The sequence below is a fragment of the Saimiri boliviensis genome, chromosome 5 (assembly GCF_048565385.1).
Source record: "Saimiri boliviensis isolate mSaiBol1 chromosome 5, mSaiBol1.pri, whole genome shotgun sequence".
Lineage (NCBI taxonomy): Eukaryota > Metazoa > Chordata > Mammalia > Primates > Cebidae > Saimiri > Saimiri boliviensis.
The window spans coordinates 135,346,195-135,634,552 of NC_133453.1; the positions used below are offsets into that span (position 1 = coordinate 135,346,195).

Genomic DNA, 288,358 nt, shown 5'->3' on the forward strand with positions numbered 1-288,358 from the left:
AGTTTGAGACCACCCTGGGCAACGTAGTGGGACCCTGTGTCTACCAAAAACAAAACAAAACAAAAATAACTAGCTGGGCATGGTAGTGTATGCCTGTAATCTCAGCTACTCAGGAGGCTGAGGCAGGAGGGTTACTTTAAGACTGGGATGTCAAAGCATCAGTGAGCTGAGATTGTGCCACTACACTCCAGCCCAAGTGACAGAGCAAGACCCTGTCTCAAAACAAAACAAAACAAAAAAACACCAGTATCAAGGTCTAACGGTAACTATACACTACACTAAGGACAACAGGCAAGAGCAGATGGTGTTTCAGTCTACTTGTGGCCAAGAAAGATTTCTGTTCCTTCCTTTCACATAGGCTTCCTTTTTCTGTTTCTACTTTTGATCAAGTGGTTTATATTTGATTATGCCTCCCCAATGTAGAGTGTCTGAGCAACATTGGTTTATTCAGTTGGACCATGAGGGAAATTGACATTTAGTGAATCCCAATTGGTACTGAACACTGGGTCAGTGACTTTTCTGCCTTCATGGCTCAGAAGCCTATGTCCAAGAGGGGTTAAGGAGAAATTCAAAGCTGCTGGCTTTTAGCAACAGAAATATGTCACAGACATTATGAGCTGAAACTCATGAGGGTTGCTGTGAGATTTCCTCACAATATCACGAGAAGCTTATATTTAGTTTATTCTGTTTCTGTCTGATAAGCTAGACAGAAACAGACAGCTGTTTCTGTTTTGTTGGCTGTTTTCGTTCTTTGAGCAGCACTTTAAGACGTTAGCATATTAGAAATGTGTGTGTGTATATTTGTGTGGGTGTGTAATCACCTAGAACAGTGGTTCTTCAATGGGGGTGATTTTGTCTCTCCCCAGTAGTGGGGGACATTTGACAGTATCCAGAGACATCTTTGACAGGCATGCCTGGGGAGGAAGGGAAAGTTACAACTCGCATCTAGAAGGTGGAGGCTAGGGCTGCTGATAAATATTCTATAATGCACGGGATGCCCCCGCCCCAGTGAAGAATTATCCAGCCTGAAGGTCAACAGTGCCACCCTAGAAGCAGGCACAAGGACGTCAGTGAAACATTTGTGGTAGCTTACAACCTAACAGTGAGGTAGGAGGCAGAAAAATTATAACAACAAACGTGAATTTAAAAAATTAAATTGAAAAAAGGATGTCAGCGTGGCACCATTTGGCATGGAGGGAAAGAAGTCCATGCATGTCAATAACCCCTGAGGCTATTGCTGTAGCAGGGCACTGAGTACTCATGGCTGTCCAAATAATGTTAATATATTCAGATTCATAAAATAGATGGGAGATTTTCATTACCTCCAGCTCTATAGCGCTGAGTCTGGCAGACGCTGACATCCGTGATAACAGATGCCTCTGACTTCTGCCTGGAGCTAAGGGATGGCTGTCCAGTGCATTAGAGGCAGAACTGATGTGGGAAAGTACATGCATTTTGGAGTCCCAGACACCTGGGTCCAGTCCCACCTCTGCCACTGTGTGACTTTTGGGCAAGTTTGAAACCTTTTGACTCTCTATAGGGGATTATATTATCTGCCATGCTGAGTGCTATGAAGACTAAATAAAAATATTTGTTAAATGTCTGATGCATATAAGACACTTAATAAACTGGCTCATTACTATAGTAAGTGATTAATAAATAATTATAAAAATAAAAACTATATATAAAACTATAAACAACTTTAATAAAAATTTAAACAACTATAACAAAAATGTAAACTTTATGATAAAAACAATTTTATATTCATAAAGATATGAACTATGTTATATATGTAATAACTAGCAAATGATTAATAAATAATAGTTGTGATTGATAATCTGGCATCCTGAGGTCTAGCCATTCTGATACCTTGCCATTTGGCAGATAAAAGGCAATTGGCACAATCCCAGTGGCCTGACTGGGGTGGCAAGTTTCCCACCCATTCACAGATAGCTACAGTGAGTTTCTGGCCCAGAATAGAGGAGGGAGCATGCCTTTCATCAGGATAGCCTCAGTGATTGAAAGGGGAGAAAGAAGAAAAGCCTGAGAGTAAATGAATCTGAAGCTGAACAACAGACTACCTGACTCCATTGTTGAACTTTCACCCAGTGGCCGCTTCAGTGCTGCGGAAAGACTGTCTTGCTGCTTCTCACTCCTGCTGGCTGGGAAAGCACGGGAGCCCCACAGGACCTGCACACTGAACTAAACTACTTTCAGCAGAAAAATCTTCATCAGTGAAGCACTCATGCATCCCAGACATATATTAAGGGCACCGGGGACGATCTCTCCTTTAACTCCTGGGCCTCTTACTGCTTCAGCTGCAGACAGACCGGGGTTGTGGCTTTGTTGTTTCCTCACTGGGTGGCCCTGTGATCTGGATTAAATGACTTGTGGCTTGTTGAGAAGCAAGTTACTTCATCTCTGCAAGCCTCAGTTTTCTCAGCTGTACATTAGGGATAGAATATTTTTCAGGGTTATTGCTCTATACATGTCATTAAATAAAAACATATTAAATAAAAAATGCATCTGTTCAATTAAATATATTACTGGATAGCAGTAATGTCTCTGAGGCACTTAGCTGAGGGCTCGCATATAGTAAGAGCTCTGTGAATGTTGAATGGTCTTTTTATTATTAAATATTTTTGTTACCCTTGGCATGGCTGTAGATGAAGATATTGTTGAATATCTCCCTAATAATGTTGGTCTGAAGTGGCAGTGCTCTTAAGGATTGTTCCTGTATTGAACTTACAGTGTTTTACATTAACTCTTAGAAGCTAAACAAGTAGGCTGGACATGGTGGCTCATACCTGTAATCCCAGCAGTTTGGGAGGCTGAGGTATGTGGGTCACTTGAGGTCAAAGTTTGAGATCAGCCTGGCCAACCTGGTAAAACCTCGTCTCTACTAAAAATACAAAAATTAGCCAGGCATGGTGGTACATTCCTGTCATACCAGCTACTCAGGAGGCTGAGGCAGGAGAATCACTTGAACCCCAGAGGTGGAGGTTGCAGTGAGCCAATATGGTGCCACTGCACTCCAGCCTGGGTGACAGAGCAACACTTCATCTCAAAAAAAAAAAAAAAAAAAGAAAATAAGTGAAATTTGTTTTCAATAAGGAATGAAGAAGTTCTTTGTTGTTTTTAGAGACAAGGTCTCCCTTTGTTGCCCAGGCTGGACTTGAACTCCTGGCCTCAAGTAATCTTCCCATCTCAGTCCCCTGTGTAGCTGGGGCTACCATGGCTCAAGTTTTTTTTTTTTTTTTTTTTTCAAACAGTATCATTTGTGTTACAGTTACTGTAGGGAAAGTGAACATTATAAATTAGGGGAAACTGCTTGTGAAATGAAAAATACATCATTTTTATCCTTTTATAGTCTTACATTGGTGAAAAGAATATGTCTTTGTATAACCCAGTGTTATTTCAAATGTTCTGGCTTCCTGCCTTTTTCTTCTTCTATATTACTGTCTGTGTTAGAAGATAATAAACAGTATGTGTCCTCCCCAGCTTGAATCTGGTATCCACTGTGGGAAGCTCCTGGCTTTGCTTCATGTTCAAAAACATGATTTTTGAGGAGGTTTATGCATATTAAAAGATGGGACTTACCTCAACTGGAACAACTTTTCATTTTTTGCTGCCTGAGCAGATAAAGATGAAAGAGCAGGAAAATCAGAGTTGTAGGTCATAATAATTGCAAATGATGGTTTGCTTTGGGGCTTAGGCCTGGGTCATTTATTTTGTTTTTCTGTCAGCTTGCTAAGGGATCTCATCCTGTCTGCTGATTTTGAATGCCATTAACTTGCTGATGGTTCTCACATTTGTATCAGCAGCCCAGACCTCCCCCGAGAGGTCAGTCTTGTTCACTCAACTGTCTACTTGACATCTCCACTTGGCTGTCTCAGAGGTGATCCAAATGTCATACATCAAAACCACACTCCTGATTATAGCCCCAACCTTCATCAAGCCTGCTCTTTTCCAGCTCAGTAACTAGTTTTGAAGAATTGCCTTCGTCTCCAGTTCTTGGGAGGCAATCACTGAATCGTTGGGATTTTCCAAGTGATAGGAGTGTTTTTGTCGTTTATGGTGGGCCCCTCAGATCACCTCTGAGTTTCTGCTAATGAGATGACTCAGGACGGAGGCCTACCATGACATAACGACCAACTGTGTGATTACAGGATTGGGGCTTTGAGCTGGGTGATATCAACCTGAACTATGGAGAAGGGAAGGGGACTGGAAGTTGAGTTCAATTTTCTGGGCCATGATTCAGTCACTCATGCCTACACAATGAAACTCCAGTAAAAACTCTCTAGTGAGCTTCCCTGATTAGTGATACACATTGATGTGCCAGGAGGGTGGTAGGTTAATCTACTGGACAGCCCAGGTTGAGAACCAGGCCAGACATAACCAGCTCTTACTGCCTCTAGGTCGTTGTCTTTCCTGCCTGCTCACTTGGAATGCTATTCCCAGCTCCTGAGATTTCCAGGCCTCAGCTCAGGTATCCTTTCCTCAGAGTAGTCAGCTCTGATGCTCCTATCTAAAGTGATCCCTCCTGTCTCCCTCTTTCTCATTACTGTACTCACTTTGTAAGACTTATTTCGGTGTGCAAGTATCTTGTTTATTTAGGTTTACTTGTATCTGCTTCCCCAAGTAGAATGTGAGTGCCGTGAGGGTAGGGGCCCTTTGTCAGTGCCTAACCCTATGTGAGGCATATCTAGACCCAGTAAGTACTTCTAAAGTGTGTTTGTTTTTTTTTTGAGATGGGGTCTTGCTCTGTTGCAGGCTGGAGTGCAGTGGTGTGATCTCGGCTCACTGCAACCTCTGCCTCCAAAGTTCAAACAGTTCTCCTGCCTCAGCCTCCCAAATAGCTGGGACTACAGGTGTGCAAGATAGGGTTTCACCATGTTGGCCAGGATGGTCTTGATCTCTTGACCTCGTGATCCACCCACCTTGGCTTCCCAAAGTGCTGGGATTACGGGCATGAGCCACCACGCCTGGCTCTTAAAGTTTCTCTTAAACAAATGATTGAATAAGTGAATAACTGAAAATACTGGCTGATAGGTGACATTATACATGGAAAAATGATACTCAATGAATTTAATGAATTTTTGTATGTAATTATCTAAATCTCTCTCTCGTTCTCTCTGTGTGTATGTTTGTGTGTGTGTATAATATACCTACTAGATTGATGCAAAAGTAATTTCGTTTTTTGCCATTACTTTTAATGGCAAGAACTGCAATTACTTGTGTGCCAGTGTATGCATACAAGCATACATGAATACATAAATACATATACAAAATATGTGTGTATTATATATCCATTTTTTTCTAGAGTGGACAGTACTTTCAAAAATACTTGCCTGATGGTATAAAAATGTGAAGTACATGAACTCCTGTGGTTTTGGCCGACAAATTGGAGATTGCTCAAGGTAGGTCCCGGGAGCAAAGACTTCATGGAACATTCTCCTTTGACCGATTCCTGGTTGTCTCTCAGGCCCCATGGTGGAGGTCACTCTCCTCTGTGCCGTGATGTGGCAGCCACTGCTCAGGACTTGATGTGCTTGTTGATTTGCCAGTCTCTTTCAGAGGACTGTGCTCTCCGGGACTCTTTCACGTCTCTACTTTCTCCTGGCACCTAGTACAATGCCTGGCAGGTAGCTGGAGCTCACTCTGTGTACAGAATGCCCTGGAGCACAGGGCAGTAACGGGAGGTTTCAGAGACATTCAGTCTGGCTCAGACCCCAGCTGCCACAGTAACTGTCCTGTCACCCTGGACAGAGCTTCGGTGACCTCTTTAGTAAAAGAGGAGAAATAGTATCTGCTTCCAAGAGTCCTGGTGAAGGACAAATAAAGACTGTACTGGGAAATGCTTTTTTATTTTTTATTTTTATTTTTGAGACAGTCTCGCACTGTTGCCCAGGCTGGAATGCAATGTCATGATCTTGGCTCACAGCAACCTCCGCCTCCTGGGTTCACATGATTCTTCTACCTCAGCGTCCTGAGAAGTTGGGATTACAGGCATGCACCACCACACCTGGTGATTTTTTGTTTGTTTGTATTTTTAATAGAGACGAGGTTTCACTATGTTGGCCAGACTGATCTCGAACTCATGACCTTGTGATCCACCTGCCTCAGCCTCCCAAAGTGCTCGGATTATAGGCACAAGCCACCATGCCTGGCCAGAAATACTTTTAAAGGCTATGTTAATTAAATTTTATTTTAATTTTATTGGCTTCCCTAATATTTCTTCAAAGCAGGGACTAGGCCTTCCAATTTAGCCCATGAGGACTCATCAGGGGACACTGCAGAGCCTATTCTCTGCTCGCCCCTCTGTGGCTCTTTTACTCAGTAGCATTTTCCCCGGTGTCTTGATCTGTAAATAGGGCTCTGAGCTGCTGCAGATTTTGTGAGTCAATCTCTCCTGTGGGTCGGTAACTCTGGAAATCTAGAGAACAGGTCAGCATCTATGACAAGTAAACAGAAAACACATGAAGGAGACTTTATGTGACTTTTCTTCCCTGATCATTTTGAGTCAGAGTCTTGCTCTGTCGCCCAGGCTGGAGTGTTGTGGCATAATATTGGCCCACTGCAATCTCCGCCTCCCAGGTTCAAGCAATTCTGCCTCAGCCTCCTGAGTTGCTGGAACTACAGGCGTGCACTGCCATGCCCTAATTTTTGTATTTTTTAAAGTAGAGACGGGATTTCACCATATTGGACACCGGCCTGGAACTCCTGACCTTGTGATCCTCCCACATTGGCCTCCCAGAATGCTGGGATTATAGGTGTGAGCCACTGTACCTGGTCCCCTGATCATTTAACTGCAATGTGTAGAGGGAAGTTGTGAGTCTGGATCTTAAGTCTGGGGAGCTGACAAGGGCTTCTTCAAATGGAAAAGTTTCAATCTGATTCTCAGTGTTATGACACTTGCCAGAGAGGTTTCATTGCTTGTTTGATGAGGGTTTTGCCAAGGATTTCTTTTTTTAATCTTCAAAATTGTTAGCTTGCTTATGATCTCGGGGCTCCAAGCACAGGTTTCACTCTCTTCTAGGAAAATGGACCTTTTTCAAGGAAATTAATTTGCTTCTGAAAGCTTATTTGGATGCACATAGTCTCTTTTACTTGTTTTCTTCTCTGTTCCCTAAGCGGCTGCAAGGGGGCTTGCCCTAAGGTACCCTCCCAACCTATAAATTAGGAAATGAGGTGAATGAGGTTGTCAGAAAATTGAATAGGAAAGTCCAGGCTAGGTGGGATTAGCTATCTGTGGAATAAATCACAAGATTATCTGTGTGTAAATATTTGAGCAAAGAGAAGACACCCCAAACTCCATTCAAATGGACAGTAAAGAATTGATCGAAACAAGTAAATGAAGCATTATATCCAAAGCATCTCGAACATTGCTGGTGCATCAGGGATATTGAGTAAGAGTTTGTTACCAATAACACCATTTTCATTACTAAGGTTATTAGGGTACAGTTTTAAGGACATGGGACCACTAGATGTGACTGCACTTTTGAAAAAGAACCGTCAACGTTTGTGGGAGCACTTACCATACAGTAGGCACTGGAGTAAATGCTGGTGTATATGTATTAACTCAATGACCCTGTGAGGTACTATTCTTTTTTTTTTTTTGAGACGGAGTTTCGCTCTTGTTACCCAGGCTGGAGTGCAATGGCCCGATCTCAGCTCACCGCAACCTCCGCCTCCTGGGTTCAGGCAATTCTCCTGCCTCAGTCTCCTGAGTAGCTGGGATTACAGGCACGTGCCACCATGTCCAGCTAATTTTTTTGTATTTTTAGTAGAGACGGGGTTTCACCATGTTGACCAGGATGGTCTCGATCTCTTGACCTCGTGATCCACCCGCCTCGGCCTCCCAAAGTGCTGGGATTACAAGCTTGAGCCACCGCGCCCGGCCTAGAGGTACTATTCTTATGGTTATTTTCGAGAATAGGAAAGTCAGGCACAGAAACGAAGTCACAGAGCGAACAGTGGGGAGATGTGAACACACCAGATCTCTCCCTTGAACTTGTGGCCTGACTCACTGATTACGTCAGCCTCCTACTGAGGCATAAATCCAGTCAACTCTGGTTCATTGTATTAAGAAAGATTATGAAGACAAGAGAAATGATGAATTTAGAGAGGAGGGCAGAGGAAAGAGATTCAGACTGCCGAAAGTGTGGAGGCACTGCTAGAAGCTGCTTTCTGCAATCAAAGGACTGTGTTGGTTAATGTAGTCTCAGCTAACATTCAGTTATAACTTTAATTAATTAATTAATTAATTATGGAGTCTGGATCTGTCGCCCAGACTGGAATGCAGTGGTTCAGTCTTGGCTTACTGTACCCTCTATCTCCCAGGTTCAAGTAATTCCCCTGCCTCAGCCTCACGAGAAGGTGGGACTATAGGCACATGCCGCCACACCTGGCTAATTTTTTGTATTTTAGTAGAGATGGGGTTTCCTCGTGTTGCCCAGGCTGGTTGGGAGCTCTTGAGCTCAGGTAATCCGCCCACCTTGGCCTCCCAAAGTACTGGGATTACAAGCGTGAGCCACCGGTCTATTTTATTTTATTTTATTGAGACAGGGTCTTAACTCTGTTGCCCAGGTTGGGGTGCAGTGGCACGATCTTGGCTCACTGCAATCTCCATCTCCTGGATTCAATTCTCATGCCTCAGCCTCCTGAGTAGCTGGGGCTACAGGCACCTGATACCATGCCTGGCTAATTTTTGTATTTTGTAAGAGATGAGGTTTCACCATGTTGACCAGGCTAGTCTCAAACTTCTGGCCTCAAGTGATCTGCTGGCCTTGGCCTCCCAAAGTGCTGGGTGGGATTACAGGCGTAAGCCACTGGGCCCGGCCGAGTTGTAACTAATACTGTTTTAATGAATATTTCTACGTCATTTGCATATGCTTTTTGTTATTCTTTTTTTTTTTTTTTTATTGCATTTTAGGTTTTGGGGTACATGTGATGAACATGTAAGATTGTTGCATAGGTACACACTTGGCAGTGTGGTTTGCTGCCTTCCGTCCCCTCACCTGTATCTGTCATTTCTTCCCATGCTATCTCTTCCCCCTTCCCCACCCCCCCACCCCTCCCCTATTTCCCCCCAACGGACCCCAGTGTGTAGTGCTCCCCTCCCTGTGTCCATGTGTTCTCATTGTTCAACACCCACCTATGAGTGAGAATATACGGTCTTTGATTTTCTGCTCTTGTGTCAGTTTGCTGAGAATGATGGTTTCCAGGTTCATCCATGTGCCTACAAAGGACGTGAACTCATCGTTTTTGATGGCTGCGTAATATTCCATGGTGTATATGTACCACATTTTCCCTATCCAGTCTATCATCGTTGGGCATTTGGGTTGGTTCCAGGTCTTTGCTATTGTAAACAGTGCTGCAATGAACATTCGTGTGCACGTGTCCTTGTAGTAGAATGATTTATAATCCTTTGGATATATACCCAGTAATGGGATTGCTGGGTCAAATGGGACTTCTATTTTTAGGTCCTTGAGGAATCGCCACACTGTCTTCCACAATGGTTGAATTAATTTACATTCCCACCAACAGTGTAAAAGTGTTCCTATTTCTCCACATCCTCTCCAGCATCTGTTGTTTCCCGATTTTTTAATGATCGCCATTCTAATTGGTGTGAGATGGTATCTCAATGTGGTTTTGATTTGCATTTCTCTGATGACCAGTGATGATGAGCATTTTTTCATGTTTGTTGGCCTCCTGTATGTCTTCTTTTGTAAAGTATCTGTTCATATCCTTCGCCCATTTTTGAATAGGCTTGTTTGTTTTTTTCTTGTAGATCTGCTTTAGTTCTTTGTAAATTCTGGATATCAGCCCCTTGTCAGATGGGTAGGCTGCAAAAATTTTTTCCCATTCTGTTGGTTGCCAATTCACTCTACTGACTGTTTCTTTTGCCGTGCAGAAGCTGTGGAGTTTGATTAGGTCCCATTTGTCTATATTGGCTTTTGTTGCCATTGCTTTTGGCATTTTGGTCATGAAGTCCTTGCCTACACCTATGTCCTGAATGGTTTTGCCTAGATTTTCTTCTAAGGTTTTTATGGTATTAGGTCTGATGTTTAAGTCTTTAATCCATCTGGAGTTAATTTTGGTGTAAGGTGTCAGGAAGGGGTCCTGTTTCTGCTTTCTGCACATGGCTAGCCAGTTTTCCCAACACCATTTATTAAACAGGGAATCCTTTCCCCATTGCTTGTTTTTGTCAGGTTTGTCGAAGATCAGATGGTTGTGGGTATGTTGTATTTCCTCTGAGGCCTCTGTTCTGTTCCATTGGTCTATATCTCTGTTTTGGTACCAGTACCATGCTGTTTTGATTACTGTAGCCTTGTAGTATAGTTTGAAGTCCGGTAGTGTGATGCCTCCTGCTTTGTTCTTTTTGCTTAGAATTGACTTGACTATGCGGGCTCTCTTTTGGTTCCATATGAAGTTTAAGGTGTTTTTTTCCAGTTCTGTGAAGAAGGTCATTGGTAGCTCGATGGGAATAGCGTTGAATCTGTAAATTACTTTGGGCAGTATGGCCATTTTCACGATGTTGATTCTTCCTAACCATGAACACGGAATGTTTCTCCATCTGTTTGTATCCTCTCTTATTTCGTTGAGCAATGGCTTGTAGTTCTCCTTGAAGAGGTCCTTTACGTTCCTTGTTAGTTGTATTCCTAGGTACTTTATTCTCTTTGTAGCAATTGTGAATGGCAGTTCGTTCTTGATTTGGCTCTCTTGAAGTCTATTACTGGTGTATAGGAATGCTTGTGATTTTTGCACGTTGATTTTGTATCCTGAGACTTTGCTGAAGTTGTTTATCAGTTTCAGGAGATTTTGGGCTGAGATGATGGGGTCTTCCAGATATACAATCATGTCTTCTGCAAATAGAGACAATTTGATTTCCTCCTTTCCAATTTGGATACCCTTTATTTCTTTTTCTTGCCTGATTGCTCTGGCTAGAACTTCCAGTACTATATTGAATAGGAGTGGTGAGAGAGGGCACCCTTGTCTAGTGCCAGATTTCAAAGGGAATGCTTCCAGTTTTTGCCCATTCAGTATGATATTGGCTGTTGGTTTGTCGTAGATAGCTTTTATTGTTTTGAGATATGTTCCGTCAATACCTAGTTTATTGAGGGTTTTTAGCATAAAAGGTTGTTGAATTTTGTCAAAAGCCTTCTCTGCATCAATTGAGATAATCATGTGGTTTTTGTCTTTGGTTCTGTTTATGTGGTGAATTACGTTTATGGACTTGCGTATGTTGAACCAGCCTTGCATCCCCGGGATGAATCCTACTTGATCATGGTGGATGAGCTTTTTGATATGCTGTTGCAATCGGTTTGCCAGTATTTTATTGAAGATTTTTGCATCTATGTTCATCATGGATATTGGCCTGAAATTTTCTTTTCTTGTTGAGTCTCTGCCGGGTTTTGGTGTCAGGATGATGTTTGTCTCGTAAAATGATTTGGGAAGAATTCCCTCTTTTTGGATTGTCTGGAATAGTTTCAGAAGGAATGGTATCAGCTCCTCTTTGTATGTCTGGTAGAATTCAGCTGTGAACCCATCTGGACCTGGGCTTTTTTTGGGTGGTAGGCTCTTTATTGCTGCCTCGACTTCAGACCATGTTATTGGTCTATTCAGGGTTTCGGCTTCTTCCAGGTTTAGGCTTGGGAGGATGCAGGTGTCCAGGAATTTATCCATTTCTTCCAGGTTTACTAGTTTATGTGCATAGAGTTGTTTGTAATAATCTCTGATGATGGTTTGGATTTCTGTGGAATCTGTGGTGATATCCCCTTTATCGTTTTTTATTGCATCAATTTGGTTATTCTCTCTTTTCTTTTTTATTAATCTGGCTAGTGGTCTGTCTATTTTGTTGATCTTTTCAAAGAACCAGCTCCTGGATTTATTGATTTTTTTGAAGAGTTTTTTGTGTCTCTATTTCCTTCAGTTCTGCTCTGATCTTAGTTATTTCCTGTCTTCTGCTAGGTTTTGAGTTTTTTTGATCTTGCTCCTCTAGCTCTTTCAATTTTGATGATAGGGTGTCAATTTTAGATCTCTCCTTTCTTCTCATGTGGGCACTCATTGCTATACATTTTCCTCTAGAGACTGCTTTAAATGTGTCCCAGAGATTCTGGTATGTTGTGTCTTTGTTCTCATTGGTTTCGAAGAACATCTTTATTTCTGCCTTCATTTCATTGTTTATCCAGTCAACATTCAAGAGCAAGTTGTTCAGTTTCCATGAAGCTGTGCGGTTCTGAGTTAGTTTCTGCATTCTGAGTTCTAACTCGATTGCACTGTGGTCTGAGAGACTGTTTGTTATGATTTCTGTTCTTTTGCATTTGCTGAGGAGTGATTTATTGCCAATTATGTGGTCAATTTTAGAGTAGGTGTGATGTGGTGCTGAGAAGAATGTATATTCTGTGGATTTGGGGTGGAGAGTTCTGTAAATGTCTATTAGGTTTGCTTGGTCCAGGTCTGTATTCAGGTCCTGGATATCCTTGTTGATTTTCTGTCTGGATGATCTGTCTAATATTGACAATGGGGTGTTAAAGTCTCCCACTATTATTGTGTGGGAGTCTAAGTCTCTTTGTAAGCCATTAAGAACTTGCCTTATGTATCTGGGTGCTCCTCTATTGGGTGCGTATATATTTAGGATCGTTAGCTCTTCTTGTTGCAGTGATCCTTTTACCATTATGTAATGTCCTTCTTTGTCTCTTTTGATCTTTGTTGCTTTAAAGTCTATTTTATCAGAGATGAGAATTGCAACTCCTGCCTTTTTTTGCTCTCCATTTGCTTGGTAGATCTTCCTCCATCCCTTTATTTTGAGCCTTTGTGTATCCTTGCATGTAAGATGGGTTTCCTGGATACAGCACACTGATGGGTTTTGGCTGTTTATCCAATTTGCCAGTCTGTGTCTTTTGATTGGGGCATTTAGTCCATTGACATTTAGGGATAGTATTGTTATGTGTGAATTTGATGCTGTCATTTTGATGCTACCTGGCTGTTTTGTTGGTTAGTTGATGCAGATTCTTGATTGTGTTGATGCTCTTTTACCATTTGGTGTGTTTTTGGAGTGGCTGGTACTGGTTGTTCCTTTATATGTGTAGAGCCTCTTTCAGGAGTTCTTGTAGAGCAGGTTTGGTGGTGATGAAATCTCTGAGTGCTTGCTTGTTCACAAAGGATTTTATTTTTCCTTCACTTATGAAGCTTAGTTTAGCTGGATAGGAGATTCTGGGTTGAAAGTTCTTTTCTTTAAGGATGTTGAATATTGGCCCCCAATCTCTTCTGGCTTGTAGGGTTTCTGCTGAGAGATCTGCTGTGAGTCTAATGGGCTTCCCTTTGTGGGTAACCCGACCTTTCTCTCTGGCTGCCCTTAGCATTTTCTCTTTCATTTCAACCCTGGTGAATCTGACGATTATGTGCCTTGGGGTTGCTCTTCTTGAGGAATATCTTTGTGGTGTTCTCTGTATTTCCTGGATTTGAATATTGGTCTGCCTTGCTAGGTTGGGGAAGTTTTCCTGGATAATATCCTGAAGAGTATTTTCCAGCTTGGATTCATTCTCTTCATCACATTCAGGTACACCTATCAGACGTAGATTAGGTCTTTTCACATAGTCCCACATTTCTTGAAGATTTTGTTCATTCCTTTTTGTGCTTTTTTCTCTGTTCTTGCCTTCTCTTTTTATTTCATTTAGTTGATCTTCGACCTCTGATATCCTTTCTTCTGCTTGGTCAATTCAGCTGTTGAAGCTTGTGCATGCTTCACGAAGTTCTCGTGTTGTGTTTTTCAGCTCCATCAATTCACTTATACTCCTCTCTATGCTGTCCATTCTCGTCAGCAGTTCGTCCAATCTTTTTTCAAGGTTCCTATTTTCTTTGCGTTGGGTTAGAACATGTTCTTTTAGCTCATTGTAGTTTCTTACTACCCACCTTCTGAAGTCTGATTCTGTCATTTCATCACCCTCCTTCTCCATCCGGTCTGGTTCCCTTGCTGGTGAGGAGTTGTGATCCCTTTTAGGAGGAGAGGTGTTCTGGTTTCGGGAGTTTTCATCCTTTTTGCGCTGGTTTCTTCCCATTTTTGTGGGTTTATCCACCTGTTGTCTGTCTCTGTCCCAGGGAGTTGGAGCTTTATGAGTTTCCGTTGCACTGCTGCCTTTTTTTGATTTTTCTTTCAGGTCTGACCCGCCCAGCTAGCAGCACGCCTAGCCACTGCCTGCCCGCAGGGGCTTTGCTGAGCTGCTGTGGGCTCCGCCCAGCTGCCCTGAGCTCTTCCCTGTAGTCCTTTTTATATGGGCGTAGTTAGAACTGTCTCGGCAATGGTGGCCCCGCCTCTGTTATGGCGGATTCTCTCTGTTGTGGCAGGTTGCCTCGGCAACGGCGGGTTGCCTCGGCAACGGCAGCCTGCCTCCATAGTGGTGGAGAGTCTCAGTAATGGCGGAAGCCCCTCCCCCACGGAGCCGGACCATCCGGGTTCAGCTGTGCTTGGTTTGGAGGGCTCAACCCAGAGGGTTTGGCCCCCCACGGGGGCCAGAACAGCCGCACCGGCCGGGACTGCGATGCTGGCGACCCCTCTGCCTGGGTATCTCCTGGTCTGTGGGCAATAAGAGTTCGTCTGGAAATGCGGCGTCCACTCACCCTCTGCACTTTCACTGGGAGCTGAAGTCCTGAGCTGTTCTTAGGCGGCCATCTTCCCAGCATTCTCCTGCTTTTTGTTATTCTATAGTTACTGTATTATTTTGTTAATATAAGTCACATGAATCCATCAATGGCTCAGAGAGTTTTGTGTGTGGCTGTGTGATATAATACATTCAGAGAGGTGGTATTATAACTTAAATATAAGGTATAAACTTATATTTACACATTTAAGAAAAACAGTAAAATGGCCAGGCACTGTGGCTCACGCCTGTAATCCCAGCACTTTGGGAGGCCGAGGTGCATAGATTACTTGAGCCAGGAGTTTGAGACCAGCCTGGCCAGCATGGCAAAATACCGTCTCCATGGAAAATACAAAAATTAGCCGGCATGGTGGTACGTTCCTGTAATCCCATCTACTTGGGAGGCTGAGACATGAGAATTACTTGAACCTGGAGGTGGAGGTTGCCCTGAGCTGAGAGCATGCCACTGCACTCCAGCCTAGGCAACAGAGCGAAACTCTGTCCCCCCAAACCCCCAAAGAACAAAACAGAAACAAAAATCAGTAAAATGAGTAGTTGATAACGAAGACCTGGGAGAACTAGAACATTACCAGTATTTTACAGGTGCTCACACCCACCTTCCCCGGTGCTGCCCCTCTCTCTTCCTTACCTCCTTCCCTCATCAAGTTCCTAACTTTTCTATCTTTAATTCCCTTTCCATTCATTCTAGGTTTACCACCTGCATAGGAATCACTAAATGATTTATTGTTTACTTTTACCTATTTTTTTTTTTACTTTCCATAAATGAAATCACAAATAATTTTCCTGTGACTTACTGCTTTTGTTCAATATGTTTTTGAGATTTCATCCATGTTGCTGTACTTAGCTCTGATTTATTTATTTTCACTGCTGAACATGTTCATACAATATAATGAACTTATGACTAGACTACCATAAATTAATGTGTTCTATTGACAGTGGCCATTCTTATTGGCTTGTTTCCAGTTGGTTTACTTTTACAGATCATGCTGCTTGAACATTGTTGTTCATATTTGATCGTGCATGCATACATGAAAAAGTTTGTCTTCTTTTTTTCCGAGACGGGCTTGCTCTATCACCCCGGCTGGCGTGCAGTGGTGTGATCACAGCTCACTGCAGCCTTGACCTCTTGGACTCAAATGAGCCTCTTGCCTCGGCCTCCCTAGTAGCTGGGACTACGGAAGTGTGACACCACACCTGGCTATTTTTTTTTTTTTTTTTGCTTCTAAAAATGGATTTAATATGGCCAGATTAGTTGGCCTTGGCCCTGTCTGCGAAGGCCATCTTGAGTCATTCCCCAGTAGTCACAGAGTTCCTCCTAATCCCTTAAATGTCCCCTAAGTATTGAGGCTCATCCAGAGCTGCACGTGTGCTTCATTAGGATTATAGCAGCAACAATTCCTGCTATTCGTACGATGCTTAGTATTTTTCAAAGCACTGTTGATAAATGTCATCCCCTCCCAAACTGGGTTCGGTGATAGGAAACTGAGAAGAATCTCATTTTCCTCATTAAAACAAAGTAAAAAAATGTTAATATCAGAGGAAATGGAGCAGCCAGTCCCTCAGTTCCACATTCATTAGTAGAAGCCTGCTAAAAGTTGCTGATCTTCCACTTGTGCCGAGCGGTCATGGATGGTCCCATCAGTCTTCTGGCCTCTCGGTGGCTCCAGAGAGTCCCACCGCTCTTCTCTTTAGCTCTCCGTCACTGATGCAGGGGTCCTCTGTCTGGGGCAGGTGATGAGAAGCATCATGCTGGCTGCCTGTCCTCAAGCAGCCCCTGCCACATCTGGCTAATTTTAAAGACTTTTTTTTTTTTTTGTAGAGATAGGGGTCTCCCTATGTGGCCCAGGCTGCTCTCAAACGCCTGGGCTCTTGAGTGTCAAATCACAAAATGCTTGCTCACAAAGAATAATTGGTGCTTAACTATACACCTCCTCATCTTGATTTGGCATTGAAAGAAATACTGCGAATTGTGACTAAGAACGAAGTGCGGCTTCTCTGTGCACATGTTTTCAGCATACCAACTGGAGGAACAGGCAGGCAGGGAAACACTCTGCTCTGCCCAGTAGGAGGCACTGTTTTGGGTGGGAATGGTCCACTCTTGTCTTTAAATAAGGAATGAAATTAAAATAAGTGTTTTGCATAATGCTGCTTTTAACCTTAATTCATAAGTCTTAGTGTCTTGAATGGTGTAATTTAGGGGTCTAAGCTCTCACGTCAGGGACAAAATCCTAAATGCTCAACACTCAGGATTTCTTAAGTATGCAAAATGATGGTGCAAAGAGTTTGATTTCTGGGAATTTGATAGATTACCAATAACTTTTTTTTTTTTCACTTGCTACAGAAGGAAATTAAGAAAACCAAGATGTAGTACTGTCAGCTGTGGTGAATCCATTCGGGTTTGCAGCAACTTCAATTCTTGCCCCTCAGGAGAAAGCATTTGACTGAAGGCAGAAGGGGAGACTGAGGCAAGTTTTAGAGGAAGAGTGAAAGTTTATTAAAAACCTTTAGCACAGGAGCAGAAGGAAGTAAAGGACACTTGGAAGAGGGCCAAGCAGGTGCCTTGAGAGATAAGTGTGCTGTGTGACTTTTGACTTGGGGTCTTACACACCGGGAAGCTTCCAGGGTGCTGCTTCCCTTCCCGCGCCCCCATTCTTCCCTTGGGGTGGGCTGTCCGCATGCACCCTCTGTTTCTGGAGTTGAACACATGCTCATTTGAGGCATTCTTCTCTTACCAGTAGAACCTTCCCAGAAGGTCATATACCAGTGAAACGTGGCTGTTTTGCCTCTTAGTGCGCGTGTGTGAGCCCACTTCCCCAGCTCCTGAGATCTTAGACTACTGCTCACCAATTTCAGGTGTTTCTACCTATTGGGAGACTACATTTCCCTGATTCCTGCTGCAGCTGATTATTGTTTTGGAGAGACAGCTTAACTGCCAGACTCTCACGTGGCATTGATCAGGCAAGAGAATGAAGCAGAGAGGGTAAGAAAACCTATAGATTTAAAAGACACGTAAGAGAGACATCAGTCAAATTCAGTGTAATCAAATTCAGCCTGGCATTTGTGGTGCAGGGAGGTTGGGGGCTCTCCTACCCTGCTTATGTCTGGTTTGCTACCCTCTGTAACAGTGCTGCATATTTAAATATCCACATCTGCATGCAAGTACTGCAACATAACATGAAACAATACTTTCTAGAGCACAGTCAATGCAAGAGTGAAAAAGTGTATTCAAAACCATCCTGCAACAGAAACATTTGCCCCTTCTCTTTCAGATACAATTTCTGCCAATGTAGTGTCCGACAGAGTGGAGAAAGTTGTATTCAGTAAGAAACCACTTTATTTTCCATTTGATTTCCCAGATTTGTGTAAAAGAGACACCAGACATTCACTACCATTCCCAATGACCTGATCTCTGAGATGAAATTTTCTAATTTAGTAAAAACATAGAGGAGGAAAATAAACTTTAACAGGAGGAAGGGTAGAGAGCCTAACCTATAGCTCAAGCTATAAAACGCTAAGCCAGATACAATGACATTGGCAAAAGATTACAAAGGATATTTCTATGCCGGATAAAATGTCTGTTAATATTAAATATTTTTTATAATTTAAAAATATAATTTTAAATGTTTTATCACTTATTTTTATCTACCAATTCTATTTTTAAAATTTTATTTTTATTATTGAATTTTATACACTTAAGGACTACAACATGATATTTCGATATACTCAGTGAAATGATTTCTACAGGTAAGCACTTAAGATATCCATTATTTCACGTCTCACAGTTATCTTTTTGTGTGTGTGTGTGTGTGGTAAGAGCACTCAAACTCTACTCTTTTAGCAAATTTCCAGTATACAATACAATATTATTAACTATAGTCTTCAGCTGGGCATGGTGTCTCATGCCTGTAATCCCAGCACTTTGGGAAGTTAAGTTCAAGAGTTCAAGGCCAGCCTGGGTAACATGGCAAAACCTTGTCTTTACAAAAAAATGCAAAAATTAGCTAGGCGTGGTGGTGCATGCCTGTAGTCAGAGCTGCTCGGGTGGCTGAGGTGGGAGGATGGCTTGAGCCAGGGAGACAGAGTTTGCAGTGAGCCGAGATTGTGCCACTGCACTCCAGCCTGGGGGACAGAGTGAGACCCTGTCTTCAAAAATCAAAACAAAACTATAATCCTCATGCTGTACTTTAGATATACAGATTTAATTCACCCTACCTAACGGCAACCTTGTACGCTTTGACCTATGTCTTCCACACCCCCCACTGCCTCCCACTTCCGAGAACCTCTTATTCTCTATCAAGTTTTACTCCCATTGATAAAATGTGATTACTCTTAAGTTGATGATACTTTTAATCAACATACCTAAAAATTAATACTACTTTTGTCTAGTTTATCTAAAGCCACCAGACCACATTTGTGCTGAGCAAGTACTTAGCTCTCCACACCTGGAAAAATTTGAGAAACGTTTCCCCATCTAATCCTACACCAAGATAGGCACTGGGGAAAACAAGATGAATGAAACATGTTATTCCTGATAGTCAGGGTTTGGAGTTTAACTGGGAGATGAACATATGCATAGATTACCAGAATAATAAAGCAGCATAGAAATTGTAATTATACAAAGAAATTTGTATTTGCCTATGATATCAACAAATTAAGTGGCAGAACTAGTCAGGACAAGTTTTCTTGACTGCAGCACTCTATCAGTGAAATTTTACAGTTTTAGTGTTTAACATAAAGCATTTTTAGCATATTCAAAAAAGAGAATAGTATGATGAGCTACCATTTACTTTTACACAGCATCATCAATTATTAAATCTGTGGTCATTCTTATTTCATCTGTGTGCCAGCTACTTCCTGCCCCACTCCCTGGATTATCTTAAAGCAAATCCAAAACTTAATATTCCATCCATAAATAATATCAGTGTGCGTTGGGAGGAGGTCTTGATGTGTGTCTGATGAAGTGTATGTTGTTTGCTGAGAGGTGATGGCAAGGAACACAGAGCCATCCCCAGGCAGGAAACCGCTAGAATAAGCAAGCAGTATGAGTTGGCCATGCACGAGTTAAACCAGCTCCCAAAACACAGGATATTTGACCTTGTCCCCATTGATGACTTGCATAGAGTGTTTTTTAGCTTATTTCTGTTTTAGTAGTGAACAGGCACTATCTCCTGTGTAGTCTATCTTTATTCCGTGAAGAAACACTGAGCACCTGCTTATTAAAAACAGTCACTTGTTCACAGAGAATAAATACGTGGATTGGAGTCTGCTCTGGGCTGTCAGCTCCCTGACGTTCCACTCTGATCCCACTTTTGCACTCTATCTTTGTTTCTGTTTCTTAATTCCTTCAGTGCTGCCTGGGTGGGGGTCTCTATGACTGAGCTGGTCTTGGCAAATATGGATCTCTAAAAGATTTGTGCTCTTTAAAAAAATACAACCTACAATATCATGAAATTATGTAAGAATTTACTACTTTCTAATCTCAAATATTTGGTCAGTGTTCAAATGTCCCCAATTGTCTTATAATACGTGTGTGTGTGTGTGTGTGTGTGTGTGTGTGTGCTTAGCTCCTTGAAGTAAGGATGCAAACAAGATTCACACACTGAATTTGATTGATCTGTCTCTCAAGTGTCTTTTAAATCTGTAGGTTTTCTTACCCTCTCTTCTTTCTCTTGCCTGATCAATGGGAAAAACATTTATATAGTCAAGTTTATGCATTTTTGCCTTACTGCTTCTGGATTTGGTGTCATGGTTAGAGGGATGAGTTCCCCATTCCTAAGTTACATAATTTCACTCATATTTTCTTCTGTATGATTTCGTATTTACATTTGGAGTTTATTCTAGGGTATGGCATGAAGAATAGATCAATTTTGCATTTTCCCAGATGACTATCACCCAGATGACTATCACCCAGATGACTATCCAGATTCCCAACACCATTTGTAAAATGTCTACTTTTGTCCTACAGTGCTTTAAAACTTTTACTCACTCTGTTCTTCAAGGGAGACATTATTATGAGAGTATTGGATGAATAATATTCAGATGTTATAACACATATAACGCAATCCATATGTAGTGACATAGAAAAATGTCTCTCAAATGAAGAAAAAGAAAATGCAGAATAGTATGTTTATGAATCTATTTTTGTATAGTAATTATTTATATCTGTACAGAAAAATACCTGGAAAGTAATTCTTCAAGTTGTCAGTGGTTAAGGGTGGTTACCTTGAATGGGGGGAAATAAGGGTGTAGAATTTTAACTTTTTTCTTTGTAAAATTTAATATTTTTTATTTATATTATGTGCAAGTATTATATCTCATTTAAAAATTCAAATTTGAAAAAAAGGATTGCATGATCCTGAAGGTTATTCAATCAATGCTTGGTGAGTTCCCCTGTATACCAGTTTGCTTTTCTGCTGTGTGTCTAAGGATGGTTCCCCATCACATATTTTCAAATCACCCACTTTCTCTGTTTCTGTTTTCTCCTTTCTGAAAAAAGGGAGCTTCAGGATGCACTCAGGAAGGACACTCAGCAGAATTCCGGTTTCCACTTTCCTAGGCAGCTCCGTGAACTTGTTAGCCCGAGTGCATTGCTTCTCAAACCCTCTGAGTCTGCATCTATTAAACAAGGGCTTGGCTTAGATTCTCTCTGTCTTGTCTTGTCCATCTCTGAAATTCTGTGATCTGATCATATTTACATATGCTCTGCATGGTTATCTGACCAGTTCCATTCTAGCCAAGCTAATTGGCTAATTCCATTAAGTCCCTGTATATCCAGACTAAGTATGAGTAGTATTCATTGAGCATTTACTCTGTCCAGTTATGCCCTGCAGATCAGGAGAATAATATTATTTAATAATATTATTTAATTTATGTTTAATAAATGTTTATGTTTTATAAGTGTCATAGTTGGCAAATAGCAGGGCATTATTTTTTGAGAATTAGAAAGGATTACATAACTTCTTAAGTAATTAGGGTTTTTGTTGTTGTGTGTTTTGTTTGTTTGTTTTGTTTGAGACAGGTCTTGCTCTGTCATCCAAGCTGGAGTGTAGTGTCATGATCATGATCATGGCTCACTGCAGGCTTGAACTCCATGATTCAAGTGATCCTCCTGCCTTGGCCTCCCATAGTGCAGGATTATAGGCATGAGCCACTGTAAAAGACTGAGGGCCTTTTTGTAGTTGGATGTTTTTTAAAATCTTTGTCATATAAATAATTTATACAGATATTTAAAAAATACCCTAAGATATTCATTGATAAATAAGCCAAAGATACTAGAAGGCAGTTCACATACAAAGAACAGTAAAGATTATTTAAAATGTTCACTCTAATAGGAATTACAGAAATGGAAAAGGAAATAATAAGGTGCTATTTGATACCTAACTGATGTTGCAACTTATTTTTTTATGGCCAAATGATTTTTAATAAGTTACAAAGGCAATTCAATGGAAAAAAGATGGTATTTTCATTAAATTGAACATCCATATGCTAAAAAGAATCCAACTCAATCTAAACCTCATGCCTTATATAAAAGTTACCTCAAAATGACTCATAGTTATAAACATAAGGCTATAAATATTTTATTTATTTTTCTGAGATGGAGTCTCACTCTGTGACCCAGGCTAGAGTACAGTGGCATGATCCTGGCTCATTGCAACCTTAACCTCCCAGGTTCCAGTGATTCTCCTGCTTTAGCCTCCTGAGTGGCACCGGCCACCATGCCCGGCTAATTTTTGTATTTTTAGCAGAGACAGTTTCACCATGTTGGCCAGGTTGGTCTTGAACACCTGACCTTAAGTGATCCGCCCACCTCGGCATCCCAAAGTGCTGGGATTATAGGCATGAGCCACTATGCTCAGTCAGGCTGTAATTTTTTTTTTTTTTATTATCCCTCCACAACCTCCCCACCTCCCACTGTCCCTCTCCTAGTCCCTGACTCCCCATCAGACCCCAGTGTGTGATATTCCCCTCCCTGTGCCCATGTTCTCATTGTTCAACACCTGCCTACGAGTGAGAACATGCGGTGTTTGATTTTCTGTTCTTGTGTCAGTTTGCCGAGAATAATGGTTTCCAGCTTCATCCATGTCCCTACAAAGGACATGAATTCATCCTTTTTTATGGCTGCATAGTATTCCATGGTGTATATGTGCCACAGTTTCTTTGTCCAGTCTATCATTGACGGGCACTTGGGTTGGTTCCAGGTCTTTGCTATTGTACACAGTGCCGCAGTGAACATATGTGTGCATGTGTCTTTATAATAGAACAATTTATAATCCTTTGGGTGTATACCCAGTAATGGGATTGCTGGGCCAAATGGAATTTCTGTTTCTAGATTCTTGAGGAATGTCTTCCACAATGGTTGAACTAATTTACAGTCCAACCAGCAGTGTAAAAGTGTTCCTATTTCTCCACATCCTCTCCAGCATCTCTTGTCTCCAGATTTTTTAATGATCACCATTCTAACTGGCATGAGATGGTATCTCAATGTGGTTTTGATTTGCATTTCTTGAATCCAGTTTTAGAGTAAGTGTGATGTGGTCTGAGAAGAATGTATATTCTGTGGATTTGGGGTGGAGAGTTCTGTAGATGTCTATTAGGTCTGCTTGGTCCAGATCTGAGTTCAAGTCCTGGATATCCTTGTTGATCTTCCCGGTTGGAGCTCAAACTGATGTGCTGGCTGCGGAACTCTGAAGTGAGAGGGTTTCAGTTTGCTGGTCTTTTTGGGGGCGGGTCCCACCCAGCCATATCACCTGTCTCCCTGCCTTCAGCTCCCCCTCTTTCTGGGGAGCCAGTAGCTCCATCCTGCAGGTGCTCTTGGTGCTAGTCAAAACATTTGCCCAGATCTGTGCTGACAACCTGCGGCATCTGCCAGAGCTGCCGCTCGGATCCGTGCTTGTAATTCATGGTGCTTTTCAGCCTGGCAGGGTTCTCCTGGTCTGCGGGTTGCAGAGGGCATGGGAGAAGTGCAGTATCTGAACCAGAGTGCCAGAGGTTGGGGGAAGTCCCCGATCTTCCCGTCGTTTGCACTTCCTGGGTGAGGCAGTGCCCTGCCCTGCCGCGGTTTGCCCTCCTTGGTCTACACTCACTGTCCAACCAGTCCCATTGGAATGAACCTGGTACCTCAGTTGGAGATGCAGAGATCACTCGCTTTCTATGTCTCTCTCACTGGGAGCTGTGCTCTGGAGCTGTTCCTCTTTGGCCATCTTGGCGGAATCCCCTGTTGTTGGATATTGAAGTTATTTCCTTCAACAGTTTTTTTTTGAGTAATATATTTTTAATATAGCTTTTTTTCTGATTTTATGGGCACAGTGCAATTGCATTATAAATGTATTCAACGTAAGCAAATTCAGGTAAATGTATGTCATTCTAGTGTTTAAAGATGCTTATTTTTGGCTGGGCACAGTGGCTCACGCCTGTAATCCCAGCATTTTGGGAGGCTGAGGCAGACGGATCATGAGGTCAGGAGTTTGAGACTGGCCTGACCAACATGGTGAAACCCCATCTCTACTAAAAATACAAACTTTAGCTTGATGTGGTGGCACATGCCTGTAATCCCAGCTACTCAGGAGGCTGAGGCAGGAGAATTGCTTGAATCTGAGAGGCAGAGGTTGCAGTGACCCAATATCACACCACTGTGCTCCAGCCTGAGTGACAGAGTGAGACACCATCTTAAAAAAAAAAAAAAAAAAAAGGGATGCTTATTTTTCAGGCAGCGTGAACTTTAAATGCAAGCTGACTACCTTAACTAGAGGTTAGCTACAGGAACAGCTATCTGTTCCAGTGCCACAGGAATTGCTGGTTGCATTGATTAGATATGTGTCTGAGTACTGTATCTGGTAGACAATTAAATGAATTCAACACTGATTATACATAATTTTTCACATTACAAACTGCTATTGGAAATGAATCCTGGCATAAAATGTATTTCTATTGTAATATATGTTCATTGCAGAAAATTTGAAAATATATAGCAGAAGATAAAAGTCATCCCTAATCCCTCTATCTGGAGAAAATTGTAATGATTATTAAGGGTGTATGTCTCTTCAAAACTTATTCTATACAAACATTTATGTGGTAGGATCCAACTTTAGATCCCATCCTGGGTCCTCTTCCCACCTCATTCCCTTGTGCTCTATCCTGTGGCATTTCTGACCGTCCTACCCATACACCCAATCCATCACTTCTTAAAGAGTCAACATTGCCTTTTGATGCTTATATCAGAATTAAAAGCATTGAAAGTCAAGCTCTGGGATGTGAATATTCTGAAAGTCCATGCCTCAAAGAATTCAGTGCATAAAACTGAATGAGATAAACAAGAATGGAAGGCCAGGCATGGTGACTCATGCCTATAATCCCAGCACTTTGGGAGGCCGAGGTTGGTGGATCACTTGAAGTCAGGAGTTTGAGACCAACCAGCCTGGCCAGCGTGGTGAAACACTATCTCTATTAAAAATTCAAAAAAACTTAGCTGAGCATGGTGTCATGCACGTGTAGTCCCAGCTACTCGGGAAGCTGAGGTGGGAGAATCGCTTGAACCTTGGAGGTAGAGGTTGCAGTGAGCTGAGATTACACCACTGCACTCTAGCCTTGGCAACAGAGCAAGACTCTATCTCAAAACAAACAAACAAAAACAAAAACAAAAAACCAAACCTAACCAAACCAAACAAGAAGGAAGGAGCCAGGCTCCCCTCTCCTAGGGGAGATGAGGAATCTCCTTATGGGGAAAGACATACAGGGGGTGGAAGGTACAGAGAACGCTTGCCTGGAGAGAGAAATTGGGGGTTCTGAGAGGAACTATGTAGACCCACCTGAGGGGACCAGTGCTGCTTCTGCCTTCGTGAGCACCATCTGTTGCTGGCAATGAGAGCCCCCAGGGAGCTACCACTGGCCCCGTTGCCTGCTTGCCCAGTGTGGGTAAGCATCTTTATTACTAGTGCTGGGGAACTAAGCCTGCAGTTTTCTCCCTGCCACTGTGCTAGGAGTGCCCATGGAGACCAGCCAGTGGGTCTCTGGCACATGGACCAGTGAACACAAGTGTTGGCCATCTGTTCCCTGAGATGCTGCTGCAAATTGCTGTGTGTGGCCAGCACCTCTCTTGAAAGGTCAAGTATGCTTGGGAGCCCGTATGCTACGTGGGTCGGCAGTGGTGAGGTCACAGGGAAAGAGCCAGCTTTGGTAGTTTGGTGGAACTGTGTGAAATCAGCTGTCTGGAGCACACATCTCACCTTTTAGACATCCCAAATCAGGGTCGTACTGTATGGCCTATTTGGAGACCCTGTTTCTCTACTTTATAATCTATCATGTACTTTTACCTTCATGATGAAGTAGTCTCCCAGAGTGATTTCCCATTCTATGAAAGGTACCATGATTTACTTTAAAAATCCACCCTTGTTGAACATGAAAATGATTTCCATTGTTTTACTGCATCTAATAATGCAACAATTACCTTCATTGTTCTAAGTCTTTGTGAATGTCTTTGAATTTAATATGGCAGGTGATCACAAGATAACTACTGTGAACATGATTATCTGGGTTTCGGCTTAATTTTTTAGTATTATTGGCAGCTGTTGAAGCAGCTGAGGCCCCACCTGCTTTGCATATGGGCAAGGCCTGCAGAGACTGTGGCGACTTAACACACTGGTTGGAGGAAGACAGGCAAACAGGAATACAAAATTGCCATGGAAACATGCTTCCTGCTAAATACACATCTTGGTATCTAACCCATGTTTCAGAGTCTACAAGGACTTGTGTGTATGAAATAAGGTCCTGCTTGGAGCTCAGCATTTCAGAGGAGACTCTGCAGTTTCTGGGAGCCTTTGTCCTCTCTCTTCTCCCTCAGACAGGAAGTCCAGTCTGAGTCGTCCTCACACATGAGCAGAAAAACCATGAAATATTCATGCCTTGTTAGTGACTCTGCTGCAAACATTTAGAAAGCATCAGTCCCTTCCTAATCAATACGCTGTAAATTATGTATAGCAGTGCCACAAAGTCACGCTTACTTTCCTTTGGGTTACAGTGGTGGGAGGACTAGAAGCAGATATCTGAGGAAGATGTTGATCAAACAGGGTCACAATCCCTTCTGTGTATATTTACTGTGGAGCAAATCCAATCGGTTCCAGAGAAAGAGAGTGTCTTAGTCGTCTAACAGCTCAACACTTGGAAGTCTAATGCTTGAAGTAGCCCAATAGATCACTTTGATTCATCTCCCTCTTTGGTGGTAGGGAGAGGGAAATGATAGAATTTTAATGTATTTTGTCTCTGCTTACTTAGAAGGAGTACATATTCATTCTAAAAAATTTGAAGAGTATAGAAAGATTAAAATTTTCCTGTTTAAATAGACATTCTTATTTTTGTTTTATTTGTGTTTTTATATTTATTTTTTGAGACAGGGTCTTGCTCTGTTACCCACAATTTTGGCTCACTGCAGCCTTGAACTCCTGGACTCATCTGATCCACCTGCCTCAGCCTCTTGAGTAGCTGGGACTTCAGTTGTGTGTCATCATGACCAGTTAATTTTTATTTATTTTTTGCAGAGATGAGGTCTTGCTCTGCTGCCCAGGATGGTCTTGAACTATTGGCAATCTTCCCACCTCAGCCTTCCAAAACACTGAGGATACAGTTGTAAGCCATGGTGCCTGGCCTAAATAGACATTATTTTAAAGAATAGTTTTAGGTTCACAGAAAAAATGAGTGAAAAGTTTCCTACATGTCCCCTCCCACTACCCATGCACAGCCTCCTCCACTATCAATATTCCATACCCGCGTGGTACATTTGTTACAGTCAGTGAAGTTACTGTTAAAACACAAAATTCAACAAATTGAATTAATGATTGAATTAACTTTTATTTGTGATTCATGAATTGGGCAGCATCTCATTTATGAAACAGAAAGGCACTAGGCTGGACATCCATGGTTTTTGTAAGGTAGCTTGAGCAGGAACAAGAAAATAGCACAGTGCAAAAAGCAGGTTGGTGAACATCAAGGTTACTTCAGGCTACTTTCCTTGTATGAGTTAAAGCTGAGGAAGCTCACTTATCATGCTGGCTCAAACTTGCCTGTTGGGGAATTTGGCTATCAGCTCTCTCTTGATTTCTCAGAAGGTCAGACCTTACAGGTAAACAGCTTATGTTTTAGTTTGGTAATATGGAAACTTAGCATGCATGACTCCCTTTGTAGTTGTTCTGCTTGGGCCTGTGCAGGATCGCCATCAGTGACTTCACAGAAATTTATTTGACACGGAAGTAGAGGAGTTGCAGTGAGCCAAGATCATACCATTGCACTCTAGCCTGGGTGACAGAGCAAGACTCCCATCTCAAAAAAAAAAAAAACAAAAAAACAAAAAAAAAAAACCCCAAAAACCAAAAAACGAAATTTTATTTAACACTAGCTTGATACATCATTATCCACCAACTCCATGGTTTACATTAGTGTTCACTTTTGCTGTTGTTCTTTCTAAGGATTTTGAAAATGTATAATGACATGTCTACCACTATAATATCATACAGAATAGTTTTGTTACCCTAAGAACTCTGTGTTTTGCCTATTTATCCATTTACTTTTTTTTTTTTTGAGACAGAATCTCACTCTTGTCATCCAGCCTGGAGTGCGATGGCACAATTTTGGCTCACTGCAACCTCTGCCTCCTGGGTTCCGGTGATGCTCCTGCCTCAGCCTCTCAAATAGCTGGGATTACAGGCAGGTACCGCCGTGCCCAGCTAATTTTTGTATCTTTAGGAGAGATGGGGTTTCACCATGTTGGCCAGGCTGGTTTTGAATTCCTTACCTCAGGTGATCCGCCCACTGTGGCCTCCCAAACTGCTGGGATTACAGGCATTAGCCACCATGCCTGGCCTCATCCCTTTACTTTTAATATATATGTTTATGTTTAAAGTGAGTTTCTTGTGGGCAATATATAGTTGGGTCTTGTTTTTTGGTCCACTCTGACAATTTGTCTTCTGAGTTGTGTGTTTAGGCCATTAAGGTCTCAAGTGATTCTCTAATAGAGTTGTGTTGATACCTGTCATACTTGTTACTGTTTTCTATTGTTGTCTTTTTCTTTACTTCATTTTTGCCTTCCGCTCTTTCTATGCCATTTGTGGTTTTAATTGACCATTATATAAATCTTCTCAATTTTGTCTTCCTTTTTTAGCATATCAGTTATAATTTAAAAACTTTTTTAGTGGTTGTCCTAGATAGAATTTGCAATATACATTTACAACTAATTCAATCCCCCTTCAAATAATAGCATACTACTCACAAGTAGTACAAGTACCCTATAATAACAAAATCAGCCTAATTCCTCCGTCTCATCCCTTGTATCATTGCTGTTATTCATTTCACATATATATAAGCACACGTAAGTGCGTACGGATGCTCCTCAACTTACACTGGGGTTACAGCGTAATAAATTGAAAGTATCACAAGTCAAACATGCATTTAATACACCTAGCCTACCAAACATCATAGCTTAGCCTAGCCTGTGTGCTCAGAACACTTACATTAGCCTACATATAGGCAAAATCATCTAACAGAAAGTCTATTTTATAATAAAGTGTTGAATATCTTGTATAATTTGTTAAAAACTACTGAAAGTGAAAAACAATGATTGCATGGGTACTAAGGTACAGTTTCTACTGAATGTGCATTGCTTTAATACCATTGTAAAATCAAAAAGTCCTAAGTTGAACTATCAGAAGAAGTGAGACTATCTATATATATTTACACACACATGAATATACATAATCAAATATATATTGCCATTGTTACTTTGAACAAACCATTCTCTGTTATACCAGTCAGGAAAAGGAAACATAAAAAATTTTTATTTACTTTCACTTACTCCTTTTCAAATGTTCTTCCTTTCTTTATGTGGATTTGAGTTTCTGGTCGTTAACGATTTTCTTCTCTCTGAAGAAGATTTTTTAAACATTTCTTGAAAGAAAGGTCTACTAGCAATAAATTCCCTCAGCGTTAATAAATTTGTCTGAGAAATTATTTCTTCACTCTTGAAGTATACTTTCACAGGATAAAGAATTCTAGTTGGGGTGTTTTATTCTCTAAACACTCTAAATATTTTGCTCCATTCTCCTCTTGCTTACATTGTTTCTGAGAAGTCAGATGTAATTCTTATCTTTGCTCCTCTACAGGTTAGGTATTTTTGTCCTCTATTTTTTTTTCCAGAATTTTTTCTTTATTTTTGATTTTCTGTAGTTTGAAAGTAATATGCTTCAGTGTAATTTTTGTTTGTGTTTATTCTGCCTGGGGTTCTCTAAGCCTTGTGGATCTGTGATTTGGTGTCTGACATTTATTTTTAGGGAAATTTTGTTATTATTGCTTTAAATATTTCTTCTGTTTCTTTGTTCCCTCTCTTTCTTCTCTTCCTGATATTCACAATATTTATGTTACCCCTTGTATCTGTCCCACATTTCTTGGATATTCTATTCTATTTTCCAGTATTTTTTCTCTTGCTTTTTAGTTTTTAGTTTTGGATGTTTCTATTGACATATCCTCAAGCTTGGAGATAATTTCCCCAGCCATGTCTAATTTACTAATAAGCCCATCCAAAGGCATTCTTTATTTCTCTACACTGTTTTTTTTTTAATATATATATTGCATTTGTTTTTGACCTTAGAATTTTTATCTCTGTACTTACTTGCCCATCTGTTCTTGCATGTTTACTTTTTTGCATTAGAACCCTTATCATATTAATTATAGTTGTTTTAAATTCATAAACTGATAATTCCAGTCCCCTCCAGCCATCCTGTTCTACCTAAAGTTTGGTGGGGTGGGAGGACTGAAAGGCACCTGTGAAGTGCATCGTTAAGGGACACAGGCTCACTAAAAGCCCTAATCATTGGACTGTAGAATGTTTCCCCTCTCCCACACCTTCCCACCACATCACTGAAGGTCTATTTACCGAGTTCCTTTCTACCAGTGCATAATGTCCAGCTTTCAACAAAAAGTACAGGCATACCGAAAAAAAAAAAAATAACAGTTTGAAGAAACAGACTCAGAGCTGAGATGCATTTTCTATTCATTATATTAAAAAATTTTAATTATAAACTACATATGACATAAAATTTACTAATTATTCCCAAGTCCACAGTTCAGTGGCGCACACACATTGTTGTGCGACCACCACCATCTATTTCCAGAGTTCTTTTGATCTTGCAAAACTGAAACTCTGTACTCATTAAACAATAACCTCTTTCCTCCCTCCCACTAGCCCCTAGCTACCCCCATTCTCCTTCCTGTCTCTGTGAATTCAACTACACTAGGTACCCTGTATTGGTGGAATCATAGAGCATTTGCCCTTTTGTGACTGACATTTCACTTTGCTTAGTATCTTCAGTCTTCTTCCATGTTGTAGCCTGTGAGGGAATTTTCTTTCTTTCTAAAGTTGAGTAATATTCCACCGTATGTATATACAACATTTTGTTTATCCGTTTATCTGTTGATGAACACTTGGAAACTTCTACCTGTGTTTCTTATAGATAATGGAACATATGATAATTCTAATTGTAATTTTTTGAGGATCCACCACACCATTTTCCGCAGTGGCTGCACCATTTTACCAAACAACAGTGTACAAAGTTTCTTACCAGCTGTTCATAAAAGCTCCAATTTCTCCAAATCCTTGCCAGCACTTGTTTTTTTTTAGTGCTTATTTGTGCTTTTTATTTTTTAAAATAAACAGCTATCCTAATGGATGTGAGGTGCTATCTTATTGTGGTTTTGATTTTCATTTCTCTAATCATTAGCGGTTTTGAGCATCTTTTCATGTGCTTATTGCATGTGTATATCTTCTTTGGAAAAACATCTATTTAAATCCTTTGCCCGTTTGTTTGTTTGTTTGTTTGTTTTGTTATAGGTGTTCTTTATATAGTTCTTATATTAACCCTTCCTGAAATTAGTTTGAAAATATTTTCTTCTGTTTAGTGAGATGCCTTTTCACTCTGTTGATTGTATGCTTTGAGTCACAGAAGCTTTTAATTTTGACGTAGAGCAGTTTGTCTTTATTTTCTTTTGTTGCCTGTCCTTTTGGTGTTATATACAGGGAATTATTGTGAAATTTAATATCATGAAGGTTTTTCCATGTTTTCCTTCAAGAGCTTAGAGTGATCAAGTGATTTTTAAGACCAGACAACCAATAAGTGATGCCTGTAGTCCCAGCTACTTGGGAGGCTGAGATGGGAAAATCACTTGAGTCCAGGTTGAGGCTGCAGTGAGCTGAGATCGTGCCACTGCACTCCAGCCTGGGTGACAGGGTGAGACCCTGCCTCAAAAAATATTTGCATAATTTGTAATTATTTTTGTGAAGATCAGCAAAAATCCACATAGTATGCCTTTCGAATGGTAAGCACGTGATAAAGGCATTTGTTAAGTTGATTGTTATACTGGCAGGTAGTGTTAAAGCCTTTGTTTTATACAACAGAGTGGCATTTTAACATCATTTGATGGTAGTATAATTGAACCATCAAAATTTATAGAGTGATAAAATCCAGGAACGGAACGAGCAAGTCTGCCAGACGTTGCCAATGCGTGGAAATCACTGCCTTCTTCACTACATGGGAGGCAGCAGGAGGTACTGGAAATATTTCAAGTGATGAGACTTTGCAGATTCCTTTTTTCCTCTTTCAGACTTAGTTTCCTAATTCTGCTTTCAGGGAGACCACCACTTTCTTTATAGGATTGTTTGGCTGATTTGCACTATTGAATGACTCTTTACTTCTAGAAACCAACCAGAAGTCTTTCTTAGTAAGTTCATAAATTGGATCTTGCCATGGTCAAATCGGAGATTCCTCTCTGTTGGTACAGGGAGTGGAAGGGATGCTGATTCTTTACATATTAACTTTTTCTTCTGGTAAAACTGCAGGAGAGACTTTGTCATTATTACATTATCACATCATTATTAGCCAAAGGCCCACAAAGAGTGAACACCAGAGATTTTTCAGGTTTATATATCAGCTTCAGATGTGACTTAATCTTGGCAGTAGCAAACCAACAGCTGCCTGAAGGTCTGTAGGGTCTCACCAGATATTCTCTGGTCCTTGTGAAAACACAAATTGATTGTAGATTTTCCCATTTCTGCTCTAATTGTCTTAAATTTTGCTGCTGTAAGTAAGTAGTGTAGAAGGTTACTGCACTTATGTTCCAAGAATGAAAACATAAAATGAGGGTGTTTTCCTAGATTCGTCACATTGTTTTAATAAACAGTAATGTTCTAACGGAAAAGACACAGAAAATTTGACAGTTGTCCCTCATGTTTATTGAAGAAAATCAGAACAAAAATGTCTTTTGAGTAAGTCAGGTTTGTCCTTTGATTCTTGAGGAGTAGGAGAAGGTAATTTAATTTCTATAGAATAATTTTGGTGAGAAATTTGCCTTGAACAATTTATTTACATATCTGACTAAAGCAAATCTCAAAAGAATGTTTTAGAAATGATCTTCCCACCAGATTTTCAACTAGAAATTAGAATCAGCATTTCTTTATCTATTGTATATAGGATACTTTCATCCATTGGAGGTAATATATCAGAGTGGTCATTACCACACCAGGTTGTAGAATGAGATAGCTTAGGTTGATCTCCTGGCTTCATTACTTACTACTATGTGATCTTTGGCAAGTAACATAATTTGTCTGAAAATGATACCTACCTCATAAAAATGTGAGGATTAAAAGAGTCAACAAGTTGATTTCTGATTTCCAGTAAGATTTAACAGGTCATGGCAAGCCATTAATCTTATGTAGCAACTAGAAAAAAAAATGGGTAAATTACATAAATCATATTTTAAAAGATGTTAGAAGAGAGTGGAAACAAAAAGGACGAGATAAACTACGCTCCAAAGAGGGAAGAGCCTTTTTTAGGTGGGCTAAGATGATTCTCTTCTTTCTTATGAAGACAGGCTGAGTGTGACTATGTGTTGATCAGAACTATTATAGACAGTAATTCTGTACTAGGGGAAGAGGAACCAGTAGAGCTTTAGAATAACATACAGCTTGATATACTGGTTTAAAGTCTAGAGAAGCTGGGCGCGGTGGCTCACACCTGTAATCCCAGCACTTTGGGAGGCCGAGGCGGGTGGATCACGAGGTCAAGAGATCAAGACCATCCTGGTCAACATGGTGAAACCCCGTCTCTACTAAAAATACAAAAAATTAGCTGGGCATGGTGGCACGTGCCTGTAATCCCAGCTACTCAGGAGGCCGAGGCAGGAGAATTGCCTGAACCCAGGAGGCGGAGGTTGCGGTGAGCCGAGATCGCGCCATTGCACTCCAGCCTGGGCAACAAGAGCGAAACTCCGTCTCAAAAAAAAAAAAAAAAAAAAAAAAGTCTGGAGAAGGCCCAAATATACAGATAGTTTGCCTGATAGAATATTTGTTGAAGCTGAGTTGAGGGGTACGAAAAGCTGGTATTAGGCTGAAAAGGCAGAATAAAATGTTATGTAATTTCACAGTGTTTAGAGAAAAATCCTTCCTGGAGAGACATCCCATAATAAACACAAGACAGATTTCATTCTCAAGACATATGAAAAGCAGAGGTGAAACAATCTATGTAAAGTAATTATGAAGCTTCTTGGAAGCTTATTTCTTGAATGGATTGAGGTGATCCACCCTTCATCTTATCTGCCAAACAGAGGACAAGGTGAACCATCTTTGAAGGAAAATCGTATCAACTTCAATTTTCTATGGTTCCTTTGCACACAATGTCTGGCATACAATACCAAAATCAAGACACATTTGAAGAGACAGAAAAAATTTTTTCTTTACGAGTAATGAGGAGAAAAGAAAAGATGATAAAACAGATAAAATTTCCACATTAAAGTTAGTAGGTGTTATTATAAATATGTTACAGAAGATAGAGGAAAGAATGAACAGATGAATAAAAATATAAATCAAATAGAAAATATCTGAACAAAGCCCATGTAAATTAAGTGGACAATGTGATATCTAGGCTTAAACACACATTGGATAGGTTTAACAGAAAACTGGTCATAGCAGAAAACAAATTTAGTAACTTCAGAGAAAGTTCAATAGAAAATATTCAAGCTAAAGCACAAAGAGGGTAAAACAAGAATAGAAGGAAGACAATATGAGAGAAATGTGGGACAATATCAAAGGATTTAATTATGCATAATATATGTGCTCTTTCAATATAAAAGCAAAGGAGAAAAAATAGGGCACAAACGACCTCTGAAAACATAAAGATTGAGAATTTTCTAAAACTCATGTAAAAGATATCAGCCCGCAAATTCTACATGATCAAAGAACCACAAGCAGGATAAATACAAAAAGAAAACTGTACATAAGCTTATAGGAAATAAAAAAAATGCTTTCTTCTGTCCTTCTAGGTTCTTTGGCCAGTCTTTACGTTGAATTAACATGAGCTAGATTAAGAGGAGAAAAATAACTTTAATTATGTATGCACAGGAGACCCAGAAAAATATGAGACTAAGGAAGGTAGTTGGATGACTGAGACTTACCTATCATTCTGAGCTAGATAAAGAAATAGAGGATTAAAGTTTCTGGAGAGTGGTGGAGACAAATTACGGGAAAGTGAAGGAAGGAAATACGTGGTAAATAAAAATTATCTTGTTATGCAGATAAACATCTCTTAGGTGGTAAAAGTTGTCTCAGAGTAACTCTTTTCCTAGTATAGATAATCTTTGCCAATAAAAATTACCTTTATAAATCAAATTTTTCTTACAAAAGGGTAAATTTATACTTTGTCTTAAGCAGCTGAGAGGGAGGTAAAGAGCTTTTCCTGCATTGGCTGTTTGTCAGTTTCTTTTAGCTGAAATAATCAATATGACCAAATAGCATATTTTATAGTTTCATTTTCTAAACTCCTTTGGGAACATTATAATTACACTTCTGATTGAAAAGGTAAAGAGAAAAATACTAAAAGCAGCAAAAGAAAAAAATACTATTTTCAAAGAATTGATAACAAATTGCAGATTTTTCAACTGAAACTGGACACAAGAAGACAATGAATGACATCTTCAGAATGATGAAAAAAAGAGACTTCTATCTATGAATTCATACACAGTGAAAAATATCCTTTAAAAATAATGGAAAATAAAGACGTTTTAAGTCAAACAAAAGCTGAGAATGTTAGTCCCTAGTAGACCTGCACTACAAGAAGATAGTAAAAGGAGTTGTACTAGCTGAAGGAAAAGGATCTCAGAAGCACAGAACTTCAGGAAGGAATGAAGACCACCAGAAATGGAAATATGCAATTCGATATAGAAGGAGATGGACTTTTAAGAGGTTTATAATATACCTAAGTAAAATATATGAAAACAGTAGCACAGAAGTCAGGAAGAGTTAAATGTAGTTAAATTTTTGCAAGGTTTTTGCATTGTTTGGTAAGTAATGAGTATATAAGGTTTATTTAAAGTTGTTAAGAGTTGCAGTGTAAAATCTTTAGAGTATCCAAATATTATCAAAAGATAAAAAGGGAAAGATAAAAAGCAAATAGAGAAGATATTCTGATTTAACTTTTAAATCTTTTTTTTTTTTTTTTTGAGACGGAGTTTTGCTCTTGTTACCCAGACTGGAGTGCAATGGCGCGATCTCGGCTCACCGCAACCTCCACCTCCTGAGTTCAGGCAATTCTCCTGCCTCAGCCTCCTGAGTAGCTGGGATTACAGGCACGCACCACCATGCCCAGCTAATTTTTTGTATTTTTAGTAGAGACGGGGTTTCACCATGTTGACCAGGATGGTCTCGATCTCTCGACCTCGTGATCCACCCGCCTCGGCCTCCCAAAGTGCTGGGATTACAAGCTTGAGCCACCGCGCCCGGCCTAACTTTTAAATCTTTAAGAAAGAAAGAAGGAAAGAAAGAATACTAGTCTACACAAACTATTCCAGAAGAGATAAGTGAGAAAATATTTCTCAGACTGTTTTATGAGGTCAGTAGACCCTGATACAAAAACTGGACAGAGACACTATAAGAAAGAAATATTACAAACTAATTTCTCTCATGAATACAGACACAAAAATATTAAACAAAACATTATTAAGTCAAATGCAATGATAATAAAAATATTATATCATGACCAAATGGGGTTTATTTGAGAAATGTCAGGTTGGTTTAACATTCAAAAGGCAATCAAGGTAACTCCCTATATTAATCAAGTGAAAGATAAAAAAGAAATATGGTCATCTCAGTAGATGCAAAAAGATGACAAAATTTAACACACATTTATTGTATATATTTTTAGCAAACTGATAGAAGAGGGGAGCTCTTAAATACAAAGATTGGAACTATCTCTCCAAAAGATGCCACTTTGGCATAAGGCTTATTTTGAGCTAAAGATAAGTGGGGAAAAGCAGATACAAGAAAAAATTTCTGTCTTTTCCCTATTTTCCTAGAAGTAGGGCATAAATATTCATGAAAATCTCCCCTCCCTTCTCTCCTAAGAACACCAAAAGTAAATCACACAGAAATGACTTTAGACCCTTATCAGCCTGGAGACAGCAACAGAGGAATCTACATAACACAATTAATTAGCATTTATCTACTATTAGTTTCCTATATATGTGCTTTTCTACAATTTTCCACCACAAGTCCTTTTCCTTTGTCTTCTCCTTCTCTAAAAATATATTATTCTTTGTTGAAAATGCTGTAGAAGTTGGAGTTTGAAGCTATCTCTGTGAGAATTACTTATTTTCTGGGTATCCTCCAGGCATATATAAGAAATGCATGTTAATAAATTTGTGTGTCTTTCTCTCGTTAATCTGTATTTTGTTCCAGAAGCCCCAGCTAAACATTTTAGAAGGGCAGAAGGGAACTTATTTTTCTTCCATTATACACCCATGGCTAGCATCACAGCTACTAGTGCTTTCCCTATGAAGTTATGACTAAGACTTGCTGTTCATTATTACCACATTTACAATTAACATCATACATAACAGTATGACACCCCATCCCCCAAATTTGAGAGTAAGACAATGATGTCCATTGTTATCACTTTTATTCAATATTGTTATAAAAGGTCCCAGCTAGAGCAATAAGTCATAAAAAAGTTTATATAGAAGATGTAAACATTGGGCCGGGCGCGGTGGCTCAAGCCTGTAATCCCAGCACTTTGGGAGGCCGAGGCGGGTGGATCACAAGGTCGAGAGTTCGAGACCATCCTGGTCAATGTAGTGAAAACCCGTCTCTACTAAAAATACAAAAAAAAAATTAGCTGGGCATGGTGGTGCGTGCCTGTAGTCCCAGCTACTCAGGAGGCTGAGGCAGGAGAATTGCTTGAACCCAGGAGGCGGAGGTTGCGGTGAGCCGAGATTGCGCCATTGCACTCCAGCCTGGGTAACAAGAGCAACATTCTGTCAAAAAAAAAAAAAAAAAAAAAAGATGTAAACATTGGAAAAGAAAAAGTAAAATTGTCTTTCATCATATATATTCTGTACTTTAAACATATCAAAGAATATACAAGCTAATAAAATAAGTGTATTTAGCAATGAAAAGGATATGGAATATAAGGATAATATATTGAAATAAGTTTTATTTTGATACTGGTATAAGGTCAATTTAAAATTTTATTTTTATATACTAGCAACAGATGATTAAAAATGAAGTTAAAGTACTATTTACAATAGAATAAAAACATCAAATATTTAAGCGTAATACAACAAAACATAAGAGATCTGTTCACTGAAGTCTATAAGTATTACTGAGTGATATTAAAGAAGACCAAAATAAATAGAGAGATATACAGTGTGAAATTATTGGAGGACAATATTGTTAAGGTGTTGATTCTCACTAAATTGATCTATAGATAAAAGGCAAATCACATCAGGGATTGTGTGTGTAATTTGACAAGTTGATTCTAAAATTAATGTGGAAGAGTTGAGGACCTAAAAGACCCAAGACAATTTGGAAGAAGAAAAAAGGTGGGCACACAAGATCAGGTTTCTAGACTTATACTAAAGGTAACTAATTAAGGCAGTGTAGTGTTGGTGTAAGGACAGGCATACAGATCAGTGACACAGAATGAGGAGTCTAGAAATAGATGGACATATAGATGGTCACTTGACTTATTACAAAGATGCTATTGCAAGCTAATTCATAAATAATGGTCTTCTCCACAATGGTTTTGGAGCAAATGCTGTCTGCCTCCCAGGTTCAATCCAGTCTCCTTCCTCAGCCTCCTGAGTAGCTGAGACTACAGCCATGTGCCACCATGCCCAGCTACTTTTTGTATTTTTAGTGGAGATGGGGTTGCACCATATTAGCCAGGATGGTCTTGATCTCATGATCTCATGATCCTCCTGCCTCGGCCTCCCAAAGTGCTGGGATTACAGGTGTGAGCCACCACACCCAGCCGAGGGAAGACTTCTTTGAGGAAGAGATGGCTCAGCTGAGAATGATAAGGCTTTAGGCAGAGGTAAGAGGAATAAGAGGAAGAGAATATTCCAAGCAGAGGGAACAGTATGTGCAAAGACCTAGAGGTGAGAGAGTGAGGCACGTTCAAGGAATTAAAAGTTCCCTATGGCTGGAGTACCTGGGAAAAGATGAGGGTGGACGGGTTACGCTGTGGGGGTCAGCAAGGGTCTGCCTTCTACCACTAAATGTGATGTGTTAGGCTGGTACTCTAGCATGTGCCTGCATCCTAGCTTGGGAGGCTGAGGCAGGCGGATCACTTGAGCCCAGGAGTTCGATACCAGCCTGGGTCACACAGTGAGACCTCTGCTCTACAAAAAGTTTAACAATTGGCCTGGCGTGGTGGCGCATGCCTGCAGTCCTGGCTTTTCCGGAGAGGCAGGAGGATTGCTTGAGCTGGGAAGTTTGAGGTTGTGATCGCCCCGTTGTACTGCAGCCTGGATGACAGAGCCAGACTCCATCTCAAAAAAAAAAAAAAAAAAAAAAAAAAGTTTGGGCTTTTTCAAGGACACAGGAAAGGCCATCCCATGGTTTTCAGTAGGAAAGAGTCAAGATCAGATTTACATGTTGAGAAATGACTCCAGGAGCCTGAGAAGTTGAAGCCGTTTCGGGTGGTTGAGGTGCCAAGTTGGCGGAGGCCTGAGCCGGGAAGAGGCAAGAGAGCTGGAGCTCAGGGCACTGAAGGCGGCGGGAGTCAGGAGCCGTTCCTGATGGAGAAGAGGGAAGGCTCGTCCAAACTCGCCTTCATTCCAGCCGTGTTAAGAAAGGAACGTAGCTTCGGATCCTAGGGGGGGGCCAGGCACCTGCGGAGTTCTGCTGTTTGATTCCGCGTCCGAATTTCCAGTGTCCTTTCTTTGCTCCTGGAAGGAGCCCTAGGCTCCTAAAGAGCCTTTCAGTGCTGGCCAGGCGCGGTGGCTCACGCCTGTCATCTCAGCACTTTGAAAGCCCGGGGTGGGTGGATCACGAGGTTAAGAGATCGAGGCCATCCTGACCAAACTCGTGAAACCCCATATCTACTAAAATACTAAAAATTAGCCGGGCGTGATGGTGCACACCTGTAATTCCAACTACTTAGGAGGCTGAGGCAGGAGAATTGCTTGAACCCGGGAGGCGGAGGCTGCAGTGAGCCGAGATTGTTGTCACTGCACTCCAGCCTAGGTAACAGAGCAAGTGTCTGTCAAACAAACTAACCAACCCCCAAAAAACAAAACAAACAAACAAAAAGTGTTTCGGTGCTGAGCCCGGCAGTTTAGTTTGCTGAACTCTCGCAGTGGAGCGCGTGGGTGCCGGTTTGGAAGGAGAGGGACAGAGGTGGAGGCTTAGTAGGATGCATCAACCCTTTCAGGCTCTCTTCTCCGCGCTGGCCAGGTAGGCTCTTTCCAGTTTCCGATGTGGCAAAGAGAACAAAGCGATTGGACGGCATGGGTGATGGAAGATGCTTTGGGGGCGGCGTGATCAGAGGATTCCCCTTCCCGGGAACCTGCGCCTTGTCCTCTGACGCATCTCCCAGCGCGAAGTGGGTGGACTGGCGTGTGGAGTGCGCAGCGCCCCCTCGCCCTAGGCGGAGTGTAGAGAGCGAGACGACGCCCTTGGTCAGCCGGTCATAAAACTCTAGGAAGAAGTTGTTTCACATAGACGGTTCTGGACCTCCGGATCCCCTGCGGCCTCGCTGGTTCTCCCACCCTCTGAGCTCTCTCCACACCTAGTTTCGATCAGAAGGGGATTTGGAAGCAGAGCTGGCCGCAGCGAATACTTTTAATGCCCAGGCTCGGGAGAAAGCGGGTTAGGATCTGATCCCGCGGAACTGAGGGCCAGTAGCCTCCCTCCTGCCCGGTGCTGGGTGGTGCGGGGGCGCGCTGTGCGCTGTGCGCTGCGCCGGGGCGGGTGGCGGCGGCTGCTGCGGCGGCGGCGGCGTGGGCGCGGTGATGCAGGTGTGACTCCCGCCGGCGCCTCCTCCACCCGGATCGCCTGGCGCCGCGTTAGCCGGAGCTGCCCGCGGAGCTGCTCTGCCTGCACCCGGAGGCGGCCTCCAGCGGATTTCCCACCCAGGTAGGGTACGGCGTGGCTCGCGGCGGTGCCACCCACCCAGCCGGTCGCGGACCCCGGGTGCGCGGGGGCTGAAACGCACACACTGCTGGCACTGCGGAGGGCTGTTCGGAGTAAACCGCACAAAAGACCGGAGAGTCTGGGAAAGCCGGCACAGCAAAGCAAGGACTCGCCGGCTGCCCCGAGCTGTGCAGCTGTGCGCTTCTTGGAAGGCGGCTTCCCCAAAGGCTGTTCTCAAACCCTGTTTGAACTATTAGCGCCGTAAGTAGTTTTGCAACTTATAATGTCAGGCTGCTGGGGTTTCTGGCTCCGTTTCCATACGCGTCCTCGCGGCGTTTAGTTTCAGTTGTATTCTAGTAGATGGATTTTGTGATTGCAAACGTGCTTATTCCTGGTGGCTCTTGGGGTTTGCAAGTGTGTGTTTCTGAATGTGCTGAGCGCCCTCCGTGGGCGCGGGGGCCGTTTCTTAGGGACACAGAGAGGATTTGTTTATGAACGGGCTTTAGCGCAAGGGAAAGAACATGACTTGTTTTGCAGGGATGGGCTAGCAAATGCATTTAGCGGTGGGGGTGGGGGCTGGGGGGCGGGGGAAGGGAGCAAGGCATTGCCGTATCTTCGGCAGAGTGGGAGAAATCTCTGCTGTCCAAGGTTCAGCAGGGCTGATGAAATATGATCCTTCATCCGGAAATTACAGATGCAAATTACTTCGTTTTAAGGGTAACTTGTCGTTGGTGTCTTGGGTTCTGATAAAAGCAGCCCATTGGGGTGGGGTGGAAGGCTGGGGGATGATTGCTGGCTTTCCATTCCTTGGGGGAGGTGAATGTGGGTGGCTTTGGGGCTCAGCGGGTGCACAGGGGGAGAAGTGGGCACTGTAGTCAGCTCAGTGGTCATTCTGGTCTATGTTGGTCTCCTCTGTGTTTCTGCTTTCTGCCCTTTCCAGAAGAGGTGACTTGTTCTGCTTGCTCCAGTCGATCCAGTAGGTACAGGCTCATTCTGCATCTTTCTTGAGTCAGCAAATACTTACTGAGCACTTAGTGTTTGTCAGAGATGGGATTAGTAGTTGGGGATGCAGAGATGATGATAACAAAGTCCTGGATCCCTGAAGCTCGCACCTGGTAGAGGGAGAAGGACTTGTAATCAGGAGATGTGATAAGTTCATGATAGTGCTGGAAAAGAGCAGTGGGAGCGGAGAGGAGGAGGAAACTGATAGTGGCAGTGACTGGTATAAAAACGAAGCCCTCATGGACACGGCAGGACATGGATTTCAGCAGGGCCTGGATCACTCTTTTGGTCCCTCGGTCTAGGAGTGACCCACAGGACTCTCCCACACCACTGACATCACTACCCCTGGGTGGGCAGAGCTTTACAAATCTCAGCTGGGCTGGTATTTGCAGCACTTGACTAGACCCCAGTAGATACAGGCTGACCCCCAGAGAGGGCACACTCAGTGCAAGTCAGACTTTTAATTTTTTCCTTTTTTAATGAATGGTTTTCCTGAATTCCAGGACTATGAAGGTTTTGAAATAGCACATCACAAAGACAGGGACTCTGGAAAATTCTGAGGGAGTTTCAGAGCGGATGAACTTCTGCCTTCTTCTCCCTGGTTCCCGATCTGTCTGTTCTTGTCCCAGCCCAGTTCAAAAGAAAAACTCTACCTTAATTATCCCTAAATGGGTGGCATAAAGAAAAGCTAAAGCTATTACTAACAGTCTTCTCTGGGAGATGAAAATCCAATCTCAAGGATGCTTCTTCCTGGACCAAAGCTGTGGTGGGTGAAGAAAAATGATAGAATGAAAAGCTCTTGTGTTATGTATTTGCCAGATGTGTGTTACACACTTTGATGTGTGTTACATGCACCTACCTCATCGTTAAGATATTGGAAAAGCAGCCTTCTCTGCAAGAAGCATGAGCTTTGCTGCTCAAACAGACCAAGGTGAGTGTCTTCGGCAAGTTACTTCGCTCCTCTTTGAGCGCTGGTTTCCTGGTCTGTAAAACGGAGACAACCACAGGATTGTTATAATAATTACAGAAAAGATACTTTAAAATATTTACTCATTGCTACCCGATCATCATATATAACTTGCCTGGCACAGGGTAGGTGCTCAAGAAATGGCAGTTCATTCATTAAGTTCCTACTATGTATCAGGCACTGCCTTATGTGTGGACAATACAGAATTAAAAAACCAATAAAGCCCTCTCTCTGAAGGAGCTTAAATTAATATGTGTGTGTGTGTGTGTGTGTGTGTGTGTAAGATAGTAGACAAATAAGTATAGAGTGTATCAGCTGACGAGACATTTTAATGGAGAAAAATAAAACTGGTTAAGAGGATTGGAGAGTGCTGCCAGAGGGCAGGGTGGGGCTTGTTATTTATTTTTTTGCAGCTTGGCCAGGGAAGGCTTTTTGGTAAATGACATTTGACCAGACATCTGGGGAAGAGAGGGAGGAAGCCAGGGATTGCAGGCAGCACTTGCAAAACCCTGAGACAGGAGAGAGGTATGTTCGCAAGAGACCCAGGAAGAAGGCCACATAAGCTGCGGTTGAGTCAGACACCAGGACAGCCAGCAGGAATTGAGGTCACAGGGGCAACACGGCAACTCTTTGAGATATTGCCTCTTCAGATTCCTATTTGTCACTATGATGTATGTGCTGAGTTACTGTTTAAGGAATTGGCTGAAATCCTAAACTCTGTGTTTAGAAGAAGGTTAGTGGGTAGACATAAGTACCTGTGGTCAAAGCATACACAAATGGAGCCGGCAGAAAGCATAAGTCTTTGCAAGGCAGCAGGAAGCACAGGAATTAGGGAGACTGTGCAACACAACATTCAGGTTTCTCCCATCCGGATGGAGGACTGGTTTTGTGCTTCTTTTGAATCTTAGTATTAGGATTTTTTTTGTTTCCTTTCCCCCACACTAAAAGAAAGGGCCATCTTTAGCAAACAGGCCAGCAGTCCTTGCTAGCTATTCTTTTTTCTTTGATAATGAGAAGAGTTTCTATGATCAAGGAAAAGTGTTGGGATCATCTGGATGTATAGTGACCTTCAGTGTACCGTGGAATGCATTTACATAATATCATATGGCAGACTTATTTAAAGCCTCCGTCTTACAGGCTTAACACAAAGATCAGTTTCCTTCTCTGCCCTTTTGAAACTTTATTCCTCTAGAGAAAACATGGTTTTGGGATTTGAGAGCCTCATCACCCAGCCATCCTTGGTGCAGAAAGGCTACTGCAGTGTGTTCCATGTGCAGAAATGGGGCCGGATGCCTGAGAACTGAGTCAACGTTTCTGTGAAATAGAATGTGGTGAGGCTGGGTCAAGGTCAGGGAGTCTGGCTGAGTGTCCCCCAAGTCTACCTCAGAAGGCAACATTTACTTCTGTGAATTTCCCCCATTCAAGGTCTGGTGTTTAGTATTGCTGCCTCTGAAACCTGATCTGCCTTTCCGGACCACGCCACAGTGACCTTGTTCACCTGCATGCCAGTTTATTGATTTGCAATGGTCAAGATGCTGTGTGGCTTGGCTAGCGGGTCTTCTTCCTGCAGACCCCTGTCACAATAGCCAAAACACAAGGAGATTTCCTGAAGCACATTATTCACAGCAAAGCAGCTTAGATGCCTATCCTAGGGACTGATTACATGCTTTAGGGCCAATCTTGCCAATGGGACTACAGACTAAACCACCCACAACCTTAGTGGCTTTAAACAACAGTCGTTTGTTACTTTCTCACGTCTCTTGGTTGGCTGGGTAGTTCTGCAGATCTGAGTTGTGCTTGCTTGATTTCAGCTGTGCTTGCTCATGTGATTTTGGTTGGCGGATGGAGTGTCTGAGAGCTGGCTACTTTGGGACGGCCTCAGCTGGATGACCTGGCTCTGCTCCATGTGGTCACTCATCCTCTCGGCATGTTCACACGGTAATTGCAGGTGCCCAGGAGAAAGTGGAAGCTCGTATGGCCTCTTGAGGCCTAAGCTTATAACTGGCACTTCGTCACTTTATCCTTGTCTAATGACAAAATTAAGACACAAGATAGCCCAGAGTGAAGAGTTAGGAAAAGTGACTCCACTTCTTGATAGGAAGAGCTACATAGTCACATTGCGAAAAGCATAGATATGGGGAGGGGAAGAATTGGGATATTTTTACAATCAATCAATCAATCAATCAATCTACCATAGGTACCTGAACTGAACATTTCAGGTGCTCTTGGCTAGGTTTCCTTTGCTTCTGGACTCTGCTTGAATGGGCAGTGCCTGTACTTGCCCTGTGACTGTCTTTTCTATGTGTTTCTGTGGTTGACCATCTACAGATGTATGTATCTTTAGATGATTATTCATTCACTAAATCAATATTTATTGAGTGGGCTCTAGGAGCCAGGCATGGCACAGGTAGCAGACCCATCTCATGAAGTATTCATTCTAGTTGAGGGAAACAAATACTATGTAAGTAAATAAATATATGTTTTATATCAGGTGATGAAGGAATGTTCAACAGGGAAAGGAAGATGGGGGTTGCCTGGTTGTGTTGGAGTGGGAAGATAGGGTGAAGCGAGGCATAGGTATTTTATATAAGGTGGTCAGGGTGATATGGAGGAGGTGAAGGAGTGAGCCAGACAGTTATCTGGGGAAAGACTTTTCCAGGTAGGGAGAACAAGCGCAAAGGCCCAGAGGCAACAGATAACTGGCACGCTCCAGGAACAGCAAGACGACTCATGGAGAAGGAACTGAATGAGACAGGGTGAGCATGGGAGAAGAGAAGATCAGAGAAGTAGCAGGGACCAGATGATACGAGGTGCTATAGGGCCTTGTGGGGACTTTGGCCTTTACTTTGAGAAAGATGGGACACCACTGGAGAATTTTGAGCACAGGGTATTATTAGCTTACTTATGTTTTCCAGTGATCCCTTGAGCTTTAGAGCTTACGGTAGACTCTCAGAGGACCAGGGTAGAAACAGAGAGAGTAGTCAGGATGGTACTGCCATGACCCGGGTGAGAGGCGGTGGTGATTTGGACCAGGCTGGATAATAGTTGTAATCCCAGCGCTTCGGGAAGCCAAGGTGGGTGGATCATTTGAGCTCAGGTGTTTGAGACCGGCCTGGGCAACATGGCAAAACATCAACTCTACAAAAAATACAAAAATTAGCCAGGTATGGTGGCATATACCTGTAGTCCCAGCTACTTGGGAGTCTGAGGTGGGAGAATCACCTGAGCATGGGAAGGTCGAGGCTGCAGTGAGTCATGATAATGCCACTGTATTCCGGCCTGGACGATGGATTGAGACCCTGTCTAAAAAAACATGGTGAGAAGTGGTTCAATTCATGGGGTAGGCAGGATGTGTGGATGAGTTAGATACTTAGGGCATGAGAAAAAGATGACTTAATGAATTGTGACCTAAGCAGCTGGATGGAGTAGCACTTTAGTGAGACGGAGAGGAAACGGTGATGAGGTTTAATTGGATATCCAATTGGAGATGTTAAGTAATTTGTTGCATATGAGAGTCTAGAGTTCAGGGAAGAGGTTCAGGAAGGAGACGTAGGTTTGAGTGTCATTACCATGTTATTTATTTGTCCTTTCCATGTGCCAAGTCACTGTTGTATCGCTAGTGCCCAGAATTTTGTCTGGCACATAATATATGCTCAGTGAATATGTACTGAGTGAGTGAATGGAACCACTTAATTACTAGAGTTCACTGCAAATTTTTGCTTTGGGGGATCTTGAAGTGTAACACCTTGAAGTTATTTCCCTTCTTTACAAGGTCTCATGGGAGACTTATTGTGAATCTCATGGACTAAAAAGAGACTTTAAATGTGAAGGCTCCAGTTGCTTATATCATACAGAAAGCAATGTGTGGAGACAAGTAAGAGGAACAAGTGGAAACCAAAAAATAGCTCATATTTTCAAAAAATGAGAAAAGATCCTTTAGAGGGAGGTGGCTGAAATTCAGGGGTGTGATGTTCTTGGGTTATTATTGTACTACTCTTAATTTAAGATGAGGCAGAAGCAAAGAAGAATCTTGAAAGGGGAGAAATTTATTTAAATCAATTTATGCCAAGCGTCACCAGCTTGCTTGAGAAACCCCACATCTACAGTAGCTTGCACAATGTGTTCCTGTTTATAAAAGGCAGAAGGCAACGTTTACTTTATAGCCTTAATAGCCTTTATAGGAAGTGGGGAGGGCTGGAATGACTTCAGCCTCAGGCTGTGGGTGCTGTCCGTTTTCTCCCAGTGGTGTGGCTGATGCTACATATATATATATATATTTTTCGCAATTATGTTGGTGAAGGGATTGAAACAAGAAAAAGCAAATACTGCCATTGAAAGTGGTTGTGAGCCGGGCGCGGTGGCTCAAGCCTGTAATCCCAGCACTTTGGGAGGCTGAGGCGGGTGGATCACGAGGTCAAGAGATCGAGACCATCCTGGTCTACATGGTGAAACCCCGTCTCTACTAACAATACAAAAAATTAGCTGGGCGTGGTGGCACGTGCCTGTAATCCCAGCTACTCAGGAGGCTGAGGCAGGAGAATTGCCTGAACCCAGGAGGCGGAGTTTGCGGTGAGCCGAGATCGCGCCATTGCACTCCAGCCTGGGTAACAAGAGTGAAACTCCGTCTCAAAAAAAAAAAAAAAAAAAGAAAGTGGTTGTGTGTATGTGTGTGTGTGTGTGTGTGAGAGAGAGAGAGAGAGAGAGAGAGAGAGAGAAAAACATGTGCCAGTGGTGGAGAAAAAGAACCAAATCCCAGAGGGAAGTGTGCGGATGAGACACAAACTGCCCTTCATTTTCACCTGTGGGTGCCAGGCTTGACTGTATGGGGCATAGGATGGAGCAGTGGGTTTTAGCATCAGACAGAATTGGTTTTCACTCAAGCTTCATTACTTTTTTTTTTTGAGACAGGGTCTCACTGTCAGCCAGGCTGGAGTGCAGTGGCATGAACATAGCTCACTGCGGACTTGACTTCCTGGGCTCAAGAGATCCTTGCATCTCAGCCTCCAAAGTAGCTGGGACTACAGGCATGCACCACTATGCCTTGCTACTTTTTAATTTTTTTTATTTTTTTGAGACGGGATCTTACTATGCTGCCCAAGCTGGTCTTGAACTCCCGAGCTCAAGTGATTCTTCCGCCTTGGCCGCCCAAAGTGCTGGGACTACAGGCATGAGCCACCATGCCCGCCAAAGCTTCCTTACTTTCTAGCCATGTAAACTTGAGCATAGTATTTAATTTCCCCGAGCCTTGGTTTCCTCTCAGCTGTAAGGTCGTGATGATGATGTGGTGATGGTGATGATGATGGTAATGATACCCAAGGGCTCTGCATCCCCTTCATTAAAGGATTTCATCTTTGATTAAAGGATTACCAGATCAGCTGAGGGACTTGAAGGTTTTCTGTGAAGGAAGGATTGAGAACCTGTCATGTGACTTTCACAGTGCCATTTAGAAGATTATTTGCATGGGGCTCACAGTGTTCAAAATTAGACAAAGGGACAATCATAAACCTTGTAGGCTAGACATTTCAAGTGCCTCAAAGGAAAACTAACCTTCCTTTCTCTGCAATAAGCCAGTCCCCTTCGTTCAGTTCTGCAATGTCGCATAGTTTGTTGAAATTCCATGATGAACATTGTGGAGTCATGTGTAGTATATAAATACTGTTTCCTTTGTGATGTCTTTGTGGCTCCCACAAAATTCACTGCATGGTCTTCTTCTGGGAAAGTCTGCTGTTCTTCCTGTTCCAGGCACATAGTAGGCATGCAATACGTATTCATTAGATGCTTGGTGAGTAAATGCCGCTGTGGTTTCTCTGTTGGTTGTGGCTCTCCTTGTTGCTCATCCCGGCCTGAGCAGGAGATCAGCGTGTAAGTGACAGTGATGAGTTGAGTCTTTGGTAGGTATTCAGCAGCTAATGTTACCCTCTCTCCACCACCCTCATGCCTTGCCTGCCGTTCTGACACCCTGTAGATCAAGAGCCATATACTCAGCTTTCTCTCCAAGCCCCAAGTTAGATAATCAGCAAAGCCAAACTCCCTTGCTGTCCTGATCTTTGATTACAGGTAATGCAACAGTGTGTCCTGACTTAGCAGCAAAGACCCACACAGAAGCCTGTGTTCCTATCAAGTCTTCCTGTTTTCTACACACACTTCTGCTCCACCCACCTCCTGTTCCCTTCAGTTGTTCGAGCTTGATTCTGTATCGGTTGGCAGGGGGAGAGAATAGCATTAATTTTCTTTCCACAAAAGGCAATTGAAAATTCTCTCCTAATGGATGACTGTCTAGCCCCTCAGAACTGAACTTCTTCAGGAGGCAGATAGGACACATCCTTCCTTCTGTACCCATTGTACAGGTGAGAAATCTGAGGCTCAGAGAGAAGAAATTACAGACAAAAATAGCCTTGGAAAAATGGATGCACAATTTCATTTTTGTCTTGCCAACTCTGCCTAGATGTGAGATAAGGTAACTTTGCCAGACCTCTGGGACCTTCTTGAATCACAGATAGCTGCCTCCAAAAGTTGATTGTTGAATCATGGATGTCTGTATTTGGAAGTTGACCATTCAAATTGGGAGCTTGGTGCCATTAAGTACATCTTATGTCAACCCCAGATATTATGTGTGTGAGCGGGAGCTCTAGGTTCCCCAGACTCACCTAGGTGTGATAGATGTGATTTACAATTCTGATTTCATGGTCATTTCATGAGAGAAACCTGCAAATGAACAATGCTAAGGAGAAGGAACAGAACACGTTAATGGATAAATGAGCTGTCCATCATCACTCCTGAGTGAGCATGATTTATTTTAATGAATATTTCACGGGCAGGTTCCTTTTCAGGTCCAGAATATGCTCAAGGCAATGCAGGCCTTAATTGAACTGTAGGATCTTACAGTTTCAGAGCTTGAAGGGACCTTAGAAAGCAGGGAATCCAAACTCATTATTCAAAGAAGGAAATAATTTAAAAAATTTTATTGATACATGTTCTTGCTCTGTCGCACAGTCTGAGCGTAGTGGCACAATCCTGTCTCTGCCTCCTGGGGTCAAGCAATCCTCTCACCTCAGCTTCCTTAGTAGCTGGGACTGTAGGCATGTACCAGCATGCCTGGCTAATTTTAAAAATTTTTTGTAGAGACAAGGTCTCACTATATTGCTCAGACTGGATTGCCCAAGCAATCCTCCAGCCTTGGCCTCCCGAAGTGCTGGGATCACAAGCATAAACCACTGCATCCACTTCGGAAATAACTTATTTAAGGTCTTATGGTAAGTTAATGATGGAGAGAAGATAAAAACTCAGGTCGGGGTTGTAGCAATGTTACATTCATATGAGAGGCCAAGAGAGAACAGGAAAACAGGGCGTGGATCCCCTACATTGTTATGCTTAGAAACCCTCTGATATGGCACAGCTGTCCTCCCAAGCAGGTGAGAGCCTGGTTAGGCCCCTCAGCAGCCTCCTCTGAATGCTAAGTCCTCTGGGATTTTCCCTGTCCGGCTCCCGGGACCCAGGCCCAATGAGGGTGGCTTCTGTGTTGCCTGACGTCCCTGTTTTGTCATGCACAGAATCTGACTGTGGCCTCTCGCCTGCTCTGGGGTGTGGCAGATGGCACTGAGGAATGGAGCCCAGCTGGCACGTGGGAGTCTCTGCTGGAGAGGAAGAGGCCCTGTGGGGTGGCCTGCTCCAGGCAGAGTGCTGGGCCTGGGAGATGCGGCTAGAGAGGTCATGGCAATGTCGGGGAGCCTCTGCCGTTGACCCTGGAAGACTCAAGGAATTCAGTTCCACCCCTGGCACTATGTCAAGTGATGAACACATCACACACATGCTGGCTTAACTGCCTGTGAATGAAATGCAGCTACTTTGATTTTTGTTTCTTAAAGCAAAGCGTAAATATGAAGCTTTAAGGAAAGGAAAGTATAGAGTAGCAACGTAAGGGCAGTAGCTTGGAACTTAAAGAAGAGAAACTCAAGTAGGACGATGAAGAGGTCAATGAGAAAGGGTGTATGAAAACAGGGTGGGGAGCTGAGCCAACTCCTACTTCCCATGATGGATACTTGTTTGTTTGTTTATTTATTTATTTATTTATTTATGGTGGTGCTGGCTGCGTCTGTGGCAGAAAAGCTGTGCTGGGCTCCCAGCCTCATATCACAGGAGCAGTGGCCGCCTACTTCCTCAGCGGCCCAGCCTGCAGCATCTTGGGACACCGCAGAGGGCTGCTGGAGTCCAGGCTAGTCCTGTCAGCTTTCTCAGCTTCATCTGCGTCACTCCCAGGCTGATGTCTTGTTACTTTCGGCCCATTTCCTTTAGACAAGCAAGGCTGCTACTGGCTGGCCTGGCCTCCCATTCGGTCCTCGGATTCTTGAGCAAACTCTCACCTTCTTGTGGTTCTTTGAGATGGTGCAGGACAAAGAATGCCAGAGCCCATCTGCTTAGGGCTCTGCTCTAGGGGAGCTCGTTAATGAACAATGAGAATACAAGATGGGGAGGTACACACTGAGAGAATGCGGGGGCATGAGGCTGGAAGCAGTGGCTATTGCTGTAGGAGAAGAGAAGACAGAGGGCCAGGCAAAGCCATCGGACAGGGTGGGGATATTGGCTGATGAGACTTGAAGGATGGGCTGTTGTGGGGAGGATAGGGAATGGTTTCAGGAGAAGCATATACTCCTGAAAATGCGTGGTTGATTTTGGGACAACAGGGTATTTGGTGTATTGGTTCGTTGTTCCTTTATTGCTCTAAAGAAATACCCGAGATTGGGTAGTTTATAAGAAAAGAGGTTTAAAAAAAAAAAGAAAAAAGAAAAGAGGTTTAACTGGCTCATAGTTCTGCAGGCTGTATAGGAAGCATGGTGGTATCTGGAGAGGCCTCAGGAAGCTTCCAATCATGGCAGAAGGCAAAGAGAGAGCAGGCATATCGCATGGCAGAAGCAGGAGCAAAAGAGAGAGGGGGAGGTGCCACAAACTTTTAAGTGATTAGATCTCATGAAAACTCACTCACTATTGCGAGGACAGCACCAAGGGGATGGTGCCAATCCATCCCCATGATCCTGCCACCTTCCACCAGGTCTCACCTCCAACACTGCGGATTACTTTCAACATGAGATTTGGGTGGGGACACACATCCAAACTATATCATTTGGCTGTGGCCAAAACACAGGGTCTAGGGTGGGTGTTGGCTGGAGGTGGGGAGAGGGTTGGATGGGGTGAAAGTTGGGTCGGGTGGGGATAGGGAGAAGGGGAATGGGAAGAAGTTTGTGAGAAGTAGCATGATGCCCAGTAGAATCTCTTGTGGGTTTAAATGTTGTCAGATGTGCCAAGGAGGAAGAAGCTGGAGAGCCGAGGTGATACAGAGGAGCTGGTTGTCTTGGCTCCCGAAATGCTCCTGCGGGTGGTGAGATCGCTGCCATCTTGTGCTTCAGCCACGATGTATGGCCGGATGTGAATTAAGTGGATCACAAGTTTGAGTTGGTCTTGGTCACAGATATCCATCCAAATAGAGAAGTGGTCTTGGAAACTGTGATTGATGTCTTGGAGATGCTCCGAGGCACAGAAAGATCCCAGAGAGCATGGAAAGCATTTAAGAGATAAAAAGCTTTTAGGTCATCGTTACTCAAAACAAATGGAGTGGAAAGTTCTGTTTGAAAAAGACAAGAGAAAAACAAGGATATCAGGGAAGCAGGATTTGCCTGTATTTCTTGGGTAGTTACCTGAATTACATGGTTCTACCCACAACTCCTCAAAGACTCAGTAATTAGGGGATTTTTCCCCTTTCTGTTTTTCCTCATCATTTTGGATGCATTAAAGGCATGCATCCAAAATACAGACCATCTAGAAAATAGGGCAAAGAAAAGAAAAACCTACTTATAATCCCCGCCATGTATGTGGCATTTTGAATTCTGTTTTTTTTTTTTCTTTTAGAGACAGGGTCTTTCTCTGCCACCTGGGGTGGATTGCAGTGGTGCCATCATGGTTCACTGCAGCCTCGAACTCCTGGGCTCAAGAGATTTTTCCACCCCAGTCTCCTGAGTAGCTGGGATGAAAAGGCAAACACCACCATGCCTGTGCTAATTTTTATTAAATTAAAAATTTTTTTTTTTTTGAGACAGAGTCTTACTCCATCACCAGGTGTCAGACTGGAGTGCAGTGGCACCACCTTGGCTCACTACAACCTCCGCCTCCCGGGTTCAAGCAATTCTCCTGCCTCCACCTCCCAAGTAGCTGGGACTACAGGCACGTGCCACCATGCCCAGCTAATTTTTTTGTATTTTTATTAGAGACGGGGTTTCACCATGTTGGCCAGGATGGTCTCGATCTCTTGACCTCGTGATCTGCCTGCCTCAGCCTCCCAAAGTGCTGGGATTGCAGGTGTGAGCCACTGTGCCCGGCCAAAAAAATTTTTTTTGGAGAGATGGGGTCTCACTATTTTGCCCAGACTAGCCCTGAATTCCTGGCCTGATGTGGTCCTCTCACCTTGGCCTCCCAAAGCATGAGATTACAGTGTGAACCACTATGCTCAGCCCAGACATAATCATATTAAGTATGCAGTTTGGGAGACTTTGGCAAAGACCAGCTGGCTCCATTTCCTCCTCCTCCTGGGCACATAGATGACATCTCCAGGTTTCCCTTGCAAGTGGGTGTGGCCACGTGGCAGTGTCGTGGATGCAGTGAGAAAGGTGTGCTCTTCCAGGCTCCTTTTCATCTATTGGCTGCCCCTGTGTGAGGTTATCTCAAGTGTGAGAAATAAACTCTGCCAATGAGTTTATTTAAGCTACTGACACCATGGAGTTTCTTTGTTGCAGTAGTTTAGCTGACTTTCACCCACACAGAAACTGAACTTTCAATGAGCAATTTCTCATAAGCTTAGGGGAAAGCATTGCAGAGGATCCAGAGGCATGTGTCTTGATAACACAAAGATTAAAAAGTTATGGCTGGGGTCTTGGGTTGCCAGTAGCCTGGGTGCTCTTTAATATACAAAACTACTGGGGTAAGCATCCAGTTTTTTCCTGTGATGACTATTTCGGGAGCATATACATCTGAAAAGGCCGATGTGTATTGCCTTTTCTTCTCCCATTATTTCTGACTCCTACAAAATACTGGGAATATCTTGTAGAATCCCATATCATTTCTAAACCAAGAGTCCGTTTCTGATACAGGTTACATAGCCTCAGGCAAGTGTAACTTCACAGAGCCTCAATCTCCTGATCTTGAAAATAGTGGCAGTAAGGTCTGTTTCCTGGGGTTGTTGAGGCACTGAAGATCACGTTTTTCAGTGCTTGCATGCCATAGGTGCCTTTGCACTGGACTGCAGACTCCATGGGAGCACACAGTAGGTGCTCAATGATTAGTTATTTCCCAAACTTAGAGTGCCTTAAAGAAACCTGTGTATTAAAAAGGAGAAGCAAGGTATTCTGGATTGGAGAACTGAGAAAGGTATTAGAGGAACATGGAGAGGGTCTGAACACCTTAACCTTGAGGTGCTGGGAGGGTTAATCTCTGAGTTCACCAGAAGGGTGAGAGAACAAGAATTTACATGAGAAGATGAGGAAACATCCTGTCTCTAACATGTGTGCTTGGGATCGCTCTATATTTGGATGATAACTCTTCTCATCTGAGGTTAATCCTCTTTGTCTGAGTCATCCAGCCAAGGGATTAACTGCTTTAAACTCCAGGCTTCGCTGGCCCTGACAATGTGAGCTTTGTGTTGCTGGGGCCTGGGGACGCAAGGGGTTGGTTTTTATTGACTCAACACACAAGGTTCCTCTGTGGTTATTTCATCCCAGCCCCTTAATCCTATGGAGGAAGAGACTGAGGCTTAAGAGGGGAGGTAACTGATTTCTTGCAGCAGCTTTACAATGAGAACCTCTCTTTCCAGCTTGGAGTTCTCTTCTGTGCTCTGGCCTAGGCTCCAGGGAAGGCGTCAGGAAAAGGGCCCTAGTTGAAGGGGCCAGAGAACTGGTCTCTGGGAGTGCTCATGTATTGATAAAAATTCCATACTGTGTTCTGGGGAAGTTCCCACTCTATCAAAAGCCAAGCCCAGCTGGGGTGACCTGCCCATTCCTGAGGGCAGCAGAACTGACTCCAAGAGGGCGTGTAGTGAGGAAAGGGGAGTTCCTTAAGGGAAAGTTGGAGAGTGTTTCCTGAAAGAAGGGTACGTGGGTGCTGAGCAGGCAAAACCCACAGACGTCCACCACACACACTGAGCTGGCTTCTCTGGCTGAAACAAAGATCGCAAAGTGTTACCTTTGCTGGTGAGTGTTGACAACTTTGAAAGTGGGCTATTTCTCCATCTCCCCTTTCTTTTCTTTTCTTTTTGAAACAGAATCTTGCTCTGTCACTCAGGTTGGAGTGCAGCAGTGTGATCTTGGCTCTCAGGCTCAGACAATCCTCCCATCTCAGACTTCTGAGTAGCTGGGACCACAGGGGCCCACAACCATGCCTGGCTATTTTTTTGTATTTTTAGTAGAGACAGGGTCTTGCCATGTTGCCCAGTCTGGTCTCGAACTCCTGAACCCAGGTGATCCACCTATCAAAGTGCTTGGCCTATCAAAGTGCTGGGGTTACAGGTGTGAGCCACTGCCCCTGGCCTTCCTTATCTTTTTCTAAGGGGTTCAGATTTTTATAACCATCCCCTTGCTTGCCCTAGTCTTGTGTTTTAAGAATTAAACTGCAAAATTCAAAGATATCATTCTCCCTTAAATCTCTTTTACATTTATTTATTTATTCAGCAAATGTTTATTCACTTCTCATTGTGCTAGGGATTAGAGTTACTTATAGGTAAGGAAGATGTGATCTCTGCCCTCAGGTCATGTAGTGTAGACATTTGTAAAGAAGCTTTGTTTCACATATATCTTAATAGAGTACATGTGCACACATATACACACATAAATATACATATATAATATTTTATTATATACTTCAGAATTGCTAGCTTGCTTATAACTTGAAGACCTTTAAGCCCAACTGCTGCTCATCAGAAGTCCTAACTTGGATTAAAGAAAGGGGTGCATTGTGGAATCACATTGATGAAGAACATTTTGCTAAAGAACACGACTTTGCATTTTCCCTGTGCATAGAACATCTTGGAAGTTGAAGAGTGAAAAATTCATCTTGGGATCAAACTGCCTGCTACTCTGTTCTCCTACAACCAGGAGGGAGTGGGTGGCCTTCATTTGTGCTGCTTGTTTGCAGACTGTGAATGAGGGCTGGCACCCCTGGCGGCTTTGTTGTTTTGTGGTGGTGTTTGAACACCGGTCAGCATATTGCTTTGCTATTATCAAGTTATTTGTATAATCCCAGCAGCTGGCAATTGTGTAATAAGTTTCAGGAGCCCCAGATATTTGCTTGGAGAGAATAAAAACAGGCAGAGAGTGAGATGTGCTCTGCACCCCGTGCAGAACGTTGTGGGACTGCACTTCACAATGACAAGATTGTTCCTGGTTAGAATTCCCTGTGGGACTTTCCCTCCTCAAAGTTCAGAGAAGGGTCATGCATTCTGGAAGGGAAGCCTGTCTTATCCTCTTTGCACACACTGACAGAGCTAGAAAAATTGCCTCAGCCCTTGGCATCTGGTCAGGCTTGTACTGATAGGGAACTCATAAATGGCTGTATTAGTCTGTTCTGATACTGCTATGAAGAAATACCTGAGACTGGGTAATTTATAAAGCAAAATATGTTTAATGGATTCACAGTTCCACATGGCTGAGGAGGCCTCAGGATCATGGCGGAAGGCAAAGGAAGAGCAAAGGCATGTTGTACATGGCAGCAGGCAAGAAAGCATGTGCAGGAGAACTGTCCTTTATAAAATCTTCAGACTCCATGAGACTTATTCACTGTCATGAGAACAGCACGGGAAAACCTGGCCCCATGATTCAGTTGCCTCCCACCAGGTCCCTCGGATAACATGTGGGGATTATAGGAGCTACAGTTCAAGATGAGATTTGGGTGGGGACACAGTCAAACAATATCAGTGGCCACCATGGCTTCGAGCCTGAGGTTTGTGCCAAAATATAGATTTAGAAGAGGACAGAGCCACATGTTTGTCTCCTGCTTTTTGTTCCACAGTGGCAAGAGTATGGGTCTGGAATTAGATTGCTGGGATTGAAGCTCATCTCTTTCACTTACTAATTGTGTGGAAATGTTCTGTGCCTCAGTTTCCTAACCTGCAAAACAAGGATAATATTAACTGGTGTTCTATCTCAAACACTTGTTAAGAAGAATGAATTAAAGGAGATAATACAGTGCTCAGCATGATTTTGGACATATCGTGAGGTTATTAATTAGCTGCTACTATATAGTAATAATGCTGCTAACAAAGAACCCTAATTATTGCAATGGGTCATGCAACAAACTTTATTTATCTTACTTAGGAGAGGGCTAGTCAACTGGGATTGGCTCTCCTTCCTGCTGTAGGTCAAGTTCAGGTCTGCTTCATGTGTCTCTCATCTCGCCATCAGATGCTACCAGCAGCCAAAACAGACATACTCTTCTCATGCCAAATGGCAGGAGAACATGAGGAAAGCTAAGCTGTCAGCACTCATCATGTTTGCTAACATTTCATTGGCTAAGGCAAATGACATGGCCAAACTCAAACCCACATCAGTGAAGTGAAAAAGTATACTTCTTCTCACAGTAGAAGACATGGCAAGAATGTGGATTATGATCATATTACCTGGGGGAAAAGAATTGGGAGTAATAATTTGATCTACCAAAGCAGGCTCCCCATGTAACAAGATGTTGAGTGGGACTTTTTTATTGCCCCAGAATGGTCATTCAGATTGCAAATCTGAAAATAAAAAGTCTTAGACACTCTGTATTTTAAATAACTGGAATTGATTTTGACTTTCAGGAGGTATCAAAACTGGCTTTGGGGCCTATAACTCTAAGCCCTTGGGTCTATATAAGTAGAGGGGTAAAATTGGGTAGAATCTTTGAAATCTTGGCCTATAACGAATACTAGCTTGAGGTGAAATACTTTTTGCTTCCCATGAAACCAAGAAGAGGGCCTCCAAGAGACTCCCTTATAGGGATTGTAGATGCTTGCAAAAAGGGAGACAGGGCATCTTGCACCCCTAGCTGCATGTTTGCTGATCCATGGTACTGGTGGAATGGAGTCTGCTATGCAAGAGAGTGATTTAGAGGGTTTGATGTGTGTCCTGGAGTTTGGGACATAGAAGACATACAACCTGGTGCCAATTCTAGCCTGGAAATTTTGGCAGGCAGGTGATTTAATGGAGTAGCCCATACCAGCAAGAAAGACGGGCGGTAGTACAGTGCTAAGGGAAGAAAAGAACATGTTTTTCTTTTCATTCACTGAGGGCTTGGGAAGGAGCAGAAAGTGCCACAGGAAGAAGCCTGATGTTGAGGGGAGGAGCAGGAGCTCCAGCGCTGTCCAAGCTGAATCACAAAAGGGGGAAGTCTGCCTGAAGAAGAGGCCGGGTGCATGGACAGCTGGAGAGTCTAAAGTGGGACCCAGCTGCGCCTTTCTGAGAGGCTTCTTAGTGCCCAAGAGGGCCAAGGTGAGGCTGAATGCTGTCTCCAGAAAATGGTATAAACGGAAGCCACCGCATCAGAGAGCCCAGTTCAAACCAGAGCCATGCCAGGGAGGGATAGCTCTCTCTCATCATCATCATCATCATAGCTCTTGCTGTGATTATGCTTCACTCATTCCTGTTTGAATGAACAAAATTAATCTGCCCCCTTCCTCCATTTCTGGTTCCTCTTCATAGCTTCTTCCCTCCTCTCCTTGGCTCTGTGTGGAGACTTGAAATACTTTATATACCAGCTAATGAGCTGTCTCTACTTGGAGTCAGGGCCTGCGGGGTGTGGGCATGCTTGCTGATCCGCTTGGGGCTTCCAGCTTTTACTCCTAATCCTCAGCTTCTGCCTGGCCTGCAGCAGATGGAATCCTCTGCAGGATGCTCGGCCAGTTGCTCCACTTTTTAAAACAAGGCTGGGTCTAAAATATGTAAATAAAATGCTAGCAGGGAGCATATCTTTGCAAGGAGCAGAGGGCTGGCATTTCTAAGAGAATAAGCTTTCCCCAATGGTAAGGGCTATCTTTTTAAGGATAAATCCTTTTCTAATTTGCAATCTTTTAGCTCTCAGGGAGATATTAAGTGGCTCAAGTTAATAAAGAGGTTAAGATTTCCTAAGGTACTTCCTCATTTGAGATGCAAGCAGAGAGCTATGGCAAGCAATTCATTTGTTCTCATGCTTAGATCTGGGCCATTTGGTGACCTGCCTGAATTTAGCAAGTGACAAACCCCACTCCTGGCTCTGATTGTTGCAAACTGATACAATACCCAAAGTGCGACTGTCTCAAGCTTTCTGTTTGACAGGGATTTGGAAATTACCCAAATCTATTGCCGTTGGTGAATATTTAAGTTTCCATCCAGGTAGTAGGTTTCCTTATGCCTATTAACTTTTTCTTTCTGATTAGAAAAGTGGTATTTGCTATTGAATACAGTTCGGAAAATAGAAAAACTTATAAATGGTAAAACTCTTCATTCGTCTGCCAAGTTGCTTTCTAGAAAACTTGTTCTAGTTAATCTGACAGCTAGCACTATGCACGTCCCCCTCAATGCATCTTTGTTTGCAATTAGTATTATCCTTAAAAGGAAAATCAAACATTGTCAATTTGTTAGGTGAGAAAATATTTTACTTTTCATTTATTTGATTCATTATGAGATTGAGCACTTTGCTTATTGACTGTGTGTCCCCTTCTAAATGTTGTTTTTCCATGCTGTATGCCCATTTTAAATTGAGCATTAGTGTTTTCCATATTTGTAAGAGCTCTGCGTATATTGAAGATATTACTCTCTTTGATACTCTCATAAGAAATACTTAGAAGAAATATTCTCATAAGTGTTGCCAGCATTTTCCAAATCTATTTGCCTTTAATTTTATACTTCTATGGACTTTTTATCATGTAGGCATCTAGTTTGTAAAATATTCACTTTACCAGCATCTAGTTTGTAAAATACTCACTTTACCAGTGTTTTCTGTTAAAAAGCTCTTCCTTTTCATGCCGGTGAAGTCCTTTCTTATCCTAAAATCAGGAAAGTATTTACTAGTAAGTTTTGATTGTTTTTATTATTATTTTAATTTTGTATGTGATCCCTTCAGCTATTTGGACTTTGTTATGACATGGTGTGAGGTAGAGATCTATCTTTATTTTAGTCAATTTTAGCTATTATTAATCAGTTCCTTCAGTACCACTTAATGAATAGTCCTTCTTTTCCTAGTGTGTTGAAAAGCCATCTGTACAACTTTGTTTCATTTGCTTTCTCTCTCTTGTGTCAAAACTAATGTAACGATTTAAACTTTATGTTACATTGTAATATCTAGCATTACAAGTCTGTCTTCTTACTTTTTTTTTTTTTTTTTTTTTTTTTTGAGACAGAGTTTCGCTCTTGTTACCCAGGCTGGAGTGCAACGGTGCGATCTCGGTTCACCACAACCTCCGCCTTCTGGGTTCAAGCAATTCTCCTTCCTCAGCCTCCCGACTACCTGGGACTACAGGCGCCTGCCACCATGCCAAGCTAATTTTTGTACTTTTTAGTAGAGACAGGATTTCACCATGTTGAACAGGATGGTCTCCATCACTTTACCTCGTGATCCACCCTCCTTGGCCTTCCAAAGTGCTGGGATTATAGGTGTGAGCCACCGTGCCCAGTCGCTTCTTACTTTTAAAATGTTACTGCACTATTTTCACTCATTTATTCTTTCAAATGAATTGTTGAATCATATTGACAAGTTAAAAAAAATCTTGTTGGAATTTAGATAGAAGTTACCTTATAGTTTCATTGTATAGCAAATTAATTTGGCAAGAACTAGCATTACACAACATGGTATATTTATTTGTTCAATGTTTATTTGATCTTATTGATCTCTCTATAAGGGTTTGTATTTTAGGTTGGGCGCAGTGGCTCATGCCTGTAATGCCAACACTTTGGGAGGCCAAGGTGGGAGGATTGCTTGAGGCCAGGAGTTTGAGACCAGCCTGAGCAACATAGTGAAATTAGCTGGGTGTGGCGGCATGCACCTGTATTCCCAGGTACTCAAGAGGTTGAGGCGCAAAGAGCCCTGGAGTTCAAGGCTGCAGTGCTATGATCATGACACTCACTCCAGCCTGACTGTGTGTCCCCTTCTAAACACTGTTTTTCCATGCTGTATGTCCATTTTTAATTGAGCATTAGTGTCGTCCATATTTGTAAGAGCTCTGTGTATATTGAAGACATACTTTCCTTGATACTCTCATAAGAAATACTTAGAAGAAACATTCTCATAAGCTTGCTAACATTTTTGAAATCTATTTATCTTTAATTTTGGACTTCTATGATCTCCAGCCTGGACAGCAGAGCAATACTGTTTTCACACTGCTATACAGAAGTACCTGAGGCTGGGACGTTTATGAAGAAAAGAGGTTTAATTGACTCAGTGCCACAGGCTTAACAGGAAGCATGACCGGAAGGCCTCAGGAAACTTACCATCATGGCAGAAGGTGAAGGAAGCAAGCACCTTCTTCCTGTGGTGGCAGGATTGAGAGAGAGAGAGTGAGGGGGGAAGTGCCACATGCTTTTAAACCATCAGATCTTGTGAGAACTCACTCACTATCATAAAAACATCATGGGGAAATCTGCCCCCATAGTCCAATTACCTTCCACCAGGTCTCTCCCCCAACACTGGGATTTATAATTCAACATGAGATTTGGGTGGGGACATGGAGCCAAACCATATCACTTTGTCTCTTTAAAAAGCTTTGTATTCTAACATAATAATAGAGGCCAGGCACGGTAGCTCACAGGCGTGTAATCTCAGCACTTTGGGAGGCTGAGGCAGGCAGATTGCTTGAGTCCAAAAGTTGGAGACCAGCCTTGGCAACAAGGTGAAACTCCATCTCTACAAAAAATACAAAAATTAGCCAGGTGTGGTGGCATGCACCTGTAGTCCCAGCTACATGGGAGGCTGAGGTGGGAGGATTGCTTGAGCCTGGGAGGCTGAGATTCCAGTGAGATATGATTGTGACACTGCATGCTAGTCTGTGTGACAGAGACTGTCTCAAAAAAAAAAAAAAAAAAAAAAAAAAAACTTATAGAGAACTTAATGCAATCTAGGCTTTGAGTTCTTTGAATTCAGTATCTCATTTAATCCTTTCAGTTTTCTCAACATAATTCAGATCATAAGTGGCAGAGCTGCTGCACCTGCTCCAGGGTCTCTGATTCTGAAGCCTGAACTGTTAACCTCTACAGTGTCTGCAGTCTATCCCCTTGCTTAAGATTTCTGCAGATTGTTTCCCATGGTTTAGGGTGGCAGAGAACTCGTTTTTTTATCAAAGTAATTTTTGTTCTTATGTTAGTAACTTGTTTTTTTTTTTTTTTTTTTTTCTTCACAATAAAAAAGCATTAAGGTAAGGCTAACTTGGCTTGAAATTTAGTGAGCACTACTGATTTTGAGTTAAAGTTTTCTTCACGTCAGGCGAGTTTTTATATAGTGCTGTGATTTTCAATCCTGGCTGTACTTTAGAATCTGGGGAGAAATTTATTAAACTTTTCCCCCAACCCCCTGAGAATACTTAAGCCATGGGGAGTATAAATTGAATTTTTAAAAAATAAGATGCCCAATGATCCTAACGTGTAGCCAAGACCCAGTGCCAGAGTAAACCAATTATTATTATTACTGTTTCTATTGTTTTATTTTTCCGTAGTTCTTGGGTAGAGTCTTGCTTCTTTTGTTTTCATGTCTATTATGTCATTATTTTTTACCTTTGCATATTTTTTTCTTTTCCTTCTGAAGGGAAACTTGACAGTTGGGCAAATTGGGCAGGGCACCTGTTAGATGGAAGGGAAGAAAGCAGAGTTGGCTCAGAGATGAAAGCAAGTAAGGTCTGAACACCAGCTCTCTTGAACCACATGGGTGTTTATCTCGCCCAGGGAATTAATTCCTTTACACCACTCCTTTCCCCTTTGCACTCACCTCAAGAAAGCACCTATTTATATATTAATAGTGTTTTAAAAGTAATGCTTGCCTGTTGATTCCAGGAGTCTGACCCCAAATACTGAACTCCCAGTAGGTACTAAATCACGTCTTTAGACTCTCGCTATATCAGCTGCTATAAGTGTATGATCTCATTGTTAAATGTTGTTTCATTAAAGCCAGCAGTGTTGTGGATACAGAGTCAGATTCAGAGGAGTTGATCAACGATGGCTTCTCCCTTCTCCATCAAGAATTAAGTCATGCTGTATCCAAATGGAGTCTCCAGACATCCTCCCTGGGGACACCAATCTAGAAAGCAGGAGTGGCTGGGGTCGATTTCCCTGTCTGAATATTTTAAATGGCTCAGTTTCCTTCTGCTAGGTTGACTCTCTGATCCCTGTGCCTCGTAAGCCATTTGGACACCACACCCAGCTTCTCTTTCTCTGCCAGCACGCATGCTGCCGAGCAGGCTCCCGGTCCTTGTTCCCTCTCCATCCTTTCTGCTGCTTCTAGTGCTTGCTTTGTCTGAGCGATTTAACAAAACTGGACATTCTGTTAAGGTACTTTGGACCTGGGGCTCACCTTCTCCAAATATTTGTCTGTTCTTAGCCCTGTACTTTCTTGACATCTATTGAAATAAGAGCTTGAGCCTGGAGTACATTACATTAAATGAAATATTTAGGGCACAGAGAGACAAACACCTCCTGATCTCACTGATATATGGAATCTAAAAAAGTGGAGCTCATCAAAGTAGAGAGTAGAATGGTGGTTACCAGGGGCTGGAGTGAGTGTGTTGGGGAGATATTTGTTGGTCAAAGGATACAACATTTCCATTAGACGGGATCAATAAATTCAAGAGTTAATTCAAGAATTCAAGAATAAATTCAAGAATTAATAAATTCCACAACTTGGTAGCTATAGTTAATAACAATGTGTTATATACTTAAAAATTGCTGGTCAGGTGTGGTGGCTCATGTCTATAATCCCAACATTTTTGGAGGCTGAGGCGGGAGGATTGCTTGAGCTCAGGAGTTTGAGACCAGCCTGGGCAACATGGCAAAACCCCGTCTCTGCAAAAAAAAGTACAAAAATTAGCTAGGCATGGTGGTGTGAACCTGTAGTCTTAGCCACTTGGGAGGATCACTTGATCACTTGGGACTTCATTGAAGCTGCAGTGAGCCGTGTTCATACCACTGCGCTCTAGCGTGGGCAACAGAGCAATACTTTGTCTCAAAAAAGAAAAAAATTGCGAAGGGAGTAGATTTTGTGTTCTTGTCACCCACATACACACACCAAAAAGATAAGTCTGTGAGGTTTAGCTTGGTTTAGCCATTCCACGATGTATTCATATTTGAAAACAACATTTTATACATAACAAATATACATAATTTTAATTTGTCAATTAAAAAAATAAATAACAGCTTGAGGACGATACAGTGTAGGTGGGCCATAGAACCACAGAGCCTGCCCTTGTGTACCAGGGAGACCCTAGGGAGACGAGCAGTGGTTCCTTCCATGCAGTAAAAACTCCAAAAGTGGCCCTGTGCACACTGTGCCACTTGTGACCCACAAATGGGGAGGTGTGTATGAGGATTTGCATTTGCAGAAGGTCAGTCATTTGTGTAGCACTTCCTGAAGAGCAGAGTCGGTGAGTGGTAGAGTTGTGATCCAGGTCTTCGGGCTCCTCCTGCCGTGCTTCTTTCTTTATTCTTCATATGTCTTCACTGAAGGTCTCCAGAGAGGAGCAAGGAGAGACTAATTGGGAACAGGCAGGATTTGATAGTTTGGAAAAACCAGGCAAGTGAACTCCAGGGTAGATGACCCTGAGCTCCGAGCATACTTGGTCTGTGTCCCAGACATATCTATAAATTACTCCCCTACTTAGAAATCACCTGGGACCGTTGCCCAGAGAGGTGCCTTGAAGAGGTACCTGGAGAAAATATTCAGCTTGTAAGGTGCTAGTTCAGAGACAGGCTTGAAATCCCTCAGGAAATACTTTGTCCAAGTCACCTTGTTGTACTCCGCGTTACGGGAAAACCATCCTGGGTAAACACTAAGGTGGGCAAACTGTGTTTTGGCTTGCTGGGACTGCTTTGCCATTCTTTTCTCACCACATTCATTAAATTATCAAAATTCTATGAGGATTTAAATGAAATGTTCCAGCCTCAGGGCCCATCTGTTCACGCTATTTATTCCCTTGGGGAAGTCACGAATCTGTCATTTGTGATTTTAGTTTTGTGTCTATGTTGCCAGTGGTGTTTCCTTCTGCGAGGCACGACTCCCCAGGCAGGACTCTTGAGGGGATTGTGAAGCTAATGGCACCTCCTTCCTCAGGAAGTGAGACACCTGCAGCCAAGTGCAAGGTGCAGCAGCCAAGAGCCAGCGAGGAAGGCAGCCTGTTGGGGAAGTGTACATTCCTTACTTCCCAAGACAGAATTTCAGGCCTTCAGTGGGATCACGGACTTCCTTTAAGTCATCCTAAAACTTTCCACCATCTCCAAATGCCAAAAATACTTCTTCTCAAAAGAAGATGATTCATTTGCTGGGGCCGCCAACACAAAACACCATGGAGTAGGTGATCCAAACAACAGAAATTTCTTTCCTTCAAAGAATTTTTTTTTTTTTTTTTTTTTGAGATGGAGTCTCACTCTGTCACCCAGGTTGGAGTGCAGTGGCAGGATCTTGGCTCACTGCAACCTTCGCCTCCCAGATTCAAGTGATTCTCCTAACTCAGCCTCCTGAGTAGCTGGGATTACAGGTGTGGGCTACCACTCACAGCGAATTTTTACATTTTTAGTAGAGACACGGTTTCACCACATTGGTCAGGCTGGTCTCGAACTCCTGACCTCAGGTGATCCACCCTCCTTAGCCTCCCAAAATGCTGGAATTACAGGCATGAGCCACTGCATTTGGCCCAGAAATTTATGTCTGACAGTGTTGAAGGCTGGAAGTTCAAGGCCAAGGTGTAGTCAGGGCTGGTTTCCACTGTGCCCCCCTTCCTTGGCTTTCAGACAGCTGCCTTCTTGCTGCCTGTTCACACAGCCTTCCCTTGGTGCAAGCACCCTGGGTTCTCCATGGGTGTTCAAATTTCCTCTTCTTATAAGGACACCAGTCAGATTGGATTAGGACCTACCCTAAAGGTCTCATTTTAACGTAATTAACTCTTTTGAAAGGCTTTATTCAAATACAGTCACTTCACTCTGAAGTTCTGAGGGTTGGCCTTCACCACATGAATTTTGAGGGAACATAATCCAGTGCCTAGGAAGCAGTGTGTGAGGATATAAACACTTGTGGAGTTTCTATTCTGTGCCGGGTACTGCACTCACGACTCCACATGTGTTCTCATTTACTGAAAAGACTTTGTAAGTCATCCAATGGTGATCCCAGCTGGCCTCTGTATAATCACACTGTGCAGTCAGTGCAAAGAGTGAGGCTTCCCTTAAGAACTTAGACGTTTGGCGAGGTGCGATGGTTCATGCCTGTAATCCCAGCACTTTGGGAGGCTGAGGCAGGAGGACCCCTTGAGCCTGGGAGTTTGAGACAAGCTTGGGCAACATGGCAAAACCCAGTCACTACACAAATATAAAAAAAAATTAGCCAGGCCTGGTGGCATGTGCCTGTAGTCCCAGCTACACGGGAAGTTTGAGGCTGCAGTGAACTGTGTTTGTGCCACTGCCCTCTAGCCTGGGTGACAAAGTGAGACCATCTCAAGGGGGAAAAGAAAGGACTCAGACATTTAAAATTAGGGCATAAAGAGCAGAGTGAGAAAATCAAGTCACTTTAAAGAGAGAAAAGGGTCCCTAACCCTACTGTACTTGAACCTAACTGAAGTGAATGTATTGACAACAGTAATGGTGATGATGATAGTAGCTGATGTTTGTTGAGTGCCTACTTGTGGCTGGGGGTGTGTTCTAAGTGCTTTAAATGGATTACTTAATAGTCAAAACTCTAAAGAAAGAATACATCTAGCACTCTTAAGAGGGATTGATCAGCTAAGTATGCATAGAAAAAGGAGCCTTCTCAGAAGGTGATGATGGCAGTGAGTTTCCACCCTCTGGGAACAAATTCCATCACAATTCTGCTCTGTGTCTAACAAATTCAGTTATGAGGGTTCCCTTGGCAAGGCTGTGCCTACTGTGGTACTGAGGGCAGCAGGCTCTAAGCTGGAGACCCAGAGCAGTGACTCATCTGCTTCTACCTCTTACAATTCTGTGCTCCTGAGCCTCTGTCCCAATAGGGTTTGACTTCCTATGTTGATCTGATAGGAGGTGCTGATCATGCCAAGATGAGGATTCTATCTTCCACGTCAATCTCTTCTTGCAAATAAGTAAAGTGACATTCTGGATCATATCACCATCTGGAGTGCTTTGGTAATAGAGGGAGAGAGACTTATGGTTGTAGGGCTGAAGAGCCAAGTCTTTGGTTTGATTTAGGGTAACAGTCAGACCCTGGACTGGGATATTGTTTTTGTTTCCTGTTGCTGCTGTACCAAAAGAAAACTAGACCAACACCTCTTCCACTGATATGTAGACACAAAAATCCTCAAGAAAAATAGTAGCAAACAAAATCTAGCAACATAAGAAAATAATTATATGCCATGACCATATGGCATTTATCCCAAGAATGCAAGGTTGGTTTAATGTTAAAAAGTCAATCAATGTAATATGCCACGTTAATGGAATAAAAGAAAAAATTCACACAGTCATTTTAACAGACAGAAAAAACATTTGACAAAACCCAACACCTTTTCATAATAAAAATACTTAAACTAGAAATGGAAGAGAACTTTCTCAACCTGATAAAGGACATTTATAAAAACCCCACAGTGAAAAACATCATAGTTAATGACGAAAGACTGAATGCTTTTCCTTTAAGATTAGGAAGAAGACAAGGGTGTTCACTCTCACCACTTCTATGCAACATTATAGGACACATGGCATGGACTTTGGAATGAAAGGACTTAGACTCAAATGATCGCGCCATCAGTCACTAGCTGTGTGGTTTTGGGCAAATTGCTTAACCTCTCTGAGCTTGCCTTAGTTTCTTCCTGTATACAATGGGGTGATAATCATACCTATATTGCAGCCTTTCTTTTGAGGACTGAATGAATGTCAAGCTTCCAGCTCTGAGCTGGGCACGGAGGAGTTATTCACAAAATATGCTTTTTGCTTTTTTCCCCCTGGGATGCTTAGCTTCATCTTTGAGAAAAGGGAAGGGTGTGGACAGGACAAGGTAGGAAAAGTGGAAGGCAAATTTAAGCATTTCTGAGATAGCCTAATTAATGGGCAGAGGCCAGGCTGGAGACAGATCAACTGTGCCCTTTGTGTGGCTGTTCCAGAACAAGCTCGTCATGTCGTGCCCTCTGCTTGGGACTGCCGGGCAGGAATCCTGTTCTCTAAGCCCCCGCACTGACAGCACTGTCCAGCTGCCCTTCTGTCCCTCGGCAGGAAGGCTCAGTAGGGGTTTAGAAAGTGGATTGTATACACTGTCCTGAATTCGGGAAAGAAAAGCTCTTTCTATAGAACAAACAACCTTTTGGATGAGAAAGAAAAGAAATACTCCAGAGGCATGACCGTCACAGAATGGGCCGAGGGACAGCCCAGAAGTTGTTTGTGTGTGCAGGGAGCTGAGATGCAGGGGGAAGTGTGGTCGGTGGAGGGAAGGAGGATTGAGACCTTTGGTCTCAGTGTTCTGCTGGGCTTTAGCAGGCTACCTTGATAGTGGAGTTGAGGTTTTAACCTGTGCATATTGGGGCACAGACATAGTCCCAGGGGTTCACCAGAATTTCTATGCTAACTTTGAAAAACTATGCAGATTCAGGAGTAGTTCTTTGAGCTTTTCTTTTCTTTTTCTCATCATAAGCATTAAAGTGACATGCATTTTATGAACTGTGAGGCAACCTGGGATAAGGTAGTGAAGAATGGCTTTGGTGCTCTTCAGAGAAAAACATCCCTCAGGTATTCGAACCTATGGCACTGGAGAAGAAGAGGAAAATATACCTGTGAAGGCTTTTATCATTGCCAGGTTCATCCCAAGGGCTCAAATTAAATCTGGGATTGTGCAGAAACTGTGTTTTCACCCTCTGGGGACAAATCCCATCACCAACTGCACTCTGTGTCTAGCAGACATTTGCAGCCCCTCCTGGGAGCTGTTTTCACCCTCCCCCACCAGTGAGTCATCTTCAGAGGCCGTTCTCCAAGAGGTGGGAGGGGAGAGCAGGAGGAGGTGTTAGAATGTAAAAGCTGTTCTGTTCTTTCCTCGACAATTATCTTTGCAGCTTGTTAGTAAGATTTTTCTGCAGAATCAGAACAAATGAATGGACCAGGTAATCACCCAGGGTCTGATTCCACTCTGCAAACTCCCACCTGGTTGAGTATGAGATCCCTACATTGCTGTTGGTGCCCAGAAAACAATCTCCAAAAATGAAGGCCTCAGAAGCAAAAGTATTTTTCTCCTGCCCTTCTGTCTGTCAGTCCCATTCTCTCTCAAGGCTAGCCATAGAAACTAGAATCCTGGCCAGGCGCAGTGGATTCATACCTGTAATCCCAGCACTTTGGGAGGCTGAGGTGGGGGAATCATGAGGTCAGGAGTTTGAGACCAGTCTGGCCAACAAGGTGAAACCCCGTCTCTACTAAAAATACAAAAATTAGCCAGGTATGGTGGCAGGTGCCTGTAATCCCAGCCACTCTGGAGGCTGAGGTAGGAGAATCGCTTGAAACTGGAAGGTGGAGGTTGCAGTGAGTTGAGATCGCGTCATTGCACTCCAGCACGGGAAACAAAAAAAAAAAAAAAAAAAAAAAAAAGGAAAGAAACTAGAATTCTTCTTTCCCAGGGTAGATCATAGAAACTAAATGTTTTTTTCCCCAAAGCCGACCATAAAACCTGAATATACGACTCTCACTTCCCTCTGGCTTTCTGTGTAAAACCTGGCCACAAAGAAATTCTCTGACCTACCTCCTTTGACTGTAGGTCATAAGACTCTCCATCCACAGAGGGCCCTGCCTCACCAGAAGGAAGGAATGCTTCCCAGAGTTGACAAAGATGCCCAGAGGAATCTAGACAGGGAGGGCTTCCTGGGCTTCCTCACTCAGTCTGTGAGCACTAGAGCCTATCTGCTTGTCCAGTAATATTTCTCCATAGCTGTCTATACTTTGTTAGCCCACACATAACAATAGATAATTTCCCTTGTGCCTTTGGGTCTTCATTCTGAAGGCTCCCATGGATACACATCAAATAAAGTCGTATGCCTGCTTTCCAGTTAATCTGCTTTTGTGAGTTGACTTTCTGGTGACACTTTACAGGGCCAGGGAGCCCTTGGCCCCTGCGTGGCCATGTGTAAGTCTTATGTCCTGCTACCTTTCAAACAGGAGTGAAATAATCCCAGTGACAGCATACATGTGAGATCCTTGCGGTCAAGTCACTTAAACAAATATTTAACATGCCCTGGGGTAGATACGTGACACATTCCAGAAATGAGTAGGTCAAAGACATCTGACCTTAAGAAATTTAGAGTCAAGTGAGTGGAATACATGTACAAATGACCATTTCATAAGGTAAAGTGAAACGAAGCCTGTGGCAAAGGAATACGTAGTGCTGGGTTGTGATGAAGAGGGAGAAATCAATTGTCCAGAAATGGAACTGGGGAGGAAGGAGCATTGAAGCTGAGCCAAGTGCGATGGTGGGGACCAGCAAAGGTGCCGTATGTCTTGGAAAAGCCCAGAACCCAGAGCATGGCCTGAGTGCCTGGATGAGGCTGCAGGGGTGGACAGAACCAAAACGAACGGTCACATGTGCCCAGCACAGCACATGGGCACAGCCTAGGACTGCATCTGGCTGCCTCCAGGTGGCTTTAGGGGCCGTGCAGAGGACATTGGTCGGCATGAGGGAGCCAGTGTAGGCTTCTTTGGAGGCGATCTGTTTGATGTGAGGCGGTTTGTGGGTGGGGGCAGTGTGATTTCATGGCTTCTGGCCTGTGCCCTGTGCTCTCCAGTTGGAGAGCCTGGATTAGAATCCCAGCCCTGCTCCTTACTAATGGTGTAACCATGAGTATGGCTTTTCTTAGCCTCTGTTTTTTCATTTGTAAAACAGAGACAAGAAGAGTACTCATGCAGGGATTTCCTTTCCTGCTCAGATGTTTCTGGTCTCTGTAGAACAGTGTTTCTCACTCCTTTTTTTTTTTTATTTTTTATTTTTTAACCAGGGTCTCACTCTGTTACCCAGACTGGAGCGCAGTGGTGTGATCAGTGCTCACTGCAGCCCAGACCACCCCAGCTCCAGTGATTCTCCCACCTCAGCCTCCCAGGTATCTGGGAGCCTCTCTTGCATCATGAAATTCTAATCCTGCAGATACACTGTATATCTTTTTATGTACTGTCACCCTCCAGAGGCCACAAACCATTGTGATATCAAAGATTGTTTTCCTCCTTCCCCCTCAAAGAGTAGATTATCGCCCCTTTCAAAAACCAATTTTCGTCCCTTTGGAGGCAATATAAACCCCTTTGAGAATGCATGGTATTTAGCATGAATCTTTCACTCTTCCCACTTCATCTCAGATTTTCCCGTGTTGGGGGTGTCATATGTCTCAGTTGGAACCTACCTATATGGTGAGGAGGGGAAAAACCATGAAAAATTGTAAGAAATACTTTTTGCTGAGCAAATGCTTCCTGGTACATAATCTCTGATCATCACAGCAATCCTGCAAGAACATTTTCTTTCAGGGGAAAACTCAGGCTTGGAGAGGTAAGTAACCCACAACTTTGGAGTTGAATGTAAAACAGCATCCGTCTGTCTGATATGAAAATGGAAACCCTGAGGCCATACTGCCTGCTCATTCATAAAGGCCAGGGAAAGGGAATAGTAAAAGGGATCAGCATTTACTGAGCCATTGCTGTTTGTCTGAAACTCTGTTTGGTGTTTTACCTACTTATTTAATTCGCATCCCTGCTCTGTGAAGTTGGGAGTATGTGCCTCATTTTAGAGACAAAAGATGGGTTTGCAGTGATTATTTTTTCAAATTTCACATGGCCAGCAGTTCATGAAGGCTGAATTCTGACCCAGATGTGCCTCTCTGAAAACTCCTCTCTGTTCATTACAAAACAGCTCCTAGGAGGAGGGTGTTCTTAGACTCCACCTTGCAGGAGGGTAAGAGAACCACACAAGTGTAGCTTTCTCCTACTGCCTTTTCCCCAACACACACATTTGAATGTTTTTTTTTTTGCATACGTAGATATGAAAATAATATAAAGTTAGATATGAAGATAATATAAACCATAACATTAGAAAACTTTGTGCATTTTACCACTTTCACAAAGTACTGCCTTCAGAAACTCCTAGGGATATGGGAATTGCAGATTAAATGCCGCTGGTCTCTGATTTGCCTAAGAGGGACCTGCTAGAGAGAATTTAGCAGGATGCCATTCAGGTGGGCATACCCAGATGCCGTGTAGCATAGGTATAACCCTCAGACCAGTCGGGAGAGAGCGGCTGACATCACCAGCTTGCTGCACCTGACAGCCAGAACGTAAGGGGTCAGTTTGGGACTGACTTACTCTCCAGGGGCCTTAGGTATATTCTTGGAGAGAGAACCTTTATTTACATATGCCGATCCAGCTAGTGGTGAACCTGGGGGGAGGCCCATCCGCCTTGGGTGCTTTGTCCAGGGAGAGAACTATGCAGTGGAATCAGCGCTCTTGGCTCAGCTGTCTGCAAGCCCTTTACATCTTCATTTCATCACGGGCCCAATTTGCTGAGCCCTGACCTGACAGCCAGGTGGGGCCAACCATTCTGTCCACGCCTGGAGCAAGGAAGCTCTAGGTTCCTGGAAGGCTAAGTGCTGTTTTAGTTGTCAGTAGAGCTGTGTTTCGGGAGCAGGAATGGCGGCTTCCTTCCCTCAGGGAGGAGGGGGTGGTGACAGCCGGGGTTGACCAGCTCTCCTGCTGTGACAGAGGCATCTGTAGGCTGGCACCTGTGGTCCAGAGGTAGGTGACAGTAATGAAACAGCAGCAGCTTTGGCCAGAGAAGCATGAGTGCTGGGTAGCCTGCTTATTTCTGCTCTCCGGGTCACAGGCAACTTACCTTGACCAGGATCTTGGCGGATGAAGGAAAAATGATCTGCTCCTAAATGAAAACTTGATCCATGCAGAAGACGACCTGCAGGCAAAGCAAGAGCACTGGTATGTGATTTCTAGGGAAGAGTGTGAGTAATGCAGCTTGTCAACAGTTGTTGGGGTAACTTGGAAAAAAGGCAGTCACTGAACCTCAGTTTCCTCAGCTGTGGGGTGAGAGGCTCAGGTCACATACCCTTCAAGTCCCATGTATTTTTTTCATGGTTGTGTCAATTGTTAAATGGTTTTATTAAAAACTACAATCTGTCAGTGGGACACTTCCAACCTACAACTACGAATCACCCCAGTTAATGAGCTGTTTCAGCCACCCTCAAATTAGAGTCTAGCCACCTCCATTGTTTTAAAAATTGTGTGATTCTAAATGTGAGATGGAAGATGAGGGTGGCATTAAAGCATTTACCACAAAGCTATTATTTATTTTTAACTTATAATTAGATTTACAATGGACGAAGCAGTTAGCAAATCACTAGTGAGTAGCTGTGTGTCAGGCATGAGATGGAACACAAATGGTGTGCACATTTACTTTCAGACTCAGAAGTCTCATACGATTTTATTCCAAAACTGCAGAACAAAAATATGAAAATGTGAAATATATTTCATACACACACACACACACACACACAGACACACACACATTTGCACAGGTTATTAATTGTAGCCAAAAGCATTAATTCATTAAAACACATCAAATATGTTTAAACCCACAGGTTGATAATTGTGCTCAGAATAAAACACCTCAGTGGTTGCTTTTGGAAGATGCTAGAAAGCCAATGTATTATTTTGAAAAATGCTATATAAGAAAAGAGAATCAGGTGTTTATTTTGCCTTTCCAATACAAACTATGTCTCAGGACAACCAAGTGATAGACAAGGGAAGTTGCTCTTTATGGAAGTATTCCAGCTGACAAATGAAGAAAGAGTGACAGAATTGGAATTCTGTCATCTGAATTATAGGGTCTAGGCAATAATCACCAATGACTGTGAACATCAGGTGAAGAAAGACCAGATTTGATGTGTACCTTGATAGAAGTGTCACAACGCTACCTATGAATTGGGCTTGACCCACAAAACAAAGCAAAAACAAAACCCAACGAGAAGCAGAAAATCAACCCCCAAAAAAAAAAAAAAAAAAAAACAACCCCTAACCTGAACCGGCATGGAGGGCATGGAGCGTGTCCAGTGGAGCTTTCTGCTGTGATGGAATGTTCTGTACCTGCACAGTCCAGCCTAGTAGCCACTAGCCACATGCCTGTGTTGAGCACTTGAAATAAGACTAGTGTGACTGAGGAACTAAGTTTTAAATTTTGTTGAATTATGACTAATTTAAATTTAAAGAGCCACATATGGTTATGGGTTACTGTATTGGACAGCACAGTTCTAAATCAACCTATCAATTTATGGGACACACAGGGGACAGAAAAACATGTTGAATGACACCACATGAATGCAAACAGCAAAACAATTCTATTGGAACTGTAGCTGGCACTCTGCGTTCATGGATTCAACCAATTACAGATTGAAAATATTTGAAAAACAATGAATGGTTGCATCTGTACTAAATGGGTACAGACTTTTTTTTTCTTGTGATTCCCAAAACAATATAGTATAGCAAATACTTAGATAGCATTTATATTATATTGGGTATTATAAGTAATCTAAAGATGATTTAAAGTATACAGGAAGATGTGCATAGGTGATATGCAGATACTGTGTCGTTTTCTATAAGGGACTTGAGCTTCATGGGTTTTGGTATCTGCAGGGGGTCCTTGAGCCAATCCTTCATGGTTACTGAGAGATGACTGCAGAGGACAAACTATCTGGTTTTATCAATAAATGAAGCACAATGAATAAAAAAGAGATAGCCTGGGAAACATGAATTATTAAAGATGAGTGATATCAACCAGTTATTAATACAAGATATAGAATGTCTATGGAGCCTGTTTTGAACAGTTAAACTAGTGAAATTATGAGATTAGGGAAATACAAACCCTGATTGTATATTTAATGATGTTATAAAATTATCAGTGTTGAGGTGTGGTAATGGCTTACTGATTATTTAAAAATAGAGTTCTATTCTTTAAAAATTATTGCTGATGTGTGTATGGCTAAAATCATATGATACTGTAATTCCAGCACTTTGGGAGGCCGAGGCAGGTGGATCACCCAAGGTGAGGAGTTCAAGGCCACTCTGACCAACGTGATGAAGCCTTGTCTGTACTAAAAGTACAAAAAATTAGCCAGGCTTGGTGGCAGTTGCCTGTAATCTCAGCTACTCGGAAGGCTAAGGCAGGAGAATCACTTGAACCTGGGAGGCAGAGGTTGTAGTGAGCTGAGATCGCGCCATTGCACTCCAGCCTGGGTGACAAGAGTGAGACTCCAACTCAAAAAAAAAAAAAAGCGTATGATGTTGGGATGTGCTTCAAAATCATCCAATGGTTGTATGAACGGGAAGGAGGTTGGAGAACTGGGTTTGGTATAGATGATACGAGACTGGAATGAGTTGATAATTGTTCAGGCTGGCTGGTGGGGACATGGTAGTTCATTAAATTGTTCTACTTTTGAATGTGCTTGAAAATTCTCACAATACAATGTTAAAAAAAAAAGAAGTAAGGGAAACGTCCAGAGAACCTCTCTTTAACCCCAAATAACAGCAGCCATAATAGCAACAGGAGCAAAAATGCCACCCTTGAGCTAAAACCAGAGCTGAGAAGTGGAGGCAGGGAAAGGTGTACAAATGGTGCCCACAAAGCGAGGGCGAGGGCAAACACCGCTATCAGTGCTGTAGTAAGGAGAGTAAGCCTTGGGCCAAGGGCACGTTAAGCTGCAACCCCAGCTAAGGTGATTCCAGGTCCGCAGTGTCCCTGGGTCTCAGAGAAGGCAAAAGCTAATTCTGTCTGAAAGAGAGCACCCTCCATTTATGTATGAGGGATTCCTATGGACCAGGGTTAAACAAATCGGAGCAAACATTAGGGAGACTGTAAGAATTATTATCTAAACTGAGACACTTTTGAGGATGCAAGGAGGTACTGAGATAATGAACAGGCGTCAACTGGTTGTAAAGGACATAAATTAAGATTTTCCTGGAGAAACCAAGCCACATGGCCCCTCTGGTAGCCAAGGAAGGAAGGAAGATCCAGCCACTCTGCTCCTGGAGTTCGGTGAGAGTGAGAACCTGCGTCTCAGCCCAGATCACTTGGAAGTTCAACTCATGCTTTGGGTCAGTGATTCTCAAAGTGTGGTCCTTGGACCAGTAGCATGAGCATCACCTGGGAGCTTGCTAGAAATACAGGCTCTTGGGTCCTTCCCCAGACCTAATAAATCAGAAACTCGGGGCATGGGCCTAGTAGGTGATTCTGATACACCAAGTTTGAGAACTACTGGTGTAGGCGAACGTTCATGAGCTGGTGTCCGTCCAACTATTAATAAACATTCCACGAGTATGACAATGCTCACGAAATTTTCTTCAAGGTAATGGCAGCTAGGACCAAAGTTACATTTTCTCAATCCTTAACATTTTGATGGTACCAGGTAATTCTATAAATAAAGTCTAGTGAAAGTCATTCATCAATTATCCATTAAGAAGGATTTTAAAATAATAAAAATGCCTTTTAGCATTTTCTGTCTCAAAAGTCTAGTGGTTCTCCCAGAGGAGGAGAATAAAAATATCACCTTCTCAAAGGAAGTTTTAATTACGTATATATCTCTCCTGCGTGCCAGTTCGTGGCGTTCCTCCAAATTAAGTTCCCGTACCCTTCTGGCTGACACTCGTGCCCGGCTAGCACTAGCTCATTCATTAGATCTGCTTCCATTTAACCTGGGGCCTGAGGAGTAGCCCACGCTGTTCTCTGATCTCCTCCAACAGAGTGGAGAGCATGACTGATGGATCAGTTTTCCTTTCCACACTAGGCTTTCTGGACTAACCAGGACTGGGTGTGGGTGGGGCATATACTAGATATTTTTGTGGCTTAAAAAACCACCTTCTGTTAAAGGCATGCTTCTGTGTGTCTCAAAGTTTCTGGCATGGCTTAGTGGCTATTTATCACCTCTGTATTCAGCATAATAGAATGAGCTCTTGTTGATTAGGCCTTGCTGGCGGTTGATACACACACACACACACACACACACACACACACGCAGAGAGAGAGAGAAGACTCTCTGCTTTTTTATGGCCACAGGCACAAAACAGAAATCACATAGCCTCAGATGAACATATGTTAACACTAAGATTCTCCACACTTCTTCCAACTTCTCTTAAAATAGAACTATTATCATAATGGAAGCCAGAAGTGCTACCAGCACTCAGGTGGTAGGGCTGATTGCTAAGAGCCGCACAGCATCGCACTGTTTCTGAAACCCCACTTCTGGGTCTGGCTACATTCTTTGGAGACCATTTTTTAAAAACAGCCCTTTCTTCCACCCGGTTCCCACTAGGATTTTCTTCAGTAGGTCTGCACTGAGGCCTGAGAAACTCCAGTTTTGGAAGGGTGCTTAGGGGATTTCTGATGTACAGCTCAAGTTGGGAACTGCCGGTGCTGAGTTAGAGCTGTTCTAGTGAGGGCTCGGAGTGTTTCCAGATTTTTGTTGGCATCGTCTACGGTGCCTTGCAGAGCAGGGCCTTGCTCTTGAAGACTTCTGATTTTCGGGAGCATCTTTGTAGTTTAGCGTTCTAACTTATTCCTGATCCAGCTGATAAGTGAGTTCATTGACGTGTGCCTGTCAAGGGTGCAGAGAGGTTCCCCTTTGAGGGCCAGCACTGTACTTAACACCTGTGAGACTTTGAGCAAATTACGGAACTCCTGCAAGCCTCCCTTTGATGACCTAAAGAGTGGTAAGGGTAATACCTACTTGACAGGGCTCTTGTGAAGATTAAATGAGAGAATATTAGTAAAGTGCTTAGTCCATTGCCTGGCAAACAGCAAGTGCTTAATAAATCATTTGTATTATTATTTTTTCTTAAGGGTTCAAGCCAATAGAGTTGATAAATAGTTTTTTTTTTTTTTTGGACACAGGTCACACTTTGGCAACATTTTTTTCTGCTAATGGATATTAAAGAAAGTTACATTCAGAGAGATAGATGCTATATCTGAAAGCATATATGTTTCCTGTCATATACGGAAATCCCATTATATACAGTGTTTCCAGGCATGGTCTGATGGGAAATGGCAGTAAAGAACACAGGGTTCCACAGGAGACCCTCAGAGCTCCTAAGCAGAGAAATGGCACAAAGAGAGCAGGGAGGCAGAGAGGTAAGATACACGGCTTTGCAGGACCTCAGTTCAGCCTAGATATTAGCTGGAGGCCCTGAATCTTAAGAGCTGGATATGATGGGATCACACTCTACACTCTGGAAAGGTCCAAGATTTCTTGCATTTCACAGGCGTCTTCAAAAGTCCCCCTTGATTCTGACTTCTGCTTACTCTCAACTGCTCCCATCCTGTCTCTAAGACCCCCGTTGATGTCGCTGGCCTCCTGGCCTTGCTGCTCTCTTCCCTTCCCTGTCTCATTTCCATGCTTAGTCTGTCCAGTTCATTTCAAATGAAGAACAATTTAATTACCTCTTTTGCTACCTTTTCTCCTGCCAGCTCGTGCTCTCTGGGTGTCTGCTGCCCCAAGTGACATTCCAAGATATCTTCTTGAACCAAGAGAACAACTTCCTGAAAAAAATAATGATGCTTGCTCTTAAGTAATAATTCCTATCTCCCTCCAAACCTGACTATTTAAGTAATGAGATGCTGAGCAAATATAGGAATGATTATGTAGGTGGTGGTGTTAGTGATGGAGAGAAAGACTGATCAGGGGATATTTAAGAGACGATAAGATCCTGTGACAAATCATAGAAGAAAAACAGAAGGGGAAGGAAGGGAACCGTTTACTGAATGCATGTATCTTAACAACAACCCTATTCTATTAGTTTTGTCCCAACTTTCCAGGCAATGGAAATCAGAGGGGTCAAATAATATGCCCCAGGCCACTCAGACAGTAAACGGAAGATCCAGGATCCAAGCAAGATGTGATTTAAAACCCTGTATTCTTTGCATTGTATTCTTAATCACTTATACTTCTACCATAGAGGACAGTAGGGTCCATTCTAAACTCCGTTTAGTTTAACACTGATTTGAACTCGATTCAACAAGAAAATCATTTTCATATAAAAATAAAGTTTAGCATATACTCTTATTTTTTATAGCTTGCAATTTGCATCATTGCATGCGTCTTTCTTTCAGTGTTTCTCAGGCGCGTGGAGCAGAATCTGCTGCTGCTTCAGTGTAAAGGCGGCTCCTCTTACTCATTTGGAAAAGTGCAGCCAGTGGCTGGGATTTCCAGAGAGTCTGTTTCCCAACTGTGAGTGCTGTCCAGGGGTAGATCGGGTGGGCCCACTCTCATGGGAGGTGTGAATATTTAAGCGAAGACTGGAGGACTGCTTGGATGGGGTGTTGCTGTTGGAATTTGAATTTGGATGGCAGGGTCCCACATAGGGCTGCCCATAAGAACCTCTTGAGGAAGGCATGCTCAAAATACAGATGCCTGGGTTCTATCAGAGACGATCCGGCATGTGTAGAGTGGCTCAGAGGCCTTTCAGATATGTTCCCCAGTTGATTATCATGCACACCTGGGACCACCGAAACAGGCTGCCATTCACTCTTTTCCCATTTGCTCTGAGAATACTTGCTGGTGGCGCTTGGAGCTGCAACGTGTACCCTGAGACAACTTTGCTACAAAATATCTCGCTTCTATTATTATTTTTGCATCGCTCTAGTGTCTCAAATGACATCATTCTATTAATAGCATTCTGTCTTTAGTAGTGGTATTTCCATTTATAAAATATAGTAATTCTCGATCGCTCGAAGTGGCAAATCCAGAAAATGCAGCATTCCTATGTGTAATATTAATATCATTCTTGAACAATTGCTGGGCTGAAGATTCATTTGATAAATCTGATTTTTCTGAAATAGATGATTCTGATGATTCAGACGATTCAAACGATTCTGATGTTTGTTCTTTTTAGAAATAATTCCAGGAACAGTTTTTATATTTTATTTTCATATTGAAAATTGGTCAGATTTGCTTCAGCCTCAAAGAGCATGTTTATGCAAAATTAATTGAGCACTGGCAGTATTTTTTCCTAAATGGGTAAAGTTCCCTTCATCACTGGGTTCTTTACAGTCTGTCTTCTAGTATGGGAGGGAGAGTCTTAAAGCCTTTAAGACATAATGCTCTGTCCATGTAGGCAGTAATAACTGGTCAAACATGATTTCTATTTCATTCTTGGAGAAGGTAGAATACCAAGCTGCCTTTAAAATATCTGGGTTATATATTCTCTTTGTAATGGAAAGTGTTATTTACCTTGGTAGTATTTGTTGGTGATGCCAGCAGACCACACGTATTTTACCTTGAAGAGGCCAGATAATGTTTATATACCTGCAGGAACTAGGAAGAGGAATCAAGATGGGATTCCTAGCTGATATATGTACTTACAAAAAACGGAAGGGTAAGCAGGACTGGAATGGTTTGAGGAATGTAGCACGCTCTAATATACTTCTCCTTGGTGTGCTTGAAGCAGAAAAAGAAAACTCAAGGGATTCAGTGACAAATGTATATTTTCTGGGTCTTAAGTAACATGCTGGCCAATATCCCTCCAGCTCTTGAGTTGAAACATTCATAATTTTTTAAGAAAAAGCATTTGCTTATACTTCCCCAAATAGATGGATACTGGTAATAAATAATGAAAAAATACTGAATGCCAGGAAAAGGACATGCGATTTTTCCATCCCTCTGCTATAATGCTTTCTTAATTGATGTGTGCATCTTTTCTGCTGGTGAAAGACCTTTACTTAAAGAGAGAGAGCAGATGGACAAAGCTGAGAGACATGCTGAGTTTGTGGCCAGCCCAGAGGCATTGACCACCAAACCATTTGCTTTTCTTTTTTTTTCTCTTTTTTTTTTTATTGCATTTTAGGTTTTGGGGTACATGTGAAGAACATGCAAGATTGTTGCATAGGTACACACATGGCAGTGTGGTTTGCTGTCTTCCGTCCCCTCACCTGTATCTGTCATTTCTCCCCATGCTATCTCTTCCCCCCTCCCCACCCCCCCGTCCCTCCCCCACCATTTGCTTTTCAACAGCAGGACAGCTCTCAGAAGAGGACACAGGATAGGGCTGCCATGCTTCTCCACTTCTCTTACTTTATTCTGTGCCACTCAGCCTTCTTTGGCAGCCAGCCTATTTCTCATTTTTAAGTAGGAGGGTTCTGTAACTAACTTCAACCTATTTCTACTGTGTTAATTAATGTGTGCATACAGAAGGTTGCTGTTTTCCCTTAAGGTGTGATGAATAGGACTGGTATTTTTATGTAAGTCACTTAGAGCTTTAACAGATGTAGCAGTTCACTTTGGGAAACATTAACATTGAATAGCAAGACATAATACATTCCTTATTTATTTATTTATTTATTTTTTGAAATGGAGTTTCACTCTTGTTACCCAGGCCGGAGTGCAATGGCGTGATCTCGGCTCACCGCAACGTCCGCTTCCTGGGTTCAGGCAATTCTCCTGCCTCAGCCTCCTGAGTAGCTGGAATTACAGGCATGCACCATCATGCCTGACTAATTTTTTGTATTTTTAGTAGAGGTGGGGTTTCACCATGCTGGCCGGGCTGATCTTTAATTCCTGATCTTGTGATCCACCCGCCTTGGCCTCCCAAAGTGTTGGAATTACAGGTGTGAGCCACTGCACTTGGCCAATAAATTCTTTTTCCCTTTAAATTTAATTTTTATTCTAAGTTCAGAGGTACATGTGCAGGTTTGTTATATAGGTAAACTCGTATCATGGGGTTTGTTGTACAGATTATTTCATCACCCAGGTTATTGAGCCTAGTACCCATTAATTATTGTTTCTGATCCTCTTCCTCCTCCCACCCTCCACCCTCCACCCTCCACTCTCCAATAGGCTTCAATGTGTGCTGTTCCCCACTATGTGTCCCAGTTTTCTCATCAGTTAGCTCTCACTTGTAAGTGAGAGCATGCAATATTTGGTTTTCTATTCCTGCATTAGTTTGCTAAGGATAATGGCTTCCAGCTCTATCCATGTTCCTGAAAAGGATATGATCTCATTCTGTTTTCATGGCTGCATAGTATTCCATGGTATATATGTACCATGTTTTCTTTATTCAGTCTACCATTGATGGGCATTTAGGTTGATTCCATGTCTGTGCTACTGTGAATAATGCTGCAATGAACATACATATGCGTACATTTTTATAATAGAATGATTTATATTTCTTTGGGTGCATACCCAGTAATGAGATTGCTGGGTTGAACGGTATTTCTGTTTTCAGGTCTTTGAGGAATTGTCACACTGTCTTTCATGATGGCATAACTAAGTTACATTTCCACCAACAATGTATGAGCATTTGTTATTTTTTGACTTTTTAGTAATAGCCTTTCTGACTGGAGTGAGATGATATCTCATTGTGGTTTTGATTTGCATTTTTCTAAGCTTTTCTTCATGTGATTATTGGCTGCGTTTATTTCTTCTTTTGAAAAGGATCTGTTCATGTCCTTTGTCCATTTTTTAATGAGGTTTTTTTTCTTCTAAATTTGTTTAAGTTCCTTAGAAATGCTGAATATTAGACCTTAGTCAGATGCATAGTTTGTGAAAATATTCCCCCATTCTGTAAGTTGTCTGTTCACTCTGTTGATAGTTTTCTTTGCTGTGCAGAAGCCCTTTAGTTTAATAGATCCCATTTGTCAACTTTTGCTTTGGTTGCCATTGCTTTTGGTGTCTTCATCATAGAATCTTAGCCCATTCTTTTGTCCAGAATGGTATTGCCTTGGTTGTCTTCCAGGGTTTTTATAATTTTGGGGTTTATGTTTACATCTTTAATATACCTCGAGTTAATTTTTGTGTATGGTGTAAGGAAGGGATCCAGTTTAAATCTTCTGCATATGGCTAGCCAGTTATACCAGCACATTTATTGAATCCATTCCCCATTGCTTGTTTTTTGTCAGGTTTGTCGAAGATCAGATAGTTGTAGTGTGTGGTCTTATTTCTGGGCTCTGTTCTGTTACTTTGGTCAATGTGTCTGTTTTTGAACCAGTACCATGCTGTTTTGGTTACTGTAGCCCTGTAGTATAGTTTGAAGTCAGGTAGCATGATGCCTCTGGCTTTATTCTTTTTGCTTAGGATTGACTTGTCTATGTGGGCTCTTTTTTGATTTTATATAAATTAAATTGTTTTCTTGTTTTGTGAAGAATGTCAATAGTTTAATAACAATAGCATTGACAAAGCTGAGAGGACTTGCTGAGTTTGTGGCCATTATAGAATTGAATCTATAAATTGCTTTGAGCAGTATGGCCATTTTAATGATATTGCTGAGTTTGTGGCCATTATAGAATTGAATGCTGAGTTCGTGAGTCATTCTAGAATTGAATCTAAAAATTACTTTGGGCAGTATGGCCATTTTAATGATATTGATTCTTCCTATCCAGGAGGATGAAATGTTTTTTCATTTAGGTTTGCCTCATCTCTGATTTCTTTGAGCAGTGTTAGTAGTTTTCCTTGTAGAGATCTTTTACCTCTCTAGTTAGCTGTATTCCTATGTATTTTATTTTATTTTTTTGACACAGCTAATTCTGCTGGGCAAACTCTACCAGCGACTACAGTATAAAAAGCCATCCACAGACTCCCTCTGGGCTCTCTATGGGCACTAGAAAACAGTGAATACAGTTGAAGGGACCTGTCCAACAACAGTCAGACCACGGTCTGAATCTGAACACCACACTGTAGTGACTATGATTTTTGGTAAGTCACTTAACCTCTCAGAGTCTTGTTTACTCATTCATAATTGGTGCACGGAATGCCTCCTTTGATCAAGAGTGACTCATGCAATGTTTGCAAAGCTTCTGAGCCATAGAACTCAATTCACGAGCCTACACGTTGGCTGTAAGCATTCATCCCATTAGACAAGATCCTTGAGAGTAGAGATGATGTCTTGTTTATTTATGTCTCCAGTGCCTAGTAACAATAGGAACTCATATTTATTGAAAGAACAAAAAAATGAATTTGTCTTATTTGATTAGTAATCTTTATAACTGTGCAGTGACTCTTGCTGGGGTGTAGACAACTCTTTAGCCCTAAACTCTTCACCTGTCTCTGTCCCTAAAGGAATTCAGACCTATCACCCAGACTTTCTCAACCCCCTTGGCAGAGTGTTGGCTTGCCAGTCCACAGAACCTACCACGTAGAATTACACTATCCCTTCTTGCAAGGGAGTCCTCTGAGTTGTGGGGTGGATGCAAATCTTTGCAGAGATGCTGGTGGTCCAGCTTGCCCAGATGTGCCATGCAGCCACTCCCATCTTGGGTCATGTCATGTCAGTGCCAGTGCTACAGACAAGTAAGGCATGAGGGGCAGCAGGTTTTTTTCCTGCTTTCGGAGACCTCTATCCATCCTCTGCTTCTGTGCTCCTTTCCCAGCCCAGGGGAATCTCTTTTTAGTCTGAGTGAGATCAGTTTCCCTTTCTGCTCTTTAAGACACTCAGTACATCCCTAGAATCCCTCTTTCCCTAAGGCTGTAGGCTTTTGGAATATACAAGCCAGAAACAGTTTCAGGTTTATTTTTTGATTTATTTTCTGCTCTGCCTAAACCTCTCCTGGATATCAAACATGTAAGCCTCATTACTTGCCTGAATCTGGGAAGGGAGAGTTAATATCTTAAAATGTTATAGGTCTAGTGCCTAGGAGGAAACAATTAGATATTGGTATTGGGGATAGTCTTACCAGATATATTGGTATAGTCTTACCAGGGATGGCAAATGTTATAGGACTTTAGGGGATATTAATTCCTTATGATTGTGAGATGGTGAAACTCCAGGTATCATTGCAGCATTTAAGACAGGAAAAAGGATGGGGAAAACAACAGTTTTCTTTTTCTTTCTTTCTTTCTTTCTTTCTTTCTTTCTTTCTTTCTTTCTTTCTTTCTTTCTTTCTTTCTTTCTTTTTTGAGATGGAGTCTCACTCTGTCACTCAGGCTGGAGTGCAGTGGCGTGATCTCAGCTCATTGCAACCTCTGCCTCCTGGGTTCAAGCAATTCTCCTGCCTCAGACTCCCGAGTAGCTAGGATTACAAGTGTGTACCACCATACCCAGTTAATTTTTGTATTTTTAGTAGAGACAGGGTTTCACCATGTTGGCCAGGCTGGTCTCGAACTCCTGACCTTGTGATCTGTCTGCCTTGGCATCCCAAAGTGCTGGATTACAGACATGAGACACCGTGTCTGGCCTGTTCCCTTATAATAAGAAGAAATGAAATTTCATTTTAGAGCCCCTCTGCCTCTCTGAGACTTTTTGTAATGTATCATTGACCAAGATTGGGTCACATAGCACAGGAAGCAGGAAAAGCAAACACTCGGTTTCCAGCCTCAATGTGGGGAGACAGCAAGTGAGAAGAGGTGAGGCATGCTGTTGGGTTAGCCCATGTCAGTCTGGGCCCCTCCAGAAGCAGATCCTGAAACAGGGCTTCAAAAGCAATTGGTGTGTTTGAGTGTGAAGTAAAGCCTGCTAAAGTGGTGAGAAAGTGAGATGAAAAGGGGAAGCCACATATATTAGCCTGGGTTCCCTGAAGAAACACAGTCGATAGGGAATGTTTCTATGAAATATACACATATATGATATATATTGTACATATGCATACATCTGACACACACACACACACACACACACACACACACACACACATACAAACACGTATAAAGGGATTGACTATAACGAATTGACTCACATGATTTGGAGGCAGAGAAATGCAAGCTCAGTATTTGGCAAGCTGGAAACCCAGGAGGGCTGATGGTATAAGTTCCAGTCCGAATCCACATCTGAAGGCAGGAGAAGACTGATATCCCAGCTCAAAGGCAGTTGGGCTGAGAGAGGGAATTCTTTCTTTCTTTCTTTCTTTCTTTCTCTTTCTTTCTTTCTTTCTTTCTTTCTTCCTTCCTTCCTTCCTTCCTTCCTTCCTTCCTTCTTTCTTTTCTTTCCTTTCCTTTCCTTTCCTTTCCTTTCCTTTCTTTTCTTTTCTTTTCTCTTTTCTTTCTTTTCTTTTCTTTTCTTTTCTCTTTCTTTTCTCTTTCTTTTCTCTTTCTTTTCTCTTTCTTTCCAGAGTCTTGCTCTGTCGCCAGGCGCCAGACTGGAGTGCAGCAGCGTGTGATCTCGGCTCACTGCAACCTCCACCTCCTGGGTTCAAGCGATTCTCCTGCCTCAGCCTCCTGAGTAGCTGGGACAACAGATGCCTGCCACCATGCCCAGCTAATCTTGTATTTTAGTACAGATAGGGTTTCACCATGTTGGCCAGGATGGTCTTGATCTCTTGACCTCGTGATCTGCCCGCCTTGGCCTCCCAAAGTGCTGGGATTACAGGCGTAGCCACCGTGCCAGCAGGAATTCTTTCTTACCTAGCCTTTGTTGTATTAAGGCCTTCAATGAACTGGATAAATCCCACCCACATTGAGAGGGAGCCTTCTGTTTTACTCAGTTGGCTAATTCAAATGCTAATCTCACCCAGAAACATCATCACAGACACATCCAAAATAATATTTAACCAGTGTCTGGGCACCCTATGGCCCAATCACATTGACCAGGACAGAGGGCATTTGTCAGTTTGTCTACCACCATGGGCAGCCAGCTCGTAATCCTGTTGGAGTGACTTTAAGATCTAGTGTAAAATATAAAGACTGGTGCTGTCTCACTTTTACCAATCATTGGTTGAGGGCTGCTGGGGATTGAAATCCCTGATACTCTGTCCTGCTCATGAACTGGCACGTGGGCTTTGGCCTGAGGATGCCTTAGGCCAGGCGTCCCCAAACTACGGCCCGCGGGCCACATGCGGCCCCCTGAGGCCATTTATCCGGCCCCCCGCCGCACTTCAGGAAGGGGCACCTCTTTCATTGGTGGTCAGTGAGAGGAGCATAGTATGTGGTGGCCCTCCAACGGTCTGAGGGACAGTGAACTGGCCCCCTGCGTAAAAGGTTTGGGGACACCTGCCTTAGGCAAAGCAGTGCAGGTTCTGGCCGTCGGAAGTCCAGAGGCGGTTCTTTAGTAGTCAGATGAGGGAATATGAGTGGGCACTGATGGTATCGGTTGCCCCAGCTGACACAGTCCACCACAGGGTGTAGTGAAGCACTTGGATGTTCAGTAAATGCTTTTTGATTTTTTTAAAATGTAAAGCTGGTGATTGATTCTAAGTCTCAGATGTTTTGACCTGTAGGACTTTATCTCAGAAGAGAAACTGTGCTCCTAGGACATTTTCTCTGGGGACAACCCTGAAAGACTGAGGATCTTGCAGGGAGAATCTTAAGTGATTGAACTGTTGACCTGACAGCCTGAACCGCCGGGAGCCACACTTTTAGTCTCTCCATCTTGGACGTGGTTTGGCCCTTGAAGAGAGGGCAGATCCCATTGTCTTATGTAGCTTTCAAATTCATTCCTGGCCAGAGCGGTGCTATCTGGTGTTCTCATGTGAAAAAACAGGCTCAGGGAAGGATTTGCCCAGGTCACCCAGCTGCAAACGTCAGCATAAAACACAGGGAAGCCTGATGGTAAAACTGGTACCTGTTCCATGATACTTGGTGGTTCCCTCCCAGGAAGATGACTTTTCAAATGTGCCACAGAAATTAATAATGTTATAATTACATGCCACTTCTTGTGCTGACTCACTTCCAGGGCTGTGGCAGAAAGTTCTTCCGATGGGAGTACGTAGCACTGACCCTCTGACATCCTCTCTCTCTGTCTCTGTCTTTCTGTCTCTCTCTCTGTTGCTCTTTGGTCCGGTGTATACAGCTGCTGGTAGGATTCGGTGTCACGTTCTTGAGCTGATCAAGTCAGCTCACGCTGGGCTGAGCCATACTCTTGAGGTATTGATACTTCCTCCTGAATTATTAACTTTCAGATAGCTGCTAATATATGTGTTGGAAAAACATAAGTTGCAAATAAAACTTGGCTCTCTTTTGTCCTTCTGTTATTGAAATTAATACACACATGGAGTTGTTTGTGAATGCCCCTCTTCTTCTTTGGACTTGTTCCTGATCCCTAGCTCCTGCTGGAGGGAGGACCAGCTGTCCATGTTTCTGCCTCAGTGTGGGCTTCCATAAGCAGTGGCTGGGAGGGGCACAAATTGTGAGGACACCAATCCTATCCAATATTTTCTGTCCTAGGAATTTAGTTATGAGGCTCTGAGAGATTGAAATAGTCATACTGTGGCAAATCATGCCACCAAATCACGTCTGAGCTTTAGCTATGTGGGCAGAGGAGCTTGTAGTGAGCAGAGAGCAGGCAGATGCTTGTTGGGAAGCAGAGACAAGAGAACAGATGGCTCTGTGGGGAAGGAGTTTTGAATTCTGCACCCCCACCCCTCTGCTCCAGGGCTAGACTTTTCTCCCCTTGCCTAAGAGACTCCCATGATTATGATGAAAGAAACCCCCCTTACACATGGAACCTGGGAGAGGGCATGGGTTCCTTTCCATCCAGATGATCTCCAGTCAAGACGATTTAGGTGGGAGCCTGTGGGCTTCCGCAATGGAGCTTCCTCACCGTCAAGGTGGAGCTCTGCCCGGTGCTGAGATGGAAAACTAACAGTTAAGCACACGTGTGCACATTCCAGCCTGTGCGTTTATCCACAAAAGGGATCAGGGCCAAAACTCCTAATTGAAACAAAACAAAAGCACAACCATCTAAAGAGAGAAACCATGTCATTAATGGTTACACAGAAAAGGTAAGTCAAATTACCAGGTGCTTTCCATAGAAAAGGTAAACTGCACCTTGATGATTTGGCTGTAATACCCTTAGGGAGCAAGTTGTGATTTGTTAGTTTATTTTAAAAGATAAACAGTACCTCTAAAAGCCTGAATAACAAAAGTTAAATATAAACCACTGTAGCCTAAGGAGCCTAAGGTCACTAAGGACAAATCTATAGCCCAAGAAACTCCGATTTATTGATCCGTTTTCGTGATGGAGGCTGCATGCCAAAGAGCTTTGGGCATCTCACCAAACACAGGGAAAGATATAATTATTCAACAGTTTTCAAGAAGGCTAAAATTTAGGAAAAATGAAAATAAAGCTTAAAAGCAAAGCAGTGCTCAGTGTAGAGGGGTCTGGACTGTAAATTGAACCCAGGCTCCCATTTCCTTGGAAATGACAAAGTTAAGATAAATGTGAGTATTTTCATCAGGAACCCCTTATCTGAAGCTCTGTATCTGGGCTGAAAATCAAGGATGCTTCTCTGTCAAAATGACTTAGATCTTCCAGGCAAGCGTGAGATGGTTCATTCTTACTCATACAGTTTCCAACAGTGAAGTTTCTGATAGTCCCTGATTTTAGAGATCAAGCCTTTCCAGGATGCAAGAGAGCAGCAGTTACTCAAAGAAGGTTATTATGTGCAGCGTGTCCTCGGCAGAAATATCATTTCCTGGTATATTTTGGAACTAGCTTTATCTATGTCTGTTATCCTAGCCTGATGAATGTCAGGACAAATTTTTATTTTGTCAATCTGAGTTAATTTTTACTTTTTAAAAAACTTCGAGGCTTTTTGTGGGAGAATGAGTCAGTGCTCTTTGTTCTTCCCAGAACTTGTGACTAGATTTTTCTAAAACTTGTGAGCACTCGCAGCTATTCTCTATGAACACACATGGTTAGTGGTGTTTGGGGGAGCCAGGTGGGAGCTACCAGCTTTGCTGATACCGCAGCTGGGATTTCCCAGCTTGAGAGGTGGCATAACTCAGGGCACCGTTCCCACCTTTGAGTCTCTTGGGCTTCACTTTCCTGATCTTTCTCCATGTGAGAAAACAGGTACTATTATTTACTTTTTTTTTTTGGATGTTCAATCAAAGAAATGTGTAAGTATTTGATGCTGATACAGTATTTTTTAATTTAAAATGAGACAAATCCTTTTGTGCCTTTTGAGTTTTCCTTTCAAGGCACATGCCTCTGTTATCTATTTAAATAGTAACTTTGTAAAAATAAAAAGAATAATTTAAGAACTGTACACGTAGGGACCAGACATAAGCTGCACCAGCGGGATCCTAGATCCTCTTTCCCCAAGGGCAGCCCATTCTTGATTCTTTATTCTTAATTTTTAAGAAGTGGATTTATATCTTGTGCTTAAATAGATGCATTACAAAGTAAAGCCTTTAATCACTACCATAACAGGAAAAACAGTATTGCTTGCATATATTCAAAGTAACCATAGAAAAGAAGTCAAATGATGACTGGTATCACTTCTTTTTATTATCTATTGCTTGTCAAATTGTGTAAGATTGAGGCTTGTCTTGCCTTTAAAAATGGGGATGTGGGGTGAGGAAGATATTAGCAAAGGTTGGAAAGAAAATACCTTTCTGATCTTCCTTTCATCCCACAGCACCAACCAAGACTTGCTCCACGATAGAATTAGAAAGATAAAGGAGTTAGAAGATGTATACCAGGTATCTTACTCCATTTCGTGCTTTCATAACAAAATACCTGTGACTGGGTAATTTACGAACAATAGAAATCTGTTTCTCACAGTTCCAGAGGCTGAGAACTCCATGATTACGGTACCAGTAGATTCGTGTCTGGAGAGGGAATCTCTGCTTCCAAGCTGGTGCCTTCCAAGATGATGCTGGCTTCTCATGTGATGGAAACGGTGAACTCTGCCCTCACATGCAGAAGGGCTAAAGGGATGAATGCTGTGTCCTCATGTGGCAGAAGAGATGGAGGGGTCAGGCAGCTGTCTGAAGCCTCTTTTAAAAGGACATTAATCCCATTCTCAAGGGTGGAACCCTCATGACTTAATGGCTTCATCTCCACCTCTTCATACTATCACCTTAGGGGTTAAGTTCCACCATTGACTTTTGGGGGGATATGTACATTTGAACCACAGCACCAGGATTCACTATTGGACCACCCCACACCATCTCTGGTGCCAACAAGACTGTGCATCCCACTCTTGGGAAATGAGCGTTGCATTTTGGGAGCTCAGGCTGCACAGTCACAGGCTCAGGATGCAATCAGGTGCCACAACGGTTTGGATGTGTGTCATTGGGCCAGGCATTTAGCTCCCCTAAGGCTCAGTTCCCCTATCCTTCATGGGGATAGTCATTGTTATTAATTCTTATGATTGTTTTGAGGATTTAATGATCTGATTCATGGAAACCTGTTAGCACCGTGTCTGTCATACAGTTTTCCACAGCTCTGAGCTAGGATGCTGAGATAAGCTTGTGTCATGCACCTGCCAAGGGCCCGTGCCTGGGTGGGTTTTAGAGGTCACATCTGGGTCACGAAGGCTCCAAATTGACCAGGAGGAGGAAGTCAAGTTGACTGCTGAGGGTCAGTTCCTATTGTGGCAAGTGGTAAGAGTCAGGCCGGAGACAAGGGTCAAACAGCTGTGTCAGGGCAGGGGCAGGGGCAATAACAGAACATCTGCCAAGAGTCGAGACACAGCCTCTCTGCAAATGTAGGCAAGGCTATGCTGAGGTGTGTCTGAGGTTTCCCTTAGTCTCCTGTGCATGGGGGACATCCTGATTAAGGGAGACACAGCTTCTCTAATCCTCAGCTCCCAAAAGACAGTTATGTTTAGGGCCACTGGTCTCATCTCTGGCAAGAGACTCTTTGGGTGTCATGCATTCATCTTTTTGTAAGGCCTTCAACATGCTGGATTCAGTGCCAGGCACTAGACATGGTAGCACAGAAACATGGTTGGCCAGGAAGGCTTAGGGTCAGGGGTCCAGGAGATACTAAGATTAAGTAAGAGAAATTGAGTATTGGATAGGCAGAGTGTGTAAGGAGAAGGGAGGGATGGAGGACGGGCAGAAGCCCAGACCTCACTTGGCTGTGTAGTGTCAGGAATTGGTCTCAGCATCTGTCCGTATCCTCCTGCTTTGGGATGAATGTGACCTTATTTAGATATGGGGTTTTTGCAGATGTAATCAAGTTAATTTGAGTTCATGGTGGATTAGAGTGGGCCTGATTCCAGTGACTGGTGTTCTTATAAGAAAAGGAAAACTGGAATACAGAGACACACACAGAGGGAAGATGGTCTTGTGATGACAGAAGTAGAGATTGGAGAAATGAAGCTGTAAGGTATGGGCTGTCTGCAGCCAGCAGAAGCTAGGAAGAGGCAAGGCAATATAGTTCATTTGGAGGGAGGTGGCCCTGCTGACAGCTTGATTTTGGCTTCTGGGCTCCAGAAATGTGGGAGAATGTATTTCTGTTGTTTTCAGCCACCCAGATTCGCCATACCCAAGAGTGTGGGTCCTTGAGGAAGTGCCAGTGAGCAGGATGAGGGTAAACAAGTGGAGTGAGGTCTCTGCCTTTCTGTACGTAGTGCTGAGCTTTTGTTATGGATGAGTTCCTTTCCTCAAATGCCTGAATATCCCAAAGCACTGCTTCTGGCCCCGTCTCTGGGACTCTGATTCTTCCCACTCATGGACCACTCTCCCTCCAGCTCTATCTTTCACTATTCCAGAGAAGCCATAGAAAGGAGTAGGCAGGAGCCCAGGAGCAAACTGGGGAAAGGGAAGGGAGGGGTAACCTGCAGGGGAGGAAGAAGGTGTAAAGAATGTAATCCTTTTTTTGCAGAGTCAAGAGCAGACCACTTGTGTCTCCGGATCCTATGCCAGGGAGTCCTGACTGCAGAGGGACATGGTACAGCCACACCAGTTCTTTCCCAGCTCAGCCATTTTCTCTGCCTGGTCACCAGCTTGTGGTTTTAGAAACATTTCTTGCTTAAAGGGAAGATTAAGTTATTCAATGTTTATCTAGATCCTAGGGAAGGAACCAGCATTCCTTGTATAGATTTTGCTCCCTGGCCTGCTCTGGACCCCAGGATGCAGGAAATGACTTTCTGCCCTAGTCCATGTTTCAGGGCATGTGGCCACAGGTCTCATGTCTCATGACTGAGTGTTTTACCAGAGACCCGAGGGTCAGGGCTGGGGACTGATCTCTCCCTCTGCTGCTTGTGGCAGGAGAATGCTGTACTCCCTCACAATAGCCTTTATGAAAAGAAAGAAAGAAAAAAAAAACCTGGTCAGTCAAATTGCATTTTATCTAAAGAGGGAGCTTAAAATAATCTGGGCCATTTGACAAAACTGGAAGGATCAGGTCTCAGGTTTTTGGTCTTTGTGGGTGGGCATTGTTCTTGACCATTAAGTCCATCTGGACTCATTGGAACGTCATGTGTTGTAAGACCCCCTGAAACCCATGTGGCCTCTCTGTAGATTCACATTCACTGTAACTCTCCATACCATATTTTCCCTTTCCAAGAAATCATGGGCCCAGATACTGATATTCTGGTGAGCTGGTATCGAAATAAATTTCAGGCAGAGGGGTTTGGTTGGAGAGAAGCAAGAAGATCAAGCCGAAAACAAGGAAGGGAAAAGTGTTTCATGTTCATGTCAGAGGGGCTTCCAGGTCACTGCAGGATGAGGCTTGGGGAGAAATGTCTCAGAGGGACTTGACTTCAAGGCCCAAGGACTTGAGAGTAGACAGACGCTTAGGAAAAGAAATGCCTCAGTCAGCTTGCATTCTCTCTGCCAAATTGTAAAAAAAAAAAAAAAAAAAAAAAAAAAAAGGATATAGATAGCCTTCTTTCCCTCCTTCTCTAGAGTGGGACAAGAGGCCCAGGGTGACTCTATGGACTTCTTAGAGGTGGGCTATCTTGTTGGGCCACGTGCTGAACATATGCACCTAGAAAGGCTAGTAAGAGATCTGGTGAATTCCAGTGTCAGAGGGCTGTGACTCAACTCACTGAAAACATTTTAAGCATCAGACGAGTGAAAGCTCAGAAAAATCAGGCTCTAGCCTTAAGCAAAATGGCAGGTGGGAGTTGGAACTTGAAGCCAAGGGTGCGGTAATGGGAGAAAGTCCAGCCGCCTAGGAGCAGGTTAGTGATGGGAAGCTGTGCAGGAGAGACGCTGCTCATAGCTCTAGGCTGTCAGCCTTAATGGCCATTGGCCTGGCTTAAACATACAGGGTCAAGCATTCATCCCTTTCTGGAAATCTGGAGTCGAAAACAAAGTCAGGCAAATGATTTTCTATCAATTCAGAGTGAAAACCAAAATCCCCAGAGGAACTCCACATCACCTGCCTAAAGCACTTTCTGGAAAAGTTCCAGGGCGCAATATCTTTGCAACCCATTGTTCTCAGGCATAAACTTCTCTGGCTTATGAACCACATGGAAAACAACCTACCTCCTTTATGTGGGCTGCTAATTGCAATCTTTGTTTTTACATGAAGCATTGGGACAGATGCTAGATTCAGAAAGTAAAGCCTCAGATAAACAGGTGTGTAGGCACAAGCTCATCGCTTGCTGCCCCAGGCTCTCTATGGCTGCATCTGACTCCCAGCTGTAGGCTAAGTCAGTCAGAGAATGGTTAAGGCGCTGTGCATATCAAACCCTGAAACCATGGGAGCAGATTAAAGAGGGGGAAGCTGAGCTAGGAAATGCAGAGTAGGATTTGGGAAGGATTTGTACCTTTTCCCATTTCTACCCCTGTCAAAGTGTGCAGACTCTTCTGGGAAGCATGTCATGGAGTGATTGGGAGTCAAGTCACTTGAGGTGCACAGAGAAGGAATGGTTTCTGTCTTAGATAATCTCTGCGATGCCCCAAGAAAAAGGCATGAAATCCAATGAGGTGTCCTAGATCACAGAAGGATGGATTCACAACCCCATGGGAGACACAGCTGCTTTGTTCTTTTTCCTTCTCTTCTCTACCTGCCCAGCCCCCACAAGAGGAAATGTTAACATTTTTCTCATGTTTTCCTGGCTGTAGGGTAATTTTGGCCAGAGTAACAGTCTTAAAGCATAGCCTTCTTTGTGATTCTCTCTCAATAAAAAATAATAAATGCTTTTGCTGCTTACAATATGTTAGGCACTGTTCTAAGCTCTTTGCACATTCTAAGTCATTTATTTCTCAAAACAACACTGTGATGCAGATGCAGGGGAGAACTGAGGCATAGGGAGGTTAACTAACTTGTACCAGGTCATAGAGCTAAGCGGCAGAGCCGGGATTTGAACCTAGAATCTAGATCAAGATCCACGCTCTTTTCTCCACTCTGCCTATAGAACAAAGAACAAGTGTGTTAGTCTGGCATTCAGTGTCATCCACCACCTGGGCCCTGTCTACTTTGTCCCCTGCGTAGACTTCAAAGTACTTTGTGTGCCTCCCACAAAAGTATGTGCATGATTTATAAAAGACAAAGAGTGAATCTTTCTATGACGCAAAACCTCAGAAAAATTACAGGAGGCAAACAATCTAATCTCAAATTAGCCAAGTTATCCACAGATGACAACACAAATGAACAGTAGGATGCAAACATTTTCTTAGGCAGCCACAGAAATGAAAACTTAAACAATGAATTACCTTTTTTGGGCACAATTTCTAACATTTGGTAATACATGCTGTGAAGACATGAGGAAATGAGCAGTCTGTTTAGGGGAGTATAAATCAATTCAGCCTTTTTGGAGATTGACTGGGTAATAGTAGCCATTAGAAAGAAAAAATGTGTATGCCCTTAGTAAAATAATCACTCTTCTAGCAGTCTTTCTTCCAGAAAATAGTAACACAGATACAGTAAGACAAATGCATAAGGATGCTTATTGATGGGTTGACAATAACAAGAAATAGGAGCCAGGTGAATTTCTATAAAGAAAAAATATGTTTGAATATATTTTGCTACATTAAAATAATATAATATTATGCAAAAGAAGTAGGAACACTTGTTTTCGTTGGCTTGGAAAGCTGTATATTATAGTATTAGCTTTTTATTCTTAAGTAACATATTACCACAAATTTAGAGACTTAAAATAACACCTAATCATTAGCCTATGTCTTTGTAGCTCAGACGTCTGGCATGGCGTGGACTGGGTTCTCTGCTCAGGGCATCACCACGCTAAAAGCAAAGTATCAGTAGGACTGAGTTCTTATCCGGAAGCTCTGAGAGAAAAATCAGCTTCCAATCTCATTTTCTTGTTGGCAGAATTGAGTTCCTTGTGGTTGGAAGATGAAGTTCCTGTTTCCTTGCGGGTTGTCAGCTAGGGACTGCTTTCAGCTCCTGGAGGCCACCTGTATTCCTCGTCACCTATCTACCTTTCTCTTCACGCCAGAATAGTGTGTCATATCCTTCTCAGGGTGTGAATCTGTGACTTCCACTGTCTTTGATCTCTAGGCCCAAATTTAAAGAGTTTGTGTGATTGTCTCCCTATTTTTAGTGGAACTTATTTGGGACCTTAACCAAATCTGCAGAATTTCTTTCCATTAACATCTAGATTCATGTTTGACTGAATAAGTGGGAGGAAGAATATGTACACTAGGGTCTAGGACAGGCGTCCCCAAACTACGGCCCGTGGGCTGCATGTGGCCCCCTGAGGCCATTTATCCGGCCCCCGCCGCACTTCAGGAAGGGGCACCTCTTTCATTAGTGGTCAGTGAGAGGAGCACAGTGTGTGGCGGCCCTCCAACGGTCTGAGGGACAGTGAACTGGCCCCCTGTGTAAAAAGTTTGGGGACGTCTGGTCTAGGAATACAGAAGGCCATCTTAGAATTCTGCCTGTCATAATGATATACCACAAATGAAAAAGCTATTTGTAGATCAAAAGACTGAGCATGACTCCATTAAAATATTTTATACTTATATAGGGGTAGCAATATAGATGAGTATGTTTACACACACATAGATATATTGATACTAATATGGATGAGGCTGGCTAGTGAAGAGCCATGCAAGACCATTTGAGGGCATGCTGTTAAAAGTGGCTATTTCTGCGATTGGGATTGGACGGGACAGAGGGGACTCACACTTTTACTTTACGTTTTTACTTTTTAAAAAGTTACAAAATTATGGGTGTTTATGTGTTTGTGTTTTTTAGTACAGTCAGCCCCTCATGTCTTTGGCTTCTGCATCTGTGGATTCTAGCAACCATGGATCAAAAATATTATTTTAGGCCAGATGCAGTGGCTCACACCTGTAATCCTAGCACTTTGGGAAGGAGATGTGGGTGGATTACCTGAGGTCAGGAGTTTGAGACCAGCCTGGCCAACATGGTAAAACCCCGTCTCTAATGATCAGACATGGTAGCATGCACCTGTAATCCCAGCTACTTGGGAGGCTGAGGCTGGAGAATCACTGAACCCAAGAGATGGAGGTTGCAGTGAGCTGAGATCGCATCATTGCACTCCAGCCTGGGTGTACAGGCTTTTTTCTTGTCATTACTCCCTAAACAATACAGTATAACAATGATTTACATAGCATTTACATTGTATTAGGTATTATAAATAATGCAGATGATTTAAAGTATATGGCAGGCTGTGCATATGTTATATACAAATATTACACCATTTAATGTAAGACACTTGAGCATCTGTGGATTTTGGTATCCACGGAGGGGATCCTAGAACCAGCCTTCTGTGGCTTCTGAGGAATGACTATATTTGAGCCCTTAAGGTCTCCGCCATCACTGTAGGAGACAGACCTGAGGGAGGAAGTGATCCGGCTTTATAGATCTACGTTGGCTCTCATTTTCTTCTGCTTATAGCCCAAGTCAAGACACTAGTTCTTCCAAAAGTAAAGTCAAACAAATTTAGGAAAAAAGACTGACAAATTACCTCAAACTCTTGGTTTAAAAGAAACTTATTCTTATAGTTTTGGTGATCAGAAATCTAAAATTAAGATGTTGGCAGAGCTGCATTTCTTCTGGAGGCTTTAAGGGAGAATACATTTCTTGTCTTTTCCATCTTTAGAGGTACCTGCATTTCTGTTCTTGTGGCTCCTTTCTCCATCTGCAAAACCCATCACTTCACCCTCTGGTATTGTCCTCACGTTTCCCTTTTGTCTGATTCTGATCCTCCTGCTGCTCTTATAGAAGCGCCCTGTGATTACTTTGAGCCCACTTAGGCAATCCAGGAAATCTCCCCATCTCAAGAGCCTTAACTTCATCACATTTGCAAAGTCTCTTTTACCATGCAGGGTAACACATTCATGGGTTCTGGGGATTAAGAAATAGACATATTTGCAGGGGTTATTATTGATCTTACCACAAATTGCATTCTGTAGATTTTAAATATTATGTTACAAGAATCTAGTTCTGTTAAAATCCTATGAAGAATGTTGATTTATTATTATTATTATTATTATTATTATTATTATTTGGCAAGTGGGTAATCGACTCAGTAAGTAAGGTTCAGGTGACAAGGGCTGACCTACCTCCTGTAGGCTCTGGATCCGATGTCAATTTAGTTTTCCCTGCCTTTGTGGTACTATTTGGTTTCATCTCCAGATGTGCCACTTGGGGTCTGTAGAATCTGGGGGACGGTCTCTACTATAGCTCAGTTCTCAGAGGTTTTGCTGTACTGCTTTGAATTGATTCTGTATATGCACAGCTTGGGCATGAACTAGGATTTCGTACTTAGATTTAGAAGATAGTTTTTGCCATCCCTTTCAATTTGTGATTGCCTTCATAGTCTCTGGCTCCCAGAGTCCCTTTTTCTTGGTTTTCTGGTAGAAATCTGAAGTTTAGCTTCCCTGCACAATTCCATACTTTTTGTGACTGGGTCTACCTGGGGGAAAAATGGTAAGACACGAGTGGAGGTTGGGGGTGGGGAAGAGAAAGAAAGAAATTTTTCTCCCACACTCTTCAGACCGAAGAGACCAATTTTTCTGGTCAGCGAGTGGGATTTTCTCAGAGTTGTGGGTGCCTTTATGGCCAGTATTCCTGAAGCTGCTGTGGGAGTGCTGGTTCTTGCCTGGGACTTGCCTTGAGACAGGGCCAGCAGAGGGAAAGGTGGGAAAAAGGGGATACCTCCCATATTCTGTGTTCTACGGGGGTCCCCCTTCCCAGTCTTCTGGCTAGAAAAAGGAAGTTTCTCTTGGGGATTTTTCCATTTGTGCTTGCTGTGCAGTTCTGGGATTTGAGCCACCCTAGAGTCTAAGCTGGGAGATTTGAAAAAAAAAATTACACTAGGAAACTCACTGCCGTATTGGTGGTTCTTTGAGTTTTAATTTTCTGCTCCAGCATACCTGCTGTTGTTTACTTTTTAGAATCCTCTCACATGGTTGCTTTATCTAAGTTGTCCAGAGATTTTAGTTATAATCAGTGGGGGAGAAAGAATAGAGTGTAATCATTCTGTCTCTTTCAGAACCTGAAGCCCCAGGTACCTTAATAATAATGTAAATGATGGCAAGGATGCAGTTTTTGGTGAAACACATCTTCAGTCTTGCCCATGGTGATTCTTCTTATCTGCAGAGAGAACCTATAGTGATTCCCCTAGTTAGTCCGGGGGCAGATGATTTATATATTTTTAATGACCCTTGTAGATATTTATTACTCATGTGGTGTCTGAGGTTACACTTGATGATGAAGAAGTTACTTTATTTTTCTGCATATGGAGTAATAGTAATCACCGTCATCTCATTGTATTCCTCCTCCTCCTCCTCCTCCTCATCATCATCATCTTCATCATCGTCATCAGTTACTGGGTGCTTACTGTGCTCCAGGGGCCATGCTAAGAGTTTTAGATACATTACGTATCTCTGAAGTAGCCTCATCAGTGTATGCTTTACAGAACTTCTGGTCCTGGGCTTATGCAATAATGTCTTCTTTAAGAACCCGCTAGGTCTATTTCACTCTCTTGTATGTAGCCAGCACCGGATCCAGTACTTGGTCTGCAGTACATGCTCAATAAACATCTGTCCAGTGAATGAATGAATACAATACGGCCCCCACCGCCTACCGTGTTTTATAGGCTACTTAAGGAGAACTTGATAATATGTACCTGCTTCTTCCTAACTGCAGCTGAGCTAGGAGGCCCTTTCACAGGAATACACCATTTTTGCTATTCATGTACTCCCTCAACAAGTATGTGCACCAGGCAGCATTGTGGCTGCTAGGGATACTGTGGGAAAAAGCAGACGAGACCTTAGCCCATGGAGCGTACATTCTAATGTGTGAGTCAGACAAAAAACAAGTAACTGATCAATGAATGAAATGATTTCAGGTGATGATAAGTGACAGAGAGAAATGAAATAGGGTGATGGGTAGAGGCAGAAGGGTATGGGGCTGCTTTAGCTAGGATGGTTACAGGGGATTCTTGAAATCTCAGTCGAGCTGAGATATGAGAAAGAACCAGTCAGACATTCATTTACCAGCCTGGAATTTTTTTCTTGCTTCATGTGCCTGTTGTTTTCTTTGGGAAAATCGGTAGAGCAAATAAGACTGTTTAAAATGTTTAAAATTGACCAAAGAGAATCAATTACTTTCTGATTGTTGAAGGGGCCTCAGACATCATCCAATGATTTATTTTAGCCCAGGGTTTTTATTTTTTTGCTTGTTTTTAATCATCAAAGTTTAAAACAATTTTTAAAATTACTGTTATTTAGTTTGTGTTTGTAGGTCTGTATTTTCAAAGACTTTGACCACCAAAATTTTTTAATTAAGTAGATTTCTTATGAGACTGCAGTGTTGGTCCATGGGGTTGGCATAATTCCAGTCAAAAGACAAAGACATATTAAATTTTTTAGATGACCTCCGCAGCCTTATTAGAGAGATGGAGCTGATTTGTTGGATTTCTTTCTTTCTTTTTTTTTTTGGAGATGGAGTACAGTGGCGTGATCTTGGCTCACTGCAACCTTCGCCTCCCAAGTTCAAGCAATTCCCCTGCCTCAGCCTCTCGAATAGCTGCGACTATAGGCCTGTGCCACCACACCTATATAATTTTTGTATTTTTAGGAGAGATGGGGTTTCACTGTGTTGGTCAGGCAGGTCTTGAACTCCTAACCTCAGGTGATCTGCCCACCTCAGCCTCCCAAAATGCTGGGATTACAGGCATGAGCCACCGTGCCCAGCCTGATTTGTTAGATGTTTAAAATTAAAAAGAACGCTACACACACTTGGTTTAAAAATACCTTAAAAATATCTGACTATCCCCGCCCTGAGGTCAGTGATTTTCCTCTTAGGTTCACCATTGTAACTTCAGAAACCAGAACAGTGCTTGGCATCAGGCAAGTACTTAATATTTTTCAAATGGACAAATGCTTCTAGGGAAATTTTTCCTGATCTAATGGAATAATAAGCTTTGAATTAAACCAACAAAAGTCAATTTGTGTTTAGGTTTTTCTTTTAGGTGGCTGACTGTGAGGTTTAAATATCTTGGAACAAACAGGGTTTGTGAGCTCCCAAATAAATATTGTTACATCCTGTCTTCAGTGTGGACCCACTCTGCGCCAGATGCCTTTACACACTTTAAGTCTTCACAGCAGCTCTGTCCATTCTGCAAATGAGGAAACTATGGCTCAGAGAGACGAAGTCTGACGTCTCACAGCTGGTTAGTGGCAGAACCAGAATGTGGATCTCAATCAGTGTGGCTCTGAAACCTGTGCTCTGAACTATTGTGCTGTGGAAAAGGCAGGGAAGCACGGGGCCATGCTGTCAGGGTTTCTCAAACTGGGCTCTGAAACATGCTCTGCTGTGTGATCTTAGGCAAGTGGCTAGCCGTCTCTGCACCTCTGCTTCCTCATCTCTAAAATGGAGCTATGAATACTGCTTACCTAATAGGTTTGTTAAGATTGTTAAATCAGTTGATTCACGTAAAACATACAGTAAGTACTTCCCAAGACTGATGAACTATTTCTGAGCACAGAGAGTTTGGGTATTTGGTATTGTGAGTTGGTGGCACATGTGACTTGACTGGTTGGGCCAGGCTGCCTCTCTGCTGCTGCAGTGGCTCTGGTGACAGCCGCACTCAGTGCAATAGACTGCAGTGGATGGCAGACACTTTATGCTCTCCTGGTCTGTTGGTCTGGGTCGTGTGTCATGTTGGCAGGTAATTTTCTCAGAGAGGTTGGTTGGAATGGATCTCAGAGACCGTGCCTAGAGTCATAAAACACACAGATCCAGCGAAAATGGCCATCATCGCTCTTCATGATTAGTATGGATTGCTGTGGTTTTATTGATCGGCAGCAATCTCTTGCTCCCACAAAATCCCCAATGCCTAGCCCACGCAGACCAGTTTTGCTGTTTTGTGCTGTTTTCCTTTTGGCATTTTGACAAAGTCTGCGAATTAACAATGTTCCATGGAGTGTTTTAAAGTGGGTGGCTGCTGGTGGATCGATCTTGCTCCATGACTGAAGACATCACCTCCCATCCCTCCTTTACCCAGCCCCTCTTCACACCATCTGCAGAATCATCCTTCTGAAACACCAATCCATATCACTCTGTTGATAAAACCTTTAGTAATAAGCAGACGTTTTGGGGTGATAGAAATGTTGATTATCATAATTGTGGTGTGGGTTAAGTGAATGTGTACATTTTATCAAAAGACATCAACTGTATACTTGATTGTTTTCGTTTTATTGAGGTGTAACTTACAATTGGTATATGTAAGTTACACCTCAGTAAAATGAAAACAATCAGTAGTGGGGAAGAGCCTGAACTCCTCGCTGGGCATTCAAGCTCTTGTTTCCCTACAGCCTCTCTCTCCAGCCTCTTCTCCTCCCACTCTGCAGTCCCCTGATCTGTAGCCCACAGCTTTCCCTGCCTGCACCATCCCTGCTCATAAGCTCAAACACTTGCCTGTGCTTTTCTCTCTGCCAAGAAAGCCCTCTTCACCCTTCCCAGTGTGGAAACTTTCCTCTCTCTTCCTTTCAAAGTCTCTTATATGTCAGGCATCCCACAAAGATGTGGAAGACACAGCTCAGCCTCTGAGGATGACACTGAGCAAACCCATTCCCTCCCCTGACGCGGAAGTTTGGTCCCACCATGTCGTCGTCTTCTTCTGGCATGTGGGATCCTCAGAACAGAGGGCACAGAGGGAAGCACAGATGAGGAGAACTGGGCACAGGCTGGCTGATATGAGACCCCTCATAGCCTTTGTGTCTCCTTCCAGGAAATCTCCCGTCCTCCCTAAAACACATAGAAGCAGGAGAGCCGAGCAGTTAGAGTTTCTACTGGGGAGTCAGCTTCTTTAGGTTCCAAGCTCTTATCCTCCTAGCTGTGTGACTTTGGGAAAGTTACTGAACCTCTCTGCACTGTGGCTTCATATCTGGAAGATGGTGAGAGCAATAATTCCTCCCCAAAGGATTCAGTGAATTAATATACGTAAAGTACTAAAAACAGTATCTGGCTCATAATGAAGGTTATGTAAGTATTGCTATGATTGTTCTTGCCTGCCAAGTACACTAGGATGAGTAAGAGCCTGGCTTTCAGGGGAATTTTTTTTTTTATGGTGGAAAAGTCCAGACAATACACGGGTGAATAAATCAATATCAAGAGGATACCACACTGTGATAACTGTTTTGAAAGCTGCAAAGAGGAGACTGCTATGGGTAAATTATTTTGGCGGTGAGGAGGCACTTTTTGGTTGGTGTGATGAGGAGTGGGCCTCTGTGAGGAGGAGACATTTACACAAAAATCCAAGGGCTGAGAAGGAGCCGGGCATGTAGAGGCCATTGGAAGAGGAATCCAGGGAGAGAGAATATGGTGAAATGCCCAAAGGATGCATGAGTGCCTTTTGTTTGAGCACCAAGAAGCCGATAAAGCTGGAGCAGAGGAAGGCGAGGAGAGTGCAGGAGAAGGGGTTGTGGGATTTCAGAGGTTTGGCAATCAGTGCACAGTGCAAGCTGTGTCAAGGAGCTGGCATTTGATTCTCACCATATTGGAAGCTCTTGGAGAGCCTTAGGCACAGTCTGATCCTACCCGGACTTTTAATCCTCTCAGGTTCTAGTTAAAGCCGAACCAGAAGCACTGTCTTCTTGGTTGTTCTCTGCAAAGGCTCTCCCATAGATTGTATCATGATACTACTTCCCCCAGTAGACTGGCCCCCTGCCCCAGGGCCACTGGCCCGCCGTGTCCTCAGTCCCCCCAGCCCGCCTCTTTGCCTCCAACCAAACTTACCCATCCTGTGTCCACACCTCATGACTTTCCTAAGTGGTCGTCCAGTTCCAACCTGGGAGAAATGTTCCCAGTCTGTTCCAAGTGACTGGATGTTCTTCAATAGGAAGCCCCACAGAAGAAATGCAGGAATGAATAGGTGAATATTTCAACATCAGAATTAACATCATTTTGTAAATCAGCTGGAGAAAATTTTGGGCCAAAGGCTCATTCCTTTGGGTGCTGTCAGATCTGGCCATGCCTCTGATGTGCAAGTCTCTTCCTCTGATGTGCAAGTCTCTTCCCCTTTCCAGTACTTTGATGCCGTTGTCTTCTCTGTCTGGGGGTTCCTATTTCATCCTTGGGATTTGGAGATTCAGTGCATGTTGAGGACCACAGCAACAGACCTCAAATCTAGCCAGCCAGTGTCTATGTGAGAAAATATACTCGTTTGTCATTTTCTGCATTTATTTTGCAACCTGATTGCATGAGCCTTCTGATCACTTGTCTGAAAAGTCTAATATGAACAGTTTCTGAAGAGCCAGTGGATTACTGTAGAGATACAGCCTTTCACCTCCAATTCTGAAATGAGCAAACAACTGATGATGTGTACTAGAGCTTGAAAAATTGAAGCTTCTCTGGTTAAGAAAGTTTGACTTGACAAACAGAGAAACCTGGCTTGGATGCTCAGCTTCACTCTTTTTGTGGCTTTCAACAAAATTCCTTAAGTTCTTGGTACTTCATTGGGGTTGGTAATTAGACTTTGCCATTACCAGTGTGCTAGTTCTGTGTGAGATAGTTATGTAAACTGTCTGAGAGTCCACTCCTTTTAGTTCCATTCCTGGTTGGAAATTGAATGTTGAATGCTGTGTCATCCTTCGTTTAGGGGGAAAACTTAATTTAAAGCAAAGATTTTACTTCTCTAAGTTCCTGCACTGTCCCATCCTACCTTCCATTCTCTTCGTGATTAAATAATGTTTGTCATTAGGTGGGATCCAGTGTGCAGGAAGCTCCTAGCTAGCTCAGGCAGTTTACACTTTGGAGAAGAGCCCATGGAAGAAATTTTACTTCTGGGACAAATGGAATCTGGTGTAGTGATAGTTGAAGGAAAGCTTTTTAAAAATAGCCTACAATTTTGTGACATTTCTATGTAGCTATTAAAAGATGGTTCAGACCACTCCTGGATGGGCCGTTTTCTTAGAATCGAGACTTCTGAGCGTGGTGACCTCCCCAGTGAGATTGAGCTGGAGGGACGGACACTGAGCAGAGAGGTGAGCTCAGACCCAGCTGTCTTGATCTAGGGTGGGGGAGATTTCTATTCTGAGGGTCACAGAAGAGATGCCAAGGGCAGGTGTATTGCCATGACATTCCTCAAGAGCATGGATGGGTACAGTTCTTTCTGTCAGGCTTGCAGCTATGTCACTATATGGGAGCACATCTCAGACACACAAATAGACAGTGTCCTATTCTGGTATAAATGAGCAGTCTGGAAAAGAGTAACTTTCCAACAAAGTATTTGTCAGAGCAAATGTCAGGTGGTCTGCTTCCCTAGGTCACGTTTTCCCTGCTAATAAAAAAAAAGTCAAAATTCCATCGCGTTGATGTGCCACAAGCTGATCTATTGGGTGTACTAAGGGAAAGTAAAGGAAAGAGAAGACTTTCTTATTTCCCAGTGAAATAATTTTGTTCTATACAATCTTACACCTAGAAATGTGTAAGTATTTTAAAACAAAAGAAGACAGTGCAAAATTTCTCCTTGTTCTTTAGACTTACGCTATTAAAAATGCTTATCATGTAAATATGTGTCTGTCTATCTAATCTAATCTTGATATATATTGCACAGAGACATACAATTTAGTTTGACTAATATCTTTCTGATTTGAAGATACCAGATGCTATGAATTTTCTTATATTACTTTGTAAATATCCCAGTACAGATTCAACCATGACTCCCACATGAAAGAAGTGACATGTGACAATCTCCTTACTCAGAAAATTGACAGCCTCATGCTGATTGTCAAACGGATTATTCTGTTGGGCCATTGTTTATCTAATTGGTTAATTGAGAGAGTCATATAAGAACACTATTTCTTACTATCCCATTTTTTTTTTTTGTGAGACGTTTTTGTTTTCAGCTTGTTATCCGTAAATAACGACTCACTCAGTTAACTAATTAGATAAGCCCAATGGAATAATCAGTTTGACAACCATCATGAGGCTGACAATTTTCTGAGTAAGGAGACTGTCACATGTCACTTCTTTCATGTAGGAGTCATGGTTGAATCTGTATTGGGCTATTTGCAAAGTAATATAAGGAAATTTGCAGCATCTGGTCTCTTCAAACCAGAAAGATTTTAGTACAAACTGAATTGTATGTCTTTGTGCAATATATGTCAAGGTTAGACTAGATAGATAATAGATAGATAGATAGACATATATTTGTATATGTGTGTACATGATAGGAATTTTTAAGAGCTTAAGTCTAAAGGATAAGGATAAATTTTATACTTCTTTTGTATTAAAATACACATTTCTAGGTGTAAGATTGTATAGAACCATATTATCACTGGCCTTCTGATAAAAAGTGCATTCAAATTAAAAAAAATACTAGCACTTCAAAATAAATGAGGTAGGGGAGGCAAGGCTTATATGAAATGGAAGAGAAATTCTTTTCCTATGATTAATTTAAATCAAGGATCAGTTGAAGCAAGAAGTACTCTCCTTTCAGAAACCTCTCATGACCGGACATGTGACCGTCCACCTAACCATCGTTAGGATTGAACACCTGCTTTGCTTCAGGCCCTGCACTAAATTTAGAGCCTCACGTTGTGGCTGGCACATAACAAGTGCTCAATTAATGTTTGTTGAATGCATGCATGCATGAATAACTGAAGAAAAGGTAGCTCAAAAAGCTCAAAATCTAGATGTTCCTGTTTTCAGTCTCTGAAAGAAGATTATGGACCTGAATAGGGTACCAATGATGGTGATAGTTCTGATGATACTACTCAGGCCAAGTTCCTAAACTTGATTCTCTTGAAGACCAGTCAGCTGTGGTTGTTCTGAGCCCCACACTGTCTCAGGGGCCCACACAGCCATCTCTCACACACGTGCCACTCACTACAAGGGCATCTAAGATGGGTCGGCAGGAAGTCATAGCTGGAAGAAACTATTCAAAGAGTCTGTTCTTAGGGCAGAAGTCAGGAGCACCCGTTCAAGTCCTTCACTGTAAGAACCTCATCAAAATTTTCTTTTCTCTACCATTTAAAAAATGCCATTCATGATAGGAAAGAAATCGACAATTCTGCTGGATATTAATTAATCATAAACAAAACACAAATGCATGTAGATGTACATACAACTGCCCAGTTTGGAAAGTGCTAGAGAGCTGTCATTCATCTCTATTTCCATGGGCTCTCAGATTTGCATTCCATCTTCACGTTCACAGCCTCTTCTGAGTACCTGTTATGTGCCAGGCACCCAGCCAGGGCTGGAGAGACTCACTCCAGATCCTGTCCTCTGGAGCGCTTATTCTAAGGAAGAGACAGACATTATAAACATACAGTCCTATGCAAGCAAGGGAGAAGGCATCATCTGGAGTGATTAACATGGGCACTTTACCTCATCTGGGGTCTAGAAAGATTTCTCCGAGGAGGCAGCTTTTGAGTTGAGAGCTGAAGGATGAAAAATGAAAAATAGCTGTAGTTACCATGGAATCTAGATGGCATACAATTTAGGATTAAATTATCCAGATAAATATGGGGAAAGTTGGTCTTCACTTGGATTATCCAGATACTTCTCTTTGACTTTCTGTTGTATACTGTTGAAATATCAAGCAGAGAATCAAAATCGTTAACCAGTTGACCAGAAAATATTTTTTCCTTAATTATATAGACACTTCCTAAAAAAATAGTTCACATAGGAACTGTCTAGGTAACCACTTTTGTTCTCTACTTCATTTGCCTTTAGATCTAGTTTTAATATCCAGCTTAAGCTGCACACTTTAAAAAAACATTTATGTATTTATTTATTTTTGAGATGGAGTCTCACTTTTGTCGTGCGTGCTGGAGTGCAGTGGCACAATCTCAGCTCACTGCAACCTCCACCTCCTGGTTCAAGCAATTCTCCTTCCTCAGCCTCCCGAGTAGCTGGGATTACAGGTGTGCACCACCACGCCCAGCTAGTTTTTTTTTTCTTGTATTTTATTTTTTAGTAGAGATGAGGTTTCTCCATGTTGACCAGGCTGATCTCAAACTTCTGACCTCAGGTGATCTACCTGCCTCAGCCTCTTAAAGTGCTAGGATTACAGGTGTGAGCCACAATGCCCAGCCAGCTGCACAACTTTTTATGAGTCAAAACTTTGAGGCCTATTTCTCTAAAACTTCACACAACACAGTAGATGGCATCATATGTTATTTCCTTGTTTATAAGATGTCATCTTGCCTTCCCCATATCCTAAGTTCCCCTGTTGAATTAGTTTTATTGGGCTTCACAGTCATTTTGCTGTGTATTTGTCCAGGCATTCATCAAGATGACAAAGGAAATAAAAACCCTAGTCTCAAAGCTGTGTGAATGTCAATGAGCAAACAGATCAAAGAAGAAAACAAGCCAGATTCACATTCACTTGTGATTAGCAGCAAAACAGAGGGAGGAAACTGACTGTTTGCCAAGGACAGGATGGAACATAAATTGAATTTTCCTCCTGGCCTTTAAAAATGTTGTCATTATCATCTGCTCATCATTTCTACATGTCTTATTTTCACAACTTTCTTGACACCCCAAATAATTGCCTGGGGACAAAACAATAACTGCAATATCATCAGGAGTTACTTAATTGCTAGTATTGTTAAGAAAACACTGTAACCACCTTCATCTTCTATGAAGTGCCTAGAACACTTAAGTCACAATATTGTGAACTCGATGCATGAGAGAGACTTGAAGAATACATTTCTGATTCATCTCTGTAGCCCCAGTACTTAGCACAGAACTTGGCACAAAGTCCCATTAAATAGTGTCCCTGGAAACTCTTGCAGCATAAAAGCAACTTGCCAAAGTGCCCATTCTCAGTAAGAAAGGTAATTCACTGAGTGGAAGTTAATGGGCTCTGGAGTCAGACAGATGAGAGTTTGAATTCTGACCTCTTTAGGCATATAGTAACTTCTCAATTCATGTTATCTAATAATACTTTACCTTACCTGGGCATCATAAACTGAATGTCAGATTTCATGAGATTTGATGCATTTTTGTCAGTTACTTCATGGGGAAAAATTGAGCTTTGGTTAATGCTGTCTAAAATATCCCCTTTTTAAAACAATTTTCCCCAAGGCCCTGCCATTGGAGCCTCTGCTGCCTTTCGATTCATCACCGTGGTACCTTTCTATTCCCCAGTTTCTTTCTTCTTTAGCTTGTTTTTTTCCATTGCTTGTCAGCTGCTTCCTCCTTTGTGTTCTTGAAAAATGCCTACTCATGACTTCTCTGTTCCTTCAAAGCCATATGTTTCATTTTATCATTGGCATCCAGCTTATCTATCTGACCTTCACCACTTTATTCAGAATTCAAGCCATCAGATGAAATTGGCTTTCATCTTTTCCAATGCTGGTTTAAAAACTCTAAGTCAAGATGTCACCATGGTTATCTTGAGATTTCTCAGATTATTTTGCATAAATATACACAGGCAGATACACATATACACCTAATCTACTAATGATAGTATAATATGAATCTGCTCTAAGTGAGATAGTCATTAAAGTTTCTTTCATTTTTAAAGAGGCACACTATTGAAAACGATTTCATTCTTTCACTGAAACTTTCTTCTGAAACAGATGTTCTGTCTAGTCAGTTGAATATCAGTTAAAGGATTTTTTCTTTATTTCACACTAAGTCTTATTCTGTTGCTCAGGCTGGAGTGCAGTGGTGCAATCACAGCTCACTGCAGCCTCAACAGATAGCCCCACTTCAGCCTCCCAAGTAGCTGGAACTACAGGCACATGCCACCACACTTGACTAATTCAATTAAAGGATATTTAAGCGAAAAAATGAACCTCTTCAAAATCAAATTCATTTTGATTTTTAATTCACAAAGACGTGCGGCACATTTTTGTGTTTCTTTTTGTATCTATTTGGATTTTTGCATATAGTTATTTTGATATGAAATGGATGACATTTTCCTTCCTTCCATTTAAATAATCAGTGGGCCCTGTTATTTAATTAATTTGTGAGACATTCCGCTGCTTCCATCACATTGATAAGGGTCCTAGTCTTGTTGTCCAGAGCTCATAGCTATGTGAGAAGATTGTATATTTTCTTCAGTAGAGCACATGGGGAGGAATGGGAGATTGTCGCTGGCCTCTCACACCCATATGTCAGTGTCCTTTGGAGGTTTCCTGGAGAAAATGGTACTGAACATTTTAAAAAGCCACATTACTGTAAGTGGAAAAGTGATATGATGGCGATTAGGATGATGATAATGGCTGGGACTTGTTCAACTACCGCCTTATAAACTCTTTGAACTCTTGTAGTACCTTGCAATATAGATTGTGTGGTCTTTGTCCAAATCAAGGAACTTAAGCACAGGAGAGTTCAGTTGTTGTGGACTAACTCCAGGTCCCAAGCTCTGTATCACTACGCCAGTCCTTGAGGCTGGCACTGGTTTTATCATTCTTGTGTCCTGACATTGCAGTGAGATGTGACCAGATCCTCTTCTAAGATGGGCTCCCATCTATCCCAGGCTGCCCCCGAGACCGCTGCTCGCTCTGTCTTCTGCCTTCATCACCGCAGACAGGAGGATCCTTTATGGACTACTACATGATACTATTATTCTTCTCTGAATAGGGGTGTGAATTTTGGCAAGGAATCACTTATTTGCTTTCTCCTAACAAAAAAAATGCCTGGCCCATCTGGACATTTATCAGTGAGATATAGAATGAAAGAAGGCTGAGGTGGATTTATTTTCTACCCAAAGCTAGTCACTTTAGGGCTTCTGGAGATCTATTTGGCAGTTCAATGTCATAAACATATTTTATTTTATGTTAATAAAATGAACTATACAGTTTAAATTGATATTTTGCTATACGTGAGATAAACCCCTGAGCAAAAATTATATGTAAAACATATTATAGTGGATTGGCATCATAATAAATAGAGCATTTTACATGGAGTGGGACAAAGCTGGTTTTGAAGCCTAGTCCACAATTTACTAGCTGTGTGTCCTTTAGTAAGTCACTTGACCTCTCTGAGACTTGGTTTTCTAATTTTTAAGAGGAGGTCATTATACCTACCAACAAGGTAGTTATCAACAGTTTGTGAGGTTACATGAACAAGAGTTACTGAGCAAGTTTTGGAAGTGTGGAAAGATCCTACATACTTAATGAACTTTTAAAAATACACTCATAAATGGAAGCTAAACAATGTACTCACAGACAGAGCATAGAATAAAAGACGGTGGCTCAGAAGGCTGGGAGGGTGGGGAGGTCTAGGGATGAGAACTTATATAATGAATACAATGGACACCGTTTGGGTGATGGTCACACTAAAAGCTCAGACTTTGCCATGGTGCAATATGTCCATGTATCAAAACTGCACTTGTACCCCTAAATGGTATACAAATAAAATAAATTAATAAATTAAGCAAATAAGAGAATGCTTATATTTTCCTTAAGCAATTTATTTAGAATCATGTATCAATCCAGTGCAAAAAAGAAATTTATTTTCAGAGTCTGTTTATCTTGAACAGGCTCCATTCTTATTGTCAATGCAGAAGTCCTGAGTCTTGCAGAAGGCACACTTTTAAGAAAAACCAGGAGAGGCGTTAACATTTCATGGGTGCTCATTCCTGGACGTGTGAACCCTGCATTGAAAAAAAGTTTATTGGCATCATATTTTGTGACACATTGTTGGAGGTGAATAATTTATCTGGTGTGACCGCCTGAGGAAATATTTCTCCATATTTGCAAGTGGATTCTTCTTTTTCATTACTAACTAGATTTATTGCATAAGTAAAATGAATTCCATAATGATCTTAAATGTTTCTCAGTAAGAGAAGAATTTCAGAGTCTCACATTTAATCAATATATTTTTTTTTATGTGACACAGAATAAGAGAACATTCCAACCAGCTTGCTCACCAGCATGTGAAAACAGCAGGTAAAGGTCACTGTCCAATGTGCTGAAAGCTGCTCCTGCTTATTGAATCAGTGGCCATGGGTTTGTTTTCTGGAAGTCACCCCATTTTAATACATAATCCAAAATTTAAAAATACTTCAGCACAGTAAAGCTTCTTGTGGCTTGTAGGATAACATCTGTCAAGTGCTATGTGATGCTTTAGAAAAACAGTGACAATCTTCAATTCATTTGATTTTATGTTTTTCCTTTTTAGTTGTGGCAATATATACAATTATTTTCCTTGCTGCAATGATAAGTAGATTTATATATTTTTTATTGAGTCTAATAATAATTAATTGAATATTTTCTATATTCATTACTAGGAAGCAGCACTTGGGATCTGTGGTTTTTCAGATGCTGACTATATTTCTTTTAAGCATGGTGTTTTGGTCCTTTTGAAGAAAGAACTGGACCATGTAATTGAAATAGGCCAGCTTTGATTCACTTTATTTGGGTTTAATTTAAAGTACAATGCCATAATAAACAAAATAAGAATTATAAGGAAACTATCTTGTACTCATAAAATATCCAAATATGTATTACTAAGACATTTGGTACTAAAAGCCAAACATGTTGTATTGACTATATATTATTTTTTCATGTATTTTTCTTTTATCAGTAAATTTTCCTATAGTCACCTTATTTCAAAATGAATAATTATAGGAAAATATACCAAGTGGTATAATTGGAGATCTACAATACAACCTGCCTTCTACCAAGGCCAAAAAAAAAAAAAAAAAAAAAAACCCAGGAAGGGGGCTGTTAGTAGAATGTGTGCTTACCCTCTCCAATCCAGAGAACTTGGAAGACAAAAGAATGTTCCTTATTTTGAGCATGAATATGTAGTTTGAATAGTGTAAGTTTCTTAGGGACTTCTTTTTTTTTGAAAATAATTTGTCTGAAAGCACTTATTTTTATGACCCATCAGGTATTACAGGTTTTCTTTATTATTGTTCTTATGATTCAGTAGCTTCTAATACCAAGTCCTAGAAAACGTATGTACGTCTCCCTCCCTCCCTCCCTTCCTGTTTCTCCCTCCCTCCCTCTCTCCTTCCTTCCTTCCTTGCTTCCTCCCTCCCTCCCTTCCTTCTTCCTTCCTTCCTTTCTTTCTTCTTTCTTTCTTTCTCTCTCTCTCTCCCTCCCTCCCTCCCTCTCTCTCTCCCCCTTCCTCCCTCCCTCCTTCCTTCCTTTCCTTTTCTTTCCCTCCCTCCCTCCCTTCCTTCTTTCTGTTTCTTTCTCCTTGGAGTTTCACTCTTGTCACCCAGGCAGGAGTACAATGGTGTGATCGCAGCTCACTGCAACCTCCACCTCCTGGGTTCAACTGATTCTCCTGCGTCAGCCTCCCAAATAGCTGGGATCACAAGTGCACACCACCATGCCTGACTAATTTTTGTATTTGCAGTAGAGATGAGGTTTTGCCATGTTGATTAGTCTGGTCGCAAACTCCTGACCTCAGATGATCCACGCACCTTGGCCTCTCAAAGTGCTGGGATGACAGGAATGAACCACTGCACCCAGCCGTACATCCTGTTTTCTACCTCAGTTTTTTTTTCCCTCCAAGTGTCATTTTTTTCCACATCTTAGTTTTTTACAGACCATATTTTGCTCATGGCCAACTGTCATAATTGGTCCTTGAAAAAATGCCCTGTATTTTGTGTTTTTTAGTCATTTTTTCCTCTCACCTCCATCCTCATTTACCTCCTTTCACAGGCATCCATTCCAACATGTTTAGGGAGGCCACTTATGTATGTTCATTTGTATTGTTTTATTTTTAGGTATTTTATATACACAGATGGCATTGCACTGTGGTTTTGTTTTGTTTCTTTTTTTTTCACAGAGAGCTATTTTAAAACTCTTCCCATGTTTATATATATGTATGTGTGTGTGTGTGTGTGTGTGTGTGTGTGTGTGTGTGTGTAAGTTTATAGGTACTTTAATACTTTTGACATTGTAGAAAAGTCAGTTTTCACCAAAATACCTTAGCAATACATTCTAATTATAAGAAAATGCTTCTTTTTTATCATGTTGTCATCTCATATATACATTCGGTAAATCTTTCTATATGTTCAAGTCTTTAAAAAGTATTCTTTGAAAGAGTTTTATATTTTCTCTGGAAAGGGCTTGTTCACTCCTTTTAGAAAAATTCCTTGATTTTTAAAGATTGTATTGCTATTGTGTTTTATTTCATATTGTATTTTCTTGTTAGTTATTGCTGATAAAGAGAAATGCTATCGATTTATGTTCATCTCTTTTTTTTTTTTTTGAGATGGAGTTTCGCTCTTGTTACGCAGGCTGGAGTGCAATGGCGTGATCTTGGCTCACCGCAACCTCCGCCTCCTGGGTTCAGGCAATTCTCCTGCCTCAGCCTCCTGAGTAGCTGGGATTACAGGCATGCGCCACCATGCCCAGCTAATTTTTTTGTATTTTTAGTAGAGACGGGGTTTCACCATGTTGACCAGGATGGTCTCGATCTCTTGACCTCGTGATCCACCCGCCTCGGCCTCCCAAAGTGCTGGGATTACAGGCTATGTTCATCTCTTATCTGTCTAGCTTGGATTGTTAAATCTGCATGAATGACTTGTGTAACTGGTCCTATCACTTTTCAATAGTGATCATTATACCTTTTCATTTTTGGTGCTTTATTTATTTATTTTTCGGCTTCATTTCTTTTTCTTGCATAATTGCCCTTTTTAAATTTTTTGAGACAGAGTTGCTTTCTTGTTGCCTATGCTGGAGTGCAATGGCACAATCTCAGCTCACTGTAACCTCCGCCTCCCGGGTTCGAGTGATTCTCCTGCCTCGACTTCTCAAGTCGCTGGGATTACAGTCATGTGCCACCACACCCAGCTAATTTTGTGTTTTTAGTAGAGATGGGGTTTCTCCCTGTTGGTCAGGCTGCTCTCAAACTTCTGATCTCAGGTGATATGCCCGCCTCGGCCTCCCAAAATGCTGGGATTACAGGAGAGAGCCACCGTACCTGGCCACAGAACTGCCTTCTCCAGGGCCCCCAATGCTATGCTATATAGTTGTGGTAAAGGGCACATTATTTTTTTTTTGTTCAAGATCGTGAAGCGAATGCATATAAAATTCCCCCATTTAGCATGATGTTTGCAGTAGGACTTTGGTAATTAGTGTTTATCTATCATCATAAATACTTACTTGCAGTGTTTTCTTTTTCATTCTCTACTAAGTATCTTTAAATTTTCATTGTTATTTCTTCTTTCTGTCAAAGATGAATATTTCTTAGTTTTCAGACATATGTTGTAGATTTCTAATGTTACCATTTTATGGTCAGAGACATAAGCTCTATGAAGCTTATGGTACATTGCAGAATTTTGCAAATGTTCCATATGTTGTTAATACGCCTATGCACACGAACTTCTCTTAAGTTCTTCTACAACATGACTTTTCTTTCAGTCTTCTTTATATTTTTTAGAAAAGGAAACATTGCACTCTCCAGCTACAGTGGTTGATTTATCTACTTCTCTCTGTAGTTTTATCAGTGTTGCTTTGTATATTGGATATTATATTATTTAGAGCATTTTGTTCATGATTATTATAGTTTCTTGATCTAGTGTTTTGTCTACCAGTATATATTATACCTCTGTCCTTATGATAATTTTTACCTTAAATTCAATTTAGTCTGACATTAAGATGGTAACCCTGGCATTTTTTGGGGGAGGGTTCCTTTTTTATACATTTATTTTTACTTGACAAAAATTCCCTCCTTGATTAAACTTTGTTCAGGCACCTAATAATCTTCTTCTCAATTAGGTCTTGCCTTTGGCCTGTTGAGCCCAGTTCTAGCAAAGAATCCTACTGAGATGGTTTAGAGAGAACGCTTTTACCCTTGATGTATTGTCAAGTTATTAATCCCACCACCTTGAAATTTAAGTACTTACCCCACCTTTATCAAGAATCTTGTTCTTTAAAGCCAGTTTAGCAAAAAGCTCCCTGCTCTTGATAGCCAACCAAGTTCCTGTCAGTAATTTTCCACCCACTGGCCCCCTTGTCTGCTCCTTGGTTGTAAATCCCGTTATCTCTGCTGCTTTTGGAGTTGAACTCAGCTCTGTATCTAAGTTTCTCTCCCCTACTGCAGTAGCACAGATACAATTTATCTTGCCATTTGAAACAAACATCTGGTGCAAAATTTTTCTCCTGCATAACCTCTCCATGTGCTGTTGTTTTAAATACGTCCCTTAAAGGAAACGTTTTGCTGGATGTCTTTCAAAATACAATCTGAGAATATCATGTTTGACTTTTTATATTAACTGTAGTTATTATTACATTAGTATTTATTACTCTATCTCATTTTCTTTTAAAAAAGTTTTTGCACATCTTTTGTAAAGATTTTTCTCTCTCTTCCTATTTTCCACTGGATACACTAAACTTTATTTTATAGGTTTTGAAGTTTGGGGTTTTTGTTCTTGGCAGTTAGTCTTAGATTGTTAAAACTACATACGTGTTTCCAGATCTTCCACCAAACAACGCGACTATATCAGCATGTTCTTACCTCCTGCTGCTCTGTCCCTCTCCTGCCCACCATCCTATTAGTGTTGATCTTTAGTTCTAGGATTTTACACATTTTAAAAAGTCATGTTTATTTAGAAAATTAACCTTGTTAACATATTTACTTACTTTTCCTTCCATGCCTAGTAGGAAGAAATTTATTTTCTCTTTTTGAAGCACTGTTTCTCCTAAAAATTATTTTCAAAGTGTGTCTTTGTGTAATAAACCCAGGCCTTGAATGGCTAAAATAATTTTCACTTCACTCTCGCATTTGATTATAAATTTGGCTGACTTACAAATTCTACACTTTCTTGAATTCAGTTCCTCTCTAGGATTTCTGTTCCTTTCTCTAATTCTTTGTCCGTAGAACTTCTTGAGTCTAGTGTTTCTATCGTGAGGTCAGAGGTCAGTCTTGGAAGTGACTTTGGCTTCTTTAAACTTCAAGTTCATGATCTGTAAAATGAGATAATATCAATATGTGTTTCACAAGGGATGTGATGAGAAATTAATGAAGTAGTGCATGAGAGAATATGATATTCTTGATGTGTTTATGAACAAGAGAACAGTCACTGAGTTGCCCCGAATATGGCTTTAAAATAGTTGACATAATTCTTCCCTTTAAAAAAGGATGGAGAAGAAAAGGAGAAGGCAGGTGACATTTTCTTTTATTTCACAAGGTAAAGGGAATTCACTCCAATTTTTCCCATTTTAAAAAATCACAGAGTTTTTCCTCACCGTGGACAGATGAGTGACTTTCAGTTGTTTTTTTTCATGATGTAGACCTTAGGGACTGACATGTGACTCATAGTTTGAAACTAAGCTGCGTAATTTTTCCAGGCACCTGCTGTGCAGGCTGCTGAGGCTGGCCTGGATGGAGGCAGCACTCTGGCTTGGGCAGTTCAAAACAGTCATTTTTCAGGCTGTGGCTGCTCTCATACCATGAATGATTTTCCCAGTATTTCCTCTCTGAAGCGAAAAACAGAAACAGATCTATCCACTCATTTGTTTTCTGTTAATCCACAGTGGTCCCTTTTACTCGTCAGGCATTTGTCTCTTGGGCATCTATCTTTGTTTGCTCAATATCATGCCCTGTTCAGCTCTTGGTAGTGAATGAGTCAGGGGTTCAGGAGAGGTGAGCCTGAGATGGCAGCAGGATGGAAAGGCGCGTCTGCAAGTGTTTTAGGAAGAGAAGGAGGTGAGGAAATTAGAACGTGGCAAACATCCTTCTCCTCCTAAAACACTTGCAGACGCCCCTTTCTCCACTGTGAGAAAAACTCTGTGATTTTTTTAAAAAGGGGAAAAAATGGAGTGAATTCCCTTTACCTTGTGAAATAAAAGAAAATGTCACCTGCCTTCTCCTTTTCTTCTCCATCCTTTTTTAAAGGAAGAATTATGTCAACCATTTTAAAGCCATATTAGGGGCCACTCGGTGACTGTTCTCTTGTTCATAAACGCATCAAGAATATCACATTTTCTCATATACTACTTCATTAATTGGTGTGGATTTTGCTACAGCTGCCTGTTGCTCAGGCACATGGTAGTACCTCAATAAACAGTTGCTGAAGAATGTACCTGTTGGCCAATGTTGGGCTGTGTGATGAGCCTCTTATTTCCAGTGAAGCAGTGTTAACTTTGCTTTGCCCTGACATTGCCCAAGTTGGAGATTAAAACAAAAACAAAAACAAAGTCAGAGCCAGGGAACCCCCTTTGGATGATCCAGACAGTCTGTGCTTCCTTCTCTTTCTCGGAGCAGAGCAGATGGTGACTTCACTTGCCAGACCGAATCAAGAGGCACATCTCAGAGTGGGCTCACCCCATGCATTTTTAAAATCTAAGGCCTTTGAAGACATCCAAATATGTGAGAGAAGCACAAGGACATTCTGCCATTCTGAAAGCAGCTTTCATCTTCTCAAATTTGCCTCACAGTCTCATTCTAGAAAGCTCTCAGCTTTCATATCTATCCATTTACATTAACATAAGGACTAATTTTCAAGTAAAGTGCTTATACAGTAAGCACAAAAGAGATCACTGAAGTAGATTTAAATGTTAAAAATAGGTTTATTGTCTCAGGGACAGCAGTCTAGGAAAAGATTATAGGTATTTTTCCCTACATATTCTGTCACGTTGGGTATGCCAAATCTAAGTTGTAACCATAAAGACTCACAGAGTTTTTTCCTCTTTTTATAGGGTCAATGTGGAAATTGCAAACTGTTTCTGTTTGCTAGGTGATTACCAGGGTGTAGATACGTCAGAGAGCTTTTTTTTTTTTTTTTTTTTTTAAATAGGAACCTGGCCAGGGCGGCACTGGGCTGCTGGAGTCCATGACCAGGGAGGAGGGAATTGAATTTATGTAGCATCAGCTTGGCTCCGTCAAGGGCAGCTCTGGTTAGCGTCCTAGGAACCTACAGAGAAGAAGACAGTATTTCAGCTGAGCAGAAAGAGTAGGGGTAGGGCAGGCAGAGAAGCAGGGGGCTCTGGCTCAGTGACTTGAGGGGTGATGAGCAGAGCAATGGGCATAGCATGAGAACATGTAGCTTCTCCCTCGGCTCTGACCCGTAAAGGTGTGACCTTGGGCCAGCCCGCTCATGTCTCTGGACCTCATGGGCTTTATTTCCTTTTGGATGTTAGAATTATGCCTTTGGGTATAATAGGTTGCTTCCAGTTTGAAGCAGTGATGAATGAAGCTACTGTAACTTTCTTGTACATGTCTTTTGGTGGCCAAATGCACTCTTTTCTCTTGGGTAAATACCCAGGAGTGGATTTGCAGAGACATAAATGTACATATGGTTAGATGACCTCATCCTCTCCCTGCGACTTTCTGGAAAATTGTAGAGATGAATTTCTGATAAATTCAGACGAAGTGCCTTGGGACTCTGGAGAATGCGTCAGATAAGGATTCATTCATTGAGGAAATCCACTGGGGCTGCAGGCATAGAGAGAAAGTTGCTACTCTGGGAAAACTCACTGACTTCAAGGGAAGTTGCATCTTTGGGTTTAGATACTCCTTGTGGTGGGCTGTACTACTTGGTGTCCCTCTCTGGGGGAGGATCATGGAGGATTCTTCTTCCCAAGCTGAATTCAAGTGTGACATTGTGGCTAGGATTGACCAATGACATGTATGTGAAATGGCCTGTGTCTGAGTGGCTGTGTCTAAGAATCAGCACATAGTTTGCCACCTCCTCATTTCCTCGGCCATGATGACTGGCAACATTCAGGATCAGAATGAAGACAGAGGCATGGCGCAGGGCCTGGGAGGCCCACAATGGATATATAGTCTGAGGAAGAAATAAACTCTTACTTGTTTTAAGTCATAGATATTGGGGTTCCTTGTTACCTAAGCATGACCTAGCCTGCCCTGGCTCAGCAACTACTGGCCATGGATCTCTGAGCATGTCATTATAAATTCTTTTTTTTTTTGAGATGGGGTCCCCCCTGTTTCCCAGGCTGGAGTGCAGTGGTGTGATCTTGGCTCACTGCAGCCTTCATCTCCCAGGCTCAAGTGATTCTCCCATTTCAGCCTCCCGATTATATGGGACTACAGACATGCACCACCATGCCTGGCTAATGTTTTGTAATTTTTGTAGAGGCAAGGTATCACTCTGTTGCCCAGGCTGGTCTCGAACCCCTAGCCCCATCAGCCCACCTCGGCCTCCCAAAGTGCTGGGATTACAGTTGTGAGCCACTGTGCCTAGTGGCTGCATAAATTATTTGACCCATAGCTATATAATTTGTAAAATGGAGAGATGGGCATTTTACCTGGTTTGATGCAATCTCCTGGGGTTATTGTGAGGAAAAAGCAACACACTGAGAAATTTGAAAATGAAGCTTTGAAAATGAAGCTTGATTTCTGTTATGGCAGCATGGTGTAACCTAATTAGTATGTGGCTAAAGGTTCGGGCTCTCGGATAAAGCAGCTGTGCCATTTATTCAGTGTGTGACTTTGGGTATGTTACCTAACCCTTCTAAGTTCCCTCAGTGCCAAAATGTAAATAGTGGTAGTATCCACTTTACAGGGTGGTGAGCCAGTTAGACATGCAAAAGTACAGTGAACATAGCACAGAGCCTGGCACAGAACGAGTCCTACATGAAGCTGGCTTGGCATAATTATCATCATTGTGTTGTTACTGATATCAATGTAAATTTTCTATCCAAAGCATCGGGATCAGAGAACCTAGGGAAAGGCTGGGATTCTGCAGTTTTATTCTACTTACAACTAGAACAGAATATGTCTGTTTCTTTAAAAAAAATCTGCAGGCTAGAAAAATGTCCATACAAGGTAAAGTGTTTAAGTGCTTTAGGCTTTGTGTTTATAATAATTTATTAAAGATCTGCTGCTAAAAGAGTCTTCTTTCAAAAATAAATCAATAGCTCATACAGGCCAAGATGCTGAAATTCTCTACTTGCTGGAAATTAGTCATGGAAGAAAAACAAATTTGACGTGTTTGTGGAACATTTATTTGCTTCACTATGATCAGGGCAAGGCATCGGGATAAAATAATGCATGAAAACCACAAGGTGCTCAGAGTCTAGGGGGCAAGAAGGGCTCATGTCCATGCAATTAAAATAAGATGTTGCTAAGTGCTACTGTATTGCACAGTTGCATAGAAAAGGTGACAGGAACATGATATATTATGAGTGATGTATTGTGAGTGATGTGTTATGTCTATATGAGTCCTGGCCAAGGCCTTGGGGAGGAAGTGACATCTGAATTCACTTTTAGAGGCTCATTGGACACCCCTTGGATATACAGGGCCTAGCATTATGAAGGAAGGCACAGATAGGAAGGCTGGAAGCGGGATCTGGATGGATGTGACGTGGAAAGAGTGGCCGAGCTGGTTGGAAGGGGCCTCAATGCCATGTTAGGAGATCTGACCTTGATTCTTCAGGCATGATTACAGGCATGTACATTCAGCACTTATGTCCTGGATAAACACCAATAAGACAGAGGAAGGAAAATCAGGAAAGTTAGAAATTATCGGCCGGGTGCAGTGGCTCAAGCCTGTAATCCCAGCACTTTGGGAGGCACGAGGTCAAGGGATCGAGACCATCCTGGTCCACATGGTGAAACCCCGTCTCTACTAAAAATACAAAACATTAGCTGGGCATGGTGGCGCACGCCTGTAATCCCAGCTACTCAGGAGGCTGAGGCAGGAGAATTGCCTGAACCCAGGAGGTGGAGGTTGCGGTGAGCTGAGATCATGCCATTGCACTCCATCCTGGGTAACAAGAGCAAAACTCCGTCTCAAAAAAAAAAAAAAAAAAGAAAAAAAAGAAAAGAAATTATCCTCTATTTATATGTCAAGCAATTTTTTTTCTTGCTGAACAGGATGTGCCTACCATAGGATTTTTGGGGGTGAAATTGCACTGAAATGAGTGATAGTCCTTTGGGCCTGTTAATGAGTGAAAGTGTCACTGTGGGGTAAGCCTACAGGGGAAGACTGGGATTCTGGCCAAGCAGGAAGAGCAGGCAGGTGATAATAATGGTGGCTGCTGTTTACATGGTCCAGCAACATGCTGGGCCGTGTGACAGACACTTCACACACAGCACTGCTGCAGGGGACATTTATACCCACTTCCAGGGCCACGGGGATTTTGCTTCTCTGTCGCTCAGTCTGTCAGACACGGCAGCTTTCAGCCCATAGATGCTGATCTTCAATGTCAGAAAGACCTGTCTGCCCTGTTTCAGATGTGAGGCTGGCTTGATCAAATTACTGTACTTCTCAGAGAATCAATACTCATTAACAAAAAGAAATGCTGTGATCATTGTTTTTCTTATTTATTTATTTATTTTGAGACAGAGTTTTGCTCTTGTTACCCTGGCTGGAGTGCAGCAGCACTATCTCGGCTCACCAAAACCTCTGCCTCCCAGGTTCAAGTGATTTTCCTGCCTCAGCCTCCTGAGTGGCTGGGATTACAGGTGTCTACCACCATGCCTGGCTAATTCTTGTAGAGACAGGATTTCTCCATGTTGGTCAGGCTGGTCTTGAACTCCCAACCTCAGGTGATCTGCCCGCCTTGGCCTCCCAAAGTGCTGAGATTACAGGCCTGAGCCTCCATGCCTGGCCATCATTGTTTTTAATAGCAAAACAATAGTAATAATTTTAAAAAGAGGCAGATCTAAGATGGCCAGATGAGAACAGCTCTGGAGTGCAGTTCCCAACAAGAACAATGCAGAGGGGCAGGAGCATCTCTGAAAAAAGGCAGCAGCACGTCAGGAGCTTACAAATAAAGCCCCACCTTCCCAGGACAGAGCACCTGGGAAAAGAAGCAGTTATGAGTTCCACTGCAGCAGATTTAAATGTACCTGCCCAGCAGCTCTGAACAGAACAATGGAGCTCACAGCTTATCACTTGAGCTTCTATAAGGGACAGACAGTCTCCTCAAGCAGCTCCCTGACCCCTGTATATCCAAAAAGACACCTCATAAAGGAGAGCTCAGGCTGACATCTGGCGAGTATTCTTCTGGGATGAAGATAACAGAAGAATTAACTGGCAGCAAGCCTTACTGTTTCTGTAGCCACTGAAGGTGATCCCCAGGCAAGCAGAGTCTGGAGTGGACCTCCAGCAGTCCTACAGCAGAGGGGCCTGACTGTTAGTAGGAAAACTAAAAGCCAGAAAGAAATAACTTCATCTTCAACAAAAAGGACATCTAATCAGAGACCCGATCCAAAAGTCACCAACTACAAAGACCACAGGTGGATAAATCCACAAAGATGGGAAGAAACCAGTGCAAAAAGGATGAAAACACTCAAAACCTGAATGCCTCTCCTTCTCCAAAGGATCACAACTCCTCATCAGCAAAGGAACAAAGCTGGATGGAGAATGAGTCTGATGAATTAACAGAAACAGGCTTCAGAAGGTGGGTAATAACAAACTTCTCTGAGCTAAAAGAACATGTTCTAACCCAATGCAAAGAAACTAAGAACCTCGAAAAAAGGTTTGATGAAATGCTAAGAATAAATTGCTTAGAGAAGAATATAAATGACGTGATGGAACTGAAAAACACAATACAAGAACTTCATGAAGCATACACAAGTTTCAATAGCCAAATCGAACAAGCAGAAGAAAGGATATCAGAGATTGAAGATCAATTCAATGAAATAAAACAAGGCTGCAAGATTACAGAAAAAAAATGAGTGAACAGAAATGAACAAAGCCTCCAAGAAATATGGGATTATGTGAAAAGACCTAACCTACGTTTGACAGGTGTACCTGAATGTGATGGAGAGAATGAATCCAAGCTGGAAAACACTCTTCAGAATGTTATCCAGGAGAACTTCCCTAACCTAGCGAGGCAGGTCAATATTCAAGTCCAGGAAATGCAGAGAACACCACAAAGATATTCTGTAAAAAGAGCAACCACAAGGCACATAATCTTCAGATTCACCAGGGCTGAAATGAAGGAAAAAATGCTAAGGGCAGCCAGAGAGAAAGGTCGGGTTACCCACAAAGGGAAGCCCATCAGACTCATAGAGGATCTCTCAGCAGAAACTCTACAAGCCAGAAGAGAGTGGGGACCAATATTTAACATCCTTAAAGAAAAGAACTTTCAACCTAGAATTTCATATCCAGCCAAACTAAGCTTCTTAAGCAAAGGAGAAATAAAATTCTTTACAAACAAGCAATTGCTGAGAGATTTTTATTACCACCAGGTCTGCCTTACAAGAGCTCCTGAAAGAAGCACTAAACATAGAAAGGAACAAATGGGTAAAAAGCATTGACACAATGAAGAAACTGCATCAACTAATGGGCAAAACAACCAGCTAGCATCGTAATGGCAGGATCAAATTCACACATAACAATATTAACCTTAAATGTAATGGGCTAAATGCCCCAATCAAAAGACACAGACTGGCAAATTGGATAAAATGTCAAAACCCATAGATGTGCTGTATTCAGGAAACCCATCTCACATGCAAGGACACACATTGGCTCAAAATAAAGGGATGGAGGAAGATTTACCAAGCAAATGCACACACAGAGAGAGAAAAAAGCAGGAGTTGCAATCCTAATCTCTGATAAAACAGACTTTAAACCAGCAAAAATCAAAAGAGACAAAGAAGGGCATTGCATAATGGTAAAAGGATCAATGCAACAAGAAGAGCTAACGATCCTAAATATGTACGCACCCAATACAGGAGCACCCAGATACATAAAGCAAGTTCTTAACAACCTACAAAGAGACTTAGACTCCCACACAATAATATTGGGAGACTTTAACGCTCCACTGTCAATATTAGATCAATGAGACAGAAAATTAACAAGGATATCCAGGACTTGAACTCAGATCTGGACCAAGCAAACCAAATAGACATATACAGAATTCTCCACCCCAAATCCACAGAATATACATTCTTCTCAGCATCACATTACACCTACTCTAAAATTCTCAGCAAATGCAAAAGAACTGAAATCATAACAAACAGTCTCTCAGACCACAGTGCAATCAAATTAGAACTCAGGATTAAGAAACTAACTCAGAACTGCACAACTTCAGGAAACTGAACAACTGGCTACTGAATGTCTACTGGAGAAACAATGAAATGAAGGCAGATATAAAGATGTTCTTTGAAACCAATAAGAATGAGGACACAATGTACCAGAATCTCTAGGACACATTTAAAGCAGTGTCTAGAGGAAAATTTATAGACATAAATGCCCATATGAGAAGCAAGGAAATATCTAAAATTGACACCCCATCATTAAAATTGAAAGAGCTAGAGGAGCAAGATCAAAAAAACTCAAAACCTAGCAGAAGGCAAGCAGTAACTAAGATCTAAGATCAGAGCAGAACTGAAGGAGATAGAGACAGAAAAAAACCCTCAAAAAAATCAATAAATCCAGGAGCTGGTTTTTTGAGAAGATCAACAAAATAGACCACTAGCCAGATTAATAAAAAAGAAAAGAGAGAAAAGTCAAATAGATGCAATAAAAAACGATAAATGGGATATCACCACTGATTCCACAGAAATACAAACTACCATCAGAGATTACTACAAACAACTCTATGCACATAAACCAGTAAACCTGGAAGAAATGGATAAATTCCTGGACACTTGCACCCTCCCAAGCCTAAACCAGGAAGAAGTTGAAACCCTGAATAGACCAATAACAAGGGCTGAAGATAAGGCAGCAATTAATAGCCTACCAACTAAAAAAGCCCAGGTCCAGATGGATTCACAGCTGCATTCTACCAGACATACAAAGAGGAGCTGGTACTACTCCTTCTGAAACTATTCCAAACAATCCAAAAAGAGGGAATCCTTTCCAGATCATTTTATGAGAGCAACATCATCCTGATACCAAAACCCAGCAGAGACGCAACAAAAAAAGAAAACTTCAGGCCAATATCCATGATGAACATAGATGCAAAAATCTTCAATAAAATACTGGCAAACTGATTTCAACAGCACATCAAAAAGCTTATCCATCATGATCAAGTAGGCTTCATCCTGGAAATGCAAGGTTGGTTCAGTATACACAAGTTTATAAACGTAATCCACCACATAAACAGAACCAAAGAAAAAAAACATATAATCATCTCAATAGATGCAGAGAGGGCCTTCAACAAAATTCAACAGTCCTTTATGCTAAAAACTCTTAATGAACTAGGTATCGAGTGAACGTATCTCAAAATAATAAAAGCTATTTATAAGAAACTCACAGCCGATATCATGCTGAATGGGCAAAAACTGGAAGCATTCCCTTTGACACCTGGCACTAGACAAGGATGACCTCTCTCAACACTCCTATTCAATATAGTATTGGAAGTTCTAGCCAGAGCAATTGGCAAGAGAAAGAAAGAAAGTGTATTCAATTAGGAAGGAAGAAGTCAAATTGTCTCTATTTGTAGATGACATGATTGTATATTTAGAAGACCCCATTGTCTCAGCCCGAAATCTCCTTAAACTGATAAGCAACTTCAGCAAAGTGTCAGTATACAAAATCAATGTACAGAAATCACAAGCATTCCTATATACCAATAACAGACTAAAAGAGAGCCAAATCAAAAGTGAGCTCCCATTCACAATTGCTACAAAGAGAATAAAATACCTAGAATACAACTAACAAAGGATGTAAAGGATCTCTTCAAGGAGAACTATGAACCACTGCTCAAGGAAATAAGAAAGGACACAAACAGAAGGAAAAACATTCCATACTCATGGTTAGGAAGAATCAATATTGTGAAAATGGCCATACTGCCCAAAGTAATTTGTAGATTCAACGCTATCCCCATCAAGATACCTATGACCTTCTTCACAGATCTGGAAAAAAAAAAACCACCTTAAACTTCATATGGAACCAAAAGAGAGCCCACATAGCCAAGACAATGCTAGGCAAAAAGAACAAAGCTGGAAGCATCATACCTGACTTCAAACTATACTACAAGACTACAGTAATCAAGACAGCATGGTACTGGTACCAAAACAGAGATATAGACCAATGGAACAGAACAGAGGCCTCAGAGGCAATGCCACACATCTACAACTGTCTGATCTTTGAAAAACCTGAGAAAAGCAAGCAATGGGGAAAGATTTCCTGTTTAATAAATGGTGTCAGGAAAACTGGCTAGCCGTGTGCAGAAAGCAGAAACTGGACCCCTTCCATAAGACCTAACACCATAAAAACCTTAGAAGAAAACCAAGGCAAAACCATTCAGAACATAGGCACAGGCAAGGACTTGATGACTAAAACACCAAAAGCACTGGCAACGAAAGCCAAAATGGACAGATGGAGTCTAATTAAACTCCAGAGCTTCTGTACAGCAAGAGAAATAATCATTAGAGTGAACTGGCAACCAATAGAATGGGAAAAAATTTTTGCAATATACCCATCTGACAAAGGGCTAATATCCAGAATCTACAAAGAACTAAAACAGATTTACAAGAAAAAAAAAACCCATTCAAAAGTTGGCAATGGATGTGAACAGACACTTTTCGAAAGAAGACATATATGAGGCCAACAAAAATATGAAAAAATGCTCATCATAACTGGTCATTAGAGAAATGCAAATCAAAACCACATTGAGATACCATCTCATGCCAGTTAGAATGGCGATCATTAAAAAACCTGGAGACAACAGGTGCTGGAGATGTGGAGAAATAGGAACACTTTTACACTGTTGGTGGGAGTGTGAATTAGTACAACCATTGTAGAAGACAGTGTGGCAATTCCTCAAGGACCTAGAAATAGAAATTTCATTTGGCCCAGCAATCCCATTACTGGGTATATATCCAAAGGATTATAAATCATTCTATTATAAAGACACGTGCACACGTATGTTCATTGTGGCACTGTTTACAATAGCAAAGACCTGGAACCAACCCAAATGCCCATTGATGATAGACTGGACAAGGAAAATGTGGCACAAATACACCATGGAATACTATGCAGCCATAAAAAACGATGAGTTCTTGTCCTTTGTAGGGACGTGGATGAATCTGGAAACCATCATTTGCAGCAAACTGACACAAGAACAGAAAATAAAACACTGTATGTTCTCACTCAAAGGTGGCTGTTGAACAATGAGAACACATGGACACAGGGAGGGGAGCACTACACACTGGGGTCTGTTGTGGGAGAATAAAGGAGGGACAGCGAGGGGGGCAGGGAGTTTGGGGAGGGATAACATGGGGAGAAATACCAGATATAGGTGACAAGGGGATGGAGGCAGCAAACCACAATGCCATGTGTGTACCTATGTAGCAATCCTGCATGTTCTGCACATGTACCCCAGAACCTAAAGTGCAATAAAATATGTATGTGTATATATATATATGTGTATATATATATATAAAATAAAAACTAAATCACTGTAGAGAAGAATGAATAAATAAGGAGAGTTATACAAGGGAATACTATATAGCAGTTGAGATAAATTAGTTACAACTACATATGTTACAGCAGAATCTCTAAAATATAATGTTGGGCTGAAAAGCAAGGATACTTGCTATATAAAGTTAAAAAAATATGTGGCCAGTCATAGGGGCTCATGCCTGTAATCCCAGAACTTTGGGAGGCCAGGCGGGTGGATGACCTGAGGTCAGGAGTTTGAGACCAGTCTGGTCAACATGGGAAAACCTGTCGCTACAGGCAATACAAGAATTAGTCAAGTATTGTGGCAGACCCCTGTAATCCCAGCTACTCAGGAGGCTGAGGCAGGAGAATCTCTTGAACCTGGGAGGTGGAGGTTAGAGTAAGCCAAGATGGTGCCACTGAACTCCAGCCTGGGCAACAGAATGAAACTGGGTCTCAAAAAAAAAAAATACACAAAACCGATTTGATGAACACATTAATATGTAGGAAAATATATAAACTGGTGAATCTCTGGTGAGAAGAAAGAAGCCAGATGAAAAAGATCTGCACAGGGGGCTTCAGTTTTTATCTGAGTGCTTCCTTTGTTTTGAGAGCAAAAAGCCAGTGAAGCCAATGTTAAGACTGGATAATGCTGGGCACTGAGCTCACAGTGGTTTATTATGTCAGTCATTTTCTCTTCAAATTTCTGTATTTGAAATGTTTTACAATATACTAAGATTTTAAAAGAAGATGCTTTCATTAAGGCACCAAGGGCTATTAAAGCCATCACCTTTGGCACTGAATGGATTTTCTCATTGCTTTTTCTTCTCAATGACAGCTTTTGGTTTCCAACCAAGAAGCACGTGTGTGGGTGTGTAGTTGTGTGTTTGGAGGTTTCCTGGAGGGAAGTGAGCACATTTGTTAAAATGGAGTATTAGATTTGTACCAGAAACCTAAAAGCACATTGTATTTAAATGAGATGCAGAATATGTTACCTTCATGAGTAGATGGGTTTCTGCTGTGGATAACTGGGCCCAGGCCACAAAAGATGAGAAGGGGAATGGGAAGGGTGAGCCTGGACGATATGGGGAAACCCATAATCCAGCTGTGGTGCTCTTGCCCAGGGAGAATGGCTGGAGACCTTGATGGCAATTGAGAAAGCTATGTGGTGAACTTGGCATCAACCCAGAATCCTGTTGCTCTATGCATGCAGCGGATCTGGGGTGGGGGGCAGGGCCAAAACGACAGCAACTCCGGGTTTCTAGGAGATGCCTCTTTAGGACTGGCAGAATCTCCTGTGTGTGGTTTTGCATGCATATTTAAAGTTCAAAACAGCATATTCGGTGTTATAAACTAGTATACAATTTTATTTTGAATATGAATACTTAAAACTTAAAAAGTCTACTTATTTAGTTTTTTAGAGATGGGGTCTTCTTATGTTGTCCAGGCTGTACTGGAATTCGTGGGACTCATGGACTCAAGCAATCCTTGTGCCACAGCCTCCCGAGTAGCTGGGATGATAGGTGTGTGACACTATGCCAGCTCTATAAACACTTAAAAAATTATGTAAACTGTAGAGAGTATACATGGGCAATGCTTTGATCCCATATACATTCAAGCCTCTGCTATTGCATTCAAGCCTTTTCTATTCCTCTTGTTCTGATATTTGATAATATACCAAAGGCAAGAGGTCCTCAGTAAGTCTTAGGGGAAGAATTTTTGGAAAATACTGTTTGGCTTTTAACTGCACCTGTCACTTCCTGTGGGAAGGATGAAAATTAGGGACTGACTGGCAGTGAGGTTTGTCTAAGGGGGCAGGACCCGGGGTAAACAGGCAGAGTAACTATCCTCCAGGCCAGTGTGCTCCGGGGACCAGAATCTTGGTGGTGAGGATGGGGGCCCAGGTGGCGAACAACACGGGGTCTTCTTTCTCCCTGAGAGCCACTTGCCTGGAGTGGAAAAGAGTGGGTTTGGGGTTTCTGTTTGTTAAATGCTGCTTTTCTAAACCACGGTGCCTCAGGGCAGGTGTTAGGCCCTCTGGTGTCTTGGGGCAGGGCAAATGCTTTGAGAATCCCAGTTGTGGGCAGTGGTGCTCCTTTGTGTTTGTTCCCAGGCCTGTCACTGTTGAAACAGAATCAGAGGTAGTAGGAGCTGAGAGGGGGACTGAGGTTTCAGGTGGGGTGGGGAAGCCAGGAAATGGAACAGAGGCTTAATGGAAGTTTCTGGATGCACACAGTGAGGTTGAGAACTGGGTGGGTTATTCTGGGTTGAAGGCTGTTAATCTCAGGCCTGTGTGATGATGAGGAGGCAGCGAACATACGGCTGTTGGGGCACCCTGGCACCCTGGCACCCTGGCTAGTTCAGTGCACTTCCCACAGCCTGGGGAGTGAGTGAGGCTGGGCGTGCAGGCTGAGGGTCTTCAGATGGATGACCCCGCAGAGAGGCAAGCTTCGACAGCTCAGGGCCTGGCTTTCTTCTGAACTCTCTGTGACCATGGCTTAATACTTTCCACATTTATGTAGCTAAGGTGCATTACATGGTCCAGGAAGTGCTTTGATCCCCACACTCAAGCCTCTCCTATTGCATTTGAGCCTCTTCTATTCCTATTGTTCTGATATTTGATAATTTACCAAAAGGTAAGGTTTCCGCTGAGGGAATCTGATGCTTTGCTTCTGAGTTTGGTCTTTGTGGACCATTTCACTGAGATCAAGCAGGTTTGCTCTGCCAGAATAAGGCTTTTGACCTTTGAAATGTTATTTCTCCAGCAGAATTGCTAGGAACGGCGAGGTACAGAGAGTTTAGGGATATTGATTGGGCCATATGGGCTTCAAACATGTTCAGAAATATTAGAAGAGAGACAAATGGTGTATTCCTGTTGTTACTTATTGAATGCATTTACCTGGGGGATCAGAGAGGAAACTCTAGGAGTGTCTGCTGGGGCCCCTGAGTGGTAGCCATCAAGGGTCCCAATATGTCAATATAGGTCTTACATGGTCATGGTCAGTGGTGGCAGCCCTGGCCCAACTCAGTGAAGACAGGTGCGTGAGAAGCTCAGATAGTACTACTAGGGTTTATGCATTCTGAATAAATAAACTGAGAGCCAGCTTGGCACAGTGGCTCACAGCTATAATTCCAGTACTTTGGGAGGCCAAGGCACGAGGTCCTCTTGAGTCCAGGAGTTTGAGACAAGACAGGGCAGCATAGCGAGACCTTATCTCTACCAAAAATCTAAAAAAATTAGCTGGGCATGGTGGTGCATGCCCGTAGTCAGAACTACTCAGGAGCCTGAGCGGGAGGAAGGCTTGCGTCTGAGGGTTCAACACTGCAGTGAGCTATGACTGTGCCTCTGCACACCACCCTGGGTGATGGAGTGAGAACCTGTCTCTGAAAAAGGAAAAACAAAAACGACAAAACTAAAAGCTCTTTTCCATCTCGTTGGACACGTCCTGGATTCCACAGCATCTGAAATAAGGATTAACACACGCGTCATCAGAAGCATTCATTTTTGCCTTTTGCTGCATTATTGGCTTATTTTCAGTAACATGGATGTACTGTTCCCTTTATCTTGAGTGTTCCCCCACCCTCTCCCCTTCCTCGGCCACCTGACTCTCCTGTTCATCTTTCAGATTGAGGTTTCTCCATTGAGAACCTCATTGGAACTTAAAAATACTAATATGGTGCTGACTGCATGGGAGCCACTGTTCTAGGCACTTTTACATCATTTACTCATTTAAGCTTCATAATGACCTGATAAGGTCAGTACAGACATTCTCCCTATGTCATAGATAAGAGTAATGAAGTCCAGAGAGGTACAGTATCTTTCCCAAGGCCACACAGTTAATAGCATCAGAGCTGAGCCTCAACTCCGGGTAGCCTGGCTGTATCTCTTTTCATGAACAGCAGGCGGTGCCATCTCTCCCTGAACGCTGTTGCCTGTAATAATAGCTAACTCGCATGATTCCTTACCTCCTGCTCCCGCCCCATCTTCAGCCAAAGCTGCTCTTTTTCCTCTCAGTTCCTGGCAAATCCATCCTTCCAACTGCTCAGGCCCCAGATCTGGGAGTCGTCCTTGACTTTCCTTTTGTTGCTGTTACACCTTTCACTGGATCCCTCTGCAAATCCGCGTAGCTCTACCTGTTGCATAGATCTGACAGTTCCCACCGTTCCCATCGTGAACAATCTTGGTCCAAGCCACCGCCATGTATGGCCTGGATTATGACAAGAGACTCCTATTTGGCCTCTCTGCCTCCTTCCTTGTCCCTAGCCTCCCACTCCCCAGCCCCACCAAACCTATTCTCAACACAGCAGCCAGGCAATCCTTTTAAAATTCACCAGAGCATGTCACCTCTTGTCAGTATCCCCCACTGTTTCTGACTTTGTGCTTGTCGGCTTTACTCCACATCCCCTCTCTTCAAATATCTCCATGGCTCACTCCCTGCTTCTTTCTCCCCTTTACCCAAACATCACCTATCATGAGATCTTTCCTCACTTCCCCACATAAAATAGTCCCATCCCTGCCCCGTCACCTCTGGTCTCCCCTAAGCTACTTTGTTTTCCTTCCTAGCACTCACATGAGATACGCATTTACTTGTTTATTTCCATACTTCTTGCCCTCTCTCTGCTGGAAGGTTAGCTCTGTGAGGTCAGGGACTTTGTGTTTTTTGTGCACTACTGTATCAGCAGTGGTAAGAATAGTGCTTAGTGCAGCCATCAGAAATGATGAGCTCGTGTCCTTTGTAGGGACATGGATGAACCTGGAAACCATCATTCTCAGCAAACTGACACGAGCAGAAAATCAAACACCGCATGTTCTCACTCATAGACGGGTGTTGAACAATGAGAACACATGGACACGGGAAGGGGAGCACTACACACTGGGGTCTGTTGGGGAAAAATAAGGGAGGGACAGTGGGGGGCGGGGAGTTGGGGAGAGATAGCATGGGGAGAAATGGCAGATATAGGTGATGGAGAAGAAGGCAGCATATCACACTGCCACGAGTGTATCTATGCAACAATCTTGCATGTTCTTCACATGTACCCCAAAACCTAAAATGCAATAAAAAAATACAAACCAACAATATGACAGAACTCTTTTCCCAAGATTCTAATTCAGAAGATCTTGGGGAAGTGGACATAGATATTTGTATGTTTAAAAACTCCCCAGGGACAAAAAGTTTGGCTTTTAGCTTTTTCTTGCAAAGAAATCATAAACTTAATTCAGAATTTTATTGTAATTTAAAACTACATGTGTATATATGAATCAAACAAACAAATACAAGTTTTAAATGTGATATACAAATAAAATTTTAAAAATTAAAAAAAAGAATAGTGCTTAGCGCATAGTAGATGCTCAGTAAATATTTGAAGAATGAATGAAAAACATTAATGAATGAGTTGAATACTCACTCTGTATTAGTCATTTTTATGTTTATTTATCAACAGCATGTCTTTCCATTTTCATGAGATCTCCCAAGGCCACCTGGATATCTTTGGGAAAATGATTGATTTCTGTTTAACCTCAGTTTCTTTATCTCTGAAATGAAAATAATAGTGTTTACCTCTAAGAGTACCTACAAAAAGCTGAGAACAGTGGCTGGCACATAGAACTTGCCCTACCTTGGTTCCCGGGGAAGCAGAGGGAGATGAGCATATGGGGTTAGTGCTCTGGGGATCAACACCTGTGTGTGGGGGTGGGGTGGTGATGAAAGAAACAGGATGGGCCAGAGGAGGCAGTGGGGCTGCAGTCTCCTCACTCTAGGGTCTAGGGCAGGTTCCCAAACTATGGCCCCACGGGCTGCATGCGGCCCCCTGAGGCCATTTATCCGGCCCCCCACCGCACTTCAGGAAGGGGCACCTCTTTCACTGGTGGTCAGTGAGAGGAGCACAGTATGTGGCGGCCCTCCAACGGTCTGAGGGACAGTGAACTGGCCCCTTGTGTAAAAAGTTTGGGGATGCCTGGTCTAGGGAGTGCTGAAGCTGGGAAGGTTGTAGAGTTGGGCTGAGCCGGACCAAAGGGCCTGACCTTTGTATCCCCCCAACAATTAGTCATTGGCTTCAGGCTGCCCTGGGAAGAGGCATGACCTTGGGCAAGGCCCTCTGTTCACTCTCAGGCAACCCCTAGAAAGGGCTGACTACCTCCCATGCTCCCGGCAGCTGGGAGTGAGGGCTGCAGCTGTAAGGGTGTGTCTGTGGGAGTGGGTAGATACCACAGTAGCCGCTAGAGTAAACCTTTTGTAAATGCTTGGGATGACAGTCTTATTACTGCATCATTTAATCCGGCAGTGAGTTCCTGTCTAAGAACCTCCAGTGAATCTAGTACCACTGAGTACAGAACCAGTGCCGTCCTTTGAGAGTCTTTGCTTCCCTGTAAAGATTTAGAATTGGACCTGATCGACAAGCCTTTCTCCTGTGGACTTCCCCATGTAGGGGCCTGGTCTGGCTTTTCCACTTCGTAGTCAGCCCTGAGGTGTCCACATCCCCTGTGGTCAAGGTGATTCAGAACCAAATAGGGGGAGCCTTTGGAATAGTCTGGGTCAGCAGGCTTGAGCCTGGTACCACTGAAAGAAAAGGTGGGGATTTCCCCACCGCCTGGATCCTACCACTAGAATCCCTTATGTATTGAAGCATTTAAAAAAGCATCAAGAGTGTTCTATTTAAGTGCAAATAACTGTAAAAGTTAACAGCTTAAGCCTTTGTGATGAAATTGCATTTATATCTTTATTCAGAAACACTATTAAGTTTCTATTTTAAAGTATTCTAAATGTGGCAGTCTTGTTATGGTTTAGCTTGGGTTTCATCTGCCTTTAGTGAAAATAAAAATAATATGATTCCTTCATTTGGGCATTTTCTTTGAGAAAAAAGGAGCGTGCAGTAGAAAAAGGGCTGGAATATGGAGACCTGGAGTCTATAGTGAGGTCTGTTCTAACAAACTGGGGACTTTTGCCAAGTTCCTGCATGTTTAATCTGTAAACAAAATAATCTGTAAACAAAAGACATGAGATCTGTGGAGGAAGGGAGAGCTTCTCTCTCTCTCTGCACAGTCTTAAGTATAAGTTCAAGTGCTCTCAGAAGCCCACGGGGGGAAAAAATAGCTGTCTTAAATAGGAAACCTTCTTGCCTAGGTTCTCAGTCAGATCCGTTTATGCAGTTGAAGGATTCAAACTTGTTCCATTCCGATCGGTTGAAATAATTGAGCCCTGGTTGGGTAGTTTCCAAGCTCTAAAGGACAAGTCTCTGTTAGATATTTGTTTCAAATTGCTGGTGGGCTGGGGGTGGGAGGCTTCCAACTGCAGTGGATTGCTTACCCAGGGCTTACCCTGGCTCTGGTAGGGTGCACGTGACCACTCCCTTTCACCCTGCTATTCCACCTGGTTCTGCTTTTAAATTTAAAGTGTCTCTGCTAGCCATAGGGAGTCCATCTGATCTGGAGAGCTTAGGGTCTTAATTTACAGTTTTATTTTACAAATCTAAATTAATTAAAATTTAACTCAGTTCCTTGGTTGTACTAGTCACATTTCAAGTTCTCAGTAGCCATGTGGGGCTAGTGCTACTGTAATAGACAGTGCAGCAAATTCTACTAGAGAGTGCGTGAGGATGATGCCTTCCCTTCTTTTCGTTCTAACATTTTTACCTTTGAGTAGGAATATTTGTTTAGAAGAAAAATTAACCCGCATTTGTAATGAGTTGAGAGTTGATGATAATAGGTAGTTTTTTTCGAGATTTACACCCATCCACCAGTGCTTATCTGTCCACTTATTTCTTTTCTTCTTTCTTTGTTTTTTTGAGATATAATCTCATTCTGTCACATCTATACTAGAGCGTAGTGGCTGGATCACAGCTCTCTGCAGCCTTGAACCTCCTGGACTCAAGTGGTCCTCCCACCTCAGCCTTTAGAGTAACTGGGACTACAGGCATGAGTCACCATGCCTGGCTAATTTTTAAATTTTTTTGTAGAGATGAGGTTTTGCTATGCTGTCTAGGCTGGTCTCAACCTCCTGGGCCAAGCAATCTGCTCACCTCCACACCTGCTGGAATTACAGGTGTGAGCCAAGCACCTGGACCACTTACTTTCTTCTGTTTCTTACCACCACTTGGTGAGCTAATTTTTTTTTTTTTTTTTTTTTTTTAGACCGAGTCTCACTCTGTTGCCCAGGCTGGAGTGCAGTGGCGTGATCTTGGCTCATTGCAAACTCTACCTCCCAGGTTTAAGAGATTCTCCTGCTTCAGCCTCCTGAGTAGTTGGGACTACAGGTGCATGCCACCACACTCTGATAATTTTTTGTAATTTTAGTAGGGACAAGGTTTCATCATGTTAGCCAGGATGGTCTCCATCTCCTGACCTCATGATCCACCCGGCTCGGGCTCCCAAAGTGCTGGGATTAGAGATGTGAGCCACTGTGCCTGGCCTGTGAGCTAATTTTTACAGATGGGAAAACTGAGGATGAGAGAAGGTAGAAAACAGGTTGAAAGACCTAACTTGTATGAGGTCTTTGCTTGCATTCGTATCCAGGTTTGTCTGAGGCTGAAGCCTGAGCTGCTGTTTTTGTTTTCTGAAAGAAGCATGTGCTAAAAGATTACAGACTCACTATTGTCTAGAAAGAAGTTTATCCGTCCCTATTGCTGCTGCATTTCTTCCTCTTTTGTCTCATTTTCTTGTAGAAAGCTTTCTTGACTTGGTACAACACACGTGATTCTTCTCTCTGATGTCAACCTAAGATAACCAAAAGGCTCAGGATCCAGCTAAAAGAGTTTATTTAACCATGAAGTGTGAGGGCAGACATTAGGGGAGCAGAGCTATACCAAAGAATGGTATTCCGTGCTCCCAGTGTGGGGAAAAATGAGGATCCTTATACAGGCAAAAATGGAGCTGCTGAACAGGGTGACAGCATTTGCTTTTTCTTTATTTTTGTAAGACAGGGTCTCACTCTGTTGCCCAGGCTGGAGGGCGGTGGCTATCTCAGCTCACTGCAGCCTCTGCCTCCTGGATTTAAGCGATGCTCATCCCTCAGCCACCTGAGTAGCTGGGATTATAGGTGTGCACCACCATGCCTGGCTAATTTTTGTATCTTCAGTAGAGATGGGGTTTTACCATGTTGGCCAGACTGGTCTCGAACTCCTGACATCAAGTGATCCGCTCATGTTGGTCTCCCAAAGTGCTTGGATTACAGGCATGAGCCACTGTGCCCTGCCCTGGATAGCAACATTTTCGTACAAAGTTTAACTTTTGATTGGCTACTATTGGTTATACTCTACAGGGGTTGCTAAATATTCTATTACAGAGAGTCAACAAACACAAGGGTCTCTATCTCCAGCATCAGTTAGTCTAGGTTTGAATAAAGAACGAAGACTTTAGTTAATAGGTAAAATCTCAACACAAAGGTCATAAAGCAACAGTCATGCATCAGAGAGAAAAACAGCCATGTTATGTGGGTCAGTTTCCAGGGCTTAACTTTTTCCCCTTGGTATGATGCGTATGGGATATCTTGAAATTTTATTATTTTTTTATACCAGAAACAACTACTGGCTGTTTTTTGTTTTTTGCTTTTGTGGGTGGTTGTTCTGTTTTGAGACAGGGTCTTACTATATTGCCCTGGCTGGAGTGCAGTGGTGCAATCCTGGCTCACTGCTGCCTTAAACTCATGGGCTCACGCGATCCTCCTGCCTCAGCCTTCTGAGTAGCTGGGACTGCAGGCACATGCCACCATGCCTGGCTAATTTTTTTTTTTTTTTTGTAGAGACAGGGTCTCCTTGTGTAGCCCAGGCTGTTCTTAAACTCCTGGGCTCAAGTGATCCACCTGCCTCAGCCTCCCAAAGTGCTGGGATTACAGGCATGAGCCACTGTGCCCAGCCAATGACTATTGTATTTAGTTAAGGAAGCTCCCCCTTCCAGCAGGTTCTCCATGTATTTAGCCATTTGCATGGTGTTGTCATACATGGATGATGGGCTTATTCCCATAGGGCTGCTCTTCAAAGGCCTGACTATAGTTCCTATTTTGAATTTCAGTTCAATAAAATCCAGAAACCTCTTCAGGAATTTCTTTGGATTAGAATCAGATTAAAAACCTGCAGTTTGCTTGGGACTGGAGGAAGCCCATCCATCTGGGGACGCTGTGGGCAATGCCTACTTGGAAGCTAATAGTCACAAAAATGTTTAGAGTGAGTGAGGTTTGAGACGGATGTCCATGCTTATTTAAAAGGATAATAGAATTATCTTCTGGTTTGTTAACTAATGTGCTCATAGGATATAAGTGTTTGACCTAGTTCCTGTTATCGTTCTTCTTGATTTGATTATATTATATGACATAAAAAGAGCACATTTAAATCGCAGGTGTTTCGGAGGGGAAATGGGTCCCCTGGTCACCAGAGAAGTTTGAAAGGCTGATGTTTGATGTTAGAATCTTTTATTTGGGCACATCATTCCAAACAGAAAAGCAGATTGATCCAACCCTGGGCATATGCATCTTCCAGAGAGGCTTGAGAGAGTGAGAGGAGAAAGTTTTGGCTGAGAGTGAGGGCAAGATGATACTTCCATGAAAGGTGTGAAATGGGACTGTGAGCAGTTTCTTTTAAAACTTTTTTTTGAGTCATCCAGGCTGGAATGCAGAATCACGAGATCCTAGCTCACTGCAGTCTCAACCTCCCCGACTCCACTGATCCTCCCGCCTCAGCCTCCCAAGTAGCTGGGACTGCAGGCACATACCATCATGCCTGGCTATTTTTTCTTTCTTTTTTTTTTTTTTTTGTAGAGATGGGGTCTCACCATGTTGCCCAGGTTGATCTTGAACTCTTGAGTTCAAGCGATCTTCTTAACTTGGCCTCCCAAAATGCTGGGATTACAGGTGTGAGTCACTGTGCCTGGTCTTAAAACAATTTTTTTTTCTGACAGAGGTTTAAAAATGTGGGAGTGAAGAATATCTTTGTGGCAAGCATCCTGGGTCAAGAGCAAAAAAATACTGGCTCAGGAAGGACTCTTTGTAGTCCGGGTACCTGAAAAGGCCTGTGTGTGTGGTCTGTGTGGTGCCCACCAAGGAAACAATTTGTTTGCTTGCAAACCAAGGGCCAGTTTACTGGCGGAATATCCACCAAGTCTGTTTGGTCAGCTTGATATTGTAGGGAAGGAAAAAAACATTTTCTTTCCTCACCTATCACAAGGCTTATGGCGGATACCCCATCACAAAAGACAGAATAACAAAGGCATAGCAACTGATTTAATATAAGTTTTATGTGACATCTTCAGAAATCATGACCCAGAGAAATAAGGGAATCTGTGTATTTTTATGGAGAGTCTTGTAGAAGTACGATTGGAGGCAAAAGAGAATGTTCTATTGGTAATAAACTGGAGAGGAACTTAACAAGTCCTGTTCAGTTTCTTCTTGACATCCTGTGTGAAAGTTCTTCCTCTCAAGTATAGGGCAGGACACCTGTCACATGAGGACCTTCAGGAGAGAAGGGAGGTGACTTTCCCAGGTTTTATTGTCTGCATCAGCAAAGAAGAGGGAAGTGGAATTCTAGTGTCTGTGGCCCACTTCAAGGGAGAAGGGGGTCAGAGAAGGCAGAGAGATCTTCCTCCTTCTGCTGATTTCTCAATTTCCAAGGTACCATATTTTTGGGTAACATTTCCTGCACCCCATCCATATCAAAAATCTCACCAACATCTGTGATCCCAGTAAAAACAGCTGGGTCTTTCCCGATGTAGTAGAAACCTAGTGGTGTCTGAGCTGCTGGTTTCAAATTCCCCTGCAGATACCACTAAGCCCTCTGCCTTTTGCAAAAACTTGTGTATCTAGACTTCTATTTATATGCACAACAGCTTGCAAATAACCTCTTTTTTCTTATATCTTGAGGGGGAATCATTGCTGTGTGATTTATGATGAAGAGAAAAGTGTTTCCCCCACCACTTTTGAAAATAAAACTACACAATGTTAGTTGATTTTAGAGGTGAAAGTTGCTAAAGATCATTTTGTTAATGACAGTTTCATACTTTGGGAACACAGAAAACATCATGTATTTGGCTTCAAGACTCCGGATGGCAGCAGCAGGCAGCTCTGGGGGCGGACCCCGGATGATGCCTGATGCAGGAATTGTCCCTCATGCGGCATGTTACTGTGATTTGCCATCTGTTTCTAGGATGAGTCTAGTGGCTGTTGAGGAGCCTGCAAAAATATTCCTGCCAGGCCTTCTCAAAAATTCATCTTTTCCCCTCCTTGTATATGACAACCCTCTACGTAAGAAGGCAACTTAGGAATAGGAGGGCAATGAAGATGCATCTTTTGAAAAAATGATCTTCTCCCTGTCACCCAGCTGGGTGGCTCACTCACACACATTTCCTTCTTCTGCTCCATTCAGGACTCCAAAACATGGCAGTGTTGAAGTTCACTTTGGCATCCACGGACAGTTTAAATGGTGCCACAATGGACTGTCTGGGTTTCCACTGCTCTTGGCTTCAGTTGTGCAGAATGCAATCTTCTTCTTTTTCATTTGTAATAATCTATTTATCATGTGCCTGTCAGTGCCAGCTCCCGCTTCTTGCTACATCGGTGGCAGAGGAGTCAGAGGTAGACTCTGTCCTCAGGTAGCTTACTATCTAGCCATCAGTTGCAATGAGTGACTGTAGCAGTACTGTTTTTTTCTTCTTTTGAGACAGTCTTGCTCTGTTGCCCAGGCTGGAGTATAATGGCGTGATCTCAGCTCAGTGCAACCCCTGCCTCCCAGGTTTCAAGGGATTCTCCTGCTTCAGCCTGCCAAGTAGCTAGGCTTAGAGGTGTGTGCCACCACACCTGGCTAATTTTTGTATTTTTAGTAGAGACGGGGTTTCCCATGTTGGCCAGGCTGATCTTGAACTCCTGACCTCAGGCAATCCACTTGCCTTGTCCTCCCAGAGTGTTAGGATTACAGACATGAGCCACCACACATGACTGGCAGTACTGGTTTTAATGGCTTAAGCAGAGTTTTTTGAAAGTTGACATTATTTGAAATCTTTCCTTGCCAAAAATGTAGGAGTCATTATGATAGGAAAGCCAAACAGTTGAGAAGGCACGTTGAGGAATTTCTTCCCACTATTATTAGCTGAGCCTGTCAGGTGCCAGACTGATCGTGTGTGATATTCTGTAATAACATGGGGAAGCCCAGATACGACTGCAGAGACAGCCAGGTATAGACCTGGGTTTTAATCTGTCTCTGCCTCTCTCCAGGGTTATGACCTTGGGCAAATCTCTTGGCCTCTCTGAGCTCCTGATACCTAAACCCAAAATCTCAGGTCTTCAGGAGGATTAAATGAGCTCGCGAGTGAGACGTTCCTGACATAAACTACAAGCTCACGAAAGGTTTTCTTCCTTTCTCCGTTACTCTAGGATTTGGAGCTGAGCCCAGCGCTGCACAAAACACTAGGTCTTAGCACTAAGTATGTTTGCATTCCTGGCAACATGTTACCCTTTTCTAATTACAAAGTTTATAGTTTGCCAAGGCTGCATTAGGGAAGAGGATGGGGAGAAGAAGGGGGCTGACTATAGAGCAGGAATCTACTGGAGTGGGGCTTGTGAGTGTCCTGGCAGGAGAGCGCCATGGGGCCAGTGACACCCAGGGGCTGAGTCATGGCAGGATAATTAGGAGATGAAGGCAGGAATTGGAACACACAGGTGAGTTTAAACAAAAATCATTATTTCAGGGAACGGTATGGGAGTGCAAGGTAATCTGTGAGCCCAGAATTGATGATTTCCCCAATGAGAAATGATGGGGAGGTTTCCAGTGGCGGGGAGAGCTGCAGACTGATAGCATATGGGGTGGAGCCATAACTGGGTAGCTGATAGTACATGGGGGGAGCTGTAACTGGGCAGCAGAGACCAGGGGACCCAAACCAAGCAGGAGGTGTAAGTAGTTAGGTCCATGCTACGGAGAGTACAGAGGGCAGTCCCAGAGGACAGGAAATTTCCATGGCTGGGTTATTTGCTGCCCTTTGCAGCAAAGGGCAGGGTAGTTTCAAGAAAGGCTAGTCAGAGCAAAGGCAAATTGAGACGTAAAGAGGTGGTTTTTCTAGCCTGCACCATGCTCTCAGACTTGTATCTGGGGTGTGCTGGGGAGTGGTCCCGAATCCTCTTTGATACCATCTCTTCCAGCCTGCCTGTCACCAGGCTTCCTTAACCTCAGTAACTCCTAGATCTATATACACAAAGTTTCTCGAGTCTTTGAGGAAGAGATCAAATTTCCAGCCAGTGTCCCCTATGGGAGCAATAAATCTCAGTTTCATGCCAGCTTTGACTTTGTACTGTTCTTGATATATCTCCAAAGGTTCGAATGAACCAGAAGCTAGAGGATATCTTATGAGTGAAGAGAGGGCCATCTCTTTATAGAAACTCTATTGTTCTTAGGCTTATTAAAATATCTGTTCACTGGACTGTACGGGACACGAGGGCGGGAGCTTGTTTTCTTCTCCTGGGTGTTCCCAGCACCTGGCACAGGCCCTCCAGGCAGTAGAGGGCCCAGAAGTGCTGGAGGAACCGATGCATGACTGTGTTGAAGACGGTGAAGTAGGGCCACCCCCTGGGGGTGATGACCAGAAAAGGAGAAAATGAAGTTAGGGAGGCGGGCTGCATGTCCTTCAGCAAGGGTCCTGGATGGCCAAATGAACAACAGTAGTTTGAAGATCTTGAAGCCATTAAGAGATTTTAGGCCGTGAGGAGGGGGCTGATGATGGCAGGAAGCTGAGGTGAGTGCTGCGCTAAGGCAGGGCCCGTGGAGCGGAGTGAAGGGCTCGTTCCCAGAACTTCCTTCCTTGGTGTGGTCTCAGAGTTGAAAAGCCAGAATTGCCAGCAGGCAGAGTCTGTCAGCCTCTTGAGAAGGGGATCATGGTGTGTGGCCTTGTCTTTGATGTTTTATATGATGATAGCTATGACAGTCTGCAGGTTCACACTCAATTCTGCTCTTAGCTTAGTAGCTTAAACTAGTGTTTTCCTCCTTTCCTTTCTTTTTTTCCCTTTTCTTTTCTTTCTTTCTCTTTTTTCTTTCTTTCCCTCTCTCCCTCCCTTCTTTCTTTTTTTTCTTTCTTCCTTTCCTTTCTTTTCCTTTCTTTCTCTCTCTTTCTCTTTCTTTCTTCCCCTCCCTCCCTCTCTCCCGTTCCTTCCTTCCTTCTTTCCTTCCTTCCCTTTCTTTTTTTCTTTCTTTCCTATTGACAGTCTCAGTATGTTTCCCAGGCTGGTCTCAAACTCCTGATCTCTAATGATCCTCCCACATTAGCCTTCCAAAGTGCAGGGATTATAGGCATGTGCCACAGCACCCAGCTGTTTAGTATTTTTAAACTAGACTTTCAACCAGAAGAATTATTTTTGAATGAACTCTATTATGGGAAAAAATGCATCTGAAATGCCCACCAGGTTATAACATCTCTTCTTTGGAGATGGAAGTACATCAGGAATATGGCCTGTCTCTAGAGGCTGTCTTAGATAAACCCATGTTGTGTGCTGTGAGCCTCCAGGTAGACGTGTGTAGCAGTAGAGGTTGCCATTTCAACAGCTCTTATTTTTCTTTCTGAAGAACTATTGCTTCTCAGGAAAAGCAACAGTAAGAACAAAAGCCTTCCAGAAAACTTGCTCTTTTTCTTCCTTGGGCTTAACCCAAATCTCTCTGTGTTGGTTTCACTTTTCAAGTTTTTAGGTATCAATTAGTGGACACTCTGTTGTCACTGAAGCTCCTCTTCAACCTGGCCCTACCTTCCTTCCTGCCGAAGTCCCTCCGTGCTCCTGCTGGATTCACTGGCCCCCATGTCGGTCCCATCATTAGATAAGTTGACATGACTCGCATTTGTGAGGATTCATGGTTTAATTCTGCCAGTCTTAGCATTTGCTTAGGGCACACATGTTCCTGTGTCATTGTACAGGGATGTGTTCAGTTGTTGCTTCCAGTAAATGCTCTTTGTTGGGTGTATTTAATGGTAAGGTGAAGTGGAATTGTAGAGGGATGTTCTGGTAGAGAATAAAGGAAGCTGGCTGGGCACAGTGGCTCATGCCTGTAATCTCAGCACTTTGGGAGGCCGAGGTAGGAGAATTACTTTAGCCCAGGAGTTTGAGGCTAGCCTGGGCAACAGGGTGAGATCCTATCTCTGTAAAAAATTAAAAAAAAAAAAAAAAAGGCCAGGCGTGGTGGCTCACTCCTGTAATCCCAGCACTTTGGGAGGCTGAGGTGGGCGAATCACCTGAGGTCAGGAGCTTGACACAAGCCTGACCAACATGGAGAAACCCTGTCTCTACTAAAAATACCAAATTAGCCTGGTGTGGTGGTGCATGCATGTAATCCCAGCTACTTGGGAGGCTGAGGCAGGAGAGGCACTTGAACCCAGAAGGCAGAGGTTGTGGTGAGCAGAGATTGCACCATTGCACTCCATTCTGGGCAACAAGAGCAAAATTGCATCTCAAAGGAAAAAATAAAAGATAAGGGAAAAAATATTAAAAAACAGAAACTGATTTTAAAAAGAGAGGCTGGGCATGAAGGCTCATGCCTGTAATCCCATCACTAAGGGAGGCCAAGGCAGGTGGATCACTTGAGGCCAGGAGTTGGAGACCAGCCTGGCCAAAAATTAGCCCAGCATGGTGGCTCACACCTGTAATCCCAGCTACTTGGGAGACTGAGGTAAGAGACTCACTTGAACCTGGAAGGTGGAGGTTGCACTGAGCCAAGATTGTGCCACTGCCCTCCAGCCTGGGTGATGGAATGAGACTCTGTATCAGAATAAATGAATGAATGAATGAATGAATGAATGAGAGAGAATAGAGGAAGTCAGGATCCCAAGGGCAGGGCTGCTCTAAGTTGGCCCTTTCAATAGGACCAATAGACTCATGTGCACATTTAACTTTTCCTCATACTGGTGTTTCTTTCCAACAAGATGCCTATCTGGAGGTGGGAGGTGCGGTAAGGGTGTAGTGGAGGCAGTTTGGTATAGGAGGCGAGTTTGAATTCTGATTCTTGAACTTACTAGCTATATGACCTTGGCAAGTGACTGAACCTCTCTGAGCCTTCGTTATCTTATCTATGGAATATAAAAGTAAAGCCATACATCTACTAGTGTTATGAACTTGAAATGAGATGATAAATTTAAATTACTCAGCTCAGAAAGTGCTGCTTTCCACCTCAAAGGCGGCATTTCCTGTCTGGGTGGTCTTTGACAAATTTCCATAATTCATCTGGAATCCTCAAAAATTCCTACCATGTCCCTGGCAAAGCTCACATACCACCTCCTGTACTCCTCTTATGTAATTACTTAATTTTAAGAATTCAATTCATGTTACTGACTGCATTTATTTTATAAAGGTACTATGTCACTCCTGTAAATATAGGGTTACTATAAAAAAAGACAGTGAAAATAATACAATGTTACGTTATTGATGGTGGCCAGATGCTGTTCCCTTTAAAGGCTCTGAACCTGAGTCTTGTTTTAGTTTCATTAAAAAAGGACGATTAGCAAGTTAGCAATGAAGTGGTAAAGCTGTGGTAGCCCCCAAGAGAGACTTTTTCCTTGATGATCAAAAGGGATTGAAAGAACAATGAAAATGGAATCACTGTTTCTCTATCTGAGGCAATGTTATTGAATGATATGTTCAAACACCTTTTGAAATCATGCCAGATACCATGAATGGTAGCATCTTCCACTTTGGGAAACACTTAACTTGGAAATCAGTCATACGGGACCAAAATATCAGCTTGTGACTTCTGGGAAGTTGACCGGGTCCGGATCTCTAGGGGAAGGAGCTGGCATGGACCGGTGGAGTGCGGTAGTGGTAACCCTAACCTGGGGATGGGGATTCAGGGCAGGACTCCACCAGAGTGGATATGCTAAAAAGCCAGAGGGATTGGGCCAAGCATGGTGGCTCATACCTGTAATCCCAGCCCTTTGGGAGGCTGAGGCGGGCAGATCGCATGGGGTCAGGAGTTCGGAACCAGCATGGCCAACATGGAGAAACCCCATCTCTACTAAAAATACAAAATTAGCTGGTCGTGGTGATGCATGTCTGTGATCCTAGCTATTTGGGAGGCTGAGACAGGAGAATCACTTGAACCTGGGAGGTGGAAATTGTGGAAAGCCAAGATCACGCCTTTGCACTCCAGCCTGGGCAACAAGAGCAGAACTCTGTCTCAAAAAAACAATAACCAGAGGGTCTCACCCAAGAAGGCCTCCGATTTGCTGCTTGTGGGGTGAGGTTAAGGGTATTGTTGTCCTTTAGGGTGTGCTGTGCCTCTCTGCAGGAATTAAGGAATATGTAGAAAGCCACGTCTGTGTATGTGTTTATATAATGAAAGCTATTTTTACTGAGCTCTTTCTTGGTGATCAGCACTGTGCCATGTGTTTTGAAAAATATTAACTCATTTGATTCTCATAACAACCCAATGAATAGGAATCTTACTCTCCTTGTTTCACACATGAAGAAACTGAAGCTTGAAGGTTTAGCAACCTGCTCTGATTCATGGAGCTTGTGAGTGGCAGAGCTGACATCTGTAAAGAAATGCAATGGGCAAGAACTCACTTCAGGACAGCTACTGTATGGCAAGAAATACCATTAACAATTGTTTTCTGAATGAAATCAAATCAAAGTAGGACTGGCAACCTGCCCCTGGTTGGTCTTTGTTGGGGCTTCCTTCCTCATTCTACTGGACCACTATTTAAGTGGTCCCCAAACATTTGTGGGGTGTACTTGGCTCCTTAGTCCATCGCTATAGCCACAGTGGTTCTCCTTGTTGTTCCTGCTCCTCAGTGCTGCCTTCAGGAGCAAGCCTTCTGCCGGGCGGTTCTGTTTTGGAGGAACTACAGGAAAGCTGCTCAGTGATTCTTGATGCTGTTTACTAGTCATACTGCAGGCTGGGACCCTTGCTGCTGATCCCAAGGCCACAGGGTAAACAACCTCCCATAGCTATCCCACATCTGCCTTGGCCTCCCAAAGCGCTGGGATTCCAGGTGTGAGCCACCGCGCCCGGCTGTGAGTAACTATTGACTGTGTTCACTAAGCAAACATTTTTCAAGAATCTTCTATATTCAAGACTCTGTGTTTGATTCTGGCGACTCAAAGATAAGTAAAATTTGGTGCTTTATCTATCTTGGACCTGCCCACAATCTCCTGGCAGAGAGAGACACATAAACAAACACCAATAATACCAGTATAATATGGGAATAGAGATCTGTGTGCAATGCCATGGGACCTCTGGGAGTAATTTTAAATGCCTGCAGGAGGGTCAGGTTCCATCTCCTCTCAGGGAGCTCACATTCCTCCTTCCAGGAGTCCTTCTCCCTGTGGTGGGGCACCTCCACAAGTCCAAGCAGCAGCCCCCTCATCCCCTTCCCTACCAACTTAGCTCCTGCAAGGACCAAACAAACCCTCTGAAGGCTTGGGTGAGGTCTTCTTTGGCCTTGCACTTGAAACTGTTTCCTGGGGTAAGAAGAGCTTAGGCCAGAGGTTCTTGACTTTGAGTGAGCATGAAAATTACCTTGGGGGCTTGGAGATCGTGCAGATTTCTGTCCTCCTTCTGCCATGGCAGTTTTGGAATAGGGGCAGGGTGTCTGCATCTATTAACTAGCACCAGGTGAATCTCTCCTGCAGGTGGTTTGAGGACCACACTAGAAAACAAACACGGACTTGGCTTTGGAACACAGAGGAAGAGGGAGGGAGAAAACACACTTTTCAGGGAGTAACAGGCAAACATTAACATCTTAACAGACCGTCCTGCCAGAGATATTTGCATAGTATAAATACATATTCATATAATATTATGGACACTATTAATATAATGATAAATACATGATTTACCTAGCATTTGTACCTGTATTAGCGAGTCATTATTTTCTCTTTTTTTCTTAAAATGTCCTTCAAAACCATACTTGTTACATTCCCATCATACTTAGCTGTATGAATATCTTCATATTTATTTACCTAGCCCTTATTATGTGACATATGGCTTGTTTTCAAGGGTTGATGTAATAAATAATGCTTTCATGAACATACTTCTCCATAAATTATTGTTCTGCTTTTATATTTAAAATTAAGAACCATTTTGAAAATTCAAACTAAACTAAGTCTGACATTACTTTGAAGTATTTGGTATTACTTTACTTCAAAGTATTTGTTTTTTTCTCCAGCAAAAAAAATTGCATTAAAAAAAAATCTTTTGAGACAGAATCTCGTTTTGTCATCCAGGGTAGAGTGTAGTGGCATGATGTCGGCTCACCACAACCTCCGCCTCCCGGGTTCAAGCCATTCTCCTGCCTCAGTCTCCCGAGTAGCTAGGATTACAGGCGCATGTCACCACACCCAGATAATTTTTGTATTTTTAGTAGAGACGGGGTTTCACCATCTTGGCCAGGATGGTCTTGGACTCCTGACCTCGTGATCCACCTGCCTTGGGCTCCCAAAGTGCTGGGATTATAGGCGTGAGCCACCGCGCCTGGCTGGTGTGGTTCTTATTTAATAATCAATTGTTTCTCCAACCTTGAGAACTAGCTTTCTGTTTCAACAAAATAGGAAGTAGACGGATGATTCAGCTTAGAAGAAAGAAGTATTTTTAATGTACTACTCATGAAGCAACACTGTTGTAAGTGGGACAAACACAGCAATTGTTGGAAGCCTCAAAGAACACTGTCTCCCAGACCAGCCAAAGAAGCCCTGGTATTTTCAGCCCACGGGTTGATGTAATCTACCCCAGAAACATCAAGCAGGGTATTTCAGGAAGCATCCCAGGTGGTCAAAACATACTTTATGGCCAGAAAGTTGATAACAAGTGACTCCAGCCATTGGTAGAAACACTGCACCCCCAACAAACTTAGCTGGGAATTTGTGGATACAAAAGAAGAACTACAGGAAAGTCAGAGTGTAAATGACTCTGTGTCCAAAGAGCTAAACTTTTACTTTAACTTGTATTTTTTCTTTTTTCTTCTTTTTTGGAGACAGAGTTTCACTCTTGTCCAGGCTGGAATGCAATGGCACAATCTTGGCTTACCTCAACCACCGCCTCCCAGGTTCAAGTGATTCTCCTGGCTCAGTCTCCCAAGTAGCTGGGATTACAGGCATAGACTACCTCGCCCAGCTAATTTTGTGTTTAGTAGAGATGGGGTTACTCCATGTTGGTCAGGCTGGTCTCAAACTCCTAACCTCAGGTGATCTGCCCTCCTTGGCCTCCCAAAGTGCTGGGATTACAGGCATGAGACACTGTACCCAACAATTTAACTTGTGTTCTTTCAACAAAAGTAAAGCATAGCATGAAACCAGTTCATGTATTTACTCAAGGAAAAGGCACTGTGTCTCATGAGCCATTTTCAACTTAAGCAAGGCACTGAATAACTTCTTTCTTTCTTTCTTTTCTTTCTTTCTTTTTTTTTTGAGACAATGTCTAGCTGTGTTGCCCAGGCTGGAGTGCAGTGACATGATCTCAGCTCACTGCAACTTCTGCTTCCCGGGTTCAAGCGATTCTCCTGCCTCAGCATCTTGAGTAGCTGGGATTAGAGGTGCGTGCCACCACACTTGGCTATTTTTATATTTTAAGCAGAGTTGGGGTTTTGCCATGTTGGCCAGGCTGGCCTTGAACTCATGACCTCAAATGATCCACCCGCCTCGGCTTCCCAAAGTGCTGGGATTCCAGGTGTAAGCCACTGCGCCTGGCCCTGAATTGACTGTGTTCATTAAGCAAACATTTTTCGAGAATCTTCTATGTTCAGGACCCTGTGTTTGGTTTTGGCGACTCAAAGATAAGTAAAATTCAGTGCTTTATCTATCTTGGACCTGCCCACAACCTCCTGGCAGAGAGAGACACATAACAGACACCAATAATGCCAGTATAATATGGTAGTAGAGATCCATGTGCAATGCCATGGGACCTCTGGGAGTAATTTTAAATGGTTAAGAATAAACAGCCACCAAACTGCCAAAACAAATGGCCAGTAAGTTTGTAACTGTTGCTCTTAACTCGAAAGAGACATTATCCTGTCATATCTTAACATAATAATAATGTTATTACATACTACTTAGTTATACTTCAAAGCATTTTCACAGATATATGAGAAAATATTGAATCAGATGGCTAGTCAGAGTCTTAGAAATCATCCAGAACAGTCCCTCGCTTGAGAGGTGAGGAGCTGAGAACTCCAGAAGATGAGTGACTTCATTCAGCCTCCCTCAGTGACTTCATGGCAGGGATGAGACCACGATTCAGGTTCTCTTTCCAGTAGTCCAGTAGACTTTCTCTAACACAGTAGACTCTATTTTGTGCAGGGTCCTGTGCCCTCACTTAGTACTCACTATTGCTGTGGACATCTCAATCAGGATGGGAACTAAAGTAAGAGGTATTTGTTCCATCATTGCCAGGATCATGGCTGAGACCCCTATGACAAAAGACAGATTAACAAGAGAAAGGTGCATATATTTATTTAATGTAAGCTTTATGTAACCATGGGAGCCTACAGCAATGAAGACGCCCCCGAAAACTGGATAGTTGTGCGGCAGGATGACTGGAGGACAAAAGGGCATGGTCTCCTGAGAACAAGCCAGGGGAATTTACCAAGGCCTGTCTGCTCAGTTTCGTCTCTGTGTTCCTGGGTCTTCAGAGATTAGGATCTTCTTTTCCGTTAGGTATTGGGTGGACACCTCTGGAATGAAGATTTTATGACCTACTTTAGAGGAAGTCAGAACACATTTTTACAATCTGCTTCAGGGGAGACGGGTAAGGGGAAGGTCAGAGAGCCCCTCCTGCTTCTCATGTTTACTCAAATGTCAAGGTGCCACATTTTGGGGGGAATGTGTCTGGAACCTCATTCATCCCTTTCCACCAAGCTGACACACGTGAACATCTCGTCAGTGCCTATCTGAGTTTGTTGACTTTTCTCTTTTTTAATATAAAATAGAATTACAGTAAGGTTCTCAAGTAACTTTTTCTTGGGCCTTATCTCTGGGCCTCTGTGTCCACCAGATTCCTGCCAAATAATTCCAGGAGTATGAAAGGATATCCATTTCTTCTAAGCATGGGTATGTTTGCCATTTTCTCCTTCTGCCCTGACTCATCGGGGCGACTCTCTTGTCAAAGCCGACTGCAGCTGAAGTCACAGGTGCTACTGACTCCTGCGAAAGGGACCCCAGATGTGCTAAGCTCTCCAGGGGTGGGCCCTAAGGATGCTGGTATCTTGGCTGAGGGAACCGTCTTCTGTTATTGCTCACACCAAAGTTGCTACATTCTGGACTTTGTCTTTTTTTTTTTTTTGAGACAGGGTCTTTGTCACCCAGTTATCCAGGCTGGAGTGCAGTGGCACGCTTACGGCCCACTGCAACCTCCATCTGCCAGGTTCAGCCACTCAAGCCATTCTCCCCCCTCAGTCTCCCTAGTAGTTGGCACTACAGGTGTGCACCATCATACCCTGCTAATTTTTGTATTTTTCATAGAGAAGGGGTTTCTCCATATTACCCAGGCTCGTCTCAAACTCCTGGTCTCAGGTGATCCACCCAACTTGGCCTCCCAAAGTTCTGGGAGTACAGACATGAGCCATGGCACCTGGCCACATTCTGGGCTTTTAATACACCGTCAGGATTGGACGGGACCTGGTGAAGAGTTCAGAATTATCCTTCCTTTCAGCCGTAATCCACTGGGCTATGACCAGGATGTGCTCTGTAATTCTGTCTTCCAATCGGAAGCTCTTGGTCCTTCATGCAAATAGACTCCAGGATGCTTGCCAAATGGGTTCTTGAGACATGACAAAATCCTGAGATGAATGGAGCTTAGACTCTAGTGAAAAACCAGGCCTTTATTTAGAACAGCCTATATTCCATGGATGTTAATGAGGATTTCAAGGAAAAAGAAGCTCATGATAGTGGGAAATACTGATTTTAACAGGTATTTTAATACTGATTTTAAATAGTTTTTTTGGGGGGTTGGGGTGGGGACAGCAACTTTATTGAGGTATATTTTATATTCCATAAAATTCACTCATTATGTGTTCAATTTGGTGATTTTTAGTAAATTCATAGAGTTGTACAATCATCACTATAATCCATTTTTAGAACATTCCCATCAACACCCTCCCCACGCCTCCAAATTCCCTCAAGTTCACTTACAGCCATTCTCCACTGTCACCCACAGCTCTGGGCAACCACCAGTCTACTTTCTGTCTATGGATTTGCCTATTCTAGATATTTCATATAAATGGAATCAAACAATATGTGGTCTTTTGTGTTTAGTTTCTTTCATTTGACATAATGTTCACCCAGATTATAGTTTGTATCAGTAATTTGTTTCTTTTTATGCTGATCAATACTCCATTGTACTGCTCTTGGTTTATCTATTCATCAGCTCGTGGATGGGACATTCCCAGTTTGGGGCAATTATAAATAATGTTGCTATTAACATTTGTGTCTAAGTCTTCGTGTGAGCTTATATTTTTGTTTATATTGGGTAGATTCTTAGAATGGAACTGGTGGGTTATTTGGTAAATGTATGTTTGACGTTTTAAGAAACTGCCAAACTATTTTCCAAAGGCTGTTTTATGCTCCCACTGACAGTTTCTGAGGGTTCCAGTTCATCACATCCTAGCCAACACTTGCTAGATCTGTCTGCTGATTAGAACTATTCTAATGGATTGTAGTGCTATCTTAACTGTGGTGTTAAGCAGGTTTTTATTCAGGTCATCTCATGGCCTTTAATATAGCAATTTGCATGGTGAATTTCCAAAAGAGAATAGTGAATAGAAGATGTGGTGTTTCCCGAACTGACTTGCTCTTGGAATTCTATTTTTCACTGAAAAGAGAATATTAAAGGCCTAATGCTCTACAGAACAGATTTTGGGAAGCATTACGTCACTTGATTATAATACTATTTTTAACTTTGTTCTCTGTGATGTTTAGTAATAACGCAGTGTTTGCTGAGTAATGATTTTGACTCATATATCATAGAGGCAGAGGCTAATAGAATGTCAAAGTTAAAGGAGGATGCTTAAGAGGTGAGCAGCATGGGAGGTAGTTGTTTTCATGAGTAACTCAGTGTTAGTTTGTTTTTCTCTGTATTTGGTTTCCTAGCCCACCCCTGACGGGCCCCAAATCTCATGGGGCATAAGGCTGAGCTCAAGTGTAGAACTTGGCTACTTTTTAATTGTCAATATTTAGAAAATAGTCATAATTTTTATTTTATTTCTCATTTTTGTTATTTTATTTTTTGAGACAGGGTCTCTCTCTTTCACCCATGCTGAAGTGCAGTGGCATGATCTGGTTCACTGTAACCTCCGTCTGCTGGGATCAAGTGATCTTCCTTCCTCTGCTTCCTGAGGAGCTGGGATTACAGGTGTGCACAACCATACCTGGCTAATTTTTTGTAGCGACAGGGTTTTACCATGTTGCTCAGGCTGGTCCCAAACTCCTGGAATCAAGTGATCCTTCCACCTCAGCCTCTTAAAGTACTGGGATTACAAGTGTGAGCTCCTGTGCCCAGACAGTAATCATGAGACAACAACGATAGCTATTAGATCAGATTTACATTAATCATATCGGTGCCAGGCACGGTACTGAGCACTCTTCATGGATGATCTCAACTGAATTCTCTCAATGACCCTCCAATGTAGGCAGTATTATTATAACCATTTTACAAATGTGGAGACTGGGGCACAGAGCAGTTAGTAGCTTGCATGCAGGCAGTAGATGTGGCAGAGTCAGGATTTGAACCTGGGCCCTCTGAGACCAGTCTCTGCTGTACATCCCACCATCACACTAAAAAGGTGGAGAACTTGGCTCCTTAGGGTCGTCCTTTTTCTAGTGACTCTTGGCCTTTCCTTCTCACCTGAAAGGAAATGTACCCCTTGTTCTCCTGTGGTGGTCCCCTTGTGTCTGTCCTTCCAGCCCCATGGCCATCACCCTTGTCCAGGCCTCACCTCACCTCTGGACTATTACCAAGCACGTACGCGCGTGCGTGTGCACACACACACACACACACACACACGCATGCACACACACATGCATACATGAAGCTTCTGCCTGGTTTCGTTGTCGTTAGATTTTTTTATTAAAAACCAGAAGCACATCTCTACCAGGAGGATATTTCCGAGGCCCTCTGCTACACTGCACTGCTGTGTCCAGTTTAACAACCTTCACTGGCTGTCTTTGCTCAAAGAACATTTCAAATCCCGAGCAGCGTATTCAGACTGACTTCTGCTTCCTTCCCCATCATGTCTCCCATAACCTCCCACTCTTGAATCAACTGCTGTAGGCCACCCGGCCTCTTCACTGCTGCCGAGACAAGCAAAGCCGTCCTGCCTCCATGCCTCTGCGTAGCCCTGTCCTCCAGCCTGCCACTCCCTCCTCTCCATTATTTGTTTCTCTGAGCCCTTTCCTGGCCTTGGACATCCCCACTACCTCTAGGATACTATTTCAGCAGATCCCAGCCCTTAGGACCCCTCCCTCTTCTGGAACCCCTTGGAGAAAATATCTGTGACCTTTTGCCATCTATCTCAGTTCTTCAGCCTCAGTCTTACTTTCTGTAAAATGGGTGCAATAATAGTCTCACCTCATAAAGTTCTTGTGCAGGCTAAAAGATATAAAGCACATGGCAAACTCAGCACAGGAGGTGGCATAAAGCCTTAAGGCAAGTATTCAGTAAATGAAAGATACATTATTAGTAATTAAGTTTGTAATTTTTATTACCGCACAATGGTTTGTGGTGTTTTAATCTAACTCTCTCATGAGGGCTAGAACTTCTGAGAATGGGGGTCAAGTCAGGTCATAGTTCCTGAAATGCCTTCAGCCACCAAGATCCCAGGACATGCTTGTAGAGGATGGGTGAGCAAACCCTAACCAGAGTTGGAAGCCCAATGTCAATGTGAGCTCTGCCAGCACCTCAGCATGTGACCTTGACCCATCTTCTTGGCATCTTAGTTTCTTTCACTCTGTATCATCCCTAACATTCTGTTTGAACATGGATTTCAAATCCAAGCCCTGATATTGATTCTCTGTGTTAGTTTGGGCACATTCTTCAATCTTCTTAGTCCTCAGTTTCTTAATCTTTGAAATGGAGAGAATGATCTTTTACCATCAGCTGTGAGAATACCTGAGGTAGTGCTTATGAAATGCTCACCTTGGTACTCGATTTAGTTGCACTGGTGGATGTTTTATCATTGCTGTTTAGTTGATAAACATTAGGCTTGTTGAACCTATTAGTTTCCTGGGTCTGCCATAAAAAATACTACCAGTTGGATGGCTTGAACCACTGAAATGTATTTGTTTCTTAGCTCTGGAGCTTAGATGTTCAGAATCAGGGTGTCAGCACATTTGATTCCTTCTGAGAGCCGTGAGAGAGAATCTGTTGCAGGCTGGGAGGCATTAGGCTTATAGATGACATTCTTCTTGGGTCTTCACGTTGTCTTCCTTTTGAACATGTCTGTCTCTGTGTCCTTTTCTAAAGACCCCGGTCATATTGGATTAGGACCCATCTGAATGACATCATCTTAACTTGATTACCTCTGCAAAGACTCTCTTTCCAAATAAGATCACATTTTGAGGTACCGGCAGTCAGAACTTCAGCATACCTTCACGCTATAGGGACACAATAGAGCCAGTACCATTGAAAATGATTAATAGTTGCATTTCTTAAGTGAAATAGAAATAAAAAAAGTCACTGGACAGTGATTCCCCTTTACCCTGCTGCACGACATTCATAGCAGTTCTTTCAACTGAATCAGGTGAGTGGAGTTAGGTTTGATGAAGATCCTCTTCTTTCTGCGACGCAGCTCCCAGAACCTTTGCCCTCAGGGGTGAGTCCCACAAGTGCTTCTGGAATTCCAAGTCTGTCATTTCTGGTTCATGATGTTGTTTTAGGGCCTCTGGGATGGAAATAACACACCAGGTCTCAGTCAGTTGGTGTTCTCTCTCCGTTTTTTATAACGCTCTACAAACTCTCATGCTGTTTACATGTGACTTATATTCCTCCGGTGGTCCCTAAGTAGATGAAATAAAAACAGATTTAGAATCTGACAGGGTTCAGGCCAACATGGTCTAATAGAAATTCATTTACTGGAGATAGTGAAAAATCTGCAAGAACAGAATACGAATCATTTCTTAGTAAACATTTCTTGCCAGCTTCTTTGGCACTGTTTCTCAAAGTGCAGTCCTAGATTCCGTGTTGTTTGTGGAAAATGCAGATTGCAAGGCCCTGACCCCACACTGCAGATTCAGTGTCTTTCAGAGAGGGGTCCTGGCATTGGCATTTCTGTTGAGCCGCCCATGTTCTGAGCGGTGCTTCACCCCGCAGTGTTTGAGAACCACTGGTTTCCACCCTCTCGGAAGGAAATGCATTGTGTTGTCTGAGTCGGATGGGTCTCAATGTTAGAGTCTGTCCAGGGCTGAAGATCGGGCTGGCCAGGCAGCAGGTGTGGGGCAGAGGGCCCAGGGATGGGCTGTGGGCAGAGGGAGGAGTTCAGCAGCCATGGTGAGGATTAGTGTGCCCAGTTCTTTGTCAGGTGACATCTGCTGAGCATGCTAGGACAGTGGATTTCAGGTGTGACAGGGAGCTGTGTAAATGTTGATGGCATGTGTACTGTTGGCAGGTGGTTTGACCTGGCGCATGAGTCTCTGGCAGCCTTGATGTGTGGAGGTCTGAACATTATCCCTATCAGAGGGTCTAGCAGCTGGGAGAGTTGGGGTGGGGTGGGGGGCCCTGAGGGGCTACTTCGCAAGGTGGGGCCTCAGAGCCACTTGGAGGGAGCTGTGTGCAGATTTGGATTTCTGAGCTTAAGCCAGCACTTCCGCACGATGCTCTGGGAATCTGTATTTTTAAAGTTCCCTAGGTGACCTAATGTAACAGTCCCTTGGTATAGCATTTGGGAAGCATGAGGACATTGGAAGAGCTGACTTTGGGACCAGTGAGCTGGTCCTACTGCTGCGACCTTGATCGCGTTACTAACCCACTCTGAGACACCGTTTGATTATCTCTCAGATGAAGATACAGATGCTTTTTTCTTTCTTTTTTTTGCTGTTGTGAGAATTAGGGATAAGAGATGTGATGCACTCAGCACATTTTCTGGCACACAGTAGGACACAAGAAACGGCGGCCCACACCTTGTGAAACCTGAGATTCTAGGCACAATGACAGTCTCCTGGGTAAAGGAGTCAACAGAGGGACTCTGTTCGGAATTGGGATAGAGGATGAGACCTTGGCTCTAGACAACATTACCTCCTACTGTCCAGAATTGGAACTAGGAGAAAAAAAAAAAAAAAAGCAACACTCATGTCAAGGCTTAAATGGTATTTACCTGTGCAGATGAGGCACTATTCTAAGCACTTTATATGTAACTATATGAGTTAAGTACTATAGTTATCCCATTTTACAGATGAGGAAATTGAGGCTTGGAAAGATGCGTGCATGGTCACAGGACCACTGAGCAGCAGAACTGAGTTTCACACCCAGGTCATCTGATTGTTTCCTCCTCCCCCTGTTCCCGCCTGTTTACGCCTGATATGAGGACAGACTGTCCTTTGAACCACAATGCTGAATCTCATAAGTAAGCTGGGACTCATGAAAAATGTTTCTGGCTATTTTTTTTTCCATGCATTTCTAGATGTTAAATTGCACAGCCACTTCATGACAAAGTTAGAAAAGCTGGCATTTTCTCTTTATTCTTTTCTTTTTTTTTGATATGGAGTCTCACTCTGTTGCCCCGGCTGGAGTGCAGTGACGTGATTTTGGCTCATTCCAACCTCCACCTCCCGGGTTCAAGCAGGTCTCCTGCCTCAGCCTCCTGAGTAGCTGGGACTACGGGCATGTGCCACCATGCACAGCTAATTTGTTGTATTTTTAATAGAGATGGGGTTTCACCATGTTAGCTACGATGGTTTCAATCTCCTAACCTCATGATCTGCCCACCTTGGCCTCCCAAAGTGCTGGGATTACAGGTGTGAGCTACCGCCCTCAGCAAAAGCTGACGTTTCCTTTTTTTTTCTTTTTTTCTTCTTTTTCTTTTGGAGGTAGAGTCTTGCTCTGCCACCTAGGCTGGAGTGCAGTGGCATGCTGTCGGCTAACTGCAACCTTCGCCTTCCAGGCTCAAGTGATTATCCTGCCTCAGTCTCCTGAGTAGCTGGGACTACAGGCATATACCACCACACCCAGCTAATTTTTTGTGTTTTTAGTAGAGACGGAGTTTCACTGTGTTAGCCAGGATGGTCTCGATCTCCCGACCTCGTGATCTGCCTGCCTTGGCCTCCCAAAGTGCTGGGATTACAGGTATGAGCCACTGTGCCTGGCAAAAGCTGGCATTTTCATAACAGAAACTGAGCTGTAATAAGCTGTACTATTGCCAAAGCTTGATAAGTTCTAACAGAAAATCTATAACACAAAATCGTGTTATAGGGAAAATCCCTTGACCACTTTATCTTTCATTCTTGCCTAAGATTTGACCCCTTTCATGAGCTAATTAGAGCTTCAAAAGGACTCTCTGACCACTGTTCCTTCTCCCTTAGCCTTAGTCTCACTGATTGAATCCTCATTCAGTTGATGGACATTTGAGTATCTGATCAAGATTTCCCCACTTTACACATGAGACATTGGCATTACCAAATATATTGGCTTACTTCTGAGAGTATTTTGTCAGAATTTCAACCTTTTGTAACATTCTTCTCTATCCCTTCTCTCTGCTCTCAGGGCGTAACCTTCAGTGGCAGGACAAATCAGGCCAGCACACAGTCTGCCAAGTCCTGCTTGCTCCCTGTCAAGAAAAACAGCTGGATCCATTTCTAATTAACACTTCCCAGTACAACACGTCTGAGTCACTGAAAGAGACGAGAGCCTGAAACTTTTCAGACTTCGAGTGCAGAAAGATATTCAGGTTGTCTTTGCACGAATCCGGTTGATCTGAAAGACAAAGTGGGAGAAAGCGAGTGTGACTTTCACCTAATAAGTCGCACCACATATTTCACGTTTGAACTACATAATGAATGATGGTTATTGAAATAGCCCAAACCTCTACCACAGAGCAAGGGATATAGCTCGAGAGGCAATCAGGCAGTCACAGAGCCAAGGAATGGATGACTACAAGTATCAGGACAACTATGGGGGCTATGCCCCCAGTGATGGCTATTACCGTGGCAATGAGTCCAACCCGGATGAAGACGCACAGAGTGATGTCACCGAAGGCCATGATGAGGATGATGAGATCTATGAGGGCGAGTACCAGGGTATCCCTCACCCAGATGATGTCAAGGCCAAGCAGGCCAAGATGGCGTCCTCCAGAATGGACAGCCTTCGGGGCCAGACAGACCTGATAGCTGAGAGGCTGGAAGATGAGGAGCAATTGGCCCACCAATACGAGACCATCATGGATGAGTGTGGCCATGGCCGCTTCCAGTGGATTCTCTTTTTCGTCTTGGGTTTGGCCCTGATGGCCGATGGGGTGGAAGTGTTTGTGGTGAGTTTTGCCCTGCCCAGTGCAGAGAAGGACATGTGTCTGTCCAGTTCCAAGAAAGGAATGCTTGGTAAGTGGAAATTTCCAATGATCATTCTCTTTGGGGTGTTAAAAATATGAAAAAGAGGGAGAAGTAAAATGTATACAGTATCTGCCACTGTTAGACACTTTAAATATATCACAAGGTACCCATTTTGCTGTTAAGAAATTTTTTTCTTGGAGAAATCAATTGATTGGCTTAAGTTTGCACAGCTAAGTGTTGGATTTCTATTGAGGTGTATGAACCTCAGTGAGATTTCTATTGATTTATGAGCTCTCAGTTTGCTTTCCAGATCTTGTTGCCTCCTTGAGAGTCAGATTTCTCTCTTCTTCATATTCAACCTCCTTCCATGTCCGATGACAAATACATTTTGGGAGTGGCAAATGTGAGAGTGGCAAGTGAAACCTTCTTCCGTGTCCTAATGACAATACATTTGGGAAGAGATCCCTGGCTAGTCGCTACCACTTAGTCCTTCTCTCTGTGTCTTTCCAGAATCTGATGGTGTCTGTTTCTGGTTGCTCATGTACGTAAATGTTAGTAGGCTGAATGCCCACATACCCTAGGGGTGAAAATGATGGCTTGAGCACACCAGTGGCGTCCCTGCAGGCTGCTGGGAACCATGCTGTGAAGCACAGATGGATTCTACATGATAAAGGACCAGCTTTGCAAATCAATTTAGAGATCAGCACCATCAGAGCCCAGCATGAGCATCAGGCTGAGGCCGAGAGGATTTGTGAAATTAGAGGATAGGCACGAATGCTGTGATGTAGAAACTTCATCATCACATAGACAAGCGTTTGTCTTTAGTCTCCAAACGTCCTGCAAAACGTATCTACCCTCTAAATTTAGAGTCCATGAAATTAATTGTGCAGCGAACATGCAATTATTGAGAACTTATCATCAGTCAAGTTCTCATTCAAGACCAGGATGTGCTTATGACCCTCAAGAGCCCAAAATCTATCTAGCAATTTAGTTCTTGATTTCAACACATAGTTTTTGTTTACCTTAATGCTAGTCTCTGTGCTCAGGACCTGGGAAGAAAATAGCTTTTGTCTCTCAATTTGTGTGTAGTCGAAGAAACAGACATTAGCAAACACAGAGAATTATTTAGTTACTGTAGGGAAAGGCTCCATGAAATACCTGGTGCAATTCAGGTCCCCAGTACTTGCTATAGACCAAGAGCTAGCAGAAAGCTCTGTGGGGACCCAGATAGTCAATATTGTAGACCCAGATGGTCTCTGTCACAACCACTCAACTCTGTGACTGTAGCACAATAGCAACTTTGAACAACACGTAAACAGATGGGCGTGACTGTGTTCCAAATAGACTTTATTGACAAAAACGGTCCATGGGTCAGATTTAGCCTGTGGGCTACAGTCTGCAGTTCCCTGGTTTAGAGCCACTGTACATAATATCGAGACATAAAATAGAGAACATCTGCCTAAAGAATTGTCCCTGGGACTTTAAAAAATGGTTTTACACATTTGTGTTTAACGAACGGTCCATTTAAAATGATTAGAGCTGTGTCAGCTGTGACCATTAGGGGACGAAAAGAGGCAGAGCGTAGGCAGGCAGAAGAAAGGACTTGAGCAGCAGTTTTCAAACACCAACAGATTTTAGTATAGTTCTTTTTCATATTAAGAAATTCTGCTACCTGCTTTTAAGTACAAATAGTAAATTTTTTTTAAAGGACAAAACCAACAAACAAACAAAACCCCAAAACCCCAATCAAAATAAAACCATCTCCAACTGATGTAAATATTTCCGAGACATTAATTTGTTTTGCAGTATTCCCAACTGAAACCTTGGGTCCCTGTTAGTCCAAATTGGCAATGTCGGTAATGATTTCATGCCCTGCTGGTCTCTCTGGCATCGTGGTGCCTGGCAGCCTCATTAGCAGAGCTGCAGTATGGTTGTGACTCCTGCTGGCTCCTAGGGCAAATGCTGGGAGTTGACGGAACATGATCTTAATCCGAGGAGTCCATGTTAGTAAATTTTGCTTTTAGTGTCTGCCCAGAAGACGCTATGACTCTACACAGGAGGAGCAGGCAGACCCTTTGAACAGAGATGGACTTCCTTTGTGCTCATGTTACCCTCTTGTGGTCAAGAAAATGAGTGTTTAAATGGATACAGGGGGCTGGATGATTTGAGGTTTTCATGAGGCCAGAATTTCCACACACTGTCACATGTCACCATGATGGTTAGATGATCTTTGTCTTTCAGTGTAAACATGCAGAAACAGATTCAGAGAGTTTTATCTAAGGTCACATAGCTCGTAAGTGTCGAGCAGGGGTTTGACCCCAGGTCTAGTTGACTTCAAAGTCTGTGCGCATTCTGCCACACCATACAGCCTTTCTCTCACACCTGGTTTGTGGAAAAGAGGTTATGCCATGCACAGGCTGCTCTCTGTGTCATCAAGCACCTTATTTTGCTTGGAACACCAGACTGGTCCCAACAGAAAGGGAGCATGGTGTGCTGATGATGACGTGGGCACTGGAGTCTGACCTCTAGAATTTGGCAAGTGGGTATGTCCTGTGTCTCATAGACCCACTAGCTACCTCGGGCAAGGTATGACTCTAATTCTCAGTTTTTCCATCTGTAGTGTAAGAGCAGTAATACATTGCTGTGAAGACTAAATGAGATAATGCAGGTGTACAGCAACCAGCCCGTGGTGCCCTCTCAACGCTTAGTTCTTGTTACTTTATCTTCTGCCATTATCCCCCCTGGGTTTGCAGTGAATTATAGCTGCAGCGAGGCGACAAAGCAGCATGGCCCTGGAGCCAGTTGCTTGGGTTTGAGCCCTTGCTGTGCCAATTCTTAGTAGGGTGATTTTGGGAAAGTAATATGGCTTCTCTGTGCCTTGGTTTCCCCATTTGCAAAATGGAGATAATAATGGTATCTACTTCATAGGATTTTTTTTAAGGATTAAATGAGGTTAATCCACTTAACGTGGCTAAAACAGTACCTGCACCTAATCAGTGCTCAGGATATCTTAGTTATTATTATTGTTGATTGTGGTTGTTATTATTACTAAACTGATTGCTTGATGATGATTCAGGAACAGATTTTCTCAGGTGAGACTGTAAATTTCTTTCAGCCATTGTTTTTTATGGTAGACTTCTAAGGTCACCCTATCCATCCTCAGCTAGTGAAAAGGCCATTTATGTTTCAGTGCTGCTCACTTAGTTGTCTCTTACGCCATCATCTCTCTATTTTAAAAAGAAACTGGTTGGGTGTGGGGGCTCCCGCCTGAAATCCCACTGCTTTGGGGGGCTGAGGTGGGAGGATCACTTGAGTCCAGGAGTTTGAGACCAGCCTGGGCGACATGGTAAAACCCATGTCCACAAAATACAAAAGAAATTAGCCAGATATGGTGGTGCGTGTCTGTAGTTCCAGTTACTTCAGAGGCTGAGGTGGGAGGATATCTTGGGACCAGGAGGCGGAGGTTGCAGTGAGCTATCATCATGCCACTGTACTCCAGCCTGGGTGACAGAGTGACACCTTGTCTCAAAAAAAAAGAGAAAAGAGAAAGAAGCTCTCTGAAAGTGATGCCTTGACACTTGACGTCTACGTGATGGCCCAGGAAAGGAATTCAGTAAGAGAAATCTCCACTCTGAAATTCAAGTGTCAAATCATAAGATATTTTGTTATTTTCTTCCTGTAAATGAATGAATCAGTTCAGGAAATAAAGAAATGTCCCTTGGCCAGGTGACAAAAATATCTGGGTGCTGCTGTCCTATTTTTCTGAGCTTTTAGAAGGATGAAAGTTTGCTTCTCTTGAGCATTATTTTCTATTGGATCTTCATCTAGAACTGTTTCACTTGGGGAAGAAAAATGTCTGTGAGTATCTGGTTAGCACTGAAGGCTCATCCCTGCATAGTGTCCAGCAGTTGGCCTCCTTCAGCTCTCCATGAAGGACAATGAGTTCATTTGTTAATTAAAGTCTTCCTCCATTCTTTTAAAAAATGATTGAGCATTACCACACGCCTGGTACTCCTCTGGTCTATGGCAATACAAGGAGTCAAAGTCCTGGAACTCAGTGAGTTTTATTCTAATGGTGGAAATAGAGGTCACACAGAAATGTAAAATACAAGCACTGCAATATAATTGTTCAATGCAGCAGTCAGTCTTATCACTTTTATTCAGATAGGAAAAAAACAAAGACAATGTTAAGGGATAGAGCTTGAGGTTGAGGGGGTTCTAGAGTTAGGTGACTTATTTTTTGCAATTGCTCTATCAATGATTGTGTGACCTTGGGCCAATCTGAAGTCTTCTGAGATGTCACAATTTTAGGTGGCTGATGAGTGAATCCACATGTATTTTAGCCTTTCATGTGATCATTATGTATTTTCTGGGTATGTGTAAAAAAAAAAATCACCCAAAGACATGACTAAAGCAGCTCAGGGCCGTGTGGCAGATTGAGCCATTTGGTCCTTATAAATGACATCACTGGCAACTCAGAGCCTTCTCTCCCTGGAGCTGTTACTTTTAAATGGCAAAAACCACAATTACTTTTGCACAAACCTATAGGATAACAATATTGGTGACACGTAAGACAAACCAACCCCATCTTTTTCTGCCTGCATTTGATAAATTGACACCAAGTTTTCATAATTGCAGATAAACACCTTAACCTGGAGCTGTGGGGTATTCCCTAACTTCATGCCTATGAAAGTGAGCTTCACTTTCAGGGAAGAGTTCCAGATTTTGCCTGCAGAGTTTTGATTTCTTGGAAGGACCCAGTGACTTGTTATATATTTTGTTGGCTGTTAGCTTCTTGCCATCTGCAGTGAAAAGACTCTGGGAGTTCTACCTTTCAGAAAGTGATTCAGGACCTAACAGTTGACCCCTGGGGTATGGTATCTCTGCCAGCCACATGGAGGACACAGAGCAATGTCAGATGGGACAACTGCATTAGAATAAATTGTGAGTTGAATTTTCATAGCAGCTCAGAGATGGATATATTACTCTGCTGTCATGAAAGATTATCCTACCATTGTTTTATATGCAAATTCTAGCTGAGCATCAGGGCAGAATATTTGATTTATGATCTGTGTTTTCTGTAAGCCTAAATTCATTGTCAGTTCCTGAAAGGAGGAGCCACTCTGTGTCTCAGAAGGGAGTGGCATGGGTGGAGGGGTCACTTGTCTGGCAAAAAACATGTCCTCAGTAAATACCTACTCACTCATGATGGTGAAATCCACCACTGGGAATGTCCATGATTTCTTTCTGTATTTAATTTATATCAGTTGTTCTTATTTATATTGTTTAGATCACCTGATTCTTTAGGATAGACTGATTACTTGATGCTCTTGTGAAAAAAATAAAAACAACAAAAGAAATAGAATAGACTTAAAATGAAGGGCTCACCTAGCAGGCATATGCGGATTTTCATGTTTTAGGAGTATGGATTTGATTCCACTGGCAATGGAGAGCTGTTCAATGGGGAGCTATGACATATGCCTTTGAGGAAGGAGGTGGTAAGATGCGGCCTGTTGCTTTAGGATGATCCCTCTGCCCCGGTGATTTTGGTGCTGGGAGTGCTTCCAGAGGAGCATAATTTTGAGGATGAGTTTTCTGAACGGGTTCTGGGGTTTTTGGAACTGGCTTCTTAATCCAATTAGATTTAAAAGTACTTTCTTTTTTGAATGTGACATATTGTTGCAACAGTAGTTCTTTTTGAACTTAAAATATAATTTCAACTTTTATTTTAGATTCAGTGGGTACATGTGCAGGTTTGTACCTAGATGTGAGGCGGAGGTTTGGATTACAAATGATCCCATCACCCCCATAGTGAGCAAAGTACCTAACAGCTTCTCAGTTCTTTCTCCTCCCTATTCCTTAGTGTCTATTATTCCCATCTTTATGTTCATGAATACCCAATATTTAGCTCCCACTTATAAGTGAGAACATGCAGTATTTGGTTTTCTACTCTTGCATTAATTCACGTAGGATTTTGGCCTCCAATTGCATCCATGTTGCTTCAAAGAACATGGTTTTGTTCTTTTTGATGGCTGTGTAGTATTCCATGATGTATATGCACTACCTTTTCTTTATCTAATCCTCTGTTGATGGGCACTTATGTTGAGTTCATGTTAAAGACACTTGACTCGGATCCAAGATGGCTGATCACTAGCAGCTTGGGACTGCAGCTCCCACTGAAAACGCAAAGAATGAGAGGACGCCACACCTTCACATGAATTCTTGTTGCTCACGCACCAGGAGATTCCCAGCGGAGGAGCCCCACGGGTCGCCAGCGCGACTCTTGTGACCGGCGAGGCGGTTTTGCCAGCACCTCGGAGCGTCGGTTCTTGGTGCAGAGTCAGAAAGGCACCATCAATCTTAACGCCGCTGATTTGGTCGGCGCAGCGGGTTGCTCAGATTTTGGCGCTGAGAATCAATAAGTTGGACGTTCACTCAGAAACCCAATTACAAAGACGGTAATTATAAAGACCACAGATGGATAAATCTACAACGAAGGGAAGAAAACAGCCAAAAAAGGCTGAGAATACCCAAGATCAGAACGCCTCTCCCTCACCAGGGGATCCCAGTTCCTCATCAGCAACGAAACAAGGCTTGATGGAGAACGAGTGTGTTCCAATTACAGAAGCAGGCTTCAAAACGTGGATAATAAGAAACTCCTGTGAATTAAAAGAACTTATGCTAACACAATCTAAAGAAACTAAGAACTTTGAAAAAAGGTTTGACGAAATGTCAACAAGAATACAAAATTTAGAGAGGAAAATAAGTGAATTGATGGAACTGAAAAGCACAATACGAGAACTACGTGAAGTATGCACAAGTTTTAACAGCCGAATTGATCAAGCAGAAGAAAGGATATCAGAGGTCGAAGACCAACTCAATGAAATAAAACAAGAAGACAAGATTAGAGAAAAAAGGATAAAAAGGAATGAGCAAAGTCTCCAAGAAATATGGGACTATGTGAAAAGACCTAATCTACGCTTGATAGGTGTACCTAAATGTGACGAAGAGAATGAATCCAAGCTGGAAAATATGCTTCAGGATATTATTCAGGAAAATTTTCCCAACTTAGTAAGGCAGGATAATATTCAGCTCCAGGTAATACAGAGAACACCACAAAGATATTCCTCAAGAAGAGCAACTCCAAGACACATAATCGTCAGATTCACCAGGGTTGAAATGAAGGAGAAAATACTAAGGGCAGCCAGAGAGAAAGGTCAGGTTACCCACAAAGGGAAGCCTATCAGACTCACAGCAGATCTCTCAGCAGAAACCCTACAAGCCAGAAGAGAGTGGGGACCAATATTCAACATCCTTAAAGAAAAGAACTTTCAACCAAGAATTTTACATCCAGCCAAACTAAGCTTCATAAGTGAAGGAAAAATAAAGTTTTTTGTGAACAAGCAAGCACTCAGAGAATTCATCACCACCAGGCCTGCTTTACAAGAGCTTCTGAAAGAACCACTACACATAGAAAGGAACAAACAGTATCAGCCTTTCTAAAAAATACCAAAAAGTAAAAAACACCAATATAATGAAGAATTTACATCAACTAATGGGCAAAATAGCCAGCTAATATTAAATGACAGTATTAAACTCACATATATCATTATCAATTCTAAATTTAAATTGACTAAATTCCTCAATTCAAAGACAGGCAATTTGGACAAAAAACTAAAACTGTATGCTGCATCCAGACCCATCTCACATTTAAGGATACACAAAGACTCAAAACAAAGGATGGAGAGAGACTTACCAACCAACCAGAGAGCAAAAATAAATAAATAAAAAGCAGAAGTTACAATTTTTGCCTCTGATAAAATAGTATTTAAAGCAACAAAGATCAAAAGAAGCAAAGAAGGACATTATATAATGATAAAAGAATTAATGCAACAACAAGAAGAGTTAAAGGTCCTAAATATACACGCACCCAATACAGGAATACCCAGACATACAAGACTTATAAAGAGACTTAGACTCCCACACAATAATAGTGGGAGACTTCAACATTAATATTAGACAGATCAATGAGACAGAAAATTAATAACGATATCCAGGACTTGAACTCAGATCTGGAACAAGTAAACATAATTAACATTTATAGAACTCTCCACTTTACACAAAATATACACTCTTATCAGTACTACATCATATCAACTTAGAAGTTTAAATGAAATGTTGGTTGGCTCCTTGTTTGTTACTCTCTTCCCTCATTTTCTTTCATGTCTCCATTATTAGGGACAATTATAGGCATACCCATATTTAGACTGCATTCTAGCCCGGGCAGCAAAGCAATACCCCCATTCTCTCTCCCTCTTCCTCTTTCTCTTTCTTCCTCTTCTTTATTCTTTTTCTTATTATTCTTTTTCTCAAAAAAAATAAAAATAAAAATAAAAAAAAAAAAAAAAAGAAAAACAAAACTAGATCAGGAAGTGAAGAGGACCACTCCACCCTGTGCCTATGTTGCTGGCAGCCATGTGTATCATGCAGAGGCGTACTTGCAGGAGAGAAAAAAGGCCAGCCAGGGAGAGGCAGAAATAAGTTAGACAAGTTGTCCTAAGCAAAAAAAAAAAAAAAAAAAAAAAGAAAAAAGAAATCAAGAAATTAAATACAATGGAAAATATTTTTCAAATTAAGAATTTGAAGTACATATAAAAGTAGATTTTCTTGCAGAAGTGATCTTCCAAGTGTAAATTTTAGAAAAAAAAAAAAAAAAAAAAGACACTTGACTCTATTTCTAGGAGTAAAGAGAGTACTGATAGTCCATGGTGTGACGTAGCAATGACAATACATAAAATATCACTAGATGCACCTAATCAAAATACTTATAATAGGCAAGAATCTGGGTGACCAAGTACGTGATACCTTCAAACATTTTTGTCAAACTAATGAGTGTAATGACTTTGGCTGATAGCACTAATGTTCCTCGACAATGTGGGGAAAGAAATGAATGAGCCCAAGGATTCAAATTCCCAGCTCAAATGCTGTATAAAGGATTTGAAAGGTTCTGTGTTTCCCTTGAAAGAGATCCTTATCTGCTGAGATGACTGAAAACTAAACCCAGAATCTCATTCTGTGAACAGCTGAATTACAGTGCAAATTGAATTCCCAGCCTTGCAGGATATCTTCTGTTAAAGTGAGAACGTTGACTGGGAAGGAATGAGATCTTTAAAGTTGGCACGAGATTGTGTGGGAAGATTTAGAACTTAACAGTTGACCCCTGGGTGTGGTATCTCTGCCAGCCACATGGAGGACACAGAGCGATGTCAGATGGGACAGCTGCGTTAGAATAAATTGTGAGTTGAATTTTCATAGCAGCTCAGAGATGGATATATTACTCTGCTGTCATGAAAGATTATCCTATTTACCAATTTACTAATTATCAGAATAAAAAATAGGCTATTTATTTATATTGATTCACCTATATTTATGCTTATATTTGCTCCCACTGTGGAAAACTTCACCAAGAATAAAAAGGACTCATAAGCCCGTTGACCCACATGTTGGAAAATGTGATCTTCTGGACTACAGAAAGCACAACAGAAATGAATAGGAAGAATTCTTAAGTAAACTGGCATATTCACTGAGGATGGAGGTGGAAGTTGCAGGGTTGGGTGTGGGCTGAAAATATATAAATTCGTTCCCTCTACAAGTATATGTGAGCTTTTGACCTTGGTGGTGCAATGAAGAGGGTTTAGAGACGAATCTTTTACAGAATCATAAGGGACTTGTTCTTGTTACCTATTACTGCATATCAAACAAGCAAGCAAACATATACTCCCTGTAGAACCAAAACCTCTACCCCATTTACTTTGCTTATGAATCTACAGTCTGGGAAGACACCTGGCCCCTGTTCCATGTGACATTGCCTGGGGTAGCTGGAAGGTGGGGGCTAGAATCATTAGAGCGTTCACCCACACAAATATCTGGTACCCAGGCTGGATGACATGGATGGCTGGGGCTTCTTTTGAGCATCTCTCTCTATCTCTGTGTGATCTCTCCATGTGATCTTTCCAACATGGCAGCTCCAGGGTAGCTGGATTTTTTTTTTCCTACTGGCTTGGGGCTTCCAGAAAGGGGAGATATTGGAAAGAGATCTTGAGAGAGAAAGACAAGCAGAAGCCTTTTGTGACTTTGCCTCAGAAGTCAAGCATGTTATTTTCTTGAATTCTGTTTGTTGAGATAGTAATAAAGACTAGTTCGATTTCAAGAAGAGGAGAAATAGACTCCATCTCCTGATGGAGGAAATGACAAGGCTCTGGAGAGCATGTGAGACCAGAAGTGCTGCTGTGCCATTTTTGTGCAGTATGGTCAGTTACTGACTTTCTTTAAAACGAGTCCTCGGTGTGGCCCCTCTCAAAGTCATGCACTGTTGACATGTTGGGCTGGACAATTCTGTGTTCTGAGGGGCTGTCCTTTGCATTGTAGAATGCTTAGCAGCATGCCTGGCCTCTACCCATTAGATGCCTCTAGCACCCTGCTCCCAGTTGTGAAAACCAAAAATATCTCCAGATATTGCTAACTGTCCCCTGGGGGGCAAAGTCACTTCCAGTTGACAACCACTGCACTAGATGAATGTCCTTAATCCTGGCTGCCCAGTAGAATCACCTGAGGAGCTGCTGATATAAACCACAGGCTTTGCTCTAGAATAATTAAGTCAGAACGTCTATGGGTGAGTCATGGGCATATGCATTTTTAAATAGCTCTCTAATGATGTGATTGTGCAGCCAGAGTGGAGAACCAGGTAGTTTATACAAACACTGTGTATCAGGAGCTGCTGAGGTGTGAGGGTTTTTGCTTGTTGTGCTATATATAAAAAGTAGGAGTGATCCCCACATGGCTTCCTTCTTGGGCTTGCAATGATGTTTGGAGTATTTGCACATATCTTGGGTAGCATGAAAAAAACGGAACTGCATTAAAAAATCTTGTACAGTGCTTTATAGATTTTCAGTGGTTTTCCTAATCACTCTTATTTGATCTTCAAATGACTCTGTGAGATGAGCAGGGTGATGGTCTGTATTTTTGCAATGAGGGATGTGTGGGTCAGTGACCTCCAGGGATGAGTGCTGGACTCCAGTTCCTAATGTGACTTTCCGGTTCTGTGTTGCCACTCATTGTCACCATGGGTTCCTTTATACTAATGAAGTTAAAAGGTTTATTTTCTCCCATACAGACTTTTTCAAAGAATGCAAAAGAAACGGATGTGAACAAGTCAGTTATTTCCCACTGACTTGTATAACCTGTTACTTTTTTTTCCAAATTTAGAAGCAAATTATAATGATTATACCACTCCTGCTACTACCAAGAGTTATAATTTGATAAGCTCTTTCTTTGTGTCCATTTTGTCCCAGGTATCTTATATTACACCATTTCTAACCTTGATAATGACCTGCGAGGCAAACCTTATTTTCACTGTTTAACAGATGAGGAAACATCGGCTCTAAGAGGATAAAGTAACTTGTGAGAACTAGTCAGTGAGGGATCTAGGGTTTGAAAAGTCCAGGTAGATCTGACTTGAAAGTCTTTGCTTCTCGTTTACTTGCTGTCTCATCCTTGGAAGATTTTTCCAGGTGCACATGACACACATAACCTTAACAACTTTTACGCAAATTGGGTGACTCCAATAAAGTGCACGTGCGAAGTGGCATTGGCCTCTATCAGGGTGCTGGAGTCAGTGCCAGCCATCTCTGTAGGTGAGAGAGGGGTGTTGTTTGTGTTGATTTCATTGGAAGGGCAAGCTGCAGGGGTCTGCAGTGATCCCTGAGGCACAGACTGTCAGCCTAGAATAGGCTTCCAGAGATCTGAGTGGTGACATTGCCATCTTTCATGTTGGGCCCAAGAGATGATTTGTCACTAAGTATGGAACAGAGCAACAGAGCACAAAGAACTTCCCGTATCTCTTCCACCAGCAGCCCCGTCAGACAGGGAACACTCAGGTCCTTGGTGGAGCTCGTGACTGCCAGCTAAAAGGACTCTTTATAGGCCAGTGGGTATAAAATCCCTCTTTATTTTACAAACCTTAACCAGCGCAAGCTGAGCTGAACTGAGTGTCACTTTGCAAAGGATTGATTTTAGTTTCAGAGAAGAAAGCTGGAAAAGCACAAATGTTAGCAGGAATGGAAGAAAGGAGGTGTGACAGAAGGTCCTGGCAATGTACTAGCCTTTGACATGCCCCATGGGGTCCACTGAACAGGCTGGATGTGAACATCCTCTTCTCTGTGTGGGCTGGCCTGGGCTGCTTCAATGTGCGCAGTGTACACTTTCTGCTTCGCCACTGGAGATTTTGCTGACTCAGAGGCATACATCGGTCTCTGCTGGGGATGTGTGGAAAATAGTCCAAAGAAGTTTTGTCCTTGCCTTGGCCTCTCTGGTTCACCACTTTTTGGGTCCTAGAAAGGGAAGTCTTATCCTTGAAAGGAGACATGATAACAGATTATAAGGCATAAGGCATGAATTACAAAATTATAGTGCCATCTAATATTAGAAGTGAAAGAGAGGAAGGAGATCTCCTAGCATGGCCTTTGATTCTGACTCGAAAAAAACTGGGCCCCAAGAAGAAAGTGACTTGATCAGAGTCATGTACTCTCAGACCAGAACCTGAGACTCCTGACTACTGGCACAGAATTCTTTCCTCTGTGCCAAGTTGTCTTGCCGTGTGCTCATAGGGACGATTATTTAAACCAATCATAGAATCTTTCATTAGTGTGATTTCTTTTTTAGATGGCAGCATGTGTATAGGATGCATGTGGCTTCTGGTAACCATGGTTTTCAATCATAAAGATACTCATTATTTATTGATAAAGAGTTTTAAAAGTAGGTGGTACCAGAGTTGGTTCAATGACTCACTGATGTCAGGGCGTGAGGTTGCCATGTCTGCGATTACCCTTTTTTTTTTTTCGAGACGGAGTTTTGCTCTTGTTACACAGGCTGGAGTGCAATGACGTGATCTCGGCTCACCGCAACCTCCGCCTCCCGGGTTCCAGCCATTCCCCTGCCTTAGCTTCCGAGTAGCTGGGATTACAGGTACACACCACCACCTCTGGCTAATTTTAATTTTTTTTTTTTTTTTTGTATTTTAGAAGAGATGGGGTTTCACCATGTTGGCCAGGATGGTCTCGATCTCTGACCTCATGATCCCCCAGCCTCAGCCTTCCAAAGTGCTGGGATTACAGGTGTGTGCCACTGAGACTGGCCAGCATGTCTGTAATTCTCTTTACGTTGCCTGATGGTCACAAGGTGGCCATCATAGCTGTAAGCTCTACGCCCTCCCACGTGGCTTTCCCATTGTCATCTGGCAGGTGTCCGCCACGTCTTATTGCTTACCTGGATTAATCACTGGCAAGAAGAATTGGATGAAGATGACCATCTTAAATGAACTATGATTGATTCCCTAGGGTTGAGTGTGTTTGGGGAGGCCAGCTCTCTGAACACATTTAGTACCTGAACAAAAGCCAGACTTCCCTTAGTAAGGAAGTAAAGGGAAAAAGGCTGTTGGGAATGTGACCGGCAGAGTCTGTCACAGGCATAAGGGTTTTAAAAGTAAACTGTTTGCTTTCATATCTTGGATACATCACCAACCCTATCATCTTACACAAGTCACTTAACCTCCCTAACCTTGGTTTCTTAATCTGTGAGATTAAAATATTATTAGTACCTGCTTACAGAACGATCGTGTGGCTTAAATAAAATAAAGCACATACGGGGCTCATCACAGTCTCTGGCACACAGTAAGGATCCAGTAAATGAGCTTCTATTTATATATTTTTAATTTTCACTTTACCCAATTACTCACTGGGTTGTTGATGGTTGAACAAGAGGTATAAGTCCCTCCTCTCACGGGGCCAACATTTTAATAAAAAGACTAAACAACAAAACAAAACCAAGATGGTTCCCTCTGACCTACATTTTTCCACTGGCAGGAGTAAAGAAGATTCTAGAATTCAGTGTACTCTTGGTAGGCTTCCCAGCATTTTTTCTCCTCAACACTTGCCACCAAGATCAGGACAAATTTCACTGTGCTCTTTATCCCTGTATGTCAGTCACCATGGGAAGTCCCAGGTCTCCCAGGACACCCCCACCACCCACACTTGCGTTCCCGTATGGTACTGTACGTGCCTCCATTTCCCTGCGCTTCCCCCTTCTCCTCTAAGGATGTTACCTAGCCCTGCAGCCTTAGATGGGTGTTCTTTGCCCCGTCACAGCCTCCACTCTTGCACCATTGCTCTTCCTTCGTCCCCCTGGACATTTCCAGGCCACTCTCCCTCTCTCCTCACTAAAAGATCTCATATTCAAATTTTTTGTCATCCAAGAGTATCACTACATATTCTTCCCCTGACCCCTGGGCTGTGTGCTCCTATTCCTGGAGAATTGTAGTTCCAGGTTCATCACCGTCACATTCCAAGCATATTTCTGTTATTGTCCTTGGAGATTTTAGTAAGTGATTTCCATGATCCTGCTCTCTCATTTTCTTAATGTCCTCTCCAATCTTCAGCCTTTTAATCTAACTGTCTCTTATTACTCCCTTGTTCTCACCACATTCCTCACTGAACATAATGTCACATCCGTCATCACATCACCAGTTTCCTTGCACCTCTCTTTTTTGGCCGTGTTCCCCACCCCGGTTGCATCTGACTTTTCCTCAGTCTGTCCCTATACCCCGTTGCTGCACGGCTGGTCAGGAACACAGAACACACATGGTTGCCCACTGGCCTCACTGAATTCATGATCCGGAGCCTCCAGGGGACCCTGTGTGCTGCCAGCCATCATCCTTCATTTCCCTCATCCCTTCACTCTCTCTTCCATGGTGATTTTGTGTCTTACCCACTGTTTTCCAGTTTCCAGCATCTCTTCCTCATCTTCTCTCTTGGACTCATAAACTCAGTTCCTCCTGAACTGAGAAAAACAGAAGCAACCAGAGAAGAACGTCCACAGTCCCCACTGCCACACCTACCTTCCTCACTGCCTCTGTGCTGACCCCGTGTTCGTGGGACCGTGGAGGAGCTGTGGGGCTCACCGGGCCACCCGTATCCCATCCCCTTCTCACCTCCCAGAACTTCACTTTTGTAAACATTTTCCTCCTCATTTTGTAGCTCCTCTTCGTCAATATTTATCTCTCCATGGAATCATTCCCACCGGCACACCACACCGTTCTTCAGTCTCGATTCCACACATGTCTTTTCTGTTCCCTTCCCAGTAAAACTCACTGAATCTAGTTCCTCACTTCCCCTTCTCACCTGAACCCACTTTTGGTCAGATGAATGAGTGAGGACGTTGCAGCTTTACACAGGAGTTAATCCTCGCCTCTTCAGAAACCTGTTCTTGTCTAGATCACGCCTGGCCTCCACCTGCTCAGGTCAGCAGTCGGCTCTCATCCTCAGCCCTTCACCTGTTCACAGCAACTCTAACTGCTGGCCGCTCTCTCCTCCTTGATGCGCTTTCTTTGGTGGATGTCTAAGCTGTCTCTGTCTCCTTGTCTTCCAGCTGCCCACTGGCTGCTCCTTCTTGTTCTCCATTGCTGGTCTCTCTTCATCTCCCTGGCCTTTAAATGATGGAATGTTTCAGGGCTCAGTCCTTGAATCTCTTCTGTATTGCCACTCACTTTGGGGATCGTGTTCATTGCCTGCTTTCGTTACCACCCTTCCTCTGGAGGTTATGTTTAAAATGCACCCAGAATCCAGCCGCTTCTTACCACTCTACCTACCAGCCTGGACCAAGTCATCAGTCTCATTCACTTGAAATACTTGTGATGACCTTTGAACTGGTCTGTAGGATTCCACCTGTGGGAGGGAGAGGCTACTGTGGATGGATGGTCCGGGAAGGCCTCTCTGAGATTTGGCCTGAAATATGGGGAGCTAACCATGCAAAGACCTGAACAAAGAAGATTCTAGGAGGAGGAAAGAGTGGTGTGCAGACTCTGAGGTGGGAGAGAGCCGAGGACATCAGTATCCAGGGGTTGCTCAATGCTTGATAAAAGAGTGAATAGCAGATTAAGAGTAACTGTCATAGGATTTAGAGATTTGAGCCATGAGGTACCTATTATTTTTAAAAAATGTAAATACTTTCTAAACATACTATTAAAGCCTGCACAAATCTCTTTCATGCAGGGTTCTCAAACAGTAGATGAAACTACTGTTTGGGGAGCAGTGCTTTAAAACTGAGATTTTATTTAGCAGTCTAGATTTCTGGTTCTTTTTGAAACAGTAGGAATAGGGGCTTCTGTACTGCAGCAGTTGGCTAGAGTTAGGTGCTGGCTGTTCCCTTTAGATGAGCATGTGTTTCTCCATCCCCACACTGCCTGTTAGGGATGCCTGGAAGTATCACCCATTTGTATAACCTGCCTGGCCCCTGGTGGCATCTGCTTTTGCAACACTGAGATCAGGAAATGCAAAGATGTCATCAGTTTGGCTTTGAAAGGGCTCCGCCGCACATACTCACAGAAGGTTTTTAGGTTGGGGCAGAGGGTACCATGGAACGAGAGAGAGTGTAGGCAAGGAGTGTAGGGAAGCCACAGGGATTCGAGAGACCTCGAGGCACAACTTTCTGTGTGCTTCTCGTTCACACATGGGCCGCCAAGGTCTGTGCAAGAAATCTTCGCTTCAAAAGAGCTCAACACGGAAGTGCCCAGAGGGGTTTTCATGATCAAGCCTGGCTGAAAACCATCAGTCAACACAATGGCCCTCAGGGTGGCCAGAGGAGTTCAGACTTTAAATAGCACATCACAAATTCTTCTGCTCTTATCTGGACCAAGATCCAGAGCCAGATATCCAAGTGTCCCCAGAGATAAATAGAGATGGCTTCCAGTCCTGAAGTCACTCGGCTCTACCCTAACACGGGAGATGATGACCTTCAAAGTCAAGGCAGCCTTCCTGTTCAGAGTCATCTTACCAAGAGGCATCTGAGTTCCACAAGAACTGATGTTGCCACAGGTCATGAGTTTGACTTCTGTCAGTAACCCATCTTGCTATCTTCTAGTCTCTTGCTGTGAAGTTCAGCCCTGCCCACCCGCTTCACCACCACCTCCCACTCCCCAGCTATCAGCTTATTCAAAGGCAGCCAACTTTTGCTCCCTCCCTCTTCCCCATCACCAGCTCGTCAGAATTCTTGCTGTGTTCATTCTGTAGCCCCTGCCCTATTTCCCAGAGCCACCCTTGTTTTCCCCTCTTTATTTCTGCTAGAGTATGAGATTTTGAAGGCAGAGGATGGGACTTACTTATACTTTTGCTCCTGTCCCAGACTCTTCCTGGCATAGAGAATGCAGATCGGCAATTTCAATATCACGATTGATTCCTTCTCTAGCTCTTTGATCATCTCTTTTCATCTCAGTTTCAGCTCAGCCCTACTCCACAACTAGCCCTCTTATGAGACCCCTGGACTATTCCTGTATCCCATCAGACACAGTATTCCATCCTCTATAAATGACCACAACTTGGTCTTAAGTGAAATGGGAGAGGCTTCACTGAGCCTCATTGGGTTATGGTCATGTCTGAGATGAGAAGTCATACCTCCACTGGCCCAAGTGACCCCTTCTCTTGTGTGTCTCACCTGGAGTCATTCTGGATAGTAGGTACCAAAAGGGAAGCTGCTTTTCTGAGACATCTCTAGTGTGGTAGTTTGTGAACAAGGCAATTGCAGGGTTCTCTCAGTATCCTCAGGGAATCTTTCTTAATGCCTCTTCTTTTTAGCCTGAGAGAAGATTAAGGAAAGTGACAGATATGCCTTTGCCCCAAGGCTAGGGTGAGCCCCAGTTGGAAACCTTGCTGGTGTCTTAAATCCTTTAAGTTGCAACTGCTTCCACTCTGGCTGTGGACATGTCTCTACTCACCAAAGACACAGCCAGGAACCTGGGCTCTGGGTCTCCTCATTGCTCATTACTTGGCCCAGAAAGTGGTCCTATGGTTTAGAGCTTGGTTATCCATCTCCTGGGATGATAAAATCTCTCCGCTGCCAGGCAAAGCCTTTAGTTTCCCCAATACATGATTGGAGAGAGAACCTTTCTGATTGAAGGCTCTGTCCTTACACATTGTTGCTGAAGTGAGGGGCTTCTGTCTCTCAGACTTTTTGATGTGCCTGTAGACCCTGACCTCTGAGCCTATTGGACACATTCAGAACCTAGAACCTCCCGGAGGAATGGTTCTTCTCTCCTGCAATGCTGTGGCTTGCTGAGGGGCCAGGGTGAGCGAGAATGTTGCATCATCAGGCAGAGTGACAAATGCCTCACCCCAACCCTGCTGTCCTTGAATAGCATTGGTGTATCCTTTCTCACGGGCTATTTCATAATCTGGGGCATTGGTGACTCACCGAACTGTAATACTAGGTTCTTTCATCAGATTTTGGGAGAGTTTACTTACATTTTAATTAAAGAGAGGAAATCTCCTAACCTCATGTTCCCTATCTATTAAATGAAGCCATCGATACTTCCCTGACAAGGTTGGAATGACAAATCCAAATTATTACACATGTGACCTATCATAATAGCTTACACATGGCAGGAGATCAACAAATGCTAACTCTTTTGTCCCTTCACTTCTGCTCTACACATTTGTATCCAAATCTCTTATGTGAGATTTAGGAAAGAGTTCTAACTACCAAGAGAATGGAAAAGTTAACCCACTTCTGAAGATTTATTCACTTGAGTTTACTGGACCCATAATAGACTAGAAAAGTCTAACATGGTGATTCTAGATTGGTTTCCATTAGACAACTTGTTAAAGCCAAATCTTTTTAACTCAAAAGAAAGTGTTTACTCTTCCAGAAGTTTCCAAGCATCAGATGCCACATAAACAAAGCACCTGGCTGACTTACCCAATGCATCTTGTTTCGTACGGTATGCACAGATGGATACGCTGATGTTTATCCATTATTTAATCCCAAAGTGAGAGTTCTTTGTGGGATTCCCATATATGTTAATGGGATTCCCATTTATCACATTTACCACTTTGAGGGACTGTGAACCCCATGCCCTAGTCCAAGAGAATATTACTCTTTGAGGGGGTGTATTTGGTTGAGTAATAAATAAATGGAATGGAAATGACAGAAATTACTGTATCAAAAAGTACATGTATAACCACATACTGTATTTACATGATAGAAGCCTTTCTGTATCAAAAGCTTCATAGTCTAGCTTTTCACTTAATAAACAACTCAGCAAAGAACATTTTGCACATATGTCTTTGTTGATGTTTGTAGTTATTTGCTCAGAATAGATTCTAAGAAATTGAATCATGAAGTCAAAGGAGATCAACAATGGTGGCTCTTGAGACCCAATGCCAAATGTCCTTCCAGAGAGCTGGCAGGTATCAGAAACCTCTCACCAGCTTTAGAGATGCTTTTCACAAAGACAGAATATTTCCTCTCTACACCAGAGGCAGCAGGATAAGATGTGCCATCAGACCACACTGGCTTACCATGGTGACATGAAAGAAGAGGTCCCGTGTGGGTGAGCTTCTTTATTTAGCAATTAACCAAAGACAAAGAAGCCAGTTCTAACCTTTTTTTTTTTTTTGATTGAATACATAGAAATTAAATGCATTAATTATCCTGGGAGGATTATGAGCTGCTTTTTCCTGCAGTGACTCAAATATTTATTTGACTGTATGCATATGCTTTGCAGGGATAAAAATCACCATCTTCCAACTAAACCATCTCCATTCCATCTATAATAACATTTCTAAAAAGTAATTCCTGTCATTTCCATTCCATTTATTTATTACTCAACCAAAAACACCCCCTCAAAGGGTAATATTCTCCTGGACTAGGGCATGGGGTTCACAGTCCCTCAAAGTGGTAAATGTGATAAATCTTTAACATATATGGGAATCCCACAAAGAACTCTCATTTTGGGATTAAATAATGGGGCAACATCAGGGTATCCATCTGCACACCCTGTGAAATACAAAAATAAAAACAAATACAAAAATAAAGTCTGCTAACAACAGCTGTCTCTGAGTGGTGTGATGAATAGATTTTTGTTTTACCTTTGGTACATTTTGAGGGGTATTTTTTCAGATTTTTCTACAGTGATTAGGAATTACTTTTAGATTATTTTACTTATTGAACAAATATTAATGGAGTACCTATGACACGTACATCTCTGTGCCGGAGACACAGTGTCGAACTCTACTGAAGCAAAACCAACACGGTCCCTTTCTCCAGGCGTTTACGGTCACAGGAGTTTGGCAAATATCAAACAAATAAATATATAATATCAAATAGAGGCATGAGATACGAAGGGAAAGCATTGGTATGCTGCCAAAAGGCTATCAGAGACGGCTGAAATTTAGAACAGGAGTCAAGAAACTGTGACCCACAAGCCTGTGACCTATTTTTTTTTTTTTTTAACATTTTTAATGGGTTGTAAACCTAGGAATAATACAATGTGACAGACACCATAGAAGATGGCCAAATACATTTTACAAGTAAAATATCTATGCTGTGTCCCTTTATAGAAAAAGTTGGTTGAGTCTTAGTTTAGAACATCAGGGGTGCCTTTCTAAGGAAATGACATTTAATGTGCAAACTAAAGAAATATGAGTTAGCAAAAAAAAAAAAAAAAAAAAAAAAAAAAATTTCCCCTCTTCAACATCTTGGTAGAGGTAAACTTCAAAAATATTGTTCAGAAAACGCTTTTTGTTGGAACCTGGCTCCTTCTCCAGGTAAGGAGAGAGGGAGGTATGTTTAAAGGGCATACTACTAAAAATAAGTTTCTTCTGCTATTCTCTATCCTTGTTCCTCATATTCCTTTAGTACATGATTGGCTTGTTTTTCAAATGTCACCATCTTATTTTTATTTTTTCTAATCCTGTGGCTTTCCAGGGTTCCAGACAGTTTTCAGCTGCACTGCTAATAACATCAACAGCAGCTTTCATTATTGTGCATTTACTTTTGTGCCAGGCATTTTGCTAGATACTTTAAATCCAGTCAGCTATACAATCCTAACAATTCTGCAAAGATAAGCACTGTTGTCTGAATTTTACAAAGAAGTAATAATGGTCAGAGAGGCTGAATGCGCTGCCCACAGGCATGCTGTGGTGATCACGGAGCCAGGACCACGGCCCACATGTCTCATTCTCAGAATTGGGCTCTTGCTTGCATGATGCCTGTCACTGCAGGCTCCTCCCTCTTCCAAGTGGGAGAGGGGGTATTATTTCCTTTGTTGTGTTACCACCAATTAAAAGTCTCTTCCACTCCCTCACATCCCTCCTCCTTTCAACCTCCTCCTCCTCCCCCTCTACTCTGCAAGTACCAATCATGGTTTTCAATATCCTCAAAAATCTCAGTATATTAAAGGGTCAAATGACTTAAGATGCCACTGAGCTTGTTGAGTGAAATAGAGGATGATTGTATTTCTAGCTTTCTAACTAGTTTCGTATCTGCTTCACACTAAAGACATTTTTGATAACTCCACTGAATTCTAATTTTCCAAATGTATTTTTAAAATTTCTTTTGCTAAAGACAGATTTTAAATGAGTCTAATAGCATAGCCGTTCCAGAGATGTTGTTAATTTTGTATTTCCCTTCCCTGGTGATAGGCTCATTTGTCCTCCATTCTTCCTTTTTCTAGACAGAGACAGGATTTGAGAAAGTCTTTTTATTCTCTCTGGTACCTCCTTGGCCTTGGACAGTGACGTTTAGTAGTGAAAGCACCAGGCCTGGAGCCAGTAGACCACAAACGCAGTGTCAGTAGGTCCTCCGCCAGCATTGAGGTTCTCAGCAAGTTACTGACCCTTTCTGGGGCTCAGCCTCCTCATCTGGTAAAAGTAAGGGGTTGGATTCAACATTTAACTTCTGAAGTTTTTCAATTTGTCTAGGGGTCTAGATCAGTCGGGATAGTCAGGAGACAGAAATCATACCAGTTAGTTGAAAATAGAGATTTTAATGCAAAAATTATTAAGAGGGTGAAGGTGAATGAAACTCTTTTGAAAGATATCATTGAGGTAGTAAATGCAGGGAGAAGCTATTTCCCCTAGGAATAAAGGAAAGACTGGAATGATTATAACTTAGAATCTTGAAAAGGGGTTCCACGAAGCTGTAACTCAGATCTCTGAAGAGGGGCCCCAGCCACCAGGTACTGGTGTGGGAGAGGAGAATGGGGTGTAACGTGACCTCTGCTGATTGGATGCAGCTGCTGTCTGGAAAGGAATTGCTGCAGTCAGGACGAAACCTACAGGAACAGAAAGGACAGGTCCTGACTTCCTTCCCCGGCCCTGAAGCCTCCCTTTAGCACCCTCTCTTGGCAGAGCCTCGCAGAGAGTAGCTAGCCAAACGGACTCGGATTTGTGGAGCAAACAGCGTCTAGAAGGGTGGCTTTGGAGCCGAGAGACAACAGCTTCATAACTGCACAGTGTTCATTGCTAAGACTGTAAACTGGTAGGCTAGAAGCCACTTTTTTGGTTAAGGATATCTTTATTGTTTCTTTTTAAATCGATGTATCATAGTTGTACATATATTTGGCACACGTGATACTTTGATCTTGTGTGTACAATGTCATAAACATGCCTTGTATGGCCTTAGGTAGTTTAATCAAACATTTGTGTCTGAGTTTATGTTTTTAATCTGAATATCCTCTTCCTGGGAAATCCACAGTACTTAATCTTTCATTATTTACATTTTTTTAAAAAAATTAATGAATGGGAGGGCAACTTGGAGATCATTTCTAGTTCAGTAATCAGTTTACAAATGAGGTGATAGAGACTCTCAGAAGGTGAGAGGTTTTGCTCCCAAATCATACAACTAGTGAATGAGATCTTTGGGTTCCAAGGCCTGGATTCTCATCACTATTTACTGTTTACAGGAGGACAGGTGTGCTCTAGCCTCATGCTAGTCAAAGTGTGGTCCCCGGACCAGCGGCACTGGCCTCTGCTGGGAGCTTGTTAGAGATGCAGAATCTCAGGGCCCTCCCCAGGCCTGCTGAGTCAGAATATGATTTTAACAAGATCCCCAGGTGATTTATGTGCTCAGTAAAGTTTGAGAAGTGCTGTAGATAGCTTTATTGAAGTAAAAGAAAAAAAAATAGATTTTTATTGGACACTAGTGTTTTTCTCCAGGGTGGAGTTACGGTATGGGGTGTAGAGACTAGTTCTCAGCAAATCTCTGGACCACTCATCCAACTCCTCTAACTCTCTTTTCTCTTTCTCTGCTTTCAATTTGTGGTCCCATAAACATACATGCAAACACCTGTGTGCACACACAGAGTCACACATGCATGCATCCATCCATATCATACATCTGCATTCTCTCTCTCTCTCTCTCTCTCTCACACACACACACACACACACACACACACACACACCCTCTGAGGCTTGTGTCCTCCCCTCTAGTCTGAACCCTCATCAGGTTTCCCTACATGAACCATGCTCTACTCATGCTAGGCTACTTACAAGTAGTTGCCCAAACATATCGAACTTTCTTTTTGCCTCAGTCAACAACTGGAAATCAGGCTAAATTCTGTTTGTCTTTCAAGAACACATCAATGTCTTTCTGTTGGAAGCCTTCCCACATTGAGTGAGGTATATACAAGCTTTACTCTTCTTCTGGGTTTTAATAATATCCAACAAATACCTTTATTGGAGCACTTTTTCTCAGAGATAATCATACATTTTATTGTTTATCTCCTTGCAAGGATGGAACCATTCCTCACTTGGCAAGCAATACTGGAGGTGAGCAGATGATTAAGGAATGAACTGATGTAGAGCAAAGGAATCTGACCAATGCTTACCTATAACGAACAGCAAAGTGTAATAGTTAAAGCATCAAGTTGGCTTTTTGAAAAGATAAAACTGACAAACTTTTAGCTAGACTAAGGAAGAAAGAAAACTCAAAATTAGAAATGAGAGGTGATATCACAACTGATACTACAGAAATATGAGTGATCACAAGAATTATGAAAAATTATAACCAGTTGTATAATCTGTAAGAAATGCATAGATTTCTAGAAACGTGCAATCAACCCAGACTCAATTATGAAGAAATAAAAAATCTTAACAAACCAATAATGACTAAAGAGATTGCATTAGTAACAAAGATCTCTCAACAAAGAAAAGCCTAGACCTGCTGGATTCACTGTTGAATTCTACCAAACATTTAAAGAATAATTAATGCCAGTTTTTCCCAAAGTCTTCCGGAAAATTGAAGGAAAAGGTATATTTACAAACTCATTTTACAGGTCCAGCATTACCCTGATACCAAAGCCAGAGAAGGACACTACAAGAAAAGAAAGTCACAGGTCAATATTCCTGATGAACAATGGTGCAATAATCTTCTACAAAATACTAGCAAATTAAATTCAGCAGCACATTAAAAGGATCATATCCCATGATCAAGTAAGATTTGTCCCTGGCGTGAAAGAATGTTTAAACATATGCAAATAAATAAATAAATGTGATACACATTAATATAATAATGGATAAAAATCATAATGATCATCTTAATAGGTGCAGACACAGCATTTGACAAAATTCAGCATCCTTTCATGATAAAAATTCTCAAGAAATTCAGTATAAAAAGCCACATGTGACAAGCCCACAATTGACATCATAGTCAATAATGAAAAGCTGAAAGCTTTACCCCTAATATCAGGAACAAGAGAAGAATGCCCACTCTTGACACTTCTATACAACATAGAGCAAGTAAGCCAGAAAAAGAAAAAGAAAAAAAGGCATCCAGATCATGAATGAAGAAGTAAAATGGTCTCTGCAGATGGTTTTCTACATCTAAAACCCTAAAGACTCTACCAAAAAACAGTTCGAATTAATAAACTCAGTAAAGTTGCAAAACAAGAAGCCAACATAAAAAATAGTAGTGTTTCTATATACTAACAATGAATATCTGAAAATAAAATCCAGGAAACAATTTCATTTACAATAACATTAAAAAATACTTAGGAATGAATTTAACCAAGGAAGTGAAAGGTCTTTATACTGAAAACTGTGAGACATTGGTGAAGAAATAGAAGAAGATACAAATAAGTGGAATGATATCTCATATTTATGAATAGAAGGAATTAACTTTGTTAAGGTATCTATATTGCGCAAAATAATCTACAGATTTAATGCAGTATCTATCAAAATTCCAATAGCATTTTTCATAGAAATAGAAAAAAATCCTAAAATGCAGATTGGACAGGCAAAGTAATTTTGAGCAAAAAGAACAAAGCTGATGGCATCACACTATCTTTCAAATATACTACAAAACTATAGTGATTAAAAAAAATAGTACTGGCATAAGCATAGACACATGGACCAATAGAACAGAATGGAGAGCTCAGAAATAAATCCACACATCTATGGCCGATTGATTGTAAACAAAAATGCCAAGAACACACAGTGGGGTAGAAAATGGTCTTTTCAATAAATTGCATTGGGAAAGCTGGATATTACATGCAGAAAAATGAAACTGAACCCTTGTCTCACACCATATACAAACATGCTACATTTCCTTAAGTCTATTCATTGGTTGTAGCTTGAAGAAAGGTCCTTCTTGGGTGGTAGTAAGATAGCTGGCCTTGGTGGCAATTGCTGTTTTTCACCTGTACCATGCTTTTCCTTCCAAACATTTCCCATATCCACGTTGCCACACTTTACCCTGGAAACTCTCTCCTGAAACGTAATCCACCAGTCGAGGGCTTTTGCAGCACTAACACTTTCCATGCTTAAAAACTTACAGCATTTCCCTCATCTGCAGGATTACACAACTAAATGAGTGATCTTACAGCTATCTCAGTTTTGGCTGATCTGTGTTAGTCTGTGTACATGGGTATAAACCTGGTAAGGCCATTTTTTAAGATAACATTTATAAAAGGTCACATTTGTATAGCACTTCCAATCTGCCACAAATGTCACATTGTACCATTTTGTGTCTATGACACAAAAATTCTAGGGTAAGTAAAAATGAGCATTTTATTTTCTAAACATCATCAGTCTCTAATCTTTTGTCTTTTCTCTCTATTCTCTCCCCTCCATCCCCTCATCACAGGAATGATAGTCTACTTGGGAATGATGGCAGGGGCCTTCATCCTGGGTGGCCTGGCTGATAAGCTGGGAAGGAAGCGAGTCCTCAGCATATCTCTGGCCGTCAATGCCTCCTTCGCCTCCCTCTCCTCCTTCGTGCAGGGTTATGGAGCCTTCCTCTTCTGCCGACTCATCTCAGGCATTGGGTATGTTCTGAGAGAGCTGGAGCTGGACCCTCCAAGACCAATGGCCCATCCATTCTGGCACTCTATCTCTGAGTGGTAACTCTAGAAACCCTTGGACTGACTTTTTGTTTGACTTTCAGGATACTATATTAAAGTCGAACCTTAGAAAGAGTTAGGGTTAGGATTAGGCTCTGAAGTCAGTGTGTAATGTTAAAATAATCCAGGACTGCTTCCCACATGTAGAGAGGAACTGCCTGGCCATACTCTCAAATTCACTGGGTCATTTCACCACCGAGCCTAAGGTGGGGTATAGGCAACTTGGTTTCTGCTATGACCATTTTTAGTGTATGACTTGATTCCTTCTCTCTGGCATTTTCTCTTTGCAGTATTGGGGGTGCTCTGCCGATTGTTTTTGCCTATTTTTCTGAATTCTTGTCTCGGGAGAAGCGAGGAGAACACCTCAGTTGGCTGGGCATCTTCTGGATGACTGGGGGCCTCTACGCGTCTGCCATGGCCTGGAGCATCATCCCACACTACGGTGAGCCATGGCTCAAAACAGCCTAGGGGTCCCTGTTTCTATAGCTCCTGTACCCAAGCAATAGTTTCTACCCTCAGCCTTATTCCAGGTACTCATGCACAGTTCTGGTATGTGACCTTGATCTTTCTTAAGAACTTCTAACATTGCAGACTCGTTGTTAATTTCAATTCACATGTCTTTTTGGAAAAATATATCGTGTCCGCCCTTTCTCCTTCCTTCCTTTCCTTTCTTCTTCCCTTTCTCCTTCCCTGTCTCCCTTTCTCTTACTTTTGTTTGAAACAATTTTAGCCTTCATCTCCTCTGGCCCTCCTCCCCCTTGATCAAGTTAGGCTTTGGTAGCCTCATTTTATAGATGACAGATGTGACGAAAACCAAGAGAAGTTGGTGATTTGCTTAAGGCCATGTCCCTGGCATGTGGCACAGTGGGGACTGGAGTCCTGATGTCCCCTCGGGTGCAGGAGGCTTACAGTTTTTCTACCCTAGTGCCTGCCATCACTCTTGTTTGGCTGTGGGAGTGGAGCAGCCCTAATGGACAAGATCATGGTTTCAGCCGGGACAATTTTATTTTCCTGGATAATTGCAAACATTGTATTCTCTGGACGGAGACCTGGCAACAGTCACTTGTACTACCGGTTTTGTCAAGAGCAAAGTAGGGAGAAGGCAGCAATTTTGACTTTGATTCTGCTTTTGGAGTGTACTGGGTAATTCTATCATCGTCATTCAAAACCATTTTTGGTAAATCACTGATTATGAGTACAGGCTTTGCAGTGATTTAGAATCGTGCAGAACCCGAGGGGGTAGCAGAGAGCTTCTCCTGAAGCTGACTGTTATTTCACCACCTGTTTATTGCCTTGTTTTAAATATGACCTTCTCTACTGTGCTTTCTGAGCTAATGGAGGTTCCATGTATATCTTTTTCAGAATAAGCCGTGGTTTAGACAGTACCTACTATATTAGTTAAGGTGTTACTGGGTGCATTACCCTGACAAGCTGATGAACCTGAAATCTCCATGTTTTAACACAGCAAAATCTTCTCCCTTATGCTAGGTCCAGCTGGCATTTCTGATCTGCAGGTGGCTCTGCTCCATCAGTAATCCTGGAGTGTAGACTCCTTCCATTGTGTCATTCTGTCATCTTCAACATACAACTTACAAGGTCTCCGGTTTGGGGAGCGAGAACGGGCAGTTATGGATTGGTTAAAGGGTAGGCCAGGAAGTAGAGCACACTCACCATCTCTACTCACATTCCAGTGGCCCCTCACGTGTAACATGACCACACCCTTCTGCAAGGGACATTGGATAACAATCTAGCCGTGTGTCCAAGGAGTAGAGGAAGTGGGTTTGGGAACAGCATGTTGTCTTCGCCATATCTAGCACTTGAAAATCCACTGGATTTTATATCAGAAACACAGGAAATATGAACAAGAATAGTGAAATAAAGAGCTGAGGTTTTCCAGCCAATTCTGTCACTCTAGTTCTCCATAATTTTAGATACAAAATTGTATTACTGCTGAGAGCAAGTTCTGCATTCTATCCCTCACTCAAATCACACTTTAATTGCCTGTGTAGTATGCTGTTGATTATATGGTTCAGAGGCATTGCTTTTCTTTTTCTTTTTTTCGTCACAATATCATTTTCTCTGTTAGCTGATCCAAATGTTTGAAAACTGTGAGATTATTTTCACTTTTTTTTTTTTTTTTTTTTTGAGACGGCATCTCACTCTATTGCCCAGGCTGGAGTGCAGTGGCTGATCTCAGCTCACTGCAACCTTCACCTCCAGGGTTCAAGCAATACTCATGCCTCAGCCACTGAAGTATCTTGGATTGCAGGTATGCACTACCACACCCAGCTAATTTTTGTATTTTTAGTAAAGTCTGGGTTTCACTATGTTGGCTAGGCTGGTCTCGCCAACGCCTGACCTCAAATGATCCACCCGCCTCGGCTTTCCCAAGTGCTGGGGTTAAATCAGACGTGAGCCACAGTGCCTGGCCTATTTTCACATTTAAATGAAGGGATTGAAAAATCTTTTACGAGGGAAGCAACTGAAATCTTAATAAAAGCTGAATCAAAATAGTGGTGCTGTGAGATAGGGGACAAGTCAATCCATCTTTTCAGCCTTGGTTTCTTCACCTGTAAAATGAAGGGGAGAAGGGACCCCAAAATAATCAGCTCTAGGTATCCCTGCCAGCCTGAACCTTTGGCAATTCTTGGGGTACACAGAGGAATTAATGTTGAGAAAAAATTCCAAGATAATTCTAGTACTCAGGCTAGCTTCCCTCCTGGAAGCCTTAGCAATTCTGGGCTTTCTGTTTGCAGACTGCTTGTTCCATGGGAAAAGTCAGCCCTCACACTCAGCCAATGAGAAAGGGTCTTTGATTTCCCTCTGATTGCATCAGCCTTGGTCATGTGTCCACCTCAGCCAATCACTAGACACCAGAGGATGCAGGCCTGGAAGAATTGAGATCCGTTTCCTTTCCCATCCCTGGAGCTGGGGGTGGGGTCAGTCCTACCCAAACCACAGGTGTGCAACACAGTGATGAGGAAAAGGCAGGAGGGTGTAGTGAGGGGACTCGGCAACCCACGGTAGTCACTACCAACTGCATCGTTTTTTTCACTTCACAAACACGCATTCTCACACAAACACACACGCTGTTGTGTAAGTGATTTCTAGAAAAGCAATAAGAGAATTCAGGTTGGGGACATGTTTAATGACATAGATGGGATGTCCATGACAGAGGGGCCACGTGGTAACTGTCTGACCACTGCAGGCTGACAGCAGGGCTTGTCGTTAAATACTTTACCCCAAATGAGATTATGTTTTAAGTGAAGTAACTCAGGAATGGAAAACCGAACATCATACGTTCTCACTCATAAGTGAGAGCTAAGCTATGAGGATGCAAAGACATCAGAATGACACAATGGACTTTGGAGACTCAGGGAAGGAGTGGGAAGGGGGTGAGGGATAAAAGACTGTGAGTTGTGTGCTGTGTATACTGCTCAGGTGATGGGTGCACCAAAATGTCACAGATCACCACTAAGGAACTAACTCGTGTAACCAAACACTACCTGTTCCCCAGTAACCTCTGAAAATGAAAAATAAAAAATATATATTTTACCCCAAATGGACAGGATATTTCCTGATGAGTATGCCTGTATGATATCTGTGACTTTTATATTCCATTTTAAAATAGAAGCCTCCTGGATGATCAGGCTTAATTGAAACAGGCATTCACTTGGGGACAATGCGTCCTAGAAATATGGTGGACTAGAAGCGGAGTGTAACAAGAGCCATTATTTATCTTAAGCCTCAGATGTTTTATCCACAGTGAACTAGACATTTGATGGTATTTTCCAATGTGCCTGAGGCATTAATCCTCGAACAAATGCATGTGTCACTTGAGAAGAGACTGATATTCGTATGTACAGCCGGTGTAAACTATTTAATTGATTTTGCCAGAATGAAGTGAGGGGAAGTCTTGGCACCAGGAATTTGGGTGACTGGCTCATTGAGAAAGAAAATTACAAAGCTCAGAATGTTTTCCTGGGAACTCATGAGTATAGCTCAGAAAAATAATGGATATATTATGGAAGATTAATTTCCATTGTAGTCAGCATCACCAGCTGTTTGTGAAATCCTGACAGAGGAAAGTAGGGCAAACTAGAAGAATCAGCAAACAGAACAATCCCTGCTTCCAGATTAATATTGTTGCAAATATTTGGAAGCAGTTTGCCGTTTACTTTTATTTAATTTAGGGCCCCGAAGATGTGCCTAATGAATGTGATAAAGGCGGATTACCGAAATCACAGTAAAAGCCGTAGAGGCATGAGGGAATAATGGATTTTGTATAATTTGTGCATATTATCATAAAGAAAAAGATCTTTCTGAAGCAGAATACTTTATAAACATAGCTACTTCTGCCCCTCTTCCCTGCTTATCCATCTGTGTTTGATTGCTGTGTGGTTTTGATCAACTTTACTTCTAATGATGCCAGAATAGTTTAGCACATGAGGTGAGAATATGCAAATATCGCTATAGTTTTATCTTTCTCTTTCTAGTGTTACTCCTGGGGGAGGGAAAGGCTTTTTAATTAAAATTAAAATGAACGAACAAACCTCAGTGAGATGCTAAGAGGCGAAGCTGTGCAAAAAGATTTGCTTCTGAATGAGTGTATTGGATGAGGTATATGTTCAGTTGCTGTGGTCAAAGGTGTCCAAGGGACCACAGTCCCACATTTCCAAACTGAGATTCCGTCTACCTAGTCCTTTAATTGTACAGATAAAGTGGAAAAGATCTGCAGGAACAGCAGATGATTGCTTAGGAGTCTGCTGTGAGTAGAACCAGTGGAACCACAATGAGGAGTGATAAAAATTCAAGACAAGCTGCTTGCCACTGGAGTTGGCCGTATGTGATAGTTCTAAGTAAATGAAATACAAGTTTTATATCCAGAAAATTATTGCCCTCTAAACTTTAAAAATTGGTATATTTATTTACATAGTCTTGTCTTTAAAAATACCGTTTGAATTGTCTTCAGAAATACTTTATGGCATGAGAAACCAGTCTATTTTATAACCTTGGCTCTATTTTTAAAAAATAATTCTTTTACTGATCTTTGCTGACATTTATCTATTTTATTCAACAGCCTTGGTGCTAAATGTCATGTACCTATTTCTAAAAAAAAAAAATCAAATCTACTCTCTAAACATGTGAAGTATGATGGGTTGCCAGGAGCGTTCACACATAGCAAATTTGTGGAGTTACCATTTCCTGTAAAAACCTACCAATGCAATATGATAGGATCAAGCCAGAATTTGAACTCTGATCTCTGTGACTGCAAAAGTCTAGGCTATTTCCACTTTATTACTTAAAAGAGAGAGGTTTGCTACCTGTGAGGATATTCAAAACAATGCCTGAATGTAGTTCCTGAATATGATTTTAGCAATGCTTTGAATAGTAATGAAGGAATAGGAGCCCATTATCTTCCCGTTTCAGTGATGGTGGGATGCATTTGAATGTAGTTCAGTCTCTTATTTGAATAAGTTGTGTAGTCATATTACAACTTAGAGTATTTTTCATAATGTGGTCCTGAACCCTTTGTACTGGAATCACCTGGAGCTGGCGTTGCCCTTTGACCTGGGTAAGAGGGATCTCCAATAGAAGCCCTGGGCCATATGAGGGCCTGCTCTGGCCTTCCTCTGGCTGCACTCCTTCCTGTGAGGCCAGGGATCTCTGAGGCCTTGACCCCATCCTCCTCTCCATCCAGATTATGCTCTGGGTGCCCAGGACCCAGGAACTCCCATAAACTCAAGAGATCAAGACTAGAGTGCCCATTCTCATCACAGTGGTGAATCCACGCACATCAGCACATGGTCCCTCACTTGGCAGGAGGGAGTGGAGGATGTGGCACAGGTGGGTGTAGAGTCTGGGCTGAGACTTCTAGCTTGCTGCTTGTCGAGGCAGGCAAATAGAGTAGGTTTCATTTAACCATTTGCTATCTTAAAATATAATGATTGGGTAGAGATACAGGCTATTGCTTCTGTTTGTACTCTTATCCAAGGCTCTGTAAATGTCAGACCAGGCCTGGACCTGGGGATTTGTCCAGAAGCTGGACAAATGTGCATATTCTGACAAATATGCAGTATGAGAAATATCATTGTGCAGATTTGTCAAGATGTGGCTCCTGTCCCAGCCTTATGACTCAGAAGCTTTGGAGGCACAGCCGAGGAGTCTGCATGTTAACCAGCTCCCCGGGTGACTCTCCTGTTCTCTGAAGTTAGTGAGCTAGGTCTTCAAAGTCACTCTTGTTTAGAGAAAAAGTCATGTCCCAGAAATCCTGTGACTGACTGCTCCTTTGCAGGCTGGGGCTTCAGCATGGGGACCAATTACCACTTCCACAGCTGGAGAGTGTTTGTCATCGTCTGTGCTCTGCCCTGCACCGTGTCCATGGTGGCCCTGAAGTTCATGCCAGAGAGCCCAAGGTTTCTGCTAGAGGTGAGTCAGTGCTTCCCCCGCAGCGGGAGAGCGACACAGCCACCACAGGAACCCCGCCTCCCTTCCTGCTCTCAGTTCCTCGGCCCATACTCGTCATTAAATCCGGCTCCCTGCCTGCTGTGATGGTGGCAGGTCATGGATTCGTGGAGGGCTCAAGAGCTCACGGAGCCCTCAGCCGGAGCTCCTTCCCAAAACTGTGGAAGGGTGGTTCCGGAGCTGCCTCATGACACCCAATGTCCCCGAGATCCTGATTAGGAAGTTTTTTAGCCTGGGCTGCACAGGGAGACCTCGTCGCTACAAAAATAGAAAAAATTAGTTGAGTATGTTGGTGCATGCATGTCCATGGTCCCAGCTACTCGGGAGGCTGAGGTGGGAGGATTACTTGGGCCTCAGGGGTCAAGGCTGCAGAGAGCCATGGTTGTACCACTGCGCTCCAGCCTGGGTGACAAAGAGATACTTCTTCTTAAAAAAAAAAAAAAAAAAAAAAAAAAATATATATATATATATATATATATATATATATATTTACATTTATATTTATATGTTAAATGTTTATATTTCACATTTACACCTTGAAAATATATTTATATTTATATTTATATGTGAAATATTTATATTTCACATTTACAACTTGAAAAATTGTATATATTTACATTTATATTTATATGTGAAATACTTATATTTCACATTTACACCTTGAAAAAAATATATATATGTTTTTTGAGATGGGGGTCTCTCTTTGTCACCCAGGCTGGAGCACAGTGGTACGACCATGGCTCTCTGCAGCCTTGATCTCTGGGGCCCAAGCAATCCTCCCACCTCAACCTCCCGAGTAGCTGGCACCACAGGCATGCATGCACCAATACACTCAACTAATTTGGCATGAGAGAGCTATGGTACAGTTTGTTGCTGCTCCCAAGCTGCTCCCAAGGTCTCCTAGCTACACAGGGTCCCAGCCACCCGACAGCTGCATCTGTGTCCTGAGAGATGCGTCCCACGAACCTGCAAAGCAGGGGAGTCTTCTGCTTGCCGAGGTCAGACAGCGCAGGAGTGGGCGGAGGGGCAACAGGACCCAGTCTGCAGAACCCACTTACCTGCGTCCTTCCTGAGCCATCTGCAGAGTGATCCTCCACGTTGAATTTCCCTGTTTGCCCCTGTGATCAGGAGGCAGATGCCACAGGGAGTTTTGCACCCTTGGTTGGAATGAGTGTCCTGGGGCTGCTGTAGCAAAGTGCCACAAACTGAGTGACTTAAAAGAAGATATTTGTCTCACAGTTTCAGAGACTCGAAGTCCCAAATCAAAGCAGCAGCAAGGTCTTGCTCCCTCAGAAGACTGTGTGGGAGAGTCCTCCCTTGGCTCTTCTTGGTTCTGTTGGTTTGTGGCTTTTTTGGCCATTTCTTGGCTTGCGGCTGTGTCACTGCAGTCGTGACCTTCATCATCCCATGGCATCCTCCCTGCATGCTGAAGGGCAGCAGTTATAATGAATTGGGGCTCCATCTACTCCAGAATGTCATCATCTGAATTTAGCTAATTGCACCTGCCACAACTCTATTTCCAATAAAGTCACTCTCTGTGGTACAGGGGGTAGGACTTCATATCCTTTTTGGGGGCACATAATTTGACCTGTAACATGTTGCTTCTTTGCCTTGTCTCATCAGTGAGGAATGTGGTTCCCACATCCGAGTCCATTCAACCTTATAAGTGCAATTAGTTACTCAGAGTGTATAATGATAATACCACCTAGCATTTATACCTTGAAAGCACAACCTTATTATCCTTGTGAGAATGGCTGGGGAGGGAAGCTTGTCCTGGTCATTCACAAGTCCTAGATGGTAATGAGTCCATGTGCCGTCGCCTCAGACCTGACAGGAATGCTCGTATCAGCATTCCCATTGAGTCTGTAGGATTTTCCATCCCTAATGAACAGAAGGCCTAGTCAGTACTGATTTTTTCCTGTGTCTTTTCTTGGTTTCACCAGATGGGCAAACACGACGAGGCCTGGATGATTCTCAAGCAAGTGCATGACACCAACATGAGGGCTAAAGGGACCCCAGAGAAAGTGTTCACAGTGAGTATGGGGTTGCCTGCCAGTAACAGGGGGTTCTCTTCTTCACTGCTTTGCTTTGCTAAAAAGTAATTTAAGCACATAACAGAACATTTGTCAAAAGGAGAATAAAGACTCTGATATTGCTGTCACTTTATAATAATGACTCTTTGCATTTTGATGGCTATCCTAGGTTTTTCCTTAGGTTGCTAATTATTTTTAAAAATGGTGCCAGGCACGGTGGCTCATGCCTGTAATCCCAGCACTTTGGAAGGCTGTATTAGTCCTGTTTCATGCTGCTGATAAAGACATACCCGAGACTGGGAAGAAGAAGAGGTTTAATTGGACTTACAGTTCCACATGGCAGGGGAGGCCTCAGAATCATGGCGGGAGGTGAAAGGCACTTCTTACACGGTGGTGGCAAGAGAAAATGAGGAAGATGCAAAAGGAGAACCCCCTGATAAACCCATCAGATTTCATGAGACTTATTCACTACCATGAGAACAGCATGGGGGAAACCGCCCGCACGATTCAATCATCTCCCACCAGGTCCCTCGAACAACATGTGGGAATTATGGGAGTACAGTTCAAGATGAGATTTGGGTGGGGACACAGAGCCAAACCATATCAGCGTTTGAGTCCGGCAGATCACTTGATGTCAGGGGTTCGAGACCAGCCTAACCAACATGGCAAAACCCCATCTCTACTAAAAATACAAAAGAATTAGCAGGGTGTGGTTGCCTGCACCGATTCCCAGCTACTCAGGAGGCTGAGGCATGAGAATCTCTTGAATCAGGAGGTCGAGGTTGCAGTAAGCTGAGATGGTGCCACTTTACTGCAGCCTGGGCAACAGAGCAAGACTGTGTCTGAAAAAAAAAATGGTGACAGTAATAAACAGATTTCTCTGGGGATAAGCATATGTATGAATATTTATTTATACATATTATTATCATTATTATTTTGAGACAGAGTCTCACTCTGTCACGCAGACTGGAGTGAAGTGGTGCAATCTCGGCTCACTGCAACCTCTACCTTCAAGTGATTCTCCTGCCTCAGCCTCATGAGTAGCTGGTACTACAGGCACATGCCACCATGCCTGGCTAATTTTTGTATTTTTTAGTAGAGACGGGTTTCACCATATTGGCCATGCTGGTCTCAAACTGCTGAGCTCGTGATCCGCCTGCCTCAGCCTCCCAAAGTGTTGGGATTACAGGCGTGGCCACCATGCCCGGCCCATGTATACATATTATTTCACAGTATAGCACTCATTATCATTTTATGTTGTATCCTAGTATTCATAATCATCATTTTAATAAACCGTATAATGCTACAAACATTAGCACTGTTTTCCCAACATGTCTCTAATGTTGGAAGCTTATTTATCCAGTTTTATTTCCTTGTTTCTCTAAATATCAGTGCAACGAACCTTCTCATGCACATAGTTCCTGCCCTTTCATGTTCTGGGATTGTTTTATTTCTAGGAGTAGACTCCTAGAAATAAAAGTGCTGTCTCAGAGAGCCTGGTTATTTTTATAGCTCTTGAGATATATTGCCAGATTTTAATACATTTCAACTGGATTGTACTAATCTATAATGCCACAGACAATAGGGGACCCATTTGTTTTTTATTTTTTGAGACAGAGTTTCGCTCTTGTTACCCAGGCTGGAGTGCAATGGCGTGATCTCAGCTCACTGCAACCTCCACCTCCTGGGTTCAAGCAATTTTCCTGCCTCAGCCTCCCGAGTAGCTGGGACTACAGGCATGTGCCACCATGCTCAGCTAATTTTTGAATTTTTAGTAGAAACGGGGTTTCACCATGTTGACCAGGATGGTCTCCATCTCTTGATCTCGTGCTCCACCTGCCTCAGCCTCTCGAAGTGCTGGGATTATAGGCATGAGCTACCGTGCCTGGCCCTGGACCCATTACTTCACACCCTTACCATCATTGGCTATTAGTCTGAATTTTGTTTCTTGCCAGTTTTAAAAGAAAACAAAACAAAACAAATAAACAAAACCCAGATAATTTCTATAAAGATGTCTTGATAGTTACAGAGATGCTGTGTTCCTGCCTACCATGCTCTGACCAACCAGGAGGCTATAGGCAGCTTTTCTATAACCTTCCCTACTTCAAATCCATTTCCTCAAGGAAACTTTCCTGAAGTAACTCCCACCTAGCTTTGATTCACTGCTTTTGATTTTTTAGCTTCCATAATTTCAGTCTCCAGTAAACCACTTATCCTTGTTAACCTGTTGCTTAAAAACCCCTGCTTTTCAGGGAGGATCACATGGTAGCTAAGCATCTGAACCCAAAGTATCAAATCCCAGTTTTGAGATTTTGTAGCTGTGTGGCTTTAGGCAAGGTACTCTGTGTGCCTCATTTTTCTCACGGAGAAAAGAGGGATAATCATGTCTAAAATGTGGCTATTGTAAGGATTAAATAAAACACCAAAAAAGCAGTGCCAGGCTTGGAGTAAGTGCTACACAGACATTAACCATTATGTGAAATGTTTTGACATTTTTTCATAAATTAACTCAAGTTATAAATTTGATGGAAAAATTCCTCAATTGCATATTTTCTTAATTCTAATATTAATTCTAATATTTTCTTAATTCTAATATCTGAAGTATGGGGCCAATGCTTTTCCGGCAAATTTAAAAAGAACTTTTATTTTAGTTTTAGGGGTACATGTGATGGTTTGTTACATAGGTGAACTCATGTCACAGGGGTCTGTTTTACAGATTATTTCGTCACCCCGTTACTAAGCCCAGCACCCAATAGTATCTTTTTTGGTCCTCTCCCTCCTCCCATCCTCCACCTCCAAGTAGACCCCAGTGTTGGTTGTTCCCTTCTTTGTGTTCGTAAGTTCTCATCCTTCAGCTCCCACTTATAAGTGAGAACATGTACTGCAAACATTTATTAAGAAGCGTAATGAACAGAAATACTCCAGATGAAAGATGTTGGCTGGGCGCAGTGGCTCACGCCTGTAATCCCAGCCCTTTGGGAGGCCGAAGCGGGCGGATCATGAGGTTGAGAAATCGGGACCATCCTGGCCAACATGGTGAAACCCCGTCTCTACTAAAAACACAAAAATTAGCTGGGCGTGGTGGTGCATGCCTGTAGTCCCAGCTGCTTGGGAGGCTGAGGCAGGAGAATCTCTTGAACCAGGGAGGTGGAGGTTGTAGTGAGCCGAGATTATGCCACTGCATGGTAGCCTGGTGACAGAGTGAGACTCTGTCTTAAAACAAAACAAAACAAAAAACACAACAGAAAGGAAAGATGTAAAGGGTCACAGCGATTCTCCCACCTTCCATCCCTGCTGACTCTGTGATGGCCTGTAGTGCGTCCACTGTGCTGCAGGTGTGGAAGCCACACATGGGTGAGGCTTCTGGGTGTACCTGGCTCATTCCTGCCACCCTGCCCCCGCTGCCCTTTTCCACAGTCAGAGGAAGTCCAAGTTCCTCTCCAAGCTCCTGCTTATTTCTGGGAGATGTTTCCATGGTCTTCTGAATCTGCCTCCACATTGGCTGGATTGGGTTTTGCACTACATCAGCCTGGCCTGAAACACAGGAACACACATGCACATACACAAAGGCATGGAGACACACACACAGACATAGGCACACATACGGAGACACACAGACACACCTGAAGACAGACACACAGACACAGGAACACACAGACACACACAGACACACATTAAGACAGACACACAGACACAGACATAACTCATACCCAGCATTTGGGGTTTAACGGGCTAGCTGAACATTCGTGAACAGAGGAATCATCCCAGAATGCAGCCTTCCCCTCCTTTCTCCCATTTCCCTTTCAGTCTCTCCACCTCCTTTCCTCTGCCTTCTCTATTCTTCTCCCTTTGGAATAAAATCGTTTCTCCTTGCTTATGCATAATGGGTTACTAGCATTTTAAATCAGAGTGTTTTTCTGGGATTTCCCCATGCCTTGAGCAGTTATTAGCAGATTTATTTCAAACGCACACAGACTGTCCCCGGAGGAGTCCTGATTAGAGACTTCCTCCCCACCCTGTCCTGCCCGTCACAAGCACACCATCAGCTCCTCCCAACTCGCATCTTACTCTCCGGCGTCTTGTACAGTAGCTTCCATGTGGTGGTGCTCAGCAGGCCTTTCCTAACTGTTGATTCTGGAGAGACCCCTTCTACACCAGCCAAATGGGATTACTGCAGTGGGAGCCCCGTTTTGGAGAAGTGATCCCACATTCTCTGCTGACAACACATTCTACTGCGTTCAAAGATAAACTCTGGCACATTAAAATCTCAGGGAGTTTATTTCCGGAGACAGTGATTCATCTGTCGTGTGGCTCACAGTGGAGGTGGGTCAGGGCTTTAGCGACAGAGCCTGAGGGAGAGGTTTTTATAGGTAGAACATGGAGTCAGAGCAGAGAAAGCATTTTCCAGATTAGAGTTTGAGCGATTGCCTCATTTGGATTATTCCAGTGGGAGGTTCAAGATAATAATAGCCAGTGCCCACTCAGCTGACTGGGCTGGGCTGAGCTTGTTTTGTTTTATTTAAAATTCTGACTTAGGTTTGTGCTTGATGATGGGAACCGAGGGCATTAGAGCCACTTTGGTTGAGTGGCTTCCCATTTAGTTATTTTAACAGAGGTAGCTGCCTAATGCTGAAGAATGAGATCTTAGCTAGGAAATCAATGAAAACGTCAGTTTTCAGACACAAAAGCTCAGTCTTTTACAGCAGGATCAGAGTTCCTCGTTTTAGGGGTGGGGGTGTGCCTGGAGGAAGGGCGGTCGGGCAGAAATCAATGTGTGGAGGGTTATTAAAATGTCGGCGTTTTGTCTTATCCCAGCATGCATGCCAGTTACTAGGTTCTGAGGCCTAACTGTGGCTTTCAGTTTTAAGTCAACAGGAAGAGCCACTTAAAAAGGTTATGGGCTCAGTGTTTTATACTGACCTGATGATTATGTTAATGATGTAGAAGTAAATGACAGGATGGGCCAGAAAAAGAAATGCAAAGAGACAACCAGAAAGCAGTAACTGACCTCAGAGAGCCAGCCCGTGGTTGGCGGTCAGGGGCGGGTACTCAGCCAGCTTGATGGCATTACCTGTTTTGCTGTTGTGCGCTTCCCGTCAGCAGATGTGCTCATAGATGTGTTCAGTGGCCTGGAGGGAGAGGTTAGGGCAGTCAGACTCTCACCTGGTGCCCATGCTGTGAGCCCTAGCTTTTACTGGCCCCTTTGGCCGTCTCAGAAGCTCACAGTGAAACCTTTGGAAGGAGAAGGAGTTGAAGCGCTCAGCGGAGAACCCACCATCTGCAGGGCTGGGGTAACACAAGACAATTTAGACTGAATCATAGACAGTTGTTCTAATGAATCGTAAATTAAAGTGAGTAATTGTGCTTGAAGTCATCAACACACCCACTCCCTAATCCCAAAGGAAGAGAGTGTTTTTTCCTCCAAGGAGCAAAGAATGGAAAAATGGACAGTAGAGTGGATACCTTAAGGCGTTGGGGTGTGGTTTTTAAGGTGCTTCCTGAGTTGGTGCTCACTTTCCCTCTAGCCTCCTTTGGCTGTAGCTGGGGTTCGTAACATCCAGGAAGGTACTGAATAGCCTGAAGCCCAGCTCCAGCCAAGAGTTCTACTGCAGAGCCTCCTGTGTTAGGTATGAAGTTTTCCTGTTGACCTCAGGCGGAAGATCTTATTTGCAAAGGCTGCATATCTGTGAGAGGCAAGATGAGTCCAGAAGGCTCACGGTGTGGTTACATCCTCCTTGACATTTCAGGGAAGACAGCCTACGCCTTTAGCACATTCTCAAATGGGTGCCTGGCCCTTTCAAAAGTTTAAGAACCACTGTTTTTAGGGTTTAAAAAAGCATAGCCAAGCTATCTTAGACCTAGTGCTCAGGAGATCATGAGTCTGCTGTCCACTTCCAGGGACTGCTTTCTCCCAGCAGAGTATCCAGTCCCGTCTGTATTTCTCTTCTGTTGTCTCCTCATATCTTCAGTCCTTTGGCTGAAGAAAGAGATGGAGACACTCTTAAGACTTGTCTTTATCTCTAGATGAAAGGTTTATTGGAGGAGGTGATGGAAACAGGTTTCGATTTTGTTTTGAATACAATCTTTGAGAAATCAGACTCCTCTAGCCCTAAATCAGTTTAAATAGTTACATTCAACTACACATTGAAAACTGACACAAAGTGGGGTTCAGATTCTCTATATCCTGTTTTTACTTTTCAGGTTTCCAACATCAAAACTCCCAAGCAAATGGACGAATTCATTGAGATACAGAGTTCAACGGGAACTTGGTACCAGCGTTGGCTGGTCAGATTCAAGACCATTTTCAAGCAGGTATGATTGGGAACTTAGGAGAAGGTGGCTGTATGGGAGTCTCTAACCTGAGTGGATGAGCAGTGCAGACCCTGAACACCCTCACCATCCCGGGGCAGCCCGTAGGAGAGGAGGCAGCCCTGGAGGGCGGTGTTTGGCTTCCAGCCCCCGTCTGCCTCTAGCTTGCTGTGTGCCCTGGAGCTGAAAACTCTCTATTTCTTAGTTTATTTTCTTTGTTCTTCTTTCCCAAGGCAGAGATTTTGAATGTAGGTAAAATGTGTTGTCTGAGTAAACGTTCTTCTCTCTAGCAAATTTTAAAATAATCCACAATGAGGAAAAAGTGACTGAAAAGTGAGTGAAATAACCTCTTGAGGCTTTTTAAAATTTTTTTTATTTTTTATTTTTAACAAGAAACACTTTTCTAAACAGGCAATGCCATTTCTCTGGAACACTGGCTTCTACAAGTAGGGAGCCAGTCAGCTGTCGACTACTGAGGCAGCCGGCCAGCCAGAATCTGTTGGGACTGGATGGCCTTCACAGTGTATGGTCAATAAATGTTTGCAAAATCACCCCTGCCCGCAGGCAGGGTATAGAACTCAGTAGTCAAGATGACTCAGTGCCTTGCAGTCCTAACCCAGTGTGCTTTCAATCACATTCATGGAATATTGTGTTCCTGGGGGAAATCCTATTGTACTGTTAGAGTATGAGGCCAGCCAGTAAGAAGAGAAGAGCCTTTCCTTGTTAAGTGGACAGAGTTGCTGCATCTAGGAGACAGCAGGGTACTCATTCTCTCCATGGGTTCCCAGGCAACTTGTTAGAATATCTGAGTAATGAGCTCTTTGATTGTGAGAGAAACGAAGTCACAGATTCCTTTGTTTAACAATCCTTCTCTGGTGCGGGTTGTAGGTCTGGGATAATGCCCTGTACTGTGTAATGGGGCCCTACAGAATGAACACACTGATTCTGGCTGTGGTCTGGTTTGCCATGGCATTAAGGTAAGTTCTGTCTTACATGAGTACTGTAATTCCCTTTGCCTCAGTTGCCTCCTTTACACATTGAGGATTACGGTTAGTTCTGACTGAGAATTTGTATCAGATAGGATGCTTTGCTTGCAAGTAACAGACAACCAACATTAGTGGCTTCTACAAAGAAGACACTTTTTGTTGTTGTTGTTGAGACGGAGTTTTGCTCCGTCACCCAGGCTGGAGTGCAGTGGCACAATCTTGGCTCACTGCAACCTTTACCTCCCTGGTTCAAGTGCTCCTGCCTCAGCCTCCCCAGTTGCTGGGACTACGAGTGTGCACCACCATGCCTGGCTAATTTTTGTATTTTTAGTAGAGATGGTGTTTTACCATGTTGGCCAGGCCGGCCTCTAACTTCTGACCTCAACTGATCTGCCTGCCTCAGCCTCCCAAAGTGCTGGGGTTACAGGCCTAACCCACCGTGCCAGGCTGGTGGGAATGTCTTTGGTGTTTCCCTATTCACTAAGAGTCTGGCTGAGACGTGTATTTTTTTATGTGTTAAGGAGGTGTCCATCAGTCCCTAATCTATTGGTGTTTTTATCAGGAGAAAAAATTCTTTTAAATCAAATGCCTTATTAGCATTTATGGAGGTGATCATGATTTTCCCCCCTTGTATCTGTTAATATGAGGATTTATATGATCAGATTTTCTTTTTTTTTTTTTTTTTTTTTTTTGAGTCAGAGTTTCGCTCTTGTTGCCCAGGCTGGAGTGCAATGGCGCGATCTCGGCTCACCGCAACCTCCGCCTCCTGGGTTCAGGCAATTCTCCTGCCTCAGCCTCCTGAGTAGCTGGGATTACAGGCACACGCCACCATGCCCAGCTAATTTTCTACTATTTTTAGTAGAGACGGGGTTTCACCATGTTGACCAGGATGGTCTCGATCTCTTGACCTCGTGATCCACCCGCCTTGGCCTTCCAAAGTGCTGGGATTACAGGCTTGAGCCACCGCGCCCGGCCTGATCAGATTTTCTGATAATGAACCAAATTAATGTATTTTCAATGAGTTTGATCTACATCAAACCAAGAATGTTGACCCTGATCATGAAAGAATTAATCCTGTTGTTGTTCCAACCTTCTACCTTCTCCATTTCAGTTACTATGGACTGACAGTTTGGTTTCCTGATATGATACACTATTTTCAAGATGAAGAATACAAGTCTAAAATGAAGGTATTTTTTGGTGAGCATGTGTACGGTGCCACAATCAACTTTACGATGGAAAATCAGATCCACCAACATGGGAAACTTGTGAACGATAAGTAAGTGAGTGAGCACGGGCTTCTGCCCCACCAGGGTGACAGTCATGAGGACTATTCTTGGGAGGGAGCCAGAGGGAAGATAAGAATCAAATATGGCTGGGAATGAGTGCCAAGGCTGGTGTCATCATCACAACTTGTCATGGCTGCCAGAGATTCCATAGCTCCCCTGGTGGTGCATCTGTATTGTGCTGACCGCCCGCCACCCGCCCCGCCACCCCCCCTCCCCCCGACTCCCTGACACTCTCATCTCTTGGGGAGAGCTATTTCATGCAAGGATGGAGACATTTGACTGAGGACTGTCAGTCCAAGAACTTGAACCCTTAATGGAAATTAGCAGAAAGCGATGACCCATGAAGAGTGCCTGCCCAGAGAAAGGGCATAAGGTTCTTACTGCTAAGACTCCTGAACTAGTCCAAAGCCTGAGTGTTGAGCTTTTACTTTGACCCTAGACGCTTTTTCATGTCGGGACTAACAGAGCCCTGTGATTATTCTTTCACCTAATATTACTTTGGAGAGTCTATCAGTATGGTCCATAATCAGCCAGGAGTGTTTTTTATTTTTTATTTCTTTCTTTTTTCTTTTCTTTTCTTTTTTTTTTTGAGGCAGAGTTTCGCTCTTGTTACCCAGGCTGAAGTGCAATGGTACGATCTCAGCTCACTGCAACCTCTGCCTCGAGGGTTCAAGCAATTCTCCTGCCTCAGCCTCCTGAGTAGCTGGGACTACAGGCGTGCGCCACCATTGCCAGCTACTTTTTTTGTATTTTTAGTAGAGACGGGGTGTCACCATGTTGACCAAGATGGCCTCGATCTCTTGACCTTGTGATCCACCCACCTTGGCCTCCCAAAGTGCTGGGATTATAGGCATGAGCCACCGCGCCCGGCCAGGAATGTTTTTTAGAGGAAAAAAAAATCAGCAGAGGATTAGCCTTCACACCTTTGTGAGGCTCCTTCTCAATCCATGTTACTCCTCCTCCTTCTTGTCCTGGGCCTGATGAGATGGGCCATCCAGCCTGTTGTGCTTTAGAAATGCCTCTTTGAAACTGTCCTCTGAAACCCTCTGGATGGTTCAGGGCAGGACCTTAACCACGTGTACCCAACGCCACATTACTCACTAAACTGAGCATTTGCCCCTCTGCTGTTTCCCTTAAATTGTACTTAGCAGGCTCATCAGGTTGTGAATGGTAAGTAAGTGGGTGGCCATGGGCTACGCAGCAGCACCTGAAATACCATGGCCCAGATAGCTCAGTGTCAGTGGCATTAACTGCCCCATGGTTACTACTGCAATATAGGATTAATACCACGAATTCTCACCTCTGGTGAATGTTCTGTCTCCCCGTCTCTGCACCCACATATACATCCGGCATCTCAGTAAGTCCCTGCCCCTAGCAACTCCTGGCCCCTTTAGGAAAGGAATGACTGGTTGAAGTTCAGGAAGGATACCTCATTCAGTTTGTTCTATGTTGTTCTTATAGGCTGGACTTTAGCAAAGGCTCCCTGTTATTTAGGGGGAGAAAATGTGCAATAAAGAGAAGAAAATTATTTCTACCAATATGAGGCCTTTGGGAAGGAAGGCTTAGAACCAAGTATCGTTGACATGGGTTCAGATTTTCAGATTTTTTAAAGTGCCGAAGCCCAGGTGCAGATATCTACATACTCATATACCCATGCATCCATAAATCTCCTGCAGAAACATCAGAGTCATTATCCTCTGCCCAGAGTGAACACTCCAGGGATGGTGGCTCCAGTGCTCATGGTGGTGGAAGGCAATTCCCCCAAGATGTTTCATTGTCTTTAGTATGTCAGAAGGTCTTGTATTGACACTGCCAAGGAAGAAATGCCACCCTTGCTTTATTAGGATGCTTTGGAAATATTGAAAACTAAGGGACATTATGGATAACTAGATGCCACCCACAGGATGACACGATTCCCTGCAGGGATGAATTCCCTAAAGGAGACCTCATTTCTGGACTTCCCAATGTTTAGTGATGCATTATTTTGATGTGAGTAATACTAATGGTAGTGACAATGATAATAATGGCAATGATGGTCACTATAGCAGTCAACATTAATGAGCATTGCTGCTTTACCTAGATCATCTCACAAAAGTCCAGGGAACAAGAAATATGCTTTCTCTTTTGCAAGTGGGGAAACACAAGTTTAGAGAGGTTAACATCTTGCTCAAGATCACACAGCTAATATACTTAGAAATATCTGTCTCCCAAACCAGGCATTTGGACTCCAGATCTTGTACTTTTGACAAGTACAAATGTTTTCTCATTGGGAAACTCTTAATTCCTACAGAGGCACTGTTTTACGAGACACTTTCTACATTAAAGTCAACACAACCTGGAGTTCCTGTGATTTGTAACAAGCAGGTTTTACAGTTCTGACAGCTAGGCAGAAGGTGGAGACTTTTGATCCACTATGTCCTTTTAACTTTGCTCAGCTTCTCCAGGCTTTCAGCAAACTCTGGGTGAGAGTGAGGAGGAAATAGGGAATGAAGAAAGCAGTATTGAAACTTGTGGATGATGGCTGGATGGTTAATCTTGTGGATGATGGGTGGATGGTGAATCTCGTGGATGATGGGTGGATGGTGAATTTTATGGATGATGTGTGGACAGTGAATCTCATGGATGATGGGTGGATGGTGAATCTTGTAGATGATGGACAGATGGTTGATTTTGTAGATGATGTGTGGACGGTGAATCTCATGGCTGATGGGTGGATGGTGAATCTCGCGGATGATGGGTGGACAGTGAATCTTGCGGATGATGGGTGGACGGGGAATCTCGTGGATGATGGGTGGATGGTGAATCTCGTGGATGATGGGTGGATGGTGAATCTTGTGGATGACGGGTGATGAATCTATGGATTCAGGACCCCTGAGGGACATTATGATGACTAGATGCCACCTACAGGATGACACCATTCCTTGCAGAGAGGAATTCTTTTAAGAAGACCTCATTTCAAGTCCCCATTGTTTAGTGATACATCACTGTGATATGAGTAATATTGACAGTAGTGACAGTGATAATGGCAATAATGGTAACTAGAGCAGTCAACATTATTCCCAAGGTCTGGGAATGCATAGGTGTGCCAAGGATTGTTTGGGAGTGGATGTAAATATTCTTCACAGATGTTCTATCATGTTTCTATGCTTCAAACATACATAGATGTTTTTGTGTGATTATTCAAATTAAATTTCTCCAAAAGTTTACTGAGTTTATTGTAACTTTCCTCATATGGTATATGTTTCTTAACCGACAGATACTAAATGCACAACCACTATTATCTGAAGCTCATAATTCCCCACTCCCTCCCAGCAACTGGTTTGAATAATTTGGGTATTTTTCTCCTTGACTGATTAGGAACCTTTGAAAGTGATCTAAGGAATGCAGGGAGCCTGACTTCTTTTCTTGAGTTATGCTGCTATCTGCTGGTTATAGCTGGAGAACCCCTCATCTTTAAAACCCCAACCCTCTTTTGAATGCCTCCATGGATAAATGCATGTTCTTTAGGTTTCTCTAGTTCTATTTCTCCCATCCTTACCAGTATTCCTCCTTTAACTTTATTCATACTTGGCCGGTTTAAAGTTTTGGTGGAAATTATTTTATTGAGTATCGCACATGGTGGAAACTTATTTTGTGTAAACAGGGCTTTAGACTTGGATGTTGTTGACAAAGGAAATTCTATTGAAACCTCGGTATCATCCTGTAGTAAAACCAATCCCTTTGCCCCCAGGAAGAAACAGAAGTGCCAGTTTAGTTTTGGTCTGCTCCCAAAGCATCATTTGCAGGCTTCTAGAGGCTCTTTTGGGATCTGGGGGCTCTGATCCTAAAAACAGGCAGCTTTTGTACTTGTGTGTTTTTGGAAAGTGCAAGAAAGGCAAAATAATAAGTTCATGTTTTAAATCAGAGCCAAAATGTTAGACCAAGTTTCCTTTGTTGTTAGCGAAAAACAGGATAGATTTTCTACCCATAATAAACTCACTAACTAATTAACTAACTAACTTAGCCTCTCCTCCTGAAAAGAAATTTCTGCTTGGTGGGGCTTTCTTCTGTGAGAGTTAGCAGTGGGAGGGCATTATCTTGTTTAAATCTTTCTGCATGTGAGGGAGAGGTGCCTGATTTCCGTCTTTGACAGGTTGTGACTCAGGAAGTAATGTCTTACTCCTGGAGGTTCCTCAAAGCTGATGCTGTGTTCTTACTCACATAGGAATGTGTAACTGCTTACTCAGATGATTTGCCAGTGAAGGACGGGAGAAAAGTTCTTTTGAGTTCTTAGGAAAGGTCAACGATAAATAGCTCAGAATGAAAATGAAATTCACAAGATTTAGCTCTAAAATGAGGGCGGTAGGATAGCAGGGGGCAGGAAGTGCAGAGAGGAAGAAAGCATACACACAATAGAACAGAGGTTGCTGTCACGCATCACACTGAAATGTTATATGCCAAGGCTCTTTTTGGTAGGGGGCATTAATAAGCACATTCTTTTTTTTTTTTTTTTGAGATGGATTATCCTTCTGTCTCCCAGGCTGGAGTGCGTTGGCATGATCTCAGCTCACTACAACCTCCGCCTCCCAGGTTCAACTGATTCTCCTGCCTCAGCCTCCTGAGTACCTGGGATTACAGGTGCCTGCCACCATGCCTGGATAATATTTGTATTTTTAGTAGAGACGGAGTTTTGCTGTGTTTTCCAGGCTGATCTCGAACTCCCAACCACAAGTGATCCACCCACCTTGGCCTCCGAAGGTGTTGGGATTATAGACGTGAGCCACCATGCCTGGCTCTAGATGAAAATAGTCTTAAACTGCAGTGGGACTCAATTTCAGTACAGTAAAGCTCCTCGAAGGTGCCAGTGGTGGACCACTTAAATGCCGCTTCTGGTTTTTTGATCCCAGAAAGTTGCCAAGGCTGGGTTCTAGCTTTGATTGTTCAGTAACAAGCTGAGCCATCCTAGGCAAATCTTTGACCTGTCTAAGCCTAGGGTCCCACAGAATGTGATCATATTGATGTAGGATGTATATAGTATTTCAGAGTTGCTAAAATTTCTCAGCTAAGTTTTGTAGCTTACTCCAGGTCCTGCATAGTTCTATGGAGCATCTTTCTGGAAAGTTTGTACTTTGGCAGCTGAAAATGGGGTTGCTTTTCCCCTGCCAAACATATGCACATGTTATAGCAAGTAAATGAGACTGCGATTGAGTTTCGGATGTTTATTTTGTCTCTAACTGAGCTCTTTGATAGTTCTGTTTTTCTCTATAATCCTATCATCTGCAGATAACTAGTTCTTTGACTCCTTTCTTCTTTTTTTACATTATAAAACATTTCAAATATGCAGAGAATAGAGAATAATATAAGTAGCCCTGTTTAGAGCACCTAGCTTTTTAAAACCGTAAACTACATTTACTTCAGATTTCAAAATGGATTAAGCATTACTCACTGTGTTGCTCTTTTTGATAATATTCTTCTCCCTCCCCAGAGGTCTTGATCACCATTGTCATAAGTTTGGTGCTTTACATTCACGCATATTTTTATACTTTTGGCATATACTTACATATCATAAGCATTGTACAGCAGTTTTTCACATGTTTCAAAATTTAGATAAATACCATATTATTATATATGCGTAGATATATAATTATAAATTCTGCAACTTGTTTTTTGTGTAGAATTACGATTTTGAAAATACTCTGTTTTGGGGAAGAGAGCTACATAACTCAATTTCATTTAATTCAAATTTTTATATGCATATTTCATAACATTCATTTGTTATCCTTTTGAAGGATATCTAAGTAGTTAATAAACTTTTCTTGCTATTACAAATAAAGCTGCAAAAAGTGTCGGGAAAGAATTTTTCTAGGCTATATACCTGGAAGAGGAATTGCAGGGTGGAAGGCTGGAAACACTCTTCCCCAAAGGGATTGCATTAATTTGCACTCTCCCCAGTAGTATATGGTGTGTATTTAGCTTATATGGTTCATGTTCAACTTTGGTATCATTTTTATGTCCTCTTTTTCTTTTCCCTAGAGCATATTATATGAGACAGGGATTACTAATTTTTTAAAGGTTCGGTAAAAGTAGCCTCTCTAACCACGTGAGCTTACCATCTGTGGAGATAATACATTTAGACCCTCAATTCATTTTTTAATGGTTTTTGTATGTTCAGGTATAGTAGTTCATCTTTAAAAAATTATATTTTAAAAGTTTTACAATTTATTGGCCTAAAAGTATTCATGGTATATTCACAGGATATTTAAATTCTGTTGGATCTGTAATTATAAATCCTCCTTTTTGGTACTAGTACAATTTCCATTAATATTCACTCAATCTCCCCAGCTATTTAGAAGTGCATTTTAAGTGTCAAAATACTGTTAAATATCAATCATGTATATATCCTTGTGCTATGACCAGGTAATGCAGTCTGTATGATATTTATTCTTAGAAATCAAAATGTGTTAGGATTTTGGTTTTCTTGTTGTTAGGTATATACATATTTATTGCCATTATATGTTACTGGTGAATTGAAACCTTTGTCATTATTTAGTGCAACCTTAATCCCTGATGATAATGTGTATTCTAAGTGTATTATCTTATATTATCTAAATCTCCAGCATCTTTCTGATCAGTGTTTGTATAACTTTTTCCTTTTTTTTTTTTTTTGGCTTTCAGTCTATGTATGTTTTTATAATTAAGTGAATATCTTATAATTAATATATAGTTAGGCTTTTCTTTCTCCACCTAAACTGACTCTTTTTATTTTTAAATTGGTGTGTATAGAACATTTGTATGTATTGTAATTATTTATGTGGTGGAATTACAGCATATCATCTTGCTGGCTGTTTTCTATTTGTTTTGCATGTTTTTTGTTTTTTCCTACCCTCTTTTAGATTATTTTCATAATTACATTTTAATGATAAATTTCTTTAGCTGTGCAGAACCTCTTAAGTTTAATTAGATCCAATTTGTCTATTTTGGCTTTTGTTGCCATTGCTTTTGGTGTTTTAGTCACGAAGTCCTTCCCTATGCCTATGTCCTAGATGGTATTCCCTAGGTTTTCTTCTAGGGTTTTTATGGTGTTAGGTCTTATGTTTAAATCTTTAATCCATCTGGAGTTAATTTTTGTATAAGGTGTAAGGAAGGGGTCCAGTTTCAGCTTTCTGCACATGGCTAGCCAGTTTTCCCAACACCATTTATTAAACAGAGAATCCTTTTCCCGTTGCTTGTTTCTGTCAGTTTTGTCAAAGATCAGGTGGTTGTAGATGTGTGGCATTACTTTTTGTTCCATTGGTTTATATCTTTGTTTTGGTACCAGTACCATGCTGTTTTCATTACTGTAGCCTTGTAGTATTGTTTGAAGTCAGGTAGCGTGATGCCTCCACCTTTGTTCTTTATGCTTAGGATTGTCTTGGCTATGCGGGCTCTCTTTTGGTTCCACATGAAGTTTAAGGTGGTTTTTTCCAGTTCTGTGAAGAAGATTACTGGTAGCTTGATGGGGATAGTGTTGAATCTATAAATTACTTTGGGCAGTTTGGCCATTTTCACAATATTGATTCTTCCTAACCATAAGCATGGAATGTTTTTCTATCTGTTTGTGTCCTCTCTTACTTCCTTGAGCAGTGGTTTGTAGTTCTTGAAGAGGTCCTTCACATCCTTTGTTAGTTGTATTCCTAGGTATTTTATTCTCTTTGTAGCAATTGTGAATGGAAGTTCATTCTTGATTTGGCTCTCTGTTTGTCTATTATTGGTGCATAGGAATGCTTGTGATTTCTGCACTTTGGTTTTGTATCCTGAGACTTTGCTGAAGTTGCTTATCAGCTTAAGGAGATTTTAGGCTGAGACAGTGAGGTCTTCTAAATAATCATGTTGTCTGCAAATAGAGACAATTTGACTTCCTCTTTTCTTAATTGAATACCCTTTATTTCTTTTTCTTGCCTGATTGCTCTGGCCAGAACTTCCAATACCATGTTGAATAGAAGTGGTGAGAGAGGGCATCCTTGTCTAGTGCCAGATTTCAAAGGGAATGCTTTCAGTTTTTGCTCATTCAGCATGTTATTGGCTGTGGGTCTGTCATAAATAGCTTTTATTATTTTGAGATACATTCCATTGATACCCAGTTTATTGAGAGTTTTAGCATAAAATGCTGTTGAATTTTGTCGAAGGCCTTCTCTGCATTGACAGTATACATCTTTAATGAATCATAATGTGCCTTCAAATGTTATTCTATTACTTCACTTTTAGTGTAAGAGCCTTACAACAGAACACTCATTTCTTCTCACCTGTTTTATGTGATTGTTGTCATACATACTTTTTTTCATATATGCTGTAAACACCCAATATATTGCTGCTATTTTTGCTTTAGCCAGTGAACCATCTTTTAGAATGATTAAAAATAAGAGAAAAATATGCAGGGCACAGCGGCTCATGCCTGTAATCCAGCACTTTGGGAGGCCAAGGTGGGCAAAATACCTGAGCTCAGGAGTTTGAGACCAGCCTGGGCAACATGATTAAAACGTGTCTCTATTAAAAATACAAAAAATTAGCCAAGGATGGTGTTGCATGCCTGTGGTCCCAGCTACTTGGAAGATTGAGGCACAAGAATTACTTGAACCTGGGAGGTGAAGGTTGCAGTGAGCTGAGATAGTGCCACTGCACTCCAACCTGGGTGATGGAGTGAAACTCTGTTTCTAAATAAAAAATAAATAAATAAAAAGAAAAGATAAATGTATTTCAACATGGCCGGGCGCGGTGGCTCAAGCCTGTAATCCCAGCACTTTGGGAGGCTGAGGCAGGTGGATCACGAGGTCAAGAGATCGAGACCATCCTGGTCAACATGGTGAAACCCCGTCTCTACTAAAAATACAAAAAACTAGCTGGGCGTGGTGGCTCGTGCCTGTAATCCCAGCTACTTAGGAGGCTGAGGCAGGAGAATTGCCTGAGCCCAGGAGGCGGAGGTTGCAGTGAGCTGAGATCGTGCCATTGCACTCCAGCCTGGGTAACAAGAGTGAAACTCTGTCTCAAAAAAAAAAAAAAAATGTATTCAACACTTCTAGAGATCTTTATTTCTTCGTGAATATCCAAGTTTCAAATGTAGATAGCTATTACATTTCTTATGCCTGAGGAACTTTCCTGTATTATTTCTCATAGTGAAATTATGGTGGCAATACATTTTCTCAGTATTTGTTTGTCTGAAAGATCTGTTTCTTCTTCAATTTTGAAAATCTTTTTGCTGGGTGTAAAATTCTGAATTGACAGGTTTTTTTTTTTTTCATGCAGAAGTTTAAAGCTTTCACCTCATTTTCTTTTGACTTGCATATATTCTGATGAGATGTCTGCTGTATTCTTTATGTTTTTTGTGTGTAACATGATGTTTTTTCTTTTGCTTCCTTCAAGATTTTCTCTTTATATTTGGTATTCAGCTGTTTGAATATCATGTGCTTAGGTGTGTCACCTCCTCATCGTCTTCCTCCTCCTCCTTCTTCTTGTGATTTATTCTATTGAGGTTCTGTGAGTTTTATGAACTTATGGTTTGATTCATTTCATTACTTTAGGAAAATCCTTTGCCTTTGTCTTTCCAAATACTACCTCCTTCTCTTTCTGTCTTGAATTCCAAGTGCACCTGTGTTAGACTGTTTAATATTTTCCCGTAGCTCTTAGATGTTGTTCTCTGTTTCCTCCCTTATTTTTCTCTTTACATTTCAATTTTGCTAATTTTTTTGAGTTATCTATAATTCCAGTAATCCTAATTTTTTTTGCCACAATGAGCCTACTAATGAATTCATCAAAGGCATTCTTAATATCTATTGTATTATTTAAAACAATTCTAGTGTTTCTGTTTGAATCTTACAGTTTGCATCTTTTTGCTGGAGTTCCTTAACTACTCATTCATGTTATCCATTTTTTCCTTTAAGGCTTTAATATGTTAATTATATTAAATTCCCTGCCTGAGAGTTCCAGTATATATATTTTATCTGATTATTATTTTTTTCATGATTATGTCTTGATATCATGTTGTTATATTCTTGCTTCTTTGAATGTCTTGTAATTTTGGGTTGTGAGTCAGATGTTTTGCATGACAGTAGGGACTAAAAAGTGTGCACACCTCGGGCTGGGCGTGGTGGCTCACGCCTATAATCCCAGCACTTTGGGAGGCTGAGGCAGGTGGATCACGAGGTCAAGAGATCGAGACCATCCTGGTCAACATGGTGAAACCCCGTCTCTACTAAAAATACAAAACATTAGCTGGGCATGGTGGCACGTGCCTGTAATCCCAGCTACTCAGAAGGCTGAGGCAGGAGAATTGTCCCAACCCAGGAGGCGGAGGTTGTGGTGAGCCGAGATTGCACCATTGCACTCCAGCCTGGGTAACAAGAGCGAAACTCCGTCTCAAAAAAAAAAAAAAAGTGCACACCTCTTCTGCTAGGCTTTACCAGTCTGTGGGGAGGTTAAGACAGTCTAGTCAGTAGTTGAGTTTGATTTGGATTTTGTTTTAGCTGTGGTTACCTTAGAAAGGTTTTGAAACTTCCTTTTTTATTGAGGAATAATTTATGTACAGTAAATTTACCCCCTTTAATATACAGCTCTGTGAGTTCTGACAAATGCGTGCAGTCATGTAACCACCACCACAAGCAAGCTACAGGACAGTTCCATTAATTCCTGAATTTCTCCATGCCCTTTCTCCATTCCCAGCCCTTGACAGCCAGTCATCTTCTTTATGTTCCATATATGGAATTATACAACAGGAAGCCTTTCGAATTTGCTCATTTTACTTAGCCTAATGCATTTGGGATTTATCCATGTTATTGCATTTTTAGTAGTTTATTTTTATTATGGACTAGCATTCCATGAATTTAATGTATTACTGTGTTTTGTTTATCCATTTACCAGTTGAAGGGATCTCTGAATTGTTTCCAGATTTTGGTGTGCCTAAATTAGTGTTTGACTTGGGATGTTTCTAACTGTATTTATATATGAATTTTTCTACTATTTTTCTCTTGCTAATTTAATGTTTTTATCTTTATTATTTCTCTTTCTGTTCTATGATCTATGCTTCAGTTATTGTTCCTAAAGGCAGTAAATGTTCTAGGATCTTTGTAAAGGAGACAGAGTGAGGTATTATGATTTTTGCACTCAGGTACCCTTGAGTGTAAGAAAAGAAAGAGAGAGGAAGTTGGAGTCTACTGCCAAACTTGCTGAGGCACAAGAATGTATGTCCTTAGACTATTTGACTAACGTCACCAGGATTTCCCATCATGAACATATTCTGATTCTTCATGAAATAATATTTTAATAATTGTTGAAGTAAGATAGCTATCTCCTAAGTCCACTCTTTTATTTATTTCTTGGGGATACACACAGTAAAAGTACTCCTCGTTTATGGAAACATGCTAGAGCTGCAAAAAGAGCCATCTTCTCAACACGCTTATTTAATAGATTTTTTAAAATGCAGGCTTAGAGAAGAGAAGAAAATTGTCTCAGAGCTCTTGGTGGTTAAGCTCTGAAAGTTAGACTCTTCATTTTTTTGGAGAGAGGCATCAGAGGGTGGGTAAAGGCCTAACCCCACACCTGGAGTTATATAGAGCATTCAGGCAAGAATTTGAAGCCCGGCGCGGTGGCTCAAGCCTGTAATCCCAGCACTTTGGGAGGCTGAGGCGGGTAGATCACGAGGTCAAGAGATCGAGACCGTCCTGGTCAACATGGTGAAACCCCGTCTCTACTAAAAATACAAAAAACTAGCTGGACATGGTGGCGCGTGCCTGTAATCCCAGCTACTTAGGAGGCTGAGGCAGGAGAATTGCCTGAGCCCAGGAGGTGGAGGTTGCGGTGAGCCGAGATCGCACCATTGCACTCCAGCCTGGGTAACAAGAGCGAAACTCCGTCACAAAAAAAAAAAAAAAAAAAAAAGAATTTGTTCCCTCTGTTCTTTAAGCAAATTAGGCCCAGGTACATATTTTCTGAAATGATCCACTTATTTGCCTTTTGATTTGCCTCAGATTAGGAGCTGATCTAGGATAATATGCGAGGGACTGGGTTTCCTGTTCTTAAGAACTCTGTTTCATTTCACTGTGCCTAGAGAGCTTATTGAAGTATTTATGTGTGTGAACTCTGGGGAGACATAGTCTTTATTTATTTTTTCCTTAAATGATGATATAATTTATGTGAAAGAGAATTCTCTGCTTTCAAAAAAGGCATTTGAAGAGTATACGTGACATGTGTCTATGTCTGCAAATGCTTTTCCCTGTCTGCAGTACACATCCTCATCTTTGCTTAGAGAGCTTTTACTTTTCCTTCAGGGTAATCATCTCATACTTTAACCAGCTGGATCACAGGTGTCCCCTTAGAAGTGGTTTTATAGCATACCTCTATTTTGATAATCATCACACTAAATTTTAATGGTTGGTTTTCTTGTTTATCTCTTTAATTAGACTGAATTTCTTTAGGGTGATGCCCTCAAGCCTCACACAGGTCGAATGTGACTTTGGTGTAGCTTAAATCACTTGGTGGACTAACCACTGTGCCTGAAGGTAACTGAAACAAAAGGTTTGTAATGATAATTCTGCCATAGACCTTGGATTGCCAGTGGCTTCTGTCACCTTAAGGAAAAAGTTTACAAAGTGCTGTTGATAACATTTCTTTTATCTTTTGAACTCTCCTGAATAAAGACTCTTGGGTGGGCCTGTTCAGTATATTGGAGGAGATGATTTATGTAAAGATAATAAAATATGTTTTGGCCTTTTCTCCTTTTTAATCTCTTCCCTTATAACTCTGGCTTTTTCTAACTTACTTGGAGAGACACTTTAAGGGCTGCCTGTGTCAGATGCATTTGTGATTTATGGCTCTGCCTTCTCAGCCACCCTGGGAAGAATATTAAAATATCACCCAAGGCTACATCAGCAGCCTATTACTGTATTAAAAGGAAGGATATATTAAGAAATGCAAAGGCCTGCAACAGTTTCCAGGAATAGCCCACCTGAGTAAACACCTCTAGCTTATACATTTTGAAATCAGCAGCATCTTCTTGTAACAAAAGTTTTACCAATTAGTTTTCCTATGGATACCTGAAGAATTTAGTGATAGCTTTTGGAGGCCGCTATTTAAAAGTCTGTAGCAGCTGGGTGTGGCGGCTCACGCCTGTAATCCCAGCATGTTGGGAGGCAAAGGTGGGCGGATCATGAGGTCAGGAGTTTGAGACAAGCCTGACCAACATGGTGAAACCCCGTCTCTACTAAAAATAGAAAAAAAATTAACTGGGCATGATGATGTGTACCTGTAATTCCAGCTACTCAGGAGACTGAGGTAGGAGAATTGCTTGTACCTGGGAGGTTGCAATGAGTTGAGATCGCACCACTGCACTCCAGCCTGGGTGACAGAGCGAGACTCTGTCTCCAAAAACAAAAAACAAAAGTCTGTAGCATATTTGGCCCTAAGAAAAATTACTCAAAATAGTTTGGTTTTCTAGACCAATGATTCTTAAATTTCTTTAAGTATAGTAATCTAGTCTCTGCCATTGGTGATTCTGGTTCAAGAGGTATAGGTTGGAATTTAGGAAATGACATCTTTAATAATAACCTCAAGTTTATTCTGTTGCAAGCAGGTCTGGGGTCCTGCTTTTGATGAACACTTTTGCCCAGGGCTTCTTGTTGCGGGGGCGGGTCTTTTAGCAGAAGCTAATGATTGGCAGCTCTAGGTGAGTGTTCTGAGCAGGACACAGTATAGCATGAAGGATAAGGGTCACTGGTCATTGTAAGTAGTCCTGGAGTGAATTATTTGGTGGCCCTTTTGAAAAGAAACAATGGCCTTCAGTGCCCTGTGCTGTCTCTGTCACGGCGATTTCCACTGTGTTACGGTTTCCTGTTTGCTTGTCCTTTTTTCTGGTTAGACTGCAGAGCAGGGAGCATGTCTTTCCTCTCCATACTCATAGCACCTAGTACCGTGTCAGTGTTTGCAGAAGACTACATATGTGAATGAATGAATAGATAAAAGAAAGAATGTGTATACTTATTCGCAAATGAACAAGTATTCAAAGGCTTCCAGCCTAAAAGTCTGACCAAGCTTGGTAAACATAGCCAAGAGAGGAAGATGGTAGTGTGTGTCAGAGATATTTTTAAATGTTGTGGTTGTTTTTTCCTAGTAACTATGCAGGAATTGGGGTAGTGCAGTGACTTCCACGTGTGGCTACACCTCATAATCATCTAGGTGCCTTACCCTCTTATTAACTGAGTTTAAAAAAAGTGAACAAGTAATATATACACTTGGCATAAAGTGAAAAGTGTATTATTCCTCACTTCTGTTGTGCCTCCCTGGAAACAATCATATCTATCAGTTTCCTGTGTAAGTCTCCAGATATGTTTGGAAGCATGTGTACCCATACCCTTTTTTGCCTGAATGATCCCCTGTTATAAACTCTATGTTGCGTTTTGATTTTTTTTACTTAACAACATATCTTAAAGATTATTCTGTATTAACACATATAGATCTACCTTATTTACTACGATGGCTACATGGTATGTCATTGCATTGAATCTGTTATGTATGTATGTATGTATGTATGTATGTATGTATGTATGTAGTAATCCACTGCTTTTACAAGCAATGCTGCATTGAAGATCAGTGAATGTATCTCTTTGAATACATGAGTAAGTGTGAGTAGGATAAATTCCTAGAAGTGGTATTCCTCGGTTAAAGAGAACTTGCATTTCAAAATTGGCAAAATTGCTCCCCAAAGAGGCTCCATGGATTATATTCTACTGATAGTGTGAATGAAAGTGCCTCTTTCCCCACATCTTTGTTCAGACAATTAAAAAAAAAAAAAAAAAAAAAAGAAGATTCTCAGACTTTCACCGTTCTATTGCTCCCAAAACTTCTGGGACCATTCCAGGGACCTGCATGTTTTAAAAGTGCGTCAAAAAGCAAGATGTTATCAGTATTTCAATTTCAATGTGAAATTCACACTATTTCACATTTTTGTGATTCTGACTCAGAAGGTCTGTGGACCTGCCTTTGAAAACCAATAGGTTGGTGCACAGCACTTCATACGCACCTCCAGCAGACAACGGCTTCCAGGTCCTGAGGCCCTTCCCCACTACTAAACAAACAGTGAAGAAATGGGAAAGTCGTTTGGGTTGAAGATAATGCTCTGGCACCTTTGGGCTTGCAGATCTTCTTTTTCTGCCTTGCTGTGTTTTCCATTTTGGTCTCATCACTCAGAGGTCAACCTCTTTCCACAGGTTCACAAGGATGTACTTTAAACATGTACTCTTTGAGGACACATTCTTTGATGAGTGCTATTTTGAAGATGTAACATCAACAGATACCTATTTCAAAAATTGTACCATTGAATCAACCATCTTTTATAACACAGGTAGGTAAGAACATTGACAGACTGAGCGGACTATCATGAGAGACAGTTAGTGTTGTCCAAGAATCAAAATGCTCAGGCATCAACTTCAGGAGTTAGGAAAGTATTCAGATGCGAATGCCAAGCCTTGGTGGGGAGATGGATTTTAGCCCCAGGCATGGCACAAATGAGGTGCACAGCCTTTGCTAAGGCATTTAAGGTGTCTGTATCTCAGTTTTATCACAGATGAAATGGAAACAAAAGTGCTAGCCAAATGTCCTCACCCCAGTGAGGCTGACGCTAAACATAAAAGGTCTCCGGTGGGAACAAAGGCAAACCAGCATTCCCGGAGGGCTGCATTTGATGCACAGAATGCATTCTTGAAGACCTTACATAATTTGAAACTTGGAAAATGCAAGATTCGTGTTCTCACAATCAATGAAAAGGGAAAATTACATCTGTTCACATTTTGTTCATGAAGTGAAATACGAAGACTATTTTAAAATCATACTAGTTTAGATTTCCATGATTAAAAAAGTCACAAAATTCTACCACTTCACCACTTCTTGTTGCTTTTACTACCCTCATCATAAATTAATAAAATACCAAGTGAAGTTGGTGTATAAGAAAACCAAGTGAGCTTTTGTTAGGGGCTTTACTTACGTTGTCTCAATGGAGAAATGTACAATTTTTTAAAATCCTTATCTTACAGCTAAGGAAACTGAGTTAAGGAAATTAAGACTTAAGCAACTTGCTCAAGGCCATGTTTAGCAAGTGAGGGAGTCTGAATTCACTCCTCAGTTGTTTGGCTATAAAGCCTGCAATCTTGCCACTGAACTGCTTGCATTATGTCGAGATCTATGTTTTATCCCTGGCATCAGCACCAAGGGATAGTTTATACAAGAACGTCTTTTTCCTCTATGATATCAGCCTCAAGAGCTTCAATATGTGGTCTCTAACTATTCTGGAGTCTCATAATAATTCACTCTGGCACTTACCTTCCTGAATTTCCTTTTACCCAAAACTTGAAACAATAATGAATTCCAGAAATTTACTAACTGTCATTAAAAACTGGCATAGCATTTTATTATTTCAAGTTTGAATGATGCCTCTTCATTTGCATACTCTTATCATGGAGATTCTTGCAAATGTGTAGCCAGGAAATGTCAGAGCTGGGAGAAGCAGTGGAGATGGTCAGGTGTACTCTTCCAATTTTGTAGATTTTGTAGGTAGAGCCTCAGGGAGGTTAAAGAGGGCTAACAGCAGGGCCAGATCCCCAAACCTGGGTTTCTGGGGAGCCTGTTTAGGACTTTTTCTGTCAGAACAGCTGATCTTAGAAGGTGTCAGGAGGCTTGCAAACTGGTTCCAGTGCAAATGGCTTTTATTTTTTAAGAATGTTCAGGTTTAGGCCCAGAAGACAGCATGGGCTCTGGAGTGAGCGGCTCAGTCTGGAACTAACGCTCTTGTGTTCTGCTTCCCTATGCCAGGTAGCCTTCGAGGAGGGGCCTAGCGGCTGTGGCCCTCAGTGTCGCTTGATTGGTACAAACAGGACTGTTATCTGGCTGGAGAGATGATTTTTTTTTTTTTTTGACAAGTTCTCCGTTTTTTGCTCAGGCTAGAGTGCAGAGGTGTGATCATGGCTCAATGTAGCCTTGACCTCCTGGGCTCAAGTGGTCCTCCCACCTCAGGTACCAGAGTAGCTGGGACTACAGGCACACACCACCACACCCAGCTAATAAATTTTTTTTTTCCATAGAGATAAGAGAGAAGGTTTCACTATGTTTCCTGGGCTGGTCTTGAACTTCTGAGCTCAAGTGATCCTCCTCCCTTAGCCTCCCAAAGTGCTGGGATTACAGATGTGAGCCACCACACCTGGCTGAGAGGATGCATTTTAAAATGTCCCTCAATGTTAGTTTCATTTCCCCTTGCTTTTAAGAACTTGAACAGGTCATTACATTTTTGGGACGTGTCTCTATTCACCCATACCTTGATGACATGGCCACATATTACGTTGACTTTGAGGTGGTCTGACTGGCAAAGGCTGGCACAACCTGCCCACAGAAGGGGGCAACTTCATTCTTGCCTCTGGCCTTCCCTCTTCCACTTACGTGAACCGAAGCTTTCCTTCTCTCCCCAGACCTCTATGAGCATAAGTTCATCAACTGTCGGTTTATCAACTCCACCTTTCTGGAGCAGAAGGAGGGCTGCCACATAGACTTGGAGCAAGATAATGACTTCCTGATTTACCTCGTCAGCTTCCTGGGCAGCCTGTCTGTCTTACCTGGGAACATCATTTCTGCCCTGCTCATGGATAGGATTGGAAGACTCAAGATGATCGGTGAGTTGTCCGCAGTCTTTTCTAGGTTCCAGTGTGCTGGGATAGTGGCTTTCAAGTGTATTAAAACAGGGAAAATTTTTCCTTTTATTAAAGAATTCTTGTACAGTAAACCCAACAAGTAAGATTGCACCTGGGGCTATAGAGCCAAAGATGCATGTCTATGGAAAATTCCAGGGCTCCATGGAAATAGTCAAAGATTTTTGGTCTAGGCGAGGAATTTTTGTTCATTACCTGGCGGGGAAATTCTGTGACAGTAGTTTAATCCATTAGCACTTCAAAAAGGGTAGTAATAATATCCACCCTGGCTCTTCATCAGATTATTGTCAGAAAAATATATGAAATGCTCTGGGATGATAGTTTGATGTTTGAAGATAAATCGTATTACTTTTATTGTTTAATAGCTATACCACTTTAGGCTTTGGAGTTGGACAGAGCCATGTTGAAATCCTATCACTGAAAGGCTGTTTGATCTTGAATGTGTTTCTTTACTTCTCTGGGCCTCAGTTTCCTTATTTCTAAGAGGAGGATTTCCACATCTAGCTAGTAGGTTTTTGCGAGAATTGAGCATAAGGTACCTGTAATGCTTGGTACGTCGTGGGTTCTCAAAAGTGGTAGCTGTATTCATGTATGCCTTGCCTCATTCCAGTGGGACTTGCAGCAATTTGTTACAGAAACACATGCCATGAATGGTAAATAAGAAACAAAATGTACACACTGAGTACCAGGGAAAATGTACATTAGAATATGAGTCAAGGCCAGGGGTGGGGAAGTGGACAACACATTATTTTAATAAACATGCCATTAGGGACCTGCCTTAGGGATGTCATTGATTAGAAAAGTTAATATGAAGCTTCCTAGCAGCAGTTTGCAAAAAGAAACTCAATTAATCATAAAATCATTTTGTTGGAGAAGAGGAAATTGATCAGGTCTTCATACGAAGGGATTCTTTTCTGGCGTTTGGCTCATACTGAATATCACTGTTATAAATAGTAGCATGCATATTCAGCGTGGCGAGCATGAGAAGTGCCTGTGACTTCAGCTTTTTAATCTTGTGGTGAGGGTGGAATCATCTCTTAGGTATGGCAGACTTCGTGCTCTCTTCTGTTAGAGGCAGTGCCTGGTTAGTTGTGAGGCCCCGGGGGGAAGGGACAATGGTTACTCATTTCCATAGCCCCTGTGTCCAGTGCAGTGCCTGTACTAGGAGTTCACTCAGCAATGCTTCTGAACTGACTGGAATGGATGAAGACGGCCTCTTTCCTAGGTCAGCCCCAAACACCAGGCTTTCAGCAGAAGTCACTATAGGTTGGCATCTGAAAAAAACTTTGGCTGGGGGCCAGGTGTGGTGGCTCACGCCTGTCATCCCAGCACTTTGGGAGGCTGAAGCGGGCAGATCACCAGAGGTCAGGAGTTTGAGACCAGCCCGGCCAACATGGTGAAATCCCATCTCTGCTAAAAATACAAAACAAAACAAAACAAAATAGTCGGGCATGGTGGTGCACACCTATAATCCCAGCTACTTGGGAGGCTGAGATGGGAGAGTTGCTTGAACCCGGGAGGTGGAGGTTGCAATGAGCTGAGATAGTGCCACTGCACTCTAGCCTCCAGCCTGGGCAAGAAGAGCAAAACTCCATGTCAGAAAAAAAAAAAAAAATCCAAAAAGCAAAAAGCAAAACAAAACAAAAAACAACAAAAAATACTTTGGCTGGGAGTCAGGTGGCCCCATCTCTTCCAAGATTAGCTTTCTGTGTTGACCCAAGTTCCTTTACTTCATTGAGCTTCCATTTCCATTGTTAAAATAATACCTCTGTTTGGCTCAATGAGATAAAGGGTGCGAGAGCCGACGTGTGACACTTCTGCCATTTGTCATCAGCTTTATGAGTCCCAGAGTTGACCAGTGGATTCTCTGGTCTTGTCTTGAAGCAGCTGAGAAAGTTCTGGGGGAGGCAGGGCTATAAGGGTGGGGTGGATGCCTGTGTGGATGAGAACGGCCTACAACCTAAGAACCTGCCACCTGCTCCCTCATGGAATTGGTGGGTGGCTGGGCGCAGGGGCTGCGGGACAGTGAGACAGTGGACATCCTTTTCCCTCACCAATGAAGCTCATCTTACCATCGTGAATACATCCCAGATCAAAATGATTCCTATAATGCTAAATAAAGGCACGCTCCTGGATAAGAGACCTAGAACTAATATTTAATCATTCTTTCTAGTCTACTCCCTTGTTAATGTCTCTGAGCTAAAGGCAAGCTTGTTAAGAGCTCAGACCGGACCTTTTTTGTCTCTCTACCCTTCAGTGTTTAGTAAGAGGCCTGACATGCAGTGGGTTGACTGTGATATTGGCAGTGCATGGTAAAGACGAGGTGCTCAGTTAATACCTATTCCACTAGGATATGCAGCGTGGGGGAACCACTTTGAAACAGCCTTATCCCCAACTCCCAGACCAACTCTGCTAGAAAATCTGCAAGCACATTTTTGTTCTGCTTAATCTGCTCTTTGTGGAGTGCAAGTCATTTCTGGTTATCAGTGGAGTAGAAGTTTTCCTGATTAGGCTGTTATCCACTCATTTATTCATTCAATAACATTAATTTATGCAGTACTTACTCTCTCAAGGCTGTGTGGGGGGCAGTGGGACTGCAGCAGTAATTGAGACAGACAATATCCCTGTGCTTAAAGAGCAAATGATCTATAGGGAGAGGCAGACTTCCACTAGAAACTTCATTTACCTAAACACTAAGGCATGCTTATTATATGTGTTCCAGGCATTTAATAAATATTAGCACATTGTACTCTCACAATAACTCTACGAGGATTTTAATCAACATTTTAGAGATGGGGACAGTGAGACAGCTCACAGAAAGGTAAAGCAACTCACTCAAGGTCACACAGGTAGTAAGTAAGCTGGCATTTCCACCCAAGCCTCCCAATTATTAGAGGAGTAAGAATTATGGACGTGGAAGTACAGTGGGCCCTGGGGACTTGTAGTGGGAACACTTAACAGAGGAAGGCCTCCCTGACTATTAGTTGATTTGTCAGATGATAATATTTTGTGGTTAATGAGTGTTTGCCAGCATTTATTGTAAGTGGAGCCCCATGGCTGGCCCCTCTGAGGGAGGCATGGATGTAGCGGGTATTGCTCAGAGAGCACTTGGGGTCCTGTAGATGCCAGTTTCCCTCTGTTGTAGTTCTCTTCCAGCTTTTGGAAAAAGGTTACCAGGCACCTGCTCACAGCCCTACTGGTTCCCAGAGTGGGCAAAATCCAGGTGGGCAGTTACGATTTCCTAGTTCATCAGCAAGGATTGGCACTAATCTCGCAGCCCCGGGTCTGAGGGTAACGCTCTGGGCTGAGGCCCATCCCTGGGGAGGTGTTTCCTATGGAGGCTAGGTCGGCCTCTGGCTTCTTGCCAAGTGGAGTACCTTCCTCCCGCAGGGTGCTGGTGCCTGGTGGGGCGCTCGTGCCCTGTGTCCCGGTTGGTTGATTGAGACCTGCTTCCTTCCCACCTTTCTGCTCACCCTATTTCCGCCTCATTGCTGGTCACTTTCCTGGTCTGCAACGTGTTCTGCCATGCTCTGCTTCCACCTCGGACTTGGAGTTTGCATCCCAGCCTCACTCGAGGCTAGAATTACTGGATTTTGGCAGCTTTGACCTTCTTCTTTGGATGGGATCTCCTGTCGGCTGTGTAAGGGCTGTGCTGCTCATTTTCCTTTCACTCCCGACCCCATCCCAGAGATCTGAGTTGCCCTTCTCTGCCCGATTGGGGCCCCTGCAAGGCTAACCCGGTAGACTGCATACTCAGATTCCTGGGGGGAAAAGGGATTCACCCCAGATAGTTCTGGTGATGAGACTTTGCTGATAGGGCTTTTAAAGGTGTGGACAGTGTTATGGACACGAATAAGGCAGAGGAGGCCCCCAGACACCAGCAAAAGTGAGAAGCAGTTACCACCTCTGTGGCTGTGAGGACAAGGTGGGAAATTGCACCCACAGAGCTCTGTGGGGCTGGGACTGTGGAGCAGGAGCTGCCTGGGAGGAACGGGGGTCTTGGAGGGATGCAACTATTGCCAGAAAAGGCCTTCTACCCCAGGGCAGGAGTTGGAGAGAGGTACTCCAACCATTTTTTCCTCCCAACTGATAAGAAAGTCCATGGGATTAGCATGTGGAGGGTGTTGTTCACAGAGCACACGATAAATTACAGAGTACAGAGCAGGGCTGGGAAGGGCAGGTCAGATCTCTGGGGATTTGGGTAAATGGAGAATAGCACGGCCTTTCTTCAGGTTTCCCTTCAGTCACCCATCTATAGGCATGTTCTCAGCAGGTTATAAGCTCTATGAGAATGGATTTTTTAAAAAAAGTTATTTTTAAATTTTCAATGGATAAATTATAATTGTGTATTTTGATGGGGTACAATATGATGTTTGGATGTATGTATGTGATGTGGAATGATTAAGTCAAGCTATTTAACATATCTGTCACCACATATACATATGTTTTGTGGTGAGAGTATTTGAAATTTACTCTCTTAGCAGTTTTGAAATATACAATACCTTGTTAGTAATGGTAGTCACCAGGCTTGGGAGTAGATCTCAAAAAGTGAGATGATGCAGATGTTTCTGTGCCTGGCTTATTTCACCCACCAGCATGTCTTCCGGGTTCATCCAGGTTGTCGTAAATGACAGAATAGCTTCCTTTCTCTCTTTCTTTCTTTCTTTCTTTGTCTCTCTCTCTTTCTTTCTTTGTTTCTTTCTTTCTTTCAGACAGTGTCTTGCTCTGTCACCAAGGCTGGAGTGCAGTGACTCCATCTCAGCTCACTGCAACCTCTGCCTCCCAGGTTCAAGCAATTCTTGTGGCTCAGCCGCCTGAGTAGCTGGGATTACAGGTGTGCACTACCATGTCTGGCTAATTTTTGCATTTTTAGTGGAGACAGTGTTTTGCCATGTTGGTCAGGCTGGTCTCAAACTCCTGACCTCAAGTGATCCTCCCACATTGGCTGGAAGTGCTGTGATTATAGGCACAAGCCACTGTGCCTGTCAGAATTCCTTTCTTTTTAAAGTCTGAATAGTATCCCACTGTGTATGTAAACCACATTTTCTTTATCTACTCACCTGTTGATGGCCACTGAGGTTGACTCTATATTTTGACTATTGTGAATACTGCATTGAACAATATAAACAAGGGACAGAGATCTCTTTGACATCTTGGTTTCAAATCAAGACAGGTTTTTGTTTTTGTTTTTTGGCCAATACTGATACAGCTCAAGCTCCAAGAACAATGTCTGGTACATAATAGATTCTCAACAAATGCCCTTATTTGCTCTGTCCCCAGTCATTCTGAGCTGGGCAGCACCTTAGAGTGTGACTTCAGAAGCCTCCTTAAGTCCGGTGACCCGACCCATGCAGAGGGCACTAATACCATGGCTGGGGTGCCCTGTGAGGTTTCCAGCTGTGCTCGCTCTGTGTGGAGGAGGAACCCAAAATACTTCAGGCAGCCTTGGCTTCAGGTATACCAGTTAGGATGGGAGATGGGGTGAGAATGTGGGTGACAGCCTTGTGCGAGACACAGGCCTCATGTTTCTTTTTATCCTTGATCTCCCTCTGCAGGTGGCTCCATGCTCATCTCTGCAGTCTGCTGCTTCTTCCTGTTTTTTGGCAACAGTGAGTCTGCAATGATCGGCTGGCAGTGCCTGTTCTGTGGTACAAGCATTGCAGCCTGGAATGCTCTGGATGTGATCACAGTGGAGCTGTATCCCACCAACCAGAGGTCCGTTCTTCCCTGGGCTTTCCTTTGGGACCCGTTTGGGCCAGGAGTCTACCTGCTCTGTAAATCCCATGCCTTGTGTGGCCATCATGGTCTTTCTGCTGTTCCTTGAACCAGACGTCTCTTACTTTGAGTTTCTCCTGCACAGGGGATGGCATGGACCTGAAATTTGGCAGGCTAGGGCTTGATAGCATGGGAAGGATGGCAAGAAGCAAAGGATGAGAACAGACTATGTCTAGGAGAAGGAAATAAGAGTGGAAAGTTGGCAACACCATATGTGTCATGTCAACTACAAGAGAGAACAGGCCAGCCAATGGGAGATAAAGTGAAAAGGTGAAGAACTGGAATAGCACAGGGTAGGGGCAGAGAGAGAAATAAAGGTCAAGAGGCAGCATGAAGTCCAGGGAATCTGCAGAGAATGTGGCAGGGATGCCCAGGGGTTACATTTATTTTGCACAGGTTACATATAGCAAGAGGCCTGGTTTAAAAGCATAGGGTCAAGGCCATTACTTACTAATTGTTTCTCTTTGTGGAGGGGGGATTGTGAATCTTAAGAAAAAAAGTTAAGAGGCCCCATGGTCAGAAAGGAATGTGAAGTGGTAAGGAATGTGGGTAAATGAAATTCTGCAAAAAACCTGAATATTTCCAAAATTGGTGGCAGAGGTATTGCGATATAGATAACAAAGGAAGGGCACAACACATCATATTTGCAGTCAAAGAACCTCTCATCTAAAAGAACTGCTGAGTTTTACACAAAATAACAGGAGGACAAATGACTTGAATATGATGTGATTTTACAATAAGAGAATTAACTAATGGGACTACTAGAGATGACAATTTGGTCAAGTGGTCAGTAATCAAACTCAATTAGGTATAGGTTTTTATATAAAAAAAGTTAAAGATGCTTTTGAAATCCATTTAATAACAGCAGACATCATCAAATAATTAGGGATCAACTTGACAAGTGAAACACTCCTATGAAGAAAACCATAAAGCTTTACTAAGAGGTATGAAAGAAGACATATAAGAGAAGATAAATATATGCCAACTCAGTGATTTGGGAGGCTGAGGCAAAAGGATTGCTTGAAGCCAGGAGTTCGAGATCAGCCTGGGCAATCTAATGAGACCCCATGCCTACAAAAAAATATTAGAAAATTAGCCAGGCATGGTGTCATGTGCCTGCAGTCCTAGCTACTCAGGAGGCTGGGGGGGAGAACTGCTAGAGGCCGAGGGGTTCAAGGTTACAGTGAACTAGGATCACAACACTGCATTCCAGTTTGGGTGACAGAGACAGACCCTGTCTCAGAAAATGTATATATTTATAAATTATATATTTATATATAATTATGATAATATATAATTGATAACATAATTAGTATATATTATTTTATATATATAAATAAATATACATATAGAAGAGACAAGATATATCTAATTTTGGATAAGAAGATTCAATCTTACAAAAATGTCACATTTCATTTCGTTTTTTCCTAACATGGAAGAGTTGGTTCAAAATCCAACAAGGTTTTTTCCCCTCTGGGAACTTGAAAAAAGTTTATTTAAAAAAGTACACATGTTAAAAGTTCCAAGAAAATATGAAAACAAAAATACTAAAACAAAAAGAACTGGGTTGGTGATTATAAAGCTACTGTGTGGTACAGTTATAGACAAAAATAAAAGAGTTTTAAATAAAAAAATATACCCACATTCTTAATAAACTTGTGGTATGAGAAACAAACATTTTATTTCAGTTTGGGAGAGGTAGTTTTGGGAATATTGCTTCTGCATACAGGTGAGGTCATGAGAGAATAAATGATTAGTAATAGATCTCACTGGGAAGTGTGATTGAAAGATCATTATTAGGATTAGGTTTTGCCGTGGCTGACAGAAGCCTCAAATAACTGTGGCCTTAAGAAGTTTAAGCACTGCGTTTTTCTATCCTGAAAAAGTCTAGAGTGGGTGGTGCAGGCTCTATCTCATTGTTTTTCCTTGCATAGACTCATTATGGTCCAAAATGAAACCATCCGTGTTCCATCACGAAGCAGGGTAGAAGGAAAAGGATGAAGGGGAATAGAGCAAAAGGCCCACCCGCAACAACTCTTAAGGAAGCTTCTTGGGACCGCTGTTACTTGTACTTGCATCCCATTGGCCAAAACTAAGTCACATGGCCATGCTCAGCAGCAAAGGAGTCTGGGAAATGTAGTCCTACGATTGGAAACATGCTATTGGGGCAGCTGTCAGTCTCTGCTTCAGTAGTGTTGAGAGTGTTAAAGGGGGAACACTTAAACTTTCTGCTTTGCATACTTCTTTATTCTTTCACGATTTTCATAGTAAGCATGTGCTACATAGTAAGAATGTACTATTTGTAAAGGCATGTAGTAGTTGCAAAAAATACATAGTAAACTTGTACTACTTGTAAAAACATTTAAAATAGATATCTTTGAAAAAAAAAAACAACAACAAAAAAGGAAAACACTTGAAGAAAATACTTCAAAATGTTAATACAGGTGAGTGTCTCTCAGTGAAGAGGTTAGGTAACCATGCATCTTTATATTATTCTGTATTTCCAAATTTAACTACCATGAGAATGTGTTATTTTTATATTTAGGGAAAAAAAAAATCCCTTGCACCCCTCTTCCCCCTGCAATAAGGAAAAGAGCCCAGTCCTGTTCGTCAAATGAGGTTCAGAATATCAGAAGTATTTCCATTCCTTTTCTTTTGCAGGGCAACAGCCTTCGGCATTCTCAATGGATTATGCAAATTTGGTGCCATCTTAGGAAACACTATCTTCGCTTCTTTTGTTGGGATAACTAAAGTGGTCCCCATCCTTCTGGCTGCTGCTTCTCTGGTTGGGGGTGGCTTGATTGCCCTTCGACTGCCAGAGACTCGAGAACAGGTCCTGATGTGAACAACCTATGGGAAAAGGAAAGGTGGAAAGAATCTGGTCCAGGACACTAAAATGCATCCACACTTCCTGCCTATCACCGTCCAGAGGACACCTTGGATAGCACAGGAGGAGAAGTTGACTTTGTGACCCCTAGTATAGGACCCACTTCAGCTGTCAATTTGTAACTCAGATGACTGGTTTAGGGGGTGCTGTGAGCCACCCTTAGAATCACAGAGCTGCGTGTTTAACTTCAGGTCTTCCCAGACCAAGGCAGGGAGAGGATTCTCCAGTGAGTGTGTGAGTGCACACACTAAGCGAGGAGCATCATTTCTCTACGTGAAGTGCAAGGACTTATTTGCATTTCAAAAGGAATTAGAGGGTAAGAAACACCCAAGCTCCTCCTCAAAGCTTCTCGGAGCCCAACCACTGAACGAATCAACTTGGCTGGAAATTAGAGTCATTATATGAAGATTGGGCTTGAATAACAGGATACATGTATTTTTGCATTTAAAAGTATCACCTGTCTTATTTTCAACTTGAAAATTGGCACAGTAGTATTGAAGATACTCTGATATAGAAGGCCAAATATCTGAGCAACGTCTATAGAGATCTGCTTTTCCCCTAAGTGTCTTAGGCTCTCCATGAGAATTAGGTGATACGTTTAAGAAGGATATTTATTTCTGTTTTGGTCTATTCAAAGAAACTTAATGAGATAGATATTCTGTAAACTAAGCTTGTATATAACTTTATTTGTGTTTAATTTCCACAACTGGTATCTGCAAATATTGCCAGCATTTTAGCCATATTTTGGGAGAACTTGGTGTTTGAGGTCCCAGAAAACGAGGTCTGACCAAATGAAATGCAAGCACAATTTCTTACAGCCATTTAACTTTCTGTGGGGAGGATGCACTTAACAAACTCATGTTGTGCCGTCCACTTAATCCAGGCACTTTTCTTTGTGCAGGTGGAGTGAGTAGTTACTTTCTACTCTTACTTAGATGACTTGTGAAACTCAAGCTCACCGTCTTCCAAGCTGGCATTTGACTTTGCCACTCACCCAAAAACAATGTGAGATGTGTTCACTGGTCTCTGGTACTCTTTGTAGGCAAGAATCAGACAACATGGGGACTGAGGGAAGGATGGGGAGGTGTAGACACAGTTCTTCTAAGTGTAAATACCTTTTTGTTTGCTTTAGCGGTTAAATGCAATCTATATTAGTTGGGATGGTCAGGTCTCATGAGAAATCTCTGCTATGTGTCCAGGGCTTTCGAAACAGATTCCATTGAAGTGGGGGTTAGAGTGTGTAGTGGATGCCAAATATGTTTTTCTTCAGGGCTTAAGAGAACTCTTTCCTGAAATCCAGTTTTGAACAAAACAGGGGAGATACTGAGGACAAACCACTCTGATGAAGGTCAGCAATAGACTGTCTTGACTGCACGGAAGAGGAACAACATCAGAACTGTCTGACCATGGAGAGGACAGTGAACTTTGCACAACCACCACTGGAGGTGGACTTGAGCCTGCCCAGGACAGATGAAGATCGGCCTGCAGGAACTAATTCTTTTGAGTTGATTTGCAATGCTCTCAATGGCTGCAAAGTGCCACGTTTTTCCTGTCAGAGATCTCCAAAAGTTGAAAGCAGACTAATAATGGCCGCCTCAAGTGTTTTCTCAGTTTTGGGGAAATGCTTAGGTCCTATGATAGCTTCGGGACATCTTTCTGCAATGTTCCTCCTGTAATAGGTTGGCCGGGGTAAATGTTAACACCACTTCACAACCCTCGATTTCAGATCAGTTTTAATGGTTAAAAATGTTTCCTCTCCTTCTGCCCACCCTCACCTTTTTATTCACACCCCTCCCTTTTTTTTTTTTCCTATACAGGGAGAGAAGACATATTCACTCTGACTTGACACCCTGATTCCTCCAAATATATATGCCACTGTATATTAATCTTTCTCTCAGTGTTTTATAGGAGTTACCTAACATAATGCTGTGTCAATAATGAAAAACTTGATGTAATATAGCTGTAATTTACCTTCCATATGAATACAGTGGCTAGGTTCATGAAAGAGAATTGTGTGAATCTGGGATTACCACATCTAAAACATTATTCTTTAATGGTATGATACAATTCATTGAGCAGCTACCGCTTAAGAAATTTACAGGACAGTTAGAGCCTGCATGCCTAGTTAAGATGGATCTTGTAAATTTAAAATTGGATTAAGTTTGGAGTGCTGGGGTGGCTGCAATAATTCGGGAGTTAACTCCATTTGATTTCCAAGCTCTCACTTCTGCATTATCTTTACAGTTCTTTAAACCAGCCACCTAACCGCTGAAGGGCAGTTCCCATCTCATCCATCACTCAGGCCTTTGTAAAGGGTGCAGCCAAACTCTGCAGACTTTTCTCATGAAGGATTGTCTAGCACAGGTATCTGACGGCTTTTTAAATGCTGTCACCCCTGCTGAGATAAATGCATCTTTAAAAATAGTCCCTGTGGCAGGTCATTGGGGGATAATGGACAGCATTCTTGCCATGCACTTCTTTTTCATTTCATGTTCTACCCCAGGAGACTCCTGATGTTGGCTGTGGAGGGTTAAAGGGATGAGGCGCTCCTTTGTTTAGCAAATCTGTTCGCAGTTCATGAGGATGTATTTTATGATGCCCAGCTTGGAAATAGTTGCTTCCCATAGTCTCAACTGATCCTGACTTTTGATCTTTTGTTTTATTAAAAATAATTAGTGAAAGAGATGTGCCTGTCTGTGAAGTTTGTAGTACATTAGCCTGAGGTCATGTAACACATAACCCCCAAACGAGTGTTCCTGGCCACCTTGTGTTCATTAAAACTGAGTAATAAAAATAACTATAAGAAAACTTTAAGAACTGGGGTTAGAGATTATTTTCAGGCACCAGGGTCTCTTCTGTATTCCTAAATTAATTGAACCAGCTGGGAGAAACATCAAGAATCACTTCCTTCCACTTTTTATTTGCAATATGGGGACCTCGAGAGGTTAAATGATGTGGCTTGGGTTACACATAACACCAGAAGTGGGGGACGAGGCCTCAGGTGATGCTCTCACGACAATTCTGGGGATGCCTTCAGTCTGGGGAATGGGACAATGTGGAAACACTCTATTCCCTGGGGCCATTCATTGACTATTCCCCTGGTGGCTTTACTAGAATGAATGGAAGGGTCAGTTTAAACATGGAAAGATTAGTGTTTATCCATCCATCCATTCATTCAGCAAATCCTTACTGAGCCCCGACGGTGGGCCAGTCCCTGTGCCAAGCCCTGGGGACACATGATAGAAAAACTGGTCACAGTTTCTGCTTCCCGCCTCATTCCACTCACAGTGAGTGTGCGAGGTGGACATAAAATTGGCCATAATCACTGAGTATGATGACCTTACAATTCACAAAATGCACCTGTTGTTTGTGAAAGGATTGTTACTACTTGTTAGCTGTGGATTTCCAAGTGTGGTTGCCCCCTCCTGTATTTTTCCCTTCTTTGAGGAGTGTACCAATTTTTTATTTTTATAAACCAGGTAAGAGAAATGAAGCACTTGCCCATTTTCTACAGACCTGATCGGTTTTGACCTCATCAGTTTTACAGAAAACGTTACATGGAAGAAGAGATGGGGCCAGAAATGCAGGAGGGACATTAGTTCATGGGGTGAGAACTCCAGTATCCCTGGGAAAGGTGTTTCCACCTCCGCATCTGGGTTTTCTAGGAGTGTTGGTGCTAACTGAGCTGGGATTATGTTGGATGGCCACAGGTTGTGAGCCATGAAAAGGAGGCTGCAGGTGATAGGCAAAGGGACCCATTAGCCAGTTTACAATGACTTGGCAACTGACTGGATAGAGCTTGACCGTATATCCATGTAGAGTGCTCATGTGAGTCTGTGTTGGAAACAGTTGTTGAAAATAGATGCTTGGTGCTGCAAAGAAAAATTAGCACTGAGACAGAGGATCTTTCAGCAATGCAATTTTTACTTCCTGGACTGCAGGAAGGGTACCCTTGCTAGTCATCATGCCATTAGAGTACAATGAACAATGGAAAACAAATATTTATCCCTTCTGCATTTGGGATCGTCCTTGTTGCTGTGACTGATCTTAGTTGGCTGGAGCCAGACCTCACAATCTAAACTAAAATCCGATTGGCTAACAACCTAAAACTTTTCTAAACAGGTAAAAGCAATGGAGACCTGGGACATGCCTGTGAGCACGTCCAGCACAGATATGACCCTGGCTAAAGTACAAGGACATAGAAGGTACTACGTGCCTGTAAGCACAGCATGTCTAACAGCTACATAGGATAGGGCTTAACAAAGTTATTGGCACGCTTATTATTTAACAAGAAAGGAAACTTTAAAAAGGAACTTTTCTGCTTCCCGCAGTCTGTAAATAATTCCATGTGTAGTGAATGCAGCTACCAAATTATTAAACTAATGCTGTAAGTGTGAAATGACAAAACCCACTTTTGTTCTCTCTGCATAGTTTTCATGCTCTCATTTCTCTCTCCCTTTAGATGTTTTTCCATCTGACTGTCACTGGCTAGTGGAATTGCTCTGATTACCGATGCCTTTTTTTTGTTCTTTGGTATATTAAAATAGTAGCAACAGGCTGGGCGTGGTGGCTCATGCCTGTAATCCTAGCACTTTTGAAGGTCTAGGAGGGTGGATCATGAGGTCAGGAGATGGATACGATCCTGGCTAACACGGTGAAACCCCATCTCTACTAAAAATATGAAAAATTACCTGGGCATGGTGGCGTTCGCCTGTTTTCCCAGCTACTTGGGAGGCTGAGGCAGGAGAATGGCTTAAATCTGGGAGGCAGAGGTTGCAGTGAGCCAAGATGGCCCCACTGCACTCCAGCTTGGGTGACAGAGCTAGACTCTGTCTCAAAAACAAACAAACAAATATAGTAGTAACAGTTGATCTGGTGATTGGTGGATACAGTTTAATCTTTAATACCTTGTGATCCAGATATTTAGCAAACACACATGAAATTTACTCAATGGCAAGCATTGTGATGAAGACTTTTAAAGCCTATATCCTTTAACCCTTATAATAACCTAATGAGTAAGTGTCATTTTCTTCCTTTTAGACGTGGGGAAACTGGAACACAGGCAAAGTAACTTGTCAAAGGCCAAACAGCTACAGATTGAGTATTTCTTATCCCAAATGTCTGGGACCAGATGTGTTTTGGATTTCAGATTGTTAAAGATTTTGGGATATTGGCATCATACCTACCAGTTAAGCATCCCAAGTCTGAGCATTTGATATCTGAAATGCTCCAATCAGCATTTCCTTGGAGTATTCTGTTGGCGCTCAAAAAGTTTTCAATTTGGGGGCATTTTGGATTTTTGACTTTTGGATTTGGATTTGGATTGCTCAACGTGTTTTCAGAGTTAGAGCCAAGGTCTGAACCCTCATCACCTGACAAATAGTATGGTATACTCACCCCACTGAACTTCCAAAAGCAGCCTGGGTCACCTGCTGCAGATGTTTCTGGGCCACTGGGCCAATATTAACCAAATCATTGTAGATACCATCTTAACTGTAGAGGATCCCACAAGACTGTGACCTAGTAAGACCCTCATTTCCCCCTATGCATTGTGACTAACACAGTATTTGATACATAGTAGGTCTCACTAGAGGATGAATAGACAGGTGAAGGAGCACAAGAGTTGAATGCTCAGGAGCAGGTAAAGTGTCATATGTAAGAGTGAATTCCCAGATTGATTCAAACGCCAACTAACACTGCAGCTGTAGCTCTGGGTCTGGGTCTTGGTGGCTTCTGTTTTGCTGAGCTTTAAAACTTTAGTAGCTGGTTGATGGAGAGATCTGGGGGCTCCAGAGGAGGGACCTGGTTCTGGACTGCTGATGCTTGAGGTCATGGGGCTGAGGGTGGTGGCCTCTGCTGACTGGTATGGAAGCATTTCAGTATTTTAACAAATGTGGAAGGAAGTACCAATGTGAATATGCTGAATAGAAACCTTGGATGCCAGGTGCGGTGGCTCAAGCCTGTAATCCTAGCACTTTGTGGGGCCAGGCCAGGTGGATCACTTGAGGTCAGGGGTTTGAGACCAGTCTGACCAACACGGTGAAACCTCATCTCTTTTAAAAATACAAAAATTAGCTGGGCGTGGTGGTGTGTGCCTGTGGTCCCAGCTACTTGGCAGGCGAAGGCAGGAGAATCCCTTGAACCTGGGAGGTGGAGGGTTGCAGTGAGCTGAGATGGTGTGTGAGTCTTGTTCGGACACAAGAAAGAAAGCACTCCAGCCTGGGTGACAGAGTGAGACTCTGTCTCGAAAAAAACAAACAAACAAACAAAAAAACAAAAAACTTGGGAGTCACAACAAGCCAGTCCCAGTGCAGTATCCTCATCTGATGGTGTTTTCCAAGCTCCTGCCAAGGCCGTTGAGACACATCACTAATGGAAAAGCATTGTAAAGTTGAGTTTTGATTCAACCAGGTATACTTTTTTGCTTTATTCCCATACCAACACTAGAGGGCAGTAGCCACCTTGAGGATGTAATCCCCGCTTCTCCAAGGTTGGTGATCCCTCTCTCCCTGCCCCTGCCGAGGAGAAGGAACGGCTTTTTGGGAAGCGTGAGTATTGCCCCTCTGTTGTTTACAAGGCGTCTGAATGTGGAGATGACTCCAGAATGGATTTGCTGGACGGCCTGGGAGGAACTTTAACCGTGTATAATACGCTCCGGTCTGAAAGACGGAAGCTTTCCCATCAACTTTAGAGGAATTGTAGATTCAGCCATCATTTATTAAACATGGGCATGGGGACACCTGCACCATCTTAGCAGAGACTGGCTTTTAATCCACGTGTATTTAATTAGGACTTCACCATTTACTGTTGCTAATTTTATATAGGCAAAAAAAAAAAAAAAAAAAACCTCTGGGTGTCTCCTGGGAATCTGTAAGGATGATGTGTTAGGAATGAGAATGCAGAAGGGAGTGGTGGTTTGTGTATTCATAAGGTGTCTCCTCAAAGATTGAACTCTTCCACACGTGGGGCGAGAGTTCCTGACAGGAATTATATTAAATAGCCGGGCTCAGGGGAGCAGGTGTTTTCAACAGCAGGTGATGGATCCATGCAAAGGCAGTGAAATCTACTAGGAGAAACTCTGTTGGGGAGCCCTGAAATTCTTGGCTCCACCCTTAACTTTTGTGATCTAGGGAAAGGCTGTGAGAGCCTGTGCTGGTTGCTTAATCTCCTTTTCATTATCTTTAAAATAGAAGAGGCAGACACAATGGCTGTGGGGTCTCTCCAAGTTTTGATTTCTACAGTAAGAACAGTATCACTTGGGAATGCATATAAAGCAAGGCATAGAAAGAGAATTTCCTGTGTGCTAGTCTCGGTTGGACACAAGAAAGAGAACGCAGGCCGTGTGAGCTCGGTTTTGTTTGGAGACGCTTGACAGCGTGCACCCTACTCTGATCACTCCTCACCAGTGGTTTGACAGCCAGAGGCAGGTCACCTGCCAGTGCAATGCGGAAGGCAATCTAGGCTCAGGGCCGGCTTAAAGGAAAAAGGGAAAGGAGGTATCCATAGGGAAAATGGAGCTAGTTTTATATTCAAATCTTACCTGAGATGCCAACAAAGTAATGACAGAAAATTGGATTTAGCTGCGTCAGTGGAGACTAAAAGGCTGGGAAGCAATCTACTGCAGGAGAGAGACGGGGAGGAAGGGAGGGAGAGAGAGGGAGAAGGAGGGAGGGAGAGAGAGGGAGAGGGAGAGAGAGAAAGGCGGAGGGAGGGAGAGAAAGACGGGGAAGGGAGGGAGGAAGAAGGGGGAGGGAGAGAAGGAGGGACAGAAAAAGAGATGAAGAGAGGGAGGGAGAAGGGGAGAGACAGGGAGAGATAAAGTGAGAGAGAAAGAGGGAGAGAGAGAGAGGGAGAGAAAAACAGAGAGAAAGGGAGAGAGAGAGAAAAGAGGGAGAAGGAGAAAGGGAGAGAGAGGGAGAGATTGATTCTTGGTTAGGAAGCTCCTGGCCTACCTTACATCCTGGCTCCATACGGGTAAGCGTGGGCAGGTCAGGGCACTCCCTGAGCCTCCTTTGCTCACCTGTTGCTTATAAATGTGAGTTGCCTCTTCTCCCCTTTCTCTTTCCTTGAAGCTGTTGTTCTAAGGGAAAAAGTGTTTCATGTTTCGTGCATTCAATAGAAACTTTTTTCCCTGGAGCCGAATAAGTAGAAAAGGCACCAGAAGGCATAGTGGAGGAACAAGGGTACTCTAAGTCTAGCCTGAAGGGACCTCGCCATTTCCAGAATGTTCCACAGCTAAAGGTGAGCACGCAGAGAAAGGAGACCAGAAAAGACAGATGGAGGAGGGACCTGGAAATCATCTTCAAGTGAGTCCTCTCATGTTTCCTGAAATGGACCTTCCTGGCATTAGTTTGCATGACAGAATTCTTTTTGGCTGGAGTGTAAGAGAAACCAAATAGCCATGGTGATGGTGTGGAAGGAGCCCCCTCATGTGGCTTTGTGGGGGCGGTAATATCAATGTGGGGAATCCGGGCAGGTAGAAGAACATGAGAAAAATAGTTACATGCAAAGGTGTGGCCCTCCTTGTGAACTTTTAGAAATAAGCAGGTGAAACTCCAAATGGAATCAGAAATCCTTTATTAATAGCCAGGGAAGACACTAGGAAGCACAGGTGATTACGGTAAGTGAGACCCAGTGTATAAGAGGCCACATGCTGTAAAATGAAGGAAACTGGAATTTCTTCCATGGAACAGAGATGTAGGGAAGCTCAGTGACGTTTAGCAGAAATGACACCTCTTTCAAAATTCTGTTTTCAGAACTCATTGAGTCTGAGTTAATATGTGAGACACCAATAGGCTGGTTTAGAAATACATGTCTTCATGATTTCATCTGTATGTATTTACTTTTTGGGGTTGCCTCATATTAAAGAACTTCAACATCATCATTGTGCTAAAGGAATTTCAGCAAGCAGAAACATAGACTCTCCACAGTTGACATCATCTTGCTTAAAAAATCAATATTGCGTTTGCATTGACTTCTCAGATGTAATTTACACTGCTTATAGGGTACGCCCCAGGGAAGCTTAGCGTAAAGGAAAGATGGTAAAGAGAAGAGGAAGTGAATGACTTGGATAAGGAGGACGGAAGAACACAGAGGGTGAGGAGCCAGGTCATGGATCAAGTCCAAGTCAGGAGGGGACAGCTGGTCCCCTAATTCCATGAGATTCAAGTGGCCCTAGGGTGAGGACTCATTGGAGAATGGAAATGCACCCTGATCTTGGCTTTCTTTCCTTCCTGCTCTCTCTGTCCTCAGCCCTGCTGCCTGGAATCACCCTTTCAAAGAATCTTCTCTCACATAAACGTTTATATCAGGCTCTGCTCTGGGTAACCCAGGCCGTAGAAAAACAACAGACCAAGAGAATGAGAAGGAGATGGGAATGTCTTTCCTGGAGGGCTTCTTGAATTCAGCAAGACACTGCAGGGAACAGGGGTAGGGTGCTTCTCAGAACATATGGTGAGACTTTCCCCATCCTTTGCTTTGGAAGGTGGTAAATGTCTGGGGCAGGTACCTCTCTGGCTAATGATACTCCTTTAAAGGAGACATTCTTCTGCTCTTCAGAGAGCATTTCACATAAAACCCAGACTTTGGGATTTAAAGTCCTCCTCTCTTCTTTAGACCAAAGACTCGCTATTTCTCCATGGCTTCATTTTAAGACCCAGGCCGGGAGCTGTAGCTCACGCCTATCTGTAATCCCAGCATCTTGGGAGGCCAAGGTAGGCGGATCATGAGGTCAGGAGATTAAGATCATCCCAGCCAACATAGTGAAACTTCGTCTCAATTAAAAATACAAAAAAATTAGCCAGGTATGGCGGCACGCACCTGTAGTCTGAGCTACACGGAAGGATGAGGCAGGAGAATGATGTAAACCTGGGGGTGGAGGCTGCAGTGAACCGAGATAACGCCACTGTGTTTCAGCCTGGTAACAGAGTGAGATTCTGTCTCACAGAAAACTAACCACACAAAAAACCCAAAACAAACAGAAAACCAAAACTAAACAAACAAAAACAAACAAACAAAAAAACAAAACAGGCCCAGTGTGCAGATTTGCCCACTGACTTGGTCTTCAGCCCCTGAATGTGGATCTATTCTTTTTTAAAAAAATATGTATTTTTTATTGTACTTTAGGTTCTGGGGCACATGTGCAGATCATGCAGGATTACTGCATAGGTACACATATGGCATTGTGGTTTGCTGCCTCCACTCCCCTGTCACCTATATCTGGCATTTCTCCCTATGTTATCCCTCCCCAACCTCCCTACCCCCAGCTGTCCCTCCTCTAGTCCGCCCTGAACAGACCCCAGTGTATGATGCTCACCTCCCTGTGTCCATGTGTTCTCATTGTTCAACACCCGCCTATGAGTGAGAACATGTGGTGTTTCATTTTCTGTTCTTGTGTCAGTTTGCTGAGAATTGATGGTTTCCAGATTCATCCATGTCCCGACAAAGGACACAAACTCATCATTTTTCTATGGCTGCATAATATTCCATAGTGTATATGTGCCACATTTTCTTTGTCCAGTCTATCATCAGTGGGCATTTGGGTTGGTTCCAGGTCTTTGCTATTGTAAACAGTGCTGCAATTAATGTATGTGTACATGTGTTGTTATAGTAGAATGATTTATAATCCTTTGGATATATCTTGAATGTTCTCCTGAAACCAGTCTCCTGAGAACTGGCTGCCGCATCCCAGTGTGGCCTCACGGATGCAAATACAGGGGAATTTTTGCCTTTGGGAGTTGGAGATTCAGTTCAGATCATGGGGACCTGGACTGTAGAAGGCATGTCTTAGCTTCAGGAAATTCAATGACTATGTTGGAAGCACTAATGACCTGCCTTAAAAACCAACATTATTAGCCATGAATAATTATTTCTGCAAGGCAAAGAAAAAGAATCAGGAAGAAGCACATCTTTAAAGCCCACTTTCAATTTCAACTTACCTTCCAGCAGAGAGGGAAAGGTACAAATTCTCCTTCTCTTCTCTGTGAAAAAGGAAGTCCTCAAGAGTAAGCAATGTGCCACTGAATCCTATTTATATTGTTTTATCTTTTGTGTGAATAGCAATTAGATGAAGTGACAAAAACACAGCATGTGAAGGTTCATACAACTTTGATATTTGTTATTTTGACTTCCTTTTCAGGATATAAATGATTATTGAAGTTTGAGAGAGTTATGGTGAGTGGGTGAAGCATATGAAGGGGTGTGTGTGTGTGTGTGTGTGGTGGGGGGGTGGCATAGAGAAGCTTCATGGTTACTATGGCTACACCATACAACCCTCCTGGCAACTGGAACAGGGTGTAAGGGCAACAAGGCGTGGGGAGGGGAGTTGAAAAAGCATACACATGAAATCAGAGGGGCTTACAAATTCCCAAACTGGAAGGCTGTATTTCCTTAAATACCTCTACCATCTGGGCACATTCTCTTTTAAGATTTTGTACTCCAGATGCATTTTTGTCAAACAAAGCAGAGTTATCTTTAGTAATATAAAATTAAGGGAGCAATGGCTGAGCGTAACAATTCTAATGAAACCTTGGGATCGGCCATACAGTGATGCCTGATTTAGCTGGCATTGTTGGGTCTCAGTGTTACAGAAATGAAATGACCCCTTAATGGGAGCTACCTTGTTGAGCTAGGATGGATGAGTGGGTCAGTGGGAAGATTCTCTTTATCATCCTCCTTTTATCTGCCTCCAATGCTGCTCCTGCCACCTCTCTTCTGGGTCTGCCTTGGCCCCGAAGCCCCCCAGACTCTGTGGGGAGATAACAAAAGGAAGGATGTGAGGATGAAGGGCGATCTTGATGACTGTAATTCTTTCTGTTTCACACCCTCCTCTCTCCTTCAACACAGGCCTAGCTCATGGGTAATGGGATGGAGGAGAGGATGAGAGGAAATGAAACTTCTTCCTTCTTTCAGCCCCCAACATCCGGATCATCTCTCGCTTATACGACACACAATTTGTGGTTAATTCACTGTGTATCCCTCTTTGTCTCTTGCTCCATCCTTCTTTCAGCTCAATGGAGATTTCTATTTTTCTCTCTGTTTCTAAAAAAACTTAATTTTAAAAAACTTTGTGGAGGTAAAATTCACATTACGTAAAATTGACCACGTAAAAGTACAGGTTGAGTATTCCCTTCTCTGAAATACTTGGGACCAGAAGTGTTTCAGATTTTGGATGTTTTCTGATTGTAGAATGTTTGTATGTATACAATGAGATATCCTGGGGATGGGACCCAAGTCGAAACATGAGATTAATTTATATTTCATGTACATCTTACATAGCCTAAAATTATTTTTATATAATATATTTTAAAACAATTTTGTGCATAAATAAAGTTTGTGGTAAGTACTTATGTGCAGAGTTTTCCACCTCTGGTGTCAAGGGAGCACCCAAAAAGCTTCAGATTTTGAAGTATTTCAGGTTTCAATTTTTTGAATTAGGGATGCTCATCCTGTATAGACTTCAGTTGCATTTACTGCATTCTCTGTGTAATAATCAGCTGTATTTCATTATGAAACATTTTCACCACCTCAGAAGGAAACTTGGTATCCACTGATCAGTCACTCCCCACATCACCCCTCCCTGGCCCCTGCCAACCACTAAAACTTTTAATTGCAGCATAAAACACAGGCAGAAAAATGCGCAGGTCATATGGGTGCAGCCCAACGACTTTCCGCAGGTGGTCATACCTGGGCTCCCCTGAGCTCAGATCAAGACTGAATCTTAGCAGCTCCCCCTGTGGCCAGCCCCGCTCACTTCTAACCCAACTACTAGAGAAGCCAGTCTCCTGATCATTGATCGTGTGTGTGTTTTTGAGCTTTAGGCACAGGGACTCCAACCATATGTTCTCCTTTGAATCTGGCTTCGTATCTTCATCAGTATGTCTGTAGGGTTATGGCTTGCTTATTCTCTTCATGTCTTCATCAGTATGTATGCATCATTGTGGTTTGCTTACTCTCATTACTGTATGGTATTTCCTTGGGTAAATTTATTCCCATTTGTTTACTGGGTGAATATACTTCACTTTACTTATCCATTCTATTATTTTGTGGTGCCAATATTCCCTCTTTAGGACTGCAGGGCAAATTCCCCTGCTGTCTCAGTGAAGGACACCTGCCTTGCCCAGGGTCACACTCCTGTGCAGGGCAGCCCACATCCAGTGCAGATTGACATGTGGGGGAATGAAGAAGTAGCTTCCTTACCCTAACTCAGGACAACTAGGAGGCGCTATCCCAGATTGAGAGCTCTCCCTGTGGGGTCTGCTGAGGCCGTGATGACCTGTGTGACAGCAGCCCAACTTCCCTCTGCCCAATCCTACTTCCTTCTCTCCTTCCGTTGGTGACGAATCTGAGAGTCCTTTAATTAATGTCCTGCACGTGAGCACTGCTTTCTGGGTAGCAGCGGCCTTTGGATCATTTCTAATTTCTGGCTTTCATGAAGTGGTGCTGCTATGAACCTTCTGGTACAGGTGTTCTGGTGAAGATGCATGTGCATTTCAGTGGGGTATGTATCTCAGAGTGGAGCTGCTAGGTTTTAGAATCAGCACATACTCAGCTTTAACAGATAGTGCCAAACAGAGTGGTTGTACCAACTTACCTTCTTGTGAGGAGTTCTAGTGGTTCCACATCCTCACCAACCTTTAGTTCTCTTTTATATGTTAGCTAGTATAATAGGGGTGTCATGATGTTGCCATGTGGTTTTTCTTTTTTTCTTTTTGTGTTGGAGTCTCACTTTTCTCACCCAGGCTTGAGTGCAGTGGGGCAATCTTGGCTCACTGCAACTGCTGCCTCCTGGGTTTGAGTGATTCTTTCTCCTGCTTCAGCCTCACTAGTAGTTGGGATTACAGGTGCGTGCTACCATGCCCAACTAATTTTTGTATTTTTAGTAGAGATGAGATTTCGCTATATTGGCCAGGCTGATCTCGAACTCTTGACCTCAAGCCATCTGCCTGCCTTGGCCTCCCAAAGTGCTGGGATTACAGGCATGAGCCACTGAGTCCCGCCTTCAGTGTGGTTTTGATTTGCACTTACATTGAAGCCTATATATTTTTTAGGCACCTGTCTTGAACCATTGGGCTAACACCGCCTCCCCTTTTTTAAAGACTGTATATTTTTAAGAGCAGCTTGAGGGTCACAGCAAAATTGAGAGGAAATATAGAGATTTCCCATCTATCCCCTGCTCCTACATATCCACAGCCTCCCCCCAGTATCAACATCCCCCAACAGAGTAGCACATTGACACATCATTATCACCCAAAGTTCATGGCTTATGTCGGTGTTTCTTCTTGGTGTTGTATATTCTATGGGTTTGGACAAATGTGTAATGACATGTATCTATTATTATAATACCTGTCCTGATAATCTTCCTTGCTCACAGACACTCTTTCTAATGATCACATCCCCCTTTATCCAAGACAGGCATACAGTTTCCTGTGTACCACTGGGACAAACATTTATTAATTTTATTTTTTTAATGAGGAAAAATATAATTTGCCATCATTATCATGCTGAGTGTGCAGTTCCATGGTAATAAATACACTTCTATTCTTTCTTCCCCTTCATTCGCCCCAGATATTTATTAATTTTAATACCTTTCTACCTACGGTACAGGTCAGACCAGTACTGTTTTATAGTGAACTGGTAATATTGTTGGCTTATTAAATTGCTGTAGCTCCCCATAGTAAGAAGTAGCTGAAGAGTACCAGGAACCCCTGGGGCATGCTGTCCTAGAGCAAGAGTACTAGAAAGGGGCCTGGGGCCAGGGGAGAGGGCAAGGATAACAGAAGAAGTTGACTGAGGCAGAAGAAGGTCAAGGGTGATGTGAGAAGAACGTGAGTATACATAGAAATAGTAGGTCTAAGCCCTGTTACTAATAGCTTGAACCACTGACTTTAGACTTCAGTTTCTACATCTACAAATTAGCAGATTTGGTATAAAAAAGCTTCCAGATCATTTGCTTCTCATTTTACATTTTCATTAATTACAAACGTTATTTAAAAGTAATAATTGGAGTTCAACTTCTGGCGTGACAGCACGAGGAATTCCAGTGACCCGCTAACCAGTAAAGCAGGTGGAAATCATTAAAGCAAAACAAAACAAAAAACCCCCCAAAAAACTAACTAAAGCCTCTACAAATGGTCCTAATGGCAAATGAAAAAAAAAAAATCTATTCAAGAAAACCTATGAATATTCAGCAGGAAAGGGGCAGAGTCTGTGATGTCTGCCCCAAGACCACTTCCTTCCCCCATCCTCCCAGCTCAGGGAGGCTCTTGTCCTCAACCCTCCTGCTCAACTGAGTGTGGAGACTTTACTCCAGATGGCTGCAGCCAAGAACACAGTGTTCTCTCTTCCTCCAGCTCCTGCTGCTTTCTTCCTGGGAGGAGCAGGGTATCAGCATTTCTCATCTTGCCCCCAACTGCCTGTTGCTGAGGTGGAGTTCCAGGCAAGTGAAGGTGAGAGGTGAGGGCTCCTTTCTTCTGCTCAGCCTGTGCTATATAACAGAGGAGGCTGAAAATACTAGGGCCCTGATTGTTCTTGTCCCACCATAGCTTGTGTGGTGATGGTTCCATGTCAGAAGAGGTGAGCCAGGAAGACCCAGTATGATGTCACACCCTGACCCCCCAACTTCACTGAGCTCTCAGCTAGAGCAGAGAGAAGCTTGCCATCATCCCCACTTCCAGCTCTAGAGCTGTCTCAGAGATTTTGCAAGCAGGCCATAGGACAGGTAGCTCCTAATCTCTCCCTGAAGGAACTGACTTTGTTTGCAATAGAGAGTGGAGAAGTTCAAACCTAAGGCCCTCTCTGGTGAAAGGCAATTGATTCATGGGTCTACGTGTAAGGACAATACTGTCTACATGGTAGGCTAGCTTGCCTGCAGGAGAGAACTGGAGAATAAAACAGCTGGGAGAAGTCCTGTTGGGATTAGAACAAATCTGAAACATGCACCTCGGGAACTGTGTCTCTAAAGGAGTCACAATTTGATTGTATTCGTTTATTAAAAAATGTGTGCCCCAGGGAATTGTTGAAAATAACAGAATGATCAGCAGGCAATGAGCAAAGTTAAACAGGTAGGAGTCAACAGGAAAGAAAGAACTGTACCAATACGGTTTATCCCACAGTCATCCAGGGTGACTGTGGCCATACCCAAAACCTCCTTAAGGAGTAACATCAGAGGCTTAACACTATGGGGTAAGGGTAGGGAGTAGAGGGTGGGAGAAACAGACATCACTAAAATCTAATCGCTGAAAAATAAACAAGCAAACCACAAGTCTCAGAGGGGAATGCCAGTACCCAATGCTGATGCAATATATTATCTAAAATGTCCATTTTCAAAAAAAATATTGCAAACCGTATAAAGAAACAGAAAAGTATGACCCATACTGGAGGAAAGAAGGCAGTAGAAACTGCTTGTGAGAGTAACCAGATATTATAGTTAATAACAAAATGCTTTAAGGTAGCCATTATACACATATGTTCACAGAACTAAAGGAAACTGTGACTAAAGAAGGAAGGTGGGATGACAATGTGACATCAAACAGAGAACGTTAATAAACAGAAACGATGAAACAGAAGCAAATGGAAGTTCTGGGGTTGAAAGGTACATAACTGAAATGAAGCATTTACCAGAGTGGCTCAAAGTGGATTTGAAGTAGTGTAAAAAAAATTAACAAACGTGAAAATAGAGTGATAGAGGCTATGCAAGAGGAAGAACAGAGAGAAAAAATAATGAAGAAAAATGAACAGAACCTCAGAGAAAAATGTGGGAGACCATCCAACATATCAACATAGACATACTGGGAGTATCAGAAGGAGAGGAGAGAAAGGAAGAGAATCAATATTTAAAGAACAATGGTTGAAAAGTTATATAAAAATCATTGTAACAGTGAAACAATATAAAGGTCTATAAAGTAAATGCTCATAAACTCTCCCTAGAACTGTGGTCCTCACCCACTATGAGGCAAAGAACGTCACATTTTGCTGTGTACTTTCCTCTGAACTCATGCAAAAATAAGCAAATATACATAAACTTATTTGGTTTTTATATATAAAATAAATAATATTCCATTGTTGGATGCATCACAATTTATTTAGCTATTTCCCTATTTAACCATTTCCTTGCCAGATTTTCTACAAATAGGATTCTGTATATCTAACTGAAGATATTATTATGTTAAATTTATTCTCCACCACATTCTGTCGAATTTTCAAAGACCACAGCCAGACTTGTATTGGAACAGGTTTAGTAGACTTTACTGTCATTTGTAGGCCATGGACCAGCCCAGTCTGAATATTTCGGTGTGGGAGGTTATAGTGGGAGAGCAAGAAGCATGAAAAAGACTAACTTTTTCAATATGTCATTTGGTTCAGCCTGATTGCCCATATATCAAGTGTGATTTTGAAAAAGTTTTAGACTTGGATTGGATGGCCCAGAAAAATAGACTATGGATTTTGAGGTCTGGGATTGACTTCTAACTAAGTTACTTTTTAGTTAATCTTGGCCAGAACATAGTGCTAGGTAGTAACCAATCACAAAATTTCCGTGGCATCCAACAATCAGGACTAGTTTAACTCATGTGTCCGTGGGGCAGCCTGCAGGTTTGTTGAATGGGGGATAGATTGATCTAGGCATGGCTCAGTAGGGATGGCTCTGTTTTATGTGTCCTTTTGGGACCAGAAGGCTAGACTAGTGATGGCAGAGGTGCAAGAGAGCAAGTCCAACTGCAAAAGCACATTCTAAGCCTCTGTTTGCATCCCATCTGCTAACATCCCATCAGCCAAAACAGGACACATAGCTAAACCCATAGTCAAAGGGGCACTGCAAATTTACATAGCAAACAAGATAGACAGATGATCCTATTACTGGGAAGGAAGGAAAGATTTGCAGCCATATCACAGTCTATTTTAGTCAACCACTAGCAAGTTACTTCGTGTTATCGGAAAGAAGGAGATGATCCTATCCACTCTGTAATTTTATCATGAAGGTTAATCGAAATATTTTATGTATATCTCTTGACATGTCACACATAATCAATGACTATCAATTTTCTTCCTTTACAAAAGCTATAATGGATATTATAATTCTTTCCTGTTCAAAATCTTATACAATGTTGGCCAAACTGATAACATTTAAAAGTGTGAAGTAATTTAAAAACTCTTTTCTTAAAACACTAGCAAAATAATAGATTTTTCCCTATTATGTTCCACTCACAAAAATATTTTTGTATAGTTGAATCCAGAGTGAATGGCCATTCTGAATACTGCTATTTTAAATTTTCTTCTATCAAAACATTATTTTAAGCTTCTATAATGTTTTTCCACGAATCCCTTCTTGTGATTGTGTGATAGTTTGTCATTTGTTGGACCATAATGAGGCACTCTTTTGTGGAGAGGTTTCAAGGCCTCCGGGCTGAGCATCCATTCCCTGAACTGGTGTTCTGTTGGTTTCCAAGCGTTGGCACCTGCTGAGTGATTGTGGCAAGGATTTTAGGGTACAGGGGCTCTTGAGTTCCTATAAATCCTCTCTTCCCTGACAAGACAAGCTAGCATACTGGAAAAGCAATAAAGTCCTCCAGGTTATATTAGTGTGACTACTCCCCGTGGGAGGAAAAACAAAGCCATCTGCAGGTGCTGTCAGTGTCAATAACACATGACACCAGGCTCCAGCCCCACTGAGTTGATTCTGTGGTCTAGAATATTTTGGCCAGACATAGGACTGCATTTGTGGCTTTGCATACTGGTTGAAGGAGCTATCTAAGGTCATTCGTTAAATGTTTAAAAAGCAAGGGAAGCAGACCTAGGATTGGTTTAATGAAGATGTGGCTCGGCAAGGGCAATGAGCAGCAGGTGAACTCTCTGCTATCTGGGCAGGGTTCATCTAATGAAGGAAAGCTTTGTCAGCTAGCTGTTGATCTCTTTGAGGCCCAGATGGCAACCCACGGTTGCCGAGACTAGTTCCATGGCTGGACTCAAAAAGATCCATGTCAAACTAGAAGTTCAGTTCAGCCAGGAAAAAATTACAAAACTTCTGCTTTGGATTGTCTAAGAAAACATTGGCTCATAAATTTCCCAGCACCCTCTGCCTATGAGACTGGCTCACTGCATACTCTAAATTCTCTTGCATAATAACCAACTCTCTAGAAGTGATGATATTGTGTCTTGGGTTTGCCCAGGAATTTTTTTTTTTTTGTTGTTCAGAAGAGTCTCAGAAAAGGGCCTGAGGATTCATCACGTTTTTCATGAGCATCTTTCTATTTCCCTGTGAAAAGTCTCTCTCCCGTCTCTGTGCCTCACTCTGCACATCTGGCAAGGGGTTCCTGCAAGGATGGATGGATGGATGGTGCAGTGCTGAAGAGCATGGGCTCAGGAGCCAGGCTGCCTGGGCTTGACACCTTTAGCCACTCTGATGTTGTCACTTTGGCAAATCACTTAACCTCATGGTGTATTCATTTCCTTACCTTTGATATGGGGATAAGAATGGCACCTACCTCATAGTATTGATTCAACAATGAATAGATTATATAAAGTGCTTGGAGGAGCTCCTGGCAAGTGATGTTATGTAAGATGGCTACTACTATATTGAGGTTTTAATGAACATCAATTAAATGAGATGATGCCTGTGACATTCTGTTATAGTGAGGACACTGAATTGTAAATATTATCACCACTAATAATGTTAATAATGTGTTCAAGTTTTATCTCTTCTTGGATAAGATGTCTGAATGCTAACAGGGACCTCTTGGAGAGAAAACCTGAATCACCTTTTCCCCAATGGAGTTTGACTGTATAGAGGAAAGCGTTCCATGGTCACATAAGTTTGGAAAATGTCACATGATTATTTGCATATGAGTGTGTGTGTGTGTGTGTGCATATGTGCATGTGTGTGTTTCTAATACGTATTCAGATCTTTGAAATATTTTCCCTCAAAACCTAATTTGGAAAAGATTTTCCATGACCTGTTGAACAAGAGTGGGAATTTCAGATGAGGAGAATCATCGGAGGAAGCGGGGTTCTGAACGCTTCTCAAATAATGCTAATCAAGGAACTGTCCTTCTCACCTCCAGGGGAAGTAATGAGAATTTATTAATATCTCCTCTGTGCCAGGCATTGATCTGGGCACTTCAAATGCATTATCTCTAGCAAAAATATGTTAATAGCTACCGTTTTTTGACCACTTGGTATGTGCCAGGCATTTTATATCATTTATCGCTAACATCCATAACATTTTAGCAGAGTAGGTATTATTATTCCTAGCTTCAAGGTGAGGAATTGAAGTTCTGTAATGTATCACATGGCAAGTGTTTGGAGCCCAGGTTCAAGCTCAGGTCTGGAGGCTTCAAAGCATCTGTTTGTGAAACCATGATGGGGGAATTTGGCATTCTCAGCAGCACTTAAGAAGATGAGGGAATGAAGGGGAAAAGCAGTGATAAGAATAGCAGACGTTCACATTCACACTGCAATTCAGGAAGTGCTTCCCAATGCAGTTTCTCATTTGATTCCAAATGTAAGCACTCTGGGCTCCACCTCCCTCCAGTCTCTGCCTTCACGGTTCCCTTAGTGGGAGGCTCTTTCCACGGAGTCTGGTCTACTCCTCTGAACCCACTTGGCTCTTGTGATTTCTTGTCTTTTCTCACGTTCACCCCTTCTCATGGTTAACTTGATGAGTCTTCCAAGTTCCAGTTTGCCTTCCTTGAGCAGCTCATCCTAGCTCCTCTAGACAGAATCGATTGTTCCTTCTTTACACAGCAGAATTTTATTCAAACTCATTTATCGCTCATTGAGTTATGATTGCACGTTGGAAGATTGAATGGTTGAGCATGAAGTCGCATCTTTGTTTTTGTTTTATGAGAAGAGTAAAGCTTAGAGAGATTCAGTGACATGTCCAAGGTCATACAAGTAGTCATTGGTAGATCTGGGCCTTCAGACTTGATTTTAGGAACCAGGGACCGAAGAATGCCAACCCAGGATTATAGTGATAAAACTGAAATGCTCGTACAGTCATTTCCCAGTCTCTTCTCTGAAGGAACATATCTTTTAAGCCAGAATTGATCAGCTTAACAAGAGAACTCTTATAAAATGAATGCAAAAACCATCTGTAACCTCCTATTTACATCTATCTTAGTTTTCAAACCACCCTCTCTTCTACCCACTTCCCTAGTTATGCCAAGAAGGTCACATGTTAATAAGATTTTTTTTTTTCCTAACTAACTTAGATAAGCAAGTGTGTTTTCTGGGAGCTCTTTAAATGAAAGGAACGCTCCCGCTACAAACATGTCACCCTCTCTGGCTCTCTCTCCCCATCTCTGTGTGGATACTTTCTTTGGACAGTCTCACTCCCTCTAATGACTCTGTGGGAAATTTTGCACTTTCACACCCTACAGAGGCCAATTAAAATAAATCAATTAAAGTCAGACCGGTGAAGGCAGTGATCCAACACAGGCGAATAAATGAGCAAAGGATGTTTATCATAATGGAAGCTGGAAGGCGAATATTGCCTAAGCACTCATTCACAGGCCAGGGGACTGACAGCCAGCTCCTGATTTACGAGGCCTTGATGAGGCTACAGCTTCAGCGCTCCTGCATTTTCTCCAGAGTTTCCCTCTGCAGGCTGGCTTCAGGTTCAGGTCTTCAATCAGTCAGGGCAGAGAGAGAGCACGTATCAGCCAGAGCAGATGGCCTACGCTGTTTTCCCTTTGAAAGTTGGAATCGGAAGCCATCTTAGTGCCAGGCCTAATATTAATGATAACCATGACCTGACTGGCTAGACTTCCTGATTATTTTTGGTAAATTTTCCTTGGAGATAAGGAGGAAACCATTAAACTTAGATTATGATTTGCTGGTTACAGGAAGCACCTATTAGGATATCTAACACGGTTCTAGACAATGAAGAAAATAGCCCAACCTTGGGCACATACGTGGATGATACACTGCCAGTTTTGAGAGCAGTTCCAAGACTGGCTCAGCGGATCTTCCTCATCCATCACTGTCTAACCCTGGAGGCTTGCCTTCTGATGGCTTTGTCAAGATAGTGGAAATGTGGCTTAAGAATTCTTGAGAAGATCTAAAAAGGAGCTTTGCCTTTTTTATTCATCTTTTTTCCTCCTTGTCTTAGGGCTCCTGCCTCCACTCTGTTTTAGATCAAGGTTGTTTATTACAATCTGGACTTGTTTATTATAGGCAGGACTTGAATTTGCAGAACTTATCGAAAACTGAGATTTTTATTTTTTATTTTTAACTCCTGAATCCACAATCTCAGAGCTGAACAGGGGAACAAGCCCTCTTACACCTGGGCTATAACTATCTTTTTCATTAATTTCTGTTTGTAGTAATGTGATTCTTACATAAGATTCAGACTTTGATCTCCAGCAATTTCACAAATCTTTTTGTTTTTGAGAACTTAACACCCTCGGTTATTATATCTCAGATGAATACTTTCATGTCTGGACTTTTTACTTGTCATTTTAAAACCTAAGTCCATTAGAGAGTTGTGAGTGTGGCCTCAATTGTACCTTAAGGAATGATGACCTTCGGAGTAGCTGGCTTGGGTAGACAAACTATTATTTAGAATCATTTAGGTGCAAGTGGAAGAAAATAACACTAATTAAGAATAGGGAGATTTATTTTACAGATACCAAGGTGTCTCACAGAACGCAAGAACACATATGATAAATTCTCAGGACTCTTGGGAACGGGAAACTCAGAAGCTCTCAGAATTGACTTTCTATTTCTTTAGTCTCTGATTCTGTCTGCATAGCGACATCTTTCTTCTCCTTTGTGTATAAAGGTTTCCTCCATCTCTCTAGCCAACGTCACAGAGGACAAAAATACAGTCTGAGCTTCCCATCCTACAGAAAACTACTTTTTTTCTTGGTTCGAGTTCCAAGATTACTCTGCCAGCACTCTGGTCGGCTTACCTTGCAACAGGTGCCTAACTCACAGGGCTCACATGGCATCAGTACAGATGGAGGTGGGTCTCAGACAGGGGTGTTCAGAAAATGAAAATTAGTCAAGGAAAGAAGAAACTTGTTCACATATTTATAGACCATTACTAAGCAAATTAATTAGTTTTGCTAATTAAGTTAATTCATTTTCCCAGAAAGCTGATTAGTTGTAGATTTTTAGTCTATGAGTTATTAGCCTCTATTATAAATTGGATTTAGTTAATTAAAGAAATCAGTTCCTTTATTGATCAAGCATTGATTTAGAAACATCTATTTACATTGTTCTTTCCCCTAGGCAAATTATAATAAGAGCAAACACATCTAGGGCTTACTGTATGTAGTAGGAACTGTTGTATGTAGTGTGTATATGTGTGTGTGTACTCACTTTGGTTCTCAAAACTGAGAAAAATGAGGCATAGGAAATTTGAAAATTTCCCCAAGGACAAGAGGTAATTAGTTGTGGAGTTTGAATTTGGATCTATGTAATGAAACTGGGGATTGGAGGTGTATTCAAATTAACAGCTAATAGAATAATGCAGTGCAGAATGTGGTATGTAATGACTGTATTTTAATCTGTCCTAGAATATGGAGATGTTTTGGAGCCACATAAACTAGTCTTGTTACTTCATGATTACTTTCTTATTTTTTTTTAAACAAAATTACTATTACTAACACAGTTGACCACTACTGTGTCAGAATCTCAGAGAAAATAGTTTACATTTTACCGGTTAACATTTTATGGTAGCCTGGTTAGAAGTGACTATAGGGGGATGATATTTCTTGTTCATTTTGTAGATGGAAAAAGTAAAGACATAGCCTTGAGAATCAGAATGCTCACGAGTCAGAATGCTGCAGCTACAGCAGGCCAGGCCCTGAGTTTTCAGAATACATAAACATTTTGCATTTACTATTGCTCCGTGTCAATATCCACGTCGTCTCAGTTTTCTCATTTCTGTGATAGGTATAAAGATACTTCTATTTCTACTGAAAATAGAAGCTGTTAAGGATAAATGAATGTAAATTGAAAAGTACTTTTATAGATAAAGAATGCTGTAGAATGTTCAATGCTATTATCTTCACCATTGATTTTATCATAAGATTTACCCTCCCATATGTTGGCATAGTCTTCTGACATAGGATTTTAATGCGAGGAGGGTCCTTTGAGGTCATTTATTCCAAAGGCTCATTTTACAGATGAATACACTGAGGCCCAGGGAGGCCTATGTGACTATAAAAAGTCATACACGATGGAAGAAAGAAAATAGTTCTGCAATATTAGACATCTCTAAGGGTAAACATCTCATGGAGTGGCTCCTTTGAAATGCCTGCACAATATCAGGCTGAGGGTTTTGTCTATTTCACATATAATGTCTCCTCTGGTATTTGACATCACAAATAAAAGCACAAGGCCAGATGCTTAATTGCTTCTAAATGGAGGCTATTAAATGATAAGCAACTTTTTGCCGTCTTTCCTGTGGATCATTGTGTCTTCTCCAAGTTATTGTATTTTTGTTGTTTGTTAGCTTATTTCCAAATTGGGAATTATGAAAATGATTTTAAAGCATTAGAATGACTTATGGAAAACTATAATACAGCATTTCTAGATTTTCAGGCATTATGCTCTACCTTACGTTTCCATTTGGTATGCAATTAAATGACCCTAACTAGTAAATTTCTAGTCAGTTTTTAGCACAAGATAAAGCTATAAATGCAAGGAACAAGGCTATTCCTCAGCAAATATTCATTGAGAGTCTGCTTTTCTTTTCTTCTTTAATAAGCAGAACTTATTCTTATCAGATTATAAATAACATTTATAGTTATTGTAGAAAAATTTAAAAAATGTTTTAAAAGTAGAAAAAAAATCATAAATCTCAGAGACAATCTCCTTTATTTTTTCAGTGTATTTCATTCCACTCCTTTAATTTTTTACCTTTTTATAGTGATAAAAGTATATAAAACAGACATGTAGGGTTAACATATAGTAATAATGCTTAATGACTGTTACTAAATCAAATGCCTGTGTTAACACTAATTTATTACTCACTCAGGTCAGAAAATACATTATAGGCACCCCAGAAAACACCTAAGTGATAGCAACCTCCTCCATTCCCCTTAGGTAATCATCATTATTTTTTTTAGTTTTAGTTTTTTTAACATAGTGATATTATTGTTACATTTATCTTTAAACTACACACACACACACACACACACACACACACACACGTACGAGTTTCTCCTATTAACATTTTATATTAGTATGGTACATTTGTTACAATTAATAAACTAACGGGTACATTACTATTAACAAAAATTTACAGTTTATTCAAATTTATTACAATTTTTATCCAAAGTCCTTTTTCTCTACCAGGATCCCATTCAGGATTCCACATTGCATTTAGTCATTATTGTCTTTCTAGACTCCTCTTGGCTATGACAGTTTTTCAGACTCTTCTTGTTTTTGGTGGCCTTGAGAGTTTTCAGGAGTATCGGTCAGGTGTTTCATAGGATGCCTTTTTATTGAAATTTATTTGATGGTTTCCCTCAGGATTAAACTAGCCTTATAGTTTTTTTGGAGGAAGGTCACAGAGGCAAAGTGCCATTTTCACCTGATCATCTAAATGGTACATACCATCAGCATGATTTATGACTGCTGATGCTGACCTTGATCACTGAGCTGAGGTAGCGTCTGCCAGGTTTTTCCATGGTAGAGTTACTGTTTTCTTTCTCTCTATGCTGTTCTCTTTGGAAGAAAGACACTATATACAAACCATACTTAAAACGTGAGGAGTTATGTTCTCCTCCTTGAGGAAAGATTGTCTACATGAATTATTTAGAATTCTTCTGCATGGAAGATTTGCCTTTTCTTCCCCATTTAATTAATTTATTCAATTATGTATTTATAGATACATCAATTATGTATTTATGGACTCATGGATATTATATGTGTTTATTTTTGTTTTTAATATAATACTACTTAATTCTGTTGCTGAAATTTTTCCATTTGGCCACTGGGAGCTCTTTCAGTTACCTCCTGTGGCCCTTTGATGTACTTATTTCAATGTATATGTGGGATTTAAAAAATTTGTGTTTTCATGGATTTTTATTTTTGTGGATACATATAGGTATATATATTTATGAGGTGCATGAGATATTTTTATAAGGCATACAATGTATAATCATCACATCAGGGTAAATGGGGTATCCATCACCTCAAGCATTTATCCTTTCTTTGTGTTACAAACAATCCTATTACACTACTTTAGTTATTTTTAAATGTACAATAATATATTCCTGTTGACTGTAGTTACCCTGTTGTGCTGGCAAATACTAGGTCTTATTTATTGTGTCTGACCATATTTTTGTGCCCATTAACCATCCCCAATTCCCCTACACAGCTACTACCCTTCCCAGCCTCTGGTAACTATCCTTCTACTCGCTATCTCCGTGAGTTCAATTGTTCTAATTTTTAGCTCCCACAAATCAGTGAGAACATGCAAAGTTTGTCTTTCAATGCCTGTCTTTTTTTTTTTTTTTTTTTTTTTTTGATAGGATTTTTTTTTTTTTTTTTTTTTTTTTTTATTGCATTTTAGGTTTTGGGGTACATGTGATGAACATGCAAGATTGTTGCATAGGTACACACATGGCAGTGTGCTTTGCTGCCTTCCGTCCCCTCACCTGTATCTGTCATTTCTCCCCATGCTATCTCTTCCCACCTCCCCACCCCCCTGCCCCTCCCCCATTTCCCCCCAACATACCCCAGTGTGTAGTGCTCCCCTCCCTGTGTCCATGTGTTCTCATTGTTCAACACCCGCCTATGAGCGAGAATATACGGTGTTTGATTTTCTGCTCTTGTGTCAGTTTGCTGAGAATGATGGTTTCCAGGTTCATCCATGTCCCTATAAAGGACGTGAACTCATCGTTTTTGATGGCTGCATAATATTCCATGGTGTATATGTACCACATTTTCCCTATCCAGTCTATCATCGTTGGGCATTTGGGTTGGTTCCAGGTCTTTGCTATTGTAAACAGTGCTGCAATGAACATTCGTGTGCACGTGTCCTTGTAGTAGAATGATTTATAATCCTTTGGATATATACCCAGTAATGGGATTGCTGGGTCAAATGGGATTTCTATTTTTAGGTCCTTGAGGAATCGCCACACTGTCTTCCACAATGGTTGAATTAATTTACATTCCCACCAACAGTGTAAAAGTGTTCCTATTTCTCCACATCCTCTCCAGCATCTGTTGTTTCCCGATTTTTTAATGATCGCCATTCTAACTGGTGTGAGATGGTATCTCAATGTGGTTTTGATTTGCATTTCTCTGATGACCAGTGATGATGAGCATTTTTTCATATGTTTGTTGGCCTCCTGTATGTCTTCTTTTGTAAAGTATCTGTTCATATCCTTTGCCCATTTTTGAATGGGCTTGTTTGTTTTTTTCTTGTAGATCTGCTTTAGTTCTTTGTAAATTCTGGATATCAGCCCCTTGTCAGATGGGTAGACTGCAAAAATTTTTTCCCATTCTGTTGGTTGCCGATTCACTCTACTGACTGTTTCTTTTGCCGTGCAGAAGCTGTGGAGTTTGATTAGGTCCCATTTGTCTATTTTGGCTTTTGTTGCCATTGCTTTTGGCGTTTTGGTCATGAAGTCCTTGCCTACACCTATGTCCTGAATGGTTTTGCCTAGATTTTCTTCTAAGGTTTTTATGGTATTAGGTCTGATGTTTAAGTCTTTAATCCATCTGGAGTTAATTTTGGTGTAAGGTGTCAGGAAGGGGTCCTGTTTCTGCTTTCTGCACATGGCTAGCCAGTTTTCCCAACACCATTTATTAAACAGGGAGTCCTTTCCCCATTGCTTGTTTTTGTCAGGTTTGTCGAAGATCAGATGGTTGTGGGTGTGTTGTATTTCCTGTGAGGCCTCTGTTCTGTTCCATTGGTCTATATCTCTGTTTTGGTACCAGTACCATGCTGTTTTGATTACTGTAGCCTTGTAGTATAGTTTGAAGTCCGGTAGTGTGATGCCTCCCGCTTTGTTCTTTTTGCTTAGAATTGACTTGGCTATGCGGGCTCTCTTTTGGTTCCATATGAAGTTTAAGGTGTTTTTTTCCAGTTCTGTGAAGAAGGTCATTGGTAGCTTGATGGGAATAGCATTGAATCTGTAAATTACTTTGGGCAGTATGGCCATTTTCACGATGTTGATTCTTCCTAACCATGAACATGGAATGTTTCTCCATCTGTTTGTATCCTCTCTTATTTCGTTGAGCAATGGCTTGTAGTTCTCCTTGAAGAGGTCCTTTACGTTCCTTGTTAGTTGTATTCCTAGGTACTTTATTCTCTTTGTAGCAATTGTGAATGGCAGTTCGTTCTTGATTTGGCTCTCTTGAAGTCTATTACTGGTGTATAGGAATGCTTGTGATTTTTGCACGTTGATTTTGTATCCTGAGACTTTGCTGAAGTTGTTTATCAGTTTCAGGAGATTTTGGGCTGAGATGATGGGGTCTTCCAGATATACAATCATGTCATCTGCAAATAGGGACAATTTGATTTCCTCCTTTCCAATTTGGATACCCTTTATTTCTTTTTCTTGCCTGATTGCTCTGGCTAGAACTTCCAGTACTATATTGAATAGGAGTGGTGAGAGAGGGCATCCTTGTCTAGTGCCAGATTTCAAAGGGAATGCTTCCAGTTTTTGCCCATTCAGTATGATATTGGCTGTTGGTTTGTCGTAAATAGCTTTTATTGTTTTGAGATACGTTCCGTCAATACCTAGTTTATTGAGGGTTTTTAGCATAAAGGGTTGTTGAATTTTGTCAAAAGCCTTCTCTGCATCAATCGAGATAATCATGTGGTTTTTGTCTTTGGTTCTGTTTATGTGGTGGATTACGTTTATGGACTTGCGTATGTTGAACCAGCCTTGCATCCCCGGGATGAATCCTACTTGATCATGGTAGATGAGCTTTTTGATATGCTGTTGCAATCGGTTTGCCAGTATTTTATTGAAGATTTTTGCATCTATGTTCATCATGGATATTGGCCTGAAATTTTCTTTTCTTGTTGAGTCTCTGCCGGGTTTTGGTATCAGGATGATGTTTGTCTCGTAAAATGATTTGGGAAGGATTCCCTCTTTTTGGATTGTCTGGAATAGTTTCAGAAGGAATGGTATCAGCTCCTCCTTGTATGTCTGGTAGAATTCAGCTGTGAACCCATCTGGACCTGGGCTTTTTTTGGGTGGTAGGCTCTTTATTGCTGCCTCGACTTCAGACCATGTTATTGGTCTATTCAGGGTTTCGGCTTCTTCCAGGTTTAGGCTTGGGAGGTTGCAGGTGTCCAGGAATTTATCCATTTCTTCCAGGTTTACTAGTTTATGTGCATAGAGTTGTTTGTAATAATCTCTGATGATGGTTTGGATTTCTGTGGAATCTGTGGTGATATCCCCTTTATCGTTTTTTATTGCGTCAATTTGGTTATTCTCTCTTTTCTTTTTTATTAATCTGGCTAGTGGTCTGTCTATTTTGTTGATCTTTTCGAAAAACCAGCTCCTGGATTTATTGATTTTTTGAAGAGTTTTTTGTGTCTCTATTTCCTTCAGTTCTGCTCTGATCTTAGTTATTTCCTGTCTTCTGCTAGGTTTTGAGTTTTTTTGATCTTGCTCCTCTAGCTCTTTCAATTTTGATGATAGGGTGTCAATTTTCGATCTCTCCTTTCTTCTCATGTGGGCACTCATTGCTATATATTTTCCTCTAGAGACTGCTTTAAATGTGTCCCAGAGATTCTGGTATGTTGTGTCTTCGTTCTCATTGGTTTCGAAGAACATCTTTATTTCTGCCTTCATTTCATTGTTTATCCAGTCAGCATTCAAGAGCAAGTTGTTCAGTTTCCATGAAGCTGTGCGGTTCTGAGTTAGTTTCTGCATTCTGAGTTCTAACTCGATTGCACTGTGGTCTGAGAGACTGTTTGTTATGATTTCTGTTCTTTTGCATTTGCTGAGGAGTGATTTATTGCCAATTATGTGGTCAATTTTAGAGTAGGTGTGATGTGGTGCTGAGAAGAATGTATATTCTGTGGATTTGGGGTGGAGAGTTCTGTAAATGTCTATTAGGTTTGCTCGTTCCAGGTCTGTGTTCAGGTCCTGGATATCCTTGTTGATTTTCTGTCTGGTTGATCTGTCTAATATTGACAATGGGGTGTTAAAGTCTCCCACTATTATTGTGTGGGAGTCTAAGTCTCTTTGTAAGTCATTAAGAACTTGCCTTATGTATCTGGGTGCTCCTGTATTGGGTGCATATATATTTAGGATCGTTAGCTCTTCTTGTTGCAGTGATCCTTTTACCATTATGTAATGTCCTTCTTTGTCTCTTTTGATCTTTGTTGCTTTAAAGTCTATTTTATCAGAGATGAGAATTGCAACTCCTGCCTTTTTTTGCTCTCCATTTGCTTGGTAGATCTTCCTCCATCCCTTTATTTTGAGCCTTTGTGTATCCTTGCATGTAAGATGGGTTTCCTGGATACAGCACACTGATGGGTTTTGGCTTTTTATCCAATTTGCCAGTCTGTGTCTTTTGATTGGGGCATTTAGTCCATTGACATTTAGGGATAGTATTGTTATGTGTGAATTTGATGCTGTCATTTTGATGCTACCTGGCTGTTTTGTTGGTTAGTTGATGCAGATTCTTGATTGTGTTGATGCTTTTTTACCATTTGGTGTGTTTTTGGAGTGGCTGGTACTGGTTGTTCCTTTATATGTGTAGAGCCTCTTTCAGGAGTTCTTGTAGAGCAGGTTTGGTGGTGATGAAATCTCTGAGTGCTTGCTTGTTCACAAAGGATTTTATTTTTCCTTCACTTATGAAGCTGAGTTTGGCTGGATAGGAGATTCTGGGTTGAAAGTTCTTTTCTTTAAGGATGTTGAATATTGGCCCCCAGTCTCTTCTGGCTTGTAGGGTTTCTGCTGAGAGATCTGCTGTGAGTCTAATGGGCTTCCCTTTGTGGGTAACCCGACCTTTCTCTCTGGCTGCCCTTAGAATTTTCTCTTTCATTTCAACCCTGGTGAATCTGACGATTATGTGCCTTGGGGTTGCTCTTCTTGAGGAATATCTCTGTGGTGTTCTCTGTATTTCCTGGATTTGAATATTGGTCTGCCTTGCTAGGTTGGGGAAGTTTTCCTGGATAATATCCTGTAGAGTATTTTCCAGCTTGGATTCATTCTCTTCATCACATTCAGGTACACCTATCAGACGTAGATTAGGTCTTTTCACATAGTCCCACATTTCTTGAAGATTTTGTTCATTCCTTTTTGTGCTTTTTTCTCTGTTCTTGCCTTCTCTTTTTATTTCATTGAGTTGGTCTTCGACCTCTGATATCCTTTCTTCTGCTTGGTCAATTCGGCTGTTGATGCTTGTGCATGCTTCACGAAGTTCTCGTGTTGCGTTTTTCAGCTCCATCAATTCACTTATTCTCCTCTCTATGCTGTCCATTCTCGTCAGCAGTTCGTCCAATCTTTTTTCAAGGTTCCTATTTTCTTTGCGATGGGTTAGAACATGTTCTTTTAGCTCATTGTAGTTTCTTACTACCCATCTTCTGAAGTCTGATTCTGTCATTTCATCACCCTCCTTCTCCATCCGGTCTGGTTCCCTTGCTGGTGAGGAGTTGTGATCACTTTTAGGAGGAGAGGTGTTCTGGTTTCGGGAGTTTTCCTCCTTTTTACGCTGGTTTCTACCCATTTTTGTGGGTTTATCCACCTGTTGTCTGTCTCTGTCCCAGGGAGTTGGAGCTTTATGAGTTTCCGTTGCACTACTGCCTTTTTTGATTTTTTTTTTTTTTTCAGGTCGGACCGCCCAGCTAGCAGCACGCCTAGCCTCTGCCTGCCCGCAGGGGCTTTGCTGAGCTGCTGTGGGCTCCGCCCAGCTGCCCTGAGCTCTTCCCTGTAGTCCTTTTTATATGGGCATAGTTAGAACTGTCTGGGCAATGGTGGCCCCGCCTCTGTTATGGCGGACTCTCTCTGTTGTGGCAGGTTGCCTCGGCAACGGCGGGTTGCCTCGGCAACGGCAGCCTGCCTCGGTAGCGGTGGAGAGTCTCAGTAATGGCGGAAGCCCCTCCCCCACGGAGCCGGACCGTCCCGGTTCAGCTGTGCTTGGTTTGAAGGGCTCAACCCAGAGGGTTTCCAATTACTGTTTTTGTTTTCGTTGTTGTTGGGGGTGGAGGGGTGGGACCCACCGAGCCTGATCACCTGGCTCCCTGACTCAGAGTCTTTTCTTTTAAGTTGAACGACCCCGCGTTCCGGTCGCTTGTTGAAAAGGCGCCGGGATCTCCCGTGCTGCGACTCACGGAGTCGGCTCGAACCGCGGCGCCGGCTCCTGGCGGATTTTTTGCCTAGGAATCTCCTGGCCTGACTCGCTATTTCAGATGGATGGGCTATTCTGCCGTCTCAAGGCTCTGCTCGCCAGCTAAGAGGGCTCCCAGACCAGTGGCTTTTTTACGGAGAACGGCAGCAACAGGGAGTGGTCACAGCAGCCGCGCGGGCGGAATCAGCCCCGCGGGGGCCAAAACAGCCGCACCGGCTGGGACTGCGACGCTGGCGACCCCTCTGCCTGGGTATCTCCTGGTCTGTGGGCAATAAGAGTTCGTCTGGAAATGCGGCGTCCACTCACCCTCTGCACTTTCACTGGGAGCTGAAGTCCTGAGCTGTTCTTAGGCGGCCATCTTGAAAACCCCCCAATGCCTGTCTTATTTCACTTAACATAATGACCTCCAGTCCCATCCATGCCATTGCACATGACAGGATCTCTTTCTTTTTATGGCTGAATAGTACTCCATTGCGTATATATTCCACATTTTCTTTATCCATTCATCTGTTGATGGACATTGAGGTTGCTTCCAAATCTTGGCTATTGTGAATAGTTGCTGCAATGAACATGGAAGTGTAGATGTGTCTTTGATATACTAATTTCCTGTCTTTTGAGTATATACCCAGCCGTGGATTGCTGGATCATTTGATAGTTCTATTTTTAGTTTTTCTGGGAACCTCTAAGCTGTTTTCTATAGTGGTTGCACTAGTTTACATTTCCACCAACAATGTACAAAGGCTTTCTTTTCTTCCCGTTCTCACCAGCATTTATTATTTCCTGTCTTTTGGATAAAAGCCATTTTAACTGAGGTGAAATAATATCTCATTATAATTGTGATTTGCATTTCTCTAATGATCAATAGTGTTGCACATCTTTTCACATACCAGCTTGCCAATTGTATGTCTTCTTTTGAGAATGTCTATTCAGATCTTTTGTCCATTTTTAAATTGGATTATTAGATTTTTTTCTCTTAAATTGTTTGAGCTCCTTACATATTCTGCTTATTAATCCTTTGTCAGATGGATAGTTTGCAAATATATTCTCCCATTCCATGGGCTGTGTTTTGACTTTGTTGATTCTTTCCTTTGCTGTGCAGCAGTTTTTTAACTTGATGTGGTCCCATCAGCCCATTTTTGCTTTGGTTGCATGTGCTTGTACGATATTAATCAGGAAATCTTTGTTCATTCCAATGTCCTGGAGAGATTCCCCCAAGTTTTCTTGTGCTTTGTAGTTTGAGGTCTTAGATTTAAGTCTTTAATCAATTTGCTCCATATATCTGGGTGGTTCATTGTTGGATGCATATATATTTACAATTGTTATGTCCCCTTGCCAAATTGACCCCTTTATCATTATATAATGACCCTTTTTGTCTCTGTGTACATTAAAAGTAATGGCAAAAACCACAATTACTTTTGCACCAACCTAATAACTTTTTGTCTTAAAATATTTTGTCTGATACAAGTACAGCTACATTTCGTTTACATGAAATGTTTCTTTTAAACCCTTTATTGTCAGTCTTTGTGTATCTTTATAAAGTTTGTTTCTTGTAGGCAACAGATCACTGGGTCTTGTTTTTTAATACATTTAACCACTCTATGTCTTCTGATTAGAGAGCTTAGTCCATTTCCATTCATTGTTATTACTGATAAGTAAGAACTTACTCTTGTCATTTTGTTATTTGTTTTCTCCTTATTTTGTGATCTTCTTTCCTTCCTTCCTTCCTGTTTTCCTTTTAGTGAAAATCATTTTCTCTGGTGGTATGTTTTAATTTTTTGTTTTTCATTTGTGTATCTGTTGTATGTTTTTTGATTGGAGGTTACCATGGGACTTGCAAATAATATCTAATAACACGTTCTTTCATTTTATTTTTACTTTTTTTTTCTTTTTTCTTTTTTTTTTAAAGAAAGAGTCTAACTTTGTCGTTCAGGTTGGAGTGCAGTGGTATGAACGTGGCTCACTGCAACCTTGATCTCCAGGGTTCAAGTGATCCTCCTGCCTCAGCCTCCCATGTAGCTGGGGCCACATGCATGCATCACTATGCCTGGCTAATTTATACAATTTTTGTAGAGACAGAGTCTCCTTATGTTTCCCAGGCTGGTCTTGTAGTGACAGGGTCTCCTTATGTTTCCCAGGTTGGTCTCAAACTTCTGGGCTCGAGTGATGCTCCTGCATTGGTCTCCCAAACTGCTGGTATTACAGGAGGGGGCCACCACACACAGCCCATTATTTTAAACAAATGCCAACTTAACATTGATTGCAAAAACAAACAAGCAAATAGAAAACTAATAAAAACTCCAAACTTTAACTTTATATCCTTGCTTTTTAGCTTTCTGTTGTTTCTATTTTTATCTTATTATACTGTTGTCTTGAAAAATCATAGTTATTATTTTAGATAGATTCATCTTTTAGTCTTTCTATTCAAGATAGGAGTAGTTTATACACCACAATTACAGTGTTACAATATTCTGTTTTCCTGTGTACTTATGATTACTAGTGCGTTTTGTATCTTCAGATAATCTATTGTTGCTCATTAGCATCCTTTCTTTTAGCATTTCTTGTAGGATAGATCTGATATTGACAAAATCTCCCAGTTTTTGTTTGTCTGGGAAAGTCTTTATTTCTCTTTCATGTTTGAAAGTATTTTTATTGGATATACTATTCTAGGATAAAAGCTTTTTTCTTTAGTGCTTTAAATATGTCATGTCACTCTCTCCTGGCCTGTAAGGTTTCCACTGAGAAGTCTGCTGCCAGACGTATTGAAGCTTCTTTGTATGTTATTTGCTCTTTTTCTTTTTTGGCTTTAGGCTCCTTTCTTTATCCTTGACCTTTGGGAGTTTGATTATTAAATGTCTTCAGGTAGTCCTATGTGGGTTAAATCTGCTTGGTGGTCTATAACCTTTTCCTGTTTGAATACTGATATCTTTCCCTAGTTTTGGGAAATTCTCTGTTGTTATCTCTTTGAATAAACTTTTTTACCCCATCTCTTTCTCTGTCTCTTCTTTAAAGACAGTGAGTCTTAGATTTCTCTTTTTGAGTCTTTTTTCTAGATCTTATGGTTGTGGTTTATTCTTAAAAAATTTTTTTTCTTTTGTCTCTTCTGACTGTGTATTTTCAAATAGCCTGTTTGAAGCTCACCAATTATTTCTTCTGCTTGATTAGTTCTCCTATTAAAATACTCTGATGCATTCTTCAATAAATCAATTGCATTTTTTCAGCTCCAGAATTTTGGCATTATTCTTTTACATTATTTCAACTTTCTTGTTAAATTTATCTGACAGAATTCTGAATTCCTTCTCTGGTTATCTTGGATTTCACTGAGCTTTTCAAAACAGCTATTTTGAATTCTCTGTCTGAAAGCTCACATATCTCTGTCTTTTTGGAACTGGTCACCGGTGCCTTATTTACTTTTTTTGATGAAGTCATGTTTTCCTGGATTGTCTTGGTGCTTATGGATGTTTGTGGGTGTCTGGGCATTGAAGGGGTTGGTATTTATCATAGTCTTTGCAGTCTGGACTTGTTTGTACTCATCCTTCTCAGGAAGACTTTCCAGGTTTTTGAAGGGACTTGAGTGTTGTGGTCCAAGTCTTTGGTTATCACAACTATACTTGTTTTAGGGGGCACACTAAGCTACCCAGTAATACTGTGGCTTTTGCAGACTCAGAGGTACTGCCTTGGTGGTCTCGGGTAAGACCCAAGAGAATTCCCTGGATTACCAGACAGTCTCTGGTTCTTTTCCCTAATTTTCCTTGAGACAAATGGAATCTTTCTCTGGGATGAGCTGCTGAAGCTGGAGGAGGAGTGACACATACACCCCTATGGCCGCCACCAGTGTGCTGGGTCAGACCCAAAGCCAGTATAACACTGGGTTACACCCAAGGCCTGCAGTGACCACTGCCTAGCCACTGCCTATGCTCACTCAAGGTCCAAGGGTTCTACAAACATCATGTGGCAAATCTGGCCAGGCTTGCATCCTTCTCTTCATGGCTACAAGTTTCCCCCAGTCCCAACTGGGTCCAGAGATGCCATCTGAGAGCCAGGCCCTGGAGTCGAGAACCTTAGGAATCTACCTGATGCTTTATCCTGTTGTGGCTCAGCTTGGCATCAAAGCCACAAGATTCTTTCCCACTCTTCCCTCCCTTTCCCTCAAGCAGAGGAGTCTCTCTCCATGGCCACCACTGTCCAGGCCCATGGCAAGCACTGCCTGGGAACCAGTGTTGTTGATTCAAGGCCAAGGGCACTTCAGTCAGCTTAAGGTAAATGTCGCCAGTGATGTCTCTCTTTTCAGGGCAGTGGGCTCCCCTCTGGCCCAGGGAAGGTCCAGAAGTGCCATCCAGGAACCAAGGCCTGGATATGGGGACTCCAGGAGTCTACTTGGTACTCTGTCCCACTGTGGTCAAGCTGGTGCCCAAACTGCAAGACAAAGTCCCCTTTACCCTTTCCACTCCTTTCCTCTAGCAGAACGGTTCTCCCCCCATAACTACCACAACTGGGAGTGTTCTGGGTCACATCTGAGGCCAGCACAGCTCTAAGTCTCACCCAAGGCCCACGACTGGTACTCCTTGGGTATCTTTAGTCAGCAGGTGATGAATCCTGCCAGGACTGACTGGGTTTTTACCCCAGCAGTGGTCACATGGCATGGAGAGAGCATCTGTGCCCTTCAGAGAGGAAAAGCACAGTGATTATGGGACTTTGTATTGGAACTCAGTGCTGTGCTGTTACAGCAGAACTCAGTCAGCACCCACAGAAGGCGCATTTAGATCAGCCCCAGTCAGAGGCAAATCATCCATCCCAGCAACTGAAACCCTGAGTGCTGGCAACCCCTCCATCACAGGTTAGAGTGCTGTGGAGTCCTAAATAAATGTGGATCGCAGTCTAGTTCACAAAGGCTGTAATTCTTGAGCAAGTCCTGGTGTTGCGCTGGGCTCAAAGCCAGTGAACTTGGAGGGTGCTCGACCTAGTGAGACACCAGCTGGGAGGCTGAAGGAGTGCTTGCGGCACCCCTCTCCCATCCCAGGCAGCACAGCTCACAGCTCCAGGAAAGACTCCTGCTTGAGGAGATAACAGGGGAAAATAAAGATGATTTCATCTTACAGCTTGGATACCAGCTCAGCCACAGTAGGATAGGGCACCAGACAGAGTCCTGAGGCCCCTATTGCAGGCTCTTGCTCCCAGACAAATTTTTTAGACCAACCTGGGCCAGAATGGAACCTGTGACCTTGAAGGGAAAAACCCAATAGATTATTAATCTATTGATTTTTCTTTTATAGTTTTTTTTCTTGACTGTGTTGGTAGTAAACATAGAAATGACAACATGCATACCTAACTTATAAAAAAATAAAAATTTACTATGTTTTTTTACTCTTTGATACACCGTAGAATATTTCAACATCAGTTATCCCTTCCCAGGTTACTGTTACATGATGTTTGAACTCTCTATGTATGCATGTGTGTGTGTGTCTTTTTCACTAGACATTAAGTTTATATTTACCTATATATGTATAACTTACCTTGCTCTCCATTCCTTCTTAAGTCTCAGTTGTCTCTCTGTGATCATTTCCTTTTGCTTGAATGGTATCTTTTAGAATTTCCTTCAGTGAGGGTCTTTTGGTCATGAATTTCAATTTTAGTTAGTTTGAAGAGTCTTTATTTCACTTTCATTTCTGAAAAATAGTTTTGCTGAGTATGCAATCTTAGGTTGGTACTAATCGAAAATAGCTTTCTACTGTCTTCTGGCTTTCATTGTTATTGTCGAAGTCAGTAATCTATTCACTGCTGTACTTTAAGGGTACTCTATCTTTATTCCTTTTAATAAATTTCTTGGATTTGGTTATTTTGTGGTCACATATTTGATATGCATATAGATGTAAATTTATTATTACTTATCCTACTTGAATTTCCAGAGCCTGCCTATATGTATTGGTTTCATTTATCAGTTCTGAGAAAAATCTCAGATGCTATTTATTCAAACATTGCCTCCTCCATTTTCACTTTCTTCTCCTTCTGGGATTCTAATCAGTTTAGGCTTTAAATCTCTCTTATCTGTCTTTGTGCTGTATTTGAAAAATGTCATCATTTTTTCTAATCTGTCTTCAGTTATGCTAAATTTGCTGTCCATTGTAACCACTGAGCTCTAAATACTTTTATTATATATTTTATATCTAAAGTTTCTGTTTGTGTTTTTCAAATCTACCATATCAGTCTTTATAGTTTCCTATTACCATTGAATATTTTCAAGCTTGTCTTTTATCTCTGTAGACATAATAATTATGGTTGTTTTATAATTAATGGGTAATTCAGTTATCTATTTCTTCTGCTTGTTTTCTTTCATGTTATCTTGCTTCTTTACATGCTTGACAAGTTGCTTTTCATTGCCCTTGAAAATGATTTGTCCAAATTCCCTGAGGTCAAGGATAATTGTACCTTCTGGCTTCATTCCCGAGTGCCTCCGAAGCTTGAGGCTTCCTGGCCTACTCCAGTCTCTGCATGCCTGTAATGTAGGGGTAGAGGAGATAGCTTTTGGACTGGTTTGCCCCTGTCTTTAAGGGTCGTGTTTAATGAGAAAGGACTTCTGTAATTATTGCCACGTTGGGTGGGTTTTGGGCCTGAACCACTGCACTCTTTCTCTGTGAAGCCTTAGGCAGAGTCCAAATAGTTGGAATTGGCAAATAGCCTCAGGGAAAATGCTCCAGTCATCACAGGTGTGATTATGTATTGTATATTTTTTTATTCTGATTTTTTTGGTTAACACTATAACATACTTCCTTTGCATATGTTCTGTATCCTGATATAGTCCTGTTATTATTGTAAGGTTATTGTTTTCTAGTGTTATCAAAAACTATTTTTTATCTTCACATGGTTTCAATCACTTTAATAACTTGAACAAATTGTTTTTACCACAATTACCTACTGTCAATAAATCCTGATTATCTTTTTAGCTCTTTTATGATTGAGAATTTAAAATATTAAAAATCACAAAATTTCAAGTTAGGAATGAATAATAGAAAATGAAATACCAAAATTATTATAGGCAAGTAACAACAACAGCAAGAAAAAACCTGCAATAATATGTCAATTTCAGGTAAGACTAGTGAAGAAGAGAAGTAGAAAGGGTGTTAAGATCTGCCTAGGTCAGTGTCTGGGCCCTGATTTCTGGGCTACCCTTTGTAGTCTAGCTAGGAACTTCTGCTTATTTTATCTTGCAAGACTAAACCTAGCACTCATCAGGGAGTGATTCCTGCTCTAATATGAAACATACATAGCTCCCCTGACCAGTCCTCCTTCACTTCTAAAAGGAACCTAAATTGCTACAGCTATCTTGAAGATCAATTTGACAATATTTAGTGCAATTAAGTGTGCATATGCCCTGCAAACCAGCAATTTTACTTTCGAATAGTGTTTCCAGAGAAACTCTCACAGCAGCAGAGAAAGATATGTATATGAGAATGTTTGTAGAGCAAAAACTTGGAGGAAGCCCAACTGTTCATCCCTAGATGATTGGATAAATAAAAGATGACATGCGCATATACCAGAATGCCTTATAGCAGCCAGGAGGAGTGAAACATATCTACAAATAGCAACATCTCAAATACATCATGTTAAATGGCAGAAAGTAAGAAAAAGAATAGTATCCATAGTTATAGCTTTATCATCGTCTGTTGCTGCTAACAAACGATCCCAAAAATACTGGTTTAGAGCAGTCGTTGACGAGCTCAATAGTTTGGGCTGGGCTAAGCAAAGCAGTTATGCTAGTCTCTCCTGGGCTCACTTGTGCCCCTGAAGTTGGTTGGCACTTAAACCAGTGGTCCCTGGGTATTGTAATATGGCTTCCCCACCCAACTAGCTATTGCTCCTGCTTATTCATGTCTGGGAGGGGTTCATGTCTGCAGCAACTAACAGGCTAGCTTGGGCTTTCCCACACAGTGGCAGAAAGATTGTCAGCAGCAAAAAAGAGAAAGCCCCAATGTACAAGACACTATTAAGTGTTTTCTTGGACTATGTTTGCTCATGTCCCTTTGTCCAGAGCAAGTTCTGTGCCAAGCCTGGAGCCAGTGACAAAAGAAGGTGTGAAAACATCTAATGTGGTGCATGGTTCATTGGTTGCAACAATCTCCTACAATAGCATAATACTTTTTATGAGTTGTGTTTTGTCCCTTCCCGGCAAGCTCATGTTAAAACTCTAACCCTTAGTTTCTCATGATATAACCGTATTTGGAGATAACGTCTTTAAAAAGTAATTAAGTTAAAATGAGGACTTTAAGGTGGACTAAACATTGAATTTTTGTCTAGCACAACTGTTGTCCTTGTGAGAAGAGGAAATTTGAATATGTAGAGAAGCACCAGGGGTGTGCATGTATAAAAAAACGACCATGTGAGGATGGAATGAGACGGTAGCCATTTCTGAACTGAGGAGAGGGGTCCCAGGAGACATCAACCCTGCTAACACCTTGTTCTTGGACTCCCAGCCTCCAGAACTGTGGCAAGGTAGATTTCCATTGTTTAAGCCTTTCAGTCTGTGGTATTTTGTTATGGCAGCTCCAGGAAACTAATATACCATTGTATGTAAATTTAAAAGTTCACTGACAAGCCATGCTGTTTTCCATAGATACAAAGGCAATTGAATAAACGTATGTGTATATTATGGGAAGCATGTAAACATGGGGGTGAAGGTGCTTAGGAGAGGGAGAGAATGGGATTAGAGTGAGAAAGTGGAAAATAATTTAAAGGGAGGGCCGTGGATGAACAGATGATAAGAGCATACCATATACTGAGCAAGGTGACCAGTTCAAATCTGTGTACCTTAGTTCTAAAATAGGATAAAGTAAAATAAAAATAATTTCTTCTGGTTTTCTTACCAGTGTAAGATCAGTTCTTAAAACCTAATGTTATTGAGTACTACAGTATGATGGAGTCTCTTATATCCTTTAACCTTTTACATGAAGATACTGTAGCTGCCATTTATAGAAGAGGAAGCTGAGGCAGAGAAATTTAAACACACTTCCCACCGGTGCACAGCGAATATGTGGCTGGGCAGGTGGTTGAGCTCCAATCTGTCTGCATCCCAGCCTGGGCCTTGGCAATTTCATTTGATCATCCCTTACTTAGTAACTTGTCTCTTTAGTAGCTTAGGCCTGCTCTTTGAGTGTGGAATCAAACTCCCCCTGGCTTGTGGCTGCTGGTCATGTTTCTCAGTCATTGCCCTGTCTTGCTTTCTGCCTTTTGCTTAGTACTCATTTGCAGCCTACTCTTCCTTTGTGTGGGCTCCTCCGGCTTGCTTCTGCCTCTCATGGTACACTCTAAGGTTGCATCCATAACAGGGCATGAGAAGGTCAAGAAGGCTGAAAGCAGAAGAACATAGACAGCAGTAGGCAGAAAGTGGCATAGGGTCAAGCCTTGGCTTTCTCAGCCGTGGGCACCATATTTCAAATATAATGCCTAGTGAGAGCTGATATAACCTAGTGTTCTATCTCACCTAGTGAGGAAAGTACAGAACAATTTTACAAGTCGGGTTACCCTTACTTCGAAATTGGCCCGGGTTGGGGTATTTACAACCCAGACACTGGCAAATGTGACAAATCAGGATTTGCTTTTTGGAGAGCTGGTTTATCAGAACACCAATGAATAGCATATCTACAGGCTGCAAAAATTCATGTAGGTTAAAGGACATCACACTGATGTGTTGCAACTGTCCATGTTGTGGAGCCAGTGGACCTGAGTTCAAATCAAACCTCACAATGTTCTAGCCAAGTGATAAAGAGCAAATTACTTTGCTGTACCCTAGCTTTGATTGTCTTAGCTTTTAAAGAGGAATAATAATACCTACCTTACTGAAGTGCTGTGGGAATGGAAAAAACACGAAAACAGAACATTGTGTACAAAATAAGCACTTGAAAAATATTAGTTGAATTTGCCCAAGGAGCAAAGCATTGTTAATAAACCCACCCATAATGCTTTCAAGAAATGCAAATAATAATATTTATGAATGTTTACTATATTCCAGATATTATCTTTTCATACATTGGTTTCCTTCAAGTTTTGAGGTAGGTACTATTCTTTGCCATCATTTCAAAGAGTATAAAATGCACAGAGATATTTGTTGTTAGGGGTTGGGTCTGTCAGATTTCAAAGCCAATCCTCTTAACCATCCATGCTCCTGGTAAAGGGTGATAAATGCTAAATGACAATAATGCATGCAATAAACACAATTACATGTGGTATGTGTGTCTGCCTTATTCAATTAGTTGTGAGGTCATCTGGAAAACAGCACCCTTTGTATCAATTAATGTGGAATCATAGCTCTGTCGACCCCTCAGGGGCTGCCGGGTGTTCTGCTGGAAAGTGTGCCATAAATTGTGGGTCATGTTTTATTCAGGGAAGTCACTTTTTTTTTTTCCCATCCTGTGGGGATTAGAGTTTACTGGAAGAGGTGCTAACAGTCTTCAGCTAAACCAACTCAAAGTCCAATTCTAATTCGAAGAGCCTGTTAACAGACCTTTGATATGGCAGTGATTCTCTGCTATCAGTTGTTTGCCAACTTCTGAGCCTGGGCCAGTTCCTTTAAAGAATATAGAGTGAAGTTACTGATTTCATCCCAGTCTTCTTACTTAATCAACTATACTGTTTCTAGGCCATTAGAAGATCTCAGTTTAAAAAAATCTATCCATGCTGCATTTCAAATACGAGCAAATCTGTTTTTTCTCTTCTGATATTTTCCCTTCTATCTGGTGTCCTGCAGAGCAGAGGTAATGCAAGAAGCTTCTTCTTTTCCTTTCATGAAAAAGAAGCCTGGAACATGAATTTTATTTCCTTACCACAGATGTTTATTCATTCAGCAGCTACACTTATTCCTGTTAGAAGCGTATCTTTTTTCCTTCCTTCTCCTCCCTCCCCACCTCTCTTCCTTTCTCCTTCTTTGCTCCTTCCTTCTCTCTCCCTCTCTCTTACCTTCCTCTTTTCCTTCCTTCCTTTTTCTCTTTCTTTTCTTCTTTTTTCTTTCCTCTTTCTCTCCCTCTTTCTTTGCTTCATTCATTCTTTCTCTTGCCTTTATAAAATGACTTAAGTAATAGATTATGGTAAAGCAGTGTCTGACAAACTTCACTGATTTTGAGGAAATTACTAAAGCAACACTCATCCTACTGAGAATAAAACAACTTTAAAAATCTGTTTCTACCACAGAGTTTATCAGATGTTGAGAGGAATCTTGACCTGAAAGTCGAGCCTTAAAATAACCTAGTTACTGAATAGTGTTTCCAAACCACCTTTTACGTGTATGACCCAGGTGATTCTAGAAGGTCTTTGCTTGGTGCTTCTCTGTGTGTGTTTGTTGTACACAAATACACTCCTGGGAGGTTCTGAGGGCTGTTTTTAAATGACTGCAAACCACTTGAAGAACTCAGAGATGATTTTGAGGAAAACCATAGTTTATTTTTCTTTTTAAAAAACATGTGAAGGAATTGAGAGAATGAGGAAGGAGGCTGGAGCACAATTCTCTTTCTTTCTTTCTGTTCTGATTCACCCTACTCAGCATCAGCCATCTTCTCTGTTCCTTTCCTTTGAACTCGAAACAGTCTTTGTTTCTGTTGTTCTAATAAAGTAATCATTTTTCATTGATGAAAATGCATTATCCTGTTAGGGCTTTGTTGTGAAGTTGCATCCAGGAGCCCTGTGGCATCTCAGTGAGGTAGACAGTCCTTGGCAAGTGAATCTTTAGGTTCCTTTCAGGTCACATGCTGTACAGTTGCACATTTCTTTCTTCTCCATTCCTTTCTAGTACCATCTCTAATTTATTCTAAACTGTGAAGCTACTGGTAGTTTACAGTTCTAATGGGAGAGGGAGACAGACCGTATAACCCCCCAGTTGCAGAAGGATGAATGAAAGCACGTGGCTGGAGTGGGAAGATGTGGAAGTATTTGCCACTCCTCAAGGGCAAAATACCTATCCCTTTTCGCTGAGTTTTTCTTTGTTCTTGCTGTTGTTGGTTTCATGTGATAATTCATGGCACATGGAGAAAAAGGCATGACTTGACTCTTTTTCCATTAGAGTAGGAAACTTTATTATAATAAATGCTGGGGTAAGAGTCTGGGCATTGGAGAAACTGGAATTCTGGTTTTACCTCTTGGTGGCTTTGCAAATCCAGGCCAGTTCTTAACCTCATAAGCCTCAGTCTCTGCATCTGGGAAATCAGGCTGCTCAGTATCTATGTATGGAAAGTAAATTAAATGATGTCCCAAAATTCCTTTGTACAAGTACCAGACACTAAAGAAGGGCTTAATAAATGTTGAGTTGTCTATTTTATTTTAATCAATTTTTAAACAATTATTAATTTAATTTTGTTTTACATTATTTTATTTTATGATTTTTTTTTGAGACTGTCTTGGCCTGTTGCAGTGCAGTGGCACAATCTCAGTTCACTGCAACCTCTTCCTCCAGGTTCAAGTGATTCTCCTGACTCAGCTCCTGAGTAGCTGGGACTACAGGCATGGCCACCATGCCCAGCTATTATTATTATTATCATTTTATATTTTTAGTAGGGACAGATTTTACCATTTTGTCCAGGCTGTTCTCACACTCCTGACCTCAGGTGATACACCTACCTTGGCCTCCCAAAATGTTGGGATTACAGGCATGAGCCACTGCACCCAGCCATGTTTTCTAAAAAATTATGATATGCCAGGTTTTTTTCAAGTTTTTGCTCAGATATCTTTTCAGAGAACCTTTTCCTGGTCATAAAGACAGATGCTGATTTCATGCCTTCACTGGAGCTCAAAACATACTGCTGTGCAATTTGTCTATTTTCTTGTCTGTCATTTTTCAGTACACCGAATTCTCTTGACCCTAGGGAATGTTGTGAATATTGTTCACCTTGGCATGTGACTAAGAAGTACCTAGCCCAATACCTACACATACTACTTCTGTTCGTCCCTGAGATATTTACTGAGTGCTTGCCATGGCCAAATGTTGTGCTAGAACCAGGCCTGCAACGGGGACAGATCCTATCTTTAAGAAGCCCATAGTCTAGTGATGGATATGTATAAAGAGCCAATAAAAATAGAGTGTAATAAAAGAGCAGTTTACTTAATTCTTCTTTTTTATACTTAGAAAAGGTCAGAGAAGACTTCCTGGAGGAAAAAGTAAATTTAAAATAATACATAGGTATCTATGAGATCTTGAGGATATTGCTTTAATTTTTTTCCAAAAACAGAACCTGAGGAAAGGATTTGGGTGTAAGTAATTTATTTGGGAGGTGCTCCCAGGGGGAAGAATTAAGAGAGAGTGAGGAGAGTGAGGAAGGAACGGAAGAAAAGCCAGGAAAAGGTGCATTGTTGAACTGGGTACTTCTGTTGGCAAATGCGAGGTAGAGCACCCTTTACATTTCCCCTTTGAAACCCCAGAGATAAGGGCATTTATCTACTGACTCCTCTGCTGGAGGAGAGTTACTTCCAGAGGCCTTAACCCTCTTGTATTCCTGGCTCCATACAAAGGCTGAGCAGGCTGCCTTGGCTTCAGAAACAATTCAAGGCAGAAAGTGGGGGAATATGTGTGGAAGGAGAGAGGGTGCCGTGGGAACTGTCCAGCAGAGTTTTGGCTGAAATCACTTCAAGCTGACCGTGTGCAATGCTGAGGGCCTTGGCCATCTCCCCATTAAGTTAAAAAAATAAACTGCCTTGGAAGGGCGAGTTGGGTGGATCACGAGGTCAGGAGTTCAAGAGCAGCCTGGCCAACATAGTGAAACCCTGTCTGTACTAAAGATACAAAAATTAGCAGGGCATGGTGGTGTTTGCCTGTAGTCCCAGCTACTCAGGAGGCTGAGGCAGGAGAATTGCTTGAACCCGGGAGGCGGAGGTTGCGGTGGGCTGATATTGCTTCACTGCACTCCAGCCTGGCCACAGAGCGAGACTCTGTCTCAAAAAAAGTACCTTACCCCTAAAACTCATGGGCAGACTTTCTAGATTCAAGACATCTTAAGAGCTATGAAAACCTTCTTAGAAATTCCTGTAGGTTCCCACAACTGTGAACTGTCAGGGCTCAGTGTGGGTTCCTTTTGTAATTACCTGACAATTATAATTGGGAAATAAAGCATTAGTAAACTAAATGTATAATATATTCATGGAATGTGTTTCATTTAAACTCTTTCAGAACAAGCTCTAGGACTTAGAAACTAAAACGTGTTTTATATTCTCTCAAAGCCTGATTTCTCTCTGACTCTTACCATGCCTTATCAAATCATCAGCCCCCTGAGGAAGCAACTGCTATTGCTTCCTGAAAAAATAACCACTCTTTACTTAGCAGGAGAACAAGTAGTCTTAGGGGGGAAAAAAAGAATAGGATGCAACTAAATTATCCGAAGCATGTATAATATTTGATGGCCGCAGTTTCCTCCTGGAGATGTGTAGAGAAGAAAGGGTACCTCTGAAGATCCCTACTGCTTAGGTTTCAGAAGAGATTGAATGAGACTCTAACCTCCACAAATAATTATTTCCAAAAGAATGGCTAACATTTATTTTTTTTTTTGATGGAGTCTCACTCTGTTGCAGGTGCAATGACATGATCTTGGTTCACTGCAACCTCTGCCTCCCAGGTTCAAGTGATTCTCCTGCCTCAGCCTCTTTAATAGCTGCAATTACAAGCATGCGCCACCACACCCAGCTAATTTTTGTATTTTTAGTAGAGATGGAGTTTTGCCATGTTGGCCAGGTTGGTCTCGAATTCCTGGCCTCAGGTGATCTGCCTGCTTCGGCCTCCTAAAGTGCTGGGATGACAGGCCTGAGTCACTACCCCACCCTCTTCCTGTTAAGGTTTATAAACTTCCCCAAATAATGAATCTTCTCTTCAAACTACTTTATCAGTGAGAACCGTGGTTCTCTTGTGTGGTAGAAAGTGTCTGCGTTTTGGTGACAGACAAACCTCCAAATTCTGTCTCTCTTATTAATTTCAAGCTCTTTAACCTCAGGCTAGACATTTAATCTCTTCGAGTCTACATTTCCTCATCTTCAAGGAGAGAAAGGGAAATCATACCTATCTTACAGTTTCATTGTAAGGATTAAATGAGGTGATATCCGTTAAACTCCAGCTGAAAGGTCGATATTTGCTAATGTCAGTTCCCTCCTTCTTCCCTTAGCTCAGGGGTCATGAAGCAGTCCTGTAACTAAAGTATAAGGAGAAACATTGGCGGGTAAAACGAATAAGGACTGTTTTTCTCGGAGAATGTAGAAAGAGAAGGGATTATAATGGGGTTAGGATGGGGGTGTTTTGCCCATCTGAAATATTTCTTAATGAAAAACAGAAAATAAGAATGTTAATGCAAGAGAAATATGACTCTTCCAATTTAGATAGCATTTTATTTATAAAATAAAAATACCATTTTAAAATAGCTTCTTTTGTTTTTCCTACCATTAGCTACAAGAGCTAAGCAAGAAATGACAAACCTGGTGTTTCTTCACCTTGGACTTTTCTCAGCATCTCTGTGGCTGTTTCAGCCATGAGCAAAGTTCAGTGACAAACCAAGGGAACAGGACGAGCCTGTCTGGAGACTGATGCTCCAAACAGCTGCCAGCACATGTACCTCTCCAGTCACTCGATTGTCATTTCCCCATAAACTCCTTCACTTCCCTTGGGAGCCCCAGGACTCCCCATGACTCTCTGATCTCCACAATCACTAGAAACTAAGACAGCAACAAGTTTTTATCATCAGATTCACCTCCTGCCAACAGAGCTGAATGGTGCTCAATTCTTTGAAACTTTCCCTTAGTCCTTGCCACTGTGATGAATGAGTCGTCTCATCATATGCTTCGTTTTAAGCTACCACGGATCCAAACGGTAGTTTGGAGAAAGGTAGGGGCAAATACATTAACTTTATGGGGTTGTTCACCGTCCATAAAACATCCAGTTGAAAAAGGATGTATATACTTTTCAGACAGAGTCTCACTCTATTACTCAGGCTGGAGTGCAGTGGCACAATCTTGGTTCACTGCAACCTCCACCTCCTTGGCTCAAGGGATTCTCCTTTCTCAGCCTCCTGAGTAGCTGGGATTACAGGTGCCTGCCGCCATGCCCGGCTAATTTTTGTATTTTTAGTAGAGATGGGTTTCTTTGTGTTGGCCAGGCTCATTTCGAATTCCTGACCTCAGGTGATCCGCCTGCCTCAGCCTCCCAAAGTACTGGGATTACAGGTGTAAACCACTGTGTTTGGCCATGAAGAAGAATGCTTTTAATGAACAGAGACTCACCCCTACACTGTGCTGAATCCTCCTCATTTCTGGAATGAACGCTGATAGGGGAGGTTTTCCTTTTATCTGCAGAGACTTCTCTCCACTGGGGAAAAAATGCAGAAATTTCACACAGGATGCTGGGTAGGGTCCTGTTTTTTGTTTCTTTGACAGTCTAAATTATGGTGATTGCTTTGGGTGCATCCCATTGTGTTGACATCCTGCCAAGCTGAGCACATGCTGAGGCCAAAAGAGAGTGGGCTGCATGAGTGGGTGAGGAGAGACCCGCAGTGTCAGTCAGTTCTCCTGGAGAGCAGAGGCCACTCTATGTCCAGAAGCACTTTTTCACCTTGAATGGAAGCCATGGTTTTAGGCATGGAATCCTGGGTGCATATAGTGTGGCTTGTTTGGGCTGGTGAGTTTTCTGTCTTCGGAGGCAGAGAATCTAGGAGGCCAGATGGGGATATTTGTTTCAGATGGATCTGGACACAGATCTCCAGGCTCTTGGTTCTAATGGGGTAGGATTCCAGGTTCTGGAAGCTTTTTCTTCTGGCTGGTACATGATTTTCCTTTGCATGTTCAAGCTCAAGGAAAGTCATCAGGAGGAATACAAAACCTTGCCGAGTGTGATTTATCCATTTGCCTGATGAAGCAATCCTGCTGTGGAATTAGTTTAACTCTGTGAGGTCTGGTCATTCATATGCAGGAGTCTGGCTTTATAATTCAATCAACTGCTGAACTAGAATAAAATGGAGTTTGGAACGGGGAAAAAACCCCTACACTTCTAATAACCGCATAATAAGCCTAATATGTTGAGTCTATCCTTCTGCACATCCTTTAAATCAGCATGATATCCTGTGCTATAGGAATGCTGCCTTATTCTTGGGGCAGAGGATTTTAGTGGGAATTAAGGTCATGGTGCTTGAACTTTCAGCTTGAACTTCTTGAAGGAACAGTGATCTATAATAAACCTGTAGGAAGTAGGATCAGCAGTATGCCTTCGGAGAGGTCTCACTGTTTGTACCTGCCACGTGGTTTGCCACACTCATGGCTGACAGTCACTGTTATGGGCATGACGGATGTTCTACAGCAGACTTCTTTTCGGTTGTGTGCATTCTGATTTGTTTGTGACACTTTCATGCATGTTGTTAAGTATAGCTAATTGTCACCCAAATTCGATTGTTCCATGAATGCATCATTATTTATTTGATCTGTGCTATATTCATTAACAGTGTTTTTCAAGTTGTTTGTGCTTATGGGTCACACATCAATAAATATCATTGTACAAGTAGAATTTCACATATGTGCAAGGATATTCATTAGGCAAATCTCTATACTTTGAGCTTCTCGATCAAGTGTATTTTTAATTTTGAAAGGCAGTGCTAAATCACTCTCCATAGAGATTGCACTAAAGTCATGAGGTGGAAGGAGCAAAGGGGGTTATGACACGTATCTATGTGCAGCAGAGCCTTTCATTGCTGTTCTTCCCATCTTTGAGGTCCATCTCTGGTCTCAGCTGTGGCTGTGCTGGATAGCACAACTCTCCAACACTTGGATTGATGAATTCTGCATCCTACTTCTCATGCACTGAGAGCCTCTTTGAGCTTCTTTTTTAAAAAAATTATTATACTTTAAGTTCTGGGGTACATGTGCAGAACGTGCAGGTTTGTTACATAGGTATACACGTGCCACAGTGGTTTGCTGCATTCATCACGCTGTCATCTATATTAGGTATTTCTCCTAATGCTGTCCTTCCCCCATCCCTCCCTAACCCTCTTCCCCACTGCCGACAGGCTCCCGTGTGTGATGTTCCTCTCCCTGTGTCCATGTGTTCTCATTGTTCCACTACCAGTAATGAGTGAGAACATGCGGTGTTTGGTTTTCTGTTCGTGTGTTAGTTTGCTGAGAATGATGGTTTCCAGCTTCATCTGTGCCCCTTGCTTTCTGCAGCAACTTTGAAAATGGGCCCTCTACTGGCCTTTCCTCTTTCCTGTCTCACTCTATTCCTTCACTCCTGTTCACAGTCACAGCCTCCCAAATTCCTCACTCAGGTTCTTTTTACCGGGGAATCCAAAATAAGGCAGAATGTAAGGTGCTAACCTCTTGGCCACATGCAAACAATGATAGGTATTATTAGGTTTAAAATTTAAAAGCAATGCTTGACGGATAACCTAAACAATTGGCAAATCCATTCTGTTGCCTGTACTTTGAGTGCTGCCTTTGTGTACTCCTACAACCCAGGACCTTCCTTGTCATTAACCAGCATTTACAATTCCATGTAGAAAATGTTAATTTTGGAGATAATAAAAGAGCCATTCTTCTCCCTCTCAAAGCGCCAGGCCCATGATTGGGTAAGATCAGGGGAGGAGCTTGAACGGTAGGAGAAAGTCTCTCCATGTAATAACTTGGAAGGAAGAATTAATCCTTTATTTACTAAATCTCCTCAGTTAAGTCTTCACTTTGCTTTTCTCTCAGGAATGCCTACATATCTCCACAGACTCTAAGCTCTGGGGCTGATCCTTGTTTTTCAGTGTGGGAGTAAACCACATAGACTGGGCAACTGAGACCTCTTCAGAACAATAATAAAATTTGAGACTTGTCAAGTGCACATTTCCTTTTGGACATTCTGCTATGGGAAGTCCTGGAGCTAGCTAGAGGCTGTTTCCTCCATGACCGGAGCATGCTGTAATATATAGGATTAAGATTCATATATTCTATAGCAATTCCTTGGGAAGAAAATGAATGATAGGTTAAAAGTAACTTCAAATCAAAATTAATGTCAGAAGAGGAAGAAGAGAAGTTGGATATACTCTTCAAAGAAGTTCCTGGGATAAGGATTTAGGATTCAAAACTCTGTTCCTCTGGTGTTTTTCAAAATAGTAGACTTCCTTTTCTTAAATTATTATTTGTTTTTCTTTCTTAAATTATTTCACCGTTTTTCCCCTCTGAAAGCTAAGAATGGAAAAGGATGGAAAGAAGAGAGTCAAGAATAAGGAGAGCATGTCATATTGCATGCCTGTATCCAAACGTCTCTTGTACCTCAGAATAGATATATATCTACTACGTACCCACGAAAATGAAAGCAGAATAAAATATAAAGGAAAAAGAAGGAGTGGAAGTAGAAATAAAACAGGAGGGAGAAATTAATTACCAACTTTGGAGAAAACAGAAACCACGTGTAGAAGCAAGTTCTATGTTTGCCTTCCTTGGTTTTCTTCTATGGGAACAAGACACATGTTGGAAAGTTTCCAGAGAATTCAAAATTCTCTGGAAACTTTTTAAAATTTATTTTTATTATACTTTAAAATATAATAAAGTATAATAAAATTTTTTATTATACTTTATAAAGTTTTTAAAATTTATTTTTATTATACTTTAAGTTCTGGAGTACATGTGCAGAACGTGCAGGTTTGTTGCATAGGTATACACGTGCCATGGTGATTTGCTGCATCCATCACTCTATCACCTACAGTAACTATTTTTCCTAATGCTAACCCTCCCCTAGCCCTCTACCTCCTGACAGGCCCTGGTAAGTGATGGTCCCCTCCTGGTGTCTATGTGTTCTCATTGTTCAACTCCCACTTATGAGTGAGAACATGTGGTGTTTGATTTTCTGTTCTTGTGTTAGTTTGCTGAGAATGATGTTTTCCAGCTTCATCCATGTTCCTGCAAAGGACATGAACTCATCCTATTTTATGGCTGCATAGTATTCCACGGTGTATATGTGCCACATTTTCTTTATCCAGTCTCTTTTACAACTTTTGCCTAAGAATGTGGAGATCAGTACTCCCAGAGGCAAGATCACATTAGCAATGGAAGAGTGGGGGAAGTTCCAGTGATTAAAACTTCTTCTCTTATATCAATAACACTTCAGTCCATTCTGAACTTTGCTTTTGCTTTGTCGATGAGGCTTTGGTACCATGACCATAGGTAAGTGTCCCCTCCAACCCTTTTCCTTCTGTTTGTAACATTTGTCCTCCTGCGGTTAGTGACAGAACTTACTTTAATAGGAAGCAAAGAGTAGAACAGGAATTTGTCATCACACTGAGGGTGCATATTTTGTGTGCATGTGTGCAGAAGTATGTGCTTTGTTTGCTTCTGAGATTTTTGAGGGTGAGTCTGTGATCAAAAACCAGACATGAAAGTGTGAAGCGGCCAGACACGGTGGCTCATGCCTATAATCCTAGCACTTTGGGAGGCTGAGGCGGGTCAAGAGATCGAGACCATCTAGGTCAACATGGTGAAACCCTGTCTCTACTAAAAATACAAAAATAGTTGGGTATAGTGGCGTGGCCTGTAGTCCCAGCTACTCGAGAGGCTGAGGAAGGAGAATTGCTTGAACCCAGGCGGCGGAGGTTGTGGTGAGCTGAGATCGCACCATTGCACTCCAGGCTGGATGACAAGAGTGAAACTCTGTCTAAAAAAAAAAAAATGTGAAGCTAGTTGCCTATGATTTTGAGATGTCTTCACGTCAGCTTTCGTTTCTCAAGTTACTAAAAGAAGGTTTCCTTACTTTCTGCAAGACTTCTGGTTGGGCATGAAGGGGTGAACTAACTCATCTGGGAACTGTTAGTCTTCAAAAGGCCTTATTGCCAGTGGAAAGAAACAGGAAAAATGACCCTGCAGAAAGCAAATGCTCTGATGATTCATGCATTACTTGCAGTTTTTTAAAAAAATAATAACTAAAAACTAAACACTGCTTGAAGCTGGAATTTCTCTAGAGGAAAGGATAAAGAGTTATTTCCCTCTAAGGACAACACCTAATATTTGCACAGCATGGGAAAGTAATTTTCACAAGTATTATTTTGTTTGCCCATTTTCATCCTCAGGCTGAATTAAACCTCAGTTTTCATGTTTGATTGAATCTGTCTTTGCTGACAGAAGTTTTCTGGGCGACCCAGAAAGTCCACAATATGAGATAATGTGATAGAGGATACAGCGAATCAGTAACGTCTCTGCTGGAATTGCTTTCTGGAGACTTTGGGGTGTCAGGGTTGAAATGTCACACAGGAAGTCACTGGGCTGGTAGATAACTGAAGGTGTGGCTCCATGAAGGCGTTGCTTATCCCTTTTCCAAGCATATCTGGCTGCTTTTGAGAGGTAAAGAGGGATGGATGAAAAGGGGGAGCTTTAGTTCTGAATTTGTACCCTGGTTCTGCCACTTACCAGCTCTGCTGCTCTTGCTAGGGAGATCATGTAACATACTAACTCCAAAAATAACTACTGAAGGTCATGAGTCCTCTAAAGCAAATATCATTTGCCCCATTTTACTGAAAATGATACAGCATCAGAAAAGTTAGTTACTTTCCCTAAGTTCCCTGGGCACATTTATTACCTGGATGCAAACTCAGGCTTTGTGATGCCATGCCCTGTGAGGATTCCATCACATCATCACTGGCCATAACTGGAAACAGGAGAGACCCATTGCTAAGGAATGATAGCCACGTCAAGAAGTGGTTTGAACTCCCAGTATGCTGCCCACGAGGAAAGCTCCCATGTATTCTGTCGAGTGGTTTGTATAACTAGAAAAGACTGGGTGATAGTGCTTTGATGTTGGCAAATAACAGCAAGCCTCTTTTGTCTTGTCTTCTCTCTCAAATTCTGTGCTCTGATGAGCAGCTGAATCTCTTGTTTCTACCAAATGATTCAATTCACGTAAACAAGTATATTTGTTTGTAGCACTGCCTCTGCCTATGAAAACTTAGGGAAGTAACATCACTCCAATTCTTGGTAAAAAAGGGAGAGCAGAGCCATCTTCCATAAGATTATTAGAGAGATGACTGTGACATTGCATTTATAGTGCTTAACACAGTGCCTGGGACAGAATAGCACTTGTTATCAGTCAGAACTATTATTAGTGCAGTTTTAAACTAGCTGTGCTTGCAAGTACATCACTTGGTCTCAAACCTTCACAGCTAGCTGCCCATGCGTCTGCTCCAATATAAAAACTTTCTAAAGTGTCTGACATCAAGGTTTTGGATGTGAGGATTGCTCACTCCTTTCTCTCCTTCAGAATTGATTTCTGCTTTCTTTTCCCATGACTACTGGTGTTCTTAAGATAAACTAATTTAAATATGCAAAGCACTCTTGCCTCAAAGGTACCATAAGTATAAAATAATAATACCAGACTCATCTTGGCAACCTTACCATACCCTCTCTAAAGCCGAAAATCTGCTTGTTCAGGTCCAACCCTCCATTGAGAGGCAATGCGAGTTAAGCCCCACGCCCATGTCTCTGGGCCTGTTCAATCTTAGAAGAGAACCTCCTCCCTGTGATTCCCAGGGCAGACAGTGGTGAATTAATTCTAATGAACATGGAACAGTCAGCCCCTGCTTGTCCCTGAGCTGTGGCCCGGGGAGGTTAATCTCCCATTTCCTAGTTAATCACTTTCATCCTCAGGCTGAATTAGCCTCAATTTTCATTTTTGATTGAATCTGTCTTTGCTGACAGAAGTTTTCTGGGCAAACCAGAAGGTCCTCAGTATGAGAGAATATGAAGGAGGATGTAGTGAATCCATAACATCTTTGCTGCACTCTCTGGAGACTTTGAGATATCGGGGTGAAATGTCACAGGAAGTCACTGGGCAGGGAGATAACTGAAGAAATGGAACAGAAACGGCTTATCTCTGTTCCAACCATATCCGGCTCCTTTTGAGAGGTAAATAAGGATGGAGGAAGAAGAGGAGAGTTAGTCCTGAATTTGTACCCCGGCTCTGCCACTTACCAACTCTGCTGCTCTCGCTAGGGAGATCATGTTAACACATTAATGCCAATAATAATCACTGAAGATTATGAGTGTTTTATATCCTCACTACCCAAAATGTGGTCCTCAGGCCAGCAGCATGAGCATTTCCTGGATGCTTGCAGGAAATGTGGACTCTCAGGCCAAACCCAAAATTGCTTAGAGATTCTGATTAAATGAACAAGAATATGCATCTAATCAAATTCTCTGAGTAATTTGTATGCTCTGGACAGTTTGAGAAGCACTTGCAATTATTTCATTTCTCCCTCATGATGATACTAAAGATACTCATTTTGTAAAGTCTGTCTTCTGGTATTACTACCTGGCTTTACTTGGAAGGAAACTGAGGCTCAGAGAGGTCAAATGGCTTGCTCAATATCATACAACCAGGGAGAGGGCTTGAAGCTAGGTGCCTGCCAAAGCAGATGCTCTTAACCCTATGCAGTTGGGAGACTTAAATAAGATGCTAAGTATCCATCACTCAGCAGAGTACCAGGGCCACCACAGACGGACGATACATGATGGTGACCTTCTCTGTTCCTTCTATTCTCTTTCTCTGTTCTGGTTATTTTCAGACTTCCAGATGCTCCCTTGTCATGGCATTTATGTTGGTCCACCCTAGATAGGATGGGTCCTGCCTAAATTCCTGGTTCCCCCTTGACTAGGGCAGTGGTTCTTGATTGTGGCTTGGAGGGAGTGCTGTTTTCCCTTGGCATCCTTGAGTGTCTCCTGGAGGGTGTTTCCGGCCCCTCTTCTCCTTCATCCCCACTGCAAAGAACTTGATGATGTTTGCTCCTGATATGAAGCTGGGATGGAAAGCAATCCCCTGATAGGCTGGCTAGCATCTTGTTCCCTTCCTCTAGACAGGTATCATGGGTTTCCCTAGGGCAGACATGGGATGAGTTCAGGATTTTCACCTTTTATTCCTTTTGGTCCTGGGAGTTACATAAATGAACTGGTCTTTGGGAGCGGGCGGGGTGGGGGTGGGGGGCTTGTGGTTTCACAGTTTACTTTTTTTTTGAAAAATAAAGGGTTCTGATTTATAGATATATTATTTCCAAAAAGGATGAGCACATTTACAGTTAATCAGTTTCTATGGTTTTGGTTTCTCAGTAATAAGGATGTTAAATCATGCAGGACAGGAGAATGGTAGAAGGATTGAAAGAGAGAAACATGGAATGTGGGTTAAATAAATAAGAGTATAATTGAGTTCCATGAGCCCATCATTTCTAGATCCAATTTTTCAACCAGATGTAGCTCAGATCTTATTAGGTGTTTCTTAGCAGATCTAGAGCCTGTGATGTTCACAGCACTACTCAACCTTATCTCAGGCTTTCAACATGAGTGTATGATGAGGAAATGCTTTGGGACAAAATGGAAAACTCCTGGGGCAGCTGGGTGAAGACCATAGTGAATCAGATCATTGAAGTACCTTCTCTCATTTGATTAATTTCCTTGACAATGAGTTTAGGGAACTGATGACAAGTGGATTTGTGACTGTTTTGGGGAAAGAAGCCTGAAATCAGGAGAAAAAAGGAGAACGTGCATACACCTTGGAGAGCCTAGTGGCTGTAACAGAAAATATGTGAGTTATTTATTATTGCCTAACAAATCTCCTCAAAAACTAAGTGACTTAAATAGCAACAAATGCTTATTGTGACACAGTTTCTGTGTGTCTGGAATCAGGAGTGATTTAGCTGGGTGATTCTGGCTCAGGGTCTGTCATAAAGTTATAGTCAAGATGTTGGCAGGGACTGCAATCTCTGAAGGTTTAAACAGGATTGTTATTGGGACTGGAGGATCCATTGCTGATTCACATAGCTGGAAAGGTGGTACTGTCTCTTGGCAAGATGTCCCTGTTCCCTGGACACTTAGGAGCCCTTTGAAGTGTCTTGAGTGTCCTCACAATCTTGTATCTGCCTTCCTGCAGAGCACATGTTTCAAGAGAGCAAGACAACAGCCACAGTGTTTTTTATGACCTAGCTTCAGAAGTCACACGTTGCCTTTGCCACCATATCCTGTTGGTTATACAAGTCAGCCCTCTTCAGTGTGAGAGAAAATTATATAAGAGTGTGAATACTGGTAGGTGGGAATCACTGGGGGCCATCTTTGAGGCTGGATATTACAAAAGATAATATATAATCATCTAGGATATTACAAAAGATAATATATAGTCATCTAGGGGCAAGGGGGGCATTCTGGGTTCCTAAAACTCTCCTTAATTGTGTGATCTTAGATCATTTGGAATCTCTTGGTCTCAGCTTCTTAACCTCTAAAGACATTAGAATGATTTCAACTACTCTAATGCTATGGGCTTTTGGTCTGATGGAAAGGTAGAAAACTTGTCACCTGAGGACCTCAGTTTGAAGTCCAACTCTCTCTCACTTGCTGGAAGGTCTAAGGCAAGTCACTCTCAGTTCTGAAGAATAGATTTCCAATCTGCGAAGTGGGGATGGTCCTGAGGATTAAAAGGGATAATGGATGCGGAAGTCTTTAAAAAATCTAAGTTCCATGCACTTGTAAGATGTTTTATTTCCTCATAAAAAAGCTGAAGTAGAGGAAGCCAGAAGGCAGTATCATTATCATGAAAATAAAATTACCTTTTACCCTTCAATGCATTATGAGCCCTGGAAACAGCCTCTTCTATCTGCCAGGCTAGGCTGTGATCTTTTGAGCTGTGCCAGGTGGTTATTATAATAGAAACTAAAAGCCATATTATTTCACATGTATGCTTTACAACTTATGAAGAGCTTTTACTGACATTATGTTATTTAGGCCTCATTTTTTTTTTGCCAGTGTAAAATACCTTGTTTATGGAAGTACTTTTTAAACTAGTATTTTTTTAGAAATGTGAATGTATGATCTTAGAAAATTCAGGCTGATTGTCATTTTTAGGATGAGCTTATCATGCTCACCCATGAAGTGGGTAAAGTCGGTCAAGTAGGACTCCTCCTTATCTTTTAACACATGAGAAATTTGTGTCTTAGAGAAGTTAAGTGGCTTATCAAAGACTCAGAGCCACTCAGGATAAATCTGTAAAGGCACATATGTCTATGGCTATTTTTTATTTTAAAAACTGTGCTTTAAACCACTGAGATGAAAATGACAATCAAACTAATCAAAACTATTATTATGATTAAATTCTATGAACCCATCTTATGTTTTTTCCTGATGCCAAGTACTGGAGTCATAAAGATGAAGAAAATGTGGTTTCTAACATTGTGTAACTCATTCGTGGGTGGAGACGGTGGGTCAGGCTAGACATGCAGGTGAATAATTTCAAGGTAGTATCATATACCTCACTATAGAAGTTTATTAAAAAGTATGTGCTCTGGGGGAAAAACTGGTGACCAAAACATGATCTTCTGATTGAGGTTGTAGGAAAGCCGAGGGCTCTTAAGCTGTAGGTGAAGATGAAGGGCATTGCACAGTATGGGGAGCTGAGCTTCAGGAGACTTGCTCCACAAGTGACAGGCAGGCAGGGCCAGGTGCGAATGCCCTGGTATACTTATCACAACTATTGTGGCTTTGTTCTGCGAATGACAGAGAAACATTGGTATATTAAAAATACATTTTTCCCCTGATTATAAAAAT

The 288,358-nt window shown here is 42.2% G+C and overlaps 1 protein-coding gene and 1 long non-coding RNA gene across 8 annotated transcripts in view; both read left to right on the top strand.

The window, feature by feature from the left end:
• The window catches only part of LOC104653015 (uncharacterized), a 21,394-nt gene extending 17,887 nt beyond the window's left edge, over window positions 1-3,507 (top strand). Inside the window, exon 6 of the long non-coding RNA XR_746299.3 lies at window positions 1-3,507. This exon is cut by the window's left edge and continues 7,321 nt beyond it. This is a non-coding gene — a long non-coding RNA (uncharacterized LOC104653015).
• Window positions 3,508-38,164: 34,657 nt separating this feature from the next.
• On the top strand, window positions 38,165-232,231 carry SV2B (synaptic vesicle glycoprotein 2B). Of its 7 annotated transcripts, none has more exons than XM_074400050.1 (14): window positions 38,165-41,361; window positions 79,373-79,490; window positions 159,107-159,936; window positions 185,857-186,037; window positions 186,403-186,554; window positions 192,408-192,541; window positions 194,521-194,610; window positions 200,812-200,922; window positions 201,808-201,896; window positions 203,017-203,181; window positions 218,401-218,534; window positions 220,648-220,848; window positions 226,440-226,599; window positions 229,321-232,231. In XM_074400050.1, the coding sequence occupies exons 3-14, from the start codon at window positions 159,486-159,488 to the stop codon at window positions 229,502-229,504; spliced, it is 2,052 nt and encodes a 683-aa protein (XP_074256151.1). In that variant the 5' UTR covers window positions 38,165-41,361; window positions 79,373-79,490; window positions 159,107-159,485; the 3' UTR covers window positions 229,505-232,231. The 7 variants fall into 7 exon arrangements, with proteins under 7 accessions (XP_074256151.1, XP_074256152.1, XP_039336004.1 ...); XM_074400051.1 differs by having other exon boundaries at window positions 38,165-41,103; XM_074400052.1 differs by lacking the exon at window positions 38,165-41,361 and adding an exon at window positions 41,698-41,817.
• Window positions 232,232-288,358: the final 56,127 nt, after the last annotated feature.

Bases quoted from the DNA above. Each gene is read 5' to 3' on its own strand.
- SV2B (XM_074400050.1), top strand. From the start codon at position 159,486: ATGGATGACTACAAGTATCAGGACAACTATGGGGGCTATGCCCCCAGT. The intron at 192,542-194,520 runs GTGAGTCAGTGC...TGGTTTCACCAG, and splicing joins GCCCAAGGTTTCTGCTAGAG to ATGGGCAAACACGACGAGGC. The intron at 218,535-220,647 runs GTAGGTAAGAAC...TTCTCTCCCCAG, and splicing joins AACCATCTTTTATAACACAG to ACCTCTATGAGCATAAGTTC.